We start from the raw sequence: 288,358 nt of genomic DNA, 5'->3' as shown, positions 1-288,358 counted from the left end.
AAAACTTGTATGCAGACTCAAAAAGGCTCTCTATGGCCTTAAACAGGCTCCAAGGGTGTGGTATTATCGATTGGATAAGTACCTCCATCAACAAGGTTTTATAAAAGGATCAACTGATAGCAATCTATATATAAAAATTGACAATGATAAGTTGTTGATACTTGTTGTGTATGTTGATGATATCATCTTTGGTAGCAATGAAGAAGACATGAGTCAAAAAAAATTTGTGGTGATGCAGAAAGAGTTTGAAATGTCCATGCTTGGTAAGCTCACATATTTTCTTGTTTTACAAGTCCAACAAAACAAAGATGGCATTTTTCTATCACAAACCAAATATCTCAAGCAGATCTTGAAGAAATATGGGATGGAGGATTCGAAACCAGTATGTACCCTATGGTGACAGGATGCAGCCTCAGCGCAAATGATGAATCGGCAGTTGTACATCAACCAACCGATAGATCCATGATTGGTAGTTTGCTCTATCTAACAGGTACCCAACCAGACATTATGCATGCAGTGGGAATAGTTGGAAGGTTTCAAGCAAATCCAAAGGAAACTCATCTTCAGGCAGTTAAGAGAATCTTCAATTATCTTCAAGGAACTCAAAACTATGGCTTATGGTATCCTAGAGGTACAGATCTCACACTTCATGCATACACTGATGCGGATTGGGCAGGAAGCGTGGATGACAGGAAAAGCACTAGTGGTGGTGCATTCTTCATGGGTCCTAGAATAGTATCCTGGTTCAACAAGAAACAAAGCTCTATTGCATTATCTACAGCTGAAGCAAAATATGTAGCTGATGCATCTTGCTGTACACAACTCCTTTGGATGATGCAAACATTGCAAGATCGTCAAATCACTTGTACTTCACCTATCTCCATTTTCTGTACGGAATCATTGTAAAAAGAATCATTGTAAAAAGAAGTTTCTAATTGAAAGAAGATAGAGACATATTGCAGCAAGTGGTTTTCACCCACATTGGGTTTTCACCTTATATCTTGTGTTCTTTTGTGTGATTGTCTGTTCTATTTTTCTATTCCTGCTTACTGTTATATGATTCTGACACATAGATTAATGATCAACATATGAAGAATAAATTAAATTATAATTCTGGGAGGTATACGCAAGTTTCATTAGTCAGATCTGCAAATCTTTGTATAAATTGAAAAAAAAAAATTGATAACACTGATTCACCCCCTCTCAGTGTTATTTTCAACATTATGGATACTCTTGTAAATTAAATTATATTATGATGTTATTTTCCTATCAATACTAGTATAAATAATTTTTTAAAATGATGTTATACCTACTTTTCTTTTAATAACAGAAAGGGATGATATTTTTCTTTGTGGAAAAACGATACACAAACTAACTGACTGGTTTTTAAACATTAAAATGTTTTGAAAACAGAGACCAAAACTGAGTTCGAAATAGATAAATTTATAATATGTCAATAAAATCCTGTAACCTAGATTGTTGTGCCAACTTATATATTTCAAGATTTTAGTTGTTTTGACTAACGCACATACCCGGGGACTTGTCATATTGATTCTCGTTATAAGCATAATTTAATTATATTCTGACTTTTTAAGATGATGTGGAAGGTTAAACTAGGGCAAAATATTTAATTTTAATTATAGTTACATTATATGATAAGGTGTATGCTGATATATATTTATTTTTAAATTGATTAATATTATTTTTAATTTATTTTAAAATAATGCTATGATATAATAAATTATTTATTTTAATAAAATAATTGGTTGTTGTTTTTTATTATTATCAAAATAGATATTATTTAGAAAAGTTTAAATAATATATGTTTTTTTGGTAATTATTTTTCAAATTGGGTTATAAATAGGGTTTTTTTGAATTATAATTTCTCATTATTGAAATTATATGTTTTGAATGTATAAGTGGATTTAATGCCCTTAAAAATTCTATATTGTATTTGGGCTTTACAATCTCAACAAATGATATTTGGGATTCTAACCATTCTTCTATATTTTTAGCTAAATTTTAAACAAAAGTAATAAAATATTATGGTCCAAAAAAATTCAAATTATATATAATTAGAGTACATTGATAATAACCCAACACCTAAATGTATTTGTTAATAATAAAAGTTTGCATTCTTATGAACCACAAATAAATTATTTTAAATGATATGATTTCTTTTAAATAATAGTGATGGTGATGAATCTCTGAGATAGCAACCAATAATATTTATCTTTACTGATAATTGACCACTATAATTTATAATAATTTTATCAACTCATGTTATTGAAGACAATTGATATTGTGGAGGAGAGCGCACAGAGCAGGGACGAACAACTAGGGTTTACTGGCTTTTGCAGGTGTTGAACTCCATGGAAGGGCGCAAAGGAGGGAGCTCCACTCCCTCCTACAAGGAGGTCGTAGCCAGCCGAGGTAAGAAACCAATAGAAAATGTCAGAGGTCTTGTAGAAGAAGGGAAAAGAATCATGGAAGAGGAGCAAGAGGGAAACAAATCAGGGGAGAATAACAGCACAAAAGAAAAGGAGAAAGAAGACAAGGAACAGGGTGCAAAAAACAAAGCACAAAAGGGACCATGTAAACCCAAAGCTGAGGTCACACCTAGAGTAGTTCTGAATGATCCTGCTCTGCAGGCACACAAGGACCACATGCAGACATATGATATCATTTGTAAACTCATGGGTTTATGACCCACTGAAAGGCTTTACAGACATGGATTAAATACCACTGGAAACCAAAAGGAAGCATTGACCTGCATCTTGGGTCAAAGGGATTCTTTACTGTGGTCTTCACAAATATTGAGGATAAAGACAGGGTGTTTGAAGGAGGGCCCTACTTCTATGCAGCAGCAGGCCTCTACATGCGGCCATGGATGATGAACTTTGTCCCGGAGCGTGAGACTTTCACTTCGGTTCCAGTCTGGGTAAGACTCTACTCCCTCCCTCTTGATTACTGGCAAACGGAATCGTTAACTGCCATAGGAAATAAATTAGGGCATTTTGTCAAAGCTTCTGAGGCCACCAGAAGGGGAAAATACACTTACTTTGCACGAATTTGTGTGGAGATGGATCTCTCCGGAGCTCTACCGGATGAGGTTATCATGGAAGTTTTTGATGAAGAATGGGTGAAAACAGTAAATTATGAACATATTCCATTCAAATGTCGCAGATGCCATGAACATGGGCACCTATTCAAGGACCGCCCTCTCAGGAAAATAGAGAAAAAGAGTAAAGTTACCACAATGAAAGATACTGAAAGCTTTCAAAAAGTGAGTCATAGAGGAAAAGGGGGCAAAAGGGGAACAAAGCAACATCACACAGAAGGGCTACAGGCCAGTCTGAACAGGTACCAAGTCCTCAAAGAAGAAGAAAAAATAACAAAAATAGATCAGGGAATGGAGGGAAGTCCAGTGGAGAAGGAGAAAGAAGAAGACAATGATCAAAAAAAGGATATTAATAAACAAAAAGAGACTATGATGAGCGATGTAGACCTGGAGATGGACCAGGAAATGACCCAAAGTGAGATGTAAATGGAGGACTATGAACTACAGGAGATTCTTGATAGAGAACACCTAGATCTGGAAGGGTTCTTGAAACAGGGAACCATGGGAGGGGTAGAATCGTTACCTCAAGAAGAGTTCACTAGAGTACAACAGCTGTTCATATGGAAAACTCGGGCTAAAGGGCTGGATAGGCAAAGAAACACTGAAAGATAGGGTAACGAAGGTGTGAAAACTATGAAAAACACACCAGGATTAGCACCTAGAAACCCAAGAAAGAAAAGAGGCAAGAAAAAGCAGAATGAGCTATTGATGGAATGTGGAAAGCTAATGATAGATTCAGGTAAGATGAAAGACCTAACCAACTACTCCTTTACAAATCTTTAATGATGAAGTTCACTTCTTGGAATATCAGGGGTCTAGGTAGTAAAAGAAAACAAAGATTACTTAGTAATAGAATGAAACAAGAAGCTCCGGATATGATCTTCATCCAGGAAACTAAATGTTCCATTCAAAAAATAAAAGAAATATATAACAAATGGCTCAATCGATTTGAGTTTCTAGAAGTCAAAGCAAAGAATACAGCAGGAGGCATACTAACTCTTTGGAAACCCCAAAAGATAGGCATAATAGATGCTGAGGCTTCTAGGAATTATTTATCAGTGGTTATTCAGCCTGTGGGGGAGAGGGAAACCTATCTAGTCACGAATGTTTATGGCCCTCATAGAATGGATGCTAAACTCAGGTTTCTAGATTCTCGTGTGGATCTCAGAGAAAGACATGTAGGAATACCATGGATCATGGGTGGGGGCTTCAATATGATCAAATCACTTTCGTAGAAAAAAGGGGGAACCAGAACTCTAAACAGAGACTCCTTAGCTTTTCAAACTTTTATGGATAATTTGAAGCTACTTGACATGGATTCAAGTAATGGTCTCTTTACTTGGAACAATAAAAGAGGGGGAGAGTCTCAAGTAACCTCAAAATTAGACAGATTCATGATCTTAGAGAACCTTATGCTCATCAATAAGGAAATGGTAGCGAGAATTCTCCCCTTTGGAGGCTTAGATCACTGGCCGGTTCAACTGGAGGTTCAGGGCATTGGTACCTCTAGGAATAGACCTTTTAGATTTGAGAATATTTGACTCACCCATCTAGATTTCATCAGCAACATTGCAAATTGGTGGTCTAAAGATTTGCATATTTAGGGTACAAGAATGTTCCTCCTACACAAAAGACTAAAGCACATCAAGCTCAGGCTTAAAGATTGGAACAAGAATGAATTTGGCAATATTTTTGAGGGAAAAAAATATATGTTGAAGACAAATTGCAAGAACTCAACCTAGCACTTATCACAGTTGGCTTTGATAAAGTCAGAAATGATCAAGCCACCAAATATGAGAAAGACTGGGAGAATTTATGTAAACAAGAGGAAATATTTTGGAGACAAAAATCTAGAGTTCAATGGCTAAAAGAAGGAGAGCGAAACACTAGATTTTTCCATAGATCCACCTTGGCAAACAGAGCTCATAATAGAATCTCTTCGATCAAGGACGAGGGAGGGAAACTTCTTAATTCCCACGAAGATATAGAAGTTGTGTTAGTTCAACACTTTCGTGGTATAGCAAAGGAAACCATTTCAGATAGAGAGCATTTCATCAAGGACCTAACAAGACATATACCTAGGCTGGTGTCTAGAGAGGATAATTTCAACCTCAATAGACCAATGACTGAAGAGGAGGTTAGTGAGGTCCTCAAGAAAATGCAGAATGGTAAAGCGCCAGGCCATGATGGTTTCAATGTGGATTTCTTTAAAGCTTGTTGGAATATTGTTAAACAAGATATTCTGAATGTAGTAGAATATTCTAGGATGAATAAAACTATTTTGAAGGTGCTCAACACCTCATTCATCTCCCTAATCCCTAAACAGGACATTGCTCAAACTCCAAATAAGTTTAGACCCATAGCTTTGTGCAGTGTGGTTTACAAGATAATATCCAAGGTTGTTGCCAATAGACTCAAACCTCTTCTTCCTACTCTAGTGTCTGGGGAACAATCTGGTTATGTGGAAGACAGGAAAATTCTCAATAATATCATTCAAGCACATGAAGTGGTGCACTCACTGACTAGCAATAGAAAGGCTGGAATGATCTTGCAACTGGACCTAGCCAAAGCTTATGATAACTTGAACTACACAAATATCAGGAGGGTTCTTATTGCTTTTGGGTTTGATCATAACTGGATTATATGGGTCATGGCCCTGGTAACTTCTTCCAGCTTTTCAATTTTAGTTAACGGTTCTCCCACCGAGACTTGTATTCCTTCAAGAGGCCTCAGGCAAGGAGATTCGCTCTCTCCCTTTCTCTTCATCCTCATGATGGAAGGACTTGGTCGGTCTATCAAGCATGCAAAAAAAGTTGGCAAATTCAAGGGTCTCCAACTCTCTGAGAATGGATAGGCCTTGACTCATCAACAATTTGTTAATGACACCATGCTGCAAGGAATCCCCACTGTCAAAGAAGCTCTTGCATACAAAAAATTCTTGAGCGACTTTGTCATGGCTACAGGTATGGAGGTTAATCTTTCCAAATCTAAGATTTTTTTCTTTAATACCAATATTGCTATTCAAAGGAATATCTCCAAAATTATGGGCTTTCAAAGGGATGTCCTCCCCTCAAAATATTTGGGAGTTCCTCTAACTTCTAAACCTTTGCACAAGAGCCTTTGGGAGCCAGTGATCAATAAGATGCAGGATAAAATCAGGAACTGGACTATTAGATCTTTAAATTTGGCTGGTAGGTTGGTGCTTACAAAGTTTGTCCTTCAATCAATCCCAGTTTTCACGCTATCAGCACTCCCAGCAACAAAAGGAGTCCTACAACAATTCAGAACCATTCAAAGAGACTTTCTTTAGGGTAAGGGGGAGAAAAGAAAGAAATGGGCCTTGGTAGCCTGGGAAAAAATTTGCAAACCTAAAAATCATGGGGTTCTTGGATTGGATGATCCAGAGGTTCTAAGCAGGGCTTTAGGGGCAAAATTATGGTGGCGTTGGGTAAAAGACCCAAAGGCTCAGTGGGCTAGTATCTGGAAAGAAAAATATGCCAGCACTTGGAAAATTAATGATCACATAAGGATGTTTGGAAGTATAAAGGCTTCACACATTTGGAATAAGGCCTGGGAGAACAGAGGCTTAGTACAAAAGAACAGCTTCTGGGAAATCAGAGAGGGAGATCTTGCCTTATTTTGGGAGGATAAATGGCAACAAGAACTTATACTGTTAAAAGAGGAATTTTTAGACCTCAAGAAAGAGACAGACACCATAGGGTTATCTAAGGTTAAAGATTTTTGGGATCAAATCAATAGTGCTGGAAAATGGAGAACCTGGAGGAACATTGATTACAAGGATGACAGTCCCTTGAAAACAAAATCAGAGGCTCTTACGAAAATGTTGGAATAAAGGAAGATTCTAGTAACAGGGGCGCATGACCAACTTAGATGGGGCAACAATAATGAGGGTACCTTTAATCTTAAGGAAGCAAAACGCATACTCATTGAGCTGGATTCTCATGTTCTGGATAGGATTTGGCAGAACCTATGGAGGCATCAAGGCTGGATGAAGATTAAACTCTTCATGTGGTTGTTTCTACATAAGAAAATTCTGACTTGGGATAACATTCGGAAGAGGCGTGTTCTAGGGCCTTCCAGATGCCAGCTCTGTGAGGCCTAAAAGGAAACTATGGAGCACCTTCTCAATAATTGCATCTTCACCTCCAGGTTGTGGGATTCTTTTGCCACCATTTTCCAACGGACCGACAGGGACAGAGGGTGTATTATCAAGACCCTAAACAATTGGAGGTGTAACTTTTCTGATAATGAATTTCTTGGCTCAGCTTGGGCTCTTACGCCAAGCTTCATTATATGGAATGTCTGGAAAGAAAGGAACAACAGAATCTTCAAAAATTAAAGAATCCCTCCCATTGTCTTTTTGAGCAGATCTTAAAACAGCTTAAGGAGACGGTTGGCACTTTAGTGCTAAATCCCCCTAAGAATCCACCTTCAGATGCTGAAATGAGGATACTCTGAGAGTTGGGTATGCAGCAGCTTATTCCTCAAGGCCTGGACAGGAAGGTAAGGAATATGGATACTGAGCAGGATTACTCGTATCTTCCCCCCAGGGTTTTTTGAAATATAACATTGATGGGGCTTCAAAAGGCAACCCAGGCACTGTTGGCTTTGAAGGGGTGTTAAGGGATGAAAACGGAAATATCCTTTTCATCTTCCATTGCCATTTAGGTAGAGCCACCAACAATATGGCAGAATTAATAACTCTGGAGCAATGTTTAGAACTCCTGGAGCAGGATAATCGCCAAAATGTGATTGTCGAATTTGATTCTGAGTTAATCATTAACTCAGTCAAGAGATTTAGTTGTGGCACAGAGCTGGAGAAGGTCTCAAAACAATGGAGGCTAATCCAGGTCTTCCAATAGGTCCAACTCCACCTCCTTGGCCTTCGCACAGTAAGTTTTAACCATGTGCGAAGGACAGCCAACAAACTGGCGGATATTCTAGCCAATCAAGGAGTGCATTGTACCGTCAGCAAGGTCGCGATGGGTTGGCAAGGGTTGCCTCAGAATAGACTTAAGGCACATTGTCATGACCAGGCAGATGAAGACATGATGGTATTTCGAAACAGAGCCCTGGAGGCGGGGTCTAGATGATTTGGAATCATTATGATTTGCAATTTTTTCCATAGTCTGGTCCTTTCGGGGTTGCTCGATAGACTCTGCTTCTCGGGCAATTGGCTGGGGGTATGGAGCTTCATTTTACATGGGTTCATGAACTAGCGCAGAGGGGATGGAGCGAGCGGCTGGAATCTGGGCTTTCTCGGTGGCCGAAATACCCCAGATTTTCTTCATATGGACATATACCGCTCACAGGGTGGTATTCGGTTTATTGCGAGCCTTTCAAGCCGGAAGCGGTTTTTATGAAATGGGAGCGATTACACTCACCATGCTACACATGGCCGAGGGGAGGGAATGAATACCGCCCTCATCGCGCGCTAACTATCGATGCTTTAGACCCGTGCGATATGATCCTTAGTCGTCAGATCAAGCAAGGAGGATCGACGGTCAAGAATAAACGAGCATGTAAGTGGGTCCAAGCAGTTAATCGTCGGGCTTCTAGGTACTGTGATGTTTTCCTCAGCCTTTGCATCGGGCGAGGAGTTTTGATGGTTAGATTAAGGATGCAAGTTTGAATGCAAATTATTTTCCGTTTCTTGGCGGGATTTGATGTTTTTGAGTATTCCATTTGATCGTGGGTTATTCCCCCATTCGAACCCGATTTCTCGTAATTTTGGTCCCTTTTTCGGATTTTTGTGGGTTGATCGTATGGCCTTGACACTGTTTGTCTTTTGAGGGTCTTGCTGTTTGGTTGGTAGTGTTAGATTCGGTCTAGAAGCCCTCCATCAGCGATCAAAGCTCTTTGCATTTGCATAAGTAGGTGTCTCATCAGTGTCATCTTATTGCATTCCATTAAGCATGCCATAACCCTGATGGAGGAGCTTGTGTCTTTTATTCCCCTCTTGGCACTGCTGGATTAAGTTTGTTTCAGTCAATAAATTCTTTACAGGGTCATTGGTCTTGTCTTGAAGTCAAAGTACTAGGTCTAGGGTTTAGTCCAATTTTGTCTTTTAAGGTCAATAAGTGCCCAGCAGGCCAGAGGGATGTCCATCAAAGCATCACTTCAGATGATTTCATATTGTATAGCTAATTTTTACCTTGAGTTCAAAAACCCTGTTTTTGAAGGCAAGGTCATTTTCTCATTTTTGTAAAAATTTGTAAAAAATTCAAATTCTCCAGAAGTCGGCATGCGGCCTTGGTCTCCTTTGCCAAGACTCCTCAGAAGCTATCCCTACAAAAATTTTCAAGAAAAAGCATCATTTCAACCAATTTCATGACAAAAAGGAAACCACAAGTCAGCAGTAATTAGTTTTAAAAAGTGTCATTGCATAAACATTATAAAGTGGGTTTGAAGGGAAATTAATTTAAATCAAGCTTATAAAAGCCCCTCTCTCCTCATTTTGCAAATCATTTGCCTCCAAGACTCCAAGAGCAAGTGTGAAAGGCGATTTAGTGTGAAACTGGGCGAATTGAGCGACAGCACCTGCGCGCTACGCATCAGGGCCCGCGCGCTACGCGTCAGGGCAGAAGTTCCAGTGTTAAAAAGCACGGGCGCTACGCGTAGAGCGGGCGCTACGCATCAGAACCCGCACACTACGCATTGGGTTTCACCTACAGCAAATTGCCAACAAGCTTCAAAACGACCTCAAATTTCTTTAAATTGTTCAGCATTCAAACAGTCAAAACAACAGGTCATTTGAGCAGAAGCAGCAGTACATTTCAGCCATTTTGCTCTTGAAATCATGTCAGAAACCGAAACAAACTATGAGAAAAGTGATGACCGTGAGTCAACACCGGAGGTTGAGGTGCCAAGGAGGCCTCACAGGGGTGGTAAGGGTGGTCAGCATGTGAGAGAGGAGCCCACCTCTTTGGCCTATTTGCAAGCTTGTCCACTTGCAGTTACATGTTTCTGTCATCAAGCATGCTATGATATTGCGAAAGAATTTCTCAAATTCAGCACCACAGGGAATTGGTCCGCTTGTTTGTATTACATTTGCACAACGGGCATGTGAATCTTGCAGGGGTGGATTTCACATTATCACCTGAGATTGTTGCTCAAGCAACAGGGATACCCAATGTTGGAGAAGAGTGGAACAAGCGCCAGCTGTTGGACAGATTTCAGTATGAGCCCTACATTAAACATGTATATATGAGGCACATGACTGGTGTATTTCCTTTCAGATTCTTGAGGGATGAGTATGCACCCTTGATGAGGGTCATCATTCGCTATTTCACCTGTGAGGGCAGATTTTCACGTCTGTATTCGTACCATATCCACTTGTTGATGAATTTCACACGGGTACGGATGATGAACATTCCTTTCTTCATGTGCCGGAATATTGAGAGGATGGTGCCCTTGGTGCAGAGAAAGAGCCCAGCACAGCAACACAGGAGCATTTACCATTATGCTTTGATCAAGATTGTGGTCATGCATCAGTTGGCACAGCAGGGTATTCCGTGGGAGGATTTCATCTCTCGAGATTTCTTCACAATGCCACAGCCACCCCCTGAGGTTGTTCATGAGGAGGGAGGACCTTCACAGCAGTATGACATCCCTGATCCCAGACATGTCAGCTCCCCTCCATTGGTCACATATCAAAGAGGCCACAGGGCCTTATTTGCATCAGCTCGGCGAGTATTTTCTCCACATCAGGTGGAACGGGTCTCGCCTTCTTCATCAGCACCGCGAGTGTTATCTCCACACCAGGTGGAAGGGGCCTCGTTTCCGATAGCAGCACAGGTACAAGAGAGAGGCAAGCAGCCCAAGATTGATGAGGGGCCATCAGGTGATCCAGGCATAGATGTTGTTGACCTCGATATCAGTTCTCCTAGCATAGAGCCAAAGGAGATCATCCAGCAACTGAGGGCTGACAATGACTCGTTGCAGCAAAGGTTGGAAATGGAAAATTGGACAATCACCTACTTAGAGCAGCGCAACAAGCAACTAGAAGATGAACATACTCTTGATGAGTTGCGGAGGATCCATGAAGACCGCAACTTGGCTCGTAAGAGACCCGGTGATTTGGTACCCATTGAGCGAGAGGCTATGCTTCTACAGGTCAATGCTCATTTGGAGAGGTTGCTGGCCAAGGCTAACAAAGATAAGGACATGCTCCGAAACATGAAAAATCATTATTGGGCTCGAATGCACGTATGTAAGGCAAAAATGAAGGTGCTCAAAGGACGGTTGGCCAAGGCACTAAAACGAAGAAAAAGGCTCGATCCCCTCCACATCTTGGCTGAGGCTTCCTTGAAGGAGAATGGTGCTAAATGACTTACCTACAGCACAAATTTCAAAAAAAATTGAGCATTTTTGGTCATTTGTGAATTTTTGGGCAAAAAAACAGGTTTTCCTCCCCAACGCATAGCGCGCCGCGCGCTACCCTAAAGATGGGCAACCCCATTTCATGAAAACTCAGAATTTTTGGATTTGGCATGCAAAAATACACTTTCTCAGCAATTGCCAAGAAATTTCACCAAGTTTTGAGCCTCCAGAAGGTCAAAAAACATGCAAAAAATGACTTTCTGCCACTTTTTTGACACACAGGAAGCAGTCTTGGGAGATTGCAATTTTGGAGGGGAAAATGGTCACCAAATTCAGAAATTCCACTTGGGTTGGAAAGTAGACATCCAGACCTTTCCAACAAGCCCACTTTTGCCTCATTTGGACACCGGGAAGTGCTTCAAAAGCAGGCCCAAAGTCACGCTACGTGTTGAGATTTAGGGCGCTACGCATCAGGCTATTTTTCCAGAAATGCACCTACAGCTCAGCAAAACGCAGTTTTGACTAGATTTGACTTTTTGGAGTGGATTTTGATCCTCCTTGATGTAAATGATGTAATTTTATGATACTTTGACACTTATTTATCTCTTCTAGAAGATTCATTCATGAAATAGGCAAAAATTTAATGAATGAATTGGTTTCCTAGCTTATAGAGGCAAGTTGTTTTGACTGCCTAGATTTTAGTGCTCAGTTTGGAATTGGTTGAAACAGCTCCTAGGATAGTGAACTCGACCCCTAGAGGCAAGGAAAGATGTTAGATTGCCTATATTATGTACTTTCTTGGTCATTTTCATGGTTGGACTCTTGAGGGAGAAAGCTTCTATTGTATTACTCATTGTATCTCTGCAATTTTGGCAAAGGAAGAAAGACCAGGGTTTTGCAGTCCTTTTTGGGATTCCTGTGGTTACATGTATTGATGGTGTGTTTCTCTTTGTACTTGTAAGTTTGCTATGTGAATCATCTTCTTACTTTTCCTTCTGCAAATTAGGCAAATGAAGTGTTAAAGTAGAATTCATGATTGCCATGCTCTGCTTTTAAGTTTGCTTAATATCAATGTTTTCATCTGTTTAAGGAGAACTCAAGGTGTTTACCTGCTCTCCTTAGCTCCTCACCAGTCATTCTTGCCCATCTGACTCTTTCAAAGGCATCAATACAGTCTCCTACCTTGCCCCAAAGAACCCCCTGCAAAAACTGTGTCCAATCCCCGCACCCAAAATTGCCTTTCCCCGATTTTCCACCAAAATCCCAAAAATTTCAAATCAAACCTTTTATCAGTTTACTAGCCTAAAATCAGTGTTCTTTATTGGTTATCTCCGCCCTTTGAAGATCTTTGCTGAGATATACCGGAGAGAGCCCTCTCCTACCCCGTAGGGCTAGCTACGAGGCTAAGTGGTTTGATGTTGCCTTGGAGTTTGCCTTTCTCAGCCTGAGGTGAAATTTCAAGCGCTAACAGGTAGGGTTCGGGGTTTTTGGCCCTTAACTCTTTGCTCATGGTTTTTAAAGATTAGTTTTTCCTTGGTCCATAGTTGCACGTGGACCGTTGTATTTTATGTAATTTGTTTTCGGTTATAATGACAAAGAAGGTGCGACTCTTGCTTTAGCAAAAAAAAAGATATATATCAACTAAAATATTATTTAAAAATCATTATTTTTTGTCAAAAATTTCACACAATTTTAATATTATTACTTTATGAAAATGTAGAGTTTATTGAGCCCAAAAAAGTATATTTTAATATAAAATATCGATGGACACTTATAGACACATGTTTTTAAAGATATAGTTTAATTAAAGTATAAATCATACAGAAATAAGAATTTATAAATGATAGGAAATTTAGCGTTTTTATTTTATTAGGTTTTACAATGTAATTATTGTGTTTTGATTGGTTAAATAATTGAAATTAAAAAATTGATAAAAATAAAGTTTAAAAGTTGATATAATTTAGGGTATATAATATAATATATATATTTTTAGTAGTTTACATGATAAGTTAGTGTTATGTTATGTTATATGAAAGATAAAGGTTTTATGTTCGATTATTCCAATTCTAAACTTGCATGTTTTCTTAGGGAAGTGAAATATTATATCTAGAAACTATGTAGTGGTAACTTTATGAATTTTAGTTGTTGATTTTTCTAATATTAAAAAGCATTGAAATAAGAAATCAAAATATATAATACAATTTTTTTATAATAATAATGAAAAATAAATAACATTAGCAAAATATTTCCAAATTATTAGGTAAATATCCACTTAAGAAAGAAAATAGCTCATTTTTTACCATGGTGAGACCCACGATATATAACTCTAACAGTATATCCAAAAATGAAAAAACAAATAACATTAGCTAAATGTTTCCAAATTATTAGGAAAATATCCACTTAAGAAATAAAATAACTTATTTTTAACCATGGTGAGGCCCAAGATATATAACACCAAGAGTATATCCAACAACCCGCAAGCCAGCTATACCAAGAACTTATGACTTAGTAGACTCCACCGATGAAGGGACTGACTTAGTAGACTCCACAGATGTAGGCTCGCCTTATCACAAATAGCCAAAGGTGTCCCCCGGCGTGGGATTTGAAACTGGGTGGAGGGGATAACATCCCAGTGAACCAACCACCCCACCTTCCCACAAGGGTATTGAAAATAAATGTTTTTTTTTGTAAATTTGTTCAATGGATTTCTATTGATACAAAAAGATTTTACATTGCAAGCTTTCCATCAAGCCTCCAAAAAAACCTCCAACCTTAGGAAATCCTTATTATCCCCAAGGTTAAGCATAGGTATTACCAGATCTACCAACTACCAAGCTAAGTTGATAATATCCCAAGAAATGTATATTTTAACATATAACTCTTCATTTTTACCAGTCCTACCAAAACTATAATAAGTTACAATAATACATATAGTCATCCAAAAACTTGGCTTAACAAAACCATTAAGATGGCGTTTACAAAAGACATAGCTTTTCACCCATAATAAACACATAGACAAAGTGTTCGATGAAATTGTTAGTCCAAGATGATTACAGGCGATGTGGCGGAAGAGTTTGCGTGAGGAGAAGCTTGACCTAGAGCGTTGATGAATGCTAGCACGCCATGGTGCTCATTTGATTCAGTGTCAAAATATAAGACAACACAACGTTCCATTCAAGACAATATGACCACTATATCATCCAAGTTGTATGTGATATTCCGCAGAATTCTCTTTATCTCCTTCTTGCTTGCAAACAACTTGTAGTTGTATACTTGCATGTCTTTGATAACCATGCTGAGAAGAGTTTCCATTTGTCGATGTTGGGTGATGGAGTGAAGGAAATGAAGCCTTCTCTTTTGGAACTTTCTCAAGTCTAGTACCCATTTGAGGTTATTTCCTCCAATCTTTGAGTCTGAGAAATAAATATGATCCCTAAACTATTTTGCCTCCATATGGAGAATTTCCTTCCAAACCTCTAGGATAGCTGCCTCAAAGAAGTTGGAAGCTGATTCCCATCCGAACAAGTGTCGTCCTCTCGTCGAAGGTGACCCATGATGCCACCCCTGCGACTAGGAAGCCGTTGTCGAGGACCCATAAAGCCAATTGACACGTAATGCAAACAAAGAGAAAATGTGGTGTATTGACCTACTATGATGAACTGAGAAACAGGTGACTGAGACACAGGATAACACATTTCACTACCAAGAAAGGTTGCAAACACTAAAGGAACAACATGGATAAAGTTATGTGAACGAGCTAAATAACTTGATAACCCAAGACTCTTACAGAGTGGCGATTGACTGTGACCCCAACCTTCAATGACACTATATAGTAAAGGAGCGGAAAGGGATTTCAATACTAAACAATTAACAATACCATCTACCTTATTAAAACCAAATAGAGAAGGTGCCTGGGTACCACACTCCATAGACCAACATTAGACAATTGAAAGAGATCTTAGCAAGGTCCAAGTTTGAGGAGTTGTTGAGGAATGTTGCCACTAACTCAAAAGTTAGACCAGGCCCTGAACTATGAAGGAAGTGAACAAAGAAAATTTTCTCCTTTGGTTAAGAAACAATAAAACAAGAGACCAAGGAGTGGATGAACAGTTACATACCATACAACAAAGAGATGACTTGTCCTTCACATGACTATGACACAAACATACAGTAAGAAGTTGAGTAAGATACAAGAGTAGTATACCTCCACACTAGTTGAAGTAGTGCTCTCAAGGCGTAACCTTGGCACAATAGTTTTGCCACCCTAAGTGCACGACCATCTAAATATGATGAGCCAAGGACGTGAGAGATGGAGCGTGCAGACTGAGGTAACAAACAAAGACAATCTTTATAGTGAGCCAGATGTAATGTCTTAGTTCGTATTCTCTCGTTTCAAGACTTTTGCACATTGTTTGCTCATAAATGAGCTTACCTCGTCTATCAAAGGTGATTATGCTCACAACCAATCTCTTATATGAGGGATAACCAAGCTGCATTGAGACAAAAATAATTTTACATCTGAAGGAACTAATGTACACCATAAACATACCTCCCACCTACTCGTAATTAAGTCGATACGACTTGTTTAGGAGTGGAGAGGCTTGGGATCTCAAATCTTGTCACATGGAGGCCATGTGACGCCAGGTGTGGAGCACAGCTCTATCACCGATGGTTGCCACCCTATTCACCAAATAGATTAACCACATGTTAATAATTATGATATCCCTGTTAAACTTCCACCGTAGAATCATTTTATTGTTAAACCAAACGTCCGATGATGCTTCCGTTATGTCTCTCGTCGCAAAAAAATTGTCATGCAAGCACCCTAACCCGAAATGGATACTAAATCAAGAATAAAAGGTATTACAGACTCATGTGCAGGAATACCTATATTATTTAGTGCAATGGATCGAAAAAAATTGTGAATAATATAGACCATTAACAGTTAGAAAACATAACAGACACACATCAACACAGTCAAAATAATAAAGGAGTTCACCAGACCCCCTGGCTACGTCTCCTGGTCCAAGCTATCAGTGTCGACCTCTATATTAAGTCTTCAAGAACATATTATTACAAGAGTGAGCTCAAAACAGAGTCTCAATACAACATTGATATCAAGGAGGGATCTGCTCGAAAACCTCGAGTCTAAAAGAGTGCACAGACTCTCCCTGTGTCCTGTTCCTCTATTCAATCTACCTCGATCTGACTGACAGACTGTCTTTTTGTGACTGTCTTCCTCTTGCTCTATCTGTGTGTTTTTCTGTTGTGCCATTGGATGGCTTTTAAGCCTATCGACCCTGTCTGTTCACCTTCCTTTTTCGGGCTCTCTCTGTCTTCCTCTTTTGTCCTTTCATCTCCCTGCTAAGTTGTGGTTATAAGTAGTGCTATCATGTTGAATATGGAACCAATGTAAGCTATTATGCCCATGACTCTTAGCTCATCCTGATTCTATGAGCTTGTACAGGTATAACAAGATCAGTACTAAACACATACTAGTAATCATAGATAAGTATGGACGTGTTTTCCCTAATAGATATGATAGGTGAAATCATACGACTAATAGGTAAGCAAATCCATGATATCAAGATAGCTCTTAGTGAGATCAAAGCACAACCCATATGAACAGTGACATGATTACACTAGTGAAACATAACAAGCTACTTATCTCTGTCATTATTGAGAAGTCGTTCAATGAAAGGGTCTTAGTAAGCTCTATGATTACTAAGGAGCTAATAGATATGGAGTTACTTATGGATAAGAGTAACTAGTATTAAGTAAACAAGGATATTAGAACCAAGCTTTCCATATCATACATAGGGTAAAGTATTAGTATGAGTCAATGGTTATCACATAGAGCTAGTGTTGGCATGATGAAGTATAGCTTATGACTACTCTTTCTAAGCATGTAGTATCATTAGCATAGAATTGTTACTTACTATGAACTGTAACAAAGCTCTTGTTCAATACTGATTACAAGCACCTTCCATGATAACTGCTAGTTTCAATGTCTGAACATGTTATACGCATCTACTATTACAGGTATACTAATGACTCATAATACGCCTATCATTAACTAGTACAGAGTAATGGAAATAGCTTATAATGTAATAAAAAGAGACTAGTCATTACGTAATCTACCTAATTGAATATCACATATCCATATATTATGGAACAAAGGTAATAGAGTAGAACAGATAAGCTTTACCTATTGATCTATGCAATTAATGGTGTTCATTGGATACTAATACTAAGAGTAATCATATGGAAACCATAGACCTGTACAAAGGTTTTTATGGAATCACAGTTGTTAGCGCTTGAAATTTCACCTCAGGCTGAGAAAGGTAAACCTCAAGGCTACATCAAACCATTTAGCCTCGTAGCTAGCCCTACGGGGCAGGAGAAGGCTCTCTCCGGTCAATCTCGGTAGATCTTCAATGGGATGAGATGACCAACAAGGTAACACTGATATTAGGCTAGTAAACTGATTAAAAAGGTTGATTTGGGGTTTTTTGGGTTTTTGGTGGCAAATTGAGAAGAGGGCAATTTTGGGTGCGGGGATTGGACACAGTTTTTGCAGGGGGTTCTTTGGGGCAAGGTAGGAGACAGTATTGATGCCTTAAACTGATGTGAATGGATGAGAAAGACAGGTGAGGAGCTAAGGAGGGCAAAAAATAACTTTGAATCCTCCTTAAACAGTAGAAAACATTGAAATTAAACAAACTTAAAAGCAGAGCATGGCAAGCATGAATTCTTACTTTAACACTTCATTTGTTTAATATGCAGAAGTAAAGAAAGGAAATGAATCACATAACAAAGCTTACAAGAACATTGAGAAACACACCATCAACACATGAGTCCACAAGAATCCCAAAGAGGACTGCAAAACCCTGGTCTTCCTTAGCCAAAAATTGCAGAGATACAGTGAAATAATACAATGATAGCTTCTCCCTCAAGAGTCCAACCATGAAAATGAGCAAGAAAGTACATAATATAGATGATATAACCTCTTTCCCTGCCTCCATGGGTCGAGATCACTATCCTAGGAGCTGTTTCAACCACCTCTAAACTAAGCACTACAAAATAGCAGTCAAAACAACTTGCCTCTATAAACTTGGAAACCAGTTCACACATTCAATTTTTACCCTTTACATGAATAAATCTTCTAGAAGAGTTACAAAAGGGTAAAAGTGTCTAAAAAGTGTCACAATTACATCAAAGAGGACCATCATTAACCTCAAAAAGTCAGACCAAGTCAAACTGTGCTTTTCCGAGCTGTTACAGTGAAATCTGGCAAAGTTTGCCTGACGGGTCGCGCACACCTGCCTGACGGGTCGCGCACCTTTGGAGCTCTGTTTGAGGCACTTGCAGGTGTCAGAATTGGGTGCAGGATAGCTCGTTGGAAAGTTCTGTGAGTCTAATTTCCAACCCAACTGGCATTTTTGGATTTGGAGGTCATTTGCCCTGTCAAAACTTAATTCTCCCAAGACTGGTTTCTGCAACTCAAAAAAAGGGCAGAAAGTCAAATTTTGCATGTATTTTGACCTTTTGGAGGCCCAAAACTCCATAAAAAATCAAGTCCATCCATAGGCATATGTAAATTTGCATGAAAAATCTAGAAATGCTGAGTTTTTGCAAAAAGGAGCTGCCATGACAAAGGGTATCACCGGGGGTGAGACCCGTTGAGGAGCCAAAACCTGTAAATTTCCAAAAATTGCCAAAATTACCCAAAACTTTCAGAATTTTTTGGGATTTGAGCTGTGGCTAGGCTAATGAATGCCATGATCCTTGAGTGAAGCCTCAGCCAAGATACGGAGGGGATTTGGCTTCTTTCTCTGTTTTTGGGCCTCGGTCAACCTCCTTTGAAAAAATTTCATTTTGGCTTTGCATACATGCATCCTTGCCCAATAATGATTTTTCATATTCCTCAGCAGCTTTTTCTCTTGGTTGGCCTTAGCCAACAGCCTCTCTAAGTATGCATTCACTTGGATGAGCATTGACTCTCGGTCTGCAGGCAATGGATCACCGGGTCTTCTTCGGTTCAAGACTCGGTCACTACAAATCCTCCATAGCTCATCAAGTGCTTTCTCCTCCTCCAGATGTTTGTTCCGCTGCTCCAGGTAAGTGATAGTCCATTGGGCACCCTCAAGTCTCCTCTGCAAAGCATCATTTTCAGCTCTCAGATGCTGAATGATCTCCTTTGCCTCTCGGCTAGGAGAACTGGCCTCAAGATCAATGACCTCGGTGTCTGGGACTCCTGATGGACCCTCATGAATCATAGGTTGTTTGCCCCTCTGTGCTACCTGTGTTGATGAAGAGAGCGAGGCCCCTTCCACCTGATGTGGAGATAACACTCGCTGAGCTGATGATGAAGGCGAGACCCCTTCCACCTGTTGTGGAGATAGTACTCGCCTGGCTGCTGCAAATAAGGCCCTTGGGCCTTTCTGATAGGTGACCAGAGGAGTGGAGCTGACATGTCGGGTGACCGGAATATCAGGCTGCTGAGATGGTCCTCCCTCCTCATGAATGACCTCATGATGTGGCTGGGGTGGCACTATGAAAAACTCACGAGAGATAAACTGAGTTTTTGGTTTCCTTTATCCTGAATTTGACTCATTGAGTGCTTTGACTTGATTCTTTTTGCAGGTAGATCATCTGAGGGATCTTGGCAAGGGGACCAGGGTTGCATTTTGTCCGCTGAAGACTTTTGAAATTTCATCACTTATTTACAAAAACTGAGAAAATGACCTTGGCTTTAAAAACAGAGTTTTTTAAATCCAAGGTGAAAGTTCACTGTACAAGATAAAAATATCGAAGAAACATGTTTACAATCCTCCCTCTGGCTTGCTGAGTACTCATGGATTTTCAAAGACATGACCTTGCAGAGATAAATGACTAAAACCCTAGACCTAAGACTTTGACCTCAAGACAAATCAAGACAAGCTTGAAAAACTTAATGACTGATATGACCTGATCCAGCAAAGCCAAGATGGGTATAAATAGACCAGCTCCTTCATCAGGGTTATGGCATGCCTAACGGGATGCAAAATTTGACACTGATGAGACACCTACTAATGCAAATGCAAAGAGCTTTGATCACTGATGGAGGGCTTTCAAGACCGACACTAACAACAGTCTCAATTAAGCTGAGTAAGCATCAATACTACCACTTATAAGCAACAGGTGAATAGTGCTGACTTTCCCTAATCTAATCATAATTGAACATATCGTTTCTATCGTTCCTACTCTTTCCCACACCTGGCCTAACCTTGATATTCAATAAGTTGCCTTCCTTGCACTAGGAAGCGCAAGCCCCTCCGGGACCTTCACTCACACGCTCACACTCACAAACTAACGCTAGGTTCGGGAACAGCTAGGTTCGGAAACATAAAGCCAGTCAAGTATGGTGGGGCTAGTAAAGCCGAGAAGATCGGTACGAAACGCTAGGTTCGGGAACAGCTATGACTGGCTGGCTTTATGGCTTTGTTATGTGAGTGATAGAGTCTTCCTTCTAAGCTTCTTCCTTAATGTATGAGGTAGATGAGGTAGAAGCCGAAACACCGATCTAAGAAGGATAGGTACAGATAGGGTAGGTAACAGCGAATAGAAGGTAGAAGGTAGTAGTAGTTTCACTCATACACCCACTCATGAAGCTTAGATAAGAAGGCTAGGGAAGGAGAAATACCCGCCCGGCCGGGCCACTCATTCAGACTCACTAAGAAAGGTAGTAGGGGACTCATCAAACTACATATAAGGCTTCTTTCACTCACATAGGCTCACTAGCTATGAGAGGTAAGAAAGGGACCCCGACGAAGGAGGGCACAGAAAGACAACCCCGAAGGGGATCCAATCAGAATGTATGTCAGAAGCTTAGTACAATGTATGTATGGGAAGTAAGTAGGGGACTCAGACACATACTATTAAGCCCCGAAGGGAACCATAGATACCCCGGAGGAATCCCATAATAACGTAGATAATCATATCTAACTCATCAAGGTAAGGTAGGGAAGACAGAATCATACACTCAAGGTTGTTGTTGGAAGTATGGGACTCATTCATATAAAGCTTATCATACTCACTACTCGTATCTCATACTCGTTCTACTCTCATAATAACGTATAGAAAATAGAATACATATAACGCTTCTAATACTCACTCAAGGGACAGAAAAAAGAATCATTCATGTATCTCATACTTTCATGTTCTTTTTTTAGAGAATATGGGACAATGAAATAATAACCTCTATAATATAAGGTACTGGCTGAAAAGCGAGATGGGTCATTTCTTTCTTTGATGAAAGGGCTCCCTTCTCTCTCCCCACGAAACTTGTCCAGAATGAGTTTGGATCAATCGTGTTCAGCAGGTTCCAATCCCTACCGGCCTACCACCTCCAACAACCAGCTCGCGAGGTAGCCCAGGTTCCAGTGACTATTGGTTCACGTGATTATTACTATGACTTGGACAGAGAGCTTCCAGCCAGGGTCTCCTTCCCCGTCCCAACTCGGAGATTGACTGGATTGGACTTCATATGCTCTCCCAGTCACCGCGCAATCAATAGGCACACACCCACCACCCATTCTCTTCCCCCTATTATTCCATTCCACTTGCTATAGTCCATACATAAGAAGGCTTCCCAGGTAGGAAGGATATAGAGTTAGGCTGAGAACTTAGAGGCTTAGGCGGGACAGAGAGCGTAGAAGGAGTGAGGCGGGGTAGCCACTCCACTAGAGGCCAGGTTATTAGAGGAGAATTGATCACCTTGCCCGTCTTCATGAGGCCTGTGCCTTACATTGGGAGCCACATGCCCTGGTTTTTCTCATGTTATGTATGTCATTCTACTTGCTTCATTAATGCGCATATGCTTCAATATCGTTGCACACTAAGTACTGCTAGATTGGATTGGTTATTACGCGATCTTGCCTTCAGTCCATTAGGGGTTGGCCCCTAATGCCTTTTCCATCTTACCATTTCTCACATGGCCTGGTCTGGGGTTACTGTGGTTTGGTGGTTGATTTTAGTTGGTTGGTCTTGTCGGTCTTTGAAAGACCTGTCCGTGGTTTTCGCTCTTATTTGCCTCTTCGATTCTCATCACCTTACCCTATCCCCTGGTCTACTTGTGCAACTTGGGGTTTCTCGCTTTAGATTGGGATGGGTTACCCCTTTGACTCTGACAGCCTCCTTTCTGTGGGATGGGTTCCCCCAACCACTTACTTTTCCCCTTACTTCAGTGGGATGAATTCCCCCTTTATCTAGCCACCTTGTTGACTCTTCAATGTATCATCAACCCTTGTACCTCTTCTTCAATTTACTCCGTTCTAAGGTACATCTCCCTAAGGTACATTTCTTTTGTTACCCTTCTCAATTGGGATGATTGGGATGGGTAACCCCTTCCTTTCCCTCTATGAAATGGATGGGAAATGAAGTAAGCAAAGATGGCGTATCGATTAGTCAATTGATATGATGCATTAATTTGGACCTTGAACTGGGAAATTGGAGAGTATAACATGACGTATGGGGATGAGCGAGTCTCTATAAAGGGGTAGGGGCCCAATAGAGGGTAACGCCACCCTTTCACTCTTGAATTGACCAGTTTGAGCAGGTAGAATTGATAACTGATACGCCAGGTTCCCCCTCACCCAATAAGTCAACTTAGGATGCGCAAGCAGGCTCGACCAACGCCCCCCACCCAATAAGCATCAAGGAACCAGCTCTGAAACGGAATTCATACCGGTACCTTAACTAACCCCAAGAGGCTCTAGTGAGTAGTTATAGTTAGTTGCTCTAGTGATCATTTCAAAGGCGTAGGGATTTGAAAAGCTCGAATGCTCTCTTAAAACGGTTGGTCAGGCTTTTTCAAGGTCCTACAGGGCGATAGATATAAAAACGTCCGAGTCCATTAATCCCTTGCAGGGGAAGTCGGGGCACCAGACATTTCAATGCGTTATTGACGGGGGTGCCGTATGCCGGTTAAAGGCGTGCAGGGGCTTGCATTCTTGTACGCTAGTGATGCTCTCGTGCTGGTTGTTCTTGCTAGTTGTGCTGGTTGTTCTTGCTAGTTATTATTCCCGCTAGTGATGCCCGTATGCTCGTGATGCTTGTTCAGGGGGTCTCTTTCCGTATGGAGAAGCTATTTTGTTATTCCGTATGTGATGGATGTTTTGAAGCTTGATTGATTCCAGTAGTGCTTAACCACTAGTGAAGGGTGTGCAGGGTGTGCATGCTTGTATCCCGCTAGCGTTGCTCGTATTCCGGTGATGCTTGTATTCTCGCATGCTAGTCATGGAAAAAAAGGTCCTGCCAGTGATGATTTCCTTTCTATATATACTATATAAAGGGCATTCGTTTTCAGTTCTTTCCCATAAGCGAGGCAGAGAGCTTAAAAGATGCGACCTCTCTATCTTATAACTTGGAGAGAGCTTAAAAGGCGAACGACCGGTTGTCGTTGTTAATACGTATATGATCGACTCGACTCCTCAAGAATTCTAAGGTCCTCTTTTAGAGCTGCACTCAACCCATGAAGTCAGTGGGGAGAGGGGTAACTCGATGCTCTTCTTCTCCGAAGGGTAGTTAGGTAGGACTTACTTCCAAACTCCCCATTCACCTTATATAAGTTCTCCGCACCCGAGACACGTTCTTCCGTATAATGGGCCTCAAGATCTTTTTAAGAGCTTTTCCTTCCAAAGGTCCAGCAGCTCTGGTCGCACCCTCCGGTACTTCTCAGGGGAGAGTAGGGGTGGCCGCCAATGCTTGTTCTTCCACCTTGTCCGGGAAAGATGAATAGGAGGACTTCTTTCTGGTCACTGCCCGGGAGTGGTAGGTGCCTGACCCCTCTGCCCGGCACGGTCCGAAGGGCGCCGGTCGCACCCAGTCATCTTTAAGACCGGATAAGATTCCAGGTGGTATGAAAAGCTCGCTCTTGAAAACGGTCATATCCTTTCGATAATAGAGTCAGGAGGTTTACGGTCCGAAGTTCATAATGTGCTCGACTGGATTTCCATCTGTTGGGAAGGGGGGGGGATGCACCTGAAAGCATTTACCTACCTGCCTCTTCCACAGAAGGAAGGAAGGAGGGGGCGTGTGTTACACTAAAAAATGTCACCATGACTATTTACAGTTAGTATGGCTCTATCAACAGTCATGCTATACTCTTAGGCAAGTCTTATACCTCTGTTCTCCATGTCAAACTCCAAAAAGAGAGAAAGTCTTTATAAATGTATTTATCTCTGGGTACGCAGGTTCTCTCAACCTTACCTGCGGGTACGCACCCAATGTTCACAAAAGTTGCGTCTTTGGACGCTCTGTATGTAAAGGGGCAGGTGCGTCCCCCTGTAAAGGTCAAAATGCGCAAGTTTCATCTTTAAAAAGTTACTTGTGGTCATTTCTAGAGCATTCTAGAAGGTTGTTCGACGTGTATTGAGCGCCTCCAGATGGTTCATGCACTCCTACCAAAGAGGAACTTATCCCATCAATAAGGGAGCTATCCCATCCAAAGAGGGGATTATCCCATTGATGGTGGACCTGATTAACTTCCTATTGAGCACTATAAATACAGGCATTGGGCCAGAAGGAGGGGAGGTTGGAAGCTATACATTTCTAAGGGTAAATGCTGCAGGAATTAGGACTCCCATTTAGAAGCTTGTGACGAGAGATTGCCATCTTTGCTTGTTCTATTTGGAAGTGGGTGAGCTTTGTCAAAGTAAAGGAGAACTCTTGATGGACCCTGGGAGGGACTTGCACAACACCAAGGCTCAGGTTGTATTTGTTCCTTTTGTTACTTATTAATGCAAATGAGTCCATTCTTCTCAATAACTTGTTATTTATGAGTTGTTTCATGTACTCCTTGGTCTATGTGTTAAATATGTTTTATTCTATGAGATTTTCAAGTGCTATTTAATCGTTTGATTGTTAGTGGATGCAGGTTTCAAAGTGAAGGAGGAGCTCATCCGGATCAGCGAAGCTGGACTGCTACAACAGCGTTGGACTACAGGTAGGATCTAAACACTTGATTCCCCATATAGTAAATGCATGTTTAGAGAAGGATTGCTCTTGTTTTTCTTGTTTGTCACTAGAGAGTATTAGGCTCCTAGGGAGGTTGGTTGTGTCCGCACAATCGACTCTTTCCGCCTGACAAATTGGCGACTCCACTGGGGACTCCATTGATGTGAAAGTCTTTTCCTTTGTATGAACTTTGCTCTGAGAAAATTGGTTTATTTTTCTAGTTTTTGGCTCTGTGACTTTGTTTTTGGGTGGGTTAGCTTAGGGTTAGTTTCATTTTAGTTTTTCTTGAGTTTTCCAGTAGGACGCACCCTCTGAGTATTGCACAGTGCGTCCCTGGACGCACTGTCGCTGTGTGCACAGAGCGGGCCCGCACCTGTCTTAACGGGTTGCCTGCGTCCCCTGCTAAAATTTGAGAAAATTCCATTTTTTGCATTTTTTCTCTTAGATTTTGCTTTTTCTCAGTTTTTACTGCCCAGATTCATTAGTCTCTTGTCAAAGATCTTCACCTGAACTTTTTTCGATAGCATTAAGTGTTTTAGTGGATTTCATAGAAGTTTAAGCCCTAGGGTTTGATTTTTTAGTAGGTCTTGTAGTGACTTTGACGGTAGAAGTTGTCAAGCCTTAGATCTCTCTGGTTTTGTCAGCCTTCTTAGAAGTCAGACCTGTCATAAAGTCTACCTGTGAGAGCAACTTCCCATTGAGTTGTCTCTTTGGCAAATTTCGAAGTGCTTGTTGATTAAGTCTTGAATTCCATTTTACAAAAAGAACAAAAAGATTTGAGTTTTGTTTTGACTAGTATTTTGATTCTGCATTAGCTGGTCCTTGATTTGATTTTGGTCAAGTAAAACAACCTAGAATCACCTTTGTAGGCTTTTGCCTCGTTAGGTTTGCTTAGTGTAAATTTATTTTTGATTTGCTTGTGAGTCAAGTTTTCATATATTTTATAGTTTTTGAGATTGATTTTCGTTAAAATAGATTTATATGCTTTATTAAAAAGAGAAAATACAAAAACATCTCCTTTGAAAAGTTTTGTTTTAAGTAGCTTTGAAGAGTTTGAAAGAAAAAAAGTTTTTCGTGCACGTAAGGAGTGGTCATGTTTGTATTCTTGAAAAGAAAGAGAGAATTGTTTCTTTGATTGTCTTTACTAAGAAAGTTGTTTTCTATAAAATTTGCATCTCTCAACTCTCTTAGTTAAGAATTTCATTGAAAAGAGAAAAATAGCGTAAATCATCTTAGGTGCATCTTTGTAGTGGTTTGAGTCGAGTCTACACACCATTGGTTTCACTTCCGCTACCTTTTGTCTTTAAGAAAAACCATAAAATTAACGCTTAAAGTAAAATCAACGTAGTAACTTTTATTTACTAGGGCTCTGAAACACCAATTTAGATCAGGCTACTGTCTTGGAGTAGGTGAGTAATTAACTCTCCAAGACAACAAAACCAAACAAGTAGCTTACCTTGTGATAGAATAAATCCAATTGTCTCATTTGTACTCTGGGAAAGCTCCTCTTAAAGGAGAAGCACGAGCTCGTGTCCGAACCAGTGAGGGGATCAATCCCCCCTCGTTGGGAACGACGCCAGACACGCACGTATTACAAACGGTAAACCTCGGATTAACCATTGTCGAGGAGCCAGGGGTCACTTGTCGGTAAACCTTGGATTATTGTCAAGGAGCCGGCAAGGGGATTGAGCTTGATACTCTGCCCTTGCGTGCTGTCGGAGTTTAGACTGTTCCCCCAAGTGCATTTGTTGCGGTTGGTAACCTTAGTGACCATTATCTTTAGGATTCTACCGAAGTGACGGTGGAGGGAAGATCCCACTGTACCTGGAGCAGACGTCGGCTAGACTCACTTGGATTTTCCGGGGGGTTCACTTCACTCGAGACGGTTAAAGTGGAGGAACTTGTGCCGGTCTATTCATTAAGCAGGTTGCCGGGGTAACTGTTCCACCCGCCACTTCTATACTGAATCCGGCGATGTTGGGCTTCATCACCAACTAGCGTTTTCGATCTGGAAGGTTACTGTTTGTGCTTGGTTTGGCGCCCTAGATTCTTTAGGCGTGTGATTCAAATTTGTTTGGTTCTTTAGAGACTTTAGGTGGTTTGATTTGAGATTTTACTTTGTTTTCGTGTGTAGTAGTTAAAATTTTTTAGCTGTGGCGGAATTACCGAGACAGTCCCGTAGACTTCGGGACCAGTCTCCTGAAGTTGTTTCTGTGGCCGAATTGTTGAGAAGATACCGTAGACTTAGGGGATCACCTCCTCGAGACGACCCCGGTAATCTAGAAGGTTTAAAGGTCCTTGTAACCCCTCCTAGTGGCAGTACAGTAGGTTCACCTGAAGAAGGTTCAGATTACCAAGGCTTAGAGACAGGTTATAATCCCGAAGCTGTTACAGTTTCTGAACTTGTTGGTAGTTTTTCGTCTACTAGTGATACAGGCGAAGAACCTGAAATATTTGAACCTGTTACTCCGACTTCTAGTGTTCCAGATTCACCTAGAGTAGAACGAGTTATCACCGAAAATCTTCCTACTGGTCTGATTGCTATAGAAGAACTTGCTCTAGAGGATGAAATAGGCGTCTCTAACCTTGAAGATCAACTTACCATTGATCTAAGGGAGCGTGAATCTATCTTTTACAGTCCTCCTAGAAGTACTACTTGGTACCTTTCGTTAACCAATTTGTTAGACAACTCAGGGGTAGGTTTTTCTACACCTCGTACTCCATTTCCACGTGGAGGTATTTATACTCCTGTAAATATGTCTGGTCAGTCGTCCGTGTTCACTCAATCCCCTGAATCTTTCTTACATGGCGGTCCTTCTGTTCCCACTGGGTATCAATCACTTTCTGGTACCTTTGCGGGGGCATCTCCTCAACCCATTGATCATGGGTTATTAGCTGGAAACAGTGGTAATATACCATTGGGTGTAGGTGACATTTACATGATGTCAGGTTCAGTTCCCATTTCCCAACCTCAAGGTGGCCAATTACCGCCTGGGGGGCAGCCTCAGTTAACTCCTGGGGGGCAACCTCAAGGTACACCATTCGTGTCTGGGGGGCAACCTCAAGGTCAGTATGTACCTATGGTGCAATACATGCCTCAAGGTCAACCCCAGCCCCAATATGTACCCCAGGGTCAACCTCAGTATCAATATCAACCTTAAGGATGGCAACCCCAAGGGTATCAACCCCAAGGGTATCAACCTCAAGGCTATCAACCTCAAGGTCAAGGTCAACCCCAGTATCCGTATTTACCTCAAGGTTATCAACCTCAAGGTCAATACTCGAGTCAAGGTTATCAACCACCTCAAGGTCAGTCATATGTTCCGAGTATGGGAACTGCACCTTACAATTATCAATCCTATCCTCAATCCGGTTATGGATCTCAGTATCCTCAACCTGTTACGGGTCAATACCCCGGAATGTTAGTGTGGGATCCATCACAGGGTCAACAGGTGTTGCAGCCAAGTATGCAGTTGGTACCTCAAGCTGGACAACCCGTAGTTTCTGGTCCACCCCAGCAACCACAACCTGTCCAGTCAAATGTTCAAACTTCTGTAAATTCGGTAGTTACTCAGCCGCCAATCGCACCTAGTACTCCATCTCAAACGGTTGCTGCAACTACCGCCACATCTACCATACTTACTTCTGGAGTATCGACAGCTCCCGTTTCTACTGTCTCTGTAACCACTCCTCAGACATCTTTACCGTTGTCCGGATCTACGATTCAAACCACGGTCCAGATGCCTACAGGTCAGCCTGGTATAAGTACGGTTGTCACTACTCAACCTCAATTTGTTCAACCACCGTACCAGGGACAGTACCAATCTGGGCAAGCTGTCCAACAGCCAGTTTACCAGTATCAACCGTATCCTGGGTACACTTATCAACAACCTCAACAACCCCAGTACGATCCGGTTAATCCTGGTTTTCTAGGAGGATATAATATCCCAAATGCGACTCCTGTTCCTAGTTATCCTGGATATCCTCCTCCTGGGACTGGTCTTGTGACCCAGAGTTTTAGAGATCCTAATCGGCAGTTACCGTTTATCGCAACTTTGGATTTACCAGACTTGACGCGCCTAACGAATAATCCAATTCAATCTCTTCTGTTCTGGCCGCCAATGCCAAATAAGTTGCCCAGTGATATACCCAAGTTCTAAGGTAAGTCTGGAGAGGACCCGTCCAATCATGTGATGACTTACCACCTCTGGTGTGCTTCAAATTCTATCTCGGATGATTCGATCCGCTTACGTCTTTTCCAGCGTACACTCATTGGTCTCGCAGCCAAGTTGTACATTGAGTTACCACGGGCCTCTTTTTACAATTTTAGCCAGTTAGCTACCTCGTTCTTAACTCACTTTCAGTTGCCGGTCAGATACGATAACGGCACGGAGTTATTAACTTCACTAAAACAATCGACGTCCACGTATATTTCTGATCACATTCATGAGTGGAGACGTCGAAGAAGGTTAGTGAAAGTTTTTATCCCGGACCAAATCTTAGCTGAATGGTTTGTTAAATCATTATTACCGAAGATTACTGAAGATGTAGCTAAGGCCGGAGTAGTTACTGAGGAGCAAGTCATTGCTCAGGCACAGTACCTTGACTTGGTTTACACTCAGTCGGGTACGTTACACGAGAAAATTCCAGATCTTCCAAAGTCGAATCAAATCGCTGCTGCTCCTTCGGGATCTTATGCCGCTGATGGTATGATTGGTATCGTGAATACAAAGAGCAAGAAGAAGTCTTCCAAGGCTTCAACTACTCCTATTATCACTTTGCCTGATTCCCCGACAAGAGAGTCTTCTCCTGAACTTACCGCCGATATTCACGCTGTAGAGTCATCTACGGCCAAATCAAAAAATGGTGGAAAGAAGAAAGGAAAGAAGAAGGCTAAAGCAGACAAGGCTCCGAAGGAGAAAACGGAAAAGTCGGAAACCAATGACGAAAAGCGCAAACCTCGATATCCTTGTCTTATTTGTGAAGAGGATCATTTTACGAGAGATTGCCCTCATCGGGCCGAGGTTGTGAAAATAGTCAAAGGTTCTCCTACTCCTACTGTGTTAAAAGATCCATTTCCAAAGCAGGAAAGTAAGATGATAGGTTCTTCCTCGACTGTCAGTGAAGAACCCATTTTGATGATGTCTCATGTGAGGATTGCGACTCGATCGCAAGATTATGGTAGTAAGAATCCTGTTGATGGTAAGGAAGCATAATCTTTTCACTCTAACCCATCAACCTCAGCTCCTGGTTCCGATCCACTACAGATCGAGAAACCTAACCCGGACCTAGTAATTAAACCGCCCGCCAAGGGTGTACTTCGAAGGTCTGCTTTCAATCCACATGCGAGAACAGCCCAGAATTACAACATTGTTGAGGACTTAGCTGTTTCACCCTCAGCGATGTCGGCTTTAGAAGTGCTACAATCATGCCCAGCGCAACGAAAATTACTTTTGTCGGCTATCGGATCTGTTGATGTTCAGGACCCGAACCTGATAATCTTCGATCTAGAAAATAGTACACCGCGTCTACCCCATCAAATGGCTTTCCAAATTCCAGTGATAGTCAAAAACAGGCCTATTCATCGGACTGTGATTGATGAGGGAGCTTCTACGTGTATTATGTCGATTCAATGTTGGAGATCGCTTGGTTCTCCTTCGTTGAACCAATCCCCCACCATCCTTAAGGCCTTTGATGGTCGTGGGTTCCGTCCGTTTGGTAATCTACAGGAATTACCTATAGGGGTAGAAGGCAAAACCGTTAGTCTCGATGTGGAGGTGGTTGATGCCCCTCTGGACTACAACCTTCTTTTGGGTCGAAGTTGGTCATATGCTATGACAGCAGTCGTTTCATCGGTCTTCAGAGTAATAAAGTTTCCATATAACGGTAAGATCGTGACCATTGATCAGCTGTCATACTTTTCATCCGACCCAGCCTCTTCAGAGAGTATCCAGCATGTCGGTAAGACGACAATCCCTTATAGGGACGTTGGCGTAGGTTTAGTTAAAGATTCCGGTTTACTGAGAACTTTTCCTTTCCCTCCAATCAACACAGACCCTTCATTTGCATCAATTCATATGATTACATCAGAAAACATTATTTACGATGATCCTTGGATTGTCCCATCTGAATCTGAGATAGACTCATTCGGTGATGCTATGCCTTTGAGTCCATATGAAATTGCTTATGAAGCTGTCATGTCTTTTACCGACTCGTGTTCAAACGAAATCGACCAAATGAATGTGGTCAGTGAAGAATCACTTTTCACATCAACCTTAGAACGAATAGCGTTTCCCGAAGTCGTGTCATCTGACGAACAACTCCGCGAAATCCTCAGTGTAGACGATCTACCATGGGAAGATCTCCATCACAGATCTTCGTTTTTACCTAAGGATGATGCTTTTGAAAGTGATTTTTCATCTATCTTTACCGCTGAATATGTCAAAGACGCTCAGAATCCAATGAAACATTCTGATTCAGAGTTGAATTTAGGGAATATTTCTCGTACTATTCCCATTGATATTTCAGTGAAGCCCGGAATTGAGGAGAACATTCATATAGGTGTCGCATGTACAGAAGATGAAATCCAAACTTACAAGGCCCTATTCCAAGAATTTTGCGATGTGTTTGCCTGGTCTTACGAGGAAATGTCGGGAATCGACCCTGCCATTGTTGTTCATGAAATAAAGACCTACCCGGATGCTAAACCCGTCCGGCAACGGTTGCGTCAGATTCACCCTCGGAAAGCAGTTGCGATTAAAGCAGAAGTCGAAAAGCTATTGAAAGGAGGTTTCATTTATCCGATGTCGTTAACGGATTGGGTATCGAATATTGTTCCGGTCAACAAGAAACAAGGAACAATAAGAATCTGTATCGACTATAGGGATATAAATCGAGCTTGTCCAAAAGACAACTATCCTACGCCTTATATCGATCAAATTATTGATGATTGTGCCGGAAGTGAAATGTTTTCCTTTATGGATGGTTTTTCGGGCTATAATCAAATCAATATTCTACCTGCCGACCAACCAAAAATGGCATTCGTTTGTCCATGGGGGACGTTTGCTTATTGTAAATTACCTTTTGGGCTTAAGAATGTCGGGGCCACTTTTCAACGGGCGATGTCTTATGCATTTCATGACATCAAGCACATTGTGCAACCGTACCTCGATGATTTTCCTGCTCATTCTTTACACCGAGCTGATCACCTTGTCCACTTATGAGCAATCTTTATGAGGTGTAGGCATTATCGAATTCGGTTGAATCCCCACAAGTGTGTTTTCTGTATAGAAACGGGTCGATTGTTGGGATTTGTTGTTTCAAAAGCCGGCATTCGCGTCGATCCCTCGAAGGTCGAAGCTATCATCAAATTGCCTCCTCCTTCGAGTTTGCGCCAACTCCAAAGTTTGCAAGGGAAAGCGAACTTTTTACGCCGATTCATTCCAAACTACGCCGAGGTCACTAAAGGTTTTACACGGTTGTTGAAACAGAACGCTCAATTCTTTTGGGACGAGATTGCCCAACCATATTTTGATGCACTTAAACACGCATTGACCCATGCACCGTTGTTGCATCCTCCCAACTACAACCAGGACTACTTCTTATACCTCGCAGCTTCGCATTCCACCATTGGAATGGTGTTAGTTCAAGAAGATGAATTCGGAGCAGAACATGTGATATATTATCTTAGTAGGACCTTAAATCCCACTGAGTTAAAATATTCGCATGTGGAGAAATTGGCCCTGGCAGCCGTTCAAGCTGTCCAGCGTTTTCGTCACTACATTCTTCTCCGTAAAACTACAGTCATTTCGGATTGCAACCCTATGATTTACATTTTGACAAAACAACTGCTAGGGGGCAAGTACTCTAAATGGATCGTTATCCTGCAAGAGTTCGACTTGGAGTTCGAGAAGTCCAAGTCTAAGAAATCCTTAGTTTTTGCGGAATTGATGTGTGATTTCCCTCGTGCTGACACAGAGACTGTGGCAGAGGAGTCCATTGCGGACGAATCTTTGTTTCTTATCAGTACTTTAGATCCGTGGTACGGGGATATAATCATCTATCTCCAAACCCAAACCTTTCGGCCTGAAGCTTCAAAGGCGGAACGTCGAAAAATTCGGTTTCAATCCCAGCAATACAAAATTATTGGAGATACACTTTATCGTCGGGGGGCAGACTTAGTTTTTCGACGTTGTTTAACTCACTAAGAGGCTGAGAGGGTTTTGAATGATTGTCACTCTGGAGCATGTGGTGGTCATATGTCTGGGTATGCCACAGCTCAGAAGGTGTTGCGCGCTGGCTACTTCTGGCCATCTATGTTTAAAGATTGTATCATTGCAGTCCGGAAGTGCCACAACTGTCAAGTGTTTGATCGCAAGATGCGCGCACCACCTGCTCCTCTCCACCCTATAATTGTTGTTGGTCCATTCGCCAAATGGGGTATCGATTTTATTACTTGTAACCCTCACTCGGCCAGGGGGCATGCGTATATCATCCTCGCGGTTGATTATTTTACTAAATGGGCCGAGGCGATGCCTACATTCGACGCAAGCGGAAAACAGCTGCAGTTTTCGTATTCAATCATATTATAACTAGGTTTGGTGTCCCACAAGCAATCATTACTGACCATGGGAGCCATTTTCGAAACATCATGATGACTGAGCTTACAAGCCAGCTTGGTTTGCACCACGATAGCTCTACTCTTTATTATCCGCAAGCCAATGGTTTGGTTGAGTCTATCAACAAAGTTCTGGTTATCATGATCCGACGAACCATTGGTATTCATCGGTCGAATTGGCACAACATGTTATTTTCAGCGCTATGGGCATACCGAACCTCAGTGAAAACTTTAACAGGGTTCACTCCTTTCCATCTAGTTTATAGCTTAGAAGCTGTGTTACCCATTGAATGCGAAATCCCATCACTTCAAATGGCTGTCGAATTACTTCCAACTACTTCCGAAGAGGAGAAACGTTTTTTATACTTAGCTAAATTAGATGAGACTCGACGTGATGCTGCATTGGCAATCGAGACTCACGCGAAGCGAATGAAAGCTCAGTATGATAGAAATGTGACCCCTCGAAGTTTTTCGGAGGGAGACCTAGTGCTATTATATGATCAAGCTAACGATAAGCTAGGTGCTGGAAAATTCGTTCCTATGTGGCATGGACCCTACATTGTAAAGCGAAAGCTAGCAAAAGGGGCTTATGAGCTGGTAGATTTTGATGGGGACTCTTTGGGTAAACCCAAAAATGGACTTTACCTAAAGAGGTATTATGCTTAAATGGTGGGTATGGAGAATTTTTAGTTAGGTTAGGTTTTCTTTCTAGCTAGTGTGTTTGTTAGTTTAGTTAGTGTGCTTAGCTTAGAGAGTGTGTTTTTCGTCGTTATTCTGGCTTATCTTGGTTTTACTCTTGATATTGCAGATGTCGACGCCTCTCCAAACATACATTGGATTTGCTGATGGTGCTTGTCGTAGTACATGGAATATCTCTTCCGCAGCTTGGGTTATCTATTCGCCCTATGACGAGTTAGTTTCTATGCATGGGGTAAGCCTCGGTCAAACAACGAACAACATTGCAGAATACAGTGCAGTGGTTGAATTATTATCCGAATCTATTTCATTTGGAATTCGACGTTTGATAGTGAGGTTAGATTCTGAACTTGTTGTATTACAGCTTAATAGAGTATATGCCATTAGAAATCCTGTGTTATTAAGGTTGTTTTTGAGAGTGCGTCTCTTGGAACGTGAATTTGATTACATTGAATATCAGCATATTCCAAGGTCTTTAAATACATTAGCAGATGCAATTGCTTCTCGAATGTTGGACAGACATTTACGATAATCATGCAAGTAAATTTAAAAAACATTTCATCACATATGTTAAACAAGATAAGCCGGTAATAGTGATATATATATAGATAGGAGTGTGTCAAAAAATATACATCGTCTTCGATCATAGGTTGAAAAACACCTTATGATCGGCAAAAATGATAAGTACAAAAAGCCAAAAATGTCATATGTGTCTACAAAAGTGACTAGCCAATCACTGGTGGTGCTCCCTATACGACACCACTGCACGGGCTACCTTACCCAAAAATCTCCTAAACGGCCCAGGGACTGCGACTACATAGCGCTGAAGTCTGATAGGAATATCATCTATGGTAGTCTCAGGTATATCCACCGTCAGACGCTCTAGATCCTGCTCCAACTCAGCTAGTGACTCTGCAGCCGCGTCCTGTGGAACCGGTACCGGTGCAACTGGATGTCTCCTCTCAAAAGGCCGGAGGTTGGCTGGGCGCCGTGGACCAACATCTACATTTTGAAAATTTTTACTGTCATTTTTGAGACATATATATAAAAAACAAAAAAATATATATAATTTGAAAACTTGTGAAAAATAAAGTACCTCTGTCATCCCATTGTTCTCCCTGTGGAAGAACCATGTCCGGATCACCTCGAAAATCTACTCCGGCATACGGAAAGTCCTGGATCAAAAAAACCTGGTCCTTTAACCAGTGAAAATAACTATCAGGGAATCGAACAACCGCCGTGCCCTTGTCAGGATGCCGGGCCATCACCGTAACCCATCGTATCAGCTTTGGCTCCCGAGGACCCAAGACTTCAACAGTGAGTTGCTGAGGGATCAGCATCGAAACTCTCTCTAAGGCAAAGCTCACAACTAGAGGCCCATATCCAAAGGTCTTCAGTTGTCCGTTCTTTGCCCTAGTCAGTTGGCCCTTCATATTGGCCGACACAGCTTCACACCAGTTGAAAATGGTGCCTTGGAAACAGTCAATCGCCATCCGCATTTGGGACCCGGTGGCAATATGTAAAGCGGATGCGCCGCAAATTCTGGTAACCGTGAAAGCTATAACTTTGAGTTCACGTAGAGAGATGTGTTTGATTTCTACACCTTTCGCATGGTGTGCATTGGGTGTGCACCAATCTGCCCGGAGACTAGCAAGGGATTGGCCACCCGGCCTAGTCCCGGCTAGATTGAGTTGCTCGCCTCTATTTGGCAAGCCAGTGAGAAAGTATATGTCAGAGGGCTCTATCTCGAGCTAGTGCCCTCCGATGTAAAAGCATTGCTCATGAATGTTCCATCTCTCAACCAGCCACTCCAAGAATCTCACCTGAGCCCTCATGCCAGGTATGGCCCAGTATTTATATAGTCCGCATGCTTTTAGGGCATCAATGGAAGGTTGATGATTAATTGCGGCTAAATAAACGTCCTCGTGCTCTCTTTCCCTCCAATCCAACATGGTGAGTGCCCTACACACCAAGAAACAATGATTAGAATTGATTTGGGAAAATTTAAATGGTTCTTGGTGGAGTTTGGGGTTTCAAATTCCGCCTTTCGCGGGGGACGCACCCCGCGTTTAGGACACAGATCATCGGGACGCAGCTGGCCTGAAGGTGGGCTGCGTCCCCCGACCTTTTTCCTGTACAGGAAAAATTCGGTGGACGCAGGTCACCCTAAGGGCACCTGCGTACCCCGCAGAGCGAACTTTGAAACCCAAAACCCCCCAAAAATCAAAACTAAAACCTAAAACACAATTTTAATCAGATGAAATTGAAGAGGAGGATGTTGTGAAATACCTGGAAGAGACGGCGTTCGATTCTGACGGTCGGATTCTCCGCAGCGACCACGGGAAGTTTCTTGCCAAAAGCCCTTTCTTCAACCTCAACAGTAAAATGGTAAAAAGTCTTTTTATAGGTTTTTTGGATGAATGGATGTTAGGTTTGTTCATTTTTCACCATGGAAGGATATTTTTCAATGTATTTTTGCCTATCTTAAACAGGTATGAGTAATGTGTCGTTTTTGTGCAGGACAAAGGGATTTAGAGGGAAAATTGTCATTTTTCACGAACCAAAATATCATAGTCATCTTTTAAGCCCTTTTCTGACTCCTAAAATATGAAAAGATTGCCGAGAGTTTCTTTTACACTCGTTAAAACGGAATTAAAAGACGGTCCCCTTATAGCTCTTTTCTGACCGTAAAATCAGGAAAAGATTGCCGAGTTTTTGTCGTTTCAAACTCGATACGGAAATAAAACGGCGTGTCTTTGATCGCTTTTTACTTTTCAGGTCAGTGGCACTAATTATGAAAGTACTCCTTGGTCGCAAGATCAAGCGGTTCCCCCAGGCATTATTTTATACTTTTTCGGGCTTGAGGGACACAAATCTACGAAAAAGTTCAACTTGGAGTCTTCTTAAGTTTTTTAGACTCTCTAAAATTGAAAAACGCCGAGTTTCTCCTATACTGGGCTCGTTAAACATTTCACAGTAAAGGACCTGTTCAATTACAAACAGGAACGAACCACTCCTTCCTAGGGTTCGAATCAAAACTAGGTTGGACTCGTCCGAAGGATGAGCTTATAATCAAGCATATGTTATCCTCCTCAAGCTTGTTAAAAATAAAGAGGTACTTGCCAGAAATGGTGGGGGAAAAAAGAGAAGAATGAGCCTATTTGTTATCTTTTGTCTCAGAAGAAACTTTATTACCACTCTTGGACACGACACTTTTCATTCACCTGGATTGGGAAATCTTTTACCTCACAGTTGATCAAACCTCTTTGAAAGTCTTCAGCTGGGTTCCAGGGATTAACTTCGAGTTATTCATCACCAAGCCATCTGTCGTGTCTTTATGTGTTCAAGAGGTCTGCAAGCAAAACTTTCATCTGCAAAATACTTGTCATCCATTTGACCATCCCTGAGTCAGTCCTTACAGCAACATTTCTTCAACTTGAACAATGATTTCGTGTTGTGGGCTTGCCTGCAACGGGTCGCTTTCTATCGACATCAGCACATTATCTAGAGAGATGACTTAGAAATCGTCAGTACCTTGAAGTCTGCATGCATCAATGGCAGGTTTCTCGCCTTTGACGTCAGTTTACATCATTGACTTTCGATCGAAGGATTCCGTGAAATGTTCGACATCAACTCATTCATTCACATCTCATGGATTGTACTGGGTACTTTGAGAACCATTGACATTACTGGTGGTCTCTCTCACACTTGTTAACAGTTTTCATCATTGACTGGTAATCAAGTGGTTTCTACCATGTTCGACATCAACTCATTTATTCGCATGGCTAGAATCGTACCAATTCGGGAAGTAGAGATGAAGACCCTGGATCTAGTTTCCATCATCCAGGCTGCGAGGAGTTTTTTATTCATTATCTAAGTAGACTAATCATAAACAGATGGTTGCGCCCATACTGTGTCTACAAAAGTCTATGATTATGATGTACTGCAAGATCATTCTTGTATCAGAGTAGTTAGTCTGTTAGTTAAAGTTTTGATCTGAGTATGGGAATGCCTACCTCAGTGATGATATAATATTATACATGTATTTTGTGTTGAAAATTGCAGGTTCTGACCAGGCTCTCCACGAGATAATCCTTGAAATGATAAAGCGCTTCACCCTTCCTAGATGATACAAAACCCTAATCTATTACAGGCTTCGCACTTTAGGGGGCAATCTGTTACACTAAAAAATGTCACCATGACTATTTACAGTTAGTATGGCTCTATCAACAGTCATGCTATCCTCTTAGGCAAGTCTTATACCTCTGTTCTCCATGTCAAACTCCAAAAAGAGAGAAAGTCTTTATAAATGTATTTATCTCTGGGTACGCAGGTTCTCTCAACCTTACCTGCGGGTACGCACCCAATGTTCACAGAAGCTGTGTCTTTGGACGCTCTGTATGTAAAGGGGCAGGTGCGTCCCCCTGTAAAGGTCAAAATGCGCAAATTTCATCTTTAAAAAGTTACTTGTGGTCATTTCTAGAGCATTCTAGAAGGTTGTTCGACGTGTATTGAGCGCCTCCAGATGGTTCGTGCACTCCTACCAAAGAGGAACTTATCCCATCAATAAGGGAGCTATCCCATCCAAAGAGGGGATTATCCCATTGATGGTGGACCTGATTAACTTCCTCTTGAGCACTATAAATACAGGCATTGGGCCAGAAGGAGGGGAGGTTGGAAGCTATACATTTCTAAGGGTAAATGTTGCAGGAATTAGGACTCCCATTTAGAAGCTTGTGAGGAGAGATTGCCATCTTTGCTTGTTCTATTTGGAAGTGGGTGAGCTTTGTCAAAGTAAAGGAGAACTCTTGATGGACCCTGGGAGGGACTTGCACAACACCAAGGCTCAGGTTGTATTTGTTCCTTTTGTTACTTATTAATGCAAATGAGTCCATTCTTCTCAATAACTTGTTATTTATGAGTTGTTTCATGTACTCCTTGGTCTATGTGTTAAATATGTTTTATTCTATGAGATTTTCAAGTGCTATTTAATCGTTTGATTGTTAGTGGATGCAGGTTTCAAAGTGAAGGACGAGCTCATCCGGATCAGCGAAGCTGGACTGCTACAACAGCGTTGGACTACAGGTAGGATCTAAACACTTGATTCCCCATATAGTAAATGCAAGTTTAGAGAAGGATTGCTCTTGTTTGTCTTGTTTGTCACTAGAGAGTTTTAGGCTCCTAGGGAGGTTGGTTGTGTCCGCACAATTGACTCTTTCCGCCTGACAGTGTGTAGCTCAGGTAGGGAAGGGACTTCCCGGTATTTGAAGGGTTTCACCAGAAGTAGCCACCACGTAGGTTGGATGCTTTCTATATGACTTAGCCTTGCATGCTCGTAAGTTAAGGTGTGACGCTTAGGTGGTATGCCTGGCGGTTGAGTTTCATGCTTGGTTGGAATACCGAGTGAAAATGAGAAGGGAAAGGAAGGGTACAATACCTTGCATTGGAATGACATTGATTTCACCCCAAAAGAATCACAAATATGGTATGACATAATCTCATAAGTAATGCGAAATATAAAATCCTCAGAGATACGACACTTGGCCGGCAAGCAAGTAAGGCCTAGTGAAAGAGATGACTTGGCCAGCAAGCAAGGCCAAGTTACTTTTCTCTGTATGATACCGTTGCGAAGGAAGGTGGGCTCTGCTCTACGTGTTGTATTGTGAAACCGTGCATGGCGAAAGCGAGCCAAAAACAAGCCTCCCCGCCACAAAGAAATGATTCTCCTGGCTCGATTGGGTCGTGATCTTCCCCTTCCCTTATCTTAGAGCTCTACCTTACTATGCCCTTCCCTTGATCGCTACTGACTTATCCTTATTCCCTTCTCTGCTTCCCCTGATAGCTCTTCCCCTTCAGGGGGTGGGGATGGGGATGGCTTTACTTACTTCCCCCGAAGGGTTTATAGGGATGGAATTGTAGGTAAGGTAGGCGAGTATAGATGAGTTTGATAGATGAGTGAGGGTTAGGTGCTTAAAGGGATATTTCTCACTGCACACACTTCCATATCTCTCACAGGCAAGAATCAAGGATGATATGCACTTGACTTGCACTTCGTTCCTCATACATCAACATGTATTCCAGTACGTGGGTGCGATGTGTAATATGGTAGGCTCAAGCTCACCACTATCTATCCTGTCGGGGCAGAAGCGGAGAGGTGGAAAGTCTTCGTCTAGGAATGAATCAACTGTATCGACTGATGATGCTGCTGGTACTGTATAAGCTTCTGCTTGTGGTGGTTCTAGGTCAACAGGTGCTTCAACAAAGTAAACTAGCTCTGATGCTGCTGTTGGCTGAGTCTTGGCCTATGCTCTAGCTAAAACCTCCTATGCCCGTGCTCTAGCTGCTCTTGCCTTTGCTTATGCTCCGACTAGATCAACGTATGCTTAAACGTGTGCTTAAACTCCATCAACAGCTTAACCTACTTCTGGATAATAAACAGAACCCACTGGATCAACGCGGCTGGTGAAAGGTTATAAGTCCCGGTCCAGCCCTATTTCCTTATTACTGCACACCCCCCCACTTCAAGCCACTTAGGTACGAACCACACCTACCTTCAAAGATCGGTAGGTTAGAAAGAAAAGCGTAGCAGGATACCAGGTTGTTCCTTTTCATCGCACCCAGGACGAGAGAGAATAAGGTTGGAAGAAGATTGTTCCAATTTCTTTTTTTCTCTACCGCCCCATCTTTCTTAACCAAACTGTGTTCTACAGCATTGAAGTATTCCGCCATGACCATATGACTAATCAAAAAGGACTCAAAGTCAAGTGAAAGCAAACAAAAAGCGCATTTTAGCCCGTTTCGAGAGGTGCAACGATGCAACAGGCAGGTGAGACGATGAAATATAGATATTCCAATAGTGTTTCATTTCATTCCTATGAGACCGGCCCTTTCTTTTACTCTACCTATATTTCTACCTACCTACCTACTTACATCTATTATTCCATCCTTGCTCTTTTTATGACTTACCAGTCGACTCTCCCTTTCCTTTCTTTCACCTTTCTCCTTCTCCCTTTCCTACTTCGCTCGACTAATTCAACCCACCTTCCTACCTCTCGTTCCTATAAACCCTTATTAGCCTTTAGACCCACCATTACCTGCCTACTTATGCGTGCCGACCACCCCCACCTGACTTACCCTCCTTCCTAGCTTAATCTCTACTTTCCAGCAACTCTAGCATCATCAAGATAGAGATCCATATCTATAGTGAGATTCTCACAACCCTCCAGCATTGATTCAAGAAACGGGTACCCCACCCCGGTTGGAAGCTCGGGGATGGGGGAGCTCAACTGCTGTTTAAAGGCCCGGATATCGTTGGAAGGCCCGGACGGATAGCATAAATATCTTCCCGAACCTAATTTTCACCCGGTAAGTAAGTTGAGTAAGTAGAGGTACGAGGTACGTTAAGTGACTCGCCCGACCTAATAAGGGCGAGGAGTCGTTCGTGAAACACTTCGTTTCAAGTCATAGGGCGAGGCATAATGACATATGCCCATAGCAAGAAGAATGACTGCTATAATGAATGACGTAATTACATATGCCCATATATGCATTGTCTGCTAAACCGTAATGACATATATAATGAATGAATGCATAATGACATATATAGTCGTTTTCGGGTGGTATTGAGTTATGTCGTAATGACATATATAATACCAACATGCAGATGACCTTCTCAGAGAGGGGGGACGGGACGGGAAGAAAGAGAGAAATGGCAGAATCAGTGATCGAATATGATCAATTGATTCGTGCATACGGAACGGAAAACTACCGCATCATAGTTTCATATGATGAAGACATTTCGCTACTGGAATGTGAGCCATTTCTTCATGCATAATGACATATATAATATATGCATTGTCAAAGGATTGACCTTATCAACTCGTAGCGGTCCTTGCACTCGGAAGCGCAAGACCCTCCGGACCTTCCTTATTTCCTTGCCGAAGTACTTATCGATTCCTTACGGGGCTTTGGTCGAGCAAGCGGCTTCGCACCTTGTCCGATGCGGACAAGCGACTACGTTCGGGGATTGGGGTGGGTGGGTAAATAGTTCGCTGTTTTTATTGAGCTAAACCTCTTTTTTATGGGGTCGGAGGAATCATCATTGCTCGCTCATTCGGGCACAGAAAGTGATTTTTTCATGACTGAACTGAAGATTGGCATTTCACCACGTTGCACTATGACAGGCAGGACGGCAACAATTGCTTTGAGGTTGAGCAGGACCCTCGCCGCTTGCTAGATTGATTATTGCGGACGGGCTTCTTGAGCTTGCTTGCTATATGTTTGGTTGGGGGAGGTTCTCCAACGGACGGAAGGAGGTCGGTCAACTGAAGGAAGAAGCGCATACACAGATAGGGCCACCTACAGCGCACAGCGAACCGAAAGAACACAAGTGAAATGAAAGCCCATTAGTGGAGCTGCTTGCTGCTTTTGAAATAGATCTTGCTTACTTACGCTAACAAGAAAACCTAGGGGTGTGAACCGATAGCGCCCACGGACTGACTGAACGGGACAATGGGACTCCGCTGGCTTAACTAAGCTTTACGCTATGGAACCATGCTATTTTCCTACCTCAACCGGATGCAATGACAAAGCTTACATACGTCGAGATTCACTATTTGAGGAACATATGCAACAGACAGTGGCTGCTACACAAATCTTTCAACAAAAGCCTAGAAATACACCTCAGGGAGAGCAGAGGCCGGATAGATGAGACCAATGTAAATGAAATGACCATTAAAAATATCTAACCATAATAAATTAAATTAATAGTGTTTAATAAAACATAAAATTTCAATATTTTATAACATCCCACTTTTTATCAATTAATTAATTTGCGGTGGTAAAAGTATTAATAAATAAAATAAATTAAAAAGTCAATAAAATCAATCAAATTTTCCCAAAAAAAAAAAAAAAAAAAAATCTCTTATTTAAATAAATTTTATTAAAAATTATATTTACATTAAATTAATAAATACTTTAAATTTAAAAAGTTTCTTTATATTTAAAAAAATCAATCAATAAAATTAAAAACAAATATTATATCGAAATAAAATGGAAAAAAATATATATTTTTTAAATTCACTCTTCAACAAACATCTTATAATGATATAATCACGAAGTTGTTTTTAATGTGATTTTTTGGATTTTTCGATGCTAGAATTTTCTTGAATTTTTTAAGGTAAAATCTTGATTTGTGTTATTTAAACTAGCTTTTTGACTATATATTGGATTCAGCATCCGGGAAATTTTTGGGACACTTTGATTATGCAAGGGCTACCTATCAAACTTGTGATTTCAATAAATTCGTGCTGGATTTTAAAAAAATTAAACCAAAAAAACCCACTTAAAACACTTCAAAAAATCACACTAAAAATAACTAGTATAATCACTTTAAACTTTAATTAATATTAAACTTAATTGGTATAAGTAGATAGATGAACTAACAAACCTTTGTAATCGCATTAAGATTTGATGAGCAATTACCAATCTGCCTTGTCTTATAAAAGTAGTGGATGTTAAAAGGAACTAAGATGGTCACACTCTTATCCAAACCTTTAATGTATACCTTGTAAACTTCCTTGGTAAGACAACCTGGGTGGGTAGGCATGCTCACTTTCGACTATAAAATTTTAGGTGGGACCCCATGGCTGCCATACACACAAATGTTTCCCACATGTTTGGTTGATTTTTTGTTTGTTTAATACCATCCTTTCATTTCACACACTGAGGTGTAAAGTGGCCCACGGTTTCTGAATTTTGGAGAGTAGTGTGAGATATTGAGTGTTACAAGTGAAAGTGCGAGTTACTAGAAACTTTCATTGTATCAAGTCAATCATATTTTATTACGAGGATAATGCTAAATTTTATATTTATTAAATTTTATAGTTTTTTTTAAGGGAACCAGAGGAATATAAAGTTAATTTATAAATATTTTTTAAAATAAAATTATTATAAATATGTTCAATATATTTTAAAAAAAAATTAAAGTGTGTATAGATTTTTATTCATAAAAATGAAGAATATTAAATTTAATAATAGTAATTTAGTTTCAAAATTATGATTAAAATAAATAATAAATTATTGTATGAGATTTTTTTTCATAGTATTCAATTTTGTTCATTGCTTTTGATTATTAAAACCTAAAAAAGATCATACATATCTTATTCTTTTGAATAATTTATTCATATAATTTTTAAATAAATTTAAAATATTTATTAATTATTTTTAAGGTGATAATTTTTATTATTATAAATTAATTTTTAATAATAAAAATAGTTGATAGTAAGAATTTTTGGAAAATTGTGTGGATGGAACATCTCATGTTTTGGGTAAAAGTTTCACTCATTTTCTGACACAGAAAACTCATATTGTATAAACTCAATAAGGCGTTTGATTTTTTGGGTGAACACTTCACCCATCTTCAGAGATAGAAAGCTCATATGTCTTTGAAGAATGGTGAAGTTCACCCTAAAGGTCAAATGCTCCATAGAGTTCACACAATGTTCCATAAGTTTTTATCATGTTCCTAACTATGAAAATTTACATGCTAAAATAAAAATAGTTATTATTGATTACTATTTATAAATGTAAATTGAATTATCATAATTATTAAAAAAATCATATCCTAAAATAAATCGAGTTGTCTTTTGTGTGACTTTTTGGAAGCTTTTCTGGTATGTTTTTCCGGTCTAATTTCTCTAAAATCCAGCAGGAATTTATTGAAATCACAAGTTTGATGGATAATCCCTGCACAATCCAAGTGCCCTAGCGGTTTTTCAGGGTGCTGAATCCATATATACAGTGAAAAACCAGTTTAAATAACACAAGTCAAGGTTTCACCTCAAATTTTTATACGAAATTCCGGCACGGAAATTCCAAAATTTCTCACTAAAGACAACTCCAAAATGAATTATTAAACAATTTCTTTATTATTACATACATGTGTTTTCGCAAAACATGATTTCCATCCGGACATCTACAAAACAAAAACATGATTTCCATCTTTACATCTACTTTCATGTATTAAAAGTCAACTCCATTTCCCAACCCCAAGAGAAATAAGAGATCCCTACTCTGAAAAAGGAAAAATAAAATCACATCACCTAAATAATATATTAAACATCTTTGCTCTCGATTGGGATGCAAGAGGGTGTCAAAGTCGACAGGCCTTGAGGTGACATGGTTAGTACTAGGGCGATAATTATCGCCGCCCCCCACATGCTCAAGGTAGGGTTTCACGCCCCCAATTCTTTTTTCCTTAAATTGGCCGGGTGCAGCACTGCCTAAGTTACCAACTCTTTCCATAGTTAGATTAACTTTACGAACTACGCCTTCAACAATTCATAATAACCATGAACCAATATTATTAATGTGCGGAATCCATTAATAATACATAGAACAGCAATATAACAACAATATGCAAGAGAACGTCTTCTTTTATTATATATGAGAAAATGTTACAATGACCGGGAGCCAAGCTCCACCGGCGTTCATAAACGAGGTTGGGTGCCTGCCCATGCAAGAGTGCACGGCGCTCACACCTCAACACTCACCCAAAATACAACACAAGATCGTTTGCCGAACAGGTGGGCGCGCCCGTGCACGACCCATGCCCCAAACACAACCCAAATCCGTGTACAAGAACTCGGCGGGCGAGCGCCTCACTACGCCCTCCACCCGCGCCTCAACCGCCCTACACAACGTGCCCGTGTCGCCTTGTTCGACTCGGCGAGCGCATCCCCAACACCTCTACGTCTGCGGCTAAGTGCGCCTTCACACTACCTCTTATGCGATGAGACAATGCGAAGTTCCTTGATGCAAATGAGCGCACAACTCCATGTGTTTATACGCTTTGTTCATGTGGCGACCTTCAACCAGCCGACCCTCCAATGCCATCGTTTAATCACCAAGCCGACGCCCTTAACCAACGTGTGATGCCCATATGCTATGTCGGCTCGCCCATCGTTCATACACGCCCAGCTCGCCTATAAGTAGGGCGCCAATCTGCCCGTGCGTTATATCACAAGCGCGCCTCATCGTTGGTCGCCCGTCGCACCATGCCTTAGTTATTTTTCGGAGGGATGAGCGCGCGCGCCTGGCTATACAACCGCAGGGCGTTACATCCTCCCCCACTGGAAATCATTGTCGCCCTCGACAATCCCGACTGCCTCAGTATCTTCCGTTCATACTTCGCAATCTTCTTCTTCCATCTCCAAAGTGAGTCCTCTGATTCCCAACTTTCCTCCTTCGGTGCATTCTTCCATCTGACAAGATACTCTCGTTTCATGTGGCAACCAATCCCTGTAGTTCTGTAGCTCAAAATATTATCCAATTCCAGTCCTGGCTTGTCCACAATCCCGGCTAGTCCTCTTGGTGGTTCAGCTCTCTCTGGATGGTCAACATCAAGCCTGCATCTCTTCAACTGACTCATGTGAAAAATTGGATGCTTCATGTGCATATGGTGCGAAAGCTCCAGCTCATAAGCAACTTCCCCCACTCTCTTCTTCCCTCGGAATGGTCCCTCTTACTTCCGTGTCAGTTTACTCGCAGTCCCCTTGGCTAGCTGAAACTGCTCCTCGTTAATCCTGAGAAACACCATATCCCCCACACTGAAGTGTGCATCCCGTCTCCCTCTATCAGCATATTTCTTCATTCTCCTTGCAACTTCGTGCAAGCGCAACCGTGCCAACTCCAAGGTCTCGTCCCAAGCCTTCATGAACTTCTTCGCATGAGGACTCCTCAAAAAACCTCATGTCACTACGGTATGCGGTGCAACCAGCATCTGTCCATTCACTAACTCAAATGGACTATACCCCGTCACGGAACTCTTTTGAATATTGTAGCTAAACTTAGCAATATCCAAGAGTTCAGGCCAATTCTTCTGATCAGCCGTCACATAATGTCTCATGTAGTCCTCCAGCAATGCGTTGATCCTTTCGGTCTATCCATCTGTTTGCAGATGGTAACTCGAACTCATCAACAACTCTGTCCCGACTAACTTGAACAATGTGGTCCAAAATCTGCCTGTAAAACGCGGATCTCTATCTGACACAATGCTCAATGGCATCCCCCAATACTTCACTATGTTCTTAAAGAACAACTCCGTAGTCTGCTCGACTCCACAAGGCATCTTTGTAGGAACAAAGACAGCATACTTGGAAAAACGATCAACCACGACCATAATCCCATTATACCCCTGAACCTGTGGCAACTGAGTGATGAAGTCCATTGAGACACTCATCCATGGTCTCTCTGGAATCGGTAAAGGCTGCAATAGTCCTCCTTGTCTCTGAGTATCCGATTTGTCCTACTAACAAATGATGCACGTATGTACATACTCCTCTACATCCTCTCGCATCTTCTCCCAAAAGAATCCTCTCTCCAACAATGCCAAAGAACGACGCATCCCTGGGTGGCCAGCCCATGGCGAGTCGTGGCACTCCTTCAAAAGGTGCCTCCTGAGCCCAGATGACTTTGGAACATAGAGTCAGTTTCCAAAGAACAAGAACCCGTCTCGTAGAAAGAACTTTCGTGTCTTCCCCTCCTTTATCTGCTTCACTATATTCTGCGCCAAAGTATCAGTTTCAACACTTTCCTTGATCTTATTCTGCATCTCTTCTGACATCTGAACTCGACTCCTACTCCTAGTTGCCCGGTCTTCTCCCTCCAATGTTGCAAGTTGTCCCTTCCTGCTAAGGGCATCTGCTACCGCATTGTGTCTTCCCGGTCTATACTCGATAGTCATGTCGAATTCTTCCAAGAAGTCCTGCCAACGAGCTTGCTTCACAGAAAGCTTCGGTTGTGATGCAAAATAACTTGCTGCAACATTGTCAGTCTTGACAAAAAACGGCTTCCCAATCAGGTAATGCCTCCACACATGAAGACAGTGAATGATCGCAGTCATCTCCTTCTCATGGACCGGATACCTCCGTTCTCTATCCTGCAACTTCTAACTCTCGTACGCCACCAGATGCCCATCCTGCATAAGAACCCCTCCTATGGCAAAATCTGAAGCATCTGTGTGTACCTCAAACGGTCTCTCGAAGTCAGGCAACTTCAGTATCGGTGTTGTAACCATCCTCTTCTTCAAATCATCAAATGCCTCTTGACATTTGTCCGTCCAACTCCACCTCTTGTCTTTCTTCAATAGGTCTGTCAGTGCCGATGTCACCTTGGAGTACCCCTCTACAAACTTCCGTTGGTATTTGGTCATGCCCAAGAACACCCTCATCTCATGGACATTCTTCGGTTCAACCCAGTCCTCGATCGCCTTTACTCTGCTTGGCTCCATCCGTATGTACCCTTGACCAACAATATGTCCAACGAACGGAATCTCGGTCTGAGCGAACACACACTTAGACTTCTTCAAGAATAACTGATTTTCCCTCAGTGCCTCGAACACCATCGTTAAGTGCTTCTTATGATCCTCCATGTTGTCACTGAACACCACTATATCATCCAAGTATACTACTACGAACAAATCCAAGTATGGTCGTAGGACATCATTCATCAAAGTGAAAAACGTAGCAGGAGCATTGCACAACCCGAATGGCATAACAAGGAACTCAAAGCTACCATACCTTGTTACTATCGCAGTCTTCTTCTCGTCTCCTTCAGCTATCCGCACTTGATAATAGCCATGCCTCAAGTCCAGCTTGGAAAACACTCGGGCTTTCGCAAGCTTGTCAAAGCAATCAACAACCAATGGCAAAGGATACATGTTCCTTACCGTCTGCTTATTCAATGCACGGTAATCACAGCACATCCGTAGCTCATTCGAATCCTTCTTCCGCTGGAACAATACCAGAGCTCCATAAGGGGACCTTGAAGGTCTGATGAAACCTGCATCAGTTAACTCCTTTAACTGTCGTTTCAACTCCTCCAACTCAGGTCCTGACAACCGATAAGGTGCTTTAGCCGGGGGTTGCTTTCCTGGCTCAAGCTCAATGCTATGGTCCACTGCACGCCTTGGTGGAAGTTTCTTTGGTAGCTCATCAGACATAAAATCTACATATTTGGTCAGCACCTTGGAAATCTCGGCTGGAACAGGCGTCCCCACTCCATCACCTTCGACATCCTTGAACATCACTGCATATGTCTCCATATCTCACTCCTTCATAGCCTTCTCCAAACTTAGTGCCGAAACATGCTGCACCTTGACTTCCCCCCTTTGCCTATGAGTGGGCAAAGTCCAAGTTTGTGTCTGTCCAACCAGCACCACCTCATCACAGAAGGGGACAACAATAGCCTTGTTGCCCTTCAAGAAATCATGTCCGAGTATCATATCAAAGTCGTTCATCTCCATCACCGTGAAGTCCAACTGACCCTTCTAGTATTTTATCTGTACAGGCACTTCGTGTACCAAACCCGCCACTTTAGCTCTAGAGTTCACTGCCTTGACTTCCACATTCGATGGGAAGATCATCAGTCCAACCTCTTTTGCCAACCGTGTCGTCATGAAGTTATGAGTGGCCCCCGTGTCCACCAGAGCTTGAATGGTCTTGCCATGAACCATCAAGTCCACGAAACCCAGACTGTTCATCCATGATTTCTCCATAACTTGTCCCTGCATACATGTCTGTTCTCTGCGTTCATCATCAAGCAATAGCTTCACCACCTGTGAACCTGCTCTGATACCAACTGTCACGCCCCCAATTCTTTTTTCCTTAAATTGGCCGGGTGCGGCACCGCCTAAGTTACCAACTCTTTCCATAGTTAGATTAACTTTACGAACTACGCCTTCAACAATTCATAATAACCATGAATCAACATTATTAATGTGCAGAATCCATTAATAATACATAAAACAACAATATAACATCAACAATATGCAAGAGAACATTTTCTTTTATTATATATGACAAAATGTTACAATGACCGGGAGCGAAGCTCCACCGACGTTATAAACGAGGTTGGGCCCCCGCCCGTGCAAGGGCGCACGACGTTGACACCTCAACACTCACCCAAAATACAGCACAAGATCGTTTTCCGAACAGGTGGGCGCGCCCGTGCACGATCCACGCCCCAAACACAACCCAAATCTGTGTACAAGAACTCGGCGGGTGGGCACCTCACTACGCCCTCCACCCACGCCTCAACCGCCCTGCACGACGTGGCCGTGTCACCTTGCCCGACTCGGCAGGCGCATCCCCAACACCTCTACGTCTGTGGCTAAGTGCGCCTTCGCGCTACCTCTTATGCGATGAGACAATGTGAGGTTCCTTGATGCAAATGAGCGCACAACTCCATGTGTTTATACGCTTTGTTCATGTGGCGACCTTCAACCGGCCGACCCTCCAACAACATCGTTTAATCACCAAGTCGACGCCCTTAACCAACGTGCGATGCCCATATGGCTATGTCAGCTCGCCCATCATTCATACACGCCTAGCTCGCCTATAAGTAGGGTGCCAATCTGCCCGTGCGTTATATCACAAGCACGCCTCATCGTTGGTCGCCCATCGCACCATGCCTTAGTTGTTTTTTGGAGGGAGGAGCACGTGCACCCGGCTATACAACCGCAGGGTGTTACACAGGGGGTGAGGTGTCCTTAGCCATGAATGCATGGGCAATGGGCTGGCAAGGTGGTAGAGGGAGGAATAAGGAAGGGTGGAAGAGATGGGAACGACATTCGTCGTGCCGGGTAGGATAAATTCGCAGTGGAGAAGGAAGGCAGTTCAGAGTGGAAGAGAGAAGGAGGAACCTTGTCTGCAGGTTAGCAACGGCTCTTTGGGCATCAAGGAACATGGCATGGCTCCAGCAAAAAGAGGGTGTGGTCGTGGCAGTAGGGGCCCAGCTCCCCGAGCATCCAAGAGACCGAGCATGATGGAAGGCTATAGGGGCCGCAAGCCTACTGAGCACCTCATAGAAGAGGCAGCCGCGACTTTCAGGGATGAAACAGATGAAGGTATCCGTAAGTTAATTGACAACTGGGAAGCTAAGATAAAACAGGAAAGGGAACCAGACGAGGAGATAGAAGACTAGAGGACAATGGTTCCTAACCCATGGAATATGTTGGGTCCCTATAATACTAGTGATTACCCCATTACTATTGTAGTTATACCCCTTATTTATTGTTGTTCCCCTATTACCCCCATATTGTTATTTCTGTGCCCCATAGAATCCCTCTATTGTTATTTTTGTGGCTTTATATTATTATTGTTAGGTCGGCTGGATTATATTGTGACTCCTTAGACTCCTATATATAGAAAGGAGGTTTTTTCATTTGAATCATCCAAGAATTGTTCATTTATGTAATGTAAAGGAGGTTTCCCCCTCGAAGAGGCTGAATTCTAAGGCGTTGATCTATCTTTTCTATCTTTTCTTGAGCTGGTTTCATAACATTTGGTATCAAAGCTTTGGATTCTAGGGTTTCGCTGCTCCAAACAGGTCATCGTGGAATTTTCACTATAACTTTTTTTCTGTGATGTTTCAGAAGTCTCAAAAAAAACCCATTTGAGAAGAAATCGCGCTGAACCTTGGGTCCGAATTTCAGAACTTTTCGCGCGATATTTTTGGAGATATGATCTGAGGAAGTTGGTCTTTTTGCAGACTCCTGAATTACATTCAAAACAGGTGACCTGGGGAAAATCGTCATAACTTTCTCTCTGAGGATTGGATTGAAATTTCGTAAGAAGGTACAGAAAGAGGACGGACTGTAGTTTCTTGTATGCATTTTTCAGATCCAAAGGTCGAAACAGTGACTCGTGGCACGTCGTACAAGTTTGCTCTACTGAACTAGTCTATAAGCAAGTCATTGTGGGAGATTTCGCATAACTCTTCCTTGGAGAAACCAATTTGGGTCAGACTTGTGGCATTGGAAAGAGGACTCAGAAGGCTACTACAAGTCAAAATTTCAGAACTGAATGATCCGAAATTACAGAGATACATCAGATTCAATATCAAGCTTCTACAAAGTGAAAAAAGGTGTGTAGTTTTTTTTTTAATTTTTGCATAAGCTTGGTTTGAAGGAATTCAAAGGGCATAGTAAAGCATTATTATCGGTAACTGATGCCCCAAGGAAAGAAAATGCAAACACCTAGTAAGGAACCTGAAAGCTCTAGCATGACTCATGAAGAAGAGGAAGAAATGCTACATGATATATCAAAATTACAAGAACAAGTGCAACAAATGTCACACTCACAAAAGCTAACAGAAGCTAAGATAAATGGCATGGAATCTAAGATAAAGGGCATGGAAGCTAAGATGGATGATTCGAACATAGATTTGAAGAGATACATGTCATATTTGAAGACAGACATGGACGAATTGAAGATAAATATGAATAAGTTGCTACAAGAAATGGGCACTAAGGTGAAAGGGTAGTAAAGGAAACTCATGATGAGAACAAAAGAAATGTTAATCATGATTCCATAGATGCTAATGTTGGATCGAAGACTCACCATATTCCAAAAATCGATATGAGGAAGTTTGATGGCAAGGATCCCGCCACATGGATATTACAGATGGAGCAATTCTTCGATCTCAATAATGTGCAAAACACACAAAAGGTACGTATGGCAACTGTATATTTGGAACCAAATCAGTTTGTATGGTATCAATGGCTTTGCTCTCGTAAACAATTTATCACTTGGGCAATTTTTACGGAAGAATTGATAGCACATTATGAGGATACAAAAAGCAACACTTTTTTTAGCCAATTGATAAGTCTCAAACAAAAGGGTTCAATAATGGAGCACATTGAGGAGTTCCAAAAATTGAACATAAGGGTAAAAGATATTCCAGAGGAGCATAGGATTGATGTGTTCATAGGGTCTTTAAAGGATAATATCCAACATGATGTTCGCCTTTGGGAACCTGATTCATTAGAGAAGGCATTCAGGTTAGCAAGAAAAATGGAAAGCAAAATTATGGCAACCAGGAAGCATACCACTCACAACTATAAAGATGGAAGTGTTGTTGCCCCTAGTCTTCCACAACCTATAAGGTTGACACCACAACAATTGGAAGAAAAAAGAGCAAAAGGGCTTTGTTACAGTTGTGATAGCAAATACACTAAAGGTCATAAGTGTGCTGAGAAGAAATTATTCTACATAGATTGTGAAGAGGAAGAAGAAAAGGAGCAAGAAAGGTCAAAAGAAGAAGATATACTCCAGGAACAAAGCCTAGATGAAGAACAAATAAATCCGACCATATCTTGTAATGCATTGGCGGGAATTACCACTCCTCAAACCATCAAGATAGAAGGACAAATCAAGAAGAAAAAGGTAATAGTGTTGATTGATTCAGGAAGCACCCACAATTTTATTCATTGTAGGGTAGCAAAAGAATTGAATTGCTTCCTATATCCAGCACCAGAGTGTCAAGTGATGATTGCAAATGGAGGAACAATAAATTGCTCTGGAAAGTGCCATAATATCAAGCTATCCATGGGAGAATATGTATTGACTAGCCCAATGCTTTCCATTCCAATGGGAGGTGCTGATGTTGTACTAGGAGTCCAATGGCTACAATCCTTGGGTACAATAGCTTTTAATTTTCAAGAACTTTTCATCAAATTTTCTACGGAAGGAAAGGAAGTTGAATTAAGGGGTATTGCAGGGAAACCAGGAAAGATAATCAGCTCTAATGGTATGACAAAGCTTCTAAAAAAGGAGCAAAGAGGTGTAATTGCACAATTATGTTCGCTAGATGTTTCCACATTGGAATCATCTATTTCTCCAGATCTCCAAAAAGTCCTGGACAATCATTCCAAGGTATTTGAGACTCCCAAAGGTCTCCCACCTATGCGTGATCATGATCATGCTATTCATCTGATTCCAGGAAGTGTTCCTCCAAACATCAGGCCGTACAGATATCCCTATGTCCAAAAAAGTGAAATTGAACGTATGGTTGCAGAAATGCTAGAGGCTGGTATAATTCAACCGAGTCAAAGTTCTTTCTCTGCTCCAGTAGTATTGGTGCACAAGAAGGATGGATCATGGCGCATGTGTCCGGATTATAGGGAGCTCAACAAGCTCACTATTAAAGATAAGTTCCCCATTCCTGTCATTGATGAATTACTGGATGAATTGCATGGATCAATTTACTTCACCAAGTTGGATCTTCGTTCGGGATATCATCAAATCAGAATGAAGATTGAAGACATTCCGAAAACAGCATTTAGAACTCATGAGGGTCATTATGAATTTTTGGTCATGCCTTTTGGCCTTACCAATGCACCTTCAACATTTCAAGGTTTGATGAATTCAATTTTCAAACCATTCCTTAGAAAATTTGTGTTAGTATTTTTTGATGATATACTAATCTACAGCAAGTCTTGGAAGGATCATGTTGAACATGTTGACAGGGTGCTACAACTATTGGAGGAGAAACAATTATATGCAAAAAGATCCAAATGTTTCTTTGGAGTCCAGGAGGTGGAATATTTGGGTCATATTGTATCTCATGAAGGAGTTAAGGTAGACCCTAGCAAAATTAAAGCCATTAAGGAATGGAAAATCCCCACATCCATAAAGCATCTGCGAGGATTTCTTGGGTTGACAGGGTATTATCGCAAGTTTGTTAAGAATTATGGGAGAATAGCAGCACCTCTAACAACATTATTGAAGAAAGATGCATTTTCATGGACTCCGGAAGCAACAAAGGCCTTTGAACATCTTAAAGAGGCAATGTGCCAAGCACCGGTCTTAGCTACACCGGACTTCACAAAAACCTTTATTGTGGAATGTGATGCTTCAGGAAATGGAATTGGTGCTGTTCTAATGCAAGATGAAAGACCCATTGCTTTTGAAAGTCGTCCAATCAAGGGAAAGTTTTTAAGCAAAGCTATTTATGAGAAGGAAATGTTGGCAATACTCCATGCACTTAAGAAATGGCGACCCTACCTAATGGGAAGACACTTCAAGGTAAAAACGGATCATGATAGCCTTAAATACTTTTTAGAACAAAGATTATCCTCTGAAGAGCAACAAAAGTGGGTCACAAAGATGTTGGGTTATGACTTTGAAATCATCTACAAAAAAGGGAAGCAAAATGTGGTGGCAGATGCACTCTCAAGAAAGGATGAGGATGTGGAAGCATTGTTGTGCGCCATTTCTATTATCCAACCAGATTGGATAAATGAAGCAAGGGAGGAATGGAAGAATGACGAAGAAGTGTGGGCACTTATTCGAAAGCTACAACAAGATTCCAGTATGTCTGATACATTTAGCTGGCAAAATGATTCGTTATGGTACAAAGATCGCTTATACCTCTGTAAGAATTCCCAGCTAAAACAAAAGATTCTTATGGAATTGCACACTTCTCCCTTAGGAGGGCACTCAGGATTTTTAAAAACTTACCACAGGGTTAAGAAGGAATTTTTTGGGATGGCCTTAAATCAGATATTCAAAAGTTTGTGGCGGAATGTTTGGTTTGCCAACAAAATAAAGTTGAAACAATTAAGACACCGGGTCTATTACAACCTTTATCCATTCCAAGCCAACGTTGGGAGGAGGTTTCAATGGATTTTATCACAGGTTTACCCAAGTCTGAGGGAAAGAGTGTCATCATGGTGGTAGTTGACAGACTTACCAAGTATGCACACTTTTGTGCATTATCACATCCATTTAAAGCCAGTACAGTTTCTACTGCATTTATGGAAACAATTCAAAAGCTACATGGAAACCCAAAGATTATTGTAAGTGACAGAGATCCCATTTTCACTGGAAATTTTTGGACAGAATTATTTTCTTGTCTTGGTACTCAGTTAGCTCATAGCTCATCTTATCATCCTCAATCTGATGGGCAAACTGAGATAGTAAACAAATGTTTGGAAGGATATCTTCGTTGCTTTGTATCTGATAAACAGACACAATGGGTCAAATGGTTGCCTCTGGCTGAATGGTGGTATAACACTTCCTTCCATACAGCAAAAAAAATGACCCCATTTATGGCACTTTATGGGTATCAACCACCATCCATCACATCATATTTAAGAGAAAATTCTAAGGTTCAGACAGTGGAACATCACATCGAACATCAACAACAAGTCCTCCAACTCTTAAAGGATAACCTCGTGTTGGCACAAAATAGAATGAAACAACAGGCAGATCAACATCGCAGTGAAAGAAGTTTTGATGTAGGTGATTGGGTATTCCTACGGCTACAACCATATAAGAAAATGTCCCTAAAGCAAGCTAAGAAGGATAATAAATTATCACCAAAGTATTATGGTCCGTACAAGGTGTTGCAAAAGATTGGTACTATGGCATACAAATTGGAGCTTCCTGCAGCTTCTCGATTGCACCCAGTTTTCCATGTTTCATGTTTAAAGAAGGTTATAGGTGACAAGCTCCCAGTTCAAACAATATTGCCAGAACTTGACGAGGAAGGAAAAATTATATTGGAACCAGAAGCAGTCACAGAAACAAGAACTCGACAGCTACGAAATCGATCAATTTCAGAGTATCTTATCAAGTGGAAGAACTTATCCGCTGAAGATTCCACATGGGAGGATGAGAATTTTATGCAGAAGTATCCAGAACTACTCAAGCGTTGAGGACAACACTTTTTTGAAGGAGAGGGGCATGTTGGGTCCCTATAATACTAGTGATTACCCCATTACTATTGTAGTTATACCCCTTATTTATATTTTTGTGCCCCTATTACCCCCATATTGTTATTTTTGTGCCCCATAGAATCCCTCTATTGTTATTTTTGTGGCTTTATATTATTATTGTTAGGTCGGCTGGATTATATTGTGACTCCTTAGACTCCTATATATAGAAAGGAGGTTTTTTCATTTGAATCATCCAAGAATTGTTCATTTATGTAATGTAAAGGAGGTTGCCCCCTCGAAGAGGCTGAATTCTAAGGCGTTGATCTATATTTTCTTGAGCTGGTTTCATAACAGAATACACGAGGTAGAATTACACAATTCAAACACACCCTATACTTGTACTTCTTCATGAAAAGTCTGCTTGGAAAAGCGATGGAACAAATTTCTGTGGGGATGGAAGTCACATTGCAGGGCCTGCCCACTTATAAACAAGGCATGGAGAAAATCCTATTTCAGTTGCACAAACAGGACATCAGGATGGATCATATTAACCGTCACATCCCTTGCATCGTGGAGCTATATGGAATGCCAGAGGCAACTGCTAAAGATCCTGCCCTTGTAGCCTCACACTCCGAGGAGCAAAATGTCAAGAAAGATTAGCTTCATTATGGTTAGTTTTTGTTTATGCGGGTAGCTTTTAAATTTTATGTTGTTTATGTTAGTTGTTATAGTTATATAGTATTTGGACATGAGACTAAGACTTATATATCCTTGCTAGAAAGACTGAAGCAATTTTTTTTTTGGATGGCGTATAATGTTGACCGGTGACCAACAGTCTCGGTTTCCCCTCAAGGCGAGTTGAGGCCACCCAGTAAAATTGTGTGGTGTAAATTTTCCTTATATATATAATAGAAAATGGATGGTCTTGCCAAGCTTTACAATATATATATATATATATATATATATATATATATATATATATATATATATATTACACATTTTTTTAATTACTAATATATATATATATATTACACATTTTTTTAATTACTAATATATATATATATATATATATATATATTAGTAATTAAAAAATATATATATATATATATATATATATAACATAATGATTTCTATTATTACATCTAGTTTTATAAAAAAACTGGATTTACATCATTACATTTATAGTTACCAGTGTTGAAATTCAACTCTATCTACCAACCTTCAAAAAATAAGACCCTTACCCTGCAAAGCAAAAGTAAAGGACTGAGGAATTGTTTATGAGAACTTAACTTTATATGAAAAGTAAGGGAATTTGCTTTATGATACCAATGTCGTGCCCTTGGACTGGATTTAGCATCTTTAAACAGAAATTAGATTAATTCGTTTTGTTTGCTTGGGTGGTGGATAAAAAATATTGAGAGAATCACTCTTGACTAAGCAATTAGATACACGAACTTAACCATAAATTTATGATCAACTTGTCTCAAGCCCTGCCAATTAAACACAAAGACAGAGCTAATAATGCCACAAATGTACCATAGATTTGTGATTCAATGAATGATTGTTGGTCTTGTCTCAAACCAAGCCAACTTACTTACAGAGAGAGCTAATATTACCACACAAATGTATTGGACATCTACGAATCAATAGCTGAGATGTTGCATATGGGAAATCATTTCAATTTGGTGTTGGGTTTAGGCATATTCATCATCTCCAAATCATGTGTTTATGTACATGGAAATGAAAATGGATTACCATGGTGTCGCCTCCTCGTCCTCCTGCAATTGTGAATGTGGGTGCTCTTCTCGCATATAACACCACCATGGGAAGAGTAGATAAACATGCCATTTATATGGCCATGGAGGATGTCAATAACAACCCTTCTTTGCTCAATGAAACTCAGTTGGTGCTTACATTGATGGACTCCAATTGCAGTGCCTTCATAGGCATTGGAGAAGATATTATCCTATTCCCAAGCTTCAATTTGCCTTACCTTTTAAGTGTTTCATGTCAAAATACAAGTCATTCAAAAAGGCAGTCCAATGTGCTTGGCAAGCATTAAGTGTAGGTTATTTAAAGAAATTATTCAAGCTATTGTGGTCCATCATTAGGATAAATTTCTTACCAATAGATATTGCTTCCATACCTTCAAAGCATGAACCACTGCAGTTAACTCTAGATCATAAGCCAGGTATCTTTCCTCATGCTCTTTCAACTTCCAAGACTCATAAGCTACCACCCAACCTTCTTGCATTAAGACTCCTCCGACTCCTTCCTAACATGCATTTGTGCAAACGATAAATTCCTTCTCAGGGTCTACAATTCTTAGAATATGGGTTGTAGTTAATAGGTGCTTCAATTGATCGAAACTATTTTGACATTCCTATATCCATTTGAATGATCTTCCTTTTTTTTGTAATGAGGTCATGGGATAGGCTACTTTGAAGAACCCCACTATAAAGCAACAGTGGTAGTCTATTGAACCCATAAAGGACCTAATATCTGCGACATTCTTAGGAATGAGCCACTCCACAATTATTTTTATATTCTTTGGGTCTACCGCTATCCCTTCTTAGGTGATCACATGCTCCAAATACTGTATTTTATCTTTGAAGAACTCATATTTACTATGCTTAGCATATAATTAGTGTTCTCGCGGAGTCTACAAGATTATTTGCAAATGTCTTTTATGTTCTTCTAGATTTTTGGAATAAATTAGGATATCATCAAACAAAATTAACACAAACTTGTTTCGATGGGGATGGAATATTTTGTTCATCGAGCTCATAAATGTGGCCAGGGCGTTAGTAAGCCCAAAAGGTAGGAACACAAACTCATAATGTCCATAGTGAGTCCTAAATGCAGTTTTACTAATGTCTTCTTCTTTAATATGTATCTGATGGTAACTTGATCGTAAATCAATTTTAGAGAATATATTAGCCCCTTTAATTTGGTCAAATAAATCGTCAATTTGGGGTATTGGGTACTTATTTTTAATGGTTAATTTATTCAGTTGTTTGTAATCGATGCATAACCTTAAGGTACCATATTTCTTTTTAACAAAGATTACTGGAGCTCCCCAATGCGACACACTAGGATGAATATACTTCTTATCCAACAACTTGGGGTTTTAAAAATCTGCATTGGTTTGGTCTAGCCTTTTCCATGAAGAGTCTTTAGAGGGCTATCAGTGGTTTGGGTCTATGGAGCCATATCATCAATGAGAAATTCTTACATGACAAGCTTATTTTGGAGTGTTTGATGTCTTACAATATTCAAAAATATTCTTTTGGATCAATTTCCTAGAGGGGTCTGGTGGATGCTTTACCTTGGATGGCAGAATAGCATGCCTAGAAGGTGGGCAGTGGTCACCAAGTTATCCTTGGGAAGGATCCCTTTATCGGGGGTAACTCTTTCTATCAATTTTCTCTAGAGCTTATCTCTTCTCGAAATGCTCAGGGAGTATTCAGGTTGTTTCATGCTTCATTGTCTTGCTCACGAGTTGTCCCCTCCAGTTGTTGGAAAATATCTATTGATCCGGGTTTACAAGGGTCTCAGACTGTTGAATGAGAAATTTTTATCAAAGGTCTCTTATCCAATGAGTTTCTTTTTAAATAATGAGGAGGACTCCATTGTATGGAGTTGGAACTCATCCTCTGGACAAGTAACAACCAAGCAGGCCGATAATTCCATCATTGCTTCCTCTCTAGAACCCAAGGATATATGGTAGCACAGGAAGATTTGGAAATGCACCTCACCTCAAAAACTCAGATGCTTTGTTGGCTTACTTTGGAAAACCACATCCTCACTTGGGATAATTTGTTGCGCAAGGGTTTCACCAGCCCGAATATCTGTTGTTTATGTTTGAATGGGCCTGAATTCGTTGATCACCTCTTCTTTTAGTGTGCCTTTTCCATATCCTTATGTAATGAAGTTTTAACATCTCTCAATCTTTTGGATATTAGCCCCATCTCAGCCCCTGATTCATGTATTCACTAGTGGGACCTCAAGATGGGTAATTGTAGATCCTTACTTGTTTTTATAACATGGGGTATTTGGAAGGTGAGGAACAAATGCATTTTTCAGGATCTGTCTATCAAACCTCCTCACATCCTTCCTCAGATTATCGGTTTTTTCAAAGAATACTTGAGACCTCAAAAAATCAAGTTTATCATATCTTTTAGTTATCTACCAAATTCCCATTCATGTCATGTGGGTTTCTTTGATTGTGTCTCACAAGATGGCCTATGTGGGGGGAAGGGGGGTGGACACTTACTTCTTTAGGGTCCCTCTCCTATCACATTTGGTTGAACAAGGGACTTGGTTCCAACACTAAGGACGCAATCATTACTTGTTGGGCATTTCTTTACTTTGCTTCTCTCATCAAATTAGATACCTTACATGTCGAGATCTCTTTAGCGCATGATCAGATCTGTAAATCTGATAATCTGGGGTAAATTGAAGTCTGATAAATTATATATACCCACAGGTTTGACACAGCGCAGGCGCGAATATACGCAGGTTTGACACAACGCAGGCGCGGATACCCGCAGGCTTGACACAACGCAGGTGCGGATATACGCAGGTTTGACACAGCACAGGAGCGGATACCCGTAGGCTCGACACAACGCAGGCGCGGATATACGCAGGTTTGACACAGCGTAGGCGCAGATACCCGTACGCTCGAGACAGCGCAGGCGTGGATATACGCAGGTTTGGCATAGCGCAGGCGTGGGATACCCACAGGCTCGACACAGCGGAGGCGTGAATACCCACAGGCTCGACACAGCAGAGGCGTGGATCCCGCAGGCTCGACACAGCGGAGGCGCGGATACGCGCAGGTTAAGGAAATGAATACTACATACATACGCAGGTTTCTATTGGAGAAGTTGCGGACTTTCCTTGAAATATGTTTTAGCTACTTTTGTCTATTATTGTAGTGTTCAGGGCTCTGAATTGGTGTTTGGTTACTGGTACTGTGTTCTGAGAAGTTATTGATTCAGAATTTGTACAAGGAAGTTGGTGGATTACAGATCTATTTGATGTTTGATTGATATTCATGGATCCAGTCTGAAAATTTATGAAACATGGTCCCTGGAAGAAAAGAGAAGGTTGAAGCCTTCTGTAGGTCAGCACCTACGTACTAGTACCTCAACTAGTACAAGAGCTAAGGGGGTTGTAGCTCCCTTCCAGAAGAGTCTGGAGAATGAGAGAAGGTTGTAACCTTCTACAAGTTGAAGCCTGCGTATTGGTATAAGACTGCACTAGTATAGAATCATTGTAAAAAGAAGTTTCTAATTGAAAGAAGATAGAGACATATTGCAGCAGGTGGTTTTCACCCACATTGGGTTTCCACCTTATATCTTGTGTTCTTTTGTGTGACTGTCTACTCTACTTTTCTGTTCCTGCTTACTGTTATATGATTCTGACACACAGATTAATGATCAACATCTGAAGAATAAATTAAATTATAATTCTGGGAGGTATACGCAAGTTTCATTAGTCAGATCTGCAAATCTTTGTATAAATTGAAAAAGAATTTGATAATACTAATTCACCCCCCCTCTCAGTATTATTTTCAACAATTGGTATCAGAGCAGGTCCTTCAGGAAAAGCTTGATCGCTTGAAGGAAGATCTATCATCATGAGCAACTACGAAAAGGAAGCATCTATCAGGCCACCGATTTTTGATGGGAGAAACTTCGTCTATTGGAAGGTAAGAATCACTGCCTATCTTCAATCTCTTGGTACAGAAGTTTGGGATATTGTGGAAACAAGATACACATTTCCATCAGCAACTCCTACAGATGCAGCTGGTAAGAAGCAATATGAAACAAATGCAAAAGTTGTCAGACTCTATTATGAAGTCTATCTCAATTAGAATTCATCAAGGTTATGCAACTCAAAAGCGCAAAAGAAATATGGGACAAGATCGTTCTGAGCTATGAAGGAAATGAAAAAGTAAAACGAGCAAAATTACAAACTCTTAGAATTCAATATGAAATTCTCAGAATGCATAATGATGAAAGTGTGGCTAGCTATTTCCTACGTATAGATGAGATCGTAAATTGTATGAAAAACTTGGGTGAAGAAATAAAAGAAGTTGTTTTGGTTGAAAAGGTTCTAAGATCTTTGTCTCCTAAGTTTGATTCAAAAGTTTCTGCCATAGAAGAAAAGCAGAATCTACAAAGCCTTACCATGTCACAGTTGCACGGAATTCTAACCGCTTACGAAATGAGAAAAGGAAGACCATCAGACCGGAGAGAAGCTGCATTCAAGGCTTCAGGAAAAGGATATTGCTATGAGTCAAGACATATGTCAGAAGAAGAGGAAGAATCAAATTTTGTCAAGAACCTTCAACGGGGAACTGGAAGATTCAGAGGTAAGTTGCCTTTCAAATGCTTTGGTTGTGGTAGAGTCGGTCATTATGCTGCAAAATGTCCTCATAAAGATAAACTAGACAAAGGTAAGGAACCTATTAGATGGAACAGAAAACAGAATGTAAATAAGAAGAGCTATTACACGCATGAAGACAGTGATGGATTGTCAAATAGTGATGGAGATGAACAAGGTAATGATGATAGACTTTTGATGGCTTTTGAAGATGATGATTTCCTGGATGCTATAAATGAAGAAGGTCTCTATGAAGAAATTTCTAAACTTAAAGTTTGTTTAGAGGAAAAGAATATGATTATAGATACTCTAACATTCCAACTTGCTGAAAAAGATAAACACAATGAAGAGTTAGAATGTGAAATTGTGGGACTTAGAAAAGAAATTGAGAAAACAAAAGCCCTTAATCTTAGATTTGCTAAAGGATCTGAAACTGTAGATGAGATTATCAAAGTGCAGCATTCTCCTCTAATCAAGACTGGTCTCGGATATTCCGAAGAAGCATCTCAAGCTCAGAAGCAAGCGCAGAAGCCATCCACCTCCAAAAGTTATCTTGATGCAGCAAGGAGAAGTGAACAAGTTGACAATCGACAAAAAAAGCATAATGCAGATCACTAGGTAAATCAGGGACAGTTTGCTTCAAGAATGATCAAAGATTATCAAGTAAATCGGGGGCAATCTACGTCAAGGATGAACAGAAGCCTCAACCGACCACAGGTATATCATTATCAATTTGGCTCAAGAATGGATGGAAACTACAATCATATGGTTGGTAGATTTGATAATCGCGGGAATCTCTTCAATGGCCAATGTTTCTCTTGTCATAACTTTGGTCATAAAGCTGCTCAATGTGTTGCCTACAAGACCATCATGACTAGGGAAGCTCAAAAACAAAGGAGTATGATAGGAATCATGAAAAGAACCTACAATAACTTCTCTGCTCTTGAAAATGAAATATAATTTTCTATCTGTAACAACTTTGGTCATGAAGATTCTGAATGCAGAAGAAGGTTTTGGCAAACAACTCAGAAGGAGCAAGCTTCATTAGGTTCCAAAACATGGAAAAAGAAAGAAACGCAACCGGAGAGATGTGGGATAGCCTTATATGCGGAAGGACAGGAAAATCAATGGTACATCGACAGTGGATGCTCGAAACATATGACAGGTAATAAAGAAAAACTTCAGTCATATAGTGCCTTAGAAAAGGAAAAGAAGATCTCATTTGGAAATGACACCCTTGCATTCATAAAAGGTAAAGGATCTGTTCGTTTGAAAGAAAAGGTCAAGGCTGGAAATGTTATGTATGTCGATGGCTTAAAGTATAATCTATTGAGTGTCAGTCAGATGTGTGATCAAGGAACTGAGGTAATATTTCGATCAAATGGATTATTATTCTTGAGCTTGATACAGGAAAAACAGTGATTGGAGGCATAAGAACTCCAAATAACTTATATGTACTCAAGGGAGAACAACAACAATGTTATTTAAGCAAGAATGATGAACACTGGCTATGGCACAGAAGACTGGGGCATCTTAGCTTCTCTCAGATAAGGAAAGCATGCAAATATCAGGCAGTTCGTGATCTTCCTGATATCAGAATTCCAGACAATACAATATGCAAATCATGTCAATTTGGTAATCAAACCAGAACTAATTTCCCTAAGAAGGAAGGATCAGCTAGCAGGTCACTTGAACTTGTCCACACCGATATATGTGGTCCAACTAGGAAGAGGTCACCTCGAGGAGAAGAGTATTTCATATTTTTCATTGACGACTTTTCAAGGATGTGTTGGATAGGACTCATGAAGTATAAAGATGAAGCTTTCGAAAAGTTCAAGTCATTCAAAGCTTTGGTTGAAAACGAATCAGATCGTAGAATCAAATGCCTCAAATCTGATCGAGGAGGGGAATTTACCTCAGATGAATTTTTTTATTTTTGTGAAGAACATGGAATAAGAAGGGAATTTTCTGCTGCAAGGACTCCTCAGCAAAATGGAGTAGTGGAAAGGATGAACAGAACGGTTCAACAAATGGCTCGTGCTATGCTTGATGAGTCTGGAACTCCCGCAACCTTCTGGGGTGAAGCCGCATTTGCCGCTATTACTATTCTCAACAAGACAAACGTCCGGGTAAACAGCACTCAGACTCCTCATGAACTTTGGTACGGTAAGACTCCCACGGTAAAATACTTCAAAAATTTTGGAAGCAAATGCTACATTAAAAGGACTGATGAAAATCTTGACAAGTTTGAACCTAGAGCAGATGAAGGCATTTTACATGGCTACTCTCCCCACATCAAAGCTTACAAATGTTACAATAAAAGACTTGGTAAAATTGTTGAAAGTATTGATGTAGTGGTTGATGAAGAAGGAAACACTCCTAGGTAGGTAAAATCTGAAGATTTCGAAGATGGCAAAGACTATTCGTCAACATCAAATCAGATTCACAACGAAGAAGAAACCCATGAGGCACCAGAAGAACAGATAAGGATAAGAAGAAAAGACTCCTTCCAGATACGTTCAGAAGAATCATCCAAAATCTCAAATTTTGGGGTAGAAAGAGGCAGGTGTACAAACAAGAAGAACCATTTCAGAAGCTTCAAGCTATCTAGCATTGCTCTCCTCCACTGAACCGCAGAATGTAAGAGAGGCTTGCAAAGATGAATGCTGGGTCAAGGCCATGGAAGAAGAACTCGAGCAGATTGAAAAGAATAACACTTGGGAGTTGGTTCCTAGACCAAAAGATAAGAATGTCATAGGGACAAAATGGATTTTCAAAAATAAGCTGAATGAAAATGGGGATGTGGTTAGAAACAAGGCAAGACTTGTTTGTAAAGGATATGCGCAACAAGAAGGAATAGACTTTGAAGAAAATTTTGCTCCAGTTGCCAGACTTGAGGCCATAAGAATGTTCCTTGCTCTCTCTAGCTTTCAGAAGTTCAAAGTATTTCAGATGGACGTAAAATCTGCCTTTCTTAATGGAGACTTAAATGAAGAAATATATATTGAACAACCAGATGGGTTATTCTTGGAAATGATCCAAAACTTGTATGCATACTCAAAAAGGCTCTCTATGGCCTTAAACAGGCTCCAAGGGTGTGGTATTATCGATTGGATAAGTACCTCCATCAACAAGGTTTTATAAAAGGATCAACTGATAGCAATCTATATATAAAAATTGACAATGATAAGTTGTTGATACTTGTTGTGTATGTTGATGATATCATCTTTGGTAGCAATGAAGAAGACATGAGTCAAAAATTTTCCGTGGTGATGCAGAAAGAGTTTGAAATGTCCATTCTTGGTAAGCTCACATATTTTCTTGTTTTACAAGTCCAACAAAACAAAGATGGCGTTTTTCTATCACAAACCAAATATCTCAAGCAGATCTTGAAGAAATATGGGATGGAGGACTCGAAACCAGTATTTACCCTATGGTGACAGGATGCAGCCTCAGCGCAAATGATGAATCGGCAGTTGTACATCAACCAACCGATAGATCCATGATTGGTAGTCTGCTCTATCTAACAGGTACTCGACCAGACATTATGCATGCAGTGGGAATAGTTGGAAGGTTTCAAGCAAATCCAAAGGAAACTCATCTTCAGATAGTTAAGAGAATCTTCAAGTATATTCAAGAAAATCAAAATTATGGCTTATGGTATCCTAGAGGTACAGATTTCACACTTCATGCATACACTGATGCGGATTGGGCAGGAAGCGTGGATGACAGGAAAAGCACTAGTGGTGGTGCATTCTTCATGGGTCCTAGATTAGTATCTTGGTTCAGTAAGAAACAAAGCTCTATTGCATTATCTACAGCTGAAGAAGAATATGTAGCTGCTGCATCTTGCTGTACACAACTCATTTGGATGATGCAAACATTGCAAGATCTTCAAATCACTTGTACTCCACCTATCTCCATTTTCTGTGATAATACAAGTGCAATTAGTATTTCAAAGAATCCTGTCATGCATTCAAAGACTAAGCACATACCGATCAAGTATCATTTTCTCCGAGAAAAAGTGCTTGAACAAAAGTTTCAATTGGAGTATGTTCCCTCTAAGGAACAAGTTGCTGATATTCTCACCAAACCACTGCCTAGGGAGACCTTTGAATACCTAAAACAAAAGATGGGGGTAGTTGATGCATCATCCTGTTGTTGAATCTTGTCTGTTTCAGAGATTATTGGTTGTACGCAAGTTTCATATGGGGTATACACGTACATACGCTGGTTTATGTGGGTACAGTCAACTTGAAGAAAAGCAAGGATGAGAAGAGTCTGATATGGGTCTGTCAGAGACCATCTGGCACAGGTTCAGGGGGAGCATATATTCTTCTAATAATGCATTGTTGGCATTATCATAGAAGATCTTGGTTCAATTCTTCAGTTGTTTTGATTTCAGGAGGAGCAAGTGCAGAAGGAGAACATGGATACTGATCTGAATAATGATTGACAGATGCTGCTGATATTTTGTCTCTATATTTCTTTTGTCAAGGTCATGTAACGGCCTATCTTGGTTGCCCCACTATGCCTGGGATGGATAATGTAATATGCTTATTATATCATGTATCCCCACTTGGTTGGGAGTCGTATGTATGAGTCTTTGGTGATAGGAAGGTCAGTTATGATGTATAAAGTCATATTTCTTTTGTAGAACATCTTCTTGTAGATCTTGCCTATATGTCAGGGGGAGCTTGGACAGCATAGTAGAGCAGAGATTTCAGCATGCACTGAGGGGGAGCATAACCCTTTGCCCTTGATGTCAAAGGGGGAGAAAAGACTTTGAATGACTTTGGGTTGCCATCAAGTCCAAAGGGGGAGATTTTTGGCATTATGAAACAGGTTTGGCACAGGTTTGGCTCGATGACATAAGTGTTGTCCTTGATGGCAACTCACTCAAATAGCAGATCACAAGTTCAGGCTCTCAAAATAGTAGAAAATGAGATACCCGCAGGGTCCTGTTCACAAAGCCACGGACATACGCAGGTGCGCCGAACAAAAGGTGCAGACATATATGCAGGTGCACCGAAGAAAAAGTGTGTACATAAAGTACACGCACTTTCATGCAGAGAAAAACGCGTGCACGTGGGAAATCTTATGGTTGGTCCATGATATTTAGTCCGACATTTTTTATCCTATGGTTTTGGTCTGTGGTTTTGCATCTAAAGTATTAAACCCAGGTTTTGGGTCCCTAGTATTGGATCTTTATGGTTTTGGACCATGGTTTGAGTAAGGCCTAGACTATAAAAAGGAAAGGAGTTCATTTGGCTGGGTGACTAATGTGTTGAATATCTTGAAAAGAGAAAGATCTGAAATACTGGTTATCGGTTGGTGAGTTATAGCTGGACCTGAATCAAAGAGAAACCTGAGCATTACAAGACGGATCTATTGATGGGTCGAGATCTCTTTAGCGCATGATCAGATCTGTAAATCTGATAATCTGGGGTATAATTGAAGTCTGATAAATTATCTATACCCGCAGGTTTGACACAGTGCATGCGCGGATATACGCAGGCTCGACACAACGCAGGTGCGGATACCCGCAGGCTCGACACAGAGCAGACGCGGATATACGCAGGTTTGACACAGCGCAGGCGCGGATACCTGCAGGCTCGACACAACGCAGGTGCGGATATATGCAGGTTTGACATAGCGCAGGCGCGGATACCCACAGGCTCGACACAGCGCAGACGCGGATATATGCAGGTTTGACACAGCGCAGGCGCAGATACCCGCAGGCTCGACACAGCGGAGGCGCGGATACCTGCAGGTTAAGGAAGTGAATATTGCGTACGTACGCAGGTTTTTATTGGTGAAGTTGCGGACTTTCCTTGAAATATATTTTAGCTGCTTTTGTCTATTACTGCAGTGTTCAGGGTTCTGAATTAGTGTCTGGTTACTGGTACTGTGTTCTGAGAAGTTATTGATTCAGTATTTGTACAACGAAGTCGGTTGATTGCAGATCTAGTTGATGTTTGATTGATATTCATGGATCCAGTCTGAAAATTTATGAAACGTGGTCCCTGGAAGAAAAGAGAAGGTTGAAGCCTTATGTAGGTCAGCACCTACGTACTAGTACCTCAGCTAGTACAAGAGCTAAGGGGGTTGTAGCTACCTTCCAGAAGAGTCTGGAGAACGAGAGAAGGTTGTAGCCTTCTGCAGGTTGAAGCCTGCGTAGTGGTATAAGACTGCACTAGTACAGAATCATTGTAAAAAGAAGTTTCTAATTGAAAGAAGATAGAGACATATTGCAGCAGGTGGTTTTCACCCACATTGGGTTTCCACCTTATATCTTGTGTTCTTTTGTGTGACTGTCTGTTCTATTTTTCTGTTCATGCTTACTGTTATATGATTTTGACACATAGATTAATGATCAACATCTGAAGAATAAATTAAATTATAAGTCTGAGAGGTATACGCAAGTTTCATTAGTCAGATCTGCAAATCTTTGTATAAATTGGAAAAAAAAATTGATAACACTGATTCACCTCCTCTTAGTGTTATTTCCAACATTATGGATACTCTTGTAAATTATATTATATTATGATGTTATTTTCCTATCAATCCTAGTCTAAATAATTTTTTAAAATGATGTTATACCTACTTTTCTTTTAATAATAGAAAAGGACGATATTTTTCTTTGTGGAAAAACGATACAACTAACTGGTTTTTAAACATTAAAATATTTTGAAAACAGAGACCAAAACTGACTTCGAAATAGATAAATTTATAATATGTCAATAAAATCCTGTAACCTAGATTGTTGTGCCAACTTATATATTTCAAGATTTTAGTTGTTTTGACTAACGCACATACCCGGGGACTTGTCATATTGATTCTCGTTATAAGCATAATTTAATTATATTCTGACTTTTTAAGATGATGTGGAAGGTTAAACTATGGCAAAATATTTAATTTTAATTATAGTTACATTATATGATAAGGTGTATGCTGATATATATTTATTTTTAAATTGATTAATATTATTTTTAATTTATTGAAAAATAATGCTATGATATAATAAATTATTTATTTTAATAAAATAATTGGTTGTTGTTTTTTATTATTATCAAAATAGATTAATTATTTAGAAAAGTTTAAATAATGTATGTTTTTTGGTAATTATTTTTCAAATTGGGTTATATAGGTTTTTTTGAATTGTAATCTCATTATTGAAATTATATATTTTGAATGTATAAGTGGATTTAATGCCCTTAGAAATTCTATATTGCATTTGGGCTTTACAATCTCAACAAATGATATTTGGGATTTTAACCATTTTTCTATATTTTTAGCTAAATTTTAAACAAAAGTAATAAAATATTATGGTCCAAAAAAATTCAAATTATACATAATTAGAGTACATTGATAATAACCCAACACCTAAATGTATTTGTTAATAATAAAAGTTTGCATTCTTATGAACCACAAATAAATTATTTTAAATGATATGATTTCTTTTAAATAATAGTGATGGTGATGAATCTCTGAGATAGCAACCAATAATATTTATCTTTACTGATAATTGACCACTATAATTTATAATAATTTTATCAACTCATGTTATTGAAGACAATTGATATTGTGGAGGAGAGCGCACAGAGCAGGGACGAACAACTAGGGTTTACTGGCTTTTGCAGGTGTTGAACTCCATGGAAGGGCGCAAAGGAGGGAGCTCCACTCCCTCCTACAAGGAGGTCGTAGCCAACCGAGGTAAGAAACCAATAAAAAATGTCAGAAGTCCTATAGAAGAAGGGAAAAGAAGCATGGAAGAGGAGCAAGAGGGAAACAAATCAGGGGAGAATAACAACACAAAAGAATAGGAGAAAGAAGACAAGGAACAGGGTGCAAAAAACAAAGCACAAAAGGGACCATGTAAACCCAAAGTTGAGGTCACACCCAGAGTAGTTCTGAATGATCCTGCTCTGCAGGCACACAAGGACCACATGCAGACATATGATATCATTTGTAAACTCATGGGTTTATGACCCACTGAAAGGCTTTACAGACATGGATTAAATACCACTGGAAACCAAAAGGAAGCATTGACCTGCATCTTGGGTCAAAGGGATTCTTTACTGTGGTCTTCACAAATATTGAGGATAAAGACAGGGTGTTTGAAGGAGGGCCCTACTTCTATGCAGCAGCAGACCTCTACATGAGGCCATGGATGATGAAATTTGTCCCGGAGCGTGAGACTTTCACTTCGGTTCCAGTCTGGGTAAGACTCTACTCCCTCCCTCTTGATTACTGGCAAACAGAATCGTTAACTGCCATAGGAAATAAATTAGGGCGTTTTGTCAAAGCTTCTGAGGCTACCAGAAGGGGAAAATACACTAAATTTGCACGAATTTGTGTGGAGATGGATCTCTCTGGAGCTCTACCAGATGAGGTTATCATGGAAGTTTTTTATGAAGAATGGGTGCAAACAGTAGATTATGAACATATTCCATTCAGATGTCACAGATGCCATGAGCATGGGCACCTATTCAGGGACCGCCCTATCAGTAAAATAGAGAACAATAGTAAAGTTACCACAATGAAAGATACTGAAATATTTCACAAAGTGAGTCATAGAGGAAAAGGGGACAAAAGGGGACCAAAGCAACATCACACAGAAGGGCTACAGGCCAGTCTGAACAGGTACCAAGTCCTCAAAGAAGAAGAAGAAATAACAAAAGTAGATCAGGGAATGGAGGGAAGTCCAGTGGAGAAGGAGAAAGAAGAAGACAATGATCAAACAAAGGATATTAATAAACAAAAAGAGACTATGATGAGCGATGTAGAACTGGAGATGGACCAGGAAATGACCCAAAGTGAGATGGAAATGGAGGACTATGAACTACAGGAGATTCTTGATAGAGAACACCTAGATCTGGAAGGGTTCTTGAAACAGGGAACCATGGGAGGGGTAGACTCGTTACCTCAAGAAGAGTTCACTAGGGTACAGCAGCTGTTCATATGGAAAACTTGGGCTAAACAGCTGGATAGGCAAAGAAACACTGAAAGTTAGGGTAACGAAGGTGTGAAAACTATGAAAAACACACCAGGTTTAGCACCTAGAAACCCAGGAAAGAAAAGAGGCGGGAAAAAGCAGAATGAGCTATTGATGGAATGTGGAAAGCTAATGATAGATTCAGGTAAGATGAAAGACCTAACCAAATACTCCTTTACAAATCTTTAATGATGAAGTTCACTTCTTGGAATATCAGGGGTCTAGGTAGTAAAAGAAAACAAAGATTACTTAGTAATATAATGAAACAAGAAGCTCCGGATATGATCTTCATCCAGGAAACTAAATGTTCCATCCAAAAAATAAAAGAAATATATAACAAATGGCTCAATCGATTTGAGTTTCTAGAAGTCAAAGCAGAGAATACAGTAGGAGGCATACTAACTCTTTGGAACCCCCAAAAGATAGGCATAATAGATGTTGAGGCTTCTAGGAATTATTTATCAGTGGTTATTCAACCTGTGGGGGAGAGGGAAACCTATCTAGTCACGAATGTTTATGGCCCTCATAGAATGGATGTTAAACTCAGGTTTCTAGATTCTCTTGTGGATCTCAGAGAGAGACATGTAGGAATACCATGGATCATGGGTGGGGACTTCAATATGATCAAATCACTTTCGTAGAAAAAAGGGGGAACCAGAACTCTAAACAAAGACTCCTTAGCTTTTCAATCTTTTATGGATAATTTGAAGCTAGTTGACATGGATTCCAGTAATGGTCTCTTTACTTGGAACAATGAAAGAGGGGGAGAGTCTCAAGTAACCTCAAAATTTGATAGATTCATGATCTTAGAGGACCTTATGCTCATCAATAAGGAAATGGTAGCGAGAATTCTCCCCTTTGGAGGCTTAGATCACTGGCCGGTTCAACTGGAGGTTCAGGGCATTGGTACCTCCAGGAATAGACCTTTTAGATTTGAGAATATCTGGCTCACCCATCTAGCTTTCATCAGCAACATTTCAAATTGGTGGTCTAAAGTTTTGCATATTTAGGGTACAAGAATGTTCCTCCTACACAAAAGACTAAAGCACATCAAGCTCAGGCTTAAAGATTGGAACAAGAATGAATTTGCAATATTTTTGAGGGAAAAAAAAATATGTTGAAGACAAATTGCAAGAACTCAACCTAGCACTTATCACGGTTGGCTTTGATAAAGTCACAAATGATCAAGCCACCAAATATCAGCAAGACTAGGAGAATTTATGTAAACAAGAGGAAATATTTTGGAGACAAAAATCTAGAGTTCAATGGCTAAAAGAAGGAGAGCGAAACACTAGATTTTTCCATAGATCCACCTTGGCAAACAAAGCTCATAATAGAATCTCTTCGATCAAGGACGAAGGAGGGAAACTTCTTAATTCCTACGAAGATATAGAAGTTGTGTTAGTTCAACACTTTCGTGGTATAGCAAAGGAAACCATTTCAGATAGAGAGCATTTCATCAAGGACCTAACAAGACATATACCTAGGTTGGTGTCTAGAGAGGATAATTTCAACCTCAATAGACCAATGACTGAAGAGGAGGTTAGTGAGGTCCTCAAGGAAATGCAGAATGGTAAAGCGCCAGGCCCTGATGGTTTCAATGTGGATTTCTTTAAAGCTTGTTGGAATATTGTTAAACAGGATATTCTAAATGTAGTAGAATATTCTAGGATGAATAAAACTATTTTGAAGGTGCTCAACACCTCATTCATCTCCCTAATCCCTAAATAGGACATTGCTCAAACTCCAAATAAGTTTAGACCCATAGCTTTGTGCAGTGTGGTTTACAAGATAATATCCAAGGTTTTTGCCAATAGACTCAAACCTCTTCTTCCTACTCTAGTGTCTGGGGAACAATCTGGTTATGTGGAAGACATGAAAATTCTCAATAATATCATTCAAGCGCATGAAGTGGTGCACTACTAGCAATAGAAAGTCTGGAATGATCATGCAACTGGACCTAGCCAAAGCTTATGATAACTTGAACTACACAAATATCAGGAGCGTTCTTATTGCTTTTGGGTTTGACCATAACTGGATTATATGGGTCATGGCCCTGGTAACTTCTTCCAGCTTTTCAATTTTGGTTAACAGTTCTCCCTCCGAGACTTTTATTCCTTCAAGAGGCCTCAGGCAGGGAGATCTGCTCTCTCCCTTTCTCTTCATCCTCATGATGGAAGGACTTGGTCGATCTATCAAGCATGCAAAAAAAGTTGGCAAAATCAAGGGTCTCCAACTCTCTGAGAATGGATAGGCCTTGACTCATCAACAATTTGTTAATGACACCATGCTGCAAGGAATCCCCACTGTCAAAGAAGCTCTTGCATACAAAAAATTCTTGAGTGACTTTGCCATGGCTACAGGTATGGAGGTTAATCTTTCCAAATCTAAGATTTTTTTATTTAATACCAATATTGCTATTCAAAGGAATATCTCCAAAATTTTGGGCTTTCAAAGGGATGTCCTCCCCTCAAAATATTTGGGAGTTCCTCTAACTGCTAAACCTTTGCACAAGAGCATTTGGGAGCCGGTGATTAATAAGATGCAGGATAAAATCAGGAACTGGACTATTAGATCTTTAAACTTGGCTGGTAGGTTGGTGCTTACAAAGGTTGTTCTTCAATCAATCCCAGTTTTCATGCTATCAGCACTCCCAGCACCAAAAGGAGTCTTACAATAATTCAGAACCATTCAAAGAGACTTTCTTTAGGGTAAGGGGGACAAAAGAAAGAAATGGGCCTTGGTAGCTTGGGAAAAAAATTTCAAACCTAAAAATCATGGGGGTCTTGGATTGGATGATCCAGGGGTTCTAAGCAGGGCTTTAGGGGCAAAATTATGGTGGCGTTGGATAAAAGACCCAAAGGCTCAGTGTGCTAGTATCTGGAAAGAAAAATATGCCAGCACTTGGAAAATTAATGATCACATAAGGATGTCTGGAAGTATAAAGGGCTCACACATCTGGAATAAGGCCTGGGAGAACAGAGGCTTAGTACAAAAGAATAGCTTCTGGGAATCAGAGAGGGAGATCTTGCCTTATTTTGGGAGGATAAATGGCAACAAGAACTTATACTGTTAAAAGAGGAATTTTTAGACCTCAAGAAAGAGACAGACACCATAGGGTTATCTAAGGTTAAAGATTTTTGGGATCAAATAAATAGTGCTGGAAAATGGAGAACCTAGAGGAACATTGATTACAGGGATGACAGTTCCTTGAAAACAAAAGCAGAGGCTCTTACGAAAATGTTGGAATAAAGGAAGATTCTAGTAACAGGGGCGCATGACCAACTTAGATGGGGCAACAATAATGAGGGTACCTTTAATCTTAAGGAAGCAAAACGCATACTCCTTGAGCTGGATTCTCATGTTCTGGATAGGATTTGGCAGAACCTATGGAGGCATCAAGGCTGGATGAAGATTAAACTCTTCATGTGGTTGTTTCTACATAAGAAAATTCTGACTTGGGATAACATTCGAAAGAGGCGTGTTCTAGGGCCTTCTAGATGCCAGCTCTGTGAGGCCCAAAAGGAAACTATGGAGCACCTTCTCAATAATTGCATCTTCACCTCCAGGTTGTGGGATTCTTTTGCCACCATTTTCCAACAGACCGACAGGGACAGAGGTTGTATTATCAATACCCTAAACAATTGGAGGTGTAACTTTTCGGATAATGAATTTCTTGGCTCAGCTTGGGCTCTTACACCAAGCTTCATTATATGGAATGTCTGGAAAGAAAGGAACAACATAATCTTCAAAAATGAAAGAATCCCTCCCATTGTCTTTTTGAGCAGATCTTAAAACAGCTTAAGGAGACGGTTGGCACTTTAGTGTTAAATCCCCCTAAGAATCCACCTTCAGATGCTGAAATGAGGATACTCTGAGAGTTGGGTATGCAGCAGCTTATTCCTCAAGGCCTGGACAGGAAGGTAAGGAATATGGATACTGAGCAGGATTACTGGTATCCTCCCCCCCAGGGTTTTTTGAAATATAACATTGATGGGGCTTCAAAAGGCAACCCAGACACTGTTGGCTTTGGAGGGGTGCTAAGGGATGAAAACGAAAATATCCTTTTCATCTTCCATTTCCATTTAGGTAGAGCCACCAACAATATGGCAGAATTAATAACTCTGGAGCAATGTTTAGAACTCTTGGAGCAGGATAATCGCCAAAATGTGATTGTCGAAGCTGATTCTGAATTAATCATTAACTCGGTCAAGAGATTTAGTTGTGGCACAGAGCCGGAGAAGGTCTCAAAACAATGGAGGCTAATCCAGGTCTTCCAACAGATCCAGCTCCACCTCCTTGGCCTTCGCACAGTAAGTTTTAACCACGTGTGAAGCACAGCCAACAAACTGGCGGGTATTCTGGCCAATCAAGGAGTGCATTGTACCGTCAGCAAGGTCGCGATGGGTTGACAAGGGTTGCCTCAAAATAGACTTAAGGCACATTGTCATGACCAGGCAAATGAAGACATGATGGTATTTCAAAACAGAGCCTTAGAGGCGGGGTCTAGATGATTTGGAATCATTATGATTTGCAATTTTTCCATACTCTGGTCCTTTCAGGGTTGCTCGACAGATTCTGCTTCTCGGGCAATTGGCCGGAGGGTTGGAGCTTCATTTTACATGGGTTCATGAACTAGCGCAGAGGGGATGGAGCGAGCGGCCGGAATCTGGGCTTTCTCGGTGGTCGGAATACCCCAGATTTTCTTCATATGGACATAATATCGCTCACAGGGTGGTATTCAGTTTATCGCGAGCCTTTCAAGCTGGAAGCGGTTTTTATGAAATGGGAGTGATTACACTCACCATGCTACACATGACCGAGGGGAGGGAATGAATACCACCCTCATCGCGCGCTAACTATCGATGCTTTAGACCCGTGCGAAATGATCCTTAGTTGTCAGATCAAGCAAGGAGGATCGACGGTCAGGAATAAACGAGCATGTAAGTGGGTCCAAGCAGTTAATCGTTGGGCTTCTAGATACTGTGATGTTTTCCTCAGCCTTTGCATCGGGCGAGGAGTTTTGATGGTTGAGATTAAGGATGCAAGTCTGAATGCGGATTATTTTCCATTTCTTGGTGGGATTTGATGTTTTTGAGTATTCCATTTGTTCGTGGGTTATTCCCCCATTCGAACCCGATTTCCTGTAATTTTGGTCCCTTTTTCGGATTTTTGTGGGTTGATCGTATGGCCTTGACACTGTCTGTCTTTTGAGGGTCTTGTTGTTTGGTTGGTAGGGTTCGGGGTTTTTGGCCCTTAACTCTTTGCTCATGGTTTTTAAAGATTAGTTTTTCCTTGGTCCACAGTTCCACATGGAATGTTGTATTTTAATTTGTTTTCGGTTATAATGACAAAGAAGGTACGACTCTTGCTTTGGCAAAAATTATCAACTAAAATATTATTTAAAAATCATTATTTTTTGTCAAAAATATCACACAATTTTAATATTATTACTTTATGAAAATGTAGAGTTTATTGAGCCCAAAAAAGTATATTTTAATATAAAATATCGATGGACACTTATAGACACATGTTTTTAAAGATATAGTTTAATTAAAGTATAAAGCATACAAAAATAAGAATTTATAAATGATAGGAAATTTAGAATTTTTATTTTATTAGGTTCTACAATGTGATTATTGTGTTTTGATTGGTTAAATAATTGAAATTAAAAAATTGATAAAAATAAAGTTTAAAAGTTGATATAATTTAGGTTATATAATATAATATATATATTTTTAGTAGTTTACATGATAAGTTAGTGTTATGTTATGTTATATGAAAGATAAAGGTTTTATGTTCGATTATTCCAATTCTAAACTTGCATGTTTTCTTAGGGAAGTGAAAGATTATATCTAGAAATTATGTAGTGGTAGCTTTATGAATTTTAGTTGTTGATTTTTCTAATATTAAAAAGCACTGAAATAAGAAATCAAAATATATAATACAATTTTTTTATAATAATAATGAAAAATAAATAACATTAGCAAAATATTTCCAAATTATTAGGTAAATATCCACTTAAGAAAGAAAATAACTCATTTTTGACCATGGTGAGGCCCAGGATATATAACTCTAACAGTATATCCAAAAATGAAAAAACAAATAACATTAGCTAAATGTTTCCAAATTATTAGGAAAATATCCACTTAAGAAATAAAATAACTTATTTTTAACCATGGTGAGGCCCAAGATATATAACACCAAGAGTATATCCAAAAACCCGCAAGCCAGCTATACCAAGAACTTATGACTTAGTAGACTCCACCAATGAAGGGACTTATGACTTAGTAGACTCCACAGATGTAGGCTCGCCTTATCACAAATAGCCAAAGGTGTCCCCCCGGTGTGGGATTTGAAACTGGGTGGAGGGGATAACATCCCAGTGAACCAACCACCCCACCTTCCCACAAGGGTATTGAAAATAAATGTTTTTTTGAATCTTCAACCGGAGAATCCACAGTAAGCGTATTTTTACACCAACGTTTTTTTTTTGTAAATTTGTTCAATGGATTTCTATTGATACAAAAAGATTTTACATTGCAAGCTTTCCATCAAGCCTCCAAAAAAACCTCCAACCTTAGGAAATCCTGATTATCCCCAAGGTTAAGCATAGGTATTACCAGATCTACCAACTACCAAGCTAAGTTGAGAATATCCCAAGAACTGTATATTTTAACATATAACTCTTCATTTTTACCAGTCCTACCAAAACTATAATAAGTTACAATAATACATATAGTCATCCAAAAACTTGGCTTAACAAAACCATTAAGATGGCTTTTATAAAAGACATAGCTTTTCACCCATAATAAACACATAGACAAAGTGTTCGATGAAATTGTTAGTCCAAGATGATTACAGGCGATGTGGCGGAAGAGTTTGCGTGAGGAGAAGCTTGACCTGGAGCGTTGATGAATGCTAGCACACCATGGTGCTCATTTGATTCAGTGTCCAAATCTAAGACAACACAACGTTCCATTCAAGACAATCTGACCACTATATCATCCAAGTTGTATGTGATATTCTGCAAGAATTCTCTTTATCTCCTTCTTGCTTGCAAACAACTTGTAGTTGTATACTTGTATGTCCTTGATAACCATGCTGAGAAGAGTTTCCATTTGTCGATGTTGGGTGATGGAGTGAAGGAAATGAATCCTTCTCTTTTGGAACTTTCCCAAGTCTAGTAGCCATTTGAGGTTATTTCCTCCAATCTTTGAGTCTGAGAAATAAATATGATCCCCAAACTATTTTGCCTCCATATGGAGAATTTCCTTCCAAACCTCTAGGATAACTGCCTCAAAGAACTTGGAAGTTGATTCCCATCCGAACAAGTGTCGTCCTCTCGTCGAAGGTGACCCATGATGCCACCACTGCGACTAGGAAGCCGTTGTCGAGGACCCATAAAGCCAATTGACATGTAATGCAAACAAAGAGAAAATGTGGTGTATTGACCTACTATGATGAACTGAGACACAGGTGACTGAGACACAGGATAACACAGTTCACTACCAAGAAAGGTTGCAAACACTAAAGGAACAACATGGATAAAGTTATGTGAACGAGCTAAATAAATTGATAACCCAAGACTCTTACAGAGTGGCGATTGACTGTGACCCCAACCTTCAATGACACTATATAGTAAAGGAGCGGAAATGGATTTTAATACTAAACAATTAACAATACCATCTACCTTATTAAAACCAAATGGAGAAGGTACCTAGGTACCACACTCCATAGACCAACATTAGACAATTGAAAGAGATCTTAGCAAGGTCCAAGTTTGAGGAGTTGTTGAGGAATGTTGCCACTAGCTCAAAAGTTAGACCAGGCCCTGAACTATGAAGGAAGTGAACAAAGAAAATTTTCTCCTTTGGTTAAGAAACAATAAAACAAGAGACCAAGGAGTGGATGAACAATTACATACCATACAACGAAGAGATGACTTGTCCTTCACATGACTATGACACAAACATACAGTAAGAAGTTGAGTAAGATACAAGAGTAGTATACCTCCGCACTAGTTGAAGTAGTGCTCTCAGGCCGTAACCTTGGCACAATAGTTTTGCCACCCTAAGAGCACGACCATGAAAATATCATGAGCCAAGGACGTGAGAGATGGAGCGTGCAGACTGAGGTAACGAACAAAGACAGTCTTCATAGTGAGCCAGATGTAATGTCTTAGTTCATATTCTCTCGTTTCAAGACTTTTGCACAATATTTTCTCATAAATGAGCTTACCTCGTCTGTCAAAGGTGATTATGCTCACAAGCAATCTCTTATATGAGGGGTAACCAAGCTGCATTGAGACAAAAAGAATTTTACATCTGAAGGAACTAATGTACACCATAAACATACCTCCCACCTACTCGTAATTAAGTCGATACGACTTGTTTAGGAGTGAAGAGGCTTGGGATCTCAAATCTTGTCACGTGGAGGCCATGTGACGCCAGGTGTGGAGCATAGCTCTATCACCGATGGTTGCCACCCTATTCATCAAATAGATTAACCACATGTTAATAATTATGATATCCCTGTTAAACTTCCACCGTAGAATCATTTTATCGTTAAACCAAACGTCCGATGATGCTTCCGTTATGTCTCTCGTCGCAAAAAAATTGTCATGCAAGCACCCTAATCCGAAATGGATACTAAATCAAGAAGAAAAGGTATTACAGAATCATGTGCAGGAATGCCTATATTATTTAGTGCAACGGATCGAAAAAAATTGTGAATAATATAGACCATTAACAGTTAGAAAACATAACAGACACACATCAACACAGTCAAAATAATAAAGGAGTTCACCAGACCCCCTGGCTACGTCTCCTGGTCCAAGCTATCAGTGTCGACCTCTATATTAAGTCTTCAAGAACATATTATTACAAGAGTGAGCTCAAAACAGAGTCTCAATACAACATTGACATCAAGGAGGGATCTGCTCGAAAACCTCGAGTCTAAAAGAGTGCACAGACTCTCCCTGTGTCATGTTCCTCTATTCGATCTACCTCGATCTAACTGACAGACTGTCTTTTTGTGACTGTCTTCCTCTTGCTCTCTCTCTGTGTTTTTCTATTGTGCCATTGGATGGCTTTTAAGCCTATCAACCCTGTCTGTTCACCTTCCTTCTTCGGGCTCTCTCTGTCTTCCTCTTTTGTCCTTTCATCTCCCCGCTGAGCGTTTAAACAATCATTGTAAAATGCTTAAGGCATTGGGGCACAAGTCAGATAACAGGCGGAAAGAGTAGCGGGCACAGGTGGAACCAACCGTTTGGCCTTCCCCTGGCACAAATCCTCAAAATAACGTAATTTTTGTTCCCAAAGGAAATACACAGAAAACATAGAAAATCCGACAAAAACGCCAAAGCCAGATTTCAAATTTTATAATGTCGCATCTATAATCCTCTCAGGTCCGCCTTGATCGTGATCACAAATCCACCATTGATCTGCCTTCAATCTGACGGTTCACATCCAACTCAAAACATCAAGTAGTCCGCTCAATCTCCACCATTGATCCACGATCTCTCAATCCAACAACTAACAGCCATTTCAGGTGGCCTACTTCCGCAGATATTACTCGCCCGAAAAAGCAATTTTCTCTCTCTTGTGGCGTGTTACATGTCGGCCAGTGTATGGAATCAGGCGGAGCCTCTCCAATACTGCTTACCGCCTGAAACTCGCCCGAAATACTGTTTACCACGGAACTAAATCCTTCGCTGTTTTATTTCATAATTCCTTCGGGTCTGTCTATGTTAAGTCCTCCCATTAGGAATCTGCGATGCGAAGTAATCTTTGTCGTTGATCTCTTTCACCCATCCGACAGCAAAGATGCAATAAGGCGGCCATCGCATATCGTTTAAGCCTACCATCATGTGTTAAGTCCTCCATTTGGTTCCATGCGATGAGATATCGGTAGTTGATATGGACCGTTGATCTGCGCACTCGATCAACGGTTCATGTTGTTTCGCTTGTATCGCTATCACATTTTTCTTAAGGCTAAGGCTCGTTAACACTGCTTGGATTTCTCTGATGTGATATCAATCTCGTCCAATGATCCCGTAGATCCAACGGCTCTGGGGCATTAAGGCTGTGCTTCTATGCTTTCACTTTCACTGTTTCTTCGCCATACTCTGTTTTATAACTTCGTCAAGTCTTTCCTTTGTTAACATGTTTGAAAACTTAGACTTAGAGATTTTATTCAAGATCCATTTTAGATCACGCCTTCCCACTAAAAATATTTTTGACCACCAAAAGTTGGTTTTAGGCAACGATCAAGTGAGGAGACTACTCCTTCACCTGTCTAACTTCTATCCATCATGCCATCGTGCTTTGCTTGGATTTGAACCTTTGAGTTCCACTCTTAGGTACTCAACATCCCCTTGACACGTAGTTCTTACCTTCATGTCTAGAACTGTGTCCTCCTGTAACTCGTTGAGATATTCAAGCAACAAATCCTCAATAGAAGGCAACTGACTTTGCTCTTCGGGATCTTCAATTAATGAAGGTTCACACAATCTCAAGTTTTCTGCATTAATGACTGAATAGATTTGCATACAAACTGGAAAATCAAGGCGAAAAGCATTTTCACCAATTTTATCGAGTATCTTGTAAGGTCCATACCTTATTGGTTTTAGCTTCTTACTTTCATCCTTCATTCTGTCTTTGTTGATGTACAACCAAACTTGATCACCAACTTGAAAACTATGCTCAACTCGATGCTTGTCATGTCTTGCCTTGTACTTGGCTTGACTTATTTCCAGTTGTTCCTGTATTACCTGGTGAATTTCTTGGATTTGTTCAATGAACTTGGTTGCTTTGTCCACATCACTGTGTCCATCAACTGCTATGTCTTTACCAAAGACAAAATCCAAGGGAGACTTTGGTATAAAACCAAAACAAGTCTCAAAAGGAGATCTCTGAGTAGAAGAGTGCTTGGCACGGTTGTAAGCATGCTGCACATAACACAAATTCTCATCCCAAAGCTTGGGATGCTTGTTGCAATAGCCTCTGAGCAACTGGATCACTGTCCTATTGACTACTTCTGTCTGACCATCTGCTTGTGGATGAAATGTTGTGCTCTTCTTCAACCTGGTGTCCATCAACTCCCATAAACTTGACCAAAACTTCCCAACAAATCGAGAATCTTGATCAGATATAATAGAAGTGGGTAACCCAAAATGAACCCATACATTTTGAAAGAACAACTTTGTTGTTTTTTCAGCTGTAACCTGCTTGTTACATGGTATCAAAATACACATTTTACTGAAACTATCCACAACAACATACAAATAATCATGACCTTTCCTAGACTTTGGCAATCGCCCAACAAAATCCATGGAAAAACTTTCCCAAGGATGAGAAGGGCTTAGAAGTGGAGTGTACAAGCCTAATTTTCTATTACTTGGTTTGCTTGTAGCACACATTGTACATCCTTTGATATATCTAGAAACTGTCTCCTGCATTCTCGGCCAATAACAGAATCTTTGCAATTGTACAGTGGTTTTACTTACACCAAAATGACCTAATATGAGATAAGTATGTGCTTCTCGAATTATGTTAACTCTTTTAGTTTGTGGAATGCATAACTTTCCCAAATGATATAAGATTTGGTCCTTTACATAATAATCCAATTCTTCTACTTGCTTCATGACTTAAAGTTGCATATACATCTTTAAAATCTATATCTTGAGCATATTGTTCAATGTAACTTTCATGCATTATTGAATTATGTTTAAGTATAGTAGATGCATTTATGATTGGTCTTGATAACATGTCTGCAACCTTATTGTGTATGCCCTTCTTATATCTGATGACAAGATGAAATTGTTGTAGAAACCCAATCCACCTATAATGTCTTGATCGCTGCAATTTAGTTTGTGAGTGAAAATATTGAAGTGGTTGGCAGGGAAAATTTAAGGATGGAAATTTATCTTAAACTTTAGAAACCTTGGCGAATCCCAGTAGTCCATAATATGAAATATATAACATGTTTGGAGATATTTTGGTAAAAATATTCAAATTTATAATATTTTTATACAGTTTGTATATAATTTTTTGGTGATTTTTAGGGTAAAATAATTTCATTTTATAAAATTTGGGTGAATCGATTTTACAAAAAAATGGAAATTAGCAAATTTTTTTTTGGAAAAAGTATAGAAAATTAGCCCATGGGAGAATATTAGCCCCTAAAACTTTCCGTGGTGGTTGGTGATCTGTATGTATGATTGTTTCTTTACCCATTAGGTAATGCTTCCACTTTTTCACACTTTGTACTAATGCATACGATTCTTTATCATATGTGGGATAACTAAATACTATAGAAGAAAATGTCTCAGAATGATAGCATATGGGTTTTCCGTGTTGCATCAACACTGCTCCCATGACATAGTCACTGGCATCTGTCTCAATCTCAAATGGATGTTGAAGATTTGGCAGTGCTAGTACTGTTGTTGTATTGATTTTTTCTTTTAAGGTGTCGAAAGCTTTCTGTTGTTTGCCTCTCCACTTAAACACCTATTTCATTCCTGTTAAAGCATGTAATGGAGCTGCAATCGAAGAAAAGTTAGCAATAAACTTTCTCCAGTATTGTGCCGCTCCTGGGAAACTCCTAACCTCTGTAGCAGATTCGGGTTTAGGCCAGTTCGTAATGACTTCAACCTTAGAGGGATCTATCTTCAATTCACCACCCCCTACAATATGATCCAAATAATTTAAAAATGTTATGCCAAATTCACATTTTGACAGTTTTACATAGAGATTTCTCTTTTTAAAACATCTAAAGTCTGCTTTACATGCTTTGCATGGTCTTCCCATGTCTTACTAAAAGCAAGAATGTCATCTAAATAAACAATTACAAAATCATCAATAAATGGTCTAAGTACATCATTCATGATTCTCATAAATGTAGCAAGAGCATTAGTTAAGCCAAAAGGCATAACCAACCATTCATACAGTCCTGCTTTGTCTTGAAAGTAGTCTTCCATGCATCTTGTTCTGCAACTCTGGCCTGATGATAACCACTTCGCAAGTCTAACTTAGAAAAGTAAACTACTTCTTTCAATTGATCTAATAAATAATCAATACGAGGAAGAGGATAATGATTCTTGATCGTTATTTTATTTAGTGCTCTATAATCAATGCACATTCTCCATGAACCATCTTTCTTTCTCACCAGCACGATTGGATATCCACATGGTGATGTGCTTGGTCGTATAAACACTTTATCGAGCAACTCCTATACTTGCTTCTTTATCTCTGCATTCTCTAAAGCTGACAACTTGTACATTCCAATGTTAGGTAATGGAGCATCTTGCTGCAAATAAATATCATGTACTATTTCTTGCTTGGGTGGCAGACCTTTAGGTTCTTGAAATAGAACATCATACTCTGAAACAACTTTAACTAAATCAACTTTATGTTTAGAAACATAGCCTTCAAATGCATTGGATTTTTCAGGATACTTTGCCTTTACAATCATTAGTAAAAACTGCTACTTGAATTCACAATTCTTTTCATTTGTCTTGAATTTATGAGAGAATAATTACCTTTGAGTTTATGAGCTCTTACAATATATTCTATTCCATATTTAGTGAGTTGATACTTATTTTCATCTTTATAGAAAACAGTTTTTCTATCATACAAGTATGGACTTCCCAAAACAATACCACATATATCGAATGGAACTATATCTAACTCAACCTCATCTACAAATGTTCATCCAATAGCAAACCTAAGTTTACATTCTCTCGTTACTTGTAGCTTTGTTTTATCACACACCCAACCTAATGGATATGGCTTCTCATGAGGTTTTGTTTGTAATCCCAACTTCTTTAAAATTGTTTCAAAAATCAAATTTACTTGTGATCCACTGTCAAATAAAGTATCAATCTTATTATGCTTGGAAATTACTCTAACACGAAAAAGCTCATTTCTTTCCCTCTCATTATTTTTTTCGAGTAAACCCTAAAATTTCCCCCACCTCTGGATGTTCTCTACATTTCCCTAGTCCCCCCTATCCTTCCACTATCTCCAGTCTTGGTGTTCTTGTGTATCTTCCAAAAGTCGACCACCTTAAGAGCCCCTTGTGTTTTAGTTTAAAAAAAGAAAAACTCTCGTAGTTGCTCATTTCCTTCCAAAGGTGGATACTATTGCCAAGATTCCTCTCAGAAAGTTGTTCTCGTCCCGCTTTTGACCTCCCAAAAAACATACTTTCTTACAAGTTCCTTACCCTCCTGTGCCTAGTTCCAAACACTAGAATCGTTTATCTTTCCTTCAAATTGTAGTCGCTTCTCCTTCGTACTCAGAGGTAGGTACTTTCTTAGCCAAATTTTCTTCCATACTTGTTGATCACCCTGTACCGACAACCACCATAACTTCATAGCACATGGAAAACTTATAAGGTTAGAATCTTTGAGGCCCAACCCACCTACCTTCTTTGGTGTAATCAATTTGTTCCAACCCACCAAGGCCCACTTGTTAGATTTGGAAGAACCTCTCCATAAAAATTTACTCTAAATATTCAGTAGTTATTGACATATTGTACTTGGAATGGGCATTACCAATAATTGGTAGTTTGAAATTGCTTGTAAAAATACTCTAGTCAATACTAGACGACTAGAACATAGTTTCCGATCAAACGAGAAAATGACCTAGTACCCATTTTTTTGAGGTAGCAAAAAATCACTCGATTTTGAAAAGTGGTGATTCAAAATAAACATTTTTTTTGGAGCATATTTTTGGCACTTCAAATTTTCTTATGTATGAAGTATGAACATTTTTTTTTAAATGTTAGTAATTTTTATACTGATTTTGAAAAGTGTTGATGTAGCATCAACACAAATTTTTTTAGAGGGCTTATTTTTTACACTTTAATTTTTTTTTATGTATCTAGTATGAATTTTTTTTTGTTAATGATTTTCATGCTAATTTTGAAAAGTGTTGATGCAACATCAACACAATTTTTTTTAAAGGGCTTATTTTTGACACTTTAAATTTTTGTATGTATCTAGTATGAACATTTTTTTGTCGTTGGTGATTTACATCTTGATTTGGAAAAGTGCTAATGCAATAGAGGGCTTATTTTTTACACTTTAGATTTTCTAATGTGTTAAGTGTAGATATTTTTTTTAATGATGATGATGATGGTGGTGGTGGTTACCGTCCACTGAGACCAAATTGGTCTATCGGACCTATAATTTTCTTTCTTAGTTTCTAATTATCTGGCTCCTTGTCTTTCTTGGCGAGATTGGTGATGTAGCTTTCTTTCTTTTCTCTATGGTCTTCCAAATTTATTTATCTTACATCTCCTTCATCTCTTATGATTCTTGGGACATTGGTGTCTTAGCTTCGCGATCCATTGTGTTTGTCCTTTTGAACATAGTCGGAGAAGAAGTTTGGTCTAGGAGATCTGCTTTGCTGTTAAATGGAGATTTATTTTGTGCGGTATTCGAACCCTCATAACTTGAGGGATTGTCGAGTTCACTCTTTTGTTGTTGGGTGGGGCTTTCCCCCTGCTTGTCTTGAGAGTTGTTTCTTTCTTGCCTGATTTCTTATGATTCAAAGTTTTTTCGAGAGTATTCTTCTTTGATGACAACGTAGTGTTCCTTTTGTGCTCCTTCCCACCATGTAGATCTGTGGTGATTTTTTCTAGAAGAATTTTTCTGGGAGGTTTTTGGGCAATTTTTGGCTAGGTGGCCTGTCTCAAAGCAAGATCGACATCTGAAGAGGACACTTTCATAATCGAGTTTCTGGTTCCGCACATAGTCTTTACTGGTTAGGTGTATTTCAGCTGGGAATCCGATGCTGAAGTCCATTTCCACACAGATGAATGCATAGGTGATTCTGGCATATTCCTCTGTTTCTAGGCACCTGCAGTAGAATTTCCTAATTGCATTTCCAATGGCTTTTAGTGAAGAGAAATTCTAGAGATGCAAGGGTAGGTTTGGAAATCTCACCCAAACTGGTGTTGAGGTTATCACTGTCGTTGAGGGATCGAATGATGGGTTCCATGGCCTCATGAATAGGCCTGATTTTTCCCAAAACCAAGGGTCGGAATCTAGAATACATTGTCTGCTTTCAGGGTTTTCAAAATCTACTATAAAGAAACCCCTAGCACAGGGGTAGATATTAATTGCATCAGGAATTAAAGGCTTCCATACCTCCAAGATCCAACTGTGGAGAGCTGTCAGTCACGGCCAAAAACCATTGAATCGGCAGATTAGGGCACTTTCAGAGAACTTCAAAGCCTCATCGAGTGAGACCTGGACCACCTGGACAATGGGAGTTGGGGCTTCACTGACGATATGGGCAGGAGCTTGCCCCCAAGAGGTGGACGAAACTGAGCTAGCAACTATTTTCGCAAAGCTAGGAGCCATCTGGAGAATGCTCTCTTGCTGAGTATAGAAGATTGCCGAAGAGAATCTACAAAATCGGCAGATCTACAACTTGGAGAGCCGCAGATCTGGAAAGCCGCTCTATATCTCAATAGAGCCGCAGATTTGGAGAAATATAAAACCTAAGAGCAGGAATCGGCAGACCTATTAAATCATACCCGACAGATCTAACCACAGAAGGCCCAATCGAGCCGCAGATCTAACCGCAGAAGGAATCGGCAGACCTGTGAGAGAAGTCGCAGACCTATGCGTAATCAAATCTCTTCTTGCACGTTTGGGTGATGGAGAGCCGCAGATCTAACTTGGAGAGCCGCAGAGCTTCGTGGATTGAAAATTCAGAGCGCTGGCTGCAGATTGTCGTGGAAGCTGCAGATTGGCGGGAGAAGTGGTCACTCAGGATGTCCCTACTTTCTTACCATGGAAAATCTGTGAAGCAAAAACCAATGAGGATCGCCTTAGCTGGAAGCCTGGAACGATCCCGGGAGAAGCTATAGATCGCCTGTAGATCCCGAGAGAAGATGTAGATCTGGGATCCCCTATAGATCGCATTTCAATGTTGTGATTTTCATGTTGATAATAAACCATAAAAAAAAAAAAAAAAAAAAAAAAATAAAAAAATAAAAAAAAAAAAAAAAAAAAAACAACAACAACAACAACAAACAAACAAACAAAACAAAATGAACTCGTAAAAAAAAAATAATAAAAATTATCAAAAAATTGAAATATTAAAAAAAATTAAAAAAACACAAAAAATAATGCAAAAGAAAACAAATATTCAAAAAAAATAAAAACAATAAAAAATCACAAAAAACTAAAAACATGGCAAAAAAGATCAAATATAAAAAATATATAAAAGAAAGAGAGAAAAAAACTATAAAATGTAGTAAAAAAAATAGTGGTAAAAAAAATGGAAAATAGCTCAAAAATACAACACAATTTAAGGAAAAAATTAACAAAAAAATAAACAAATTTTTTTGAAGCTAATAGAAAAATAATAATAATAAATGAAAAAAATAATAATAAAATTAAAATTTAAAGAGGAAAAAATTAATATTAAAAAAAATTATACATTATAATATAAAATATTTAAAAATCAAAAATTAAATATTAAACAAAAACATTAGAATATAAATCATTTAAAAAAATAAAAACAAAAAAAAGGCCCTAGGGTGGTAGGGGCGATTTCAGGGATCAACCCTTGCCACCTCAGGGCCTGTTGGGTCACGGGGGTGGTGGGGGAGGGAGCTGTGTGAAGCTCTCTCCCCACCCAGAGACAGGTGGGTAGGGAGCTACATGCAGCTCCTTCCTAGCCCACATGTGCGGCCCTTTAATTATGCAGGGACTACCTATCAAACTTGTGATTTTAATAAATTCATGCCAGATTTTAGAAATATTAACCTTGAAAAATCCACTTAAAACACTTCAAAAAATCACTCTAAAAACAACTCGTATAATCACTTTAAACTTTAATTAACATTAAACTTAACTTTGCTAATAAGTAGATAAAGTAACAAACATTTGTAAGCGCATTAAGCTTTGATGAGCATTTACCAATCTGCCTTGTCTTATTAAAGTAGCGGATGAAAGAAAGAAAGAAAGAAATTATTTTAACGTCCACGAGGCTAAAGATAGCCTATGGGACAGATTGCTTTTTCATCTGCTTGATGTATTCGGCCCTTTTTTTGTGAAGCTTCACAATAAATGCTCCTGTCTTCTCGACAAACCCCTCGTTAAATAGATTATCCCAAGAGCTAGCTGCCAGCGTATTTGCATAACTTTCCCTGTTGTCACACTCTTATCCAAACCTTTAACATATACCTTGTAAAATTCCTTGGTAAGACAACCTAGGTGGGTAGGCATGCGCACTTTCGACTATAAAATTTTAGCGGGGACCCATGGCTGCCCTACACACAAATGTTTCCCACATGTTTGGTTGATTTTTTGTTTGTTTAATACCATCCTTTCATTTCACACCATGAGGTGTAAAGTGGCCCACGGTTTCTGAATTTTGTGAGATATTGAGTGTTACAAGTGAAAGTGCGAGTTATTAGATACTTTCATTGTATTATAAAGTCAATCATATTTTATTATGAGGATAAGGGTAAATTTTATATTTATTAAAATTTTATAGTTCTTTTTTAAGGGAACGAGAAGCATATAAAGTTAATTTATAAATATTTTTTAAAATAAAATTATTATAAATATGCTTTAATATATTTAAAAGAAAAAAATTAAAGTATGTATAGATTTTTTTTTTATAATCATAAAAATGAAGAATATTAAATTTAATAATAGTAATTTAATTTCAAAATTATGATCACTATATCGGATTTTTTTGTTCATAGTATTCAATTTTGTTCATTGCTTTTGATTATTAAAAAAAATAAAAAAATCATACATATATTATTCTTTTGAATAATTTATTCATATAATTTTTAAATAAATTTAAAATATTTATTAATTATTTTAAGGTGATAATTTTTATTATTATAAATTAATGGTTATTAATAAAAATAGTTGATAATAAGAATTTTTGGAAAATTGTGTTGATGGGGCATCTGATTTTTTGGGTAAACGTTTCACTCATCTTCTGACACAGAAAACTCATAATGTGTAAACTCAATAAGGCGTTTGATTTTTTGGGTGAACACTTCACCATCTTCATAGATAGAAAGCTCATCTGTCTTTGAAGAATGGTGAAGTTCACCCTAAGGTCAAATGCTCCATAGAGCTCACACAATGTTCCATAAGTTTTTATCATGTTCCTAATTATGAAAATTTACATGCTAAAATAAAAATAGTTATTATTGATTACTATTTATAAATGTAAAATGAATTATCATAATTATTAAAAAAATCACATCCTAAAATAAATCGAGTTGTTTTTAGTGTGACTTTTTGGAAGCTTTTCCGGTAGGATTTTTCGGTCTAATTTCTCTAAAATCTAGCAGGAATTTATTGAAATCACAAGTTTGATGGATAACCCCTGCACAATCCAAGTTCCCTAGTGGTTTTCAGGGTGTTGAATCTATATATACAGTCAAAAACCCAGTTTAAATAACACAAATCAAGATTTCACCTCAAATTTTTATATCAAATTCTGGCATGGAAATTCCAAAATGTTGCGCTAAAGACAACTCCAAAATAAATTATTAATTTTTTTATTATTATTACATACATGTGTTTTCGAAAAACATGATTTCCATTCGGACATCTACAAAACAAAACAAAACAAAAACATGATTTCCATTCGGACATCTACAAAACAAAACAAAAGAAAAACATGATTTCCATCTTTACATCTACTTTCATGTATTAAAAGTCAACTCCATTTCCCAACCCCAAGAGAAATAAGAGATCCCTACTCTGAAAAAGGAAAAATAAAATCACATCACCTAAATAATATATTAAACATTTTTTCTCCCGCTCGGGATGCGAGAGGGTGTCATAGGCGACAGGGCTTGAGGTGACATGGTTAGTACCAGGGTGATAATTACCGCCGCCCCCCACATGCTCAAGGCAGGAGTTGAGGTGTCCTTAGCCATGAATGCATGGGCAGTTGGCTAGCAAGGTGGCAGAGTGAGGAATAAGGAAGGGTGGCGGAGATGGGAATGACATTCGATGTGCCAGGCAGGATAAATTTGCAGCGGAGAAGGAAGGCAGTTCTGAGCGGAAGAGAGAAGGAGGAACCTTGTCTGTAGGTTAGCGATGGCTCTCTAGGCATCAAGGAACATGGCATGGCTCTAGAAAAAAGAGGGTGTGGTCGTGGTAGTAGGGGCCCGGCTCCCCGGGTAGCTAAGGGACCAAGCATGATGGAAGGCTGCAGGGGCCGCAAGCCTACTGAGCACCTCATAGAAGAGGCAGCTGCGACTTACAGGGATGAAACAAATGAAGGTATTCATAAGTTGATTGACGATTGGGAAGCTGAGATAAAACAGGAAAGGGAACCAGACGAGGAGATAGAACACTGGAGGACGATGGTTCCTAACCCAGGGAATACACGAGGTAGAATTACACAATTCAAACACACCCTGTACTTTTACTTCTTGATGAAAAGTTTGCTTGGCAAAGTGATGGAAAAAAATTTCTGTGGGGATGGAAGTCGCATTGCAGGGCCTGCCCAGTTATAAAAAAGACATGGAGAAAATCCTATTTCAGTTGCATAAACATGACATCAGGATGGATCGTATTAACCGTCACATCCCTTGCATCGTGGAGCTATATGGAATGCCATAAGCAACTGCTGAAGATTCTGCCCCTGTGGACTCAAAATCTGAGGAGAAAAATTTCAAGAAAGATTAGCTTCATTATGCTTAGTTTTTGTTTATGCGGGTAGCTTTTAAATTTTCTGTTGTTTATGTTAGTTGTTATAGTTATATAGTATTTGGACATGAGACTAAGACTTACATAGCCTTGCTAGAAAGACTGAAGCGATATAACATAATGATTTCTATATATATATAACATAATGATTTCTATTATTGCATCTAGTTTTATAGAAAAACATGATTTACATCATTACATTTATAGTTACCAATGTTGAAATTCAACTCTATCTACCAACCCTAAAAAAAATAAGACCCTTACCCTGCAAAGCAAAAGTAAAGGAGTGAGGATTTGTTTACGAGAATTTAAATCTATGTGAAAAGTAAGGGAATTTGCTTTATGATACCAATGCTGCGCCTTGGGACTGGATTTAGCATCTTTAAATAGAAAATAGATTAATTAGTTTTGTTTTCTTGGGTGGTGGATAAAAAATACTAAGAGAATCACTCTTGATTGAGCAATTAGATACATGAACTTAACCATAAATTTATGATCAACTTGTCTCAAGCCTTGCCAATTAAACACAAACAGAGAGCTAATAATGCCACAAATGTATCATAGATTTGTGATTCAATGAATGATTGTTGGTCTTGTCTCAAACCAAGCCAATTTACTTACAGAGAGAGCTAATATTACTACACAAATGTATTGGACATCTATGAATCAATGGCTAGGATGTTGCATGTGGGAAATCATTTCAATTTGGTGTTGGGTTTCAACATATTCATCATCTCCAAATCATGTGTTTGTGTACATGGAAATGAAAATAGATTACCATGGTGTCACCTCCTCATCCTCCTGGAATTGTGAATGTGGGTGCTATTCTTGCATATAACACCACCATGGGAAGAGTAGATAAACATGCCATTTATATGGCCATGGAGGATGTCAATAACAACCATTTTTTGCTCAATGAAACTTAGTTGGTGCTTACATTGATGGACTCCAATTGCAGTGCCTTCATAGGCACTAGAGAAGATGCTATCCTATTCCCAAGCTTCGATTTTCCTTACCTTTTAAGTGTTTCATGTCAAAATAAAAGGCATTCAAAAAGGCGGTCCAATGCGCTTGGCAAGCATTAAGTGTAGGTTATTTAAAGAAATTAGTCAAGCTATTGTGGTCCTTCATTAGGATAAATTTCTTCCCAATATATAGTGTTGCCATACCTTCAAAGCATGAACCACTGCAGTTAACTCTAGATCATAAGCCATGTATCTTTGCTCATGCTCTTTCAACTTCCGAGACTCATAAGCTACCACCCAACCTTCTTGCATTAAGACTCCTCCGACTCCTTCCTGACATTTGTGCAGACGATAAATTCCTTCTTAGGGTCTGCAATTCTTAGAATATGGGTTGTAGTTAATAGGTGCTTCAACTGATCGAAACTATTTTGACATTCCTATGTCCATTTGAGTGATCTTCCTTTTTTCTGTAATGAGGTCATGGGATAGGCTACTTTGGAGAACCCCACTATAAAGCAACAGTAGTAGCCTACTGAACCCATAAAGGACCTAATATCTGCGACATTCTTAGGAATGAGCCACTCCACAATTATTTTTATATTCTTTTGGGTCTACCGCTATCCCTTCTTGGGTGATCACATGCTACAAGTATTGTATTTGATCTTTGAAGAACTCATATTTACTATGCTTAGCATATAATTGGTGTTCTCGCAGAGTCTACAAGATTATTTGCAAATGTCTTTTATGTTCTTCTAGATTCCTGGAATAAATCAGGATATCATCAATAAAAATTAACACAAACTTGTTTCAATAGGGATGGAATATTTTGTTGATCAAGCTCATAAATGTGGCGAGGGTGTTAGTAAGCCCAAAAGGTAGGAACACAAACTCATAATGTCCATAGCAAGTCCTAAATGCAGTTTTACTAATGTCTTCTTTAATATGTATCTGATGGTAACTTGATCGTAAATCAATTTTAGAGAATATATTAGCCCCTTTAACCTAGTCAAACAAATCGTCAATTTGGGGTATTGGGTACTTATTTTTAATGGTTAATTTATTCAGTTGTCTGTAATCAATGCATAACCTTAAGGTACCATCTTTCTTTTTAACAAAGAGTATTGGAGCTCCCTAATGCGACACACTAGGACGAATGTACTTCTTATTCAACAACTTGGGGTTTTAAAAATCTTCATTGATTTGGTCTAGCCTTTTCCATGATGAGTCTTTAGAGGGCTATCAGTGGTTTGGGTCTATGGAGCCATATCATCAATGAGAAATACTTACATGACAAGCTTATTTTGGAGTGGTTGAGGTCTTACAATATTCAAAAATATTATTGTGGATCAATTTCCTAGAGGGGTCTGGTGGATGCTTTACCTTGTATGGTAGAATAGCTTGCTTAGAAGGTGGGCAGTGGTCACCAAGTTATCCTTGGGAAGGATCCCTTTATCGGGGGTAACTCTTTCTATCAATTATCTCTAGAGCTTATCTCTTCTCAAAATGCTTAGGGAGTATTTAGGTTGCCATGCTTCATTGTCTTGCTCGCAAGTTGTCCCCTCCAGTTGTTGGAAAATATCTATTGATCTGTGTTTACAAGGGTCTCAGACTGTTGAATGAGAAATTTTTGTCAAAAGTCTCTTATCCAATGAGTTTCTTTTTTAAATAATGAGGAGGACTCCATTGTATGGTGTTGGAACTCATCCTTTAGACAAGTAACAACCAAGCAGGCTAATAATTCCATCATTGATTCCTCTCTAGAACCCAAGGATATATGGTAGCACATGAAGATTTGGAAATGGACCTCACCTCAAAAACTCAGATGCTTTGTTTGCTTACTTTGGAAAACCACATCCTCACTTGGGATAATTTGTTGCGCAAGGGTTTCACCAGCCCGAATATTTGTTGTTTATGTTTGAACGGGACTAAATTCATTGATCACCTCTTCTTTTAGTGTGCCTTTCCCATATCCTTATGTAATGAAGTTTTAACATCTCTCAATCTTTTGGATATTGGCCCCATCTCAACCTTTGATTAATGTATTCACTAGTGGGACCTCAAGATGGGTAACTATAGATCCTTATTGTTTTTATAACTTGGGGTACTTGGAAGGTGAGGAACAAATGCATTTTTTAGGATCTGTCTATCAAACCTCCTCACATCCTTTCTCAGATTATCGGTTTTTTCAAAGAATACTTAAGACCTCAAAAAATCAAGCTTGTCATACATTTTAGTTATCCGCCAAATTCCCATTCATGTCATGTGGGTTTCTTTGATGGTATCTCACAAGATGGCCTATGTGGAGGGGGGTTGGGGGTGGAGTAGCCCACTTACTTCTTTAGAGTCCCTCTCCTATTACATTCGATTGAACAAGGGACTTGGTTCCAACACTAAGGCCATAATCATTGCTTGTTGGACACTTCTTTACTTTGCTTCTCTCATCAAATTAGATACCTTACACGTGTATAGTGACTCAAAATATATCATTAACCGGATAACATGAATTAAAAATCTACAAGTTTTAAACTTATACTATTGAAAATATAAAATATATACCATGGATGATAAATTTCTTTTCCTCTCCTTTTGCACATTTATAGAGAATGAAACAAGCAGATGGGTATACTATTAAGGAAGGCTTTTAGTGGGGAAAAAAGATACATTTTCTTTGAAGTAGGAAACGACTTTCATTTGCACGTGAAGTGCATGGTGCAGTGGTTGGGGCTGCGGCTTATTCGCCCCCGACCCATGTTCGATCCCGATTGCGATGCTGCTTGGCAGCGATTTGTATTATCGTGATATATATTGACATATGTTGATTGATGTGACGGATATCTGCCTTGTATATATGTATAAATGTTGTACAATGGGCCTAATAAATGCTTCTTCGGGGGACTAGCCACCCCATTAAAAAGAAACGACTTTCATTTAATGAATAGTAAAAAAATCCTCATCTCCACGGGCAACAATTGGCATATGATCAAAACAATGTAAACCCTATACATTCCAGCACGGCTGCAGGCCTCCAATATAAAATCTGCATCAAATTCCAAGCATATTCGGTTTGTTAGTAAAATTTTGACACCTTTTTAGAAATATATTCCTAGTGTTTTCTTGTATGCAAAACTCAATATTTCTGTGTTTTCTTTATCAATTTCTGTGATTACAATCACGATTTTGGACACTCTTGTAAATTAAATTATATTATGATGTTATTTTCCTATCAATCCTAGTGTAAATAATTTTTGTAAATGATGCTATACCTACTTTTTTTAATAATAGAATTAATAATAGAAAGGGATGATATTTTTTTAATAATAGAATTAATAATAGAAAGGGATGATATTTTTCTTTATGGGAAAAAAATACGCAAACTGACTGACTGGTTTTCCAACATTAAAATATTTTGAAAACAGAGACCAAAACTGACTTCGAAATAGATAAATTTATAATATGTCAATGAATCCGGTAATCTAGATTGTTGTGCCAACTTCTATATTTCAAGTTTTTAGTTGGTTTGACTAACGCACATACCCAAGCACTTCATATTGATTCTCGTTCCCAACTTAAACGGGCATATTTTACTTTAGATATAAGCTAGTATTTAATTGATGCATAATTTAATTATATTCTGACTTTTTAAGATGTTGTGGAAGGTTAAACTATGGCAGAATATTTAATTTTATTTATGAAATTTTAATTATAGTTAAATTATATGATATGGTATATAATTATTTTTAAATTGATTAATAATATTTTAAATTTATTTAAAAATAATGCCATGATATAATAAATTATTTGTTTAAATAAAATAATTATGTGTTGTTTTTAATAAAAAAATAAATTAATTATTTGGAAAAGCTTAAATAATATATGTTTTTTTAAGGTAATTATTTTTCAAATTTGGTTATATAAGTTTTGATTGAATTGTAATTTTTCATTGTTGAAATTGTATGTTTTGAATGTATAAGTGGATTTAATGCCCTTAAAAATTCTATATTGCATTTGGGCTTTATAATCTCAACAAATGATATTTGAGATTCTAACCATTCTTCTATATTTTTGTTAAATTTTGAACAAAAATAATAAAATAATATGGTCCAAAAAAATTCAAATTATACATAATTAGAGTACATTGATAATAACCCAACATCTAAATGTATTTGTTAATGATAAAAGTTTGCATTCTTATGAACCACAAATAAATTATTTCAAATGATATGATTTCTTTTAAATAATAGTGATGGTGATGAATTTATGAGATAGCAACCAATAACATTTATCTTTATTGATAATTGACCACTATAACTTATAATAATTTTATCAACTAAAAAATTAATTTAAAAATCATTATTTCTTTTCAAAATTTTCACACATTTTTAATATTTTATTACTTTATGATAATGTAGGTTTATTGAGCCCAAAAAAGTATATTTTAATATAAAATATCCATAGAGACTTATAGAGACATGTTTTTAAAGATATAGTTTAATTAAAAAATAAAACATACAAAAATAAGAATTTATAAATGATAGGAAATTTAGTGTTTTTATTTTATTAGGTTTTACAATGTGATTATTGTGTTTTGATAGGTTAAATAATTGAAATTAAAAAATTGATAAAAATAAAGTTTAAAAGTTGATATCATTTAGAGTATATAATATAATATATATATTTTTAGTAGTTTACATGATAAGTTAGTGTTATGTTATGTTATATGAAAGATGAAGGATGAAGGTTTTATGTTTGATTATTCCACTTCTAAACTTGCATGTTTTTTTAGGGAAGTGAAAGATTATATCTAGAAATTATGTAGTGGTAGCTTTATGAATCTTAGAGTTGATTTTTTTAATATTAGAAAGTATGAAATAAGAAATCAAAATATATAATACAATTTTTTTATAATAATAATGAAAAACAAATAACATTAGCTAAATATTTCCAAATTATTAGGTAAATATACACTTAAGAAAGAAAATAACTTATTTTTGACCATGGTGAGGCCCAGGATATATAACTCTAACAATATATCCAATAATGAAAAAACAAATAACATTAGCTAAATGTTTCCAAATTATTAGGCAAATATCCATTTAAGAAATAAAATAACTTATTTTTAACCATGGTGAAGCCCAGGATATATGACACCAAGAGTATATCCACCAACCCACAAGCCAGTTATACCAGGAACATATGACTTAGTAGACTCCACCGATGAAGGGACTTATGACTTAGTAGACTCCACCGATGAAAGGACTTATGACTTAGTAGACTCCACAGATGAAGGGGGAGCCTACTCCTTGAGCCTTATCACGAAGAGCCAAAGGTGTCCCCCCGACGTGGGATTTGAAACTAGGTGGAGGGGATAACATCCCAGTGAACCAACCAGCCCACCTTCCCACAAGGGTACTGAAAATAAATATTTTTTTTTGTAAAATTGTTCAATAGATTTATATTGATAACAAAAAGATTTTACATTGCAAGCTTTTCATCAAGCCTCCAAAAAAACCTCCAACCTTAGGAAATCTTGATTATCCCCGAGGTTAAGCATAGGTATTACCAGATCTACCAACTACCAAGCTAAGTTGAGAATATCCCAAGGACTGTAGATTTTTACATATAACTCTTCATTTTTACTAATCCTACCAAAACTATAATAAGTTACAATAATACGTATAGTCATCCAAAAACTTGGCTTAACAAAACCATTAAGATGGCCTTTACAAAAGACATAACTTTTCACCCACAACAAACACATAAACAAAGTGTCTGGTGAACTTGTTAGTCCAAGATGATTACAGGCGATGTGGCGGAAGAGTTTACGTGGGGAGAGGCTTGAGCTGGAGCATTGATGAATTCTAGCATGCCATGGTGCTCATTTGATTCAGTGTCCAAATCTGAGACAACATAGCGTTTCATTCGAGACATTCTGACCACTATATCATCAAAGTTGTATGCGATATTCCACAGAATTCTCTTTATCTCCTTCTGGCTTGCAAACAACTTGTAGTTGTCTACTTGCTTGTCTTTGATAACCATGCTGAGAAGAGTTTCCATTTGTCGATTTTGGTTGATGGAGTGAAGGAAATGAAGCCTTCTCTTTTGGAACTTTCCCGGGTCTAGTACCCATTTGAGGTTATTTCCTCCAATCTTTGAGTCCAAGAAATAAATATGATCCCTAAACTATTTTGCCTCCATATGGAGAATTTCCTTCTGAAACTCTAGGAGAGCTGCCTCAAAGAAGTTGGCAACTGATTCCCATCCGAACAAGCGTCGTCCTATCGTTGAAGGTGACCCATGATGCCACCCCTGCAACTAGGAAGGCGTTGTCAAGGACCCATAAAGCCAATTGACATGTAATGCAAACAAAGAGAAAATGTGGTGTACTGACCTACTATGATGGACTGAGACACGGGTGACTGAGACACTGGATAACACAGTTCACTACCAAGAAAGGTTGCAAACACTAAAGGAACAACATGGATAAAGTTATGTGAACGAGCTAAGTAACTTGATAACCCAAGACTCTTTAAGAGTGGGGATTGATTGTAACCCCAATCTTCAATGACACTATATAGTAAAGGAGCGGAAAGGGATTTCAATACTAAACAATTAACAATACCATCTACCTTATTGAAACCAAATGGAGAAGGTACCTGGGTACCACACTCCACAGACCAACACTGGACAATTGAAAGAGATCTTAGCAAGGTCCAAGTTCTGAGGAGTTGTCAAGGAATGTTGCCACTAGCTCAAAATTTAGACCAAGCCCTGAACTATGAAGGAAGTGAACAAAGAAAATTTTCTCCTCTAGTTAAGAAACAATAAAATAAGAGACCAAGGAGTGGATGAACAGTTACATACCATACAACGAAGAGATGACCTGACCTTCACATGACTATGACACAAACATACAGTAAGAAGTTGAGAAAGATACAAGAGTAGTATACCTCCGCACTAGCCTAAGTAGTGCTCTCAGGCCGTAACCTTGGCACAATAGTTTCGCCACCCTAAGTGCACGACCATGCAAATATGATGAGCTAAGGACATGAGAGATGGAGCGTGTAGACTGAGGTAATGAACAAAGATAGTCTTCATAGCGAGCTAGATGTAATGTCTTAGTTCATATTCTCTCATTTCAAGACTTTTGCACATTATTTGCTCATAAATGAGCTTACCTCGTCTGTCAGAGGTGATTATGCTCACAACCAATCTATTAATATGAGGGGTAACCAAGTTGCACTAAGGCAAAAAGAATTTTACAGCTGAAGGAACTAATGTACACCATAAACTTACCTCCCACCTACTCGTAATTAAGTCGATATGACTTGTTTAGGAGTGAAGAGGCTTGGGATCTCAAATCTTGTCACATGAAGGCCATGCAACGCCAGGTGTGGAGCATAGCTCTATTACCGAGGGTTGCCACCCTATTCACCGAATATATTAACCACATGTTAATAATTATGATATCCCTGTTAAACTTCCACCGTAGAACCATTTTATCGTTAAACCAAATGTCCGATGATGCTTTCGTTATGTCTCTTGTCGCGAAAAAATTGTCATGCAAGCACCCCCATCAGGGATTTGTGGACTCACAATGCTTTTATCTTGTTCCAACCATTTCTTTAACACCAATGCATCCTTCCTCCTAGACCAAGAATCATCATACGCTATGTGCCTCTCCGAGCTACCCAAATTCGCCAATGCATCGACTACCGCATTGCTTTCCCGCCACGTGTGAATAGGAATAACATCGAACTTTTCTAGCAAATCTTTGATGTTTCTTACTACATCCTGAATATACCAACTATGAACTGATTTGTATGATGTGTGCCCTAACACCAATTTGCATACAGTTTGGATGACTAACTGAGAGTCGCCATGTACCTGGATCAATCGAAACCCTTCTCTAATGGCTATTTGTAAACCTTTCTCCAATGCTAAGAACTCTATAAGATTATTTCTTGCTATCCTGCATGAAAAATCATAAACATGTATTGGTTCAGAGTTCTCATCCCTGAGAATACCTCCATAACTTTTCATTCCTGGATTTCCCTTGGATGACCCATCGAAAATCAATTGAGTGAAATCTCTTGGGACTAGGTTAAACAAATCCTTACTATTATGCTTACATCCAATATTCTTAGTCGGGATAGAGAGTCACATATCAGGGGAAATATCGAGTCTTTTTAATATGTATTCCGCAAACTCATCCATTTTCCCATCTTCCCAATCAGGAAGGGATATCAACATCATTTCCCTAATATTTCTTAGAATAAATTATTATAGAAAAGACATAGGTCTATGTTTTCCTTAAAATATTGTCAAATTTCTCTCCTTCCACAAATGCCACCACATAAAGCCAAGAGCTAAATTCCAGGATTGTTATACTTATAATCAAACCAATGATCTATCAAAGATTTAATATTTGTGATACTGGGCAAAGTGACATCTAAAAATTTGTTGGATAAAATCCTAGAAACTTTTGGGAAAAGGGCAAGTGATTAATAGATGCTCTACGATTTCTTCCACTTGGCTACATAGGGTGCAATATGATGGACCCTCAAATCCCTTCCTTCTAAGATTGCCCCAGGTTAAATAACGTCCCCAAGCAATCCAAAGGAACATTGAAATCTTAGTCCATTGCATTTCTTTCCACAATTTCATCCACAAGGTATTCTTCTCACAAGTGTGAAATCTGACTAACATAGAATAAGCTTCTTTTAAAGTAAATGTCCCTATTGATTGTCATCCACATTGTAGGATGTCATTCTTATGGGAGACTTGAATCGCTCTTTTTTCGAGTAAACTTTTAAATCCCCCCCACCTGTGGATGTTCTATACATTTCCCTAGTCCCCCCTGTCCTTACACTGCCTCTAGTCTTGGTATTATAACGTAATCTTCCAAAAGTAGGTCACCTTAAGAACCTGAGTTGGACAATCTCAGGGCAGTTGAAGAAGAAAATGTTCGATTTGTTATTGTTGATCAATGTACTTGAGGCTTCCATGAAGATTTGTAAGATTTTATCCATTCTTTTTGCCTCCCTCCATGTGGGTAGCCCAAATAAGATGACGTCGTCAAGAAATTGTTGATGAGAGATTGGCAAATCAGTCCCATACATGCATAGACCATAGATGTGGCCAAATTCACATGCTTTACTTAACATGCAACCAACACCTTCCATTGCTAGAATAAATAGAAAAGGCGATAGTGGATCTCCCGACCTCAAACCTCTGGACAATTGGAACATATAATAGGGTGAACCATTGATCAAGATAGAGATGAACACAGATGACACTAGAGACCCTATCCACAAGATCCATTGCTCTGAAAATCCATAAACTTGCAAAATATGGTATAAATATGTCCAACTTGATTTATCATATGCCTTAAATAAATCAAGCTTGATGATAATACCTGTGTGTTTCAATATTCGTATTGAGTGGATCACTTCTTATGCGAAAATAATGCCATTTTCTATTTGTCACCCCTGCATAAAGCTGTTTGGGTAGGTGATACAAGGAGAGGAAGAATTGGTTTCAATCTGTTCACTTATAAATGAGATAATTTATAAGACACATTGCATAAAGTAATAATCCTAAAACCATCTAGACTTTCAGAATGTCTTGCTTTTGGGGCGAGCGATAGGAATATGGAATTTAGCGCCGAATGTATGGATCCAATCCATCTTGACTCCTCCATCAACTCATGGATTTCCTCCCATAAGAAACCCCAACATGCTTGGAAAAAATACGACATAAACCCATCAAGTCTTGGTGCCTCATTCTTCGACATATTCACCACAGCAAATTCTACCTATGGAAAATATATTGGTCTCATTAATGCCATATTCTATTCATCGGTGATAATACTTGGTATGTCTTGTAAGCCTGCATTTATCACTTGTTCTCTTTGTGATATTTTATTAGTGTAGAGATCCTTAAAATATGTTACCAATTCCTTCTCAATTTCATGAGGTTCAAGTTTCCTTTCTCCATCTTAACCAATAAGGGAGAAAATCTTGTTATGATGTTGTCATTGAATCATAGCATTATGGAAAAATTTAGAGTTTCTTTCTCCTTATTTAAGCCATTGTATCCTGGACTTTCATTTCTAGATAATCTCTTCATGTTTCCTTTTGTTCTCCAAATGTTGAAGAGTCACTGCCTCAACTACCAGTTTTAGGTTTTAACCCCGTACAAAAATTACCTACATACGAATTCTAAAAATAGAAAATAAACAATGGCGAGAGAATAAAAAATAAAACCGATATACACATAAATTCGCCCCTGGATCCCAAAACCAGGACTACCAAATTGATTTTTCATTATTTTCCTTTCAATGTTACAATACATATATATACATGTTGAAGCATCCATAAACCTCAATCCATTAACACTGGATTAGAACATAACCGCAGTTCCCTTTGACTGGATCTACAAAATACCACAAACAGAAAACCATCATGCCCAAAACCATGTGCAAAATCCATGCACAAAACCATAGGTAGGTCTGCCCTCCTAATATAGGGTCCAAAAAAAATTTCCCGAGCTGCGTGGGGTAGTTGTAGAAAGAATATAACACAACCCAACACCAGTAGTTATGTGGATCTACCTTTAAGGATGATACATTGTTGTATATCTAACATTTTCTTTTCCAAAGCTATATTGTCTTCAAATATGTTACCAAAAACATGCTTATTCCATAATTTAATCCTAAACTTCGAGAGAAATGAAGATAAATGTTAGATAGGGATTTTAGCTCACATTAAAAGTAAATGTTTCTGAATTATTATGGAAACATAAGATAATGATTATTAAATGAAGAGAATTGTTAAATAAAAGTTTGAGGGTTTGTAAAAATGCAATGTTTGTCCTTATTTCATGGAACTTTTAATTTTCACACACACACACAATTATCCATATATATATATATATATATATATATATATATATATATATTTCTAAATATTGATTATTTTATAAAAATATAAAATTTATTGATACATTGTATAACATAGCATGTAGTTTCAAAGGATTTTGGGAGAAGAGTAATCATGTTCAGGCATTTTTAGATTATCCACATCAAAGTTTTTATTGTCTACGTTTCGAGCCACAATAACAAATTTTGTTGTGAGTAATCCGAAAATACCTAACATAACATGAAATTTTATAGCAAACTCAAAACTAAATGCTTTATAAAGAAATAGTTTAAAAATATAATCATAAACTAAATTTTCATATAATCATAAAAATAATTTTAATTTAGAAAAATGAAAATTTAGTTTTAATTTCCATAAGGTTTTGAAACAGGGATTAATTTTTAGTCAAAATTATTCTATTTTAATGGATTAATTAATTAATTAATTAAAGTAAATTATATATGTAACTATATTAATTTACAAATTGATGTCAAGTTCCACTAGCACAACCTTTTGAGGATGGGTCTTGTTAGCAAGGCGACCTAGAATCAAACTTCATGGGGGTGGTTGTACCTTGTGCTAGATGCCCATCGGTTGTGGCTCCTCAAGCCACCGCTCACCGGTCAAGCTTGGAGGATCATAGACAACTTGATAAAAAGAAAAAGAAAAATAATATAATAAAATATGCTATTTTTATTATATTATTTATATTCATATTTATATTTGTTTATATTATTTAGATTCATATATTTAAATAATTAAAAATTATGAAAAGAATAAATCTCATTAATTTTTTATTTATTTAAAACATAACTCTAATAACAAATTCATATGATCAAACTTTATTTATACATTAATTAATTAATTAGATAGATTACTAAATTTTATTTGTAGATTCTAAATAAAATATTCCATTATAAAATATCAATAAAATAATTTGTTTGGGTATCATAGTTTATTTGTTCTACTTTTTAGAAAGTTTTTCATCAAATTTTCTAGTGTAATTTGTCTAGAATTAGGTAGGGATTATTTGGAATCACAAATTTGGGCTGTAAACTCTCTACAATCCGAATGCCCAAAAGATAGGGTGTTGAATCCAAATATATAGTCAAAAACCCATTTTAAAAAACAAAGATTAGACAAAAAAAAAATCACCTATCAAAATTTTAAAACATAACATATTTAAACAACACCATTATTTATTCTAAAAAACATACCTAAATCTTCAGATAACTCAAAATTTATTTTATAGATTCAAAATCAAATGTTTTCAAATTATTGTGTAAACATCCCCTCATGAAAGAGAATGATCATTACATGATTATAAATGTAATAATTATTAAATGGGTTTGTGGGGTTTATGAAAGTGGGGTGTTGTTGTTGTTTCAAGACAATTCATTTTTCCATAATATATGTCTTTTTTAATTTATGAGTTCTGATAATAATATTGTTGTAAACTATCATGACTATTAAGTTAAATTAGAAAATTATATACCAAAGTGTAATATGCTTTTTTATTTTTAGGTATTTACAATGTTGTTGTAAAACCATATTGTTGTAAAATATTATGACCATTAAATTAAATTAGAAAATTATATACCAAATTATGTTATGTTAGTAGTCCTTGCCATAGGCAAGATGGGGACTATAGTAATCAGAATGGTGTGCATTAATATTAATTTTAGTTGGTTAAGATTTGGAATAGCTAAATTTTCAAGGCTCGTGATATATTTTTTCACAGTAAAATCATTTTCGCCATCTTATTTGGCCTCTTCCCGAGGTAGGGAGGCCAAAACCGTATGTTATTTTCATTTGTTTCCTTCACATTTTGAATTGGGAAACTAATGGTAGCATTAACTCAGTAACTCATTTTCATTAAATGTTTGGGTTATTTAGTTTTTGAAACATATATATGTCAAGTGACACCCATGCAGCCATTGCACATACCACATGGCTACTGCATGTACTGCCTATGTGCCACATGGGCACTGCATTTACCATCCATGTGTAGTTCGAAATTTGGGTCTATGCCCTTTGCCTGGAAAGGACTGGCAAGCTCTAACACCCTAAGTTCATCTCATACTACATCATTCCACAGAGACCTAAGATCTTTAACTTTTGGTTACATCCTTCCACAGAGACCTAAGATCTTTAACTTTTAGTTACATCATGCAGATGTTTAACTCCCAGTTTCAATTTCAGGTCTGTAATTGTCGTAATTCTTCGATTTCATGTTCAACTATACTTCCTTAGTTGATTCCTTTACTCCCATTCTCGACTTATGATTCCCCACTGATACAAGAGAATGTGTTTTTCATTGTTATGCTTCAGTCAAAACACTCAGGTAAACTCCGACCGCTCAAGTAAGCAAAGGTAGTTGAGACCTGAAACTCATAGCTACCCACTTGAACAAATTGTCAGTTATTGAAAATAGTTTTTCAATATTGCAAGTTTCAATTATTTTGATTACAATAACATCAAACTATCGTGGTTCAAACTTTTTTCATGAGCATTTATTTATTTCCTGTTATTGTAGTAAAAGGAATTTGGTTAGATAATTTCTAACACAAACATAGATTTCATTTTCCAAATCTATTAAATAGGTAGACATATTCCCTTCTCGTTCTTTCATGCAGATATAATTAGAGAATGATCACTATCTATTAAATAGGTAGACACATTCCCTTCTCATTCTTTCCTACAGATATAATTGGAGAATAATCACTATCTATTAAACAAGTAGACATATTCCCTTCTCATTGTTTCCTACAGATAGAATTAGAGAATAATCACTATGAGATTTCAATCTAGATACAACTTCTATTTCTTATCACTAATGTTGAGGCTAACTTATAGTGATAAGTTTCATTTCATTGAACTACAACAATAACAAATCTAAATCTAGTTAGAAAGAGAATCAGGCATAAAGAATAGCTCTATATTAATAGGAGACAAAGTTAAATCTTACATTTAAACCTAGATAGTCACCCTCCCTCTGTTGATAGATCTATTCCATGCTAGGGCTCATAAAGATACATATTAATTCAGGGGCTGGTTAGGGATCAATAAAAACCCCTATAGTAATGTGATCTTGCATGTTCGACCAGTCAATAGCTCCAATGAGTGAGTAGAGGGGCCTAATGGTGTATCGAGGATTTCCATGCTTCCATCCTTCTTTCTCGAGTGTATTAGGGCATGTAGCAGTAAATGCTTTATGTTCAGACTAAATAAACTAAACTAGATCTTGAACACAAACAAGACAACCATATTAGAAATAGAAAGGAAGCAAAGAATATAGGGCAAGGTTTGGTGAATGTGACGTCAGCTAAAGCTCTAACATGGAGTATTTTGTACCGAATTCAAAATAATATTAATGGACATCGCATCATTAATGGAAATCGTAGAGGTCACAGAACTGTCGTCTGGAAAATATCCGCTATAGGATACACATGAAGAAAATACACATTCAAATCGAAATTGTAACCACATAAATTTAAAGGCATATTTCATGTTCATGTTGTTCCTAGCTGCTAGCTGTATACAGAAGCCAAAGAAAGCTGTATACAGAAGCCAAAGAAGATTGTGAAACTACATAACAACGATGCAAATGTTGTTATGCAAATATATATATTTAAAGAGTAAAATTTACAGTAAACAAGGTTCCTTAGATTACCCAACAATATAGGATTTACAGTGCATTGAAATGGCCTACTCCTTGTTATTTTATTTTTGGCTTGTGAACTCTTTTGTTCTTCTAGGCTTTGTAGGATACCATGCATTTCTGTTCATTACTGCCCTCCTCAATTTTGGCCTATATATCCCTCCCCCACCGCCAAATGTTCCCTTCCATTTATAGAAAGAAGAGACCTTTAAGTTCAATGCCACGCTCACCTCCTACATTTATCAAGAAAAAGGGCCCTCAAGCAACAACAAGATCACCAGGCTTCCATCCAGGTGACATCAATGGCATGGAGGGAAGTGTGCCTTGAACAACCTCCTTCTTTGGATTAATGACGACTTTGTTTGGTGGAGGCTCCACAATTGCAATAGGCAATGGCTTTGTAACTTCCCGTGTAGTGATTTCGACATCAATATATGCATATTCGTATGGCTGGTAGGTACTCATCTGCTCTTCCTGAGGAGGATGGGGCATGGCACCACGGAAGGGAGCATATATAACAATGCCACAAGCCACACAATCAACAATGTTAGCAGATAATTTCCCATCCTTGACATGCATAGTAGAAGAACTCTATATGCTAGATAAATCCTCTAGAATTGCACTGGCCACGATGCCATTTGATATATTCACACTCATTTACATGATTCAAGTGTCATTTCTCTACTCTGCAAGGACCATCGTCTTCATCCTCGATCGTCAACACCATGATGTTATCATGTTTTACTTTTGAACGAATTATAACAAGGATACAACCGACTTCCAGGGGATCATTGACACCATAATGTTATCATGTTTTACTTTTGAATGAATTACAACAAGGATACAACCTACTTCTAGGGGACTTTTTGGAAGATGATGGTATGCTACTGAACAATTTTCTCTCGATGAATCCTGCAAACTTGGTAGCTCAGGCAGATCAATTGACTACTTCATAAGCGTTTTCTCTAGGAAAATCAGGCAAAATCGTATACCAGAGGAAGGGGAAAAGGTTGGAATGAGGCGTGCTTTCTTTCTCTCGATGGATTTCTCTATCTCTCACCTTTCAACAATCTACTCTGAGCTCCACTGATGCAAGGCTTTTGAGTATTTCTTGCTTGGGAAAAGAGGGTTGTAATGTGAGTTCCGTTTAAGAAACAGAAAAACAACACAATCACGAAGGCTATATTAAATATTAATTGCACTTCCTTAATCCAAAATTATCGAGCCCTACTGCATCGCCTTGCCTCGCCTCGCCTGGAATCACTTGGATTTGAATTCAAAGATTTTGAGCGTTCTATAACCAAAATCATCCTCAGACAACATGGGTTCATTCACGCTAGGAAAGAAAGGTAAGGTTCATGAAGGAAAGGTGAGGTTGGTACAGTAAGGCTGTACCAGTAAGCGAGGTAGATGATCCAAGTGTGGTGACTAATGGAGAACTCAAGGGACACGTGAAATGCATGCAAAATCCGCGTGACAAGTCAAATATTTTCCTTCCTTTGTTTCGTATAATAATAGACACATGTTATTTCATTATTTCCAATTAATTACAACCCTCAACTAACTACGACCCTATGGTTGATACTCTCGACTAATTACAAGCCTTCTAGCTCTGAAAATTATATGTTTATATGTCTATTTTAAAAATAAACATGTCTATCTCTTTGGCATATGTGTCAACATGGGTTCATTCATGCTAGGAAAGAAAGGTAAGGTTCATTCACACTAGGAAAGAAAGGTAAGGTTCATGAAGGAAAGGTGAGGTTGGTACAGTAAGGCTGTACCAAAGCGAGGTAGATGATCCAAGTGTGGTGACTAATGGAGAACTCAAGGGACACGTGAAATGCATGCAAACTCCGCGTGACAAGTCAAATATTTTCCTTCCTTTGTTTCGTATAATAATAGACACATGTTATTTCATTATTTCCAATTAATTACAACCCTCGACTAACTATGACCCTATGGTTGATACTCTCGACTAATTACAAACCTTCTAGCTCTGAAAATTATATGTTTATATGTCTATTTTAAAAATAAACATGCCTATCTCTTTGGCATATGTGTCATATTAATTAAAATAAAATATTAAAAAACAAAACATAATTCACGAGCAATTTGTAATTTTGATCAACCATGCATAAATCTAAATCTTGTTCATTCCGTTTTAGCTAAATTATAAATAATGTTTTTATTTTTTAAGCTTTTGAAAAATAAATTAGGTTTCAGTTTTGAAATCTCTAACGCACTCCATTTCAATTACATTAGAGCAAAAGTTGTTATCATTGAATCACTATTCATTATATTACATTACCAATAAAAAATAAAAATAAAAATAAAAGTTTCATTTTCAGTAACACTAAATTTAATTAGGTTTATGAAGCTTAAAATAAATGGATCATTGGTTTGGAACTTCTTTCGTAAATTCTTTTGTTTCTAACTTGCCTCTATAGGTTACACTCATAGCAGCGTGAATCGTCAGCCTAGAGGTTATAATCGTAGTTGTGATAATTGACCACATGACTAGTCTGTTGAAGAAAGTGAAATGGTCCATCTCGTACGCGGAAAATTCAGTCATTTATTGACTCTACTGTATTAAGAAGTCGCAGTAAGAAAGGGTCGAATAATACAATCCTTGACTGGGTGCTTGGCAGGTCAAAAATAGAGCAAGTAGGACCAGTGTGTAGGCTTGGCAGGTGTAAATTCCAGCGAGTAGAATAAGTCCCCAGACTTAAGAGGTATAAAATGCAGCCAGTAGAATAAGTCCCTAGGCTTGAAAGATCTAAGTAAACAACTCAATTAGGCCCCCTACATTCAGCAGGTGCTCAAGTCCAGCTGCAGCAAGTAGTAAACGAACTGAGGCTTGGTAGTTCTCAAGTCCCTTAGCTATAATGGCTCCCCCGCGCAATGGGCTGTGAAACCTCTTACAAGTCTGTGAAACCTATTACTAGTCATTTTTAAGGACTCTTGCTTCTTAATAATAATGCTTGTCTTGTCTCGAAAATGAACCACATTCTAATTGTATTTGAATTCTTAGGTCCACATTGTCCATCATCCCAAGCTTTGTCGTCTTTAAAATATTGTTGATAATGAAATCCATTTTGTTATGTTTGTTATCCTAATGATTTCTCTCCTCTGCCTTGATTCGGTTTCTGTAAGGATATAATATTTGAGAATATGAGAGACGTACCATCACAATTTACAGTGCAAAAATTTAAAACTTATATTGGTTTAACTAGATCTTGTGTTTTTTCTTAGTGCTATTCTCCAAACATACGCACATGAAGACGTATTAGTTGGATCATGGATGTTGGGTTTGTCTGCCAAGCATATTGATGAAAGCCAACTTTGTTGTTCAAAATCAAGTCAAGGTTTTTCATTATATCTCTTTTCTTGTCATCTGTTCAGAACATTTGTTATTCTTTGTAGGTGTTAGTGCTTTCAGTATTGGCTTTTCCATGGATTACTTTTCAAGTGACAATACTATGTCAGTATTTGATTAAAATTGTGACTAATTTTGAATAATTTGTAGGTGGAATATGCACAACCGGTTAAAGACATTTATGAAAGATGACGTCTATTCTTATATGGATAAACCCTTCCACCTAATGTTTTTTCAGCCTAACATTATTTTGACTATGCTGATTTATTTTCAACATATTTCCCAGCCAACAATCTAAGCCAAAGCCGTAACAAAGCTGCTTAATTCAACGACACTGCAAAATTCAATATAATGGTTAACTTTTCAAGATGAGACACCTTCACATGATCATATCTACACCGACTTACATAAGAGCTAACTCCTCGCTGGTAGAATGTACACACATTGTTTGCGTGATCTTTCTAATCATGTGATCCTTCATAGTCTCTGGCTCTCATTCCTTGTTTTCCCTACTAGTGGGCAGGGACTCGCTGCTTCACAGCCTCCCTCGTTAAAGTTAAAAATAATGGAGAAATGGTTATATGGTTGTAACACATCTCCTTAGTTTAGGATTTGTTCCTAGAGTTTAGGAGGTTGTTTACAACTACCTAATTTCTAGTGATGTATTTAATATTGTAATATTCATTTGATGGAATTGTAGAGTGAACGAGAGAGAGAGTCTCCTCTTTGTTTGAGTGCAGTCTCCAGGTGTTGTACATACCTGTGAGCTGAAACTCCTTCATTTAATTCAAAGTCTGATTTTTATCTTGGTATCAGAGCTTAGGGTAGAGATAGCCTCAAATTTTTTTTTAGGGATGTATCATTAGTTACATATCTGTAGTGGTAGGAGAGCAAGTAAATGTATCTGTGTGATCATGTGGAACTGCAGTAACACCTGGAGTGAAGACGGATCTCAGATGACTGATCATCTCTGAGAGCAAGAAAGGGTTGGCTCGGACTTGTTGCGCGCCTTTAAAAGCAGAAGCGGATTGGCACGATTTTTTAGAGAACAGACGCGCCCATTGGCGCGGGTTTGAGGCTGATAAGCGCGCCATCGAAATCGTGACTGAATTGGCGCGGATCCGTGGCTGTTAATCGCGCCAATTTCCATGCACTTCATAAATTTTTCTTTTCTGCAATTGGCGCGGATTCGTGGCTGTTCAGAGCGCCAAAGAGCCAACCTCTTTCTCTCTGGAAATCTGCAATTTTTCGTTGCAGATCGGAGTTGCCCGATGGTGGCACGTGGAGATTTCTGCTCGGTGGCAGCAGATTTGATTTGCCCGGTGGTGGTGAATTGAGGTTCCTTGATCCGCTCGGAGGTAGCAGATCGGACCTGCCCGGTGGTGGCGAATCAGAGCTCTGTGATCTGCTCGGTGGAAGCATATTAGTTTTTTCCTAGTGGTGGCGCAGTGCAGCTCCTCGATCTGTTCGGTGGAAGCAGATCGCCTTTGCCTGGTGGCGTGTTGGAGCTTGTTTGTTGATCTGTTCGGTGGTAGCAGATCGGTTTTGCCCGGTGGTGGCACAGTGAAGTCCTTGATCTATTTGGTGGCAGCAGATTGGACTTGCCCGGTGGTGGCAGAGTGAAGTCCCTGATCTGTTCGGTGGCAGCAGATCAGACTTGCTCGGTGGTGGCACAGTGAAGTTCCTGATCTGTTCGGTGGTAGCAGATCAGACTTGCCCGGTGGTGGCCTATTGGAGTGTTCAGTTGGGCGAAAATGAACAACAGTTTAGAATCATACCTCCACGAGTCTGGCAAACTCGATGGAACAAATTTCTCCAACTGGAAATTCAAAATGCAAACTTTGCTAGAGAGCGTAAATGCATGGTCGATCATTGAGGGAAATGAGCAGAGATCTGGAACAGCGACCTAAGAAAAAGATTGGGATAAAAGAGAAACGAAAGCAAAAGTTATACTGAAGATGTTCGTTAAGGACAATATTATCCCACATATCAGAGATGCTAAGTCGACCGCTGATATATGGACAATGATCAAGAACTTGTACAAGACTTAGAATACAAATCATGTTATAGCACTCAAGGGAAAACTATTTGCATTGAAGATGGACGAGAATGAGTCCGTTGCTGGATTCATGGCTAGAGTCAAGGATCTGAGTGACAAACTGGGAGCTATTGGAGAAAAGGTGTCCGACTCAGATCTAGTCACACTCACATTGAACAGAATGACTGATGAATACCAGACGTTCATCACAGGACTGTCAGCGAGGGAGAAAGCCCCTTCATTTGATGAGCTGACAGCGATTCTGCTCCAGGAGGAGGAGCGACGATAGAATCTGAAAACTCAGAGCAATGACCTTGCTCTGATGGCGAAGAGGCGATAGTACAGAGGAAAGCAGCACCAGCACCAACACCAACACCAGCAACCGCAGCAGCAGCAGCAGAAAGGAGCCAACTCTTTTCAAAAGAGATCATTCAGAGGTATGACTGATAATTATGTTAAGAGATGTTTTTATTGTGGGAAACCTGGTCATCAGATTAAAGAATGTTATAAGCAGCAGGCGGATGAAAGAAGAAGCAAACAGAGGAAACATCAGGGGTGTTTTGCTGGAGAAGAGGAGGACCACAACCATGATCTTGGACTATTCACAGTCGATTGTGCTCTTTCAGCATCAAAGGGAGATGAGGACGACATATGGTATGTCGACTCTGGCGCATCCTCACATATGACCGGTAAGAAGGACTGTTTTGAATTTCTTGAAGAATCTGCATGTGGATCAAAAATTTATCTAGGAGATGACAGTGGGTATGAGATCAAAGGATATGGAGATATTCCTGTGAAGCTACCTAGTGGCAACATTAAACATCTTAAAAATGTATTATATGTTCCAGGAATTAAGAAAAACTTGATCTCTGTCTCAATGATTACAAACCAGGACATGTAGGTGAAATTCTTTAAGAATGGTTGTGTCATTAAGGATAACCAGATGAAAACAGTTGCAACAGGAGTACGCGTGGGGAATTTGTACAGATTGGATGAAAAGAGTATGCCACGACAAGCAATGGTTGCAGCTGGATCAACAGTCGAAAATCTCTGGCATCAAAGATTCGGCCATCTCAATTTGCAAGACCTCATCTTACTTCAAAAGAAAGGTATGGTCGATGGACTCCCTATTTTTCATAATGTCAAGCTGGAATGTGATGGATGTGCATTAGGGAAAATGCATAGAGAAGAGTTCCCTTTGCATATCAACAGAAAGGAAAGAGACATTCTAGAACTAGTGCATACAGATATTTGTGGACCTATGCAAACTAGGTCTTTAGGAGGAGCATATTACTTTCTGTTGTTTACAGATGATTGCACTAGGTTTTCATGGGTGTATTTTTTAAGTAAAAAGAGTAAAGCCTTTTGGTACTTTAAAGAGTTCAAATCTATGATAGAGAACCAAATAGGAAAGAGGATAAAGATTCTTCGCTCCGACCAAGGGGGAGAATACAGATTAGGAGAGTTCATGAACTTCTGCAAGCAGCATGGGATTATGCAGCAATTCACAATGCCACACACTCCACAACAGAATGGAGTAGCAGAACGCAAGAACAAAACTCTTGTGGAGTGCGCCAGAAGTATGCTTCAAGGTAAGGGACTATAAAATGGTCTTTGGGCAGAAGCCATTAGTACTGTTGTTTATTTAAAGAATAGGAGTCCTACTAAATGTCTAGGCTTCAAAACCCCCTTTGAAGCATTGTTTGGACTCAATCCAGCAGTTAGTCATTTAAGAATATTTGGATCAAAAGCTTATGCTCATATACCGAAAGCAGATAGAAAGAAGTTAGACCCCAAAGCCTTGAAATGTATATTTGTTGGATATGACACATAGTATAAGGCATACAAGTTATATAATCCTATGACTCATAAAGTTTTTGCAAGCAGAGATGTTATTTTTCATGAACAGGCTGAAGATGGAAAGGAAGACTCTAACAGTGATAGCCACATTCCATTGTTGATAGAAATGAACAGTGACGAAGATGAAGAGCATGAGCAGGAGCAGAAACAGGAAGAAGTAGCAGCAGATAGTGTGATAAGTGATGATGCAGGCCTGGAAAGTGTTGAAACAGAAAGACTTGAGGTAAGTCCTCTACCTAGAAGATCAGGTAAGAAGACTAGACTACCTGAAAGATTGAAAGGCTATGCTTTAATGTCCAAAATTTTAAACATTGTAGAACCTTCAAACTATGAAGAAGCAAGTAAATCAGATGAATGGAGGGCTGCAATGCATGAGGAAATTGAATCAATATATAGAAATCATACTTGGGATTTAGTTGAGTTGTCTGAAGGAAAAACCCCCATAGGATGTAAGTGGTTGTATAAACCAAAGATAAATGCAGATGGGAGTGTAGAAAAATTCAAAGCTAGATTGGTAGCAAAGGGTTACTCACAGCAAGAAGGAATAGATTTCGATGACACCTTTGCCCTTGTAGCTAAACTAAATACAGTTAGAATGCTAATTTCGTTAGCAACAAAACATAAATGGAAGCTACACCAGCTAGATGTTAAGTCTACATTTCTGAATGGAGAATTAAAGGAAGAAATTTATTTAGTACAACCTCCTGTTTTGTGAAAAAGGGGCAGGAGCATTTAGTGTGTAAATTGCATAAGGCACTTTATGGTTTGAAACAAGCACCCAGGTCATGGTATGAGAAAATTGATTCATTTTTTATACAACATGGTTTTCATAGGAGCCTCAACAATCCAAACCTGTATACCAAGATAAATAAATAGAGGCAAATCATTTTGATTTCTTTGTATGTGGATGACATGATCATAACAGGAAATGCAAATAATTTGATCAAAGAAATCAAGCAGCAAATGTCACAGGTATTTGAAATGAAAGACCTTGGAGATCTTCATTATTGCCTAGGTTTGGAGGTATGGAAAGATTATGGTCAAACTTTTCTAACTCAAGGAAAGTATGCCAGAACCTTGTTGGAAAGATTCAGAATGGAACAGTGCAAAACAACAGCAACACCATTGCAGCAAAATCTCAAGTTAAGCAGTGACAATGGCACAAAATAGGTGGATGCCACTTTGTATAGACAGCTAGTGGGAAGTTTGATATATCTCACGACAACTAGACCTGATCTGGCATATTCTGTTAGTGTGCTGAGCCAGTTTATGTCCAAACCACTTGAAAGTCACTGGATTGCAGCAAAATGTGTGTTGAGGTACCTTAGTGGTACTTGTAGTTATGGTATTTTATACACTGACATTTCTAATGTTACTTTAGCAGGTTATTCTGATTCTGATTGGGCAGGTGACCTGGATGATCGTAGATCCATCATAGGTTACGCATTTAGTATTGGATCTGGGGTTATTTCGTGGAGTAGCAAAAAGCAAAGTACTGTAGCATTATCATCATGTGAAGCTGAGTACCAGGCGTTGTGTGCATCTACATGCAAAGCCATCTGGTTGAGGAGATTGCTCAGCGATGCAGGTGAAGGACAAAAAGAAGCAACCAACATCAAAACTAACAACCAGAGCACAATAAAGCTTGCATACAATCCAGTTTTCCATAAAAATACTAAACATATTGACACTCAGTTTCATTTTGTTCGAGAAAAGATACAGTCAAAAGAAATATGTGTGGAGTATTGTAACACTTGTGATAATTTAGCTGATATTTTTACTAAGCCTCTAGGGCGAGTAAAGTTTGAGTTATTTAGAGGGATGTTTGGAGTGCAGAATAACCATTTCTCCATTAAGCGGGGGAGTTAAAAATAATGGAGAAATGGTTATATGGTTGTAACACATCTCCTTAGTTTAGGATTTGTTCCTAGAGTTTAGGAGGTTGTTTACAACTACCTGATTTCTAGTGATGTATTTAATATTGTAATATTCATTTGATGGAATTGTAGAGTGAACGAGAGAGAGAGTCTCCTCTTTGTTTGAGTGCAGTCTCCAGGTGTTGTACACACCTGTGAGCTGCAACTCCTTCATTTAATTCAAAGTCTGATTTTTATCTGTTAATATTGAAATTTTATATTCACTTTACTTTTTTTTTTAAATATAGTTCGAAGTGAAAACAATAACTTTAACTTGCACAAAAATTCAACGAGCCTCAACTCATAGAAAAACCAATTTTCCTTTTTTCAAAAATATTTTTTTTATGACTTTATTTTATTAATGGAATCTCCCCCAATTTAAAAGAAAATACACTTGTCTTTGTTAAAGATGTTTTTTTATGGTTTTTTCCTCGTAGATTGAATCTTACCTATGAAAAGTTTAATATAAAATTTAATTTATTCTAACAACATTTAATTAATACAAATAATTCAATTAGAAAATGGATTGCTTTATTCTTCAAGGTTAGATATTATTGTTTTAGACCACAAACATGTCAAAGATATGTAGTGCCAAAGTGTTTATAGGCTACCAGGAAAATCTTGATTACATATATAATTAGTAGAGTCAAGTGTGTATAGTTTTAAAGGGGAAAGTTTGATTAAAGATATGGTTACATGGGAAGCTTTTTTTAAGAATGGAAAAAGACAATTTTCAGAAGACAAGACAAGCATTATTGAGTTTCTTATGTTATTGGCACCGAGGTGATGGTGATAGGATTGTCCTTAGAGCATCCAACAGAATTCAGAAGAAGAATTCTACCATGCTTCTTTACCAACCAGGTATAAATGGTGACAAGTAGGCAACTTTGTTTCTCCAATTTGTCTATGTGTTGATTGAGTGAAAATATGTCTACTTCTTGGATGTGATGAGTGTGAGCCACGTCAGTCTAAGTGTACTAATATAATTTCAAAGTTATGAAGAATTTACTGTTCTGGGGTCTGGGATAAAGTCTTTGACGTGGAGATTAATGCTTGCAATTGGTATGCCATTTCCATCTTAACATGCTCTTCAAGTGCTTAACGTTTCTTTTTGATAGCTGGAAAACAAGTGCAACAGAAGGTAGACACAACAACCCTTGTTGTTGATTCTACCTTATTTCGTTGATTAGGAGCCTTACAATGTTGCGCAAAGCATGGGGCCATGACAATAAAAAATAATAAAGGATAGAGAACAAGAGAACAACATAGGAACATGTTGTAGAAACCAAAATTGACAGGACATGGCATAAGGATTGGTGGAAGTGGTTCAAATGTTTCTACCGAACTTTGTAGGAAGTAGAGCAAGATAATCCACATGGACTTCAAATTGATGTCATCATCTTCCATCGTGATTGTTGTAGTTTCTAGATTCATTATGCTGAAAGCTCGACTTTGATAAATTGATTTGCTCACCATCCTTGGATCAAGTTGTTAAAAACAATGCTTGAAGTTGCTTGAGGTATAGTTTGTGCATAAGACCTCCATGCATTGTGTATTAGCTCTTGAGCATGTAGCTGTTATGCTCTTGAATTGCGAGAACTTCCAGAATGCCAAATATGCAAAGATATACAACCCAGAACACAGAATAAATGAGAAAGCCAACAAATATTTTATTATTTAGAGATAAAAGAAATGTTGACTTGCCTCTTTGAGGGGGCAACCTCCAACAGAGCAGAGCTCGATTACAAAATAATCCTTGAAATTTCTCAATGGGGAGTCTCTAGCCTCTATATAGGATTCATACATACAATACCATGGGTCATTACCATGGTTCTCTCAATACCATATATCTAATACAATGGTCTTATCACATTATTTCTAACTACTTGTGGTCCCTTACATGATGCGGGTTAACCACTTTATTTATTAACTATGGTCCGTTTGCAACTAACTATGGTCCCTTTCTTAAATGCGGGTCAACCACTTACAATTATTAATACAGGCTTTATTAACTCTTTAACTAACTATGACTATGACTTGACCCTATTGGGTTTATTACATAAATAAATGGGTTAGGGTTGGACCCTAACATGCCCTCCCCCATCAAAAGCAGCCTTGTCCTCAAGGCTGAATCTGCGGAAAATGCTGAAGAATAGTCGCTGTTTCCCAGGTCACATCTTCTGGAGAGGTGTCTTTCCACTTGACGAGGACTTCCTTGATCGTGTGGTCGTGTAGATGTCTTTCATGAATATCAAGGACCAGTTCAGTTTAGAGCCAAAGTAAACCTTCCTCATCCAATTCGAGTACACTAGTTTGAATTCTACAATTGATCCCCACCACTTTCTTGAGGCATGATACATGGAAGAGTGGATGGATTTTTGAAGTTGGTGGCAAGGCAAACTTTTAGGCTACTACTCCAATGCACAGAATTATGTGATAAGGTCTGTAGAATTTGGGAGCTAATTTTTGGTAGCCATTTTCTTTGAGTGATGTTTTCTTATATGGTTGCAGCCACAGGAATACCTGATCCCCTTCTTGAAATGTGTGCTTTGAACAATGCTAGTCTACCTGTTGCTCCATTAGATTCTGAGCTTGATGGAGATTATCTTTGAGACAAGGTATCATGGCGGCATGGTTTTGTAGAAGTTGATCAACTGCTTGCACCTTAGAGCATCTAGGGATATAAGAAATAGGTGAAGGTGGGAGTTGGCCATACACTGCTTCATATGGAGTCATCTTGGTGGCTTCATGATAGTTAGTATTATACCACCATTCAGATAAAGGTAGCCATTGTACCCATTGACGCTGCTTTTTTGAAGTGAAGCACCTTAGGTGTGTCTCCAAACATTTGTTGACTGCTTCAATTTGACCATCAGTTTGGGGATGATAGGCAGTACTTAGTTGGAGTTGGGTGCCTTGTAGCTTGAAAAGTTCTTGCCAAAATTTGCTAGTGAAAGTCAGGTCACGATCAGACACAACAGAAGTTGGCATGCCATGTAGTTTGAATATTTGGTCCATGAAAGCTTGAGCCACCAAAGTGGGGGTAAATGGGTGGGGTAGAGCGTAAAAATGAGCATATTTAGAAAGTATGTCCACAACCACCATGATGACTGATTTGTTGCCCGACTTTGGTAGACCATTAATGAAATCCACAGAAACATCCATCTAGATGGAGGCAGGGATTGGCAATGGTTGAAAGGTTCTTGGTAACTTGATTGTTTCTCCTTTGTGGCGTTGACACACATCACATTAAGCTACAAAGGTAAGAATGCCATTCTTCATGCTCGTCCAAAAGAAAGAACGACGAGTACGAGCATAAGTCTTCTGAAAGCCTGCATGCCCAACAGTGGGAGATGAGTGCAACTCTGTCAAAATACGAGTTTTGAGGGTAGATGTCGGTGATATCACTAGTCGATCCTTGTAGCGAAGAATCTCATCCTTCCAAGAGTAGCCAACTGAGGAATTAGGATTTGCTCTCAAGTTATTAATGAGTTGGGAGAGAGAGGGGTGTGAAAACCATTCCTTGCGGGCTTCTTTAATCCAATCTGGTATGGGAAGAGAGATTGATAGCAGGGTGCTTTCATCCTCAAATTGGTGCGATAAAGCATCCGCTACTACATTGTCACTCCCTTTCTTGTAAATTATCTCATAATCATATCCCAACATTTTAGTCAACGATTTGTTTTGATGTGGTGATGATAGACGTTGCTCCAAAAAATATTTGAGGTTTTGATGGTCTGTGCGGATTTGAAAACGCCGTCCCAATAAGTATGGTCTCCAGGTATCTATTGCATGTAAGATGGCCATCATCTCTTTCTCAGAGGTAGATTGTCCCAGATGTTTCCCACTCAGTTGTTGGCTGGTGAAAGCTAAGGGTCGACCTTCCTGCATTAAGATAACACCAATACCAGTACCTGAAGCATCACATAATCACAAAAGATTTGGTGAAATTAGGTAGTGCCAATACTGGAGTGGAACACATGACTTGTTTGAGAGCTACAAATGCCTGTTGTGCTGCACTAGTCCAGAGGAATGAATTTTTCTTGAGAAGGTTGGTGAGGGGTCTAGCAATGCGACCATAATTGCGAACAAATTTGCGATAGTAGCTAGTGAGACCCAAGAATCCTCTCAAACTCTTCAAGGTTTTTGGTTGGGGCTAATCTTGCATTGCCTGTATCTTTTTGGGATCAATCCTGACACCTTCACGACCCACAATGTGTCCCAAATACTCAACTTCTTCCACGCCAAAAGAACACTTGGACAATTTGACAAATAATTTGTGATTCCAGAGTAGTTGGAAGATTAGGTCTACATGATGGAGATGTTTTTCTCAGGTTAGGCTATAGATGAGAATGTCATCAAAGAACACGAGGACAAACTTTCAGAGATATGGTTTCAGCAGGTGATTCATGAGGCTTTGGAAAGTGGATGGAGCATTACAGAGACCAAATGGCATGACCAAGAATTCATAATGGCCTTCATGAGTGTAGAAAGCAGTCTTGGGAATGTCTAATTCCTTCATGCGGATTTGGTGATAGCCAAAGCAAAGATCGAGCTTGGTAAGAATTGAGCACCATGTATTTCATCAAGCAGATCATCAACAACTAGGATAGGGAATTTGTCTTTGACAGTGAGCTCATTGAGGGCCTGAAAGTCTGGACACATGCGCCATTCCCCATATTTCTTGAGCACCATTGTTGGGTCCCTATAATACTAGTGATTACCCCATTATTATTGTAGTTATACCCCTTATTTATACTGTTGTGCCCCTATTACCCCCATATTGTTACTATTGTGCCACATAGAAGCCCACTATTGTTATTGTTGTGCCCTACAATATTATTGTTATGTAGGCTTGGATTGTATTGGGACCACTTAGACTCCTATATATAGAAAGGAGGTATTTTCATTTGTATCATCCAAGAATTGTTCATTTATGTAATGTAAAGGAGGTTTCCCCCTCGAAGAGGCTGAATTCTAAGGCGTTGATCTTTCTTTTCTATCTTTTCTTGAGCTGGTTTCATAACATTTGGTATCAGAGCTTTGGATTCTAGGGTTTCGCTGCTCCAAACAGGTCATCGTGGCATTTTTGCTATAACTTTTTTTCTGTGACGTTTCAGAAGTCGCAAAAAAAACCCATTTGAGAAGCATTGGCGTTGAACCTTGGGTCCGAATTTCAGAGCTTTTCACGCGATATTTTTGGCGATATGATCTGAGGAAGTTGGCCTTTTTGCAGACTCCTGAATTACATTCAAAACAGGTGACCTGGGGAAAATCTTCATAACTCTCTCTCTGAGGATCGGATTGAAATTTCGTAAAAAGGTACAGAAAGAGGACGGACTGTAGTTTCTTGTCTGTGCTTTTCAGATTCAAAGGTTGAAACAGTGACTCGTGGCACGTCGTACAAGTTCGCTCTACTGAACCTGTCTAAAAGCAAGTCACTGTGGGAGATTTCACATAACTCTTCCTTGGAGAATCCAATTGGGCTCAGACTTGTGGCATTGGAAAGAGGACGCAGAAGGCTACTACAGGTTGCAATTTCAGAATTGGATGATCTGAAATTACAGAGATACATCAGATTCAATATCAGGCTTCTATAAAGTGAAAAAAGGTGTGTAGTTTTTTTAAATTTTTGTGTAAGCTTGGTTTAACGGAATTCAAAGGGCATAGTAAAGCATTATTATCGGTAACTGATGCCCCGAGGAAAGAAAATGCAAACACCTAGTAAGGAACCTGAAAGCTCTAGCATGACTCATGAAGAAGAGGAAGAAATGCTACATGATATATCAAAATTACAAGAACAAGTGCAACAAATGTCACGCTCACAAAAGCTAACAGAAGCTAAGATAAATGGTGTGGAATCTAAGATAAATGGCGTGGAATCTAAGATGAAGGGCATGGAAGCTAAGATGGATGATTTGAAGACAGATTTGAAGACAAACATGGCAGATTTGAAGACAGATTTGAAGACAGACATGGCAGATTTGAAGACAGATTTGACAAATTTTCTACAAGAAATACTTACTAATGGTGAAAAGGTAGTAAAGGAAACTCATGATGAGAACAAAAGAAATGTTAATCATGATTCCATAGACTCTAATGTTGGATCGAAGACTCACCATGTTCCAAAAATCGATATGAGGAAGTTTGATGGCAAGGATCCCGCCACATGGATATTACAGATGGAGCAATTCTTCGATCTCAATAATGTGCAAAACACACAAAAGGTACGTATGGCAACTTTATATTTGGAACCAAATCAGTTTGTATGGTATCAATGGCTTTGTTCTCGTAAACAATTTATCACTTGGGCAATTTTTACGGAAGAATTGATAGCACATTATGAGGATACAAAAAGCAACACTTTTTTTAGCCAATTGATAAGTCTCAAACAAAAGGGTTCAATAATGGAGCACATTGAGGAGTTCCAAAAATTGAACATAAGGGTAAAAGATATTCCAGAGGAGCATAGGATTGATGTGTTCATAGGGTCTTTAAAGGATAATATCCAACATGATGTGCGCCTTTGGGAACCTGATTCATTAGAGAAGGCATTCAGGTTAGCAAGAAAAATGGAAAGCAAAATTATGGCAACTAGGAAGCATACCATTCACAACTATAAAGACGGAAGTGTTGCCCATAGTCTTCCACAACCTACAAGGTTGACACCACAACAATTGGAAGAAAAAAGAGCAAAAGGGCTTTGTTACAATTGTGATAGCAAATACACAAAAGGTCATAAGTGTGCTGAGAAGAAATTATTCTACATAGATTGTGAAGAGGAAGAAGAAAAGGAGCAAGAAAGGTCAAAAGAAGAGGATATATTCCAGGAACAAAGCCTAGATGAAGAACAAATAAATCCGACCATATCTTGTAATGCATTGGCGGGAATTACCACTCCTCAAACCATCAAGATAGAAGGACAAATCAAGAAGAAAAAGGTAATAGTGTTGATTGATTCAGGAAGCACCCACAATTTTATTCATTGTAGGGTAGCAAAAGAATTGAATTGCTTCCTATATCCAGCACCAGAGTGTCAAGTGATGATTGCAAATGGAGGAACAATAAATTGCTCTGGAAAGTGCCATAATATCAAGCTATCCATGGGAGAATATGTATTGACTAGCCCAATGCTTTCCATTCCAATGGGAGGTGCTGATGTTGTACTAGGAGTCCAATGGCTACAATCCTTGGGTACAATAGCTTTTAATTTTCAAGAACTTTTCATCAAATTTTCTGCGGAAGGAAAGGAAGTTGAATTAAGGGGTATTGCAGGGAAACCAGGAAAGATAATCAGCTCTAATGGTATGACAAAGCTTCTAAAAAAGGAGCAAAGAGGTGTAATTGCACAATTATGTTCGCTAGATGTTTCCACATTGGAATCATCTATTTCTCCAGATCTCCAAAAAGTCTTGGACAATCATTCCAAGGTATTTGAGACTCCCAAGGTCTCCCACCTATGCGTGATCATGATCATGCTATTCATCTGATTCCAGGAAGTGTTCCTCCAAACATCAGGCCGTACAGATATCCCTATGTCCAAAAAAGTGAAATTGAACGTATGGTTGCAGAAATGCTAGAGGCTGGTATAATTCAACCGAGTCAAAGTTCTTTCTCAGCTCCAGTAGTATTGGTGCACAAGAAGGATGGATCATGGCGCATGTGTCCAGATTATAGGGAGCTCAACAAGCTCACTATTAAAGATAAGTTCCCCATTCCTGTTATTGATGAATTACTGGATGAATTGCATGGATCAATTTACTTCACCAAGTTGGATCTTCGTTCGGGATATCATCAAATCAGAATGAAGATTGAAGACATTCCAAAAACGACATTTAGAACTCATGAGGGTCATTATGAATTTTTGGTCATGCCTTTTGGCCTTACCAATGCACCTTCAACATTTCAAGGTTTGATGAATTCAATTTTCAAACCATTCCTTAGAAAATTTGTGTTAGTATTTTTTGATGATATACTAATCTACAGCAAGTCTTGGAAGGATCATGTTGAACATGTTGACAGGGTGCTACAACTATTGGAGGAGAAACAATTATATGCAAAAAGATCCAAATGTTTCTTTGGAGTCCAGGAGGTGGAATATTTGGGTCATATTGTATCTCATGAAGGAGTTAAGGTAGACCCTAGCAAAATTAAAGCCATTAAGGAATGGAAAATCCCCACATCCATAAAGCATCTGCGAGGATTTCTTGGGTTGACAGGGTATTATCGCAAGTTTGTTAAGAATTATGGGAGAATAGCAGCACCTCTAACAACATTATTGAAGAAAGATTCATTTTCATGGACTCCGGAAGCAACAAAGGCCTTTGAACATCTTAAAGAGGCAATGTGCCAAGCACCGGTCTTAGCTACACCGGACTTCACAAAAACCTTTATTGTGGAATGTGATGCTTCAGGAAATGGAATTGGTGCTGTTCTAATGCAAGATGAAAGACCCATTGCTTTTGAAAGTCGTCCAATCAAGGGAAAGTTTTTAAGCAAAGCTATTTATGAGAAGGAAATGTTGGCAATACTCCATGCACTTAAGAAATGGCGACCCTACCTAATGGGAAGACACTTCAAGGTAAAAACGGATCATGATAGCCTTAAATACTTTTTAGAACAAAGATTATCCTCTGAAGAGCAACAAAAGTGGGTCACAAAGATGTTGGGTTATGACTTTGAAATCATCTACAAAAAAGGGAAGCAAAATGTGGTGGCAGATGCACTCTCAAGAAAGGATGAGGATGTGGAAGCATTGTTGTGTGCCATTTCTATTATCCAACCAGATTGGATAAACGAAGCAAGGGAGGAATGGAAGAATGACGAAGAAGTGTGGGCACTTATTCGAAAGCTACAACAAGATTCCAGTACTTCTGATACATTTAGCTGGAAAAATGATTCGTTATGGTACAAAGATCGCTTATACCTCTGTAAGAATTCCCAGCTAAAACAAAAGATTCTTATGGAATTGCACACTTCTCCCTTAGGAGGGCACTCAGGATTTTTAAAAACTTACCACAGGGTTAAGAAGGAATTTTTTTGGGATGGCCTTAAATCAGATATTCAAAAGTTTGTGGCGGAATGTTTGGTTTGCCAGCAAAATAAAGTTGAAACAATTAAGACACCGGGTCTATTACAACCTTTATCCATTCCAAGCCAACGTTGGGAGGAGGTTTCAATGGATTTTATCACAGGTTTACCCAAGTCTGAGGGAAAGAGTGTCATCATGGTGGTAGTTGACAGACTTACCAAGTATGCACACTTTTGTGCATTATCACATCCATTTAAAGCCAGTACAGTTTCTACTGCATTTATGGAAACAGTTCAAAAGCTACATGGAAACCCAAAGATTATTGTAAGTGACAGAGATCCCATTTTCACTGGAAATTTTTGGACAGAATTATTTTCTTGTCTTGGTACTCAGTTAGCTCATAGCTCATCTTATCATCCTCAATCTGATGGGCAAACTGAGATAGTAAACAAATGTTTGGAAGGATATCTTCGTTGCTTTGTATCTGATAAACAGACACAATGGGTCAAATGGTTGCCTCTGGCTGAATGGTGGTATAACACTTCCTTCCATACAGCAACAAAAATGACCCCATTTATGGCACTTTATGGGTATCAACCACCATCCATCACATCATATTTAAGAGAAAATTCTAAGGTTCAGGCAGTGGAACATCACATCGAACATCAACAACAAGTCCTCCAACTCTTAAAGGATAACCTCGTGTTGGCACAAAATAGAATGAAACAACAGGCAGATCAACATCGCAGTGAAAGAAGTTTTGATGTAGGTGATTGGGTATTCCTACGGCTACAACCATATAAGCAAATGTCCCTAAAGCAAGCTAAGAAGGATAATAAATTATCACCAAAGTATTATGGTCCGTACAAGGTGTTGCAAAAGATTGGTACTATGGCATACAAATTGGAGCTTCCTGCAGCTTCTCGATTGCACCCAGTTTTCCATGTTTCATGTTTAAAGAAGGTTATAGGTGACAAGCTCCCAATTCAAACAATATTGCCAGAACTTGATGAGGAAGGAAAAATTATATTGGAACCGGAAGCAGTCACAGAAACAAGAACTCGACAGCTACGAAATCGATCAATTTCAGAGTATCTTATCAAGTGGAAGAACTTATCCACTGAAGATTCCACATGGGAGGATGAGAATTTTATGCAGAAGTATCCAGAACTACTCAAGCGTTGAGGACAACACTTTTTTGAAGGAGAGGGGCATGTTGGGTCCCTATAATACTAGTGATTACCCCATTACTATTGTAGTTATACCCCTTATTTATATTGTTGTGCCCCTATTACCCCCATATTGTTACTATTGTGCCACATAGAAGCCCACTATTGTTATTGTTGTGCCCTACAATATTATTGTTATGTAGGCTTGGATTGTATTGGGACCACTTAGACTCCTATATATAGAAAGGAGGTATTTTCATTTGTATCATCCAAGAATTGTTCATTTATGTAATGTAAAGGAGGTTGCCCCCTCGAAGAGGCTGAATTCTAAGGCGTTGATCTTTCTTTTCTATCTTTTCTTGAGCTGGTTTCATAACAGGTTTCATAACAACCATGACCACTGGTGATTAACAAGGGCTGATGCTAGGAAACACCTGCTTCAAGGAGTTCCTTGATGATTTTTTCAATTTCATTCTTTTGGGTGAAAGGATATCGATATGGGCGCACATTAGGTGGTTGGGCCCCTGGGACCAAAGTGATGCTATGATCATGTTCCCCTCTAGAGGGTGGAAGCTCTTTAGGTTTGTCAAATATCGGCTGGTGACAGTTTAAGACCTGTTGCATCTCAGGATGAATATGAAGAGGAGTGGATTATATGGCCTGGATGACATTAAATTGGGTGATGTTTTCATGATGGCCCTCTTTCAACAACTTTTCCATTCGATGCGAGTTGTGATAGAAGGTGCCCCTGCCTGGAGTCCACAAAGTGTATGAATGTGGTCCTTCTGCTTAAAGCTCATATATAACTCCTGGAAACCCATTGTGATTGGGCCTAGTGTGCGAAGCCAGTCAACACCCAAGACAATGTCACAACCACCCATGTTAATCACAAACATGTGGGTCCTTAGGTGGTAGTATCCCATCTGAAGTTTAATATTTTTGCATCGGCCTTCACATTTCATTGTACCCCTATCATCAATAAGGACCTGGAAATTAGAGACTGCCCTTACAAAACAATGAATAGCTTCGACGACCCGCTTATGGATAAAGTTATGAGTGTTGCCACTATCAATCAATACTACTACAGGACACTTTTAAGAAAGCCTCTGATTTTGAGAGTTTGGAGCGCAGAAATCCTGCCAAAGCATGTAGCGAGATAACTAGTTCATCTGGCATAGCTCTGAGATCATTGTCCTACTGGGTCTCCTCATCTTTTTCCTCTGGCCCCCCAAGGGATGGGGCTTCCTCAGATGAGCTGTGATTAGTAACATCAATTTGAAAGAATTTTGGCTCCTTGCATTTATGCCTGGGGAGTATTTGTCATCACAGTAGTAGCACAATCCTTGTTTTCTTCTTTCAGCCATTTCTGTTGGAGACACCTTTTGAACCTTAAGTGTTTGGGTAGGGCCCTGAGCCTGGGTGGACCGCCCCTTGGCTATGAAATTTGGACGAGTAGACTGGGCAGCTAAGGCAGGTTCTACCTTGACAACCTTTTTTCAAGTGTTTATCCATGTAGGAGGGTGGTGCATTCAGACATGTGCTTGGATGGCTTCTTTGAGACCACTGATGAAACACTCAAAGTAGAATTCATCTCCTAGACCTTCTGTTTTGAAGGCCAATGTCTCAAAGGCTACAATGTAGTCTTTTACTATGCCTTTCTGTCAGAGCTTAATGAGACAACCCAAAAAATTAGGTTCTTTGTCAAAGCGGTCAGAAAGGGATTTTGAGAACACTTGCCACGTTATGTTCTCGGGATAACATCTTTGATGCCACTGCCACCATTGCCATCTTTCTTGGTCCAAGTAAAGGGCTCCCTCACATAGTTTAGTTTGATCATCATATATATCATTTAGGGTGAAATATTGTTCCATTTGTGCTACCCATACTGCCGGATTAAAGCCATCATATTTATACATGTCTTGCTTGGGTGGCCGAGGGTTGGAATGTTGATGATTTCCATGGAAGTGAATATGATGGCTAGATTCTCCTTCAAGGTGTTCATCAATACTATGCACCTCCTGATGATACCCCGTCCTGCTCTTGGTGAATTGTTCAAGCGTTTTTGTAATGTTGTCTAGTTGTTCCTTGAACGACTCCAACGTTGTTTCAAGGCGCTTGATCTTCTCATTGGCCATGAATTGAGCTCTAGTTTCTACTGTGCACAGATCCCGGTTACTTGAAGTCACGTCGAAAAAATTGGGGACTTCCCAAAAATTGAGGCTAACCAGTGAATGGTACCACTGCAATTAGCTCGTCGTCTTGAATATTATGGGCTAAGTCTCTTGTAAGCGTCCTGGGGAGGACTCATATTTTTTTATTACTCTCAACGAAGTTTTACTCCCCGTAGATAAATACTGCAGTGGCCAAATTCCAGAAAACTTGATCCTGCCCAATGTCCTGTGAAAATCAAGCCCAGACTATAGCAGCGACAAACCTCATTGCGTAGAGAGTCAGATCTGCCTGCGAAACCCCAACTGCTGAATGTGTGTTGTACTGCGACGAAAAAACCCCAACTGGCGGATCTGATTGGTGCAACGATGATAGAACCCAAACTGCTAGATTTGAATTGAACTACGACGATAGAATCCCAACTGATAGATCGGATCTGGTAGATAAGATAATGGGTGATCTTCAGAGAGTCGAGGGAACTATGGTCATAAAGGAGTGTCAGGTGTTACAGATTGCAATATACATAAGGGTCCAACAATAGTACTTGACCCAATATTTTAGGGCACTAACGAAGGAGGATCAACCGTACCCTCAGCCGTACTACTCGACTACCCTATCGTACGCGCGAGTAATCTCCCCAAGTGTTGTTCTCAGTGTACTGTAGCAGCAAGACGGCCAATGACTTATCTATGACGAGGTTTTAGGTGAGCCTAGGGGGCTTCCGATATACCTAGATGGTATGTGGAAGTGAACTAAGTTCGCGGTTCTCTCTAATGCGCTACTACTCGAAGGGGTACCCACAAGGGTTACAAGGGAGTCCAACAAGCGTGACCACCTCTTGTATTTCTTGTGTGCATGCATCCCCAAATCCATAGATTTATGCGCTCAACGACAGATTTCTACAAAAATGGAGGTACCACTAGCCCTGGAAAGCACTCTGATACCACTTGTTATGCTCTTGACCTGCAAGAACTTCCAGAATGCCACATATGCGAAGAAATACAACCCATAACACATAATAAATGAGAAAAACAACAAGTATTTTATTATTCAGAGATAAAAGCAATGTTCACTTGCCTCTTCGAGGGGGCAACCTCTAGTAGAGCAGAGCTCGATTACAAAATAATCCTTGACATTTCTCAATAGGGAGTCTCTAGTTTCTATATAGGATTCATACATACAATACCATCATTACCATGGTTCTCTCAATACCATATATCTAATACAATAGGCTTATCACATTATTGCTAACTACTTGTGGTCCCTTACATGATGCGGGTTAACCACTTTATTTATTAATTATGGCCCGTTTGCAACTAACTGTGGTCCCTTTCTTAAATGCGGGTCAACCACTTACAATTATTAATACAGGCTTTATTGACTCTTTAACTAACTATGACTATGACTCGACCCTATTGAATTTATTACATAAATAAAGGGGTTAGGGTTAGATCCTAACAGTAACCAACTGTGTTAGGGTTTCAATCACCCAATACAAGAGAGTCTAATTTTTTTTATCAAATTAAACTTCAAACTCTATTTATTTACATTAATATAAATAAAAAACCCTTAAAAATATTTAATCATAATAACTTAAAAAAATCATGTTTAATAAAACATAAAAATTCAATATTTTATAACAGCTTGTTTTTTAATAATTAATTAATATATAATATAAAAATATTAACCAATAAAACAACTTGAAAAATAAATATATTTAAATTTTTTTCTCTTATTTAAATAAATTCTGTTAAAAATAATATTTACATTAAATTAATAAATATTTTAAATTTTAAATTTCATGAATTTAAAAAATTCAATCAATAAAATTTAAAAAAGTATCAAAATAGGGAGAAAAAAACTAAATTTTAAACTCAGTCCTCGATAAACATCTTACACTGTGTAATCACTTCAAGCTTTAATGGGCATTAAACTTAAACTTTGGTTAATAAAAGTGGATAAAGTAACAAACATGTGTAGTTGCATTAAGCTTTGATGAACATTTACCATAAAGCCTTGCCTTATAAAAGTAGTTGATGAAGTGGCAGACGTGGTTGAATAAATGCATGTGGCCACACTGTTCTCCAAACCTTTAAAGTATACCTTCAAACTTACTTGGTAAGACATAACCTAGGTAGGTATGCATGCCCTCTTTCAACCATAAAATTTTAGTTGGGACCCCATGGCTGCCATACACAAACGTTTCCAATGTGTTTGGTTGACTTTTTTGGGTTTAATACAATCCTTTCATTTCACACTCATTACTATAGTGGAACATTAAGCTCATGGCTCATGGCTAATTTATTATGAGGTGTAAAGTGGCCCACACTTTCTGATTTTTGGAGAGTAGTATATGAGGTATTGAGAGTGTTAACAAGTGAAATTGCCAGTGATTAGATTTTTTCATGGTAAGGATAATGGAGAATTTTATATTTATTAAAAATTTAAATTTTGAGATTTTTTTAGAATGGAGTAGAATGAATATAAATTATATATATATATATATATATTAAGTTTGAATATAGAAAATATAATTAAAATATTTATTGATTTTTTTATATGGAGAATATAAATTTTAATAATATAATAATGATAATTTAATTTTAAAGTTATAATTAAAATAAATATTAAATTAAAATATGAAATATACTTTTTTATAATTAAAGTATTTATTGATTTTTTTTAATATGGAGAATATAAATTCTAATATATAATAATGATAATTTAATTTTAAAGTTATAATTAAAATATGAGATTTTTTTATGAATAATATCTATTTCTGATTTTGAGTACTAAAACTTACAATACTTTATTCTCTTGAATAATTTTTAAATAACTTAAAACATTTATTAATCCTTTAAAGGGATAAATTTTATTATTACTATTATTATTGTAAATCAATGGTTAATAATATAAATTGTTGATAATAAAAACTTCTCTAACATTTTGTAAATTTAATAGGGGCATCTTACTTTTCTGGTGAACATTCCATCTTCATACCAAAAAGATCATATTGTGTTAACTTGATAGGGTGTCCAACTTTTGAGGTGAATACTTCACCCATCTTCATAGAGCAATTTTTGAAAATAGTGAAAATTTTGAAATTTTTATGATGTTTGTAACTGTGAAAATTAACATGCTAAAATAAAAATATTTATTATTGATTAGTATTTGTAAAAGCAAATTGAGTTATCATAATTATTTAAAAAATCACACCTTAAAATAATTTATTAAACAATTTTTTTCATCATTAAAAACTTGTTTTTTCCAAAAACATGATTTCCATCCTAACATCTACTTTAATGAAAAACATGATTTCCATCCTCATATCTACTTTCCCAAAAAAAGACATGATTTCTATCCTTACATCATGAAAAAAAACATGTTTTACATAGTTACATGTCTTAAAAGTCAATTCCATTTCCCAACCCCAAAAGAAATAAAAGATCCCTAAGAAAAAATAAAATCACATCACTCACCGAAATAAAAGATCCTAAATAAAAAATAAAATCAATAAAATAATTTATTAAAAAAAAAATATTATTACTAAAAGCATGATTATTTTCAAAGACATAATTTCAATCCTTACATCTGCTTACTTAGAAAAACATGATTTCTATTGTTACATCTACTAAAATAAAAAACCATGATTTACATTTTTACATTTACATTTACCAGCTTTAAAAATCAACTCTATTTTCTTTAAACAAAAAAATTACCATCTCTTAAAAATCAACTCTATCTCCCGGCCAAAAAAACAAAACTTACCCTAACCTACACAGCTAAAGTAAAAGTACAGCGACAGTAAAAGACTGAGGAATTTGACTGACTGCCAAAAAATAAGGGAATTTGCTTTATGATGCCGCTGTCGCGCTCTTGGACTGAATTCGGCTTCTTTAAATAGAAATTAAATTATTCTGTTTGGTTTGCTTGCGTGGTGGATACTGAAAGGAGCCCTCTTGATTGAGGGACTAGATACATGAAGTTAACCATAAATTTATGGACCCCTCTTGATTGAGGGATTAGATACATGAAGTTAACCATAAATTTATGATCTGCTTGTCTCAAGCCCAGCCAGTTACACTGAAAGAGAGAGTTAATAATGCCGCAAATGTACCAGAGATCTGTGATTCAATGAATGACTGCTGGGCTTGTCTCAACCCGAGCCGATTTACTTACAGAGAGAACTAATATCGCCACACAAATGTACCAGAGATCTGGAATCAATGACTGAGATGTTGCACACGGGCAATCATTTCAATTTGGTGTTGGGTTTCTGCATATTCATCATCTCCAAATCATGTATTTGTGCTCATGGACATGAAAATGGATTGAGCAACAGCGTTATCACGCCGCCTCCTCGTCCTCCTGCAACTGTGAATGTGGGTGCTCTTCTGGCATACAATACCACCATGGGAAGAGTAGCTAAACAGGCTATTGAGATGGCTGTGGAGGACGTTAATAACAGCCCTTCTTTGCTCAATGCAACTCAGTTGTTGCTTACTATGATGGACTCCAATTGCAGTGCCTTCGTAGGAACTGCAGCAGGTACTTTGCTATCCCCAAGCTTTGGTTTGAGGTTGTGCACATGGGCTTTCTAACTATCAAACTTGAAACAGCAAATTGATGGTATTGAAAATTTAGAGGTGCATATGAAATCGAGTATTTTGTGGAGTTCTTTTGGTTACCAGATAGGAATGCAAACAATGTAAATGCAGTTTCCATGGCTGCTCAGATGCCATACCACATATCTATGAAAGGACTTGCCCCTAACAGTTTGGGCACTGTAAGTGGCGTGTTTGTGTAGGTAGAAGGTGCTTGAAACTGCAAATAACTTAACTGAGGTAAAACTCAAAACATAAGCACTTTCATTTAACTAAATTGCAGGATACTTCAATATCAAAATTACCCAAACCATTTTCCTAACCCAAAATTTCCATCAAATCTTGGTAGGCGGCCACACATACCGCCCCCTTTGCTACTTAACCACAACCCCGTTGTCTGGATGCCAATTTTTGGCTTGAAATTTGTAAAAATTAAAATTGGATTCGAAATATATAAAATTTCTGCGCTGAGAACTGCTCACAAACTAGGATAGTTGAATTTTCTGAGATCGAGATGGGATTTAGTTATAATGTAATTAGGAACCAGAAAAACTGAAATTCGCCACAGCTGGAAGAACAGATTCAATTAAATGCATACGCCTTTTTGCCTCTTGCTCACATAACATTTAACCAACCAGAGTCCGGATACCTTCATATTTTGTCGATAGCAAAGTCAGTCCACATACATCATGTACTTTTTGTCTTAAAATTCCATGTACGTAGCAAAAAGGGATCATTGTCCACAATTGGTTAGCGCCTGGTCAATATGAATTTCTTAGCGTCAGTATAAGATGAGAAGGAAAATTTTATTAGGAAGATAAATTATGTTCTGAGCTAGGATTAGAAGACCCACTCTTAATCCAACAAGGCAAAGTTTGTGACAGCTTCAGACAATACTGGAATGTTTCTAGGATTAGATTTGCAAATCAAATTTACAAGAACGTCGGGCTTTTATGACTACTCAGTGTGCCGCAATGCTTCATCATGATTTACCTCATGCAAGGGTAAGTCACTCGTCATCTATCAGTCTTGTTAACTTACCTGATTTTCTTTTTACGATGTATTATTTTCATTCACCCTAAGTGTGGCCCAAAGTGATGGGGCAAAAAGTTTTGTAGTTTTGTTGAACTTAATTTGATTATAGATTTTTAAAATATTTTGGAATTTGATAGACTTAAGTAAATTCAAATATTTAATTTCACTTTTAGATATTTAAAAATTTTGAATAGACTTAAGTAAATTCAAATATTTAATTTCATTTTGTTGTCAAATTCTGAAATATTTGATCATATTTATAATAAAATAAATCTATATAAATCCATTTTAACGGATGCCAAAAAAATTATATCTTCAATTTCGTTCGATCCTTCTCAATATTTATTATTTATATAGTTAAAATGAACCTATATTAGTGTAACAAAACCCATTTGAAGTACAAACAAACACTTTGATCAGTCCAATTTCACTTGTCCACAGCTTATCTCAGCATCTACTAGGTAGGAAACAACATTGAAGTGTAGTTTCATCCGCCCAGCAAGGGGAGCAGCCCAATGCCATCCACCTATTCACGTAGAATATCTTATTTCTCAAGTTGCAATATGCTTTGATACTCTGGGTGCACGTCCTATGCTGTCCACGATTCACTTCTTACGGGATGCTAGGGCATTTAACCCCATTTTCTCTTTCTTTGAATGGCTTTAGAATTATCTATAGCTTTATAGTCTGCCCCTGTCAGGGTCCTGGGTTCTTTATATGATGTCACGAATAATATCCCGTTATGCCATGATCATTAATTCAATCTTTTCTTCAACTGTATTTAGAGAAGTTGGTAACTAGCTTTTCTACATTTCAAAATTTCTTTGTTGCAGACCCCTCACTGCTATTTTTTTCTACTTCACTGGGCAATGTGTTGCTGAGATTACTTTGACTCCCTATTGGGATCTTCTGCAAGTCCTCGACGGTCTTCTTGCACATTCCCATCTCAGTTTCTTCATTTTGGAATTTCTACAGATTTCGTGAATGTTGCATAGTGACAACTCATCTTGGCAAGTTCAAGCACAGTAGCTCTCTTCTGTTGAATTTATTAAAAAGTCAGAAATATATGAAGGGTGGGAGAATGTATGAATCTATTCTTTTCGAATTAATGTTTCCAATGAGTATTTGCTTGCCCCAAATGTACAAATTAATGGAGCTGTAGGAAGTTTGCAACATCTTTCTTCGGCACATCGTTTCTCTCATGGAGCTTCTCAAGATACTGGGGATGCCTTCTTCAGCTGACTGTAGATAACAATGGGCAGAGAATGAACAAAAACGTTGCATGTGGCACATATAGTCATCTTGATACTAATCGCTTTGACGTCTTTTTCTTGATCTATTGCTGCTTCTACAAATTTCTGTTTCTCTGAAAGCTACCATCTCCTCATGGTTGTAGATGACAGGTAGCGTATGCACAAATTTGAGAATATTGCAATTAATGCAACTTCTGAAACTTCACCTCACTTATTTGAGGTTTTCTGGATTTAATCCCTGTGAACTTTCAGCCTTAGGGCTGATCTGAAATATTAAACTATAGTAGTAATATTTAACTTCCCTTCGACCCAATTTCACATGGCAGTCCAAAAGAATAAGAATAGATATCTTGAGTGTACTTCAATACCACAATGGCCCTAAGGGCACACTTTTCAAAGCATACAACAGATTTGAAATGCCTTATTACAGCAGATTATAACACCAACAAATCTGTGCCTCTCTTCCAGATATGTCTTAAGTCAATCAACCAATTCAGCTATATGTTATGTCACATTGGCATGAACAACAAGAGATGAAATCTACTCAATCAAGAAGATAACATAAGCTGAAAATCAAATCTGGAAGTACACAATATTTGGACTGTGAAAAGCTTCATATATACATAAGAGATGAAGTACAGGTATGTAACACAACTTCATCTTAAAGCTATTATAAGTGAAGCTCTCCAAACCCTTCTTAAAAAATCCATAAGAAAACCCTAACCACTAACTCCTCCTAGCTAGAAATCACTCCCAAACAAAGCTGGTCACTCCACTAAATATCCTCTACATGTTGCCATCAACACTGGCAAGGCCTCCTTGGCATATACAACAACTTGTATCACATAAGCTCTCCACACTAGCATTGTTGTCTTCCTTAAGATGTACAAATTCTAGCCATGTTGCATCAAACAAGTACATGGCAAGACAACTCTAGTGCTAGCCTCCAAATCTATATGTCTATCTGGTTTGAGTCCTCAAACCTTGGTCTTCAACTCTTATATCAACACAAACACCAAGACCTCCACGAAACATCATGGATACAATAATTGAGATTTCTTCCAAACAAAACATCACCTCAAGCTCAAGACTAATCAAATTAGTCTCTCCATGATATTTTTGTTGGGTATGTGTTATATTCTTTGCATAACTATCTCCACACGTGATTCGCTATGTTGCACATGGTGGGGGGGTCGCAGAGGGGTTGTAATCTGGGTGCAATGCCCTTGAAAAATTTATTGGGTGGTTTTTTGTTTGTTTTTGGTGGTATTCAACACATGGTTTTCACTTTTAGCAGTTTTGGGGTGCATGGTGGTTCAACCAATGGTTTTGTAATTTTGATTAAGGAACTATGGTCATATTCTAATTCAAGGTCAATGGATTGGTGATTTATGGATGCTGCAGGATATACATATTGTATTGTTACATTGTAAAGATGAATATACTAAAAAATCTTTTGGTTTTCTTGCTTTTGGTTTCCATTGTAAAATCTCTATGTTAATGTGTGTGTGTGTGTGCCATTGCATGTTTTATGTTTTTATTAAACTGTTTTTGCAAAACTGTCTAAGGTTAAAACCTACATTTGGTTTGGTGGTTTGTGGATGTCGTGGGATATACATATTGTATTGTAACATTGTAAAGAAAAATATAATGAAAAATCTATTGGCTTGGTTTTGGTTTCCATTGTAAAATCTCTATGATGTCTGTGTGCCATTGCATGTTTTATGTTTTTATTAATTTTTTTTTTTGCAACAATTAACTGTATAGTGTTAAAACCTACATTTGGTATCATAATAGTTATGGCTTCAAGGGGATGCCTTTGTGGCCAAGGGGTTTGGCTCAGGCCTATGGTAGACCCTATTACAGTTGGAAAATTGCGGAATTGATTCTTGTGGTGAAAGGAAATGGTGAACAGTTCAAAGATAGAGATCACAGAACTCGATGTGTACATATTAGAGCCATGAAAGCTCAAAATGGAAGATCTGTTGGCGGAGAAAGCTCAGTGGATCATTGTGGATCCCAATACTGCCCCGATGGGGATGTTGATAGAAAACTGGATCAAGTTGGATTGAAAGGCAAAGAGAACAATACTATTGTGTCTCTTAGATTCAGTGTTACTGAACATTTCATTGGAATTCTAAGTCCTTGGTGAAAAAATTATTCATGTGGAAATAATTGTATAACCTGGGGATGAAGGATGGAGACTCGGTGATAGAACATTTAAACACCTTCAATACTTGTGGTAAGTTATTATCTGTTGATATTAGGATTTCAGACGAATACAAGTATATCGTTTGTTGTGTTCTTTACCAAACTTGTGGGATAGTCTAGTTATTGCCATTGGTTGTAATGCAACTACTTAAAGTTTTGATGAAATATCATTTTTTAGGCACAACGTTCATTACATTTGGTATCAGAGCTCATGATCCTAGGGTTTTGATATTTAAAATAGACCATTGTGGCATTTTCACTATTACTTTTTTTGGGAGGTTTCAGTGGGTGAAACTCGAAGAATATTGAGGAGAAATCTTGGGTAATATCTGGTTCAAATTTAAGATCTTGGTTCTCTATATTTTTGGAAATATGCTCTAAGGAAGTTAGGGTTTCTGAAGTTCCAAACAGGTTAGTTTGACATTTTTGCTATAACTTTTTTTTGGGGGGAGGTTTCATATGGTGAAACTTGGACCATATTATCGAGAAATCTTGGTGAACATTTGATTCAACTTTTAGATCTTGGTTCATTATAGTTTCAAATATATGCTCTAAGGAAATTAGGGTTCTTGAATGCTACTGAAATCAATCTCAAATAGGTCATTTTGGCATTTTTACAATAGCTTCTATTTTGGGAAGGTTTTAGATGTACCATATTTTTCTTCAAAGGATCAAGATCATCAACTATCAACACTATGTTATTGTAAACCCATTCTGCAAATTTTTAATGTAAATGATGCTAGTAAGACTATGAATGTATGTAACAACCTAGGTAAGCCTATTATTTTGGCTATAATTTCATCTTAGGAGGTTTTTGGTCTCACTGACTCATCTGTGTTTCTAAACACAGATAGTAGGCAAAGTTTTTCCCTCCAACCTCACCCCAAAGCTATGGTGGAATTTGTCGTCAAAGTCTTAAGTGAGTCATAGTGTTCTAGTCGAGTTTTATGTAAAAGTGATTTGAAAATAATTTAAGCTAATTGGCTAAATTATTTTATTACAAATCACTTGGTCTACTAGATCATATTGTGTCGCAGAATTGGGTATGTAATTTGAGGGTCTAAATTGAACGGTATTCCCCCTTTAAGGGTTGAATTTATAAAAATATTATGTAAAAAATATTTTAGTGAATGGTCCCTCATACTTAGACACCATGGCTAGAATATTAGAGGGTGGAAAATTATAAATCTCCTCATGTGTCAATTAACTAAATTTTCTGGAAAAAATAAATTAAAATCCTAAGCAAAAATTTAATTAATTAGAGTCAAAATTAAAAGTCTAGAGAAATTAAATTCTCAAAGTGGAAAAATTCGTGGGTATCAAAAGAATTAATTTTTGGAGGTCCCCCACCAAGGGAATATTGGAAATTTCAGGAAAAATTGGACCCTTGGACCTAGGTGGTTAAGTCAAAGTCATTTTTTTGAGGAAATTAGCTCAAAATAATTAATTTTGAGTTAATAAAAAAGAGTTTTAATGAGAAATTCGAAAATTCCTCAAAATAAATATTTTCAACAACTAAGATTAAAAGTGTTGGAAATAATATTGAGAGGGGGGAGGGTGAATCAGTATTAGCAAATCAATAACTTTTTCATTTCCATAATCAGATTCATATACGCTACTTCAGTTAAGGGAACTCACGTGTACATGCAACTGTGTTTAATGAAACTAGCGTATATCCAGCAAACTTATGATTCAGTTAATTCATCATATGTTTATCTTTAATCAGTGCATCAGAACTTCATAAACCATATAAATAGTAACAAGGTGCAGTAAAAACAGAACAAATCATCACACATAAGAAACACACATGAACACTATGATATAAGGTGGAAACCCAATGTGGGACAAAAACCACCTGCTGCCGTCTTCCTTTAATATAAGAAAAACCTGTCTACAATCTTGTACTGGCGCAGACTCATACCAGTACGCAGGCACCCACCTGCAGAAGGCTACAACCTTCTCTTGTTCTCCAGCTACTAATGGAAGGGAGCTCTAACTCCCTGGCTCTTGTACTGGCCGATATGTTTACCAGTACGTAGGCGCCGGCCTATTGAAGGCTCCAACCTTCACTCTTCCTCCAGGGACCACGTTTCATAAATTTTCATACTGGATACTCCTGGAACACAACACCATAATCTGAAGGCCACGTCTCATCCAATTTTCATACTGGACCCATCAACAACATTGAAGCACAAAATCAATCACCACTGCAATACAACCATTGCATCAACCAATCATTAAATTTTGAATCACCCAACACTGAATCACTGAAGACCTGTGATCAGAACACAGTAACCAGAACACAGAGCAGAACACAGAACTCTGCAACAACCAGATCCAACTGCAACTTCAAATATCATACTTCATACTATATACGCGACTCTGATGAGCCGAACCAGCGTGTATGCACGCTTTTACCAAGACGAACCCGCGTACAGATCTGCAAATATTTACTCATAACTTTGCAGCTATTCCAGACATCAGTCATACCTAGATCATAACATTTATACAATAAAATATGCATCAGTAATTCAGATAGAGTCTATCCATGATTAAACCACATAATGATAATACATTCCAAGCTTAAGATCCTGATCCATCATCTATCATTATCCGCATAGGTGCATCCTTAGTTCAGATTAAGCAAAGCATCACAAACCCATAACCTGCATACTGGATCTCATACTTCATCAGATATTCAATACTTGTTCCACTTACACACCTTGGCCTAATGATATTCTCCTCCTTATATAGTTTTAGGCCTCTCTCAATACCATGGACCAAAACCACTTAGGACCAATACCTTGGACCAAATACCTAGGGTCAATACCTCGGACCAGATACCATGGACCAATACCATGGACCAAAATACCATGGACCAAATACCACGGACCAAAACTTAGTTTTCCAACATGTACGCACTTTCCCTTCTGTGAAAGTGTGTGTGTACGTTATACACTCTTTCCGGTCTGTTAACCCGTGTGTATACGCTTTTCTGTCAAGGTGAATCTGCGTATACCTCTCTTTCTTCATTCTCTGTAGTCTGATCTGTAATTCTTTGCTACTGCACTGAGAACTGTCATCTGAGTGAGTTGCCATCAAGCACAACACCTGTATCATAATGCCAACAATCTCCCCCTTTGGACTTGATGGCAACAACCACACCAAGTCACTCCCCCCCTTTGACATCAAGGGCAAAGGGCAGACCAAGATATTCTCTCCCTTTGATATATATTATGCTGTCCATACTCCCCCTGAGTACATGCTGAAATCTCTGATTGAGCTCCCCCTTTGTACATGCTAAGATGTACCAATCCGTCCATGCTCCCCCTGAGCACAAGCTGAGTCTGCAAAAATATTTTCAAGAGAATAACATGACTCTATGACTCAACTATGTGAGTATGACCTTCCTATCACCAATGACTCATGAATACATACATCAATCTCCCAACCAGGTGGGGATACACCATTTTGACTCATCCACCCAACTAAGTGGGGATATACCAAATGTTTATACATGACTGAAATAGACATTATTACATCATCCTTTCCATGCAAAGTGGGGTTACAAATTAGGTCTTTTCATGACCTTTACATCAAATGATATACATGACTTTTATAACAAGGACCAACAATCTAAACAAGACCATGATAGTCATCAGTAACAGCATCTGCAATACCATTCTCTTGACCATCCAACAATAAGTAGCAAGATGTATCATTTAGCCACATAAGCATCATCACCAAATACTTCTAACCATAATGCCAACAATGCATTATTCGAAGCATATGCTCCCCCTGAACCTGTGCCATACCATCTTCAACTAGAGTAGATAAGTGGCTGAACCATATCAGACTCCTTTTCCGTAGTCTGTACCACTGCCTTTTCTTCAGAACACCATATACGCGACTGTGCAGCGTCTAACTCGCGTATATACGCGACTTGTCTTCATGAAACTTGCGTATGAGATTTAGAACACTGAAGTTTCACACTTTCAGCTCCCTTTGAGTCTGTTATGTCTGTAAACTCTGCTATGCCACATCTTTCTGACTGTACTTCCTTCTTCTTCCATATCTTCAACTGTGATGATGTTTTCTCCTTTTGGTATGGTGCCCAAAATCTTCTCCTGCATTCCTTTGCTATATGTCCAAGCTTGTTACATGCATAACATATTACATGTTTCATATTCTTTTTGTAGCAATCAATGGCTTTGTGACCAAACATATTGCAAGAAAAACAATATCCCTTAAAGTACCTGGAACATGATGATCTTTTTGTGCGACGGTCTTGAACAATTCTACTTCTGCATATTACTGCAACATGTCCAAGATTATGACATACATAACACTCAACATTATTCATCTGAGAAAATAACCGACTATCACTTCCATAGTTTGGAGTAAAAGATTTTCTTTGAAGGATTTCTTTCCTTGGTTGTTGATGGGGTTGACCTTTCATCTCCTTTTTGAGCATTTCAGATTTTGCATTAGAGTTTCTTGCCTCACGTTGTGAGCTAGATTCACCTTCAACAGATTCATAAAAACCAAGACCAGATTTGATGGCAGGAGACCTTTGACTACTAAGAATATCATCCAAGATCTTAGTACTATCTTGAAATCGTAACAATTTATCATTTTCTTCTAATTTACCTTTTAAGATATTTACCTCAACCTGATGTTGTTCTTCCTTTTCAAGATATTGCGTCTTCAGGATTTCTTCAGCCTTTCTTCCTTCTTCCACTTGTTGCCTTAATTTGAGAATCTCATTCTCTTGTTCTCTATCTGCTTGAGGTAATTCTTCATTCTGCTTATTTTTTAATGATATCACTTCATCCTGCAGCATTTGACGGACTTTGAAGGCACACTCCAGCCGAGCTTTTAATCTGGTAACTTTTTCTTTGAGGGCACACTCCCTTTTGTTAAATAGATCTTGTTGATCTCTGATTTTATCTGATGCTTCTTCAACCTGAGGTGATTCAGAATCTGAATCCTTGCTTCCATCTAACGGCTGATTGTCTCTCCTGCTGTCACTGTTCCTTTGAGCTGTGTTCTTCTTCTGAGGTGCTTTCTTCTTTAGCTTCTTTCCCATTGTTTCTACGGATCTCCTTCAAGCGATCAAGCTTCTACCAAAGGACCTGCTCTGATACCAATTGTTGGAAATAATACTGAGAGGGGGGGGGGGTGAATCAGTATTAGCAAATCAATAACTTTTTCATTTCCATAATTAGATTCATATATGCTACTTCAGTTAAGGGAACTCGCGTGTACACGCAACTGTGTTTAATGAAACTAGCGTATATCCAACAAACTTATGATTCAGTTAATTCATCATATGTTGATCTTTAATCAGTGCATTAGAACTTCATTAACCATATAAATAGTAACCAGGCGTAGTAAAAACAGAACAGATCATCACACATAAGAAACACACATGAACACCATGATATAAGGTGGAAACCCAATGCGGGACAAAAACCACCTGCTGCTGTCTTCCTTTAATATAAGAAAAACCTGTTTACAATCTTGTACTAGCACAGACTCATACCAGTATGCAGGCACCCACCTGCAGAAGGCTACAACCTTCTCTCATTCTCCAGCTACTATTGGAAGGGAGCTCCAACCCCCTGGCTCTTGTACTGGTCGATATGTTTACCAGTACGTAGGCGCCGGCCTACTGAAGGTTCCAACCTTCACTCTTCCTCCAGGGACCACGTTTCATAAATTTTCATACTGGATACTCCTGGAACACAACACCATAATTTGAAGGCCATGTTTCATCCAATTTTCATACTGGACCCATCAACAACATTGAAACACAAAATCAATCACCACTGCAATACAACCATTGCATCAACCAATCATTAAATTTTGAATCACCCAATCCTGAATCACTGAAGACTTGTCATCAGAACACAGTAACCAGAACACAGAGCAGAACACAAAACTCTGCAACAACAACCAGATCCAACTGCAACTTCAAATATCATACTTCATACTATATACGCGACTCTGATGAGCCGAACCAGCGTGTATACACGCTTTTACCAAGACGAACCCGCGTACAGATCTGCAAATATTTACTCATAACTTTGCAGCTATTCCAGACATCAGTCATACCTAGATCATAACATTTATACAATAAAATATGCATCAGTAATTCAGATCGAGTCTATCCATGATTAAACCACATAATGATAATACATTCCAAGCCTTAAGATCCTGATCCATCATCTATCATCATCCGCATAGGTGCATCCTTAGTTCAGATCAAGCAAAGCATCACAAACCGATAACCTGCATACTGGATCTCATACTTCATCAGATATTCAATACTTGTTCCACTTACACACCTTGGCCTAATGATCTTCTCCTCCTTATATAGTTTTAGGCCTCTCTCAATACCATGGATGAAAACCACTTAGGACCAATACCTTGGACCAAATACCTAGGGTCAATACCTCGGACCAGATACCATGGACCAAAATACCATGGACCAAATACCACGGACCAAAACTTAGTTTTCCAACACGTACGCACTTTCCCTTCTGTGAAAGTGCGTGTGTACGTTATATGCTCCTTTCGGTCTGTTAACCCACGTGTATACGCTTCTCTGTCAAGGTGAACCTGCGTATACCTCTCTTTCTTCATTCTCTGTAGTCTGATTTTTAATTCTTTGCTACTGCACCGAGAACTATCATCTGAGTGAGTTGCCATCAAGGACAACACCTGTATCATAGTGCCAACAAAAAGATCATCAAGTATTTATCAACAATCAAGATTATTTTAATGAGGATCAAGCCAACTAGCCATTATTTTTCCACTTGGAGGATTTATCTATATGTTAGAGTCATTTGTGTGAAAAGGCGTCTGATGTTTGGCTAAGAAATTGCTATAGAAGAATTGATGTAACACTACAGTCCCACTGGGAACCTTTATTTGAATCGTAATAAAGACTTTGGGGTGTAGTTCATGATGTTTAATGTTCATTGATTTGTGGTATGTGCTAGGTACGAGCTTTCCTATATTGTGCTTATTAATTTTAAAAACTTGTTTTTCATTAAATGGGGATAAAATCACTCTATTGAGAGATTTTGGGTTTATCTTAGATGATTTGATTCGCCATATGTCTAACAATTTTTCTTGAAAAAAATATATAGTGTTTGCAGGTTCCTTAGTCCTTGGTTCCCAAGTTCACAAACTGTGGGCATGAGCTGACCTTGTTTGGACTCCATATATTTATACGGTTGATCTAACTTCGCTAAGGCTATAGTGTGCATTAATTTTCCGAAGTATTATTAGCCATTCACAAAATAAAATTCTATCAAAATTTTATTTCTCAAAATTTATTTTAAAACCCTTGTATATTTGTAAATAATTTTTGCAAATTGGAGTTTTGGGTATTTGTAAATTTATTTTTGCAATGAGATCAAGTGGAGAAAGTTGGAATAGAGCTAGATCTAGGTCCTTGAGGGTAAGATCTAGTCTCTAAATTTTTTTGCAGGGCCAACCATTGAAGAAATTGAGCAAAATTGCTGATCTAAAGGTGATTAAGTTGGGGTTTCATTTTTCAGCCTTCTCGGGCTCGAATCTAGCCCCTCCAAGGCCAACATCCTTCTCTTAGGCCCCTATGTCACCCTTCTAGCCCTTTGTGTCACCTTTTTAGCCCTCTTTAGAGTTGGCCGTGACGCTGAGAAGCCTCAACCTCCCCTTCAACCCCAAACTTCAAGGGTTTAGGGCCTTTCTAGGCCTGGATGTCGGCCTCGGCCTGCCCTTAAACTCCTAGACAGCAGCCCTAGAGGGCTTACCGTTGGTTCCTAAAGCCCCTAGGGCCTACCTAGCCGCAACCCTTTTAGGGCCTTCTCTCCCTCCTTCACCCTTCACTCTCCTTTTGTAGCCTCTTCTCAACCTTTTTTCAGGTCTTCCTTAGCCTTTTCCCGTAGCCATTGACTTTTTGAGCCCTTTTCTCTTGCCCTTGGACCTCATTTAGCCTTAATTTGTCCTCTATCTACTTTTGAAAATTTTCGGGACTGAAGCTTGGTGGGTTTTGTAGGAGAAAGTTGCTCAAAATTAGTGTTTTTAGGTGAAAAATCATTGGAAATTTTTTTGGACGATTTGGGCAAGTTTATCTACAAGGCCTTGGGCCTAGGGTTTGCTCTCAAAATCCTATTCTCTCACTGTTTTACCACAACTGTAAATTTTGATTTATAACAGTAACTTAAAAATCCTAAAAACACATCTAATTGGCCAAAATACTTTAAAAATTCCAAAAATAAAATTTCCCTAAATTTTGGCGTCTTACGCATTGAAGATCTAGCTTAAATCTAGTAATTTGCTTGCTGAAAATTCTCTGCATAATCACTGAATCAGATCTGATATTTTCTGAATAACACACTTTAAAGGGCTTAAAAATTATATTTTTCAGTTTGACAAGCTATCTCTAAATTTTGGGCATGTTTTGGCACTTGTTGTAGCATCAATAGCTCACTGATTGTCTATTTTAATTACTGCTGTAACAAGTATTTTCAGATCTGATATAATTATGAATATTCCATCTTAAGTGGACTAAAAGTCATAGTTTTACTTTGGCAAGTTGTTGGGCATCTCAATGATCATATCTAGTTACTATATGCTTGTTGTCTCTTGAATCTAAAGTGATTTTCTTACTGTTGTCATAAGACTAATAAGCGCTGAAAATTCTGAAATATTATTGCTGATTTTGGTTATTGGAAATCTAACATTCGCTTGTCTTGTCTTAAGTTATAAGAATTTCCAAATTTTGCACTTATATCACTCACATACAAGCTCTAATCTTCCAATCTCGTTGATATTGAACATTTGAAATCTAATTGGCATTGTGATATTAACATAAGATCATAATTGGAGCATCTTGAGGAATTGTGATTGGCATTTTGTGTTGATAAATCATTGGTTAATTAATAAGTGGATAAGTGCTTCAAGTTCCTTAATTGTTGTCATTGTCTAAGAGCATCATCATTGGCATCTATCTTATCTCAAGTAATGGTTATTGGCATCTCATTGGCTAATTATTGAATAGAGGATCTCTTGTCTATTATTGGCACTTGTATCATTGAGCACTTGGTCTTGTTTAAGATTGTTTTCCAATAAATTGTTAAAGTACTCTCGTTATAAGATAATCAACTTCAAGTACTTGAATCACATAAACAAATCTTAAATCAAATCTCACACATAATTTTTTGCATAAATATTTTAGGCTTACCTTGCATTAAAAACTTACATCCAAGCATAAGCTTGGTTGATAGCTTCCTAGGACAACCCTTTTTCATTTAGCTTGAGGGATTCAACCCTTTTTAGTGGTTAACAAAGTGACCTTGTAGTCATCAGAGCCACAGTGTTTGCAGCGCCGGAGGCATTGGATGGTTGGAACACAGGGGGAGGTATCGTTAATATAGCCTTTATTTGCTTCCCGTTGGCTTCCATCCCACAACCTACTCTGAAGTTTGTTCTCAAAACAGTTAAGGGAAAGGTTCCATTTAGACTAGGCATATAATCTAAAATTAACCAAGATCCTTGCATTACACTTAGATCTTAGAAGTTGCATCTCATATAGGTTAGTTGATCATATAAGCAACAGTTGTCCATCTGGTTACTTGGTCATAATTTATAATAAGAAAGAACTTTTGACTCCATAAGGCACTGGTCTCAATTCTAAGTCTAATCGAATCCTTAATCTTGGTAAATTTCCATCAAGTAGCGAGGCCACTCAATTGTGCCTCCCGGGCAAGTTGGTTCCCAACTTGCTTTCCATCATATTGTTTCCATAGGGACTACCCCCCATAGTCTGCTGTCAGGAGACAACTAGAACGGAGTGGGCTGGGATCAGACTGATAGCCCCCGCCCTGAGTCGTTGTCGCGGTGCCTATACAATCTGAGCGACAACATTTTTTGGCTTCGTTGTATCTTGTTTTGGCGCTTCAACAACAATCTTCTTTATCTTATAATCCTGGTTTCCATTCATTAGCCCATCAAGCGACACAACATTTTTGACACCTTTCCTTTCATCATTCTTCATCTTTTCATCCCCTTATCCTTTGTACTCTCACTAATCCTTTCATCTTGTTCATTCATACTTTTAGCACCTTGACTTTTAGGTTGGTTTCCTATTTGGGTGACGACTCCACTTATTCAACCATTCACAAGAGCCTACTCTAGAAGGAATCCTGGTAGCTTGGTTAACTCCGCCCTTGATCCTAAAAAGGTTCTAAGAGCTCGGTTAAACAAATTACATTCTAGAGAACACCTAAATTTTCTTGGACAGGAAGCCCTCCCTGATCTCCATATTTTTTTCATCAATCCTCCGAATGAAAACATCATGGGTGACTTTTACAGGCCTTGCAACTTCACCAACATCCGAGGGTATTCGCATGAATTACCAAATGAATCTACCATGAGCACGCTGCCAATCTTCCAAGGGAATAATGCCATCAATGCTGAAGCACATATAAAGAAATTCAACAGTTTCATCCAATGATTTGCTCATACTACCGCGTACAACCATGAAGATGTCCATATGAAGTTGTTTGTTCTATCCTTAGAAGATGATGCTCTGGATTGGTTTCATGACAAAGCTGATAATGGCTTTGATTCTTTAAGAACCCTCCTTGATTCATTCAGAGATAAATATGGGGATAGAAGAGAAGGGAAATATTTGGTTAAAGAATTCAACACTATTAAGAAAAGAGAGAATAAAACAATGGAAGAGTTTAGCCAAAGATTCAATACACTTTTAAAACATATGACTTGGGACTACAAGCCTCCCGACAAGATAGCTTTGGAATAGTATGTTGAGGCTTACCATGTTGAAACTCAATATTAGATAAGACGTGCTCACCCCAATACTCTAGCTGTTGCCCAAAGCACAACTAAAGAATTAGAGAAGGACAAGAAAGCCTCTGGAAAATCAGAAATCCCAAGGTTTGAAAGAGGTCAAATCAAGTCCAGGGGGAAGAAGTTAAAGAAGAAGAATCAGAATCAGTAAAAGAATTGACCCGATTGATTAGAGAAATGAATGTTGAGCATACCAAACAAATGATTGACATACAGTCCAGGATGATTCAAATGTTAAATATACAACCCAAAGGTGATAACGATCCTTGGCCAAGAAGGAATCCTCCTGCTGAGCAAAGGCCTCTTGATCCTCAAATTAATATGTTCGGAAAAGAGTTCCATTTGCCTTTAAAAGATTGGATGGAAGTTATTAAAAATAGCCACGATGTTGAAACTCTTAACTCAAGCAATATTGAAAATGAAAATGAAGATGAGCAATGCCCAAGACATAGGAAATTCGATTCCTGATTTTCTTAAAGCTAATCCTAGTTTCAAATTGGGAGAATGGACCAGCCAAGTGAAAATATATGCACCTATCAGTAAGATGATCAAAAGTCCGGTTCAGAATAATTTAGTCGCGGAGGAAGTCAAAAATTCTCTAGAAAAAGATCCTAGAGATGGGCACCAAGCTCCCCCTTCCTCTGTTCCATGTGATAATTGTGCCAAGGTTGAGGAAGTTTAAGACGAAATGTCCCCTCCCAAGGACCTTTTCGGAGAGCCTGTTGTGATGCAGTCTAGCATTGGAAATTATGTTGTCATTCCTGATCCTTTAGATTTGCCGAAGGATAAAATAAAGTCTAATGATCAAATGTGGCACATGAGTTTTGATGTTGCCTGTTCAAAACAAGGTAAAGGGGCCAGAATTGTTTTAACTTCACCTCTGGGGCATATGTTCAAGTTTGCTTTCCGTATGGAGTTCGAAGCTACTAACAATGTAGCTGAGTATGAAGCCTTGTTGTTGGGCTTGAAAATAGACTCAGATTTGGTCATCAAGCAGGTCAAGGGTATATTCTCATGTAAAAGTGATAGACTCAAGAAGTACAGAAACACTGTATGGGATACCATTGAGTTATTCGATGCATTTGGCCTGTACATTATCCATAGAGAAGAAAATAGTCAAGCCGATGAGCTTGCTGTAGCAGCTTCCACTTTCCAAATGTCTAACAGTTTAATAAATGATAAAGCCAAAATGGAAGTCATTTTTAGACCATCAGTTCTGGATAATTTGGAACATTGGCAAGTATTTGATGATGAGAAGAAAATTGTCCGTTTCCTTAATCACTTGGACGAATTTGAAAATTTACAAACTTGTTCTAAGGAAGAAGGGTCTAAACTCAAAGGGAAAGATATGGTAAATGCCACCATTGGGAATATGGTGGCTATGGAACAACTCTTTGATAGAAATGATGCCACCAAGAAGGTTGACGAAAAGAAGATGGATACTGGAGAATTCATCGAAGTAAATACTGGTTTCCCGAAAACCCAAAAATGGTTAAAATTGGCAAAGGAACTTGTGAAGAGGAGAGGGAGGATTTAATTGATCTGCTCATCGAATATCGATATGTTCTGGCCTTTTCTTATGACGAGCTCAAGGGTTACCGAAAGGATGTTATTCAACATACAATTCCTTTAAAAGATGAAGAGGCCAAACCTTTTGATGCAACCAAATGGCTGCTACACCCTCACACCTTATCGGGACTATTTCACCCTTATAAACCTTTAAAGCTCCATGCCCACATATACATATCGGAAGCGTTATATCGGTGTTTTTCTACAAAAACAGGACCACTTAAGCTGTTGGGCCCTTACACTATCGGAAGTGTTTCATATCGCTTTTAGCCTTAAAAAAAAACCCCGGCAACACTTTTTATTGAAATACATAGAAACGTGGAAATACACGGGAAAACTCTGCTCCACACATATACCCAGATCTCAAATATTATACATCCGCGTTAATATATATCGGCGGATCCGTCCTTTGGTCCATCGCTTTCCCGCAGTCATTCCATATCTCCGATCTCCGATTGGCTAATCTCCGCTGTCCGATTCTTCTCCGATCTGACGGTCAATATTGATTCCGAATATTTAACTGATACCAATTCCCCACCATCGATCTGCGCGTAGCGGATCCGATGGCCCACATCTTATTTCAGGCGGACAATTTATACGGGGATTAACTGCCCGATAAAGCGGTTTCCCTGTTCCCCTCGTGCTACGTGTCGAATGGTGAATGGGATCGGGTGATCACCATTCAATACCACTTACAGTCCTTCCGCCACCTGAAATACCATGCACTGTAGCAAACTGCTTCCGCGATCCAACGACCACGGTTGATCGTGATCTAACGGCTACGATTTAATTGCATATCGCATAGTCGCAATCCTCCAAGCCAGGCTCTGTCCGCTCTAAAGCGTTGATTCGATATTCTTACGGACCCGATCTGGATATACGCCACCCTTTATAAGATTTCAAATCCGGATTTCGGATCTGGTTCTGTGTTTTGCGATGATTCTTAGTGTAAATGGGATTTTCGCTTGTGGGACCAAAACTATGTAAAAAGACTTCGCCGACCCGTATCAAACAATGATATTTAAAAGAAAGCCCGCCGACTTCTATCAATCATATGTTTAGGCATTAAACATAACAAAACTAAGGGATATTCACCTGGCCTAAATACAAAGAATCTGAAAGCATACAAAGGGTTCCGCAGGCCCGATAATCAATCATAAACATAGCAATATCATTCATTCAACATAGGACGATTACAGAGTCTCGCCTTGGCCGATTACACAAATTAAAAGACCTCTGTTTCAATTACAATCCACACACTATTCTGCTCTCCTGAACCTTCCTCTTTGCCCTAATTCTTCAATTAATGGCCTTTGTTCCTAATCTGCCCGTAGGCTTACAATTCCCTCATGAATCCTCTCTCTCTGTCTCTTGGTTCCCCCTTCCAAAAAAGAAAGGAAATTACATATATGTTCTATTTAACAGTTTCCTTCCACAAATGAAGGAATTCACTATATTTTAAGAAATCAAATCCTACTCTAACTAATCAATATAGCTAATTGGCTTGATCTCCACACAGGGAGGATCATTTGCCATTTTATTCCCAATTCTATTCAGAATTAGGCAACAATTAACCACTTACATAATTTGAAATTAATACAAATTAAATAACCAATTCTTCCTCCAAACTTTCATTAGCCACAACATGTGACCACATCATCACATTGATGGCTAGGCCTAGATGCTCCTGCATCACCTTTTAAGCAAAAACTTAGGCAAATCAAACCTAAGCTGGCCCCTCTCGTTCAAAAATAGTTGCAGAAAATGTTCGTTGCTGGTATCATTAGACAGACTCGACACTCCTCATGGTGCTCGAACCTGGTAATTGTTAGAAAGAAGAATGTTACTATCAGGCTATGTGTGGATTTCTGAAATCTTAACTTAGCTTGTAGAAAAGATAATTACCCACTGCCCAACATGGAAAATATGCTGCAAAGGATAACCAGGTCCAGTATGATGTCATTATTAGATGGTTTTTCTGGTTATAACCAAGTTTGGGTTAAAGAAGAAGATCATCATAAGACCACCTTCACCACACCTTGGGGTACTTTTGAATATCTCAGAATGCCTTTCAGGTTAACAAATGCAGGGGCTACTTTTCAGAGGGCTATGGATTATGCTTTCAAGGGATTAATTGAAAAAATCATTGAAATCTATCAGGATGACCTCACTGTTTTCTTTGAGGATGGTAAAGCTCATATCAATCGTCTAAAGCAGGTTTTTGACAAATGTCGTGAATTTGGCATATCATTAAACCCGACCAAGTCTGTTTTCGGGGTGACCGAAGGGAAATTATTGGGACATATCATTTCCAAGAATGGCATCAAAGATTGATTTTGAAAGAGTTGAGGCTATTCAGCGAATTCCATTACCTCATAATCTTAAGCCACTGTAGTGTATCTTTGGTAAGACAAATTTCCTCGGGAGATTCATTCTAAACTATGCTGAGATTGCTAAACCCATACAATGTCTTCTAAAGAAAGATGCAAAGTTTGTTTGGAAAGAGGAAGGAAAGATAGGATTTCAAAATATCAAAGATGCCATAGCCAAAGCTCTTGTCTTGGTTAGTCCAGATTATTCAAAAGACTTTAAGATCTTTTAAGTTTCTTCCGAAGACACTGTAACAGGCGTTCTCTTGTAGAAAAACAAAGATGGCTATGCGAAGCCAATTGCTTTCATGAGCAAATCCTTGCAAACTTCAGAGTCAAAATACAACATTATGGAAAAACAGGGTTATGCATTGGTTAAGTCCCTTAAGCATTTCAAGACGTATGTGGGTTATTAAAAAATTATTGCATTTTTTCTACACTCAGCTATCAAAGATATATTAACTCAAACTGATTTCTTGGGAACTCGTGCTAGATGGGTAACCAAAATTCAAGAGTACGATCTTGAGATTAGACCGACCAAGCTTATCAAGGGCCAAGGATTGGCTCAAATGTTGAAAAAAAGTAATGAGAGAGTTAGAGATGGTTTGCCAGAATGAGGTTATTGAGCCTACTATCTCCCTCGAGCTTCAAAAACTAGAAAGGATCGAATGGTATAAGGACATCATTTATTATTTGACGAATCTAACTTGTCCTGATCTTGGTAGCCCATAAAAGGAGGGATCTTAGATTAAAGGCATCCAAGTATTGTATTTTAAAAGATGGCCTTGGGTGGAGAAACTTTGATGGGATAATACTTAGATGCATCGATGAGAATGAGGCTAAGAAGCTTATCACCGAGTTCCATGCAGGATTTTGTGGGGGTCATTTTGTAGCAAAAACCATGGTTCACAAGATTCCGCATGAAGGATATTACTGGCCCACCATTTTTTCAGATGTGCATAAATTTGTCAGAAGTTATCAAGAGTGTCAGCTTTTCATAGGGTAACAGAAATTAGCTGCCTTGCCTCTCCAACCGGTTGTAGCGGAAGCCCCTTTTCAACAATGGGGGTTGGATTTCATTGGTAAATTTAACCAAAATTCTAGTAATGGTTATTCATGGATTCTGACTACAACAAATTACTTCACAAAGTGGGTTGAGGTCGTTCCGACAAAGCATGCTACTGAGAAGGTTGTCATGGATTTGATTGAGAATCACATCATTACTCGATTTGATGTTCCAGCCAAGATCACGACTGACAACACCAAAGGATTCAACTCTTTCGAATTTTCTTCTTTCTGCTTCAAATATGGTATTATTCTATCTTAGTCTTCAAATTATTATCCCCAAGGAATGGTTTGGCCAAATCAAGCAATAAAAAATTAATCACCATCATTAAGAAAATTGTGGGGGATAATAAATGATCTTGGGATAGTAAGATCAAGTATGCATTGTGGGCGGATAGGATCACGAAGAAAAGAGCCACTAGGAAAAGTACGTTTGAACTTGTTTATGGTATGGAAGTCACCTTGCTTGTCCATCTCAAGCTTCTAGCCTACCAACTCCTTCAACATTTCACAGAAGACAAATATGCGGTATAGAAAAGAATTGATCAGATTATGGAACTTGACGAAGACCGTAGGAATAATTTTGATAACCTATGCAAGAGCCAGTCTAGAACAAACGAAGGATTTGACAAGTCTACATGGAACAAATCTCTACAGATCGGTGTTATGGTATTTTTATGGGATCACAGGAATGAGAATCCTGACAACCATGGGAAGTTCGATAGTCTATGGCTTGGACCGTATATTATTAGAGGAATCACTGGAGCAAATTATTTCTATCTCAATACTTTGGAAGGCGATCCTGTGGACCTACCAACAAATGGGCAGATGCTGAAATTATACTACAAAGATGACATTTGATGCCATGGGGCATCATTTGTATAGTATCTCTAACCCTATCCCTTTTATTTCATGTCATTAGATAGTTTTATTTCACACATTTATGATTAGGTCTTTCATATTTCAGTTTGTTAGAGTAAATTTTTCTATTCCAGCAGGATTGACTATGTTAGATTTTAAGCTTCTATGGTAGTTTTTTGGAGTAGCATGATCCGGATTATTCACAGTATGATGTTCATTTTGTCGACGTTTCAAATCCCAAAGGGGGTCCATCATCAGGACTAATTTTGATAGAATATGAATGATAGTTCCTTGAGAGAAGAATCTTGTGACCAGAGTATAAATAAACCTAGATCTTGATAAATTTTTTATATAGAAGCCGACCCTCATATATATATGAATTCTTTATTATTATTTTTTATTTTAATTTATTATAATAATTTTAGTTTAATTATTTTAATTTTGATTTATTATTTTAATTGTTTTACTTAATTGATTTTAATATGTAGATTATTAATCCTATTTATTTCCTTGATTATAGGTTAGTTTTATTGTTTTAATTAATTTTCTTATTTTTCTTTTTATTAATTTTCTTATTTTTATTATATTTAACCTAAGAATCTAAAAATATCTTTTAATTAATTAATTAATTTATAATTCTTTCTATTGTTTTTATTTTTATTTTAGTTAATTAATCCTAAGTATCAAATAAAGAAACATTACTGTTTAATTAATTCAATTAATTAGTTAATTAATTTTATTTTATTTGATTAATTAATTAATTAAATTCATAATTTCTTTTTATTTTATTATTATTATTTTCCAATTTTTTATTGTTAATTTTATTTAACCCTAATTGTCTAATTGATAAATAAGTAAATTATTTTAATTTATTTGATCAATTAATTAATTAATTTATAATTTATAATTTTCTAATGTTATTTTATCAAATGTTAATTTTTAATTAATTTTCAATTTTAATTTTAATTTTTATTTAAAATTAATTTAATTAATCAATTAAATTAATTAAAATAAAAATTAAATTTATTAATTTATTAATTTAATTAATTTAACTATTTTAATTGATTAATTTAATTTAATTAGTTTAATTTAATTAAAATTAAATTAATTAGTTTATTAATTTTATTAATCTTATTAATTTCGAAAACCTATGATACTATGTTTCTAAAGGTTTGGGAGGGATTTATTTGTCTAATAAGGGGAAGCCAATTTCCACTAATCTCACTCCCATTGTCTTTGTTGAGGTTCTGAGGAAATTTCATAATTTCGATGGCCTCTTTGATTTTTCTTTTTTGATAATTATCCTCTCTTGCAATAATTTTAGCGTCTTCTAGACACACATGATGTTTGGTTTTGGATGAGTGTTCCGCAAGGGCTGATGTACGGGATCTCCCATTTTTTATATTAGCTCCGTGCTCTTTAAGTCTTATTCTTAGAAACCGACCTGTTTCCCCAATATAACTCTTGCCACAAGAGCAATCAATCTTGTACACACCCTTGAGTTGTTGATGATCGATGTTATCCTTGACTAACCTCATCATTTGCCTTATTGTTCCACATGTTGTAAATTGAGTGTTTATGTTATTCTTTCTTAAAATTTTTGCAATCTTATCCGTAATCCCTTGGATAAATGGAAGGTATACTTTCCCACAATTTTCTTTTTCTTTCTTGTTTTCAGGAGGACTCTTAGAGAGAACCTTATCCTAAGCTCTTCTTATAGCTTTCTTAATACTAAACTCTTTGTATCCTAGGTTTTTGAAGACCGAGGTTAAATGTTCAATTTCCTCATTTAGGTGATCAGGGTCAGAAATCCTGATAGCCCTAATAGCTAGAGCGTTTAAGACACTAGATTTTTGGGATGGATGATGATATGAGTCAGCATGAAGATAGCTATCAGTATGTGTTTTCTTCCTATAGACCTGGTGTCCCAAAGTTCCATCCTCTTTTCTAGTGATCAGTACATCTAGAAAGGGGATTTTACCATTCTCTTCAAGCTCCATAGTAAACTTGATTTCAGAAGATATAGAGTTAAGATGATTGAAAAACTTCTCCAGTTCAGCCTTGCCATGAGTCCATTTTAAGTTTATGTCATCAACAAATCTTTTCCACCAAGATGGTTTCAAAGGGTATGAGTCAAGGGCTTTTCTTTCAAAGTACTCCATGTATAAGTTGGCGACAATAGGTGAGAGCGGAGAACCCATGGCGACTCTTGATATTTGTTCATAATAATGGTCTTGAAAGCTGAAGAAAGTGGATCGTAAACAAATTTCTGCAAGTTTTACTGTTTTAGGATCGGTGGCTATTTTTATAACATGAACAGCTTCATCTAGAGGAATCTTTGTAAACAAAGAAACCACGTCAAAACTTACTAGAATATCATCCTTATCCACCCTTTCATTCCTAATAAGATTTACAAAATCATTTGAGTCTTTTATAAAAGAGTCCGTGTTACCAACTAGAGGTTTTAGGATCTTAGCTACATACTTTGCTAATTCATAGGTCGGGGAACCAATGGTGTTAACTATAGGTCTAAGAGGGACCCCTTCCTTATGAATTTTTGGTAATCCATAGATTCGAGGTATAACCTCACAAGATGGGATCAACCTCTTTCTTATTTTATCTTCAAGGTTTGTTTCCATGATGGCTTTCTTGACTATGTATACATAATGATTTCGATTTTGAATGAATATTTATTTGATGGACTTTTGTTTTCTTGGATGCAGGACTCTGGGGTTCTCACATTGTCCCCATATGGAGCCAGATGTTGCACTCATTTTGTCAAAAATCTGAAGAAGCAGATGTGTCATATTTTTCTTCAAAGGATCGAGATCATCAACCATCAACACTATGTTCTTGTAAACCCGTTCTGCAAATTTTTAATGTAAATGATGCTAGTAAGACCATGAATGTATGTAACAACCTAGGTAAGCCTATTATTTTGGCGGTAATTTCATCCTAGGAGGTTTTTCGTTTCACTGACTCATCTGTGTTTCTAAACACATATGGTCGGCAAAGTTTTTCCCTCCAACTTCACCCCAAAGTTTAGGTGGAATTTGTTGTTAAAGTCTTAGGTGAGTCCTAGTGTTCTGGTCGAGTCTTATGTAAAAGTGATTTGGGAATAATTTAAGCTAATTGGTTAAATTATTTTATTACAAATCATTTAGTCTACTAGATCATATTGTCTAAGCTGAATGGGTATTCCCCTTTTGAGGGTTGAATTTGTAAAAATCTTATGTAAAAAATATTTTAGTGCATGGTCCCTCATACTTAGACACCACGGCTAAAATATTAGAGGGTGGAAAAATTATAAATCCCCTCATGTTAGATTTTAAGCTTCTGTGGAGGTTTCTTGTAGCTTCATGATCCGGATTATCCACAGTTTCTAGTTCATTCTGCCAACGTTTCAAACCCCAAAGGGGATCCATCATCAGGACAAATCCCCTCATGTGTCAATTAATTAACTTTTTTGGCAAAAATAAATTAAAATCCTAAGGCAGAAATTTAATTAATTAGAGTCAAAATTAAAAGTCTAGAGAAATTAAATTTTCCAAGTGGAAAATTTCGTAGGTATCAAAGGAATTAATTTTTGGACGTCCCCCACCAAGGGAATATTGGAAATTTCAAGAAAAATTGGACCCTTGGACCTTGGTGGTTAAGTCAAGGTCAATTTTTTGAAAAAATTAGCTCAGAATTAATAATTAATTTTGAGCTAATGAAAAAGGGATTTAATCATAAATTCGAAAATTCTTCAAAATAAATATTTTCAACGGCTAAGATTAAAAGATCATCAAGGATTTGTCAATGACCAAGATTATTTTGATGAGGATCAAGCCAACTAGCCGTTATTTTTTCAGTTGGAGGATTTATCTATAAATTAGAGAGTTTTCTGTGTCAAAAGCCATCTGATGTTTGGCTAAGAAATTGTTGCAAAAGAATTGATGTAACACTACAGTATTGTTGGGAATGTTAATTTGAATCCTAATAAAGACTTTGGGGTGCAATTCATGGTGTTTAGTGTTCATTGATTTGTGGTATGGGCTAGATACGGGCTTTCCTGTATTGTGCTTATTTATTTAAAATTTTTGTTTTTCATTAGATGGGGATAAAATCATTCTATTGATAGATTATGGGTTTATCCTAGATGATTTGATTCGCCATATGTCTGACAAATTTTCTTAAGAAAAATATATAGTGTTTGTAGGTTCCCCAGTCCTTGGTACCCAAGTTCACAAACTGTGGGCATGAACTGACCTTGTTTGGACTCCAGATATTTATATGGTTGATGTAACTTCGCTAAGGCTATAGTGTGCATTATTTTTCCAAAGTATTATTAGCCATTTATCGAAGAAACTTCTATTAAAATTTTATTTCTCAAAATTTATTTCAAAACCCTTGTATATTTGTAAATAACTTTTGCTAATTGAGGTTTTAAGATTTTTTGTATATATTAGGGTTTTGGGTATTTGTAAATTTATTTTTGCAGGTGAGATCAAGTGGAGAAAGCTGGAATAAAGCTAGATTTAGGTCTTTGAGGGTAAGATCTAGTCTCCAAATTTTTTTTAGGGCTAGTCATTGAAGAAATTGAGAAAAATTGCAGATCTGAAGGAAATTAAGTTGGGGTTTCATTTTTTAGTCGTCTCGGGCCCGGATCTAGCCCCTCCAAGGCCAACGTCCTCCTCTTAGGTCCCTGCATCACCCTTCTAGCCCTCTGCATCACCTTTTTAGCCCTCTTCAGGGTTGGCCGCGAGGCCTCAGCCTCCCCTTCTCCCTCCAACGTCAAGGGTTTAGGGCCTTTCTAAGCCTGATCGTGTGCCTAGGAGGCCTCGGGCTGCCCTTAAACCCCTATATAGCAGCCCTAGAGGGCTTGTTGTGGGTTCCTAAGGCCCCTAGGGCCTAGCTGCAGCCCTTTTAGGGCCTTCTCTCCCTCCTGTGCCCTTTGCTCTCCTCTTGTGGCCTCTTCTCCCTCTTTTTTCAGGTCTTCCTTAGCCTTTTCCTCTAGCCATTGACTTTTTGAGATCTTTTCTCTTGCCCTTACCCCACATTTAGCCCTAGTTTGTCCTCTATCTACTTTTGAAATTTTTTGGGATTGAAGCTTGGTGGGTTTTGCAGGATAAAGTTGCTCAAAATGAGTGTTTTCAAGTGAAAAATCATTGGAATTTTTTTTGGGCAATTTGGGCAAGTTTATCTACAAGGCCTTGGGCCTAGGGTTTGCTCTCTAAACCCTATTCTCTCACTGCTTTACTACAGCTGTAAATTTGATTTATAACAGTGACTTAAAAGCCCTAAAACACATCTAATTTGCCAACATACTTTAAAAATTGCAAAATAAAATTTTCCTAAATTTTGGCCTCTTGGGCATTGAAGATCTAGCTTAGATCTAGTAATTTGCTTGCTGGAAATTCTCTGCATAATCGCTGAATCAGATCTGTTATTTTTTGAATAACACACTTTAAAGGGCTTAAAAATCATATTTTTCAGTTTGGCAAGCTATCTTTAAATTTTGGGCATGTTGGCACTTGTTGTAGAACCAATAGCTCACTGATTGTCTATTTTACTTACTGTTGTAACAAGTTTTTTCAGATCTTATATAATTTTGAATATTACATCTTAAGTAGACTAAAAATCATAGTTTTACTTAGCGAGTTGTTGGGCATTTCAGTGATCATATCTAGTTACTATATGCTTGTTGTCTCTTGAATCTAAAGTGATTTTCTTACTGCTGCCATAGGACTAATAAGCACTGAAAATTCTGAAGTATTACTGTTGATTTTGGTTATTGGAAATCTAACATTCGCTTGTCTTGTCCTAAGTTATAAAAATTTCCAAATTTTGCACTTATATCACTCACACAAGCTCTAGCCTTCTAATCTCGTTGATATTGAACATTTGAAATCTAATTGGCATTGTGATATTAGCATAAGATCACAATTGGAACATCTTGAGGAACTGTGATTGGCATTTTGTGTTGATAAATCATTGGTTAATTAATAAGTGGATAAGTGCTTCAAGTTCCTTAATTGTTGTCAGTCTAAGAGCATCATCATGGGCATGTATTTTATCTCAAGTAATGGTTATTGGCATCTCATTGGCTAATTATTGAATAGAGGATCTCTTGTCTATTGTTGACACTTGTATTATTGAACACTTGGTCTTATTTAAGATCTTTTTCTAATAAATTGTTAAAGTACTCTCGTTATAAGATAATCAACTTCAATTACTTGAATCACATAAACAAATCTTAAATCAAATCTTACTAATAATATTTTGCATAAACATCTTAGGATTACCTTGTATTAAAAACTTACATCCAAGCATAAGCTTGGTTGATAGACTCTTAGGATAACCCTTTCTCATTTAGCTTGAGGGATTCAACCTTTTTTAGTGGTTAACACCGTGACTTTGCAGTCGTCAGAGCCATAGTCTCTGCAGCACCGGAGGCACTGGGTGGTTGGACCACAGGGGTAGGGATTGTTAATCAAACCTTTTCTTGCTTCCCGTTGGCTTCCATCCCACAACCTACTCTGAAGACTATTTTCAAAACAGTTAAGGGAAAGGTCCCATTTAGACTAGGTATATAATCTAAAATTAACCAAGATCCTTGCATCACATTTAGATCTTAGGAGTTGCATCTCATATAGGTTAGTTGATCATATAAGCAACAGTTGTCCATTCGGTTACTTGGTCATAATTTATAATAAACAAGAAATTTTGACTCCATAAGGCACTGGTCTCAATTCTAAATCTAATCGAATCCTTAATCTTGATAAATTTCCACCAAGTAGCTAGGCCACTCAATTGTGTCTCCCAGGTAAGTTGGTTCCCAACTTGCTTTCCATCATTTCGTTTCCATAGAGACTACCCCCCATAGGCTATTGTTGGGAGACAACTAGTATGGAGTGGGCAGGGATCAGAGTTACAGTCCTCGCCCTAAGTCGTTGTCGCGGTTATTGTACAATCAGAGCGACAATGGTGATAAAGAGTAGTGTTATGATTATTTTCCTAAATGCATCCAAAGAAACCTACTACACCAATTAAACAAACTGAAGGCTCATGTTGACTCATGATGAAAGTGAAGACTTAGAATTTAGGATATCCCAATTAGAGAAGAAAGTTAATGAAATGGATGGTAGTATATTGAAAAAGGTGGATTTATTAGGTTCCCAAGAAAAACTTAAAAGAAAAAGTATGGATGAAATGGAAAAGAATATGGATTGGAATAAGTAAGAAATAGAAAAGAAGATGAATGAAAATAGGGAAGAAATACAAAAATCCATGAATACCATGGAAAATCTTCTTTTGGAGAGGCTTCCTCAAAGGGGTATTAGGATCCAAGGAAACCATGTAAACAAGGAAAACCATTGTGATGAAACTCAATCACCTATGGGAAATATTTTATCACAATTGGAGAGCACAGATATTGAATCACTAAACCATAATCATGAATTTTCATTCTAAGATCCGCTTCATGGATATATCAGATCAAGTAATATATTTTTATCTACAAAAGCTAAAGTGGTAGCCTTAGAAAAGCTAAATATTGCATCCATGTTTTTAGAACAAGACCAACATGTATGGTATCAATGGCTTTGTGAAAGGAAAAAGGATTCGGTTATATCTTGGTCCATTTTTACAGAGGAATTGGTAGCACATTATGGGGATATTAAGGGCAATACATTCTTTAGTCAATTGATAAATCTTCAACAAAAAGGTCCCATTACATAGCACATTCAACAATTCCAAAAATTGAGTATGAGGGTAGATAATATTATAGAGGATAATTGTTAGACCTACTTATGGAAAATTTAGAGAAAAACATCCAACATGAGGTGCGTCTCTTTGAACCTAAATCTCTAGAGCATGCTTTCAATTTCACAGGGGAAGTCAAAAGTAAAAATATGGCCACTAGAAAATTGGTCACTAATAACAATAGAGAAAGTCATGCTCCCTCTCCTAAACAGACAAGGTTGACTCCTCAACAAATAGATGAAAGAAGAGCAAAGGGACTATGTTTCAATTGTGATAACAAGTACAATAAGGGGCATAAATGCAGTGAGAAGAAATGATTCTACATAGACTATGAAGATGAAGAAGATGAAGAAGTGGAATTGTCACAAGATCTAGAGATTGAAGAGATTACTGAAACAATCTCGTCATTCATTCACTGACATTAGTTCTCCAAAAACCCTCAAGATAGAAGGATATATAAAAAAAGGGTAGCAATATTGATTGATTTAGGTAGTACCCATAACTTCATCAATTACAAATTGGCAAAACTTCTTAATTTCTTTGTATATCCAGCCCTAGAATTCCAAATAATGATTGTGGATGGAGGTACCATAAATTGTTTAGGGAAGTGCCATAGTATTAAGCTAAATATGGGGCAGTATTTGTTGGATAGTCCCATGATTGCAATCCAAATGGGTGTTGCTGATGTTGTATTAGGGCTCCAATGGTTACAATCATTGGGAATAGTGGCCTTTAATTTTCAAGATATTTTCATAAGATTTTCCTCAAAAGCAAAGGAAATTGAGCCTAGAGGTATTCAAGGGAAGTCCAGTAAAGTGATAAAACTCTAATAGCATGACAAAATTGCTAAAAAAGGACACTAAGGTGTAGTTGCATTATGTTCATTAGATGTTCAAACATATATCTCCTCTGCTCCAGTGGATTTCCAAAAAGTTATCACAAGCATTCTAAAGTAATTGGAGAGATGCCTAAGGGTCTTCCACCTGCCTAAGATCATGACCATGCTATTCATTTGCAACCTAGAAGTGTACCACCTAACATTAGGCCTTACAGATATCCACATGCAAAGAAGAGTGAGATTGAGCATATGGTCCAAGAAATGTTAGAGGCTGGAATCATTCAATCTAGTCAAAGCACTTTCTCTTCACCAATGGTGATGGTTACCAAAAAGATGGCTCATGGTTTATCTGTTCATATTATCGACTACTCAACAAAATGAAAATCAAAGATCAATTTCTTGTTCTTGTAATTGATGAATTATTAGATGGATAATTTGGAGCAATTTTTTTTACAATGTTGGATCTTTGTTTTGGATATCATCAAATCGGAATAAGGCAAGAAGACATTCCCAAAAAAACTTTTAGAACACGTGAAGGTCCTTATGAGGTTTTGGTTATGCCATTTGGACTTACAAATGCACCTTCAACATTTCAAAGCTTGATGAATTCTATTTTCAAACCATTCCTTCAAAAAATGTGTTAGTATGTTGATGACATACTAATCTACAAAAAATCTTGGGAAGAGCATGTACAACATGTTGACAGAGCCTTAACACTATTGGAAGAGAAACAAGTATAACTATATGCAAAGCCTTCAAGTGTGCCTTTGGGGTTCAAGAAGTGGAACATTTGGGTCATATTGTATCGCATGAGGTGTCAAGGTGGTTCTTAACAAAATCAAAGCTATGAGGGAATGGACAACCCCCAATACCTTGAAGAAACTCAGAGGTTTCTTAGGATTGATAGGATATTATTTCAAGTTTGTGAATAGTTTTGGTCAAACAACAGAACCTCTAACAAAATTATTGAAGAAGGAAACATTTTCTGGGACTAAAGAAGCAACAAAATCTTTTGAAGAACATAAAGAGACTAGGTGTACAACTCTTGTATTTGCAACACTTGACTTCACAAAAACCTTCATTGTTGATCTAGATTAGGTCATTTATTGCTTTTCATCCATCTTGCTACTTTTAGAGTGGAAAAAGTGGAGGAATCAACTCACAAGACCATTTTTACTAGTAGTCCCATTTGAAAGTTGACCTATTGAAATTGACCAACATAATTTGAGAGGATGCGACATCAACCCTCGTTATTAGTGGAAAAGGGCTTAGCCACATGATCACGATGAAGAATACTCTAGAGGAGTCAATATTGTAACACTAGTTAAGGGTTGGAGTCAAATCTAACCACCAGTAGGCTATCAGGTTGTGTTATAACCAGACGACTAGGAGAAAAGAGGTTCCATTATTTTCGAGTGCATTTGTTCCATAGACTAGCAAAGTAGCCGAGAGGGACAGGGAGAGAGAACATAGAGAGGATTTGTGCATTGTAGTAGCACACAAGCCATAAGCCCAATTTCTTTGTACTTGCAACCATTTTTTATTAAGAAAAATAGATCAGAGTGGCACGACCTTCCAGCTGGGTTTTCTCCCGAAAGGGGTTCTCATGTTATATCTTGTGTCAATCGTGGTTTGTGAGTTTTTTTTCGCTGTTCTCTATTTTCTGCATATTTATAATTTGCATGCATACGTAATAAACAATAATTTACAAATCTAGAAGTCTAAAGAAAAGTAAACCCTCATATTGTAGATTTGGATATTTAAGTATAGTTTTATCAAATCTGTTATGATAAATTGTCTAGTGGAATTTCCATGATAGTTTACGGATTGTATTGGTATCAAAGCAAGTTTCTTTGGGTATATTGTGGAGATTTGCAGGGGATCTAGATCGACTAAACCAAAAGTCATAAAACCCTAGTCATGGCTGACAAATCTGTGAATAACCCTTGTGATCCTGCAGAGTAGAGGTTTTTGCTGTTGGAAGCACAAGTTGCAGATATAAATCGCAACATGAATCTCCTCATTACAACCCTGACCAATAAACTCAGGCTATTCGGAGAAGATGAGGGTTCTAATGTAGAAGTCCAATTAGAGGGGACATCAGGAGATCGGGAAGAAATAAAGAATGAGTCGAAGAATGGCCCTGAAAAAGATCAATTCAGTTTGAGTGACGTGACCATTCATAGTCCCTATTCAAATGGGAAGTGAAGTTTGATATCAAGGCGTACCCAGAAGAACAAAAGATTTCATTTGCGCAACTGAAATTAGAGGGCCATGCCCTGACCTGGTGGTAAAGTCATAGGGAGACCTTGAGGTCGGAGGGAGATCCTCTAATGACTAAGTGGGAGGATTTTATACAATCATAAAATCACAATTTTACCCTATCGGGTTTGTAGAGGACCAATGGATTCAGTGGCACTACTTCAGGCAGAAGTAGGGGCAGTGCTCAGGAGTACACCACAAAATTTATAAAGATGGCCATAATACTGGGTATCTCCCCAAAGGACCCAGATGTACTCAAGTATCTGGGGGGTCTACACAACGATTTGTGAAAGCAAGTGATGCTATTCAAGTCCAGAATGGTGGATGAGACTTGTGTATAGGCACAATACCTTGAAGAACATGGGCCTAAAGAAAGGGAAATCAAGTGGATTGAAGCAGAAGGAGCACCAAGATGATTCTAAGGAGGGGAAGAAGTGGAAAGGGGGAAGGATAAGAAGATGACAACCATAACACACTAATGCAAAGACCCTAGAAACCACTACAACCACTGTAACATTGTCAGTCATACAAAGGAGAAGTGCTGGAAGGTTCATCCAAAGCTTAACCTGAAGAAAAAAAAGGAAGATAATAAGAATAAGATTCTCATGGCCATTGATTCGAGCAACCAGGTTGAAAGTAGCTCAGATGTGGATGAGAAGATCATCTGTACATCAGTGTAGAAGGAGGTGAATCTGAGTAGCCTTCAACAACAGGAAGAGAACGAAAAGACCAACCTCTTCCACATAAAGATACAAGCTAAAAAGACCAAGATTTATGCTTTGTTTGACCAGGATCGCAGATGAATCTCATTGCAGCAGAGTTCGTCAACAAACTGGGATTGGAAGTTCGTGATCGTCCAAGCCCATATCTATTGGGTTGGGTAAATAAGGATGCAAAAATAAAGGTAACCAAACAATGCAAAATTAGATTTGCTATCATTGCTGATTTTATTGAGGAATTAGAACTAGATGTAGTTTCCCTTAATGTATGTGGAGTGGTGTTTGAAAGTCCTTACATGTACATGCGGGATGCAATGTTCATGCAGAGAACCAACCAGTACTAGCTCGTCAAGGATGGAAATTGTTGACCATCAACACAAACAAAGACAAGTCGAAAATTTCACTAGTAAGTTCCAACCAAGCCGAGAAATTGATCAATTCTTGCAAGAAGTATGTTTTGATTGTTTTTAAGAGAAATTAATTCTGTAGCATTAGTTTCTGTAGCATAGGATGTGTTCTAGCCACAAAATTTGGTGGAGGGGCTAGAATACATGAGGTCTCCAAAACCCATAATTCGTTTGTGGAAATTCCACCTAGAGATGGCTTAATTAGATTATTAGCCGATTTTTAAATATTTCCTAAGTCTAAACTTAGGGAATATGATTAATTAATCAGAATTAATTAAGTCAAGGTGATAATTCCTCAGAAACTCACACAGATTGACTCCCAAATGATCCTAGCGCTTGATTAAGTTTGAATCTTGGTCGTTGGTGCTCCAACATAGGATTATAAGAGGAAGTTGATGGACTCTTATAGAATACACCTGAGACACTTGGAGAATTCGATTTTCTAGAGTAGCAGCAATCAGTTGCCAGAAAGTTTGAGCTTCAGGAAGAAGTAGAGACAGTGAGGGGCAGGGACAGTGAGTATGGAGGATATTTTCTAGATTTGGAGAGTCAGCTATGGGAGGTTTGAGTTTCCTCAGTGAGGTCGCGCAGAAGCAGCTAGGAGCTTCAGAGGCAGAGTTCGATTTGGCCAAACTGAGGGTCGATTCAGTTGCTGAAGGTCGGGAACATTTCCGGAAGGTGCCAACGAGTCATTCTCAGAGGATGGATTGGGCAGATGGCTTGATCAGTTTCAGTTCTAGGTAGAGTGTTCTAGTGCCTGAGCAGGATTGATGTAGAGCTCGACGCAGGGGTTTCATGGAGCCCATTTAGAGCCAGTTTCAGAGCTAGATTAGTGTCGGGTGAGACAAAATTTGTCTCACTAATTTTTGTGGCCAATTTCTCCTGTAGTGGATTGCATTGTACTCAGATTTCACCGCTGCATAATAATAAAAACCTTCAGCTGCTGCACCGGTTTTCCCAAGTTGGGTTTTTCCCGGGACGTTTGTCCTGATTAACAGTGTCATTTTTATGTGTGTGCTAGTATTTTCTCAGTTTCCAACACTATTTTCTTCCGCAATTTATTTGTGAAAGTCACAGTGTGAATTATTTGGTATTTGTCGTAGCAAATTGCAAATAAATTATTTAATAAATTAACTAGGAAAATAATTTCCAGTTGCTGTGATAGATGAAATTTTCACATGGTATCAGAGCGTGAGTGATCATTCAGGAAGCTTAGAAGTGGAAAAGGGAATTTTGCTATTTGGTGGGAGCAACAAGCTGAAATTCTCAGAGGCAACACAATACCCAGACATGCAAGCTGAATTGTTGGGGCAAAAATTTGATTTTTAGTTGCAGGGTTGAAGAAAAGTTGAGTTGCCTGGGTTAGTGATTCCAATAGTCAGAGGGAGCAACAACAACTCGGATTTTCGCCGAGCAGATTTCTAGTTGGACGTAGAGGGTTTTACAGCAGTAGAATCAACATTGGGTGGAAGAGAAAAGCACTCACAACAGAGGGAAAATTTCTCTCAGGAGATCTCGAGATTTAGAGGTCTAATTTTTCCAGTTGCAGATTGGCAGTAGTTGTGAGAAAATATTCTCACTCCAAAAGGGAGTGTGAGTAGCAGATCCAACAATCGAGCAGCAAGAAAGAAGGAGATTTTTGTGTTTACTTTCTCCAGTTTTGAGTTTCGCAGATTTTGCAGATTTACAGGGATGGCTGTACGAGATTGCCAAAAGAGGCTGTGCGAGTTACCCAAAATGTAGATCTAGGCAGCAGTTCGACTTCTAGTTGTCGGAAATAAGTGCTGGCGGAAGTGCAAGTTGTCTAGCGCGAGTTGTAAAGAAATGAAGGGTCCTAACCAAAGACTAGGCTTGAAAGGAGATAGTGGGGCACCAAATCCAGGAGGAGTATGAAACTCTAGCATGTCGAATGGGCAGGGTCTTGTTGACCTTGCCGCCTACACCTACCTACAAGTTAGTGAGAAAAGCCTTCAACCCCACAAGGTGTGGTTCGTGGCAGAGAACTCAGAGAAGGGGCTGCCACACTAATCCCAACTCTCTCTGTTTGAGCTATCTCTTAGGTTAGCTAAGGGGGGTGGTCCCTAATGAAAAGTTAAGTTAAAAGATGTGATTTTATAGGAGAGTGTTATAGTGAAAACGGATTACTTTTAAGGATTTATGAGGAAATATGAAGTGAGCAACTTGAAATAATAATGCCAATGACAAAAACTATAAAACCAGTGCCTTATAAGGAATTTGCTCAACAATTTAAAGATATATTTGCTAAAGTAAAATACAATGCTCTCAAAAGAGAAAGCAAAGTAACCCTGAAATGTAAACAAAAATTGTTAGCACAAGATATGTAAGATACAAAATGTTTTTGAGATAATCAAGTTTATAAATCAAAAGATGTGAAACATATCTTGCAAAAACCCAAAAATTAGTAACTAATTTGGAAATGTGAAAGAAAAGAAGTGTTAAACCGAGGCATCAATATGCAATTAGACTTGAAGCATGAAAAGAAAGCACTTGTTTGAAAGGATTACAATACTTGCTTTTGGAATAGACTTTGCATATGAAAACTCAAATCGTTAAGGGACAAGTAAAGTAAATGTAATAGAAAATGATCTTGGTTAATTTGATTAATTATCTCTACAACAAGATTACAATTTAATTCTTAAATCCTCAGAGCTCACCCTCGCCCAAAGATATGGATCTCACAGTGAGGAGTCAATAGAGGAGTAGAGGATCCCTAAGATGTCTACTTCAACCAACATATGTTGAGGTAAAGTTTTAATGAGGCTTGGGGCCTTCTTATACTAAAATGCCTAAATGAAATGCATGTAAGTTTTTTCCCCAAAATAAAATAATGCTACATGCAAATGCTTCAAAGAGATTGATTTGCAATGCTTGAAAATGAAATAGTGTTCAACATAAGTTGCAATTATAACTTCAATTGGAGGAATAAAATTAGCTTACAAGTGTTGCATGTGTCTCATCAATGAATTAAAACGGTACAAGTAATTTGCTTGAAAGTAAAATTTGTTTCAAATAGACAATGACAATAAATTGCTCCAATATTCAAAATAACAATGTAGCATAAAAATGAAGCATGTATTCAAGTGCTCATGAAACAATTTACCAAGGTAAATGAAAACGAATCAAAGTTTGTTAAGAATATAAAATGCTTGCATGTAAAGGATGAATTGCCCAAAGTAAAGTGTAAGCTTGTAGCTTCAAGCAATAATGAGATAGAGAATTCAAAGCTCAAATGAAATTGTAACAAACTTTAACTTAATGAAATGTGATAGTGAGGCTGTGTTAATTCCCAATTAAAGCATGCATGTAAGTGAATTAAGTATGAAAGCTTAAACCATGCAAATGTCAATCCACCTGTTGTCGCACAAAATGTCGAGGCACCGCGACAACGTTCAGATCGGGGGCTGTCACCCTGATCCTCAATCTCTATGTTTAAGCTGTCTCCCTACAGAAGGCTAAGGGGGGTAGACCCTATTGAAAAATGGAATGAAGAAGAACTAGTTGGGAACCAACCAGTTCGGAGACACAATGAGGCGATCAAGTACTTGATTAAGATTTAGCAAGACTTAGGATTTGATTAGATTTTAAACGATTAATTCCAGTGCCTTATGGAGTCAACGATCTTGCTAGGGAAATGAAGACCAAGTAATTGATTAGCAATTGCTGGTTAGATGAATTACTATCTTATATGAAATGCAGATTCTAAAACTTAATGTGAGATGCATGAATCTTGGTTAATTTTAATTAAATGCCTACTTAAATTGTGAATCCTTAAACCCTTTCTGTGTTGAGCCTGATTTCGTAGTTTTTGGCAAAGAGAAGATAAGGAGAAGCACACTAAGGTGTGATTAACGATACCTCTCTTGAACTTCTAACATATCCGGTGCCTCTGGCGCTGCAGAGAACTGTGGCTCTGACGACTGCAAGGTCACTGTTTTAAGTACTATTAAAACAGGGTTCTCAAGCAAAGATTGATGGATACCTATCTCTCTATCGATCAAGCTTATGTTTGGAAGTAAATTCTATCATGCAAAGCTAACTTATATGCAAATGCACCAGAAGATGAGATAAAGTTAGACTCGAGTAAGGGAGAACACTTGTGTTGCAAAAACCCTCAATTATTCAAATTAAATGTTCGCTTTATGGATGAAGACTTAAAAAATAAACTTCTGAAAATATCACAATTAAACCACAAGCTTATTCCAAATCCTTCTAATATAATTATCGCTGAAAGAGAACAAAACTTCTTTGCAATTTAATATTAATGTCAAAAGATGCTCAAAAAATATGCTTAGCTTAGGAAACAAAGATACACAATATATTGTAATTCCACGACAGAGCACTTTAACAATTACTTGAAAATATTTGCAAAATGTCTAACATGTAACGAGCATTAAATAATTCAAGCAATGACGATAGATTTTAATAGATGCAAGATATTCAACAGATGCACAATGTTTTAGCAATTAAATTTCAAGAGATCCAAATACTTTAAACAACCACGAAATTTAAATGCTAACCAATTTCGATCCTAGAATTAAAAGATTTATGCTTAGTGACCCAAATCTAGGAAAATTTACCACTTTTCTATAGTTAACCTTTAGATGCAAATAAAAAATTTTAAGCGCGCTCAACTATAGAGAAATGAAAATGCTAATACCACAAAAGTTTTCTTTAGATTTTACCCTTAGCACAAAAGACACCAAGAAGGAATTTTAAAATTGACGAGTTAATTAGTCTTTAGGAAAACTTTTTCAATGTGCTACGTTTTATGAAACTAGACTTAATGTGGCAAATAAGGAATGTGACCAAAATAAATCAAAAGATTTAATAATTTAAAAAAAAAATTAATGGGCCAGAGGCCACATAAAAAATTTAAAATCTTCTAATGTGAAAAATTGCCTTTGATTTAAGTTTTTAGATGGTCTCGAAATCACAAAAATGAAACCCTTTCTTTTTAGTTTTTTTAGGGTTTTTAGTTTTTTTTTAGATTTTTCTGAATCAAAATGGAAAAGAAAAATAAAACCAAAATCGAACCCCTCTTTTTTTTGTTTTAGAATCTTTTATTTTTTAGATTTTAATAGTTTAAATTCATAAAAGTAAAACAATGTGAAATCAAATCAAATAAAAAAAATAAAAACCAAAATCGATTTTTTATCTTTTAAATTTTTTAAATGAACTAACCTGAAATGGAATCGAATGAAACTAAAAAAAGGTGAATGCACTAACCCTAACTAAACCCATATATAATAAAAAAAATCGAATTTTTATGTTTACCGTGTGTGTAGGTGAGCCTGACAACAGAATGGAGAAGGTCGACAGAATGGAGAAGGGATGCAACTCGAAAAGAATGCGGGTGTGTGTTCGCTGCAGGGATGTGAGCCGGAATGATAGGTCGACGAGGCATGCGGACAGTGGATGAAGCGGGCAGAATGTGAAAGGAGAAAGGTTCGCAAGGTAAGATGGAGCCGCAGGAAATGGAAGAAGTTGGACGGAACAGCAGGTTCAGGAAAAATGCGGATGGATGGAGCAGGCAGAATGCGAAGAGAGAAGGGTTAGCATGAAAAGGGATTGCAGAAATGCGAAGGAAAGATTGAGCTGCATGAGAGTTAAGGAGAGGGCAGCGTGCAGGCAGGTTGGACGCGGAATGGGAGACAGGAGAAATGAGGCAGCAATGGCAGGGGTTTTGAAAGTTGAAGAAATCACAGAGTTCGATGGTGGAAAAGGGCTGTGTAGAGAAGGGAAGGATGTTGAGGGTTAAGAATGCGTGCAGTGGGAGTGGAGGATAAACAATGAGGAGAATAGACGCAGACAAGGAGAAGGATCCGTTAGATGAGGGTTGGTGGAAGCACGTCGATGAAGAAATAGCTACAACAATGGGTTTACCTGCGGATGGGTAGGTTAGGAAACTCGAATAACCTCGCTGGTGATTGATTGACAGTAAAAAAATTTCGAAAATCTTTTAAAGAAGAGGAAAAACCTAGCAAGAATAATACCAAGGCACTAAAACAAATCCGAAAATCTTTTGTTGAAAACCCCAGGCAGCAGAAACGATTTCAAAACGATTTGGAAAGCCTTAGGAAGACAACCCAAACTTTAGACAACCCAAAAAAAACGAATTTCACACTTGTGCTTTGGATTTATTAATGAAACCCTCGTATGACAGTTTCCAGATTTAAAATATTTAACAAACCTTGGACTGCAAAAATAATGCACCTGCAAAAGCTGGTTTTGAGGCCAGATCTTACCCTCCAGGGCCTAGATCTGGCTTTAAAATCAAACTTCACCTTCAGATCTGCAACTTGCACCTAAAAACACAAACATCTAGGACCCGGATATACAAAAATAAATGAAACCCCAGAAACCCAAGTCAGAAAAATTAAAAAAATTACAGATCTATGCACAGGAATAGCAAATCTATCAGATCTGGCGAGTGTGAGTCCAACTCCGCTCCCAGATCTGATAATCTAAGGCTTTTAAAAGCCAGATTTATCAATTTAGAACAATTTTTTTTTGAAATTTTAAATTTAAACAGAGGTGCTTCGCCCAAAACCCTTCATGCATCACCAATAAAAATCTTATGATAAGCCCGGGATCAAATCAAGCTGGGCTCTTCAGAAAATACGAATCGGGAGTTGGCTGGTCCAACTGAAAACTTCCCCGAACGCCCGATGATCTTAAAAAATCAAGAATTTCTTGCACAACTCAATTCAACCATCAACATAGAGCGAGAAAACGATAATAAAATTTAGATTTAATAGAGATACCTGCTATTATATTCAAAACTTAAATTACCATTCAAACCCCAGCGACTGAGCAAGATACCTGTACTCAAATCACTCTTCAGAGAGCTATCATCAATGGCTAAAAAGAAATCTATGCATGAAAATGACACATCTTACAATATTTCCACGAAGAGTAACACCAGCAAAAATTAACCCCAAAGTCTTTCTTTATTGCTCATAAAAAAGATTACAATAGAGCTTTTCACTTAACACATGACTCAAAGATCGGATGGATCAACTGACAAATGACCTCTTATTTAAAGATAAATCTTCCAACGACTAGTTCAAGTGATCCTTGTCAAAGCAATCTCGACCGTCAATGAGAATTACAATTTCTTTTAATCTCATCCATCAAAATATTAAATTCTTGAGGAAATTCAAAATTTTCAATTAAATGCATTTTAAGTAACTCAAAAATAAAATTTTTGAGTTAATTTCTTAAAAAATTTGACTTTGACTTAAACCCCAGGGACCAAAGGCTTAAAATTTAGCAAAATAATTAATTTACCTTAGTCCCGGGACCTTTTAAAATTTGAATTTTAAGGACCCACGAATTTTGCCTTTGGAAGACTTAAATTTACCTAGGACCTATAATTAATTAAATTTATGGCTTAGGATTTTAATTAATTTTTGGCCAGAAAATTTAATTAATTAACCTATGAGGGGATAAATTATTTTTCCAACCCTCAAGACATTATACATCATCATTTTCATATCTTTTACATCACAAAGGGGAAAACCCATCTGAAATAGACCCTCACAGACTACCCATTTCTGCGACACAAATATAATTCAGCAGACTAAGCAATTTGTAATAAAATAACCTAACCAAATAGTTAGGATTATTTCCAAATCACTTTTACATAAACTCGATCTATAACACTAGGACTCGCCTAAGATCCCAGTGACAAAATTCATTCCGGCTTTGGGGTAAGGCTGAAGGAAAACTCTACCGCCATCCGAGAATGGATCGGTGAGACAAAGAACCTCACAGAATGTAGACCATCACTAGAAAAATAGGTTTACCTAGGTAATTACATACATGACACAGATCTGCTGAGATTATTTACATCATATACATGCAGAATGGGTTGACATTATAACATGACAATCAAGTTGATGACGAAAGCTGGACGGCGTGGACACATCGATCAGGCGCAATCCCTTTTGTGAAAAAAAGGGGTGTATTGCTATGGGTTGTTGACACGTAGTGGTCAACATCTGGCTCTCTTTGGGGACACATTGCTGCACCGTAGGAATGTGAGAATCCAGAATCTGCATCCACGCAACACACAATATAGCATAAGTATTGTCCATTCAAAAATCATCATATAACATTAAGCACATGAAAGATATAAGCTCTTAATTTATTAACTATCTAGTAACATGAAAAGTAAATCTAATCCTAAAACAGAAATGAAATACTGAAAGGACAAGATGTAGGGTTAGAAATACAATACAGAGGATGCCCCATGGCATCAGATGTCATCTTTGAAGAATAGCTTGAGCATTTGGCCATTCGCAGGTAAGTCAAGTGGTTCGCCATCCAGTCTGCTCAAGTGGAATGAATTTGGCCCAACAATGTCTCAGATAATGTATGGTCCCAGCCACAAATTGTCAAATTTCTTATGTTTTCTTGGTTTTTCATTCTTGCGATCCCAAAGGAGTACCATATCTCCACCCTGCAAACATCTAGATCGAGAAGATTTATCAAAGCTTTTCTTAATGTTAGATTGACTTTTACATATATTATCAAAAGCTATCCTACGAGTTTCATCCAACTCCACAATCTGATCAATTCTATTTTGAACAACATCTTTATTAGTAGAAAAATGTTGAAGGAGTTGATACGCTGACAATTTTAGGTGCATAGGTAAAGTTACATCCAAGCCATAAACTAATTCAAAGGGACTTTTACCAGTAGCTTTCTTTTTAGTAATCATATCTGCCCATAAAGCATACTTGATTTTGCTATCCCAAGATCGCTTATTATCTCCTACTATCTTCTTGATAATGGTTATGAGATTTTTATTACTTGATTCAGCAAGTCCATTACCCTGAGGATAGTAATTTGATGAATGAGATAAGACAATGCCATACTTGAAACAAAAAGATGAAAATTTTGAAGAACTAAAAGCCTTGGCATTATCAGTAGTGATCTTAGCAGGGACACCAAATCTAGTAATGATATTATTTTCAATGAAATCCATAATGACCTTTTTAGTGGCATTCTTAGCAGGGATGGCTTCGACCCATTTAGTGAAATAATCAGTAGCAGTCAAAATCCATGAGTAGCCATTGCTAGAATTTTCATGAAACTTCCCAATGAAGTCCAGACCCCAATGCTGAAAAGGTGCCTCCACAACCACAGGTTGTAAGGGCAGGGCAACAAGCTTCTGTTTCCCAGTGAACAGTTGGCAGGCTTGACAACTTCTAACAAACTTATGCACATCAGAAAAAATCGAAGGCTAATAATAACTAGCTCTCAGAATTTTGTGGGCAGTAGTCCTAACAGCATAATGACCACCACAAAATCCCGAATGAAACTCAGAAATTAACTTCTTGGACTCAATTTCGTCAACACACCTAAGTACTATGCCCTCAGGGTTTCTCCATCAACGGTCATCCTTCATGAGGCAATACTTAGTGGCTTTTAATCTAAGAGCCCTTCTCTTATGAGTGACTAATGGTTAGGACATGTAAGATTTAACAAGTAGTAAATAATGTCCTTGTACCACTCATGCTCTCCTAATCTTTGCAGCTCAGGGGAAGATGAATCGTTAAGACAAATCAAACCAAGAGCTTTCTCATTACCTTCGGTCATCATTTGCGCCAAGCCTTGGACTTTGACTAACTTGGTGGGTCTAATCTCTAAATCATATTCTTGTATTTTAGTAACCCACCTAGCACGAGTCCCTAAGCAATCAGTTTGAGTTAATATATCTTTAACAACAGAATGTGGGACAAAAACAATGATCTTGGAATAACCCACATAAGTTTTGAAGTGCTTAAGAGATTTGACTAAGACATAGGTTTGCTTTTCCATGGTATTGTAATTTAATTCAGAATTATGAAGCGCTCTACTCATGAAAGCAATAGGCTGCTCGTGACCATCCCTATTTTTCTGCAATAAGACACCAGTGATGGTATCTTCAGAAGCGAAAGAGAAAATCATGAAATCCTTAGAGTAATCAACACTAACTAAAACAGGGGCTTTTGCAATAGCACCTTTGATTTTCTGAAAAGCCTTTTTGCCATCTTCTTTCCATACAAATTTTACATCCTTTTTCAAAAGACTTTGAATAGGCTTAGCTACTTCTGTGTAATTTGGAATAAATCTTCAAAGAAAATTTGTTTTTCGAAGAAAAGATTGAAGGGATTTAAGATTATGGGGGAGAGGAATCTTTTGGATTGCCTCAACTATTTCAGGATCAATCTTGATTCCATCTTTAGAAATGATGTGACCAAGTAATTTCCCTTCAGTTACTCCAAAAATAGACTTAGCTGGATTTAAGGAAATCCCATATTCTCTACATTTATCAAAAACTTGCCTAAGATGACTTATATGACTAATACCATCCTTAGAAAAAATAGTAAGATCATCCTATAATAAATTTGGATAAATTTTCCAATTAAACCCTTGAAGGCATAATCCATATCCCTTTGAAACGTAACCCCAACATTGGTTAATCCAAACGACATTCTAATATATTCGAAAGTACCCCTTGGTGTGGTGAATGTAGTTTTGTGACGATCCTCAACCCATACCTGACTATATCCAGAAAAACTATCTAGCAATGACATCATTCCAGAACCAGTTACTCTTTGCAACATAGTCTCTATGTTTGGCAAAGAGTAATTATCTTTCTTACATGCTAGATTAAGGTTTCGAAAATCAACACAAAGTCTAATAGTACCATTTTTTTTCTAACAATCACCAGGTTGGAACACCATGTTGAATGCCTTGTTTGAGCAATAATTCCTGCTACAAGCATCTTTGAAAGCTCATTTTGAACCAAAGGGGCTAACTTAGGATTTATTTGACTAAGCTTTTGACAAAAGGGTTTAGCATTTTCATCTTTCAAAGGGATAGTGTGCTCCATCACATCTTCCCTATAGCCTTTTAATTCATCATAAGAAAATGCTAAAACATCTTGATATTCACGAAGTAAATTGGTTAACTTTTTCCTTTCTTTAACATTAGTACCCTTACCAATTTTGATAATCTTTGGATCACTAGAGGTACCAATGTTTACCTCGATGAATTCGCCTGGATCCATTTTATTTTCCTCTTTCATCTTTGTCGCATCATGCCGATCAAAGTGTTGTTATAAAGAAACCACATTCCTAGGAGTAGGATTTATAATATCTTCATGATCATAAGATTCACCCTCCTTAGAATCTATCCGAAAATTTTCAAACTCATCCAAATTATCAAGAAAACAAATCACTTGTTTCTCGTCATCAAAAACTTGCCAATGCTCTGAGTTATTTGGAACAGAAGGCCTAAATATAACTTCCATTTTTATCTTATCCTTGATCAAATCATCAGATAATTGCAAAGTAGAAGCAGCTACGGCAAGCTCATAAGCCAAACTATTATGCTATCTTGGGATAGCATCAAGGTCAAGGGCATCAAAGTATTCCATAGTATCCCATACAACATTTTGATAATTCCTTAACCTTTGATTTTTACATGTAAATTTATTTTTAATTTGCATGATAATTAAGTCAGAATCCCCCTTAATGCTAAGCAACTTAACCCTTAAAGCCTTTGCCAACTCAAGACCCAACAACAAAGCTTCATATTCAACAACGTTGTTGGTTGCTTCAAATTCCAATCGATAGGCAAACTTGAAAATATGACCAAGGGGAGATTTTAATATAATTCCCCCAACTTTACCATGCCTAGACGATGCACCATCAAAATACATCTACCAAACTTTATCCTTGAGGTCCCCAATCTTTTTATGAACCTTATCATCGAGAAGAGTTATGGAATTAGACAGAATAACATAATTCCCAATGTCAGATTGTTCTTTAATTATCTCATTATGAGGTCCCTTAGGATCTTCAACATGGAATCTTCTCTCAGGCTCTCTATTAAGTCTCACAAAACCATCACCTTTAGGATAAGGAATCATAGCATATGACCAATTCATTTGAATACTCCCTCCTAGATCAGAGGCCCATTTTCTAGATAAAAGCATACCCCAAGCATCAGGCACATCAACAACAACAATGTCCATAACAATCATAATGTCAGGGTAAACCGATAAATGAACTTGTAAATCCTTGATTAGACAATGAACTTCAATCTTCTTAGAGTCCATGGCACATATATGGTAGTAAGGCCTAGAAACTCTTAAATTAAGCTGTTCCATGACCCTTTTGGTCATGACACGCTGATGCACTAGAATCCAACATGCAATTATTCAATTTATATCCATTAACCATCAAAGTAATAAAGAATGACTGATGATCCTTGTTATCTGAATCCAAACTTTGCAAATATATAGGAGCATCTTGATAATCAACCTCAGGTGCCTTTTGTTGAAAAACATTCACTTGAGGAGCTTCAATAGCTTTTAGTAACTTAGCCCTTTGGGAAGGAATCTTCGCAATCTCGGCGACGTGAACCCAGATTTTTGCATTACTAAACCAACTTCTCAAATTGATATCTAATCCAAAGTTTGAATCCGAGTTAAAAATTTGAGAGGGAATTTGACCCCCACTTTGATCTTTATCCCTTCTTTGATAAGTTAAACCCTTATCTTTAGCAATTTCCATGATTTGCTCTCGAGAAGGCTTTTCACCATATAATTTAAACATCACATCATTTTCATGCCCAAAATTATTTACTAAAAGTTGACGTGGAAGGCATAACATCTCCACTGTTTTCCTTAACTTGCATCTAGTCTTCCATAGACAAAGAAAACTCTTTACCCACTACATTTATTTGATTACCTACCCCAAACATTCCATTATCCAAAATCCTTCTAATTGTGGGGCAAGTAGCCTCCTCATGAAGAGCATCACAACCCTGACAATAAGGCAGAGCATCATCGACCAAATTAGTATATTCAAGCGGATTAGGTGGTCTTTGCTCACTAGATTGACCTTTCTTCTGCCAATTATTATTTCGATTATTATTATTATTTCTAGGCTGGAAATTCTGTGTTTGAGCTCTTTCCATTTGAATTTGGAACCAACCTATTTTGCAGAGTAGTTATCTCCTTAGCATGGTTAGAGGTTAATTTCGCTTGGTTAAGCTCCATGCTTTCAATTTTTTGTAGTAATTTCTGAATAAGGTCGTTATTAGATTCTTTAACCTCTTTCCCTTTAGGTTCTTTCAATTTCGTTGAAGCCCTATCAAAACCTAGGATTTCAGACTCCCCAGATGTTGCCTTATCTTTTTCAAGCTCCACCGTTAAAGCTTGACAATCCCTATAATTAGGAAGTTTAGCACGTCTTAAATCATAAGAGGGCTCATGGCTAAAGGCATCAATATAGAAGTCCCAAAGAGATTTATCAGTAGGTTTATAATCTTGAGGTAATTCCTTAATAATATCATTGAACCTCTTGTTAAATTCTTCTGTGGTCTCATTTTCTCTTTTTAATGATACTGATAGCTTTTACGAGATGCCTTCCTTCTCTCTTATCTCCATACTTTTCCTTAAAGGCATTAACGATCGATTGCAAAGAATCAAATGAATTACGAGGCTTTTCCGTAAACCAATCTAAAGCATCCCCCTCCAAGGTAAGAACAAAAAAGGTCATTTTTACATCTTCATGATTAAAATCAGTAAACCTTGCATACTTACCCAACCATGAACTAAAAGCTTTTAGATGAGAGTTAGCACTAACTGCATTATTGCCCTGAAAGAGAGGTAATTTATCCATCCCATTTTTCGGAATATCATTGGGATAATCTTGAATGTTAGCAAAGTTACAAGGGGCGAATATGTCCATGATGTCGTGCTCGACTGGGGTAGTAAAAAGAAAAGGGATATCAGAGAGGGCTTCTTGTCCGAAATTAACAAGAAGGGTACGAGAAGAGAGTTTGTGTAATCGTACTCTGAGAGACCTTTCAGGATCAGGAGCAAGATTAACCAAACTGCTTGGATGTCTTCTAGTATACACTCTTGCAGAAGATAGAGGAAGTGGAGTCGCTACCCGGACAAAAGTCTAACTCAAAATAACCTGAAAGCAAGGAATCAAGGACAAGGAACTTATCCTAGCAAGTGACGAAAGGATGAGAAAAAAATGAGATGAATGTAGAAGAAACTAAGGACAGAAAAAACTTTATCCCCGACAACGGTGCCAAAAAATGTTGTTGCACAGAATGTCTAGGCACCGTGACAACGCTCAGATCGGGGGCTGTCACCCTGATCCCCAATCTCTCCGTCTAAGTTGTCTCCCTACGACAAGCTAAGGGGGGTAGACCCTATTGAAAAATGGAATGAAGAAGAACTAGTTGGGAACCAACCAGTTCGGGAGACACAATGAGGCGATCAAGTACTTGATTAAGATTTAGCAAGACTTAGGATTTGATTAGATTTTAAACGATTAATACCAGTGCCTTATGGAGTCAACGATCTTGCTAGGGAAATGAAGACCAATTAATCGATTAGCAACTGTTGCTTAGATGAATGACTATCTTATATGAAATGCAGATCCTAAAACTTATGTGAGATGCAGGAATCTTGGTTAATTTTAGTTAAATGCCTACTTAAATTGTGAATCCTTCAACCCTTTCTATGTTGAGCCTGATTTCGTAGTAATTGGCAGAGAGAAGATAAGGAGAAGCACACTAAGTTGTGATTAACGATACCTCTCCTGAACTTCTAACATACCCAGTGCCTCCGACGTTGTAGAGAACTGTCGACTGCAAGGTCATCGTTTTAAGTACTATTAAAACAGGCTTCTCAATCAAAGATTGATGGATACCTATCTCTCTACCGATCAAGATTATGCTTGGAAGTAAATTTTATCAAGCAAAGCTAACTTATATGCAAATGCACCAGAAAATGAGATAAAGTTAGACTCGAGGAAGGGAGAACACTTGTGTCACAAAAACCCTCAATTACTCAAATGAAATGTTCGCTTTATGGATGAAGACTTAAAAAATAAACTTTTGAAAAGATATCAATTAAACCACTAGCTTATTCCAAATCTTTCTGATATAATTATAGCTCAAAGAGAACAAAACTTCTTTGCAATTTAATATTAATGTCAATAGATGCTCAAAAAATATGCTTAGCTTAGGAAACAAAGATACACAATCTATTGTAATTCCACGACAGAGCACTTTAAGAATTACTTGAAAATATTTGCAAAATGTCTAACATGTAACGAGCATTAAATAATTCAAGCAATGAAGATAAATTTTAGTAGATGCAAGATATTCAACAGATGCACAATGTTCTAGCAATTAAATTTCAAGAGATCCAAATACTCTAAACAACCACGAAATTTAAATGCTAACCAATTTCAATCCTAGAATTAAAAGATTTATGCTTAGTGACCCAAATCTAGAAAAAATTACCACTTTCCTATAGTTAACCTTTAGATGCAAATACGAATTTTAAGCGTGCTCAACTATAGAGAAATGAAAATGCTAATACCACAAAAGGTTTCTTTAGATTTTGCCCTTAGCACAAAAGACACCAAGAAAGAATTTTAAAATTGACGAGTTAAAATTGACGAGTTGATTGTGGGGAAAAACTCCACAGTTAAGCGCGCTTGAGCCAGAGGAGTTCATGGGTGACCTCCTAAGTCCTGGTTACCGGGTGCAAGCCCCGGAAGTGATGATTGATGCTATGTGATTCGTTCTCCACTTTTCACTAGTTTCAATCCCACTTCTTCACCCCTGTGAGCATCACCCGATGCAATGAGTGCTAAGTGAACTATTCAAAAATCATGAGAAATTAGTCACTTTACGACTACCTCTCATGGAAATGGTCATACTTTGAATGACTTACTTAACGCAGTTGAATCCCAAAAATGATATCTAATAGAGTTAATTAGTCTTCAGGAAAACCTTTTCAATGTGCTAAGTTTTATGAAACTAGACTTAATGTGGCAAATAAAGAATGTGACCAAAATAAATCAAAAGATTTAATAATTTAAAAAAAAAATACTGATGGGCCAAAGGCAACATAAAAAATTTAAAATCTTCTAATGTGCAAAATTGCTTTTGATTTATGTTTTTAACTTTTTAGATGGTTTTGAAATCCACAAAACTGAAACCCTTTCTTTTTAGTTTTTTTAGGTGTTTTTTTTTTTTTTTTTTTTAGATTTTTTGAATCAAAATGAAAAAGAAAAATAAAATCAAAATCAAACCCCTCTTTTTGTTTGTTTGTTTTAGAATCTTTTATTTTTTAGATTTTAATAATTTAAAATCATAAAAATAAAACAATGTGAAATGAAATCAAATAAAAAAATAAAAACTAAAATTGATTTTTTATCTTTTAATTTCTTTTAATGAACTAATCTGAAATGGAATCGAATGGAACTAAAAAAAAGTGAATGCACTAACCCTAACTAAACCCATACATAATAAAAAAAAATCAATTTTTTATGTTTACCGTGTGTGTAGGTGAGCCCGACGATAGAATGGAGAAGATCGACGGAATGGAGAAGGGATGCAACTTGAATAGAATGCGGTTGTGTGTTTGCTGCAGGGACGCGAGCAAGAATGATAGGTCGAGGAGGCATGCGGATCTGGCAGCGACGGTGAATGAAGTGGGCAGAATGCGAAGGGAGAAAGGTTAGCAGGGTAAGAGGGAGCTTCAGGAAATGGAAGAAGCTGGACAAAGCAATGGGTTCAGGAAAAATACAGATGGATGGAGCAGGCAGAACGTGAAGGGAGAAGGGTTAGCGTGAAAAGAGACTATAGAAATGCGAAGGAGAGATGGAGTTGCGTGAGAGTTAAGGAGAGGGCAACGTGTAGGCAGGTTGGACGCGGAATGAGAGACAAGAGAAACGAGGCAGCGATGGCAGGGGTTTCGAAAGTTGAAGAAATCACAGAGTTCAATGGTGGAAAAGCGCTGTGTAGAGAAGGGAAGGATGTCAAGGGTTAAGAATGTGTGCAGTGGGAGTGGAGGATAGACAACGAGGAGAATAGACACAGACAGGGGGAAGGATTTGTTAGAAGAGGGTTGGTGGAAGCACGCCGATGAAGAAATAGCTACAACAATGGGTTTAGCTGCAGATGGGCAGGTTAGGAAACTCAAATAAACTTGCTGGTGATTGATTGACAGTAAAAAAAATTTCGAAAATCTCTTAAAGAAGAGGAAAAACCCAACAAGAATAATACTAAGGCACTAAAACAAATCCAAAAATCTTCTGTTGAAATCCCTAGGCAGCAGAAACGATTTCAAAACGATTTCGAAAGCCTCAGGAAGACAACCCAAACTCCAGACAACCCAGGGAAAACGAATTTCTCACTTGTGCTTCACCAATAAAAATCTTATGATAAGCTTGGGATCAAATCAAACTGGGCTCTTCAGAAAATACGAATCGGGAGTTGGTTGGTTCAACTAAAAACTTTGTCAAACGCCCAATGATCTAAAAAAATCAAGAATTCCCTACACAACTCAATTCAACCATCAACATATAGTGAGAAAATGATAATGAAATCCAGATTTAATAGAGATATCTACTATTATATTCAAAACTTAAATTACCATTCAAACCCCAGCGACCGAGCAAGATACCTGTACTCAAATCACTCTTCAAAGAGCTATCATCAATGGCTAAAAAGAAATCTATGCATGAAAATGACACATCTTACAGTATTTCCACGAAGAGTAACACCAGCAAAAATTAACCCCAAAGTCTTTCTTTATTGCTCTTAAAAAATATTACAAGAGAGTTTTTCACTTAGCACACGACTCAAAGATCGGATGGATCAACTGACAAATGATTTCCTATTTAAACATAAATCTTCCAACAACTAGTTTGAGTGATCCTTGTCAAAGCAATCTCGATCGTCGATGAGAATTAAAATTTCTTTTAATCTCATTCGTCAAAATATTAAATTCTTGAGGAATTTAGAATTTTTCAATTAAATGCATTTTAATTAACTCAAAAATTAAAATTTTGAGTTAATTTCCTAAAAAATTTGGCTTTGACTTAAACCCCAGGGATCAAAGGCTTAAAATTTAGCAAAATAGTTAATTTAGCTTAGTCCCGGGACCTTTTAAAATTTGAATTTTAAGGACCCACGAATTTTGCTTTTAGAAGACTTGAATTTACCTAGGACCTATAATTAATTAAATTTATGACTTAGGATTTTAATTAATTTTTGGCCAGAAAATTTAATTAATTAACTTATGAGGGGATAAATTATTTTTCCAACCCTCAAGACACTTTACATCATCATTTTCATATCTTTTACATCACAAGGGGGAAAACCCATCTGAAATAGACCTTCGCTGACTACCCATTTTTGCGACACAAATATAATTCAACAGACTAAGCAATTTGTAATAAAATAACCTAACTAAATAGTTAGAATTATTCCCAAATCACTTTTACATAGACTTGATCTATAACACTAGGACTCGCCTAAGATCCCAGTGACAATTCATTCTGGCTTTGGGGTAAGGCTGAAGGAAAAAATCTGCCGACCATTCAAGAATGGATCAGTGAGACAAAAACCTCCCAGAATATAGATCGTCATCAGAAAAATAGGTTTACTTAGGCAATTACATACATGACACAGATCTACTGAGATTATTTACATCATATACATGCAAAATGGGTTTACATTATAACATGACAATCAGGTTGATGACGAAAGTTGGACGGCATGGACACATCGATCAGGCGCAATCCCTTTTGTGAAAAAAGGGGGTGTACTGCTATGGGTCGTGGACACATAGTGGTCAACACCACTCAAGCGAAGCCTCCCTCTAAATTGGGAGATAGGATACCATGGGAGAAATCCCAAGCTCCCACAAGCAAATTAGATCTTTTATTAATATTACAATGAGAAGAGGGCCCTTCAAAGTCCTCAACTAAACTTCAAGGAGAGTCCTCACAATAATTGCTTGAAACTTGGACACTAGACCTCCTTTATTGAGAAAATAGTGACAAGATCTCACAAAACTTATGCAAGGGAAACCAGGTGTGAGTTTCCTCCAAATGCCCACGGCTTAGAGAAGAAAATGGGTAGCCCTCTAGTGAACTTGACTTGGCCAAAATAAGTCTCAAAAGGGCTCACGACATCGTTGGAAATCAAACCTCCAACATTTTCCAAAGGCCCTGCAAACACTTGTTAGATGTTGCGGGAGGTTGCTTTTCAAAATCTGCCACACAAGAGTTAGCAAACAATCTAAACAATGACTGCAAGATAAGTCAAGTATTAGTGAAAAAATCAACAAGAAAATATGTATATGTACAATTATAATTTACAAAAAGCTAAGCTAAAGAGTGAGAGTAAACTTTCGTCTTTGCTTAGCCATCTTCAAGCTCTTAGATAGCAAATGAAAGAAACGAAGTACAATGTTCTTTAAAAGAGATTTAAATTTAGAAGTGCTCAGCTTGTGTATAAGCTATGTGCCAAAACCCCTGCAAAACCACTTCGTAAGATAAGACTATGAAGGCTTAAAGAACAAATAAGAGTTCCTTTAAGAATGTATCAAGAGCGGGTTGGTCTCTCCAAAGGCTTCCCCTCACGCATGATTCTGTGATTCTAACAAGATGTTCCCTCTACAAAACTTCAATCAAGTATTAGTTCCATATAGATTTAGCAACAAACAATGATAAGAAACTCTAGAGATTTATTTAAAACCAACTAGAGCATTCTATACCTAGAGCATACTTCTAAATCAAATGTCAATGCAAGATAGCTCTACATTAACAAATCTACAAGAGCATATGGAAACAAATTAGATCAAAGCATGAGTAAAAGGAATTATACCAATGATCAACAATTCATCACGCTCCCAAAGGAGAAAAACCTCATGAATGAAACCCCAAAGTTTTTATTGATATTTTTGAAAGTGTACAAGGCACCAACGCTTCTGCAAGCACAATAGCTAGTAACAATATATACAAATGAGAGCTCAAGGCTCTATTATATAGAACTATGGGAGTCAATCCCAATGTAGAAGTGATTAAACAAGTGGCATGAAGTGACAATCCCAAAGAGAAATTCGAATTTGTTGAATGAAGCTCCAATGCCAAGTGTAAAAATCGAATTCTGGCAAGTGGACATCATTTTCTTCTTCCCTTATGTGCCAAATTCGAATTTTATGATGGAATGACTAGTGTATATGGGTGGTAACCCATGTGGGGACAATTTCCTACAAAAATCTCCATCAATTATTCTCCCAAATCCTCCCAAATGTGCATTAACTTCACAAATTCAAATTTCCAAGTAAGCAACTTTCTCATTTAATGCCATAAATTCGATTTTATTTGAGCACATGTCATTGCCTTGATTTTAGGAGTCCACATCACCTTGAGACTTCACTTTAACTCCCTCGTAATTTTCCACCTCATCTCCACAACATTTAGCATGTGTGGATATTTATTTTTCTCCATTTATTTAATTTATGGCTTAATTAATTGCAAGATTTCCCACTAAACTTAGGAAAAATGGGTTTTGAGGGTTCAAAAACACATTTTTAACCCCTAAAAGTGTATCATAGCAAAAAGTTGAGAGTGAGAGGTGCAAATTCCATTACTCATACTCCATACAACTTCTCTAAACATCACTTATTACATATTACAATTACAATTTTATTAGCAATTTTCGCAGTGCGGAAAACCTAAAAAATTTAAAAATGACTACTTAGACTTAATCAAAATTCTAATTTTTTTTTGTGTGATCTAGTATGGTAATATACATCGACATCTAGACACTAAGGTGTGTTAGGGGCTCGACCTTCAAACTGTCACCCCGGCTTTGGGGTAAAAAATGAGTGAAAAAAACCTAGAAAATTATCCGCCTCTGAAAAAGAAGGGATAATTAACTAGACAAAAAAACACTCCAAGGTGTACTCGTTCGCTGATTGAGTCTCAACATCCTAGGCCTATTACAGACTCAAAAATTCATCATTTTTAGTATCACTTATTACAATTCCTCACAGGGTGTGGAATCTGGGTACAAGAAAGATGATGAGAAGATAGAAGTAGAGTTAAAAAACTCTGTTGACTGATGACATCTGATGGTACAAGTGTCTTCTGGATCATCCTTGGGCATGGAGTCTTCATATAATCATCAGGTGCCACTCCAATGGTCAACAAGTCCAATGCAGTTGCACAAGGAGATCAGTCAGATCAGTTCCGAATGGTTGCAGTGAGACCATCACCTTTGCTACAGGAACCCACAATATAATAGTAGCAGGTATAGTGTCAGCAAACGCTATCTGACATTATACAATTGCAAAGCTAGTTGTAGTCAGTATGTGGGAGACAATTGCAGAACTAATTGTAGTGACTCGAGTGAGAATTGCCTAGTTGTAGTATGTAGGTGTAGTTCTAGCCAATATATTCCCAGCGTAGAGATACGCAACCCAGTTCCAGTGCAGGAGGACAGTGCGAGTCGCTAGGAAGGAGCATAAAGATTTCCTCAGAGGGAGTCTAGTTTCAGAGGGAGCAACCCTATGGAAGTTAGTACTTCAGGATCTGGGGAGATCAGACTCATTATTGCAGTATTTGACAGTAGTATGAGTAGATCGGAGTTTTCTATGTTTGTAGTTATACCACCAGGAGAGAGGCAAGGTGATTTGGAGCTATAGTCCCAGTGCAGCGCAAACATGAGCAGGGTCCTTGAGGATTCCACCTCATGGATCATTACCTTGCTATGGGGGCCCATAGTATTCAATAGCAGGATGAATCAATGGCAGTTTATGCAGTGAGTACCAGAGTGACAGTTGTAGACTACTAGTAGTTAGATGTTGGGGAGCACAATGCAATGTTGGCAGCAGTGCAGAGTGCGTAACAACGCAGATTCTTCAGTGACAATGCAGAGGCTAGTAGCATTTAAGACTCGGGAGACAAATGCATCATACTGAACACAGTTGATTCAATATTTTGATGCTTCTCAGTTGCAGCAACAACAAATAAGAGGGAGTTGCGGTGCAGATGCGGGGTTGGCAACAATATGCAGTGTCAAAAGCAGCACAATGCAACATCAGAGTTGCACTGTGATTGGTGGGCTGCAACAACCATACATCAACAACGTGACAGAGGATGGTACAGAGACAGGGTGTTGTGGTAGGATGTGCAACACTAGAGAGAACACAGTCCTCGCTAAGAGGGAGTGTTAGTTTCTGTATCATCGAATGTGTTTTGGCCTCAAAATTTGGTGGAGAGGCTAGAATACAGGAGATCTCAAAAACCCAGAAATCGTTTCTGAAAATGCCACTTAGAGATGGCTTAATTAGATTATAAGCCGATTTGTAAATATTTCCTATGTCTAAACTTAGGGAATATGGTTAACTAATCAGAATTAATTAAGTCAACATGAGAATTGTCTAGAAACTTACACGGATCAACTCCAAGATGATCCTAGCCCTTGATTAAGTTTTAATCTTCGTCGTTGGTGCTCCAACAGAGGACTATAAGAGGAAGTCGACGAGAACTTAGAGAATACACTAGATACACTAGAAACACTAGGAGAATTCGATTTTCTAGAGTAGCAGTAGTCAATTGCTGGAAAGTTTGAGCTTCAGAAGGAAGCAGAGACAGTGAGTCTGGAGGAGATTTTCCAGATCCGGAGAGTCAACTACAGGAGGTCCGAGTTTCCTTAGTGAGGTTGCGCAAAAGCATCATATGAGCTTTAGAGGTAGAGTTCGATTTGGCCATACAAAGGGTTGATTCAGTTGCTGGAGGCCGGGAAGATTTCCGGAAGGTGCCAACGAGTCATTCTCAGACGTTGGATTGGGCAGACGACTTGATCAGTTGCAGTTCCAGGCAGAGTGTTCTAATGCTTGTGTAGGATTGACATAGAGGTTGACAGATGGGTTTCATGGAGCCCATTCAGAGCCAGTTTCAGAGTCGGACCAGTACTGGGTGAGACAAAATTTGTCTCACTAATTTTTGTGGCCAGTTTTTCCTATAGTGGATTGCCAGTTTGAACATCTAGATTGTACTTAGATTTCATTGTTGCATAATAATAAAAACCCTCAGCTGTTGCTCTGGTTTTCCCAAATCAGGTTTTTTTGAGGACATTTGTCCAAAATTAACGGTGTCATTTGTATGTGCGTTTTAGTATTTTCTCAGCTTCCAATGCTATTTTATTTCGCAGTTTATTTGTGAAAATCACAGTGTGAATTATTTGGTATTTGCAGTAGCAAATTGTAAATAAAGTGTTAAATAAATTAACAATTAGGAAAATAATTTCTAGTTGCTGTGATAGATGAAATTTTCACATGTAGAAGAGTCAATGACAGAAAAGTTGTCCCTGGAGGGGTGTACTAAAAATAGAAACAATAACTAGAAGAGTTGCTACAGGCATGCAGGATTGTGTTTCAGGAGCTTAAAGGGCTACCACCTAAGAGGGAAGTAGAGCATGACATCTAACTATTGGTAGACTGCCCATTGCCAAACATTGTGGTGTACAGGTAGTCTATTATAGAAGCAAGTGAGGTGAAGAAACAGTTGCAACGATTTTTGGAACAGGGTGTCATTTGACCAAGTACATCATCATGTGGGTCACCCATCATGATTGTGCCAAAGAAGGATGGGACTTGGAAAATGTGTATATATTACATGGCATTGAACAAAATTAGGCTCAAGAATAGGTAACCCCTTCTTGTTAAATTATGCAACTAAAGTCAAATTCCACCTTTTCGAGAGGACCAAAATCGACTTAAAGATCACTCAAATTAGACAAAGAAAAGTGTGTTTTCGAATTAAACCCTGTTATTGCTCAAACTAGCAAGGGTCCTAGGAGGGGATCTTAAAGGGACAACTACTAGGTCAAGGGAAACAATGGTGCAATAGCCCACTGTCACCTCAACTAGATCTCCCTACTCTTGACAGACTTTCATGGATGGGATGAGAACCGATATGAAGGGAATCACTAGATGAATAAGTCAATGAAGGGATAAAGAGTGATTCCTAAGGGCCTATTCACGAGAGAGACTCGATTTTGTGGCTTGCTTGCTTGAGAAGCAAGGTGTAAGGCTATCTAAGAAGGGCCAAGGGGATTTCAAGGGCTAGGGTTTGCAGATAAGACTTGTAAAGGAGATACCTAGTCCTAGAAATTCTTATGAAAAGATGGTTTCCAAGTGGTCTTTGTGTGATTAATTTCAACAAGTTGTGGGGCCACGCGGGACCAACTAGAACCAAAGTTAGGTCAAGTGGGTGGAGTTGATCAATTAGAGGTGTGCTTGACCTAATTGAGGGGGAGAAAGGGATAAAGGAGAAATTTTCAGTGATCTTAATACAATGATCCCAATGAGGTCGCTAACGAAGGGAATCAAAGGGAAAGAAACAATCTCGGAGCTAGGGCTTGAAGTATATTGAGATCCCACTGTTGGAATGGCTTCAAATTTGGAGGGCTCCTAGGAGACACAACAACGCAGTAGAGGCTAGGATATTGAATTTTTTTCATGGGTAACTGTGAGAAATGTGATGCCCTAGGTCCCCTATGGAGGCTACGCCTAGAAGAAAGAGGGAGAGGTGATAAAGATTATACTTTTTGGTGATTACCTATGGAAGAATAGTGCCTAATCCTTTGGGAGAAATGGAGTCAAGATGATTCCAATGCTTAGAATGATTTCACCTGGTCAAGGAGGCCTCTAGAACAATTTTGCATGGCTAGGGCATGGGACCATTGCTTCAAGGTATTTATACTTCGATATGCAATATGTGATGACTTATCAAGATAAAATTTTAACAAAATATCTCTAGGTACATTCACTTATTCAAACATGGCCCATGACATGATGCAATGCTATAAAAAGACAATTTTCCAACATTTCACACAAGAAAAGTGGCAAATTTCAGCCTAGTATAGTGAAATTCTCCAACAACATGCATATGACATAAGAAAAAGACAAAATAGCATTAAAAGAGCACTTACATGTGAGAACAAGTACATCCAATCATCATCATATTCCAATATAGAAGCTCCAAGACAAAAACGAAGAGATCCAAACATCAAAATTCATCCATCCATCCAATTTCTTCCTCCAAAAAGAATAGTGAAAATGTCTCAAGAGAGAATGATCCAATCCAAGTGACGATGAGAGAATCAATCAACTCATCATCTATTTATACAATATCTAATGAATTCAATTTGGCTAATTTTGGCCTAATTTAGTCCCTAGAATAAAATAATGTGCAAAATAACAATAACATTTGGTGACAAGCCCACCAAAGAGCTCAATAATACATGAGTAAGCCTCTCAATAGGGTTGAATGACTATCAAAGTGAGTCGTTGGGCCTTTGAGGAGGCTTGATGAAGTCCAAGGGGTGCCATGATGAAGAAAATGACTCCAAACATAGTGAACAAGGGGTTGGCCCCTCGTTATCCAATCAAGAACCTATGGTGCTCCCAAGTGGATGTGGGGGCACAAGGACAACCTCATGGTTCTCCAAATGGATCAAATATGCCTGTAAACCATTTGTAAGGGCGGAGTGATGACATAAGCTCTCGATTTGCATTGGGAGGCATCCTGGAACATCTGCCAAGTGTATGATGCCACTGTGAAGCTTGTTGGGCATGGTGGACCAGGTGCATCATCCTTATCCAAAGGTGGAACATGAGAAATCAATGAACACTACTAAGGATCCATGAAGTACTATCTGCTATGGTGGAGGCCCATGGCTCTCAACGCTCACCCTATAAGTTCCAATGTGGCCCTTTGGACGGTTAAGACCCCATATAGAGAGACCAAGCCCTAATTGAAGACCCACCTGTAATCCCATATAAGATCCAATGCGTTCCCTTGCCCTCCAATACAACAAATCATTAGAATAATCAAGTAAGTTATGGGATCAATGGGGCACTGCATGGTGGCATGCCCTTCCATAGTGGGCTTTGGCAAGTTCAAGTGTTTCCAAGCTGAAAAGGGGGTTAACCAAGGACCCTATTAGGTGGTTTCAAGTTCAACCTCTAAAGGGGATGGCATATCTATAGTACATCCTTTAAGGGGTAGGTGGCAAATGATATAATGATGGGATGGAGTGGAGGTGAGGGGAAACATCTAGACCACATGTCAAGGTACATTGGGTAGCTATAACAAGGAAAGCCCACACCTAGGTATGTGAGTGTAGGAGGGAGAAAATCATGGTACATGAGTTACCCCGACCTTAGTTTTTTCACCCTTCTTCATATGCCTTTTGCCTTTTATTGATTTTTCTTCATAACTGCTCGGGGCTCCAGGGGATGAGAGCATGATGTGTAATATGTAGCAATGGATACCCCCTTAAGGTGGGGTGGTTCATCACCCACTAGGTGATGGGACAATCATGGGTTCCTTGATGATAGAGGGGGGCTCATATAGGGCCCATAGGAACGAGGGTGATGGCCATGGATAAGGGGTAGAGCTCATGTTTGGCTTTTGCCCACGCACTAAATTTGTATGTCCCAACCATATTTTGCATTTTTTGGTACATTTCTTGTTGACAATGGCCAAATTATGCTTTTTCTTTTCTTTTTAGCTGCATTAACTTTCGGGGCATCGTTCCAGGCCCGTTCCAGGCCCGACCGAAGGTGTGGACAAGGGGAGGGGAAGGCTAACCCAATGTGGACCCAGTGGACACATTTGGACCTGGATGGGAAAACAGATGAATGGGGTTCAAATAAGTGGAGAGGTAGCAATGTAGGTGCTATCGGTAAGCGGGACCACACAACCAAAATCGAGATTTCCCATGTAGTGTCAACCCTAAAGCTAATGGCCAGTAAAGGAGATCCCATAGGACTAGGATACAAGGGTAACCACGAAATCGGGCAATGGAGACAAGAATACAAACCTAACCCACTCTTTCCGCCGAATCCCCCCACCAATTCATGCCCAAAAGTGCCCATGAGAAGTAAGGAAAACTACTCAACTACAACAATGAAAAGACATACCTTTGGGGTTGGGAGGCCCACCTTCAAATATACATTCATAACAGATGGGCAAGGAACCACATGGCTGGCTCATCTGGCGGAGAAAATGGCACATCGAGCTATTCGGGGGGGCAAGGGGCTGCTGGATGTCGGCTGAGGACCATTTGGGAGAAAAATGTTCTCCCATAGACACTATCCACATGTGATGGGTAACAAAGCCCACACATGTCCAAATTGTCAAGGTTGGCTTCAACATCATGTAGGCTCATGAAGCCAAAACGACATGTCTTTTCACCCTCATCGATTCATATAAATACAAGAGACCTCAAACCTCATTTGACACTTCTCACATCACATCATTCCTCTCCTATTCCTATTGGTTCGTACAACTGAGAAGTGGAAGGTTTTTCTCTCTCATGTGAAGGACAGGTGGCTGATTCTTACTGGGCCAAATTACAGGATTGTTCTGGGTGTTGACCTTTCTGCAATGGAAGTTTGACCAGCGTTGACCAAGGGTCAAAAGAAGTCTTTTGACTTCGTTTTTCTTGGAGAAGTTCTGTCTCATCATGCCACATCTTTGGGAACTAAGATTGAGGCTGTTTGAGGAGTTTGACTGTTGTTGACAGCAAGTTTGATCACAGAACATAGCTGTACTTTTTCTCCCTCCATTGACCAAGTTCCACTGAAGTTTTGGGAGCTGTTTTGACTGATCCTTGACCAGCAAAAGAGGCCAGATTTACTGGGCACTGACCTAATTAAATTGGAGCAGATTTGACCTTGATTTAACTGTTGTTGACTTGATTGGTTGGGGCAGTCAACTGCTGTTCAATTTTTGCAGATTTGACTCTTCCTCATCATCTTTGACATTGGTATACTGATTTGACATTTCATTGTTTGGATATTGGATGTTGACATTGGATATTGGCTAGTCAAAGATTGACTTTGAATCTTGGATGATGTACTCTCTCTGCTAAACATTTGAAGACAATCTAATAGAAGAAGATTTGCAAGGGTATCCCCCCTAGTGGGGTTTTTCCTTGGTCTTTGACCAAATTTGTGTCTCATCTCTTGGCTGTCTTTCATTGTGCATTTGTCTAATTGTTCTATCTATTATTGCTCTACTGTCATTGGATAATTGAAGAAGTAAATTGTTAAATTGGATGCTATTGGATATCGCTGAAGTGATAGTTGCAGCATAGAACAAATTGACGAAAAATTAGCATGGAATCAGAGGGGAGGTGAAGACAAGCCCAAGAGACATAGAGCAAGAACATCCATTTTCAGCAGCTGATCGAAAAAGGGAAAAATCTTTTGTTAAAAATGTCTTCCTCTTTCTTCAAGGAGCATGAGAAGTTGGGTGACTCATCTAACTTTGCTACATGGAAAGTCAGGTTAGAAATCATAGATGACAACAATGATGTTTTGGACTTCATTCAAGGAAGAGTCGCTGATCCTCCGGAGAATGCTTCCGTTGTTGTAAAAAACAAGCACAAGAAAGTTGAGTTAAAAGCAAAGAAAATTATCGCTGATGGTTTACAAGATATTCTACTTGCGTATGTTGGAAATTTGAGAAGGTCTAAGGACATGTATGATAAGATAGCTGGCATGTATGAAGTCAACAATTTGAATGAAATTATCTCTTTGAAAGATCAACTCAAAGACACGAAGATGAACAAAGGAGAATTTGTGCAATCATACATTATGAGGATATCTTGTCTTAGAGATCAATTGCAAAGAATTGGGGAAACCACACCTGACAAGGAATTGGTGATTGTAACTCTTAGAGGCCTCCCTCCCATTTGGGAAACCTTCATTACTACTATAAGCAACAACAATAGCTTCCCGTCATTTGATGAACTTGTTGGAAAGCTCACTCAAGAAGAATTAAGGATGATATCTAGAGGAAGAATTCAAGGATTAAATGAAGGAGAGCCCACTGCCTACGTCACTTAAGGAAAGAAAAAGAATGGAAAGAAAGGAAAGGGAAATCCATCTAAATCAAGAAGACCTTCTCAATCTGATCACGATTCCAAGGATTCAAGAAGGTGAGATAGAGATGTTGAGTGCTACAATCGTCATCGAAAGGGTCACTATGCTCGAGATTGTCCTGAAAAGAGAGATGCTCCAAGAAGAAACTCTTCAAGGTCCTACAAAAATAACCATGGCTTCAACAACCACTGGTTATATGAAAGAAGAGACGATAGAAGAAGGAATGAAAGAAGAAGAGCCTCCCTCGATAATCGTGAGGATAGCTATCGTCCTCCAAAGAGGTCAAGGAATTCCAGGTATGAAGGCAATGCTACTAATCAATCTTAATATATTCGTATTTTTGCATTATCTAGTTCATCTCCTCTAGATTCTTGGGATAGTTGGCTGGTAGTGGGGCCTCTCATCACTTCTCCAAATATAAGGAGGTTCTTTCTAATTTGGCAGGGAGGGAGACCAATTTGAACATTATTCTTGGTGACAATACCACACCTCCCATAAAGGGCTTTGGGTCTATCAAATTTCATTTGGACTTTGGGGAATCTGTTTTGCTTCATGATGTGATGTATGTGTCGGGATTGAAGAAGAATTTGGTATCGATATCTGCCTTGGAGGATAAAGGAATGAGGGTTGCATTCATCGAAGGAAAAATACTCACTTGGCCTATTGGATCCTTTATGAGAAATGCCTTCACATTCGGATCTAGGTTTGAAGTACTCTATAGAGTCACTGGAAGACCCCTTCTAGTTATGGTTCATAATACAAATCATCAAAGCGAGTAGTGGCATCGAAGGTTGGCCCACCTACATTATGATTCTCTTCCAATATTGAAGAAGTTGGTCTCCAAAATCCCCAATGTTCAAGCTCAACATGATGTAATATGCCCTGGGTGTGCTAGTGGAAAGAAGACAAGGGAACCATTCCCCACTAGTGAAAACAAGACGGAAGATATCCTTCATCTCATTCATTCTGATATATGTGGTCCAATGCCTGTGCATCTATGTTGCACGGGTTCCCGAACCCAGGGGTGGGGCTCTCGAACCCGTCCCTAAGTATCGGATTCGGGTACGGGTTCTTCTTAGAAGAACCCATAAGAACCGGGTTCTCCAAAAAAAAAATTTGGGTTCTTTTCCTTTAACGGGTTCTTCAGAAAAAAATTATATTAAAAATTTAATTTTCAAATAATTTTATTATTATTGAAATTCAAAAAATAAAATTTATAAATTAATAATATGATTTTATTATTAAGTTTTAACAAATGTCAACAACTTAAAAAAACCTAAACTTTTAACTAACCTTAAACCTACACATCGAATTTCATTTTTGTTTTTCCCATTTGGTTGCGCTGTTCCCACTTACCATTTCCGGCAGCAGTGGGCAGCTTCGGCGATAGTGGACAGCTTCAGATGGACAGAGCAGCTTCGACGACACCTTCAGATGGCAGCAGCGTTAGGCGTTCCATCACCAGCGGTTGGCAGAGGACGCTACGTCTAAATTTTTATATGCTCTTATTGTTGGTGAAGTGTAAACCAGGCATCTGTTGGTAGCTTTGCAATCTGTAAGGTATATTAAAAGCTCTTATTCAATGGCAAAAAATTGCTCACACTTGTAGTGCTCTCTGCCGATTATGTAGTTGAGTCAGGAAAAAAATGGAGTTGCACATTTAAAGTTCAAATTTTTACAGGTGACACCTGCTTTTTGTGTGCCAGCTTTTATGAATGTTATTTTTGTGGTTTTATTTGAGACAAAAAAGGTATCTTTCGAAAGGGATGGAGATACTGCCAAGAAGCACTATTATCAAAGGATCCTGTTATATACAAGATGGGAGTCCCGAAACTTCATGCAAAAGTCTAAAGCTTCCATAGCACTTTAGAATTTGGAGAGATCCAGTTTTTGAATTAATTTTTGTAGACAATGAAAGGCAACTGCCAATGATAATTTTTTATTTGTTCATGCTGTCATCAAGGTGGGAGAGTTCTAATCACTTTACAATGTTGCAGGTAGAAATATAGAATACCCTCGAAATCATGGGCAACTACCTATCCATCATCAGTTTATAAAGAATCTTCTCTTTTTGCTTCAAAAGAGAGAAACCATATCCATATATGAATTTTGCAAATTGCCCCATCTATACCTGCAGGAAAAGGTATCAAACTCAAACTGTTACCAATAATAACCAACCCCCTTTTATGAGTTGAATGTGACATTACCAAGTGTTTGCACCTGAAACTACACCTGAAAATGATACAAAATTAATTCAAGTGATAAAATTCAGCATGCAAACTTTAGAAGAAAATTAGAAATCTGCCTTCACTGGTCACTACAGATCCTTCTCTCCTTTTGGACTGGTGCATGCCAGTCACAGGGGGGTGTCCTTGGTTTCTTTCACGTTTCCCTTGCAAATCTGCACACTTAAGACACCGTGAACAACAACATAAAACAATGTTTTGACAGCCACTAAACTGCCAAAAAAATGGAATTGCTTGAAAATTATTCCCTAAGTGCAAAGCAAGATAGGAAAGGCCCACCAAAAGGCTACTTGTTCAGTTCTAGCCACAATAGCTTTGCTGAAGGCAGGGAATTCTGTCTTAGGCTCATTAGCTTCACACCAGGCATAAGGGTTGTGAATCATGATATAATCACACTGACTATACACCAAACCAATGAACATGTGGAACATTTTCTTAGTGTATATAAATCAACAATCAAATTTGACTAGACTTTAATCGAAGGCGAGATTTTATTTGTGTCATTAAACATTGTGATGTCAAATTCTAGGACTGTCAATTTCCTATGCAAAATATGAGATAATTTCATTAAGTTTATAAGCAGTGAGGAAATACAAAGAAGTTTATTCACGAGGGATTTCATCAAGCTGTAATATTCCCAACTAAAAATGGCTCTGTTTGGCTAATGATTTTCTGAGTTTTATTTGGGAATGTCTGTGTTAATTTGTCAAACAGTTGTGGGTGCTTGGCTGGAGGGGCACATTCTTGAGTTTAATTTCAAATAAGTGTTTATACTGTACAGTGACTAACACAGGTCAAGGTAATGCTTCAAGCAATATTATGTACTTTGGATTATACCCAGAAATATATATATATAGCCCATACAATTCTACACAACCGTAACTTGAAGCATAAACATTGAGAACTCATCAATGATCATTGTTTGCTTTAAAATGCTGAGAATACTTTAGGAGTTTTGAGCGTACTCTTAAGTTTGTAGCAAACTTGGCTAGTTTATCTGAGTCAGATGTGTGTGACAAAATCTGTCCCAAGTTTCACCAAAATAGCTGAGTCCAGCATTTACTTAAGTTAAGTAAATGCTAGACTCGCTACTTTGGCATTAGACATCTTACAATGTTACATGCAAATTCTTGTTTTATGTTTGAAATAAGTACCATAAACATTCATGCATGCCGTATCCTAGTATGTATCCTCAGCTTTAGTAGAGCCTTGAGCTCTCTCACATCGCTGTCAGGGTTGCACAGAAAAGAATGTTATGCTGTCATAAAATATAGCTTAGTCTCGCATTAATAATTTTTATTAACATCTATTAACATAACTTTTATTTTGAATTTTGTTAAACAGATTCAAACTGCCTTCCAAAATTTGCAAAATAAAAAATGTCTTCATCAAATCCACAATATCCACTTTGGAAATATGTGGATAGGCAAAAACCTCCAAAAGGCGTTGGGGGGATAACAACAATAAAATGCACTTTATGTTAGCTTGAATGGAAAGGGAGCTATACCAGAGTTAAAACTCATTTTATGCAGATACCAAGGAAGGGTGTTGATGCTTCCACTGGAGACCCAAATGATCCCACTAGACTCCCCAGTGCACAAAGAGAGCAAACAAAGAAATCTCTAGGCCATGTCACCATGTGGCTGAAAATGATGATTCAAATGAAGAAGAATTACCATCTGATGATGAAATTCAAGTTGGTGATGAGCATGTGTTAGTGTCATCTAGAGCATAAAAAAACACTACCAGTCAAAAACGCAAGAAGCTTAAACTTGGTGGCATTTATGACATGTTTGATGTGAAAGGTAGGAAGGGTGTTGATCTTGCAATAGCAAAATTTTTTCTTGCATGTGGCATTCCCATCAATTCAGCCCATTCCCCCTATTTTGAGCAAATGGTTCGTGCTATTAATGATGGACCTCAAGGGTATAAAGCTCATGGTTATGAGAAGCTCCGAACTGTATTGGTGGACAAGGAGAAACCCCGTCTTGAGAAGGCAATGGCACCCTTGAAGGCATCTTGGAGTGTAGATGGATGCTCAATTGTCATGGATGGATGGATTGATTATAGAAATCATCCATTAATAAACATCATTGTCTCTTCCATGTTTGACCTTTATTTTCTCAGAGCCATTGATTGTTCTGGTCAAGAAAAGAACACTATGTTCTTAAAAGACGAATTATGTGATGCTATTGCAGAGGCGGGGCCATCCAATGTTGTTCAACTTATCACTGATGCAGCTCCAGTGTGAAAAGCAGCAAGGGAAATGGTTCAGAAGGAGTGCAAGTAAGTGACAAGTTTCGACTTTCAAGTTTGATTTATCTTCTATTTAAATTACATAAATTACATTTTTTATTTTGAGTACAAGTTTGATTTGTTTAACTTTAGTCCTTGATTACATTTTGATTTATTAATATTTTAATTTTGTCCTTGATGTACCCAGGCATATTTTTTGGACGCCATGTGCAGTGCATTATTTGAATAATGCATTGGAGGACATTGGGAAAATTGAATGGATTCAAGCATTAATTGAAAATGGCCGCAAAATTCAAATGTTTATATGCAACCATCATCAGTCACAAGCCATTTACCGCAAGCATGCAAAAATGGAGTTTCTTAAACCAGCAGATACTAGATTTGCAACTTACTACATTTTACTTAGGCGGCTTGTGGAGATGAAGGAGGCTTTATCTGCCACAGTCGTTAGTGACATGTGGGAACAGTGGAGGTTATCTACCTCAGATGCAGCTTTGGAAGTGAAGAGGTTGATTTTGAATGATAATTTTTGGGTTGATGCCAAATTTATTGTGGAAATTATAGAACCAATTTGTGATATGATCCGTTATGCAGGCACATATGGTCCATGTTTAGGTGAGATTTATGACAACATGGAATCCATGTGTGAGAGGATCCAAACCGTCATAGATAGGAAGGATCCTACTTTATGGCCACAACTGAAAGAGTTTATACATGGGCGTTGGAATAAACTGAACACCTCTCTTCATATGGCAGCTTATGCAGTTAATCCAAAATGGTACGATCCCACAACAAGGAGGCCTCCATCCCAAGATAGAGAGGTGTTCAAAGGATTTTTGAACGCTGTCAAGAAAATTTATGGTAGTACAGAAGAAACCTCTGACATACGATCTCAGTTTGCCCATTTTTCACGTGGCCGAGGTGTGTTTAGTTCAGATGCATCTTTGGCAGATAGACGCAAGAAGTATCCAATTGATTGGTGGTGGCTTCATGGTGTTGATGTTCTTGAGTTGCAACAATTTGCCATACAGTTACTTGGACAGGTAGCTAGTTTGGAGTTCCTTATCTTATTCAAAATTTGAAAAATTCTCAATTAAATATAGGAAATTAATTTTGATTTTTACATTTTAAATCTTAATTTTAGTTTTAGTTTTTATTTTTAAATTTTTAATTAATTTAATGGTCTTCCCCTAATATTTCAGGTAGCTAGTTCTTCATCTTGTGAGAGGAATTGGAGTACTTATGCCTTTATTCTTTCAGTAAAGAGAAATAGGTTGGGCTCAAAGAAGGCAGAGAACTTAGTGTACATTCATAGCACACTTCGTCTCATATCTCGAAAAGACCCTGGGTACAAGGAGGGTCCTTCCAAGAGATGGGACCAACACATAGATGATGCTATGTGTGTGGACGAGGAGATACAACCAGATGGCCTTATTGAGCTACCTCCAATTGCTATGGATGAGCAAGAACCTCAGGATGAGAGTGATTCCTACCTAGAGAGCATGCTAGCTGAAGATCTAAGTGATGTTGGTGACATGGATGTTGATGACATGGCTTGAAGAAGTCATTGTTCATTAGGATTTATAACTATTTTTATTTTAGTATTTTAAAATTTCCTAGTTCATGTTTGGAGATGCCTTAAGGAAAATTTTGAATGTAGTATGACAGTAGACATATATCATGATTCCTGATTCTTATTAATATGTAAACACTGAACAATTTTTTAGTGATAAATTTTGAAATTTCAATGTGAATGTTGAATGTTCAATGATGTGCATGTCTAAATGATTACAATTTTCTTGTTTAAAGTTGAAAAATATACAAATTCAAATTTCATATATATTATTAATTATAATTTATAAATTTATAATTTATAAATTAGAATTATTAAAATTTAATATTATTATATTACCCGACGAACCCACGCACCCTGTTTCAAAAAATGTCGTCCCTGTCCCCGTCCCCGAACCCACGTTTCTTGGCAACATAGCTCAACAGAGAAGAGAGAGAGAGAGATCCAGCAGAGGCAACACAAAAGCCAAGAAGGAATGCGGAAATTTGTTGAAGGAATCGATTGTAGACGTTGGAAGCCGGGGTGCGAGACCGGGAGGTGGAAATCGCAATTCTTGGGCAACAAATCAATCAGCTGAAGGGGTGATGTTGTCCCTAGAGGGTGTAACGCTATGCTGACTGTGCAGAGGCAGCCAGGGATAGCTCATTTAGTGGCTGGATCAGTTAGGATTTCTAGTGATAGAGTGAGATAACCTCACTTATCTCTCTGTCAGTGATATTCTCTGTAACTGGATTGTCGGGAAGGCATCCAGAGTTTGTATTCAGAAATTACTACTGCATAATAATAAAACCCTCAGAGTTGCTACATCAGTTTTTCCGCATTGGGTTTTTCTGGGGACATTTGTCCAAAAATAACTGTGTAGATGTGTAGTGTATTTCTTTCTTGTTCAGTTTCTTGTTTCCGTATTTTATTTAAATGGTGAAGGCTGCAGTGTATTTGTTTCCGTGTTTACTGTAGGAAACAATAATAATTTGGTTCAATAATTAACAAATAGGAGAAACGTAATAAGTTGCTGCAGTAGGAATTTGGGCATCCAAATTTTCACATGGTATCGGAGCTGCAGGTGAATCAAAAGAGTTGTGCCAGAAGAGCCCATCGCTAAAGGAGAAAGGGAGTTCGAAATTCCTACAGAGGCAGCAATTCGAATCCCCTGAGGGATTTGTTGTAATTTCTAAGTTTGACCCGGTTAGAAATTCTTCCTGTACTATCTGGTTTATTTCTTCCTACTTGTTTAATTACTTAACAAGTTATTTACCATGTAAATACTGAAAATAAACACAAGTACAGTATCAACATCTACAGATCATCAACTGAAAGAAAACAAGCACACAAGTGACACCATTATTTTTGGACCAATGTCCCTGGAAAAACCCAATGCGGGAAAACCGGTGCAGCTATTCAGAGGGTTTTATTATTATGCAGTTTTCAGAATACAACTAGGGTGCCAGAAATGGCTCACCCAGCAAAGAATGCCCTCGACAATAGTACCTCTCATCGGAGACAGATATTCCGGCTGATCAATCACCGGATGAACGATCCCACAACAACAATTACAACTTCCACTACTCTACATCACTCTGATAGGGACTGCGTCACCCTATCTAGCTCACCAGCACCCAGTCTGCCCCACGAAAATCCTCCCAGCGTTGCCTCTTGGCCGTGCGTCAGCTTTGCTAGCCTCTGCGCAGCTACTGAAGCTTCTGCGTCAACCCTTAGACCCTCTGCGTCACCCATGCCGGCCTCTTCTGGCTGTGTGCAGCTCCTAGTTGCCTCTACGTCACACCCAATTGCCTTTGCGTCAATCTCTTCAGGCTCTGCGCTGTCTCTCTGGTACTAACTCTGCCTCTCTGCAATGTATTCACTGCCCCTCGTTGTTGATCACTGATTCACTTTTGCTTAGCAACCCCGCTCTAGCAAAATGAATGACTGATCACTCTGGTGTGTTCTCCAACTGACCCTCAAGCCTCTTCTTATACTTTTCTCGTTGGTCCATCAACGACCGAGATTAAATCTCTAATCAACGATTAAGATTAGATTTTGCTTAATCCATGACTTTTGGAACCTTCTAACCCAATTTTATATTAATACCCATTAATATTTTATTTTTCTTAAGTTTAGACTTAGGAACTCCATTAAAAAGTATTAATTATTTTAATATTTCTCAAACCGGTTAGAATCTGCCTGAACCATTTCTGGGCCTTGGAGATCTCATGTGCTTTAGCCTCTCCACCAATTTTCATGGCTAGAGCACATCTGATGCTAACCAAATCAATAGGATTGCGCAGTTCAGGCTAGGACGGCTAGATTTTCGTGGTAAATCTCTCTCTGAGTGAGTCGACAGAGAGGTAGGATTTCAGAATCGAAATCTGCCAACGGCAGAGGGAGCACCATAACAGAAGCTTCAGCGAAGAGGGGTTTCTAGTGGGACGCAGTTTTCTGTGGGCAGTTGCTGGGCAAAAAGACGTCATAAGGAAGAAGAGAGACACTTGAGGGAATTTCTTCCTCAAAGAATTCCTAGCTAGGGAATTCGAATTCTCATTTGCTGAGTAGCAGCAGGAGAGAGGAGGTCATTCGACATTTCGATTGGCAGAGATGGAAACTAGTGGACTGAGAGATCAGGATAGGTTGGATGGTGCATCCAACTATGTGATTTAGAGGGTGATGATGTCATGCCTTCTGGATGAACATTTTCTCAAATTCTACGTCGATAGCGTGGTAGCTGAGCCTGCGGATTCAGACCCACTCAAGAAGTAGAAGGGAGAAATGGCAAAGACAAAGAGAATGATCCTCAATGGAGTAAAGGATCATATAGTCTGTCATATCGCTGGCAGAGACACTGCCAAGCAGATGTTGAATGCATTGTTGACGCTGTATCAAGGATCTTCCGAGCAGCAGAAGATGTACTTAGAGCAGAAGATGAGATCACTTCAGATGCAGAAAGGGGAATGCATTGATCTGTTCCTCACTAAGCTTCAGGAGACCCAAGATGAACTGGCACCTGTGGGGTCAACACCTCAAGGTTTCGAGATTGTAAGCTTGGCCCTAAATTCAGTATCTGAGGAGTGGCAAGCCTTTGTCCAGAGCATCTTGGGCAGGGCGACTTTGACAAACTAGGATGAAATGTGGGCAGATCTTAAGCAAGAGGAGCTGAGGAGAGACTTGGTCAAGTGTAAACTTGACGGAAACAACAGTAGTGGGTTGAAGCCCAAGGAGGAGGAAGAGAATGCAACCCTCGTATCCAAGGGGCAGTAGGAGCAATAAAAGAAGAAGAAAGATGTTTCGAAGATCAAATGCTTCAGGTGTGGTGAATTCGGTCACTACGCAACACAGTGTCCTCTTAGGAAGAAGGACAAATATGAGAAGCATGATCTGAAGGTTGCAGCTGCGAAGATCGAGGAGGAGGAGTTCACCATGACAACCCAGGCATCTCTAGGAGGGAGGTGGGGTGATTTAGAGTTGTAGTTTGAAAGAACTGCAGATGGGCAAGATCCTTGAGGAGCCCACCTCTCGGATCAATTCCTTGCTACGGGAGCCCAGATCAGTAGTAGCAGGATGGACTAGTGTTAGTTGGTGCAGAGGAGTGTCGGAGTGACAGTTGCAGTGGCTAGTAGTGCTAGAGACTAAGCAGTGCAGAGCAGAGTTAGCAGTAGTGTAGATGGCACAGAGCAAAGGTCAGCGACAACGTAGAGACTAGCAACAGTCAAACTCTAGCAACGAGATGCATCGTACTGAACACTAGTTCAGTAATTTGGGATGCTTTTTTGTTGCTGATGTAGTAGCAGCAGCGGTTGGAGAAGGTCGCAATGTAGATGTAGTGTTGGTATTGGCGGGGCCAACAGCATCACGGATGCAAAATTAAGAGGGAGTTGTAGTATAGATGCAATGTTGACAGTGGCAGGTTCAGTAGCAGTACAGATGTAGCATTTGCGCAGGAGTTGGTGGATAGGATTTCAGACATCAATAGTGCAAAAGGAGATGTTACATAATAGAGTGATGCTTCAGCAGGGTGCATTGCTAGAGCACATTCCTCACTAAGAGAGAATGTTGATTTCTGGTAGCATCAGATGTGCTCTAAGTCTCAAAATTTGCAGGGAGGCTTAGACACATGCATTCTCCAATACCTAGAAATCGTTTTGGGAAATTCCACCCGGAGACAGTTTTATTAAAATAATTAATTATTTTTAATGGGACCCTAAGTCTAAACTTAGGAAATTAAAATAATTAATGGGTATTAATCTAAACTGTGGGTGTAACTTCTAAAAGAAGATGAGGATCAAGCCAAAATGATCTAAGCCATTGATTAGAAGTTAATCTGGGTCATTGGTTGTCCAACAGAAAGATATAAGAAGAGGCTTGAGGGGCACTTGGAGAACACACAGAGGGGAGATCAGAAGTTCGATTTTCTGAAGCAAAGCAGCTCCCGGAGAGATTTTCGATAGTGAACTTTTGCAATGAGGGACAGGGATAGTATCTGAAGGGAAATATTTCCCAATCGGAGAATACTCAGCAGATAAGAGAGAGAGAGAGATCCAACAGAGGCAGCACAGAGCTAGAGAGGTTGACACAGAGCCACAGAGAGGCAACGCAGAAGCTAATAAGGAATCCGAAAATTCGCTGAAGGAATCGATTGTAGAAGCCGAAAGTCAGGGTGTGAGACCGGGAGGTGCAAATTGAAGTTCTGGGCAGCAAATCGATCAGCTAAAGGGGTGACGCTGTCCCCAAAGGGTGTGACGCTGGGTTGATGCAATGACTGCTTAGAGGTAGCGTAGATGCAACCAGGGGTAGTTCATTTAGTGGCTGGATCAACTAGGATTTCTAGTGATAGAGTGAGGTAACCTCACTTATCTCTCTGTCAGTGATATTCTTTGTAACTGGATTGCTAGTAAGGCATCCAGAAATTGTATTTATAAATTACTACTGCAAAATAATAAAACCCTCAGAGCTGCTGCATCGGTTTTCCCGCATTTGGTTTTTTCGGGGACATTTGTCCAAAAATAACTATGTCAATGTGTTGTGTATTTCTTTCTTGTTCAGTTTCTTGTTTTCGTATTTTATTTAAATGGTGAAGGCTACAGTGTATTCGTTTCAGTGTTTATTGTAGGAAACAGTAAATAATTTGGTTTAGTAATTAACAAATAAGAGAAACGTAATCAGTTGTTGCAGTAGGAATTTGGGCATCCAAATTTTCACATCCTCTGCCTGAACAAGCTTACTAGCAACTTCTGAAGCCATATAGCTTCGCATGTAGTTGTGCTTGCTGCCATATACTCTGCTTTTGCAGAGCTCATTGTCGCTGACTTCTGCTTCTTGCTATACAAAGAAACCATCCCTAATCCAATGTTGAAGCAGTACCCAAAGGTACTTTTCCTATCCATTGAACTGCCTGCCCAATCTACAACTGTGAATCCACATAGTCTGACATCATCCCCTCAGGTATATCTCAACCCATACTCGACTGTTTCGCGCACATACCTCAAAATATGCCTTGTTGCTGCCCAATGTACCCTCTTTGGTTCTACCATAAATTGACTGAGGGTATTGAATTCGAAGCAAATATCTAGCCTAGTGTTGACCAGATACTTGAGAGAATCGATAAGCTGTCTATACAAGGCGGGTTCGACATCCTTGTCATTTGATGCATCTTCTTCTTCCAGTTGGTGATCATGGGTGTAGACATGGGTCTACAATCTTGCATTCTGAATCTCTTCAGAATGTTTGTAGCGTATGTCCCTTGCCCATGGAAGATCTCCTCGTCCTTCTGCCACACTTCCAATCTTAGGCAATAGTGCATCAACCCCAAACCCTTCATATCAAATTCTGCTGCTAGGTTCCTCTTGCAGTCCTCTGTGAGCCTGATGATTTTGTCAAGAAGATATCATCCACATACAATACTAGGATGAGTGGTTCACCCTCTACCATCAAATAGTAAAGGTTGGGATCTGCGTCACTTTTGACGAATCCCATATGCTGCAAGTCGTGGTCGATCTGACCATACCATGCCCTAGGAGCTTGCTTGAGCCCGCATAAAGCTTTCTTCAATCTACACACATGAGTGCGCCTCTCATGAGTCTCGAAGCCCTCTAACTTTTCAATGTACACCTCTTCTTCTATCACCCCATTCAAGAATGTTGTCTTGACGTCCATCTGGTGAATCTGCCATCCCATCTGAGCTGCTAGGGATATAACTACCCGAATAGAAGTATATCTGTCAACTAGAGCGAAGGTTTCCTCATAATCTATTCCTTCTTTCTGTGCAAACCTAGCCTTGTACCTCTCCACATTGCCATCTGCAGCATACTTGATCTTGTAGATCCATCGAGAACCTACAACTGACCTGTCCTCAAGCCTTGGCACCACCTCCCAAACATCATTTGTCATGATAGAGTTGTATTCTTCTACCATGGCATCTACCCACACTTGATGTTATGCAGCTTCCTGAAAGATGGAAGGTTCTGCAACCTGAGCTACCAATGCTTGATATTTGTCAGGCTATTTGCGCTCTCTTTTGCTTGTCCTAGGAGCTCCAACAAACTCCTCTGCATCTCTCAATGTCTGACGAACCTCTCTGCTAGCTCGACCACTAGTAGTGGGAGGTTCTACCAGCTCCTCCTCATCCTGCTCTTGCTGCTTCGTTTCTTGAGATCTCACTGGATTCCCTACTCCTGAGGAAATGTTAGTGTTGGTTACTGTACTAGATCCCTGTGACTGTCCCACTGGCTGCCCCTGTTGTTGGACCAATGGAGCTTCAGCTGGATGATTCTGATCACCTGTAGGCATCTCACGAGATCTCTTGAAAGCTCGATCTTCCATGAACTTTACGTCCTGTCTTACTACAATCTTCCTATTGCTAGGAATGTAGATCCTATATGCCTTGGAGGTCTTGCTATATCCAACGAGAAACCCCTTCTCTGCAGTCTAATCCAATTTGGTGCGCTTCTCATCTGGCACGTGGCAATAAGCAACGTTGCTAAAGATCCTGAAGTGACTAACTTCTGGCTTCTTCCCTGTGAAGACCCCTTCTAGCGTTTTCTTCCCCAATGCTCTATGAGAATTCTTGTTCTGAATATACACTGTCATGTTACATGCTTTTGCCCATAGAAACCTGGGAAAATCTTGGCCATATAACATAGCTTTTGCAGCCCCAACTATGGTTCTGTTTTCTGTTCCGCTACCCCATTCTGCTGTAGATTATACAGAATTGTCCATTCTCTTCTAATGCCTTCCTTCACACAAAAATATGTGAAGTCTTTATCAATTTATTCTCCACCATTATTTGAGCGAAGCACCTTGATATTTTACCCTATCGCATTCTCCACAAGAGCCTTAAACTCTTTGAAACTATTGAAGACCTCATCTTTGGTCTTCAAGAGGTAGATCCAGGTTTTTCTGGAATGGTCATCAATAAAGGTGACGAAGTATTCGACACCACTGAGAGCTCTAGTGGACATCAGACCACAAATATCTGAATGTATAAGTCCTAACACACCATTTGTTCTGCTGTCACTTCTTGGGAATTTTTCCTTAGCATACTTCCCAAATACGCATCCTCTGGACACATCATCGTGTTCTGTGCCAAGCTCTGGAACCCCTGTCACTGTTTCCCTGAGCATCTTTAGTGCTCCATGGTGCAGATGTCCCATTCTCCTATGCCATTGGAGAGTGGAGTTGCAACTAGTACAATCTGTTGCTTCGAACTCCAATCTGTCTTACCCTCTTCCAGCTTGAGTGTTTGACAAACATCCCGATGAAGTGGATATCATATCCCTTGTCTTGTAACTGGGATACTGAAATCACGTTCATACCCAATCCTAACACATACAATACATTTGGAGCGCTGGTGCTTTGTCTTGACTCCCTCTGAAAATTGATGGTACCTCTCTCTACTGGAGTACACTTTGTTTTGCTTCCTATCGTAATCTGGAAGTCCATCTACTCCTCTTGGTAGCTAGGGAAATATTCTCTAACCCTTGTCATATGAGTTAATGCTCCACTGTCTATATACTAGACACCGTGTGAAGTTGATCTTGACAAGCAAGCAAATTCGTCCTCGAACTGGAAGACAAACCTGAAGCCTCCTGAATGTCAATTCTGTCCATGGTTGTATTGAAGAATTACTATGTGCTATTCCTCTTTCCATCCGACATTGATTCTGCAACTCCAAACTACTACAAAACCCTCTGCGTCCAAGTAAAGAATCTGCTCAGCGAAAGTCTTATATGTTTTACTATAACTTCTTTCTGGTGTTTCTACTTGCTGCCAGAACTGCTTTCAGGCACTGTGAATTTTTCCTGCCACCTGCAAAGAAAAAATCGAACCCTCGACCCAACAGTTCAAACTGCTAAGCTAGGCTCTGCGCAGATGTGGAAATCGTGCTGCCAAACTCCCTCTGAATCTGGTTGATTTTTGTCTATCACTTCAGAGCTTCTCGCTTGATCATAATTGCTTTGATACCATTTGAAACTTTCATCTATTGCAACAATTGGAAATTATTCTTCTAATTGTTAATTTAATTTAACAATTTATTTGCCCACACAAACAACGAATAATTCTCTACTGAAATTTTCACAAATAAACAACAGAAGAAAATAATGCTGGAAACTGAGAAAATTCTAACACACACACAATAAAAATGATACCGTTATTTTTGGACAATTGTCCCGGGAAAAACCCAACTTGGGAAAACTAGTGCAACAGATGAGGGTTTTATTATTATTCTCCAACAACAAATTTGAGTACAATAATTTAGATGCTCTATTGACGAACTAATCTGAAAAAAGTACTGGCAAAATTATTGTGAGAATTGTCCCTCACTCCACAGCTAATTTTTATCCCCGGAATTGCCTCCCCATCCACATGCAGATTCTTCTACATCAACCTCTGCACAATCCCTCTGGGAATTTCACACTCCCTCTCAGTGCCTCTCCTAGAACTGGAATACTTCCTCTGAAAATGTTGCTGACCTCCTTTGCCACCTGCTACTCACCCTCTGGCTCTATCTTCTTTGCTAAGTCTCTGATACTGAGAAAATCGAATTGCTTGGGCAACTGAGTGTCTGCACTGGTGTATTCTCCATCACCACATCGATCCCTTCTTATATCTTCCTGTTGGGACTCCAATTGCCAACATTAAATCTTAATAAATAGCTCAAATGATTTCTGGATCAATCCGTGTGAGTTTCTAGAGAATTTTCACCTTGACTAAATTAATTCAGATTAATTAACCAGTTTTCCTAAATTTAGATTTAGGAAACATTAAAAAATGGGTTAATAATCTAATTAGGTCATCTCTAGGTGGAATTTCCATAAATGATTTCTACGTTTTGGAGATCTCATTTATTCTAGCCTTCCCACCAAATATCGTGGCTAGAACACATCTGATGCTACAGAAACTAACGTTATTTGCTTGGGCTTAATGGAGTCAAGATATACATAGATTAAGAATTTTCATGAGCGAAGGAGCCCTAATTGATTTTTGCTAGCCTCTCCAAGGGTAACAACTAGGTCAACAAGGATTTATACTTAAAATTTGCCAAAGATATCAAGTTTCGAGTTCTTTCAATCTAAGAGGTGCCTCTAGGAACATTCACCCAATCCCTCAAAAAGCAACACATGCATTAAATCAATTATTTAAGGTCCCAAAAGAATTTCGCATTACATTAACCCATATAAGAATAATGATAACAATACATGCATTTGACAAGTAAAATGACAAGAATAACATTAAAAATTCACTTACATGAGAGAGAGAGAGTATATCCATTCATCCACTTTGCATTAGAAAGAAGCTCCAAAGACAATAGTGAAAATCTAAACATCATAGTGCATCAAGAAACTCCAAAATGTTTATCCCAGCAAAAAGTGCGAAAATCTCTCAAGAGATACTAATCCAATCCAAGTGACGATGAGAGGAATGACTAAGCTTCTCATCAATTTATATCATCTCTAAAGAGTTCGATTTGCCTAATTAGGCCTAATTAAGCCCCAAACAATAAAATAATGTGCAATAATAACATCCCTTAGTGACAAGTCCACCAAGATAGCTTAATAACATAAAAATAAGCCTTTCAAGAGGGCAGAATAATCAACATAATGAGTAGTTGGGCCCATTGAGAAGGTCTGATGAAGTCCAAAATGTGCCATGGTGAAAGAATGGACTCCAAACATAGTGGACAAGGGGTTGGCCCCTTGACATCCAAGCAAATAATATGTGGCGCCCCAAGTGGGTGCGGGGCCAACGAGTATGACATTCTCATGGGTCTCCAAGTGGATCGATAATGCCTGTAAACCATCGGTAAGGGCTAGGATGATAACATACGCCATCCCTTTGTCTCCTGCAGTGAGACACATCCTCATCTGGACACTGGAACATTTGCCAAGTGTATGGTGCAAGTGTGGAGCTGGCTGGGCATGGTGAATCAGGTGCATCACCCTCATCCAAAGGTGGAACACGAGCAATCACTGAATGGTGTGAGGGATCCATGAAGTGTTGTCTTCTATGGTGGAGGCCCATGGCTCTCTACGCTCATCTTACAAGTGTCAATGTGGCCCTCTAGAGGTCTTGGACTCCATATTGTTGATTTGGGGTAGCATCAGATGTGCTATAGGCCTCAAATTTTGCAGGGAGGCTTGGGCACATGCATTCCAAAGAATCCAGAAACCGTTTTGGGAAATTCCACCCAGAGACAATTATATTAAAACAATTAATATTTTTAATGGAGTTCCTAAGTCTAAACTTAGGAAAGTTAAAATATTAATGGGTATTAATCTAATTGTGGGTGTAACTTCTAGAAAAAGACGAAGATCAAGTCAAAATGATCTAAGCCTTTGATTAGTAGTTAATCTAGGCCTTTGGTTGTCCAACAGGAAGATATAAGAAGGGGCTTGAGGGTCATTTGGAAAACACACCAAGAGAGATCAAGAAATCAATTTTTTGAAGTGAAGTTCTCAGGAGGAAAATTCAATTGAGGAGATTTCTTGTAGTTGAGGGGCAGGGATAGCTTCCGGAGAGAGTGGTTTTCTTAGCCGGAGAATCATCAGCAGAGAGAGGCAGAGAGTAATCTAGCAATGGCAGCGTTGAGCTAGAGGGGCTGATGCAAAGCCACGCAGAGGTAGTGCAGAAGCCAAGAGGGAGTCTAAAATTTGGAGAGGAAATTTGAGTTTCAGAGGCCGTGAGCCAGGGTGTGAGACTCGGAGGCATAAATCGAATCTCCTAGGAAGCAAATTGATAAGCCAAAGGATTGACGTTGTCCCTAGAGAGCTTGACGTTGGGCTGACGCAAATACAACGTAGAGGTAGCCAGAAAAGCCGGGGGTAATCAGTCAGGGGTTGGATCAGTCAGGATTTCCAATGATAGTGTGAGGTAACCTCACAATTCTTTCTGCTAGTATTTCTCTCTGTAACTGAATAACACTGTGAGGTATTCAGAAATGTATTCTGAATTTGCTACTGCTTAATAATAATAAACCCTCAGAGCTACTGCATCAGTTTTCCCGCATTGGGTTTTTCTGGGGACATTTGTCAAAGAATAACGGTGTCATGTGTTGTATTTTCTTTCTTGCTTAGTATCTTGTTTCCATATAATAATTAATTAAGTGAAGGTTGCAGTAGTATTTACTTCGATATTTGTCATAGAAAACAATGAATAACTTGTATGGATTAACAAGTAGGAGAAGTAACATCAGTTTGCTGCAGTAGGGACTCCAATGTAGGAATTTTCACATGGTATTAGAGCAGTGCAGGTGAAGCAAGAAGAGAAGAGCCAGTAGATCCAGCGCTAAAGCAGAAGAAGAGAGTTCCAAAAGGCTGCAGGAGGCATCAGTTTGAAACTGCCAGAGAGTTGACGCAGTTCCAAGCTAGGACGCAGATTTTCGAGGCAGTCTCTCTCCGAGTGAGCCGACAAAGAGGACTTCCAGTTCGAATTTTTGTTGGGGCTGAGGGAGCAACGCTGAAGCTTCAGCGTGATCAAGCTGGTGGGACGCAGATTTAGCAGGCCGTTTGCTAGGTTGAAAAACATTAGAAGAGAGAAGAGAGGCACTTTGAGGTAATTTTTCCTCAATAGACTTCCCGCTGAGAAGTCTGTTTTCTCATTGGTTGAGCAGCAACAGTGAGAAGTAGAGAGGAGCCTTTCGACATTTTTGGCAGATATGGCAACCAATGGCTTGAGGGATCACGCTAGGTTGGATGGAGCATCCAACTACGTCATTTGGAAGGCTAGAATGTCTTTCATTCTAGATGAGCATGCCCTCAAGATGTATGTTGATAGTGTGGTAGCTCAACCTGCTAATGCACATCCACTAAAGAAGTACAAGGCTGAGATGCTAAAGGTCAAGAGGATGATCCTGGATGGAGTCAAGGATCACATGGTGTGCCACGTTGCTAGCAGAGCAACTGCTAAGGAGATGTGGGATGCTTTGGCCACGTTGTATCGGGGATCTTCCGAGCAACAGAAGATGTACTTTGAATAGAAGTTGAGATCTGCGCAGATGCAAAAGGGAGAACGTGTGGATCCATTCCTGACAAAGCTGAAAGAGATCCATGATGAGTTGTCGGCTGCGAGGCATACACCTCAGGATTCGGAGTTAGTGAGACTGGCTCTAAATTTTGTTTCGGATGAATGGAAAGTATTTGTCCAAAGTATCTTGGGCGGAGCAGCATTGCCAAATTGGGATGAGATATGGGCAGCTCTAAAACAAGAAGAGCTGAGGAGAGACTTGGTCAAGGTCAAGCTTGAAGAAAGCAGTAGCAGCAGTGGGTTGAAGCCCAAAGTAGAGTAGAATAATGTAGCCCTTGCATCGAAAGAGCAGCAGGGGCAACAAAGAGGAAAGAAAGACGTCTCCAAGGTGAAGTGTTTCAGATGTGGCGAGATGGGCCACTATGCATCCTAGTGCCCCTTGAAGAAAAAGGACAAGGATGAGAAGCATGATCCTAAGGTTGTAGTCGCAAAGATCGATCAGGAGGAGGTCGGCATGACAATCAAGATACCTCCAGGAGGGAGGTGGGATGATTTAGAACTATAGTTTGATAGAGCTATAGGTGGGAAGGATCCTTGAGGAGCCCACCTCATGGATCATCACCTTGCTACGGGAGCTCATGATCAGTAGTAGTGGGATGAAGGAGTTTTTAGTTGGTGCCATGGAGTATTGGAGCGACAGATGTAGTAGTTAGCAGCGCCAGAACTTGAGCAGTGCAGAGCAGAGAGATAGTAGTGTGTGGAGGCACAGTGCAGAGCTTTAGAAGACAACGTGGGACTAGCAGCAGTCAAACTTTCAGCACCGACGTGTATCCACTGGATACTTATCTAGTTTTGGGTGTCTTCAGTTGCTTCTCTCAGCAACTGATTTGTAGTATGGATGCAGTGTTAGCAGTGGCAGTGCTAGCAACATAACAGATGCAACATTTGAGAGGGAGTTATAGTACATATGTAGCATTGGCAGTCGCAGTGTCAAAGGTAGCAATACAGTTGCAGCAACAGCGCAGTAGTTGGTGGACAGCATGTCAGACATCAACAACATAGAGCACGATGCTTTAGAGTCAGAGCAGTATGCAACAACAATATATCGCTGGAGCACATTCCTTGCTTAAGAGGGAGTGTTGATTTGGGGTAACATCGGATGTGCTCTAGGCCTCAAAATTCGCAAGAAGGCTTGGGCACATGCATTCCAAAGAACCCATAAACCGTTTTGGGAAATTCCACTCAGAGACGATTATATTAAAATAATTAATATTTTTAATGGAGTTTCTAAGTCTAAAATTAGAAAAATTAAAATATTAATGGGTATTAATCTAATTGTGGGTGTAACTTCTAGAGAAAGACGGAGATTAAGTCAAAACGATATGAGCCTTTGATTAGGAGTTAATCTAGGCTGTTGGTTGTCCAACAGGAAGATATAAAAAGGGGCTTGAGGGTTGATGAGCCCCAAAAATGGATAATTATATGGGCTCATTCAACCTCCTAATTCGACTTAATCCACCATTCTCATTAGTTTATTGCATGTTTTTGATTATATTTATGCTAATAGAGTGAATTGGGTTAGTCATTATGCAAACAAGTCTAATGGGTGCTTTGTGCAGATTTTTAGTCAATTTTGAGACAAAATCATAGCTTTTAATGAGCACTTGGCAGCCAAATTCGTGGAAGAACAAGGGAGAGGATTTGTAGGAAGGTGTCCCCTTCATTTATGGGCCCTTATCTCGAATTCTCTACCATCAGCTTGGAGTTCAAGGGCCACCAAATCAATTATCACAAGGACAACCGAGCAAGTGCTAGTAAAAGCGCTGTTAACTACAAGTTTTGGCAGCCGAGTTCCTAAAGTTTAGGAGGGCTGTTGGGGTCCTCAATTTGTATAAATAAGAGGGCTTAGGGCCTCATTTCAGTTAGTCACTTTGTAGGCAAAAGTTAGCTAGTTTGTAGTTCCATTTTAGTCATTCTTTTAGTCATTTTTTAGGCAGTAGGTTAGCTCTGCATTTCAGCACATTTTCAAGTTTTCCTTGTGGACAGTTTTTGGAATGTAACTATTCTTTTGATCAATAAAGATGAATCCAGCTTTGCACCAGCTCTAAATCTCTCTTAGGAGGCTGTATCTCTTGGGGTTGGGCCCATCTCAAGTGCCCAGTACCTCCTTTGTTTACCTTTATGTGTTTTTGCTGCATTCTCAAAATAAAATCTGCTATTTAGATTTAAATCTTGTTTTGTTGTTTAGGTTACTTTTGATGATTAAAAAGGATTTTGATGTTCAGATTGAGTTGATAGGTTGTTAACAGGGAAAAGCTTCAAAAAAGGGCCATCAAACACCTCTGATTTCACCTCTCCCTCAGTGGGATTAGGAGCTGGGATGAAGGTGACCTTGCTGCCCACAAAAACACTGACTTTGCTTTGCCATGCAACCACTAGTGTTTGATTTTCATTTGTAGAAGTTGGTTACATGTTCAGATTTTTGCTTGCTTAGTTGCATAAGTTAGTATACATGGTTTCATTGCAGTTCAAACTCCTGTTCATCCTCTTTACTGTCAGCTAGATCGGATTAGGTCAACATAACTAGGTCTTTGATTTTACAAGTCTTCGTTGGTTCAGTTGGAAAAACAACTTGCAGAGCACCTATACCACTTCTCTACCTACCCATACTCCATCAAACCCATCTGCTCCATCCCTCAACTCAGCTTCTTGCCTTACGCTTGCCATTTGCTCACATAACCCTAGTTTTTGTGCATCATTGCTTCAGTCCTCCTTGAACAAATCCAGCCATCTACATCTTTCCTCAACTCCATCCACCAAGTCCTGGACCACCTCCAACCCTTATCCTACCTCCATACCCACTCCTTCATCTTTCTTCCTCCATCCATCCTCCAAAATCCCATTTCTGAACATCCTGTAGAAAATTACAGAACATCCTGTAGAACCCCTGCAGACTTCCTCTAGAGGCTCACGAATGAGGTTTCTTGGTAGCCAAACTCTGTGAAACTCTCTGGAAGGGTGTTAGGGACCCCTTAGGACCTCTCTGAACCTTCCCGACCTCCTCCAAGCATTTCCTTTTGCCAATCCACCTCTGCACAGTCAAAAACAGTTAAAGCACATGCATGATAATTCTGACAACTTATTCAAAAATACAAAAAGATGTTTTCTTCAGATAGTGATAACTTAGACACATGCATTTTAACTTCCTAGAAGTCAATGGCATCTCTTTCAGTAGCTGGCATCCTCTTTTTCGCATCAGTAGGGCTAGCTGGTAAAATTAGGGTTTGCTAGGGTTTGCGTTTCCTTTCAGCTTTTCAGTTTCTTTCTGCAAGTAGATTAGCCTCCTTTGAGTTAGCTTTCATCCATCAGTTAAAAAGCTTCTTCTAAGAGCTCATAGAAGTTGGCTTAAGCTCCTAGCGACTTGTGCCAGTTGATTAAGTGACAGCCGCGACAAGAGCTAGTACTTGTGCATACAGCACCGCCACTTCCAAGTTTGTTACGAACTACCGGGTTGATAAAATTAAAGAAGGGACCCCTAGGAGTTGCAACATTATTGCTGCAATATTGGGGCCCACCAAGGGTCATTTGGAAAACACACCAAGAGAGATCAAAAAATAGATTTTCTGACGTGAGAAGTTCTTAGGAGGAAAATTTGATTGACGAGATTTCTTGCAGTGGAGGGGCAGGGATAGTTTCCGAAGAGAGTGATTTTCTCCACCGGAGAATCATCAACAGAGAGAGGTAGAGAGTAATTCAGCAGTGGCAGCGCTGACCCAGAGGGGCTGACGCAGAAGCCAAGAGGGAGTCTGAAATTTGCAGAGGGAATTCGAGTTTCAGAAGCTAGGAGCAGGGTGTGAGACCGAGAGGACAGAAATTGAATCTATTAGCCAGCAAATCAATCAGCTAGAGGATTGACGTTGTCCCTAGAGACCTTGACGTTGGGCTGACGCAAAGGCAGCATAGAGGCATCTAGAAAAGCTGTGGGTAATCAATCAGGGGTTGGATCAGTCGTGAATTCCAGTGATAGTGTGAGGTAACCTCACAATTCTTTCTACTATTATTTCTCTCTGTAACTGAACAACCCTGTGAGGTATTCAGAGATGTATTCAGAATTTGCTACTGCTTAATAATAATAAACCCTCAGAGTTGTTGCACCGATTTTCCCACATTGGGTTTTTCCGGGGACATTTGTCTAAAAATAACGGTGTCATGTTGGGTATTTCTTTCTTGCTCAGTATCTTGTTTCCGTATAATAATAAATTAAGTGAAGGCTGCAGTAGTATTTACTTCAATATTTGCCTTAGAATAGAGTAAATAACTTGTATGGATTAACAAGTAGGAGATGTAACATTAGTTTGTTGCAGTAGGGATTCCGTGCAGGAATTTCACACGTATAGGGAGAAAAAACCCCAAATGGAGATCCACCTGCAATCTTGCATAAAATCCAATGCGTCCCCTTGTCCTCCAATACAAAAAATCATTAGAATAATTAAGTAAAAGAGCTTACAAATCATGGAATCAATGGGGCACTTCATGGTGGCATGCCCTTCCATAGCTCAATAAGGGCATTAACTGAGGACCCCATTAGGTGTTTTCAGCCTTTAAAGGGGGTGACATGTCCATGGTACATCCATCAGGTGGTAGGTGGCAAGTGATATAGTGATGGAACGAAGTGGGGATCAGGGGAATGCTCCAGGGCACATGTCATTGTACAAGGGTAGCTATAATAAGGGAAGCCCACACTTGGGTATATGAATGCAGGAGGGAGAAAATCGTGGTACATGAGTTACCCTGGCCTTTGTTTTTCCACTCTTCTTCATATCCCTTGTTCCTTTGATTGCTTTTTCTTTATAACTGCTCGGGGCTCCATGGGATGAGAGCATGATGTGTAGGATATAGCAGTAGGTATCCCCTTTGAGGTGGTGTAGTTCATCGCCACCAAGGGTTGGGACAACCATGGGTTACTTAACGTGGAGGGGGCTCATCTAGGGCCCATAGGAACTAGGGTGATGCCCATAGATAAGGGGTAGAGCTCATGCTTGGCTTTTGCTCACGTGCTAAATTTGTATGTCCCGACCATATTTTGCATTTTGTGGTATATTACCTATTGAGAGTGGCCAAATTATGCTTTTTCTTTTATTTTTAGTTGCATCAACCTTTTGGGCATCATTATAGGTTTGGCCCAAGGTGTGGAGAAGGGAAGGGGGAGGCTAACCCTATGTGGACCCTATTAGCACAGTTCTAGGCTAAGTCATGAGTAGGTTTTAAAATTTTTATTTTTAGGATTAGTTTTGTAAATTTAAAAAAAAATTAAAACGCTACTGGAATTTCCAGTAGCGCCCGATTTTCTTGTTCAGACAGTCTCCCCTGTTTTTTGGACAGTATTTTCGTTCCTGTTTTTTTTCCTGTTATTTTTTTAAATTTTCCGATGCTACCGGAATTTCTGGTAGCATCTCCCGTTTTAAAAAAATAAAGTTGAAATGCAACCGTTTTCGATTGTCCACGTGTCATAATGGCGAAATATTCAGTGTTCCACGGGGACGCGTCCCCCAGGGTCGGGTGCGCGCACCCCTCGCACCCCACGCACCCGGGACGGGGAGTCTCTTGGGGGTGCGTTTCCCCACGCACCCTTTTTGGGGAGTCTCGCGGAGATGCAAGGGGGTGCGTTTCCCCAATGTGGGAGTCTAGACTCCCCAAGACTCCCCAAAAAGGGTGCTTTTGGGCGTCCCCCTTCAGTGTGGGAGTCTAGACTCCCCAAAAGGGGTGCACCTGGGCGTCCCCCTTTAAATTTGTCTAATAAGATCTAAAAATTAAAAATTCAAAATAAAAAATTCAAAAATCAAAACCATTAAATTTTTTTTTTTTAACTAAAATTAAAACTAAATAACTAAAACTTAAAAGTCTAAAAAAAAAATTAAAATTAAAACTAAATAACTAAAACTTAAAAGCCTAAACCTTAAAGTTAAAAGCTCATTTCATTTCAACCCAAAGTCATTTCCATTTCACTCTTAACTATTTTTGAGTTTGAACTTTGAAACTTTGAGTTATATAAATTTAGTGTTCAAACTTTGAAAATATACTAGTATGTTTTGCTTTCAATTTAGATTTTAGGATGATGAATGATGAATTTAGTTTTTAAATCAATGTAGATTGTAGAATGATGAACCATTGATTAATGAATGATATCGATCAATGTATTTGAATATTTTATTATTGATTTTTATTTTTGTTTTTCGAATCTCATGGTATGTATGAATAATAATTAATTCAATAATGGGACTTGTCACTTGAGTATGTCATATGAATGATGTATGTATCAAAATGAATGATGAGGATGGATCAATGATTCAAATTTCAATTGTCTATTTAATATTTTTATGCTTTCATTATTGAACAGTGAACAATGAATATGAACTTGAATTTTATATATATATACCTCGACGACTCCCCGCACCCCCGAAATTTCCCTAAAATTTAAGGGTACTCCCACACGTCCCCCTTGTGCATCTCCTCGCACCCGCGTCTCCCCGCCCCGGAGTCTTGGTGGAACATTGGAAATATATAATCCAAATCATGAGATTTCATGATTGGATAGGTCACAAACTTTAAGTCAAGTCAAGTGGTAGTGGTTAATCGATTTGGTTGATCGAATTAGCTAGGTGTCAGTCACAGCCATAGCTAGCCATTACTTACTTCACTGACCTTAAACAAACCCGTGTTTCCAAAGTTAAAACGTGTTTGCAGCGTCAGTCTTAACTATATGTTAAAATTCCGACGACCATTCTTTCTGTTTCGCATAATGCGCTACCGGAATTTCTGGCCAGTCCGAATTAAAGCAAAAAAATTGCTAGATTTGCAAAAAATCTCGTACAACCACTTGTAGCAGATTAGATGGACTCTCCAAAGCAACTCGACTTCATCATTACTATTACATGCTGTCTATTATGACATGAAATCTCATTTAATCATGAAGGATCATATGCATAGGAGATTGAACCAAAACTTTATCTCAAATATTTGAAAATGGAGGAAATTTCACCATTTCGAATTTCTGAAGTGCAGCAAAGGAGACAGTGATTGAGGTGGTTAAGAACACATCCTAGTTTTTCAGGCAGCCTAATTCAAGCTAATTGCAACATCTGTTGGGTAAGCTTCCATACTTTGACACCTATTCTTCATAACAAGCAAGCAGATATCCATGGCATCAAAGTCTAGGAAAGGTGGAAAGCTTAAGAGAATCGAACCTCAAGGAGCTGAACTAGTTGATGCTAATCCAAGTGTTAGAAGACTGTTTATTCAGGTAGGCTGGTATCCACTCTACACTAGGTTAGGAGGCTCACATCAAGGTGTAGCCCAAGAGTTTGCTCAAACTTTCAATGGACAGGAAGCTACCATCTTTGGTTTCAAATTGCAGGTTTCAGAACAGTCAATTGCAGAAGCTTTTAACCTTCCCCAGGAAGGAGAAAAGTGGTTTAAGGGACAACTCATTACAGGAGGAGATCTCAATACTTTTATTAGAGATGAATACAGAGATCCTAACTGGGCCAAAGGAATTCCCAGCAATTATCTTAAGAAGGAATGGGAAGAAACAATCAAACTGGTTAAGATTTTTCTCACTTGTGAGAGAAGGTATACAGTAGTATTTCTTTACCATATGAGGTTTCTTTTTCATTTTGCAGGTATGAGAACTCTTAATTTGCCCTATTTCATATTGAAGAGCCTGACCAAAATGGCAGCTAGAATTCAAGCACACCAGGAAGCATCAGAATACAGCCTGTATCATCAGGAAATTATCAAGGTTATGGTTGAAGAAGAACTGAAAAAGAGAAACCAAACTTGGGAACATTTCTTGTTTTACAGGGCAAGCCAACCTGCACCAAAACCCCAAGAAACTGTTAAATCTTCTTCAACACAGGTTCAGACAGAAAGGACATCAACTACATCAGCGGAAGGAAGTTCCAAAAGAAAGGCAAAGAAGGAAAGTGTAAGCAGAGGTACCAAAAGCAACAAAGAGAAGCCTTTAGCTGCTGAATTTGAAAGGAAAAATAGCAAGGTGAAAGCTCTTTTGCCCATAAAACAAAAAGCATGAAATGGTTCCTCTTGTTAGACCTTTTCCTAAGGTTTACACAAGAACTCGGAGAGGAAAACTTGTAGCTGAAGAGAAATCTAAAGCCCAGATGCTTCTTGAAATTTCGGAAGCACATAAACAACAATAAGAAAATCAGCTTATTGATTCTGATGAGGAATTGTTGAAAGAAGTAGGGTATAAAGTGACCAATAAAAATAAGAAAGAAGAAATAAAACCAATTGCTGGAGCTAGGAAGAGACATACTAGGGAAAGAAACAAATATAGACTGAAATCAAAAGCCCTAAATAATCCTAGTTTACTGACTGAAGTAATAGTCATAGAAGAACAACATGCAGAGTTGCAGACTGAGGATCCTTCAATTGCAGAAATCAGAAGATCTTTGAGGAAGCAAAGAGGTAAAGCTCCCATGGACCAGCCATCAGAGCCTTCCAAAAGAAGAAAGGTCCAAAAAGAAGCAGAAAAGAAAGAGACCATCATCAAAGAAGAAACAACCAGAATCACAAGGTCAAAATCTGCTGCCAGAAATAAAACAAACTTGGATAAGCTTGCAGAGGCTGCAGCTCACATGAAATGAAAGAGTAATTTTCCTTAAAAAATACCTTTTTTCATATTAAGTCAAAGTTTTGAATGTGAAGATTAAAGCTCAGAATATCCAAGCATATACAGGTGTTTCGAAGTATTTTCTGTTAAAATTTTGAAGTGAAAACATTATCCTATCGGAAATTCCGGAAGCGTTTCCAGTTTTTTCGCTATTACAGGTATTACCGGAATTTCCGGTAGCACCTGTTTTAACAGAAATATACAACTGTCAGCAGAAACCTCCGGGCCAGTTTTGGAAAGACAACAACCCATAACAATATGGATAAGGAAGATGATGGATATGAGATAGTTATGAGGTTGTTGAAGGTTGTATTTAATGAAGCCATATGGTCATTTAATAGTCAAGTCCATAAAGAGAAAAATCAGCAGCAAAAGGGGCAGCCAGTCAGTTTTTCCAGCAGCAAAGTGTCATTTTTCCTCTTCTTCTCATCTACACCTGTACTTTTTGTTGCATTTCGATGGGAGATGTTTTTAATATCTAAAAGACACCTATGTAACAAGGAAATAGTGGAACCACCAATTTAGGAGAGTTGGAGTTGGTGCCTCTCTCTCTATATATATCTTTTGTAAATATCATTTCAGTGGGATGTTGGTTCACCTGAAGACTCAACTTAATAAAATAGTTTTTTTTGCACTTCATGCTGGAGGATTTTGTGATTCAAGTTATATCTAATGCGTGGTTTGTCTATTTCTTTGTTTTAATTTTCTGAATTATAAATTTGCAGTAGCTAGTATAGTATGAGTTAAGAGCATCTAATGATGACTTATCTACTATCCAGTTTTCTGTAAATTATAATATATGTTCAAGTAGAACTTGTTAGTGAAGGTTTCACAAAGGGTTTGTGGGATACTTTATACATGTTTTTACTTTCTAGTTGTTGTTTTCCTTGTCAAGCCTGTTTTAATATTTTAAATGATAAATTACAGCAGCTAGTATAGTATGAGTGAGAAATCATTAAGAGGATCTAATGATGACTTATCTACTATCCAGTTTTCTGTAAATCATAATATCAGTTCAAGTAGAAATTGTTAGTGAAGGTTTCACAAAGGATTTGTGAAATACTTTATATGTTTTCTTACTTTCTAACTGTTATTTTCCTTGCCAAGAAACAAAGTTTCTTACAACGCTGTTTATGTAGTTGAAGTGACTGTCTTAAGATACTCAGTTTCTTAGGATATTTATCAGCTACATGTTCTCTTTCCTCTACTCCCCTATATTACTCACTTAACCATGCAATTTATGCTTGCCACAGCTTGCCAAATGCATGAAAGTTAAAGAGGAACACAATCATTTCAAAACTCCTTCAGAAGCCATCCCGCCACTTAAAAAACCCTTTTAAATTTTGAAATGAAAGAATGATGTGTAAGGCTTACTCCTTTTGCAGTCTAGGAGTAACTCCTTGCGCTAACAGACCCAGTGGAAACATGTGGACTTAGATGGAAAATAGATGAATGGGCTAAAATGAGCAGAGGGGTGTGATGTATAGGTGCTGGGAAGTGGGACCACACAACCAAAATCGGGATTTCCCGTGTAGTGCTAACCCTAAAACTAATGGCTAGTAAAAGAGATCCCATAGGACTAGGATACAAGGCTAACCATTGAAATCAGGAATTGGAGACAAGAGTACAAACCTAACCCACTCTTTCCGCTGAATACCCCCATCAATTCATACCCAAAAGTGTCCATGTTAAGTAAGTAAAATTACTCAACTATACCAATGAAAAGCCATACCTTTGAGGTTGGGAGGCCTACCTTCAAACATACGATCATAATAGATGGGGCAAAGGACCGCATGGCTGGCTCAAGTGGCGAAGATAGTGGCACATCAAGCTATCTGTTAGCTGCAAGGTGTTGCCGGTTGCTAGTTGAGGACAATTTAGGAGAAAATTTTCTCTTATGCATACTACCCACATGTAGTGGGTAACAGGTCCCATTTTCTCGTTCCACATTTTTCACTCCCTCCACACATTACAAGCCCTATTTCATCATTTTCCTTCTTTGGGTCCACAAGGCACTAGCACAAACCACCTCCCCTTGTCCACATATCTGGGTCGGGCCAAGGTTGATGCAACTAAAAGAAAGTTAAAATCATATCAAGGCCACAAGCAAGAAACAAAAGAAAAAAATATTATAAAATGCAAAAGATGGTCGGGACATTAACTAGCATGTGAGAAAAAGCCAAACATGAGCTCCACCCCTTATCATGGCCATCACCTTGGTTACTAGGTCCCCATGAGTGCCCCCACATCATTAAGGAACCCATGCACGTCCCAACCCTTGGTGGGCAATGAACTGCTCTCTTTTCTTGGAGTCGCGAGCAGTAAAACAAAGAAAAAATTAAGAAATGGCAGAAGGAAAAATAAAGAGGGTTGAAAAAAAAAGGTTGGTGTAACTTATGTATCCACGAATGCTCCCTCCTACATCTATGTACCCAATATGTGGACATCCCTCATTATTGTTATCCTCGTACCATGGCATTTGGCCTTAAGACCCCTGTGACCCCATCCTTTTCATCATCATTCATATGCCACCGATCAATTGAAGGATGTACCAAGGACCTGTCTTTCCCCTTAGGGGTTGGGAACACCTAATAGGGTTGTTTATTAACCACTCCTACCTAGGGAGTTAACACTATTACAAGATTAAAGCCACAAATTTGGAAGGGAAACCCAATATCAAGTCTCAATGTTCCCTTGAGTAACAAGTTTGGTTCACTTAGATGCATTAACAAATTATTGTACCTGATAGTGATTGGAAGGTGGTTTCGTCACAGGTTGGGCAACTTAATTGTTTCTCAAGTCCACCAGAGGATCATATTGACACCTCTGGGTGAAGCGTTGAGAGCCATGTGACTCCCATCTTGTACAAAGCATGATTTCATGCCATGGGCACCCTCAATAGTCTGCTCATTGCCCCACATTATTAATGACGTGATGCATTTGGACTCCATATGCCCAAAGGACAAGGAATTGGTCCAAGCCTTTGGTGATCAAACTAAATTTTTCTCCATAAATTTCTTCTAAATTTTGGTCCCCTAAATTAGTACGGCTTGGCTAGGGCATAGAGTGAATTGCTTTAGAGAGTGAATTAATGGATTCCAAGAGCATGGACACCACGCCTAGGATCTTATCTCCTAGTCCTCAAAGTTTGGTGAGCATCCCATAGGTTTTCATCCATAAAATCTCTTGCCCTAGGTGTGCCCTAAGAAGGAAACACTAACTTGTATTGCCTTAACTTGGGGACTTCTTTGAGGGTTGTATGAGCTTAATACTTGGCAAAGTAAATCATAAGAAGCCTTTTCTCTTCCTTGCCTTGATCTTAGGAGTATCTTTGTCCACAATAATTCACGAAATCCTAGGTCTTGTGCAAGTCCTTTATAGGTCTCTTAGAGGGAGCGAAGTACCTTTAGAAGCACTATTTCATCACACAAAGGTTCCCTTGAGAGGTCCCACCTCATGACCTAGCACCATAAACCCTAGAAAATCCTTCAAAGGTGATTATTATCTTACTGAGACTCATCCCATCGGTGAAAGTTCATAAAGAGCAGGGGACAGTAGTTGTGGTGATAGTAGCCCATTGTCCCATTGTTAGCATTAAGTCTAGCTCTTTGTCCTATAGGATTTCCCTCCTTAGGGCCTGCTAGATTTTGTGGTAATATGCCCATAAGTAGCATGGCAGATCCTGGCCATACAATGTTGCTCTTGCTGCCTCCAAAATAGAACGATTCCTCAACTCAACAATCCCATTATGCTGTGGGTTGTAAGGAACTGTCCATTCTCTCTTGATTCCTTCTCTGGTGTAGAACTCCTAGAACTCTTTTCCCGTGTACTCACGTCCATGGTCTGACCGAAGAACCTTGACGTTCCTGCCTGTCGCATTCTCCACTAGAGATTTGAACTCTTGAAAGCGACTGAAGATCTCATGCTTGGTCTTCAGGAAGTATATCTAGGTCTTTTGAAGATATCATCAGTAAAAGTAGTGAAGTACTTGTATCCTCTGAGAGACTTCATAGACATCGTCCCACATATATCTGAATGCACTAAGTCAAGAATACTTTGTGATCTAGTGTCACTTCTTGGAAAAGTTGCTTTCGCAAACTTCCTTAGCACATCCCCTGCAAACATTGTCATGCTCTGTGCTCAGCTTCAGAACACCTATCACCATCTCACGAAGCAATCTAAGTGCTCCAGGATGTATATGGCCCATCCTCCTATGCCATAGCTCCCCTTGATCCCTCGGATTGCAGCTGCTAACCAATTGCTTAGGAGTATCCATCTGCAACTTGCACAACCAACCACTCCTAACTCCAATCGCTATAAGTGATTTTCAATCCTTATGCTTCAATAGCACCTGCGCCCTTCTAAAGAGAACATCATACCATTTATCCTGAAGGATAGATACGAAAATCAAGTTCATACACAAGCCTGACACATGCAACACGTCATGAATCAGAATTGGCTTGCCATTATCTATTTGAAACAGAACAATCCCTCTTGCAATTGGATTACACTTGGATTTGTTCCCCATCTAGATTTGAAATCTACTGTTCTCCTCCTTGTAGTTGGATAAGTAATCTCTAACTTGGTCATGTGGAATGACAACCCATTGTCTATATACCAGACTCCCTGTGAGGTTGAGCTAGATATGCAAACTATTAGTGCGAATTCCTGATCCATCATGCTGGAGAGCTCATCTGCACTCATTGAAGTTGTTATCTTCTTCTTGCCCTTCTTCTCGGTCTTCTTTCTCTATGACAATTACTGACACAGTCGCTCAACTCGTGACAACCATAACATTTGACCTTTGATAGGTCCTTCTTCTGATCTTTTGGGTTTGGCCCCTTGTTGGACCCCTTCTTCGCTTTTCCTTTCCCAACTAGGGCCACGTTCTCTTGTTGCTCCTCACTCTTCCGAGACCTACTTTTTCCGCCATTGGCAAGATTGAGTCTCAGCGCCTCTCGGGTGAAATCGCTCCATAATTGATCCCAAACCAGTAATGTGTCTCGACTCTCGTCCATTGATCACTTGGATGAATACATCCCATTGCTTCGTAAAACCATTGAAGGCTATACACACCATCTTGTCATCATCTGCTTTATCTCCCACTGTATCTAACTTGTCCTTCACCAATCTGAGTTCGATGAGGTAACTGGTAACATCTTCACCTTTGTGCATCTTTGTATTCCTCAACTTTTCTCGTAGAAGTAGCTTCCTGTTGGTGTTAGCATCCTTGAATAGTTTCAGAATTGTGTCCCACATTTTCTTTGTTGTATCCAACTCAACAATATGCAGGAACTATATGGTCCTTAACACCATCAAGGATTATCCTCTGTGTTTTGGCATCTTCCTTATGGTATGTTGAACGCTGTATTGGATCCATTGGAATGATTATGACACTGGTCGCATACTCCTTGAGATCATTTTCTTCCAACAAGGAATTTATGGTTTTCTAGATGCCAAAGTTTGAGGCTCCATCCAATCTTCCTTGATCTCTCAAACCTAATGAAGGCATTTTACAAACCCTCAAAAATAAGCAAAACCCAAATAAACTAAAGAATATGAATAGGGTTTTAAACCCTTGGCTTTTCTCTTCGTGTGCCTCTTCTTCCCTCAAATATGCTTTGATAGCATGTGAAATTTTAAATACCATCACAATTACTGGTTATTATTCACCTATCAAATTTGATTATTTGTCTTCTGCAATTTGTATGGGACAAATATTGAATAAAACGCTACAATAACTTCATAGAAAACAAATAAACCACAAGAATTGAGAAAATATTGCACAAATAATGAACACTGATATTTTTGGAAAAATGTCGTTGGGAAAACCCCAGTGTGGGGAAAATTAGTGCAACAGATGAGGGTTTATATTATTAATAATTCTTCAGCAATTGAGAATTACATAGATTTCTTTCCTTCACTGGCAATGCTCTGGCAATATCTTTACTCCACTTATATTGGCCAAATCGAACCTCTACAACAAAATTGGCTCTTGTGCAATTTGCACCTTCTACTAGCAACACACACTGACAAAACTACAAATACGCACAACCTCTCCTAAAACTCCCGTAGCCTCAGGAAGTTCTTTCCGACAATATATTTTCTGCCTCCAGAAACTTGCACCTCCTCCAGAAACTGTCTCCGACAACTGGAAATCGAACTGTTGCCCAATAACTTGCACTGGCTAATGCAACCTTTCTGTAGATTAATTCAACCTCCTTCCTTTTCTCAGAATGATTGGAATCTTCGTGAAAAAATCCTCTAGAAATTCACTCAATTTTCTTGCTGAAACCCCGCTGCTGGTTTCATCCACGCTATCGTTGTGCCCTTGCTATCACTGAAAATTTGTGTCTTTGATCAGTTCTCCAAATGCCCATTGATTTCCTCTTATAATCTCTCGTTGAGAAATCAATGGCCATGATCTAATCTTAATCAATGGGTAAGATCATCTTGACCCTATCACATGAATTTTCTAGAAGTCACTGGGAAATCGATTTAACTCAATTAATCCCGATTTAAGCCATTTCCCCAAGTTAGACTTAGGAAAATAAATACACTAGCTAAAACTAAGGTAATTTTCCTTAGAAACTTTCTTTGGGTATTGGAGAAAATTAATGCACTGTGTTCCTTAGCCGCATGGACACCATCTGAGACTAGAACACCTGTCTAAGCTACATAAAATAACAATTAGACCTAGCGCGGTTTTGGGAAACCATCTAGTTGATTGGTTTTGGGGCTGTACAGATCCGCTTGGAGAGTTCAAACTAGAAATCGTTGGTTCCATACTGGAATTGGCTGTTTCGATATGGAACCAGCCATAAATGCTAAAACTAGCCAGTTACCTATGGAATAGTACAAACAGTGATAGGAACCACTTAAACTCCTTTTTATTTTAAATCAATAGGTGAAATACTAAACCTAACCCTTGCCCACCTCCAAATGCTATTTAAAGAGGTCCCATCTTCCATTTCATTCACACAATTTGTTTGAGCAATTTGGAATTTTTGAGCCAAGTTTCTTGGGCTGATTTGAAAAATTTATTGAGTTGATTGTTGGGTTGAACTTGTTTAGAATTATTACAATGCTTATTTTTGGATTGTAGAGGCCATTTCGAGCCTCTTTGTTGATGTATTTTAGTTTGGATATGGAATTTTTTTAAATGAAACAGGTAGAAATTTGTATTAAAAAATCTGGATAACAAGGCCAAAACCTTTGCATATTCTAATCTTCCTTGCGGTTTTGAGATTGAGTACAGAGGATTAATCCAAACCCTCAAACGAGTTCCCCATGACACGAAAACTTCAGTCCCTTTCAACTAAATATTTTCCAAAAAACCCCCAAAATACAGTTTTCACTATAATTTTATTTTGATATGGTTTGACTTCTTGAAAAACTTTTTCTTTTCTTCCCAACTTGAAACTAACCTGCATTTTCTGCAAATTCCAGAAAATCGTTCTTCAGCAACTACACGATATTATTCTTCAAATCTTCATCATCCCCCTGATTTGCCCAAGAAGATTCCTTTTCAACGAGATTCCTTGTGGTTTCTGGAGGGAATGTGTTTTCCATGAGGGTTTGTTGCTTTTCCACTAACGCCGCATCCGAGGAATCCTTACTGGCGACCAAAGGTTCCACATTGGCAAGCGATTTTCCCTGCTTAGATTCTGTTGTCGTGGTTGTGGTTTCTTTGACTAAATCTACTTCCTTCTTGTCTTTTGGGTCTTTCTTGTCTGGAAGCTCCTCTTCTTTGAATATCGTGTAGTGATCAACTTGTGCACCTTCCCACCATTTGGGTCTTTAGGGTTTTTTCCGGTCTTTGCTATTTTGAAACGCTTGGGGCATTTTCTAGTTACATGCCCTAATTCATAACATGCTCTACATCGAAATGAGATATTCTCATGGTCACGCAGCACGCTGTTGTACCCAAACGTTGTTTGGAGCCATCAAATTAATCTCTGTGGGAAAACCCTTGTTGAAGTCCATCTCCACACAAATGCGAGTATAAGTAGTCTTGAATTTTTATTTTTTTGTTCAAGACAACTACGGTAGAATTTACCTAGCGCATTCCCAATGGAGGAAATGAATATGTGATTATAGAAATGTGAGGGAAGGTTCAGAAGCCTTACCCAAACTGAGGTTGTAGAAATTGATGTCGTTACCAGGGCTGCATGAAAAGGCCAACACTCCTCCAAAACCACGACCCAGTTTCGCAGATAGCTTGCTTGTCCTCAATCTTATCTAAAACCATAGTGAAGAAACCTCATACCATAGGGTAAATATTCAGCTCGTCCATCAAAAGGGGCTTCCATGTCTCAAAGATCCATTTATGCAGATCGGCTAGTCGCGGCCAGTAACCATTAAACCTGAAAACCAAGCCATTCTTTGAAAAATATTTTTCACAGCCGAAAGCTTCTTCATACACAAGAACATAATGGAAGAAATTTCTTGTACCACCGGAAGGCCAGAACCAGACTTCAACATAGAGATGTACGAAACCGAATAAGAGCTAGCTTGACCAACAACCATACCTGCAAAACAAACAAATTTATTCGCCAAATCACAAGGATTCACCATTGAGCGATCTGTAGAAGAGATCTGCAGAAAATCCATGCAAACGGTGCAAAGATTGAGCGGCTAGGGTTGGGTTTCCAAATCTCCTTCCATCTCAAAGAACCATATCTTCGTATAATTAATAAACATATGTATAGATATGGATTTCACTAGGTGCTATTTTGGTTATATGCACCCTCACTGTATACACGAGAAACTTTGCATATTTGTGTATAATGGCACGGATTCACATGGATGCATATATATCTATATATATATATATATATATATACACAAAATTTGAATATTTCGTGTATTTTTATTTGATCTGTTTTGTTTCTGATTTTTGGGGTCAACCACTTTGATGACCAGTCTGCTTATAATAATTGGCATAAAATAATAATATATAGGATGATCGCCTCAACATATGTGCCAATTAGGTGGTTGTTCCATCAAAAATTAAAATAACTCAATCCATGCTCAAATAACCGCTCTCCAATGTGAAACCAAGTCAATCAACCCAAGTGTTCAAGCAAAGAGGCCTCAACATGGTCAAAATGTGGTCAAACTACCTCTATATAATCAAATCAACATGAACATGTGTGCACAAAGGCTGGTGCTTCATCTAGACTAAGGTATATGCTATAATAATGTGAATTAAACAACAACTATACCATCATGAGCTAGGGCACCCCCAGTACGAAGGTGTCTCCACATTGAATGAACCAGCAATCATCTCTAGAACCATGTGAAAGGGGTCTGTTGACCACTACGTGTCAACTACCCATAGCAGTACCCCCCCTTTTCTTCACAAAAGGGATAGCGCTTGATCAACGTGTCCGTGCCATTCGACAGTCATCATCGACTTGATCATGTTATGTTGTAAACCCAGTCTGCATGTGTAAATTATAAATAATCTTAGCAATATTTGAGTCATGTATGTAAATTGCCTAGGTGGACCTAATTTTCTAGTGATAATCTACGTTCCAGAAGGTTTTTTGTCTCACCGATCCATGATCGGCAGAGTTTTCCTTCAGCCTAACCCCAAAGCCGGAATGAATTTTGTCATTAAAATCTTAGGGGAATCCTAGTGCGTTGATCTGCTAGATTATATTTGGTTGCAGAACTGGGTGGTCTATGAGGGTCTATGTCAAATGGGTTTTCCCCCTTGAGATGTAAAATTGTAAAAGTCATGATGTAAAGTGTCTTGAGGGTTAGAAAATGTTTTAATCCCCTCATAAGTCCTAAGTCCTAGGTCCTAGGTGATTTTTCCAAAGGCTAAGTTCGAGGATCCAACAATAAAAAATAAAAGATATAAATAATAATAAAAAAAATTAAAAAATTAAAAAATTAAAAAAATAGATGAAAATAATAATAAAAATTTAAAAAATTAAAAAAAATTAAAAAATAAAAAATATAATAAAATAAAATTTAAAAATAAATAAATAAAAATTTAAAAAAATAAAAAAATAATAATAAGTCAAAATTTTGAGTAAATAAATGCAGAATTTTAATTTTTTAATATATTAAAATGCATTTAAAAATTCGACGGATGAGATTAAAAGAAATCTGATCCTCATCGACGGTCGAGATTAGTTTGACATGGATCACTCGAACTAGCCGTTGGGAATTTTTCCTTTAAATAGGGTGCTAGGGGTCATTTGAGATTAGATTAGATCTGAGAGTCTGGTGCTAAAGAAAGCTCTCTTGTAGTCATTTTTTGTGCAATAAAGAAAGACTTTGGGGTTAAAAATCTTGCTGGTGTTACTCTTCTGGAAATGCTGTAAGATCTTTTATTTTTCTGCATAATTTTATTTTCAGTCATCGATAATAGCTTGATGAAGATTGATTCAGGCACAGGTATCTTGTCTGATCTCTGGGGTTTAAATGATAGTTTAGATTCTGAAATATAATGGCAGGTATCTCCATTTGATTTGGATTTCGCTATTGTTTTCTCCCTCTATGTTAATGGTTGATTTTAAGCTGTGCAGGAAATTTTAGTTTTGAGTTTACTGGGCGTTAGGGAAGTTCTCGGCTGAACCAGCCAACTTCCAAATTGTGTTTTCTGAAAGAGCCCAGCTAGTTTTAATCCCGAGCTTATCATCTGAAATTTTTTATGAATGCATGCAGGGTTTTTTGAAGCATCTCACATTAAGTTTAAAAGTTTGAAAATATTTCTGTGGCATAACGATAAATCTAACTATTTAGAGTCTTTAATCTGTAATTATTTAGCTGATTTTCTGTTAGGGTTTTTTCTTTGTACATTTTATTTCTGGTGATCTGTTTTTGCCATTGCAGGTTGCAGGTACAGATTTTAAAGGTTTTTCAGGGTTTCCATCAGGCAATCTGAAGCAGATTGATTTAAATTTTTTTACAATTTCTGAGGAAATTTCAAGGGTTTTCCGCTGCTGCCTGGAGGGCAAGAACTGGCTTCAGGCTCAATTCTTGCAGGGTTTTTCGAAATTTTTTTTGAGGGTTTGATCAACTACTTGCTATTGTTCAAGGTTTCATTGTGTTGCAGGAACGTTTTGAAATTTTTGAGGCAAATATACGTTTTGTTTTATATATATCTCTACAGCACCAAGCGCTGCCATTCATCCCCTTGAAGCTACAAACACAAGTTGCCATTGCTGGCAGATCCGCGTGTCTCCTGCATCCAACCATCTGCTGCCCATCGTGCCCCCCACACACTCTCAAACTGAATCCTCTGCTCCAGAATTTTGTTCTCTCCCACGCAGTCAGCCCTCAACGCTGCCCTTCATGTGCACCTCACTATTCGAAACGCTATCCCCTCATCGTATTTCCGTCACCTGCAGTCATTATTTTTTTTGTTGCATCGTGGCTCCTTGTTCGATTTCCTTCCACCAATCAACCTGCAAAAAATTAAAACGTCAGCTAGACACATTGCCATAGTCCTGCGCGTTCCTTCCATTCTTCATGCATCACTCATTTCGCGCTGTCTGCCCGTTGATTCTCCTCACGCAGCAGCCGTCCCTCCATCGCATTTGCCATACCCGTTGATCACCTGCAAAAATGCGTCCATAACCTTCCTCGCCAGCGTTCAAACCTGTTCCCTTTGCTGTCAGCGTGCCTTCACTCGCAATAAGCTCATCACCCATTTTCGCTGCCTGTTTCGAACCCGTCTTCCTCCTGCGTGCTGCTCTTGCTGTTCGATCAAACGTTGCCATTGTATCCGTTGCCCCTCATCCAGCCCTGTTGTGCTGCCTTCGTTGCCTACGCAACCTGCAAAACCAACACAACAAAAATTCAAAACATTTCAATTTTCATTTCTTTATTATCAAACATCTGATACGATTAGGGTCTTAAGGGTAAACGTTTTGATTTTAGTTTTTTTTTTGTTGATGTATAGCTCAGATGAGGTATTAGCCTTTATTTTGATTTCATTCGGTTTAGCTGTGAGTTTAGTTTAGTTTAATTTTTATTTTTAATTTAGTTTTGGTTTTTGTTTCAATATCAAAAAAAAAGCCGTGAACCCATTCGATTTTATTCAGTTTAGCTTAGGATTTAGTTATATGCGTTGATGTATTTTATCATAGTCAGGACTTAGGGTTAGTGTTTAGAATTTAAGTTTTAAATTTTTAGCTCTTAGTTTAGTTTAGTATTAATAATTTTTATTTTATTTTTTATAATTTTTAAGTTTTATTTACTCTAACTTTTGTTTAGTTAATTTTTGTTCTATTTAAAAATCAATCAAAAAAATAAATAAATTCAATAAACGTTAAAAAGTTCCTTTTAAATTAAAAAAAAAAAAATAGATTTTAACTTTGTTAGGATTTCAAGCTTTGTTTTGTTTTGACCTTAAAAATTTTATAAAAATAATATATATATATATATATATATATATCATAAAAAGTTGTTTTGTTTGAACTATTTTGTATCGCATTTTTGTCTTAGCGTATTTTTGTCACGTTTTTAAATTTTGGTATATTTCGTTAAGGCTAATAGATTTTTGACGTGGGATTAATGTTTATCATTTTTATGTGGTTAAACATGATTAAATGTTCATTTGAAGATTAGCTATGTGAAAGTGATAACTAGTCAGCATTTAAATTTTATGATCATTTAAAGCATTTAATTTTTCTTGAAGTTTAATTGTTGGATCATCGTTAAGGCGTTGTGCATTTGTTGAATATCTTGCATTGCTTGGGTTATTTGATGATAAATGTTTGTTTTACATGGTTTATACTTTTGCAACATTTAATAAATAATCATCTAATCATTTATTTTATAAGGCACTGGTCTATTAACTTATAAAATCAATTAAGTGCTTTTTTCCCCTTGTGTCTCCCAACCCAATTGGTCCATAGTTGGTCATCCATTGCCCCATAGGGTCTACCCCTCTTAGCCGCAGGAGACAGGCTTAAACAGAGAGATCGGGGATCAGGGTGGCAGCCCCCGGTCTGAGCATTGTCGTGACAATCTGTGCGACAACAGGGTCAATAAGCTAGGCATTCCAATAAAAATGATAAAAATGATATCAATCATAGGAATGTGCCATCATCATGTGAATTAGAACCCAATGTACTAAAGAAATCATCCCCTAAACAGTTTTCTATCACACCATCGTATACATCATGTTGAACCACACTAACCATCCTGGAACCATTTGAAGAAGGATACCTCATACTAAATATATCATCATATCACTGAAACACATCAAGGTAGCACTGGTGCTCTACAAGTCATGCGTCATTGGTCAATCAATGGTGCTCCTACTAGGTTTTACTGGCACAGGCAAATCACTCTGCACTATCCACTCTCCTACAGACATCACACACCTAACTGTTCAGGCAGTTAGTCAGTAGAATAATAAGGGTAATGGCAGGGAAAGTGTGTGTCCATAAAATACCCTCTCTATCTGTCCAATGATCAATCTATGTCATAAAAAATATCTATCGTGTGCAATTAGATTGCAATAAAAATCACAGATGTGACCTAATACATTATAAGGGGTAACAATTTTATTTTGTGAGATCCATCCTCTTGGTTCAATATTTGCTTCTTTTTTATCATCCCTTGATGTGTTTGGCAGGCAATTCTTGAAAGTAGATCAAAGTCATATTATTCATAACTTTTCTTCCATTATATTTTCTTTAATTTTCTGTAGCATCAACTTCATTTCCATCTTGGGCTTTCTTAGGAAGTTGGAAGATCTTTTCTTCATAAGAGTTAAAGTAAATAAAGTCATGGCTGATGTTTCTATATATTGCTTTATAATTGCAGCTTTGGAGTTAATGAAAAAGAACAATGTAGCAATCGTAGGGCCACAGTTCTCTGTGCTGGCTCATATTGTTTCAAGTGTAGCAAATGAACTCCACATACCAGTTCTGTCATTTGGAGCAACAGATCCAACTCTATCCTCATTACAATACCCTTATTTTCTTCGCATTGCACACAGTGATTTATATGAAATGACAGCGGTTGCTGCCGTGATTGGCAACTATGACTGGAAGAATATTGTGGCTGTGTATATAGATGATGACTATGGGAGAAATGGAATATCTGCATTGAGTGATGTGCTTGGAAATGTAGGAGCTAAAATTGTTTATAAAGCAGCATTGCCTCCTGGAGCCAGTAAAAATGAAATCGGCAGTGTCATGGTGGAGTTGGCATTGTTGGAGTCACGAATATTTGTGGTACATATGAATCCTGATGCAGGTCTGAATCTTTTCTCTGAAGCACTGTACCTTGGAATGTTGAGCAATGGCTATGTTTGGATTGCTACAGATTGGCTGTCTTCTGCTTTGGATTCCACCACACTTGATTATGATACCATGAACTCACTCCAAGGAGTCATCAGTTTACGTCGGCATATTCCACTTTCAGATCAGGAACATGCTTTTACTGTTAGATGGAACAATCTAAACAAAGCTGGGAGTGTTGATGCCCGCTTAAATGCATTTGGACTCTATGCTTATGATGCAGTTTGGGCAATTGCTCATTCTATTGATACTTTCTTAACTGAAGGTGGAAAGGTTTCTTTTACAGATTATCCTCAGATATCTAGTGCAAGTGGAAGCAAAACAGAGCTAGCAAAACTAAAGGTCTTTGGAGGAGGTCCACAACTGCAGAACATATTGTTACAAACTAATTTTACAGGATTGACTGGTCCAGTGAATTTCGATAAGAATGGGGACTTACTTGGTTCTACTTTTGAGATCATCAATATTGTTGGAACAGGGTATCGCAAACTTGGTTACTGGACAAATCAATCTGGACTATCTGTCATTCCTCCAGATATTAGAGGTTCCAGCTCGCATGCCACACACAGTGGTCAGAAATTGTATGATGTAATATGGCCAGGTGAAAACAAATTGGTGCCACGTGGGTGGGCATTGCCAGACAATGGCAAACACCTTCTCATAGGCGTGCCCAGAAAGGTTGGATTTCAAGAGTTTGTGAGAATAGAAAGTAACAAAATGATGGATGGATTCTGTATTGATGTGTTTGTTGCTGCAGTGAACTTATTACCTTATGCTTTTCCATACACGTTTGTACCTTTTGGAGATGGAAACTTGAATCCGGACTATGATGGGCTTGTGCAACAAGTTGCTTCCAAGGTTGGTACGTACTAAGATGTTTGATAATCCAATGTTATAATAATACAATATCATAAGCCCCGACATAGTCCTTGCATAACGTGGGTCATTGTATCAAAATTAATTCACAATTCCATATTCAATGCAGATACTAATAGTGGAATGTTTACAGAAATTTGATGCAGCAGTGGGTGACATTACGATTGTGACAAATCGTTCGAAGATTGTGGACTTCACGCAGCCTTACATAGAAGCTGGTCTAGCTGTGGTGGCTCCTCTGCAAACAAGAAGTTCGAGTGGCACTTGGGCTTTCCTGCAGCCCTTCACATTACAAATGTGGTGTACTACTGGTGCCTTTTTTCTCGTCATAGGAGCTGTCGTGTGGATTTTGGAGCATAAAACAAACCCCGACTTTCGAGGACATCCAAAGAAGCAGGCCCTGACAGTTCTCTGGTATATGAAATTTGAATGCTTTCTTTGGTAGTCATAAACCCTTTAAATTCAGGTCATATGTAGTCTGCTTATTTACTCTGGAGTTTTTCTGTATGCTGGAATGCCTCAAGTTCTTTTTTTAAATGATGGAAAACATTGCTCAACTTTTTATTCTGTGTTCAACTGTGCTACTTGAATTTTGGCATCACATCCATGTCGTTTAAATGTAATGACAACTTGTACGTATATCCTGTTGATCATTTCTAGACTTTCACCTGAAGTATCTGAAGTGTTGGTTTTTATACTGCAAGTCCATTAATAACAACCTTTCAAACCATGCAATATTCGAGCATGTCGATCTTAGGATGATTGAGTGTCATACTAGTGGGGAGACATACATATGGAATAATCTATTGCCAATATTTTGATCAGCAGAGGAAAAGGCAGATTGTTCTGCAAATATTGGTGATGGAAGGAAGATATTTACCGCAATCCTATGAGAAGGGGCTTGGAAATGCCCAGAGGTTGATGCAGCTACAAAATGAAAGAATATAAGAGCATCTGCCAACTGTAAAATGCAAAATAATGGAAAGGTATGAATTATGAATAAAAGCCAAGTTACCTTGAGCTCTACTCCCTCATGTAAGGCCATCACACCAGTCCCATGCATTATCATGATCTATCAAAATATAAGGGACTTAAAGAATATCCCAATCCCTATGAGCAATGAACTTCCCATAGTAAAAGGGGGTTTCAAAAAAGAAAAGCAATGAATCTTGCAAAACAAGGTAATCAAAGCAAAGAGGCTAAGGGGTGGAAAAATCAGTGCCGAGGAAAGGGTAACTCAGGTAATACAAGTGCTCCCTCTATAAAGGCTCTCAAGGATGGTGGTCATGCATAACCCATGTATAATACTATGACACCACTTATGAAGTCCACCCCTTTATCATATCATCTTATCACATCCAACTACCAATTGAAGGGTCGGCCTAGGGACTGTTCCCCCCCACCTCCTGAGGTTTCCTCTTTCACTATCATTTGAAAGCACTTGATAGGGGTAGTTAATAACCTTCCTAGACTTAAATCTGGCAACTTGTATAGGTCATAAGCGAGTGTGAAGTTTGAAGAAGAAATCTAATGTGATCTACTTATGTGGCTTATGCATTAAATATGTTTCACTTCTTATGTTACATTAACTCTTGTATATATGATGGATTGATCTCACTTGATTCCTTGAGTTGTGCTAGATGATGTGACCAATGTTGCACGAAGCGGGGATGGTTTTTGGAAGTGGATCCGCAAAAGCGTCGTCTCCCAAAAATCTAGGAAGTGAAGGGTCTATATATATATATATATATTGGATGTTTTTTTTGAATATATATATATCAACATTTATATTTAAAAAAATCCAAAATACCAAATTAGTTGTAGAAGATATTGTGAGTTTTTGTAGGATCGGATCTGTTCTAGCCACAAAATTTGGTGGAGAGCCTAAAATGCATGAGACCTCCAAAACCCATAAATCATTTCTGGAAATTCCACATAGAGATGACTTAATTAGATTATTAACCTATTTTTTAATGTTTCTTAAGTCTAAACTTAGGAAAACTAGTTAATTAATCAAAATTAATTAAGTCAAGGTGAGAATAGTCTAGAAACTCACACGGATTGACATCAAGATGATCCTAGCCCTTGATTAAGTTTTAATCTTGGCCGTTGATGCTCCAACAGAGGATTATAAGATGAAGTTGATGGGCACTTGGATAATACACCAGAGACACTTGGAGAATTTGATTTTCCAGAGTAGCAGCAATTAGTTGCCAGAGAGTTCGAGCTTCAGTGAGAAAGCAAAGTCAGTGAGGGGCAAAGACAGTGATCCAGAGGAAGTTTCCCAGATTCAGAGAGGTAGTGGCAAGAGGCCGAGTTACTCCCAGCAAGGTAGCGCAGAGGATTTCCAGAGGTTGGGTAAGTTTTCCAAAGGGCTAGAGAATCAGTTTCCTTAGTAGAGACAGAGAAAATGACTTCTTCAGAGGTAGTTCCAGGCTAGACGTCCAAGGGTCTACGCAAGCTCTACGCAGAAGCTGACGTAGAGGGTCTAGGAGGACGAGTTTTCTGAGGTAGAGTTGTGTTGGGATTTCTTGTGGAGAAGGAAAATTTCCTTAGATAATTTTGGCCATATTTTCTTGTTGTTTGGATTGCCAATTGGGCATTCACAGATTGTAATCAAATTTCGTTGCTGCATAATAATGAAACCCTCAATTGTTGCACCGATTTTCCCAAGTTGGGTTTTTCCGGGGACATTTGTCCAAAAATAACTGTGTAAATTTTATGTGTGTGTTAGATTTTCTCAGATTCTAGCGCTATTTTCTTCTGCAATATTTGTTTTTGAAAATCACAGTGTGAATTATTTGGTATTTGCCATAGCAAACTGTGAATAAATTAACAATTAGGAAAATATTTTTCAGTTGTTGTGATAGATTGAAATTTTTACAGACATGAAAACATGCATGTTTTTACATAAATCAGGATAGATATGGCACCCATTGTACATCAATGATTAATTATTCTAGCATCGACCATCTAGAATCCAGATTCCTCTTTTCTTTGTTAGTTTTTGTAGCATCGGATGTGTTTTAGCCTTGAAATTTTGCAGAGAGGCTAGAATACAAGAGATCTCCAAAACCCAAAAATCGTTTATGGAAATTCCACCTAGAAATGACTTAATTAAATTATTGGCCAGTTTTTAAATACTTCCTAAATCTAAAATTAGGGAATTTGGTTAATTAATCAGAATTGATTAAGTCAAAGTGTCAATGTTCTAGAAACTCACACAGATCGATTTCAAGTTAATCCTAGCCATTGATTAAGATTTAATCTTGGTTGTTGGAGTCCCAACAGAGGATTATAAGAAGAAGTCGATGGGCACTTGGAGAAGACACTTAAGCAGTGCCTGCCCCTTACGAATTGCTTCGATTTCTTGGCAGATCGATTTCCAGAGTAGCAATAGTCAGTTGCCGGAGAGAGACAGAGATCAAAGCAGTGAGTGAGGGGCAGGGACAGTGATCCAGAGGAAAGATTTTCCAGATCCGGAGAGGCAGCAACAAGTGAGTCGAATTATCCCAGAGAGGTAGTGCTGAGGGACTCCGCAATGCTTCAGCCAAGTATATCGATTTGGAGAGAAGAAAAAGTATTCTCAGTTCCAGAGGTCGAGAAGGAGTCCTAGAGGGTCAAAGAGACGATTTTCTCAACATCTAGAGGTAGAATGTCTTCATGAGAGCCTAGTCTTAAGCAAGTCGTCTAGCCAACTGCGCAGAGCAGCGCAGAGGTTGACGCAATGCTCCAGGAGGCCGAGTTTTTGATATGGAAAGTCCATCCAGAGATTGCCTATGAGAGAAGGGTAATTCCCTTCAGTATTTCGCTCAGATTTTCTTTTTGTGTGGATTGCCAGTTGGGCATCCATAGATGTACTCAGATTCACTGCTGCATTATAAAATAAACCCTCATTGTTGCACCAATTTTCCCAAGTTAGGTTTTTCTGATGACATTACTCCAAAAATAACTGTGTAAATTTATGTGCGCGTGCTAGCATTTCTTCTAATGTTTATTCTTCCACAGTTTTATTTATGTAGATTGCAGTGTGAGTTATTCAGTATTTGCTGTAGGAAACAGTAATTAAATTGTTTAATTTAATGAACAATGAGGAGAATAATTTACAGTTGTTGCAATAGGGTTCGGGTTTCCGAATTTTCATAGGGTATCAAACAACAGTTTATTAGCCGGAGAGCTTAGTAGCGAAGACAAAAGGAGTTTCATTGTTCAGTGTGGGCAGCAAATCAAAACCCTAAAAGCAGCGCAGTCACTTTGCAGAGAGGTTGAGTTTTGTGAGGACATTTGATTTTTCTGTGTGAGGGACATAAAAATTCGATCTCTCCAAATCGAGGGATTCCAGAGGCAGAGGGAGAAGCCCAGTATTTTCGCAGAGTAGATCTCTAGCAGGACACAGTAGTTTTGCAACAATTTGCTATAGCAGAGCTAGTTTCGGGTGGAAGAAGAGTACACACTGAGGGAAAATTTTCCTTAGGGAACATCTAGTCTCAAGAAGTTCGATTTCCCTTGCAGATCAGCAGTCGTTGCAAGCAGAGTTTCTCACTCCAGAAGGAAGTGTGAATAGCCTAGAAGCAGTTGAGTAGAAGGGAAGAGGATATTTTCGACATTTGTTGAGATGGCCACTGCTAGACTTCGTGATCAGGACAGGTTGGATCGAGCCTCCAACTTTGTCATCTGGAAGGCACGGATGTCCTTCCTTCTAGATGAATATGGCTTAAAGACATATATTGATGCAGTGGTAGCAGTTCCCACGGATGCAAATCAGCTAAAGGAGTACAGAAAGGAGGTGGTGCGGGTAAAGAGATTAATCCTAGATGGTGTCCGGGATCGTGTTGTATCACACATAGCGGCCAAGGGAATGACTAAAGAGATGCGGGATGCACTTTCCATGCTGTACTAGGGAACTTCCGAGCAACAAAATATGTACTTAGAAGAGAAGTAGAGGCTCATCCGGATGCAGAAGGGGGAAGGCATAGACTCCTTCCTCACCAGGATTCAGGAGGTTTGAGACCAGTTGTCCGCTGTTGGGGTTGCGTGGTTGCGCCTCAACCCACAGAGCTAGTGCGATTGGCACTAAACAGTGTCTCCGAGGAGTGATAGGTATTCGTCCAAAGTATTTTGGGCAAAGATACCTTTCCAAGGTGGGACAAGTTGGGGGCCGATTTGCAGCAGGAGTTGAGACGAGCTCTATTGGAGAGCTCCATTAGTGGTAGCAGCGGATCGAAGCAGGTGAAGGAGGAGGAGAATGTGGCCCTTGCATCGAAGGGTCCAAGTCAGGGACAGGGAGAGCAGAGGAAGAAGAAGGACCTGTCAGAGGTCATGTGATTCAAGTGTGGTGAGTTTGGCCACTACAGTACCCACTGTCCTCTCTGGAAGAAGGAAAAAGAGGAGAAGTAGGACCAGGTGGTAGCCCACGCAAAGATCGATAGGCTTTTCTCCAGGTTACCCGAATACTTCGCGATGTTTGTTGATATAACCCCAGGAGTGAAGGGGGGTGACTTGGTGTTGCAGCCCCAGAGCGTTACAGATGGGCACGATCCTTGAGGAGTCCACCTCTTGGATCAATACCTTGCTACGGGGGCTCGCAGTAGTCAGTAGCAGGATGGATCAGTGGCAGTTGATGCAATCTATTCCACAGTGATAGTTGCAGACTAGTAGCAGCCAGATGTTGGAGAGTGCAGTGGCAACAGTGCAATTGGCATAGTACAGAGTTAGCAGTAGTGCAAATTCCTCAGTGACAGCTTAATAGCTAGTAGCAGTCAGGACTCAGGAGATAGATGCATCATGCTGATCATAACTGATTCAGTATTTAGGATGCTTTTCAGTTGTAGATGTTGTAGTTGCAACAACAACAGATGAGAGGGAGTTACAGTGCAGATGCAGTGTTGACAGCAGTTCAGCAGAGTCAGTGTGAAAATTCCTAGAATCTAACAGTCTCAGGAATCCTACTACAACCAGCTGAATCTACTTCACCTAGATTGTAAATTATATTACAATCTTATTTTAGATTTTTTCATGAAACATTGAAGTAAATTACTGAAGCAGCCTACACCAATTAAATATGTTTCTGAAACATAGAAACTGAGCAAGGAAAATAGAAACACATAGGACAGTGAATTTTGGACAAAAGTCACCAGAAAAACCCAATGCGGGAAAACCGGTGCAACAACTCTGAGGGTTTATTATTATTAAGCAGTAGCAAAATCTGAATACATCACTGAATACCTCACAGGGTTATTCAGTTACAAAGAGAAATACTGGCAAAAGCTTTGTGAGTTTTACCTCACACAATCACTGAGAAATCTTGGCTGATCCAGCCCCAAATTGACTGCCCCCAGGATTTTTTGGTTGCCTCTGTGTAGTGTCTACGTCAGCCCAACATCAAGCTCTCTGGGTGCTGCGTCACTTCTCTGGCTGGTCGATCTACTGCCCAAGAAATTCGATTTCTGCCTCCTGGTCTCACACCCCGGCTCTTGGCTTTTGAAAATCGAATTCCTCTACAAATTTCAGACTCCTTTCTCTCCCTTTGCTCTACTTCTGCATGGCCCTTCTGGCCCTGCGTCAGCCTCTGCATCAAGGCTTCTGGATCACTCACTGCCTCTCTCTGTTGATGTAGCTCCGGCTGAGAATCTCTCTCTCCGGAAGCTGCTATCCTTGCCCCTCAACTGCAAGTGATCTCCTCAATCGATTTTTCCTCCTGAGATCTTCTCACTTCATAAAATCGATTTTCTCAATCTTTGTGTGTTTTCCAAATGACCCTCAAGCCCCTTCTTATATCTTTTTGTTGGACAACCAACTGCCTAGATTAAATCATAATCAAAGGCTCAGATCGTTTTGGCTTGATCTATGCCTTTTTCTAAAAGTTTCACCCCTGATTAGATTAATACCCATTAATATTTTAATTTTCTTAAGTTTAGACTTAGGAACCCCATTAAAAATATTAATTATTTTAATAAGATCAATTTCGGCTGGAATTTCCCAAAACGCTTTATGATTTCTTTGGAATACATGTTCCCAAGCCTCCCTGCAAAATTTGAGGCTTAGAGCACATCCGATGCTACCCCAAATCAACACTCCCTCTTAGTGAGGAATGTGCTCTAGCAATACACTGCTATTGCATACTGCTCTGACTCTGAAGCATCGTCGTCTGGGCTACTGATGTCTGACATGTTGTCCACCAACTACTGCATTGCTATTGCTACTGTACTACTGCCTTTGACACTGCAATTGTCAATTCTACATCTATACTGCAGCTCCCTCTCAAATGCTGCATCTGCTATGCTGCTAGCATTGCCACTGCTAACACTGCATCCGTACTACAACTTATTTGCTGAGAGGAGCAACTGGAAACACCCAAAACTGGACAAGTATCCAACGAATACACCTCGCTGCTGAAAGTCTGACTCTTGCTAGTCCCACACTATCTTTTGAAGCCATTGCGCTACTGAAGCTCTGCACTGTGCCTCCATGTACTGCTTCCTCTTGGCTCTGCGCTACTCACATTCTAGCGCTACTAACCACTGCATCTGTCGAATCAACACTCCATGGCACCAACTGAAAACTCCTCCATCCCGCTACTACTGATCATGGGCTCCCGTAGCAAGGTGATGATCCAAGAGGTGGGCTCCTCAAGGATCCTGCCCATCTGTAGCTTTATCAGACTACAGTTCTATATCAGCCCCACCTCCCTCCTGGAGGTATCTTGGTTGTATGGGCAAACTCCTCCTCCTGTTCAATCTTTGCAGTTGCAACCCCAGTGTCTGCTCAATCTGGACTACGCTAGCCCCTCTCTGTCTCACGCTGGCCCTGCGTCAGCCCAGGAGGCCCTGTGTCAGCCATTCTAGCCTCTGCGTCAGCTGCGCTGGCCCCTCTGGTGCTCTGCGCAACACTTGGCTGTCTTTGCGTGGCCCTGCGTGAACCCTTGCTGGCTCTGCGTCACCCTCCTTGGTTGCTGCGCTGCTCTCCCGGCTCAATCTCTGCCTTCTCTGTTTCTCTGTAATCAATGCCCCTCAGCTGCTCTCTCGATCACTGATTCTTTCTCTTAGCAAACCCCGCTCTAGAGAATAGAATGACTGATCATCTGGTGTGCTCTCCAAGTGACCCTCAAGCCTCCTCTTATACTTTTCCTGTTGACATCTCAACGGCCGAGATTAAGTCCCTAATCAACGACTAAGATTAGATTTGGCTTGATCCATCTCTTTTGGACCATTCTAATGCAGATTCATATTAATACACATTAATATCCATTAAAAATATTAATTATTTTAATATCTCCTGATCTGTTTAGAATCTGCCCAAACCCTTTTTGGGTATTGGAGATCTCATGTGCCCCAACCTCTCCACCAAATTTCATGGCTAGAGCACATCTGATGCTACCCCAAATCAACACTCCCTCTTAGCGAGGACTGTGCTCTAGCAATACTCCTCAATGAGTATTACTCTGATCATCCGACATCGGTACTCGTGCTGATGCTAGGCCTTCCAGCCCAATATCCTCTGCACTGCTGCCTTCTGTACTGTTGCCCATGGTTCTGCCACTGCCACTGTTGCATCTGTACGACAGCTCCCTCTGCATCCATGCTGCTGCTGGTCCTTTCTCCTAGCACTACATCCGCACTGCACCTCCTCTCATCATGCTGCATCGTGTTGCCCACTGCTGCATTGCAACTCAGTTACTGAGAAGTAAGTAACTAATCTCCCAACTGACCTCCCTGTTGGGCTAGAAAGACCCTCCGATGCTGAAGCTCCCTCTACCACTGACACGTGCTCCCTCTCTGACCTCTGCGCTACTGCAATAACTCCCTGCATCTCGCATTGTTGCACACCTCGCTGTGCCTTCCTGCACTGGTGCAACACTCCTGTGCCTCTTGCACTGCTACAACCTGTTAGCTCTGCGCTGTCTTGAGACTCCTGCACTGTAGCTCTCTTTGCCGCTCCATTTGCATCCATCTCTACTTGACTCAGCCAGTCCTGCTACTCCTCTTCTGGGCTCTCGTAGCAAGGTCTAATCCAAGAGACTGGGTACCTCGAGAATCCTGCCTCTCATTGCCTGTAGTCCGCTTGACTACAGCTCGATGTCTCCCCACTTCTTCTGAAGTGGTGTGTGTGCACTCATGGCACGCAGAATAGAAAGGATCTTGGCCTTCCAGATGACAAAGTTGGATGCCTCATACAACCTGTCCTGATCCCTCAACCCATTCATGGCCATCTCTCTGCTCTTCTTGTTGACTCCTCCGAGTCTCTCTACTTCCCGCCTGGAAGTTCTCTGTTTGACTCCTGTTGAGTCTACTTCCCGTCTGGAAGTTCTCTGTTCAACTCCTGCTGAGTCTACTTCCCGTCTGGAAGTTCTTTGTTCGAATCTTGTTGAGTCTCTCTACTTCCTACCTAGAAGTTCTCGGTTCGACTCCTGCTGAGTCTCTCCACTTTCGGTCTGGAAGTTCTCGGTTCGAATCTTGTTGAGTCTCTCTACTCCTTGCCTGGAAGTTCTCGGTTCGACTCCTGCTGAGTCTCTTCACTTCTCGTTTGGAAGTTCTCGGTTCGACTCCTGCTGAGTCTCTCTGCTTCTCGTCTGGAAGTTCTCTTTTGGACTCTCTCTGAGTCTCGATTTCCCACCTGGAAATCCTTCTGCCAACATCAAGTTGCCCTTCTCTGTTCGTCTGTGCAACAAAAACACTGATCCGGATTCCTTTGCTAGAAATCCGCCTTGGCAACAACTCCCTCTACCTTGACCTTGCCCTGTTAGGTACTGTTCTGACTACAGTACCCCACCAGCTCCACTCTGCAACTTTCCCACAGCCTCCTAAACCCCAGCGACATGAAGGTGAGAGCTCCTAGGTTCTGCGCAATCCCGACACCAGCAACTTGGCCTCCTCAGCCAATTGCATCACAGCCCTCTGGCCCTTTGCGTGAGCCTTCCTTTGCCTCCCTTGGCCTCTGCGCTGCCTCTTCCTGGCTCACCCTTGATGATGCAGGCATTGCGTCACCCTTCCCTTGTTGATGCTCTGCTAGGAACAACATCTGTCACTCGAGACAATTGTTTTCTGCTGCTATTGCTCCGCTCAGCTGATGTCCTCAGTCTCCTATGATTTGCAACCACCCTTTGATACCATGTTGAAGTTTCTAAGTCTACCAGTGAGAAACCCTCCATGCACTTTACTAATTTATTCCTTCCTACTTGTTATGTTACTTAACAAGTTATTTACAATGTAAATACTCAAAATAAACACTAGTGCATGCTCAACATATTACAGATCATTAACTAAAGGAAACAGATACAAGCACACAAAATGACACCGTTATTTTTTGACCAATGTCCCCGGAAAAACCCAATGCGGGAAAACTGATGTAGCTATCTGAGGGTTTTCTTATTAAGCAATTTCAGAGTACAATTTGGTTGCCAAATCCGGCTTACCCAACAGAGAATTGCCGAAACTGCCGGAACTGCCGGGAATAGCTGGAACTGCTAGGAACTGCGGGAACTGCCGAGAAAAGCTGAAACTGTCGGAACTGTCTGGAATAGCCGGAATTGCTGAATCTGCCGGGAATTGTCAGAACTGCCGGGAAAAGCCGGAACTGCTGGAACTGCCAGGAATAGACGGAACTGCCAGGAACTGTCGGAACTGCTAGGAAAAATCGGAACTGCCAGGAATAGCTGGAATTGTTGGGAACTGCCGGAACAGTCGGGAAAGCTGACGCAGAGGGCAGAAGCCAGAACTACCGGGAACTACCGGAACTGCCGGAACTGTCGGGAATAGCCGGAACTGCCAGAACTGCCGAGAACAGCCGAAATTCCCGGAACTGCTGGAACTATCGGGAACTGTCGAAACAGCCAAAGCATCTGTCTCCGAAGGAGAGCAACGTGCAAGGGACAACTAACTAACATTGGGACAGTGGTATGGTACTTAACAACAAATACACCAAGCATGCAATATTACAGCTAGCATGCAAGGGACAGTGAGCATGCAACAACAAGCATGCTAGGGACAACAAGCAAGCAAGGGACAACAAGCAACCAAGATGTAGCCAACACATAGGTTAGTATGGCAACATGGTGCAGCAATGGCACATAATGCAATACAGTGATGGGTATAGTCATGATTAATGAAGCGTGATGAGATGCAGCATAGTGATGATGGGTGCAACATGGTGCAGCGCGGTGAGGTGCAACATAATGACGAAATGCAGCACAACGATAGGTGAAGGAGTCACCTTGGAGAATCAGTTGAAGCAACATGTCTTCAACTGATCTCATGTATCATCTTTTTAGAGATGATCTATGCTCTTATCTAGATAAGTCAAAGTGTTGACCTTTGTTATAAACGTACTATCTCTCTCTCTCTGCTGAACTATTGAAGAACATATAAGAAGAATTGATCAAGGGTTTCCCCACATTGGGGTTTGTCTCTGGCTAGCACCACATCTTGTGTCCTCTTGTCTTGGGTTGTCTTCTGCAATTTATGTTTATGTTCTATCTGCAGTTTATTTTAATGTTGATGTGATTGCTAAATTGGAAAAGATATTGAGCTAACTGTGAAAACTGAAATAAATTGCTCTAAGCATAGAACATACCTAAAATTAACATGGTATTAGAACTAAGGTGAAGGGAATGCCCAAGCAAGAGTGAAAGAGCAATCACCAAAGACAGTTGGGAAAAAAAAGGATCAATGGATTCCTCATCCCTCTTCAAATTCACCAAGGGTGAAGTCGAAGCAGAGAATATTATCAGAATGGCGCAACGGAAGTTTCTGATGGCCTACCTAAAGATCACTTCATTGGGAAGTGTAGATCTAAGGGTGGAAGGAAAGGTAGATGCCTTGGTTGCAATAAGTTCGGCCATTATGCGAAGGAGTGTCCGAATGGCAGAGACACATCTCTTGATGAAGATAACTATCATTCCAGGGACATCTTCAATGATCAAAGGAATGACAGGTAATGCGAGTCATCAAGGAAGTGACCGACTTTTCAAAGAAAGGAAGGAACCCCAGGTATGAAGAATCAAATGTTGTTTTTGATAAGATAAAGAAGCGTTATCTTGTATTGGCCCTCTCCTTCAGATTTTTTGGGAATCTGGCTTATTGATCGTAGTGCTTCAAGGCACCTCATCAGATAGAAGGGTGCTCTCTCGAATTTGGTAGAGACGGAAACAACCGTGGGATTATACTTGTACTCGATGCCACCTATCCCGTAAAGGGTGTAGGGAATGTGAACCCTCAATTGAATGAGGGTAACTCTATTCATTTACAAGAATCTCTTTTATGTACGTAATCGCAAGAACCTGGTGTCCATCTCGAAAATGGAAGTCAAAGGTTTCAGGGTGGCATTCATTGATGGAAAGGTACGTGTTAAAAAATAGAATTTTCAAAGATGCTTTTTCTCATGGGTTCAGGGTTGGCAATTTGTATCAAGTTGCACGATGGTCCATTAGGGATCATGTCAATTGACATATCACATCTATAACACCGGAGGTCTACCTTTGGGGCCCTACCCGATGTGAGTCAGATGGTGATAGGGATGCCTAAATTCAAGAAGAGCATGAAGGTACATGTCTGAGATGTACCGAAGGAAAATCTTATAAGGGACCATTCCCCTCATGCAGCAGGTCTATAGGTTTGGAACAACCCAAGTTTGAGATTCATGATAGGGAATCTCATGTATACAGATGGAAGAAAGCCCTCTATGGCTTGAAGCAAAACATCCCGGGCGTAGTACGAGAGGATTGATAGCTGTCTGATGAAGCTGAGATTAACTAGGAGTGAAACCGATCCAAACCATTACTCGAAGGTTGTGGATGATATACCTCTCATACAGACACCTTATGAGGATGACCTATTTCTGACAGGTGCAAACCCTCTCATTTGCAGAAGTAAGAGGGAGTTGGATTCTGGATGTGGAATGATGAACTGTAAGCCTGTGACTACCTCGAGGATCTTAACTTTCAGAAGTTATATGGTAGTGATGTCGGACTAGATTTGGGAAATGCCTCTGAGTTTCAAAAATTCATTCGCGTTGATGTTCTTGGTGAACTTTCGTCCGAACATATGTTTTGAAGTTAGCATGGTGAGCTCATATTTGGTTGAGCCTCACTAGATTGGTGCCAAGTATCTTCTGCGTTATCTTCGGGGCACAATCTCTCATGGATTGAGATACACTGCCAGAAATATGAAACTGCATGATTATTCGAATGCTGACTGGGCAGGCAGTGTGGAAGATCACTAGAGCACTTCTCAGTGCTGGTTCTCTTTGGATTTCTGCTTCGATATCATGGATGAGCAGGAAGCAGAAGTCGGTTGCTATAAGCACTGCCGAGACCGAATACATAGGTACGAGCATGATCTCGTGTGATGCTGCATGGTTGCAGAAGCTCTTAAGTGAGTTGTTTGTACACATGATGAATACCACTGTGATTCTCTGTGACAAGAGGGGGGATTCGATTATTGAGGAATCCAGTATTCGATGATTGCTCCAACAGATAGACATCAGATACTGTCTTATCTGGGATATGGTAATTCGATGAGCGAGGAGGCTCCATCGCATTGAGACTGATGTACAGGTCATAGACATTTTGTCAAAGCCTCGGGGAAAGGTCAAATCTGTGACTTTCCCGAACGACTTGGAGTCGTTGAGAGACCTTCTTATAAGGGTCCTGCATGTTGCATGCATTGAGCTCTGGGAGCTTTGTGAGGCTTGGGGTACTTACTGGAGCAACATACGACCACAAAGCGCCTCACCCTCCTCTGGTGGTGCGCTATGTACAAGATGACAGGTTCAACCTTCCCTTGTGGTACCCCATGGCGACTGTGGAACAGGATGATTAGTTCTCCTGTGGGCCGGGATGATTAGTTCTCCCGTGAGAACTGTGGAATATGATGATTAGTTCTCCTGTGGGCCGGGATGATTAGTTCTCCCATGGCAACTGTGGAACAGGATGATTAGTTCTCCTGTGGGTTGGGATGATTAGTTCTCCCGTGGCAACTGTGAAACAGGATGATTAGTTCTCCTGTGGGCCGGGATGATTAGTTCTCCCGTGGTGATTGTGGTGCAGGATGATTCATTCTCCTGTGGGCAGGATGATTAGTTCTCCTGTCAAGGCATCCTACCCATGCAGTTTGGGATTCATCGGAAGTACCTCTCATCTGATCAATGAGCAGGGAAATGGGGTTAGGGACCATAGTAGTACTATCGATGGACGCATCGATGTATCTACTGTACTCCCTATGCTAGGATGACTTCCATTGATCTAGGATCAATGAAACTGATTTGGGATCAGTATGAGTGGTTTGAGACACTCTCTTGTGATATTGATCTAGGATCAATAAAACTGACTTCGGGCTAGTAAGAGTGATGTGACACTCTCTCTTCAGATGAAACTGACTTCGGGTTAGTAGAGAATGGCATGAGACATTCTTGATCAATTCTTCTTCTTCATGGTTCAACAGAGCAGAGATCAGTAGAGCAAAGCAGTGCAAGGCACTGATGGAAGAGATAGTACAGTCGGACATATGGATCAACGGATGGAGTTCTCCCTAGTTGAGAGGGAGTGTTAAAATTGGCAGGTAGGGCCAAACTCCATGTGGGTCATCTTATTAATGGAAGTTGATTATTTTCTTGGATCCCTCTCATCGAGAGGTGTAGGATTGATCTAAAGATCATCCGATTCTGATAAGTATTCATGGAGATATGAATTTATTTGTGTTATGGGACAATTCGTCAAGGTTGGCCAACAACCAAATAAACCCACTTGTGCTTAACGTTTTAGTATAAATAGATGTGGCCTTCAAGTCATTTAAAAACACTTGGGATCTCTTCCTCTCTACTTGTCCTTGGGTTTTAGTAGGAGGAGAGATCCTAAGGGATAACGCTGCCCTAATCCAAAGGGCAGAAGCCGGAACTGCCGGGAATAGTTGGAACTGCCGGAACAGCTGGGAAAGCTGACGCAGAGGGCAGAAGCCAGAACTGCCGGGAAAAGTCGGAATTGCCGAGAATAAGCCGGAATTGACAGGAACTGTTGGAACTGCCGGGAAAAGCCGGAACTGCTGAAACTGTCGGGAATTGTCGGAATTGCTAGAACTGTCGGGAATTGCCATAACTGCCGGGAACTGTCGGAGCTGTCGGGAAGAGCCGAAACTGCCGGGAATAGCTGGAACTGCCAAGAACTGTTGGGAAAAGCCGGAAGTGCCGGAACTATCCGGAATAGCCAAAACTGCCGGGAGTAACCAGAATTGCTAGGAACTGTCGGAACTACTAGGAAAAGCTGGAACCGCCGAGAATAGCCGAAACTGCCGGAATAGCCGGGAACGCTGACGCAAAGGGCAGAAGTCGGAACTGTTGGGAACTGCCAGGAATAGCCGGAACTGCCGGGAACAGTTGGAATTGCCGGAACTGCTGGGAACTGCTGGAACAGCCAGAGCATCTGTCTCCGAAGAAGAGCAGCATGCAAGGGAAAACTAACAAACATTGGGACAGTTGTATGGTACTTAGCAGCAAATACACCAAGTATGCAATGTTACAACTAGTATGCAAGGGACAGCTAGCATGCAACAACAAGCATGCTAAGGACAACAAACATGCTAGGGACAACAAGCAAGCAAGGGACAACAAGCAACCAAGATGTAGCCAACACATAGGTCAGTATGGCAACATGGTGCAGCAGTGGCACATAATGCAATACAGTGATGGGTATAGTCATGATTAATGAAGCGTGATGAGATGCAGCATAGTGATGATGGGTGCAACATGGTGCAGCGCGGTGAGGTGCAGCATGATGACGAAATGAAGCACAACGATAGGTGAAGGAGTCACCTTGGAGAATCAGTTGAAGCAACATGTCTTCAACTGATCTCATGTATCATCTTCTTAGAGATGATCTATGCTCTTATCTAGATAAGTCAAAGTGTTGACTTCTGTTGTAAATGTACTATCTCTCTCTGTGCTGAACTATTGAAGAACATATAAGAAGAATTGATCAAGGGTTTCCCCACATTGGGGTTTGTCCCTGGCTAGTGCCACATCTTGTGTCCTCTTGTCTTGGCTTGTCTTCTGTGATTTATGTTTATGTTCTATCTGCAGTTTACTTTAATGCTGATGTGTTTGCTAATCTAGAAAAGGTATTGACCTAACTGTGAATATTAAATAAATTGCTCTAAGCATAGAACATACCTAAAATTAAAAACCCAAGAAACTTCTAACTTCCATCACATTTTGAGGGCTTGGCCACTTAATAATTACATCAATTTTAGCTGGATCTATTTTAAGTTGACCACCTCCAACGATGTAACCAAGAAATACTAAGGAAGTTTTTCCAAATTCACATTTAGGGAGTTTGAGATACAATCTCTTTTTGCAACACATCAAAAACTTGTTTAACATGCTTTACATGTTCTTCCAAACTTGAACTGAAAATAAGAATATCATCCAGATAGACTATGACAAACTTATCAAGAAAAAGACGAAAAACATCATTCATCACTCTCATAAAAGTTGTTGGAGTGTTGCATAAACCAAATGGCATAAGTAACCATTCATAAAGCCCCTATCTAGTCTTAAATGTAGTTTTCCATATATCATTCTCTGTAATACGAATCTGATGATAACCACTTCTTAATTCCACTTTTGTAAAGTAAACAACATTCTTTAACTGATCAAGCAAATCATCGATTCTAGGAAGAGGATACCTGTTCTTAATGGTGATTTTATTTAAAGCTTTAAAATCAACACACATTCTCCAAGTTCTGTCTTTCTTAGCGACTAAAACTAATAAACCAGGTTATGAAACCCTCGTGTGCTTTCTCTTCCAGGCCTTGCGTTGATCTAATATTGCAAAACCATTTTTTTGGAAACCCTTTACGCTAGATCTGCTCTACAGAATTCAAAATGCCTTCAGAAACACTTTTCGGCAACCTCACTGCCTGTTGCTGCTCACTGAGACAAATCACACTTCCTCTAGATCACCACCCTAGACTGGAAATCGAACTGGTATGTCTGAAATTCGCAATGCCTGACTGCCCTGCGTAGATCTACTCTTCAGTGCTTCATATCTCCCTCTGATATGCACCAACTTCGCTCTAGAACTTATCTGACCTAATCTGCTTTGATAACGTGTGAAATTTCCACAATTGTAGCTACTGGGTATTATTCTCCTAACTTATGCAGTTTATTTGTTTTCTATAACTTAATTTACGACAAATAACGAACAATCCACTACTGCCAACTTCACAAATAAAAATGATGCGAAAATAAAATACTAGAGCTGAGAAAATAATGCGCACACACAATAACTTTGACATAGTTATTTTTGGACAATAGTCCTTGCAAAAACCTTGAAGGGAAAACCAATGCAAAAGATGAGGGTTTTATTATTATCTTCAACAAAATAGAGAATTACAACTGCTTGCCTTTCTGGTTAAGCTTCGACAATTTTATCTCACTGGAAAATATTTGGGAAAACACTTTTCCCTCCAGCAAATCGATCTAGCCTCCTCTTGGCCACTCACACTCCTTTATGGCACTTGCACTCCTCTCTGGCACTTGCACTGTCTGTTAGGAATGCGCACTGCAACCTCTGGGAAATTCGCACAACCTTCGGGACTCCTCTCTGCAAGTCGTTTTGCTTCCCTCTGCCTCCTGAAGCTATTTGCACCTCCTTTCGACAACTCTCCCGGCAACTGGAAGTGATATATTTCTCCTAAAACTTGCACTAGGGAACTGGCTACTCGCACTAGTTGAATATGGCCTCCCTACTGGGAAACTCAACCTCCTTTCCTGACACTGGAACTCTGGAAAACCTCCTGAGAATTTCTTTGGAAATTCTAACTGCTGAATACCTCGATGTTGGTGTCTCCCTAGCTTCAATCGTGCCCTTGTTGAATCACTACCATTGGGTAGTCAAATTGCTCAAATGTTTTTTGTGTATCTTCTCCAAACCCCATCAACTTGCTCTTATAATCTTCTGTTGGGCAACCAACAACCATGATCACATCTCAATTGATGGTTGAGATCATCTTGACTCCATCAACTCACTTTTCCGGAAGTCTCTAGAGAAAAATCGATTTCCCTCAATTAATTTGATTTAATTAACCACTTTTCCTAAGTTAGACTTAGGAAATATTTAATTATTGGCTAATTAATCTAAATGAGGTGTTTCTAAGGCTTTTCTTCTAAGTTACTTGGGTATGATCCGCCATAGAAATGTCGTTGAAACATTTCCTAGCCGTTTAAGGGTTTTGGAAATGCGAGATCAAAATTTTGAAACGTTTCAATCATTTGTAAAAAAAATTAGATCCATTTCCAGATGGATCCACCCATAAAAGTCAAATGTCGGGAATGATTTGGTTAAAATCCAAAAGTTGGGCTCGACCCCTCTTAACCTATCACCTGACCTTGGCAAACCCTATTTGCATTTCATTCTACTGTTGGAGGAGGTCGTGTCGTCGTGACCCGTTGCCAGAGACTGAGACACTCTACAACCCGTTGTACCCAAGCATAGATTGAGCACCTGAGGCATGGCTTCTTTAGATGTATAGATTTTGGAGCATTTTTGAGCTTCAGATCTCGATGTGTATAGGTTTAGGACACACACATTTCCATTTTTTGAATGAGACTTGATACATATCGTCCAAGTGTTGTAGCACATTATCCGGCAACGGTGGAGCATTTCTAGTAATATTTATATTTATTAGTAGTACTTCTATCTAGGTGGGTTAGTTTTTGGGTCATAGACAATGACTAGAAAGAAACGATGGTTGGGTCAGCTAATTAGGTTTCCTAACAAGATTTCATAATCACCTCATGACTTGAAAATATATTTTCTCGTGATTTGACTATTTATTTCTTTCATACAACAAAGTATATTATCATGATATAATAGTGATAAGAGCTTAATGAGACCTTTATTAACCACATTATTAAAAAAAGATATATAGCAATGTTCCACTAATTGTTTGGGACGTTGGGATGTGGGATTAAGGGACGTGTGAGACCACACCCCATATTCTAGGGAAGGTCATACGGGATGTTAGGGTCTTTGACATAGGGGACTTGAAATACTAAAAATTTAAAATTTAAATGTATAATACTGAAACATAAATCATTGAATTCCTATACACGACAATCGAACAATAACATACATGATTGCTTGTAACATAATAAATCTAAAATACATGTAATAGTATAATATAACATAGTAATAATGATTTTCAAGTCATCCATATCATTGTGTTTTATCATTAGATGTGGAAATTCAATTTAAAAGATGAATTCAAAATTGAGAAAAGATGATAATTTCAAATACACCAATTATGAATTATTCATCCTTTCTCAATTATGAAATATGAATTCATCTTTTATTTCCTCATATATATATATATATACATGTCGTTTCCTTAACGTATCGCATCTGGATTTTTTGAAAATTTGCCACGTCCATTTCAAACCTCGTATCTGTATCCGTTCCCGTATTTGTTTCAATGCAACTTAGCTTTTCTTGCGAAATCTTTTCTCGATTTTGGAGGTCTCGTGTTCCGTAGCCTTTTAGACACCAAAGGGACTAGAACACCTGTCCGTTGCTACCAAAAACTAACACTTTGCGCCCTAGATAGGCCTTTTGGAGGGTACACATTGCCTTGTTTGAACTAGTTGGGCCCTATTCTTAAGTTGAGTATCTCTCCTAAGCCTATCCTTGCCTTAGACTTGATATATCCATAAGGTGACTTAACGTAGGGAAGCCCCTCTTGTGGTGAACATCTATTGAAGAGATGGAGGTAGCGGTTGTGGTGATAGTGGACCACACCTCATAGTGTTGTTGTTTGGTCTAGCTCTTAACTTCTGAGCTCACCTCACAAGACCTGCTAGATTTTGAGGCAACAAGTTCAAAACCCTTCTCTAAGATGCCCAATACTCCAAAGCGAATGGTCCTCCCACACAAGCAACCATTCTCCATGTGGCCATCATAAAAAAGTTACCAAGCTCCATAGGTCTCCAGCACTCCAAGAACGTAAGTGCCAAGATGATTTCTAGCAATCAATGAGCAAGTCAATTTCAATGTATCTTCCCATCATGGAGCAACCAGGGGTCATCCATACACCATGCCCTGACATCTCATGAATCACCTCCAAGCATGGTGTAAATTACTTGTGGAGGAACCCCAAAAGCTAACACAATCTCCTATTAAATATAGATGGATTATGATTAATAATTTGAGATTAAATGAAGGGACTAATATTATAATGGAAAATAAATCTCTATGTTCAGATTTCGTAATACAGCTTTTAAGATTCCACTTCTCTACTGTATCTCTCATAGTGAAATTGGCATGGTATAAAATTAAATATTGAAAGGAAACCAAAATCAGACAGTATCTATGTGAAGTATTTCATAGCTTAGGCTCTTGCTCGAAACCCTATCATAATTAGATATTTTATCAAACAGCCATCTTCTATCAGGCGTTAAAAGGAATTGACTGGATGTTTCCCTCTAATTTATTTTTTAACAAGAGATTGTTTTCCATGTTGAAGTATGTATTTCATAACCTAGGTCTTGTTTAAAGCCTCATGGGTGATATGACATTTCTTACTAGAGAGATATTGTATTATATAAGCCTCTTCATAGATTTAGTGACAGGATCCCTCCTTAGCCACTGCGTTTGGTGAAATTTTTCAAAAACTCAAATTTCGTCAAATCTTAACCAGTGCAAATTTAATCTGCAATGCAGAATGTTTTGCAAGTTTCAAAATTAAATGTTTCCACTTTTTTAGCTGGAAGTAAAATATAATAAAACAAAATAGTATGTATGTATGTATTCATTCTTGACATTTAGTTTAACATATTTTTCGGTCAAATTTTAAGTTATTTATTATTTGGAATTTATTCTTCTGTTTGAATATAATAAGTTATAATGGATTTCACTTAATTGTCTTTATGAACGTAATGGTGAATTTTTATCATATATTTTGCACTCTAGAGTTGTTCTGATTTCATTGTCTCCAAAAACAAACCAGGTGAATTGTGATCATCCCTCTAATTTATTTTCTCTTGAAGTCTGTTTCCTTGGGATATAATGCCATTCAATGAACGTCTCTAAGGATATATATTATACTGTTTTTCTCTAGATAACTGGTCCAGTGAGTTAATGAGATAGAAGGAAGCTGAATTTTCTACATAACTGTTGGGACGACTGATATCCTTTCATCATGTTTCCCTGCAGGTTCAGCTTCTCAACATTGTTTAATGCTCAGAGTGAGTAAATTAAATATCTGTATATTTGTCCTCTCAGACTTATTATTGATTCTCAGATGTTTCAGTACTGTGTAGATGATACTATGTATGTGCTTCTGGAATTTTTTATAGTTTTATGCTGTTTCAACTTGTGAACAATTTTCTAGAAGTTATTTTGGCAAAGATTAGTTGCTACTAGGTAGTGTACACTAGGCATATTTAGTTTAATGTCTGTCTTATAGTGAGCTCCATTCCGGTGTATGTCTATATATTGGGAAAGCTTAATGAAAAATAATTTGAGCTGATGCAGGAGAAAATGTTGGGAGCAACCTTGGACGAGTTGTGCTTATTGTATGGCTATTTGTTGTTTTAATTATCAGTTCAAGTTACACTGCAAGTTTGACTTCAATTCTCACAGTACAACAGCTTTCACCAACAGTTACCGGACTCGACAGTTTGATAGCAAGTGACACAACAATAGGATATCCTGAAGGATCTTATATTAAAAGCTATTTATTACAACTCAATATAGCTGAATCGAGGCTCGTTCCTGTAAATGGTACAGAAAATTATGCTAAGCATTTTAATCTACCCCCAAGTAAAGGAGGTGTAGGAGCAATTGTTGACACATTACCAGTTGTCCAATTCTTTTTATCAACCCAATGCAATTTTACAATTGTTGGTTCAGAATTCAAAAAAGGAGGATGGGGATTTGTAAGTATTCTTTCATAGCTTTAGATTTTTCCCATGATTGTTTTGACACAAAATGATAATGTGGGTTTTTCATGTCTTAAGCTGTTGTTCTGATCTAAGATTTTTTTGGCACTTCAACAGGCTTTCCGAAAAGGATCCCAGCTAGCGATTGATTTTTCAACAGCAATCCTGACCCTTTCAGAGACCGGCGAGCTTCAGAGAATTCATGATAAATGGTTGAGTCAAAATAATTGTGGTTCACAAGCCAATCAAGTTGATTCGACTCAGCTTCACCTGAAAAGCTTTTGGGGTCTTTTCTTGATCATTGGCGTGGCATCGTTTGCTTCCCTTGTTGCATTTTTAGGTCGTGCAATCTGGCAATTTATCCAGCACTTTCAGGAAAAAGACACTGGAGATGAGTCTACTGTTTCCAAGTCATTCCCATCAAATAGTGCACGTATACTGCGATCATTTATTGATTTTATTGATGAGAAAGAGATTAGTAAAAGAAGAAAAAGTTCAACAGATAATTCTGAAACAAGCCAACAGAGAACTTGACTTGATGCTAGCAGCTAGTCATTGCTCCCAAGCAATCTTGGAGCTTCTCTAGTTATCTATCCATTTGATCTACGAATTCCATGATTATTCATTCTATGTATTACTGTTAATCTCATAATTATTTAACATAGGCTCGAGTCAAATCTGGTAACTAATATATGAAATTATGAATCAATCTGATCAAGGAGCCTGAGAGATAAATGTCAGCTACCAAAAGTTTTTGTATTTAGATCTGCTTCTGTGAAAAAAGTTTGAGCCTTCTAAAAAGACTAGTTTGTCTAGAATCTAGATGTAGCTTCCAGTCTTCGCATCTTAACCAAAAGTTCTCTGTGAATCAGCTGCTTTTATGAGTCAGAATTGTATTTCATAATTCTTCCTCTATTAAAATTTAAAATTTTAAAAATTGTGCCACCTAAAATTACCCACCCAGATGATGTCTGGCTCACATTAAGGCCACTTCCTGCAGCCAATAAAATAGGTGAAGTTTGAGGTGGACAGTTGTAGTTTTGCACATAATTCTACTAGCAATTTCCACTGTCTAAATTTGGCTATTTATTAAAGTATCTCCCGATCTACTCAAAAGGAATAAAAGGGTTTGCCCAACGTAAAGCATTGAAGCTATATTAACTTAATCAAGTCTCTAGTCTCATTTACTAGTGTTAATTTTAGGCAACAATGGTATGTTCTATGCTTTAGAGCAATTTTACTTCAATTTCTTTATTAGCCAAGTATCAATATTCAGATTAGCAATTACATCAACATGATAGTAAAATGCAGATAGAAAATAAACATAAACAACAGAAGACAAGCCAAGACAAGAGGACACAAGATGTGGCACCAACTAGGGACAAACCCCAATGTGGGGGAACCCTTGATCAATTCTTCTTATAGTTTTCAATAATTCAGCAGAGAGAGAGATAGTACAATTTACAAATCTGATAATTTAAGACAGCAGTAAAAGAGCCTTAACCAGAAAAGTCAACGCTGGTCGACAGGGCAGATTTGACCCTCAGCAAATCGATCATCTTCAGCCTCCAAACAGCAAGATAAAACATCCCTCAAAACAGTCAAATTCAGCCCAGTCAAAGTCTGGTCAAATAGCCCACCTGCGGTCAGTCCTAGCTGCAGTCAACGCTGGTCAATAGTCAATGTTAACCTCGATTTCTGTGCCCAGAAACGCGGCCTGCCCAAACAGAGATAGCTCTCATAAAAACGCAGTCAAAGGAGGTCAACACATGCTGGTCAACGCTTGGTCAAATTGTCTAGAAATTTAGTCTCCTGAAATTTCGGCCTCGTGAAATTTCGCTCTCTTGAAATTTCGGACATGTGGAGAGAGAGAGGCCTAGAAATCCGTACCCAATGAATGAGGAGAGAGAGAGAGAAGTGTGAAGATGAGTGTGTCCAAATGAGGCTAAGTCACCTTCTATTTATATGCAACGTTGAGGATGAATAGACGTGACTATTGGGCTTCTAAGCCTACATAAGTTTTCTGGCCGACCTTGACAATTTGACCATAATCAAAATAAATTCATAACTTCAGTTGTACATGTTATAATTGGATGATCTTTAGATCAATCCTACACTTCTCGAAGAGAGGAATTCAAGAAAAATATCAGCTATCATAAATAAGATGACCCATGTGGAGTTTGGCCCTAGGTGCCATTTTTAACACTCCCTCTAAACTAGGTAGAACTCCATCTGCTAATCCATCTGCCAATCTGTATTATCTCTGCCATCAATGCACTGCTCTGCTCTGCTGAACTATGAAGAAGAAGAAGTGATCGAGAATGTATCATACCATTCTCTACTGACCCGAAGTCAATCCCAATCAAAGGAGAGTGTGTCATACCACTCTTATTGACCCGAAGTCAGTTCCAATCAAAAGAGACTCTCATACCACTCTTACTGACCCGAAGTCAGTTCCAATTGATCCCAGATCAATGTCAGTCATCCTAGCATAGGGAGTATGGTAGTACATGATGCGTCCATCGGTGGTACTATGGTCCCTATCCTCATTTCCCTACTCATTGGCCAGATGAGAGGTACTTCCCATGAGTCTCAGACTGCATGGGTAGGATGTCTCAGTGGGAGAAGGATGAACTACTCATCCTGCCTACATGTCGCCAAGGGGTATCGCAGGGGAGGGCTGAACCACTCACCCTGTACACAACAAACCACTAGGGGAAGGCTGAACCACTCACCTTACGGTTGCTCATCGCTCCAAGAAGTACCCCAAGGCCCCCGGAGCTCCCAAAGTTCAATGTCCATCTCATACAGAACCCTCATAAGAGGGTCTCTCCACGACTCCAAGTCGTTCTCGGAAGGCCAAGAACTTGACCTTCTCTAGGGGCTTTGTCAGAATATCAGCAACTTGCTCATCAGTCCCAATGTGATGGAACCTTATTGCTCCTCGTTGTACCATTTCCCGGATAAAGTGGTACCTCATATCTATATGCTTGGAGCGATCATGAAACACGGGATCCTTTGATAATCAGAACCCACTCTGGTTGTCACAAAGGATCACGGTGGTATCCAACACATGTCCAAACAGCTCACTGAAGAGTTTCCTCAACCAGACAACGTCACAGGAGGCCATACTAGCAGCTATGTATTCGGCCTCGGCAGCGCTCAAGGCAACTGATTTCTGCTTCCTGCTCATCCAAGATATCGAAGCAGAACCCAAAGAAAAACAACAATCAGAAGTGCTCTTGTGATCCAGCACACTGCCAGCCCAATCAACATCAGAATAACCATGCAACCTCACATTTCCGGCAGTGTATCTCAGTCCATGAGTGATTGTGCCCCGAAGATATCTCAGAATATTCTTGGTAGCAATCCAATGTATATGATGAGGCTCAACCATGTATTGGCTCAATTTGTTAACTGCAAAACATATGTCCGGATGGGAGTTCACCAAGAACATCAGTGCTCCTATGAGTTGACAATACTCAGAAGCATTTCCCAATTCAGGTCCACCAGCACTACCACATAACTTCTTAAATTTAAGTTCCATCGGAGTAGTCACAGGCTTGTAGTCCACCATCCCAAATCTTTCCAATATCTTCACAACATATTTTCCTTGAGAGAGGAAAATTTCAATTGGTTTTTGTCAGACCTCCAACCCCAGGAATAGTGCATCGGTCCTAGGTCCTTCATCTCAAATTCAAACGCCAACTCCCTCTTACAGTTGTGAATGAGAGGATCTACACCTGTCAGAAAGAGGTCGTCCAAATAAAGTACCAGAATGAGAGGTTTATTATTTTCAACCTTAAAGTAAAGGTTCGGATCGACTTCACTTCTAGTGAATCCTAGCTTCATCAGATAGCTATCGATCCTCTCATACTAAGCCAGGGTGCTTGCTTCAACCCATAGAGAGCTTTCTTCAACCTTGCTTACATACATGAAATTCCCGATCATGTGCTTCAAACCCCTCGGGTTGTTCCACATAGACTTCCTCTTTGATTGAACCATGCAAGAAAGCGGTCTTAACATCCATCTGATGTAGGTTCCATCCTTGTGAGGCAGCAAGGGCTCCAATCGACCAGATGGTGGTGTATCGAGCAACAAGTGAAAATATCTCATCGTAATCTACACCTTCCTTTTGAGAGAAGCCTCGAGCAACAAAGCGAGCCTTGAACTTTTTTTGCACTACCATCAGCGCCATGCTTGACTTTGAAGAGCCACTTGGAGGTGACAACCGATTTGTCATAGGGTCTAGGGACCACATCCCAGACATCATTCTTCATAATTGACTCGTATTCTTCATTCATAGCATCCTTCCATACTTGATGATTCACGACTTCTTCGAATGATGAAGGCTCATTTTGAATGATAGTGCGCATGTGTTAAATTTTGGTATGTTCTATGCTTAGAGCAATTTACTTCAATTTTTCATATTAACACAATATCAATTCTAGATTAGCAATCACATCAGCATGATAGTAAAGTGCAGATAGAACATAAACATAAACATCAGAAGACAAGCCAAGACAAGATGACACAAGATGTGGCACTAACCAGGGACAAACCCCAATGTGGGGAAACCCTTGATCAATTCTTCTTATATTCTTCAATAGTTCAGCAGAGAGAGATAGTACAAATACATAAATCTGATATTTATGACAGCAGTAGAAAACCCTTGTCCAGAGAAGTCAATGCTGGTCAAACTAGACAAAATCTTCCATTCAAGTGGCATCAATAGGATGCTCATCAAATTGAGCCAAACATAGTCAAATCTTGATCCAAATCATCTCCCAAAATTATGATGTCTTCTTGTTGCACTAGCTGTCACTACTTCATGAGATATGTCATCAGCACAGTCACCAATCCAGGCCTTCGAGGTGCAGCTCCACCATTGTCATGCTTATAAGTCTGACCTATGCAATCCTTAGAACAATCTTTGCTGTTGGCTATGGCCTACAACCTAGACCATAATATAGTCCTACAAGGAATTGACCCAATTTGAATATGCTGACAGATTTCATCAATGTAATATGGCTGAGATTTTTCAACCTTACAAACAGTCCTCAGAAACAATGTCTACACTGCGCTATCACCATGCTTCATTTATCATGTTGTTACCGAAATTCTAGATTGTCCTTTCAGACTCATTTATGCTGTTAAGTCTTCATCTCATTTGCGGATTGAGGTCCCTCTTTGCTACGGCTAAGGTTCTTCTTGATTGTAGCTAAGGGCCTCTTCAAGGACCTTCCTTAACTATGGTTTAGAGCACCTTTAGCCAACGGATTTGAACCCTCTTTAACTGCGAGTTAGAACCTCCTTTGATAGCATAAAGAAGCCTTAGCTTTGACTGCGGCTAGGGCTTGTTAGACTACAGTTAGGGCTTCTTTAGATCTTGATTAGGCCTCCTCTATACAGTGTATAGGAGCCTCCTTCAACTGTGAATATAGAGCTGCATCTAGACCTTCTTTTGCTGCAGAATAAGGCTAGCAGTTAGGGCACAAGGGACTGCCTATTAGGGCTTCTCCTTCATCTGTGAAGAGACCTCATTCACTGTGGCTAGATCTCCCTCTTTGGACAATGTATGGGGGCTTCTTTAAGCTGCATATAGGTCTCCTCTTTTCTGCATATAGATCTCCTCATAAGGCTGCGGCTAGGTCACATTATGACTGCGGATTTAGGGCCTCATAGATCAATGTCATAGGGTCTCTTCTAGACTTGCGTTTAGGGCATTTTAGGACAGCAGCTTAGGGTCTCTTCTAGACCTGCGTTAAATCCTCTCCTAGCTACATTGTAAAAGCCTCCTTGACTGTGTTAAAGCCTCTCTTCCATGACTATAATTTTGATCTTCATTAGGGCAGTGTAGAGGACTCCTTCATGGCAGTATATAGGGCACTCCCTCTAGATCTCTCTTTCACTAAAACCCAAACAAATGAAGAGAGAGATCACAAGACGTGTGTGTACAAAATTACTTGAGAACCTCTTCTATTTATAATAAAACGTTGAGGACAAGTGGTGGTAATTTGGTTGCTGGCCGACCTTGACGAATTGTCACATAACACAAATAAATTCATATCTCCATGAATACATGTTGGTATCAGATGATCTTTAGATCAATCCTACACCTCTCGACGAGAGGAATCCAAGAAAAATATCAACTGCCATAAATAAGTAGACCCATATGGAGTTTGGCCCTAGTTGCCAATTTTAACACTCCCTTTCACCTAGGGAGAACTCCATCTGTTAATCCATCTGCCAGACTGTACTATCTCTGCCATCAACGCAATGCCCTGCACTGCGCTGCTGAACTATGAAGAAGCAGAGGTGATTGAGAATGTATCATACCATTCTCTACCAACCCGAAGTCAGTCCCATATAAAGAGTGTCTCATACCACTCTTACTGATCCAAAATCAGTTCCAAATGAAGAGAGTGTCTCATACCACTCTTATTGATCCGAAATCAGTTCCAAATAGAGAGAGTGTCTCATACCACTCTTACTGATCCGAAATCAGTTCCAAATGAAGAGAGTGTCTCATACCACTCTTACTGACCCAAAGTCAGTTCCAATTGATCCCAGATCAATATCATCTTAGCATAGAGAGTACGGTACTACACGATGCGTCCATCAGTAGTACTATGGTCCCTATCCTCATTTCTCTGCTCATTGGCCAGATGAGAGGTACTTCCCATGAGTCCCAGACTGCATGGGTAGGATGTCTCAGCAGGAGAAGGATGAACCATTCATTTTGCCTACATGTCGCCATGGGGTATCCCAAGGGAAGGCTGAACCACTCACCTTGTACACAACAAATCACTAGGGGAAGGCTGAAACACTCACCCTATGACTGTGTCTCAACAGGAGAAGGAAGAACCACTCATCCTGCCTACATAGCAAACCACTAGGGGAAGGCTGAACCACTCACCCTGTGGTTGCTTATCGCTCCAAGAAGTACCCCCAAGCTCCCCGGAGCTCCCAAAGCTCAATGTCCATATCATACAAGTCCCTCAGGAGAGGGCCTCTCCACGACTCCTAGTCGTTCTCGGAAAGTCAAGAATTTGACCTTTCCCAGGGGCTTTGTCAGAATGTCGGCGACCTCCACATCAGTCCTAGAGTGATGGAGCCTTCTTGCTCCCTGTTGTACCATATCCCAGATAAAGTGGCACCTGATGTCTATATGCTTGGAGCAATCATAGAACACGGGATTCCTCAATAATCCAATCCCACTCTAGTTGTCACAGAAGATCACGGTGGTATCCAACACGTGTCCAAACAGCTCATTGAAGAGCTTCCATAACCTGACAGCTTCACAAGAGCCCATACTTGTAGCTATATATCCGGACTCAGTAGTGCTCAAAGCAACCGACTTCTGCTTCCTGCTCATCTAGGATATCGAAGCAGAACCCAGAGCGAACCAACACCCAGACGTGCTCTTGCGATCCTCCACACTGCCTGTCCAGTCAGCATCAGAATAATCATGCAGCTTCACATTTTTGGCAGTGTATCTCAATCCATGAGAGATTGTGCCCCAAAGATATCTCGAAAGATTATTGGCACCAATCCAGTGAGGCTCAACTATATATGAGCTCAACATGCTAATTGAAAAACACATATCCGGACGAGAGTTCACCAAGAACATCAATGCTATTATGAGTTGACGAAACTCAGAGGCATTTCCCAAATCAGGTCCGATAGCACTACCGCATAAGTTGTTAAAGTTAGGTTCCATCGGGGTTGTCACGCCCCTACACCTGCGGTAGTCTTCCAACCGCTTGTAGCGAAGTGCGGCACCACCGAACGCTTTCTTTTTAACAATACTAACATTCGTGGACTACGCCTACTCCAACATTAACATACTTAGTTTGTGTTTCGCAACCAAGTAAAAGCATTATCCTTTATACTTTAATGAAGCCCATACTCATTCATTATCCATATGCAATTAACCGAGAACATCAACAATTGCAAACAAGTATAAAGGGAGGGGCAACTCCCTAAAAGTCTGCCCAACAATTTTATTAAGAATATCAGATTACAATACAACAGTGTGTCTTGGCTGAACCAAGTCTCACACTTAACCAATTTTTACAATAAACAGGCCACCTGCCTTTTACAACGTGTCGTGCACCTTTGCATAAGAAGAGGTGCTCACCCGAGCCACCCAACCTTCCTACCAAATCCTGCACGAAACCGTACCCAAGAATCCACTCACGCATGGCACTCTTTGCCAACCATCCACCAAGACAACCTGCACAAACCTTCAAGTCTAATGCGCATGAGGTGTGCGCATTTCCTCACTAAATCTGCGCACTCCTTTTGTCTTATGCGAAGGCTATGAGCGAAAGTCTTGAATGAATGAATGAGCTCTCGCACTCATATGTATATACCTTTCCTACGTGGTTCACATGGGGGTGTCAGCCCTTTGGCCGACCCCACAATACACCCACAAGGCCTTTATTAACAAGTCGGCTTGCTTCCAAACGCAAGCTCCTCCTATCGCATGTATAAACTTGCCCCAACACTTAGTCGTTTTTAGGTGTTGTCCATAACGTCGCATGTTTCGTCGCATATCTGCCCGCACACGGTCGCACGCCCGTTCAGCACGCGCCCGTCGTGCGCCCACTCCCGTGCCCTCGTGCACGCCTTCGCCCGTCGCACCCGCAACCGGAGGTCCTTACATCCTCCTCCACCTGAAATCGTTGTCGTCCTCGACAACATACCATCCCGGTAGCTCTCCACCAAGATCATCATCATCCAGGATGTCGACCTTTCTACACAAGGCAAACATCCTTGCAACATATGTAGAGACTCTTTCTCCACTATGTCCCGGCCTAGTGACCACTGCCACCAAGCTCACCATACCAAAGTATGTATCTCCATAATCCATGCTCAGGTCCATGGAAACTCCATCCATCTCATCTGCAACATGCTGTCCGCGCCCTCGTGCACGCCTTCGCCCGGCGCCTGTCGCACCCGCAACCAGAGGTCCTTACATCCTCCTCCACCTGAAATCATTGTCGTCCTCGACAACATACCATCCCGGTAGCTCTCCACCAAGATCATCATCATCCAGGATGTCGACCTTTCTACACAAGGCAAACATCCTTGCAACATATGTAGAGACTCTTTCTCCACTATGTCCCGGCCTAGTGACCACTGCCACCAAGCTCACCATACCAAAGTATGTATCTCCATAATCCATGCTCAGGTCCATGGAAACTCCATCCATCTCATCTGCAACATGCTGTCCATGTGTGTGTCTCCTCCATATGAAGAGATCATCTCATCAACCCACTCTCGATGTGCCCCATTCAGGTCCATGAAGCCTCTTCATCATCTGCAATGTGCCATCCTCAAGTCTCCATAGAAACAAGTATGCACTTGTCTCATCTATCCATGTGTAAAAAGTAGTTGAGTCTCGGCTCAACCCATGCCCAAGTCAAGGCATCATCATCATCGTAACTTCATCACTTCAAAGTGCCTCATACCGATCCTCTACATCAAGTCACTCTTCCAAGCCATGCCCATACATGTACTTTGAAAGTATGCATCCCATACTGCATCAAAGTCACCTGACCTCAGCTCCTCAATGCATTAGATCCTCTAAGTCCACCGTACATGAAGTCCCTAAAAGTCACAACAATCTCATGTCATCATGAGCTCCATGAGTCATCTCCAACCAACATCTGCCTCAGCTCTCCATGTAGTAGGAATGCTCCATAGTCTGCCCACAACTCCATCCAAGTTCATGGCCTTGTTGTACATAAGTGCACAACCTCTCCATCGACTCCATAAGTAATAAGTCTCCATGTCACATTAGCAATCCACCTGCACAACATTCCTGCCTTGGCACTCTTCCTTGGATGTCCATGACACCTCTACAAGTGCTCCCACATAATGTCCCTGCATAAGACTGCCATGCTCCATGCCTCCAACCTGATGTCCATGACTATGTTGCCCATGTAGTCCAACCAAGTAGACTCATCACAACCATCGGTCATCCTCATCCAAGTCTACAATCTTCGGTCTAGTGAACTCGGTCACTCAACCATATCATCATGTCACGAGTCCCTTCCATCATAGCTCCTCCACCAAAGTGTCCACCAAGACTACCTCTTGGTCTCGGCCATGAGAAGTCCACCCAAGAGTGTGCCCTCCAATATGTCCATGAGTCATGCCGGGCACTTAGCCAATTCTCCATGTGGCTAAAGCATGACCCAATCCTCCACAACGATCATCATGTTCCACCCTTGTCAAGGGCCTTTGTACCTTCTACCATAAGGTCACAAACAACCCCAACAAGTCCTGCAACAATCGACAATCCTTGCTTCTCCATACAAGGTCTCATCATAGACATCCATGGTAAGATCCTCCATAGCATAGGCAAACTGGCTTTGCCCTTCCCTGCATACGGTCCATCTACCAAACGCCCAAATGAAACACAAGTATCAACGGTACTTACATCATCAACATGAGGCTCCTCCATGTGAGTATCCTCATTCATCCATGTCTGCAAACTGCACGATCCTGGTTCAACTTGATCAGCCTCAAGTTCATCCTCCATCGTAATCATGTCTGCAACATCTTCATCTACCACGGCTTCCTCTTCCTTGTTAGCACAATCTGCAACTTCATCTTGCTCTATTGTCCAACCAAGTTGAAGAAGTTCTTCCTCAGCTTCAGCCTTCCTCTTCAAGGCTAGGAGATGCCTCACTTCAAGAGCTAGGCAATCCCACTTCTTTTGGTTCAATTTCTGTCTTATCTTGAGCTCCTTGAGTTCTGCTTCAATCAAGTCTGCTTCCTTTGCAAGTCGAAGAGCTTCCTCTCTATTCTCATCAGAAATCCCTTCCTTAACCAAGGCACGAAGAGCATCCCTTGTTTCAAACAACCTTTTGCCACATTCTACAAATCCTTGTTTTACTCTTTCTGACTCTTCAAGTAGACTCCCTTCGAATTCTTCGAAGGATGCATAACCCAATTTCTGCAAGATAGACATCTTTACCAAGTCACCTGCAACCTGAACCAGCCCTTGTTCCACTTCGTGTGAAACGGTTTCCTTCACCTGCAAGTACCCTTGTTACTGTCACGAGCAACCTTTGCTCACCAGCTCCAACCGAGCTCTGATACCAACTATCAAGTTGTGTATCAGCTTTAAACCTTCACGAGCAAACCTTGCTCTGATACCAACTGTCACGCCCCTACACCTGTGGTAGTCTTCCAAACGCTTGTAGCGAGGTGCGGCACCACCCAACGCTTTCTTTTTAACAATACTAACATTCGTGGACTACGCCTACTCCAACATTAACATACTTAGTTTGTGTTTCGCAACCAAGTAAAAGCATTATCCTTTATACTTTAATGAAGCCCATACTCATTCATTATCCATATGCAATTAACCGAGAACATCAACAATTGCAAACAAGTATAAAGGAGGGGCAACTCCCTAAAAGTCTGCCCAACAATTTTATTAAGAATATCAGATTACAATACAACAGTGTGTCTTGGCCGAACCAAGCCTCACACTTAACCAATTTTTACAATAAACAGGCCACCTGCCTTTTACAACGTGTCGTGCACCTTTGCATAAGAAGAGGTGTTCACCCGAGCCACCTAACTTTCCTACCAAATCCTGCACGAAACCGTACCCAAGAATCCACTCACGCATGGCACTCTTTGCCAACCATCCACCAAGACAACCTGCACAAACCTTCAAGTCTAATGCGCATGAGGTGTGCGCATTTCCTCACTAAATCTGCGCACTCCTTTTGTCTTATGCGAAGGCTATGAGCGAAAGTCTCGAATGAATGAATGAGCTCTCGCACTCATATGTATATACCTTTCCTACGTGGTTCACATGGGGGTGTCAACCCTTTGGCCGACCCCACAATACACCCACAAGGCCTTTATTAACAAGTCGGCTTGCTTCCAAACGCAAGCTCCTCCTATCGCATGTATAAACTTGCCCCAACACTTAGTCGTTTTTAGGTGTTGTCCATAACGTCGCATGTTTCGTCGCATATCCGCCCGCACACTGTCGCATGCCCGTTCAGCACGCGCCCGTCGTGCACGCCTTCGCCCGGCGCCCGTCGCACCCGCAACCGGAGGTCCTTACAGGGGTAGTCACAGGCTTGCAGTCCACCATTCCAAATTTGGAATCCAACTCCCTCTTACTTTTGCAAATGAGAGGGTCTATACCTGTCAGAGTGAGATCGTCCTTATAAAGTACCAGTATGAGAGGTCTATCATCCACAACCTTAAGGCAAAGGTTTGGATTGGCTTCACTCCTAGTGAATCTCAGCTTCATCAGATAGCTATCAATCCTCTCATTCCAAGCTCGGGGTGCTTGCTTTAAATCATAGAGAGCTTTCTTCCACCTGCATACATGAGATTCCCGATCATGAATCTCAAACCCTGTGGGTTGTTCCACATCTGAGGTCTTGCTATTACATGAGGGGAATGGTTCCCTTGTAAGATCTCCTACGGTACATCTCGGGCATGTACCTTCATGCTCTTCTTTGAATTCAGGCATCCCTGTCACCATCCATCTCACATTGGGTAGGGCCTTACAATGAAGATGGGTAGACCTCCAGTGCCATTGAAGAGATGTGTCACATGACATGGTCCCTATTGGACTTCCTACAACTTGATACAAATTTCCAACCCTGAACCCAACAGTAAAAGCATCTTTAAAATTCCTTTTCCAAGCATGTACCTTTCCATCGATGAATGCCACCTTGTAACTTGTGTCTTCCATTGCTAAAATGGGCAGTAGGTTCTTCTTGAGATCAGGTACATAAAGAACTTCTTGGGAGTTACCCTGATCCAATTGAAGAGTAACATTCCCTACACCTTTTACAGGATAGGTGGCATCATCTCCAAAAATAATTTCCAAGTTTGTTTCCTCCTCTATCAGATTAGAGAGCACTTCCTTGTATTTGGTGAAGTGCCTTGAAGCACCACTATCAATAAGCCAATTTCCCAAAGTGTCCGGAGGAGAAGTAGAGGAGAAAGCCGATATAAGATAATACTCCTTTTGCTTATTGTCAACAACATTTGATTCTTCATACCTGGAGTTCCTTGCTTTCTTGGAGGGTCGACCATTTCCTTGATGTCCTGCATTCCTTTTTCCTTTTCCATTGTATCTGTCATTCCTTCGATCATTGAAGATGCTCCTGGAATGATTGAGATCATCATCATGTGATGTGTCCCTTCTATTTGGACATTCCCTCGCATAATGACCAAATTTATTGCAAGCAAGGCATTTGCTTTTCCTTCCACCCTTAGATCTAGACTTTCTATTGAAGTGACCTTTAGGTAGGCCACCAGACGCTTGTCAGAGGAATCTCTGATAATTGACTTCACCCTTAGTGTACTTGATCTTAGGAGTAGTCGGTGCATTTGATGAAGGCTCAGGGATTTTACCCTTCACAAAATTCAGCATTGCTCTTCCAATGTTAGATCTAGAGACATCTTCCATCTGTGATAGTCAGACTTTTCACGGAGCTTGTCTTCAACCGGGAAGAGGGATGAGGAATCCATTGAGCCTTTGACCTTGTGCAACTGTCTTCGGTGATTGCTCTCACTCTTGCTTGGGCTTTGTCTTCATGTTAATTTTAGGTATGTTCTATGCCAGAGCAATTTATTTAAATTTTCACAGTTAGCAATCACATCAGCATTAAAGTAAACTGCAGATAGAACATAAATATAAATCGCAGAAGACAAGCCAAGACAAGAGGACACAAGATGTGGCGCTAGCCAGGGACAAACCCCACAATTTGGGGAAACCCTTGATCAATTCTTCTTTTATGTTCTTCAAAGTTTAGCAGAGAAAGTGAGAGAGATAGTACATTTACAACAGAAGTCAACACTTTGACTTTTGATATCTGCAGAGATTAGTTGAAGACATATTGCTTCAACTGATTCTCTAAGGTGACTCCTTCACCTATCATAGTGCTGCATCTCGTCCATTTGTTGCACCTTACCGTGTAGTACCATTATGCTGCCCATACATCATGTTGCCCATGATTTACATCATGCTGCCCATGATCATTATGCTTCATGTTGCCCATGCATCATGCTGCCCATGATCTCATCTATCATGCTGCCCATTCATCATCATGCAGTCTTATAGATCATGTTGATATACATATATATGATGATTATCTATAATTAACGTGATCCTTGTCACTGTTCTTTGAAACATGATGAGACTGTTGTATGCCAAGGATCTCTTGACCGTCATTGAAATCTATTTCATTATCAGAGTTATGCCAGGACTGTAACTTCTAACATAGTCTTCATAGAGCCGAGAGAATAGATCTATCATGTTGTTCATTGTGCTGCTACAGGTATGCCACCGAGGTTTATATACCAAGACAATATCACTGTTGTTCATTGTGTTAGGGCTGCGTAATAGTGACACCTTCATACTGCGTAAGGTATTCCTTTTGGCATCCCTTTTAACTGCAGCCAGATCTCTTTGACTTGCTGCGAATTTACCCTCATGTATTGTGACTAAGGGCAATCTTAAATGCTACGGTTATGACCTGCATATAAATGATTCCATGGACTGCGTATAAAGAGTCTCCATGATCTGCGTATAAGTGTCCCTCATACCAGCATATTAGAGTTTCTATGACTGCGTTAAGGTGTCATCATTGACTGCGTATCTGCTCCTCTCATTGACTGCGTTAAAGTGTTTCTATGACCAGCGTATAACATCCTTTGAGAACAACGTATATCATCCTTTATGAACAACGTATATGATCCTCTATGAACAACGTATTTGTACAGCATATAAAGGCATCCATTGACTTCGTTTAGGGCTGCTTAGAACAACGTATTAGGGCCTCCATATCTGCGTAGAATCCTCATCATGAACTGTGTATAGGTTTCCATGAACAGCGTAAGAATGTCTTCTCTTACTGCGACTAGGAGACTCCATTACAGGACTGCGTTCAGATGTGTTAGGGCTTCTTGAACAGCGTGTAGGCTAGGGCATCATACTTGGCTTTTCTTATGTGTCTCTCCTTCACCAAAAACCCAAGACGTGGAGAGGAGATCACATAAGGAGTGTGTCCAAATGACTTCAAATCCTCTTCTATTTATACTAAAATGTAGATGATGAATAGGCATGTCTATTGGGCTTTTGAGCCTACTCAAATTGCTAGGTGGCTTGATAATAATTCCATAATCAAAATAGATTCATATCTCCATAAATACTTATCGGAATCAAATGATCTTTAGATCAATCCTACACCTCTCGACGAGAGGGATCCAATAAAAATATTAGTTGCCATAAATACGTTGACCCACATGGAGTTTGGCCCTAGTTTCCAATTTAACACTCCCTCTTAACTAGGGAGAACTCCATCCGCTGATCCATATGTCCGACTGTACTATCTCTGCCATCAGTGCCTTACACTACTCTGCCTAGCTCTGCTCAGCGCTGCTAAGCTTTGTTGGCTCTGCTCAGCTCTGCTGGCTCTGTTCTGCTCCACTGGCTCTGCTAAGCTCTGCTGGCTCCGCTGGCTCTGTTCAGCTCTGCTCTACTTAGCTCTGCTGAACCATGAAGAAGAAGAATTGATCGAGAATGTCTCATACCATTCTCCACTAATCCAAAGTCAGTCTCAGAGTGCGTACCACTGGTCCTAGACCAGTCTCAACCGACCCAAAGTCAATGTCATAGGGGGTACCACTCCTACCACTGGTCCCAGACCAGTATCATTAGTCTCAGAGTGTGTACCACTGGTCCCAGACCAGTCTCAACCGACCCGAAGTCAGCGTCATAGTATGTACCACTCTCACTGGTTCTAGACCAGTCCTACACTGACCTGAAGTCAGTCTCAGAGTATGTACCACTGGTCCCAGACTAGTCTCAACCAACCCAAAGTCAGCGCCATAGTAGGTACAACTCCTACAACTGGTCCCAGACTAGTCCTACACTGACCCGAAATCAGTTTCAGAGTTGTACCACTGGTCCCAGACCAATCTCAACCGACCCGAAGTCAGCGTCATAGTAGGTACAACTCCTACAACTGGTCCCAGACCAATATCATTAATCCCAGATCAATGAAGGTCATCCTAGCATAGGGAGTACGGTAGATACAGCGATGCATCCATCGATACTACTATGGTCCCTATCCTCATTTCCCTGCTCATTGATCAGATGAGAGGTACTTCCCATGAGTCCCAGACTGCATGGGTAGGATGCCTCGATAAGAGAACTAATCAATCCTGTCCTCACAGGAGAATTGATCATCCTACTACACAATCGCCATGGAGAACACATCATCCAGGCCTCACAGGAGAGCTAATCATCCTGCTACATAATTATCATGGAGAACACATCATCCAGACCTCACAGGAGGGCTAATCATCCTGCTACATAATGGTATCCAAACAGCGCACTGAAGAGCTTTTGTAATCAGACTGCCTCTCAGGTAGCCATGCTAGCAGCAATATACTCTGCCTCGGTGATGCTCAAAGCCACCGACTTCTGCTTCCTGCTCAGCCAGGATATCGAAGCAGATCCCAAGGAGAACCAGCACTGAGAAGTGCTCTAGTGATCCTTCACACTGCCTACCCACTCAGCATTTGAAATATTCCAGGCAGTGTATCTCAATCCATGAGAGATTGTGCCCTAAAGATATCTCAGAAGATTCTAGGCACCAATCCAGTGAAGCTCAACCAAATATGAGCTCACCATGCTAATTGCAACACATATGTCCGGACGGAGGTTCTCCAAGAACATCAATGCGAATGAGTTTATGAAACTCAGAGGCATTTCCCAAATTTGGTCCGACATCACTACCATATAACTTCTGAAAGTTAAGATCCTCGAGGTAGTCACAGGCTTGCAGTTTATCTTTCCACATTCGGAATCCAACTCCCTCTGTCTTCTACAAATGAGAGGGTCTGCACCTGTCAGACATAGGTGCCGGTATGAGAGGTCTATCATACACAACCTTCAGATGGTTTGGATCAATTTCATTCCTAGTGAATCTCAGTTTCATCAGACAGCTGTTGATCCTCTCATACTGTGCCCAGGGTGTTTTGCTTCAAGCCATAGAGGGGTTTCTACCACTTGCATACATGAGATTCCTGATCATGAATCTCAAACTCCTCGGGTTGTTCCAAACTTGTGGACCTGTGGCATGAGGGGAATGGTCCCCTTTTAAGATTTTCCTTCATGTACATCTCAGACATGTACCTTCATGCTCTTTTTGAATTCAGGCATCCCTGTCACCATCTGACTCACAGACCTCCGACGCTGTGTCAATGGACATGGTCCACAGTGGACTTCTTGCAACTTGATACAACCCTGAATTCAAAAACATCTGAGAAAAATCTATTTTCAAACACGTACCTTTCCATCGATGAGTGTCGCCCTGAACCTTTGACTTCCATTGCTGAAATGGACACCAGGTTCTTCTTGCGATCAGGTACATAAAAGTGTTTCTGTAAATGAATTGAGTTACCTCCATTCAATCTGGGGGTAACATTCCCTACACCCTTTTCGGGATAGGTGGTATTGGCTCCAAGTATAATCCCATGATTATCTATCCGATGAAGTGCCTGGGGTTCCTTGCTTTCTTTGAAGAGTCGACCATTTCTCCTTGATGAATTGTATTATCTGTTATTCCCTTGACCCTGGTATGATTTGTTTATTTTCATCAAGAGAAGTGTCTCTGCCATTCAGACACTCCTTCGCATAATGGCCGAACTTATTGCAACCAAGGCATCTACCTTTCCTTCCACCCTTAGATCCAAACTTCCCAATGAAGTGATCTTTAGGTAGGCCATCAGAACCTTCCACTGCACCATTCTGATAACATTCTCTGCTTCGACTTCACCGAGGGTGAATTTGAAGAGGGATGAGGAACCCATTGATCCTTTTATCTTGTCCCAACTGTCCTTGGTGATTGCTCTTTCACTCTTGCTTGGGCATTGTCTTCACCTCACCTCTGATATCATGTTAATTTTAGGTATGTTCTATGCGAGAGCAATTTATTTAAATTTTCATAGTTAGCAATCACATCAGCATTAAAGTAAACTGCAAATAGAACATAAATATAAATCGCAGAAGACAAGCCAAGGCAAGAGGACACAAGATGTGGCGCTAGCCAGGGACAAAACCCACAATGTGGGGAAACCCTTGATCAATTCTTCTTTTATGTTCTTCAAAGTTCAGCAGAGAAAGTGAGATAGTACATTTACAATAGAAGTCAACACTTTGACTTTTGATATCTGCAAAGATCAGTTGAAGACATATTGCTTCAATTGATTCTCTAAGGTGACTCCTTCACCTATCATAGTGTTGCATCTCATCCATTCACTGCACCTTACTGTGTAGTACCATTATACTGCCCATACATCATGTTACCCATGATCTACATCATGCTGTCCATACATCATGCTGCCCATGATCTCATACATCATGCTGCCCATGATCATTATGCTTCATGTTGCCCATGCATCATGCTGCCCATGATCTCATCTATCATCCTGCCCATTCATCATCACGCAGTCTCATAGATCACGCTGATATACATATATATGATGATTATCTATAATTAACGTGATCCTTGTCATTGTTCTTTGAAACATGATGAGACTGCCGTATGCCAAGGATCTCTTGACTGTCATTGAAATCTATTTCATTATCAGAGTTATGCCAGGACTGTAACTTCTAACATAGTCTTCATAGAGCCGAGAGAATAGATCTATCATGCTATTCATTGTGCTGCTACAGGTATGCCACTGAGGTTTATATACCAAGACAATATCACTGTTGTTCATTGTGACACAAGATGTGGCACTAACCAGGGACAAACCCCAATGTGGGGAAACCCTTGATCAATTTTTCTTATATTCTTCAATAGTTCAGCAGAGAGAGAGATAGTACAAATACATAAATCTGATATTTATGACAGCAGTAGAAAACCCTTGTCCAGAGAAGTCAATGCTGGTCAAACTAGACAAAATCTTCCATTCAAGTGGCATCAATAGGATGCTCATCAAACTGAGCCAAACATAGTCAAATCTTGATCCAAATCATCTCCCAAAATTCTGATGTCTTCTTGTTGCATTAGCTGTCACTACTTCATGAGATATGTCATCAGCACAGTCACCAATCCAGGCCTTCGAGGTGCAGCTCCACCATTGTCATGCTTATAAGTCTGACCTATGCAATCCTTAGAACAATCTTTGCTGTTGGCTATGGCCTACAGCCTAGACCATAATATAGTCCTACAAGGAATTGACCCAATTTGAATATGCTGACAGATTTCATCAATGTAATATGGTTGAGATTTTTCAACCTTACAAACAGTCCTCAGAAACAGTGTCTACCCTGCGCTGTCGCCATGCTTCATTTATCATGCTGTTACCGAAATTCTAGACTGTCCTTTCAGATTCATTTATGCTGTTAAGTCTTCATCTCATCTACGGATTGAGGTCTCTCTTTGCTATGGCTAAGGTTCTTCTTGGCTGTAGCTAAGGGCCTTCCTTAACTGTGGTTTAGGGCACCTTTAGCCAGTGGATTTGAGCCCTCTTTAACTGCGGGTTAGAACCTCCTTTGACAGCGTAAAGAAGCCTTACCTTTGATTGCGGCTAGGGCTAGTTAGACTGCAGTTAGGTCTTCTTTAGATCTTGATTAGGCCTCCTCTATACAGCATATAGGAGCCTCCTTCAACTGTGAATATAGAGCTGCATCTAGACCTTCTTTTGCTGCAGAATAAGGCCAGCAGTTAGGGCACAAGGGACTGCGTAATAGGGCTTCTTGTTCAGCTGTGAAAAGACCTCATTCACTGCGGCTAGATCTCCCTCTTTGGACAACGTATGGGGGCTTCTTTAAGCTGCATATAGGTCTCCTCTTTTCTGCGTATAGATCTCCTCATAAGGTTGCGGCTAGGTCACATTATGACTGCGGATTTAGGGCCTCATAGATCAGCGTCATAGGGTCTCTTCTAGGCCTGCGTTTAGGGCGTTTTAGGACAGCAGCTTAGGGTCTTTTCTAGACCTGTGTTAAAGCCTCTCCTAGCTACGTTATAGAAGCCTCCTTGACTGCATTAAAGCCTCTCCTCCATGACTATAATTTTGATCTTCATTAGGGCAACGTAGAGGACTCCTTAATGGCAACTTATAGGGCACTCCCTCTAAATCTCTCGTTCACTAAAACCCAAACAAATGAAGAGAGAGATCACAAGAGGTGTCAAAATGACTTGAAAACCTCTTCTATTTATAATAAAACGTTGAGGACAAGTGGGGGTAATTTGGTTGCTGGCTGACCTTGACGAATTGTCACATAACACAAATAAATTCATGTCTCCATGAATACATGTCGGAATCGGATGATCTTTAGATCAATCCTACACCTCTCGACGAGAGGAATCCAAGAAAAATATCAGCGGCCATAAATAAATAGACCCATATGGAGTTTGGCCCTAGTTTCCAATTTTAACATCATGATGGTCAAGTATCCTTGATTTCTGTTCGGCTTCTTGCTTTCACGGAAAGTCCCCCTTGGTGCAATGTGTCTCTCGGCATCTTCGAGAGTTTCCCTAAGCCACGAGGGTCTCCTTTTGGAGGAGGAGGGCTCATGAGGAGTTGGATCAATAGGATCCATAGGTTCATCAACATCAGGTATCGTTTCGTCCTCTTTTGCACCCTGATTTCCGGTGTCAGCTTCTTTGTCCTTCCTTAGGATAGGAAGGTTGTTGATCTTCCTAAGGGCCATATCTTCGTCGATGGTGAAATCAATACTTATCTCTACTTCCTTTTGACCAGCCACATAAATTCTATATCCCTTAGAATTTTCACTATAGCCCACAAAGATTCCTTTCTTCCCAGATGCACCCAATTTGCTTCTTTTCTCTTTTGGCACATGAAAATATACGGGGCTTCCAAAAATTATAAAATGAGACATCGGGTTTCTTACCAGTGAACATTTTTTCGGGAGTCTTGGAGTCCAATGCTTGATGAGGGCATCAGTTTTGAACATTCAACATACACGGCGGTATTTGTAGCTCCAACCCATAGGAACTTCGGAAGGCCTTGATCATGAAGCATGGCACGAACTGCTTCTACAATAGAGCGATTCTTCCTTTCAACCACACCATTCTGCTCAGGAGTGTATGGCGTTGTAGTCTCCCTCTTAATGCTAGCTTCTCTGCAATAATCTTGGAATTCATTGAATTCGTACTTGGTCCCACTATCAGTCCTCAATATCTTTATTTTCTTCTCGGATTGGTTTTCGATCAAGGCTTTGAAGCGTCGAAATCAGGTCAACACTTCATCCTTCTTCTTCAAGAAGTAGATCCAGGTCTTGCGAGAATAGTCATTCGTAAAGGTGAGATAATATAAGTATCCTCCCAAAGAGTTTATGGGCATCATACCAGATATGTCAGAGTGGATCAATTGCAATATATCTGTGGTCTTGCTATTACTTGAGGGGAATGTTCCCCTTGTAAGTTTTCCTTCGGGACGTCCTGGACATACACCTTCATGCTCTACTTTGAACTCGAGCATACCTGTCACCATCTGTCTCACATCAGGTAGGGCCTTATAATGAAGATGCGCAAACCTCTAGTGCCATAGTTCAGATTGTAGAGATGTGTCGCAAGACATGACTCCCAATGGACTTTCTCCAACTTGATACAAAGTGTCAACCCTGAACCCAAGAGTAAAAGCACCTTTAAAATTTTCTTTCCAAACACATACCTTTCCATCAATGAATGCCACCTTGAATCCTTTGTCATCCATGGCTGAAATGGACACCAAGTTCTTCTTGAGATTAGGTACATATAGTACTTCTTGCAAATGAATAGTGTTCACTGTTACCTTGATTCAATTGAACGGTAACATTCCCTACTCCCTTCACAGGATAAGTGGCATCGTTTCCAAGGATGATCTCCAAGTTTGTCTCATTTTCTATCAGATTAGAGAGGGCTTCCTTGTATCCGGTGAAGTGCCTTGAGGCACCACTATCAATCAACCAATTTCCCAAAGTGTCTGGAGGAGAGGCAGTGTAGAGGGCCAATATAAGATAGTACTCTTTTTGCTTATTTTTAACAACATTTGATTCTTCATACTTGGAGTTCCTTGATTTCTTGGAGGGTCGACCATTTCCTTGATGTCCTGCAATCCTTTTTCCTTTACCATTGGACCTGCCATTCCTTTGATCGTTGTTGTTGAAGTTGCCCCTGGAATGATTGTGATCATCATCATGCGATGTGTCCCCTCTATTTGGATACTCCCTTGCATAGTGGCCAAACTTATTGCAAACAAACCACCTGCCCTTCCTTCCTCCCTTAGATCCAGGCTTTCCATGGAAATGACCTTTAGACCCTGCATTATTTCTCCTTTTGGAATTAGCGGAGAACGTAGTGGGGTTGCTTCTATTAGAAGGCATTTCTTGCTCCACCATTCTTGTTTCTTCTTGAATGCATCTCGACATCAATTCTTCAAACCCTGGAATTTGATCATTGTTGAGGACGGTGGTTCTAAATACATACCACTCAGGTGGGAGTCCTCCAAGGGTGGTGAGAGTAAGTTCCCTATCAGGAATGACTTCTCCAATCGAGAGTAGATCATTCTTGATCTCAGTAATCCTCAAGAAATAGGATTGAATATCCTCGTCCTTGCCCTTCTTAATATCCTTCAACTTATTCTTGAGAAATAGAATTTGATTAGCATTACTAACCTTGAACATGTCAACCAACCTGTCGTAGATCTCCTTGGAGGTCTTCAATTCAGAGATGTAGGCCACCAGATGCTTGTCAATGGAATCCCTGATAATCTTCTTTGCTTTGACTTCAGCCCTATTGTACTTGGTCTTCACAGTAGTCGGTGCATTTGAAGGAGGTTCAGGGATTTTACCCTGCACATAGTCCATCACTTCTTTTTCTTCCAAGGTCAAATCAAGAGACATCTTCCATCCATGATAGTCAGATTTATCATGGAGTTTGTCTTCAACCAGGAAGTAGGATGAGGAACCCATTGAACCTTTTGTCCTTGTCCAACTGTCTTTGGTGATTGCTCTTTCACTCTTGCTTGGGCTTTGTCTTCACCTCACCTCTGATACCATGTTAATTTTAGGCAACAATGGTATGTTCTATGCTTTAGAGCAATTTTACTTCAATTTCTTTATTAGCCCAGTATCAATATTCAGATTAGCAATCACATCAACATGATAGTAAAATGCAGATAGAACATAAACATAAACAATAGAAGACAAGCCAAGACAAGAGGACACAAGATGTGGCACCAGCCAGGGACAAAGTTACAAACCCCAATGTGGGTAAACCCTTGATCAATTCTTCTTATAGTCTTCAATAGTTTAGTAGAGAGAGAGAGTACAATTTACAAATTTGATCATTTATAACAACAGCAAAAAAGCCCTAACGAGAAAAGTCAACGTTGGTCAACATGGCAGATTTGACTCTCAGCAAATCGGTCAACTTTAGTCAACTTCAGCCTCCAAATAGCAAGATAAAACAACCCTCAAAACAATGAAATTCAGCCTAGTCAAAGTCTGGTAAAAAAACCCATCTGCAGTCAGCCCTAGCTGCAATTAATGCTGGTCAACAGTGAACGTTTAGCCTTCATTTCTGTGCCTAGAAATGCGGCCTGCCCAAACAGAGATAGCCCTCACAAAAATGTAGTCAAAGAATGTCAACGCACGTTGGTCAACGCTTGGTCAAACTGTCCGGAAATTCGGTGTCCTGAAATTTCGGCCTCTTGAAATTTCGGACGTGTGGAGAGAGAGAGGCCTAGAAATCCGTACCTAATCAATGAGGAGAGAGAGAGGAGTGTGAAGATGAGTGTGTCCAAATGAGGCTAAGTCACCTTCTATTTATATGTAACGTTGAGGATGAATAGACGTCACTGTTGGGCTTCTGAGCCTACATAAGTTTGCTAGCCGACCTTGATAATTTGACCATAATCAAAATAAATTCATAACTTCATTTGTACATGTCAAAATCGGATGATCTTTAGATCAATCCTACACCTCTCGGAGAGAGGAATCCAAAAAAAATATCAATGGTCATAAATAAGATGACCCATGTGGAGTTTGGCCCTAGTTGCCAATTTTAACAACTAGCTTATGTGAAATGGGGCTTGCTACTTTAGGACTGCTTAGCATAACAGATTAAGCTCTTCTTTGCAATAATGGTTGTGGAAAATGAATGAAGCATCAATTGTTAAAGTAGCCGGTTGTATTTGAGAAAAAATATTTTAGCATAAAAGAAAATTATTATGTAATATTGGATCTGAAACCAAAGGCGAAGTTAGAGAGAGCCCTAGTTGGACATCCTTGGTCTTCGAGAATCATGGTCGTTTTTTTTAAAGAAATTTTGTCCCCAATTGATCAGTGTTAAGAGGCAAATCTCCAAAAGGCTTCTGTTAAAGTGTGTGCTCAGTATTTGGCAGTGTTAAAAGTGGACTCAGCCGCATTAAAAAATTAGGCAAGGGAGTGGCCATTGTTTATTTTGAATTGAATATTTACCACAAGTCACAGTCCTGTTACCCACCAAAAGTGGGTGACCCCATAGGAGAGATTTGTGAAAATTCTATTACAGTCACTGCTTATTAATTTTATATCTTTGCAGATTATTTCTCTTCTGAAAATTACTTACGACAAATACTAAATTAAAACACAACTCTAATTTCACAAATAAATAATCAGTGTTATCTCACAAGTTCTCCCTAAAGCAAAGTCCAAGCTTATCAAGGGGAAGAACTATGGACACAAATCGACAAAATTGCCCACTGTGACTGTGGCAATCTTGCCCCTCACTTCTAGGCTAGTTCATCCAACCTAAGGGGGGTTTCCCTATATTAAATTCAATTTTGATTTTGTCGTTGGATATGAGTGATAGAATAACTTAGATTAGATATTAATGCTTCCAAAATAATGAATGTTTGTTCAATGTTTTCATCAACAAGAGGCAATCAAATTAGAGGACGAATAAAATTGTGTTCATTTAACCCCATGACCTCAACATTGCAAGTTATCATAACCATCATCAAATTAAAAAGAATACGTGAACACAAATGATTTATAAAGGTTTCCAATTTGTACAAAGAGATCGTGAATTCACCATGCATGTTTGAAGGGAACTTTTACTGTATCCATTTATTCTTATGAAACAAAATGATGACAAGCTTAAAGGACAAATTTATGAGCTATCGAAAATATTTCAAACAATCTCACATTTAAATGAAGTAAACCACAAGGTTTTTGTTCATGCTCTTTAAGTAATATTTCAAACTTTCTCACATTTAAATGAAATAAACCACAAGGTTTTTGTTCATGCTCTTTAAATGATTTAAAGAAAATTCTATCCAAGCAAATTTATGTAAGTGGATCATTTGTGGATCAACAAACGTGTTATAGAATCAATGATCTACACAATTTTGTTTTAATTCAAGTATCCAATCGCTTGTCATAATAACACCTTTATGATTCATCAATTAGTGACTACAAATGCTTGTTCATTGAAAGAGAAATTGTTTAAACAATTAGAATATCGAGTATCAAATCAATGGCTAATCCATGACCCGATTCACATATCACTGTAGTAATTTAAGGCAACTAGCACTCATGGACCAAAACCATGAGTGCTAGTTGTCTTAAATTGCTACAATGATTGGTCCTTGGAATTCTAATCCCCATCATCACTCTGTATCCTATGTGGATTTGGGGGATTTGGATCCTATGTGGATTTGGGGGATTCGGATCCTATTGGGTATCTTGATGGGGCTTCGTCTGGGGACCTGTGTGGCTGCGGTGTCTTCATTAAGCTTCATCCATCCCATGCCTTTCATTTCTTCTGGTATAGAGGTCCTGGTTGAAATTGCAGGGCAGAGGTGGTGGCCCTGTGGGGGTGATCCAGTGCGCTTCTTGGCTCGCCATCGAGAAGATTTTGATCATTGGTGACTCAAAATTTGTCATCCAGTGGATTCAGAGGAGAAACTCTCTTGAGGTGGCTTCCTTATGCAACTGGATGGAGAATATCAAGTCCCTATTGTCCTCCTTCTCTAATATCTCCTTCCAACATGTTTATTGAGAGCAGAACACAGAGGCAGATGCTCTCTCCAAGTGTGGGGTTTCTCTTCTTCCAGGGTTGATGCATTTTGATCATCTGATCAATGGTTGTTAAAATTGGCAACTAGGCCAAAACTCCATGTGGGTCATCTTATTTATGGCAGCTGATATTTTTCTTGGTTCCCTATCACCGAGAGCAATGTTTTACAAAACGGACTCGGATTCGGACTCGGCCGAGGATCGACTCGGAAACGGAAACGGAAACGGCAATGACTCGGCCGGCTCGATTTCAATGACTCGGTCGTTGTAAAAAATACATTAAATATTTATTTTTTTTATAAAAAAACATAATTTTAAATATTTTAAACATAATTTTAAAGATTTTCATTCAAGTTTCCAAACACACAACATTATAATATACATGGAAGACAACATATGATCAAAGTAGGCTCATGAACCAATCCATTATATCAAAATGGTACGGTGTACCCAATGGCAATAGTAAATACATAGTCAACTGTAGTCTGTCATACATGATCAAAGACTCAAGAGTCAAAACAAAATACAAATAACCAAGGAGGCTAGTAGCTACTGGCTACTGCCAGAGGAGCCAAGATCATCTCGACCAATCTCTGGATCATCATCATCAGAGCCAGACAAGGGGCCCCATGGCTCCTCCTCATCATCATCGTCTCCAACTGCAACTGTAGAAGTGGTGCCAGTACCAGTACCACTAGGCTGTGCAGCAGATGCAAGCTGAGATAGAGTACAAATGCGGCTGCGCTTCTGTCGTGGCTGAGCAGAGGAAGGCGAAGCACCTACAACTGGAGTCCTACTAGCTGGCTGTGAGACTGAGGTTGGTGGATTGGGATCTGCATTCAACTGAACACGCTGCAGTGGATCTCCAACATCA

General features: G+C 39.2%; 2 protein-coding genes across 4 annotated transcripts in view; one reads left to right on the top strand and one right to left on the bottom strand.

Annotated features, from left to right (window-relative positions):
* The first annotated feature begins 134,415 nt into the window (after positions 1-134,415).
* On the top strand, positions 134,416-262,219 carry LOC149198715 (glutamate receptor 3.1-like). Of its 3 annotated transcripts, XM_089402129.1 has the most exons (7): positions 134,954-135,038; positions 135,298-135,334; positions 238,123-239,459; positions 239,611-239,891; positions 260,674-260,705; positions 260,995-261,398; positions 261,519-262,219. In XM_089402129.1, the coding sequence occupies exons 3-7, from the start codon at positions 238,134-238,136 to the stop codon at positions 261,933-261,935; spliced, it is 2,460 nt and encodes an 819-aa protein (XP_089258255.1). In that variant the 5' UTR covers positions 134,954-135,038; positions 135,298-135,334; positions 238,123-238,133; the 3' UTR covers positions 261,936-262,219. The 3 variants fall into 3 exon arrangements, with proteins under 3 accessions (XP_089258254.1, XP_089258255.1, XP_089258256.1); XM_089402128.1 differs by lacking the exon at positions 135,298-135,334 and having other exon boundaries at positions 134,416-135,038; XM_089402130.1 differs by lacking the exons at positions 134,954-135,038; positions 135,298-135,334 and adding an exon at positions 136,077-136,098.
* Positions 262,220-287,750: 25,531 nt separating this feature from the next.
* The window catches only part of LOC149198714 (uncharacterized), a 1,669-nt gene continuing 1,061 nt past the window's right edge, over positions 287,751-288,358 (bottom strand). Inside the window, exon 2 of the mRNA XM_089399306.1 lies at positions 287,751-288,358. This exon is cut by the window's right edge and continues 328 nt beyond it. Within this exon, the coding sequence (XP_089255432.1) occupies positions 288,034-288,358 (325 nt within the window). The 3' untranslated portion in view covers positions 287,751-288,033.

The sequence above is a fragment of the Pinus tabuliformis genome, chromosome 2_1 (assembly GCF_031772625.1).
Source record: "Pinus tabuliformis cultivar Carrire ecotype Pingquan chromosome 2_1, CPIR1, whole genome shotgun sequence".
In the NCBI taxonomy this organism is placed as follows: Eukaryota; Viridiplantae; Streptophyta; class Pinopsida; order Pinales; family Pinaceae; genus Pinus; species Pinus tabuliformis.
Note: the sequence above shows the minus strand (reverse complement) of the source record. Positions and strands in the feature narration are given on the sequence as shown.

Bases quoted from the DNA above. Each gene is read 5' to 3' on its own strand.
- LOC149198715 (XM_089402128.1), top strand. From the start codon at position 134,717: ATGACTGAGATGTTGCACACGGGCAATCATTTCAATTTGGTGTTGGGT. The intron at 239,892-260,673 runs GTATATGAAATT...GTTTCCCTGCAG, and splicing joins CAGGCCCTGACAGTTCTCTG to GTTCAGCTTCTCAACATTGT. The intron at 260,706-260,994 runs GTGAGTAAATTA...GAGCTGATGCAG, and splicing joins AACATTGTTTAATGCTCAGA to GAGAAAATGTTGGGAGCAAC.